The sequence below is a fragment of the Hibiscus syriacus genome, unplaced genomic scaffold (assembly GCF_006381635.1).
Source record: "Hibiscus syriacus cultivar Baekdansim isolate YM2019G1 unplaced genomic scaffold, ASM638163v2 tig00110332_pilon, whole genome shotgun sequence".
NCBI classification, from domain to species: domain Eukaryota; kingdom Viridiplantae; phylum Streptophyta; class Magnoliopsida; order Malvales; family Malvaceae; genus Hibiscus; species Hibiscus syriacus.
This window is the reverse complement of record NW_024062688.1, coordinates 5,407,783-5,666,166: the sequence shown is the minus strand read 5'-3', so window position 1 is coordinate 5,666,166 and position 258,384 is coordinate 5,407,783. Positions and strand designations below refer to the sequence as shown.

At 34.1% G+C, this 258,384-nt stretch overlaps 19 protein-coding genes, 1 long non-coding RNA gene, 1 other non-coding gene and 11 pseudogenes across 32 annotated transcripts; 16 read left to right on the top strand and 16 right to left on the bottom strand.

Annotated features, from left to right (window-relative positions):
• Positions 1-10,273: 10,273 nt before the first annotated feature.
• Positions 10,274-12,969, bottom strand: LOC120120008 (cation/H(+) antiporter 15-like). The gene is made up of 3 exons (XM_039139772.1): positions 12,764-12,969; positions 11,680-12,672; positions 10,274-11,599 (listed from the first exon to the last, which is right to left on the bottom strand). The coding sequence occupies exons 1-3, from the start codon at positions 12,956-12,958 to the stop codon at positions 10,274-10,276; spliced, it is 2,514 nt and encodes an 837-aa protein (XP_038995703.1). The 5' UTR covers positions 12,959-12,969.
• A 25,970-nt stretch (positions 12,970-38,939) lies between these two features.
• Positions 38,940-46,056, top strand: LOC120119544 (probable disease resistance protein At1g15890). Of its 2 annotated transcripts, XM_039139358.1 has the most exons (3): positions 39,712-39,723; positions 44,317-44,318; positions 44,619-46,056. In XM_039139358.1, the coding sequence occupies exon 3, from the start codon at positions 44,646-44,648 to the stop codon at positions 45,252-45,254; it is 609 nt and encodes a 202-aa protein (XP_038995289.1). In that variant the 5' UTR covers positions 39,712-39,723; positions 44,317-44,318; positions 44,619-44,645; the 3' UTR covers positions 45,255-46,056. The 2 variants fall into 2 exon arrangements, with proteins under 2 accessions (XP_038995288.1, XP_038995289.1); XM_039139357.1 differs by lacking the exons at positions 39,712-39,723; positions 44,317-44,318 and adding an exon at positions 38,940-38,950.
• On the bottom strand, positions 45,988-65,474 carry LOC120119546 (signal recognition particle 19 kDa protein-like). Of its 4 annotated transcripts, XM_039139363.1 has the most exons (5): positions 65,354-65,474; positions 64,624-64,810; positions 63,651-63,750; positions 63,213-63,378; positions 45,988-46,002 (listed from the first exon to the last, which is right to left on the bottom strand). In XM_039139363.1, exons 2-4 carry the CDS (start codon positions 64,798-64,800, stop codon positions 63,245-63,247), a joined length of 411 nt encoding a protein of 136 aa, XP_038995294.1. In that variant the 5' UTR covers positions 64,801-64,810; positions 65,354-65,474; the 3' UTR covers positions 45,988-46,002; positions 63,213-63,244. The 4 variants fall into 4 exon arrangements, with proteins under 4 accessions (XP_038995294.1, XP_038995295.1, XP_038995293.1 ...); XM_039139364.1 differs by lacking the exon at positions 45,988-46,002 and having other exon boundaries at positions 63,051-63,378; positions 65,344-65,474; XM_039139362.1 differs by lacking the exon at positions 45,988-46,002 and having other exon boundaries at positions 63,051-63,378.
• LOC120120007 lies at positions 47,319-48,114 on the top strand (annotated as a pseudogene).
• Positions 48,800-51,630, top strand: LOC120119543 (putative hydrolase C777.06c). Its single transcript, XM_039139356.1, has 6 exons — positions 48,800-49,030; positions 49,249-49,361; positions 50,004-50,147; positions 50,228-50,333; positions 50,798-50,856; positions 51,384-51,630. Exons 1-6 carry the CDS (start codon positions 48,853-48,855, stop codon positions 51,456-51,458), a joined length of 675 nt encoding a protein of 224 aa, XP_038995287.1. The 5' UTR covers positions 48,800-48,852; the 3' UTR covers positions 51,459-51,630.
• Positions 51,550-52,492, bottom strand: LOC120120006 (protein PHLOEM PROTEIN 2-LIKE A1-like). Its single transcript, XM_039139771.1, has 3 exons — positions 52,436-52,492; positions 51,897-52,015; positions 51,550-51,727 (listed from the first exon to the last, which is right to left on the bottom strand). The coding sequence occupies exons 1-3, from the start codon at positions 52,490-52,492 to the stop codon at positions 51,550-51,552; spliced, it is 354 nt and encodes a 117-aa protein (XP_038995702.1).
• On the top strand, positions 54,677-56,423 carry LOC120120005 (GDSL esterase/lipase At4g16230-like). The gene is made up of 5 exons (XM_039139770.1): positions 54,677-54,914; positions 55,140-55,269; positions 55,506-55,725; positions 56,033-56,114; positions 56,200-56,423. The coding sequence occupies exons 1-5, from the start codon at positions 54,677-54,679 to the stop codon at positions 56,421-56,423; spliced, it is 894 nt and encodes a 297-aa protein (XP_038995701.1).
• Positions 56,914-70,844, bottom strand: LOC120119545 (ras-related protein RABF2a-like). Of its 3 annotated transcripts, none has more exons than XM_039139359.1 (8): positions 70,824-70,844; positions 59,109-59,209; positions 58,643-58,720; positions 58,384-58,551; positions 58,067-58,115; positions 57,838-57,911; positions 57,308-57,401; positions 56,914-57,208 (listed from the first exon to the last, which is right to left on the bottom strand). In XM_039139359.1, exons 2-8 carry the CDS (start codon positions 59,145-59,147, stop codon positions 57,114-57,116), a joined length of 597 nt encoding a protein of 198 aa, XP_038995290.1. In that variant the 5' UTR covers positions 59,148-59,209; positions 70,824-70,844; the 3' UTR covers positions 56,914-57,113. The 3 variants fall into 3 exon arrangements, with proteins under 3 accessions (XP_038995290.1, XP_038995292.1, XP_038995291.1); XM_039139361.1 differs by lacking the exon at positions 70,824-70,844 and adding an exon at positions 59,242-59,298; XM_039139360.1 differs by lacking the exon at positions 70,824-70,844 and adding an exon at positions 59,246-59,284 and having other exon boundaries at positions 59,109-59,213.
• Positions 70,845-75,657: 4,813 nt separating this feature from the next.
• On the top strand, positions 75,658-78,899 carry LOC120119541 (serine incorporator 3-like). Its single transcript, XM_039139355.1, has 7 exons — positions 75,658-75,757; positions 76,086-76,272; positions 76,870-77,109; positions 77,292-77,403; positions 77,486-77,660; positions 77,922-78,162; positions 78,486-78,899. Exons 2-7 carry the CDS (start codon positions 76,089-76,091, stop codon positions 78,773-78,775), a joined length of 1,242 nt encoding a protein of 413 aa, XP_038995286.1. The 5' UTR covers positions 75,658-75,757; positions 76,086-76,088; the 3' UTR covers positions 78,776-78,899.
• Positions 78,900-81,727: 2,828 nt separating this feature from the next.
• On the top strand, positions 81,728-90,451 carry LOC120119540 (26S proteasome regulatory subunit 7A-like). Its single transcript, XM_039139354.1, has 10 exons — positions 81,728-81,814; positions 82,540-82,621; positions 88,218-88,309; positions 88,394-88,471; positions 88,614-88,675; positions 88,877-89,021; positions 89,164-89,382; positions 89,472-89,653; positions 89,857-90,032; positions 90,117-90,451. Exons 1-10 carry the CDS (start codon positions 81,728-81,730, stop codon positions 90,272-90,274), a joined length of 1,281 nt encoding a protein of 426 aa, XP_038995285.1. The 3' UTR covers positions 90,275-90,451.
• Positions 90,452-97,967: 7,516 nt separating this feature from the next.
• On the bottom strand, positions 97,968-106,404 carry LOC120119539 (polyadenylate-binding protein-interacting protein 3-like). The gene is made up of 15 exons (XM_039139353.1): positions 106,244-106,404; positions 104,830-105,025; positions 104,580-104,735; positions 104,293-104,429; positions 103,879-104,069; positions 103,134-103,311; positions 102,803-103,042; positions 101,626-101,753; positions 101,375-101,444; positions 101,155-101,188; positions 100,733-101,058; positions 100,422-100,565; positions 98,539-98,637; positions 98,399-98,449; positions 97,968-98,088 (listed from the first exon to the last, which is right to left on the bottom strand). Exons 2-15 carry the CDS (start codon positions 104,966-104,968, stop codon positions 98,059-98,061), a joined length of 1,923 nt encoding a protein of 640 aa, XP_038995284.1. The 5' UTR covers positions 104,969-105,025; positions 106,244-106,404; the 3' UTR covers positions 97,968-98,058.
• A 2,469-nt stretch (positions 106,405-108,873) lies between these two features.
• Positions 108,874-115,021, top strand: LOC120119538 (transcription initiation factor TFIID subunit 12b-like). Of its 2 annotated transcripts, XM_039139351.1 has the most exons (9): positions 108,875-109,614; positions 110,666-110,872; positions 111,555-112,109; positions 112,208-112,282; positions 112,908-112,986; positions 113,356-113,417; positions 113,824-113,859; positions 113,943-114,180; positions 114,854-115,021. In XM_039139351.1, the coding sequence occupies exons 1-8, from the start codon at positions 108,928-108,930 to the stop codon at positions 114,123-114,125; spliced, it is 1,884 nt and encodes a 627-aa protein (XP_038995282.1). In that variant the 5' UTR covers positions 108,875-108,927; the 3' UTR covers positions 114,126-114,180; positions 114,854-115,021. The 2 variants fall into 2 exon arrangements, with proteins under 2 accessions (XP_038995283.1, XP_038995282.1); XM_039139352.1 differs by lacking the exon at positions 113,824-113,859 and having other exon boundaries at positions 108,874-109,614.
• Positions 115,022-116,090: 1,069 nt separating this feature from the next.
• On the bottom strand, positions 116,091-118,052 carry LOC120120004 (annotated as a pseudogene).
• A 7,341-nt stretch (positions 118,053-125,393) lies between these two features.
• Positions 125,394-143,078, top strand: LOC120119536 (oligouridylate-binding protein 1B-like). 3 transcript variants are annotated; one of them, XM_039139347.1, is made up of 14 exons: positions 125,394-125,407; positions 137,758-137,943; positions 139,720-139,781; positions 140,113-140,215; positions 140,339-140,415; positions 140,495-140,556; positions 140,662-140,749; positions 140,933-141,008; positions 141,104-141,134; positions 141,469-141,588; positions 141,719-141,819; positions 142,038-142,214; positions 142,545-142,849; positions 142,950-143,078. In XM_039139347.1, the coding sequence occupies exons 2-13, from the start codon at positions 137,836-137,838 to the stop codon at positions 142,827-142,829; spliced, it is 1,290 nt and encodes a 429-aa protein (XP_038995278.1). In that variant the 5' UTR covers positions 125,394-125,407; positions 137,758-137,835; the 3' UTR covers positions 142,830-142,849; positions 142,950-143,078. The 3 variants fall into 3 exon arrangements, with proteins under 3 accessions (XP_038995278.1, XP_038995279.1, XP_038995277.1); XM_039139348.1 differs by lacking the exon at positions 125,394-125,407 and having other exon boundaries at positions 137,703-137,943; positions 141,731-141,819; XM_039139346.1 differs by lacking the exon at positions 125,394-125,407 and having other exon boundaries at positions 137,703-137,943.
• Positions 129,752-131,852, bottom strand: LOC120120002 (pollen receptor-like kinase 3). Its single transcript, XM_039139769.1, has 2 exons — positions 130,523-131,852; positions 129,752-130,437 (listed from the first exon to the last, which is right to left on the bottom strand). The coding sequence occupies exons 1-2, from the start codon at positions 131,850-131,852 to the stop codon at positions 129,752-129,754; spliced, it is 2,016 nt and encodes a 671-aa protein (XP_038995700.1).
• LOC120119537 (50S ribosomal protein L20-like) lies at positions 133,609-139,829 on the bottom strand. Of its 2 annotated transcripts, XM_039139350.1 has the most exons (3): positions 139,815-139,829; positions 135,503-135,688; positions 133,609-133,891 (listed from the first exon to the last, which is right to left on the bottom strand). In XM_039139350.1, exons 2-3 carry the CDS (start codon positions 135,686-135,688, stop codon positions 133,697-133,699), a joined length of 381 nt encoding a protein of 126 aa, XP_038995281.1. In that variant the 5' UTR covers positions 139,815-139,829; the 3' UTR covers positions 133,609-133,696. The 2 variants fall into 2 exon arrangements, with proteins under 2 accessions (XP_038995281.1, XP_038995280.1); XM_039139349.1 differs by lacking the exon at positions 139,815-139,829 and having other exon boundaries at positions 135,503-135,828.
• Positions 143,079-144,246: 1,168 nt separating the features above from the next.
• On the bottom strand, positions 144,247-146,577 carry LOC120119949 (annotated as a pseudogene).
• Positions 146,578-148,972: 2,395 nt separating this feature from the next.
• Positions 148,973-150,934, top strand: LOC120119834 (annotated as a pseudogene).
• A 347-nt stretch (positions 150,935-151,281) lies between these two features.
• On the bottom strand, positions 151,282-152,793 carry LOC120119535 (trihelix transcription factor ASIL2-like). The gene has a single exon (XM_039139345.1). It carries the CDS (start codon positions 152,693-152,695, stop codon positions 151,529-151,531), a length of 1,167 nt encoding a protein of 388 aa, XP_038995276.1. The 5' UTR covers positions 152,696-152,793; the 3' UTR covers positions 151,282-151,528.
• A 12,293-nt stretch (positions 152,794-165,086) lies between these two features.
• Positions 165,087-167,603, bottom strand: LOC120119533 (protein CHUP1, chloroplastic-like). The gene is made up of 5 exons (XM_039139344.1): positions 167,562-167,603; positions 167,261-167,387; positions 167,062-167,147; positions 166,139-166,888; positions 165,087-166,040 (listed from the first exon to the last, which is right to left on the bottom strand). Exons 1-5 carry the CDS (start codon positions 167,586-167,588, stop codon positions 165,192-165,194), a joined length of 1,839 nt encoding a protein of 612 aa, XP_038995275.1. The 5' UTR covers positions 167,589-167,603; the 3' UTR covers positions 165,087-165,191.
• Positions 167,604-168,873: 1,270 nt separating this feature from the next.
• On the bottom strand, positions 168,874-173,673 carry LOC120119532 (annotated as a pseudogene).
• Positions 173,649-180,120, top strand: LOC120120001 (annotated as a pseudogene).
• A 1,032-nt stretch (positions 180,121-181,152) lies between these two features.
• Positions 181,153-181,437, top strand: LOC120119928. Its single transcript, XR_005515869.1, has 2 exons — positions 181,153-181,236; positions 181,336-181,437. It is a non-coding gene; the product is annotated as an uncharacterized LOC120119928 (long non-coding RNA).
• A 2,975-nt stretch (positions 181,438-184,412) lies between these two features.
• Positions 184,413-185,953, top strand: LOC120119853 (annotated as a pseudogene).
• Positions 185,954-188,570: 2,617 nt separating this feature from the next.
• On the bottom strand, positions 188,571-192,929 carry LOC120119926 (annotated as a pseudogene).
• A 1,397-nt stretch (positions 192,930-194,326) lies between these two features.
• Positions 194,327-200,136, top strand: LOC120119700 (regulator of nonsense transcripts UPF3-like). 2 transcript variants are annotated; one of them, XM_039139509.1, is made up of 13 exons: positions 194,327-194,544; positions 195,110-195,216; positions 195,446-195,541; positions 195,669-195,767; positions 195,866-195,945; positions 196,355-196,447; positions 197,050-197,164; positions 198,082-198,182; positions 198,361-198,601; positions 198,709-198,864; positions 199,167-199,288; positions 199,378-199,434; positions 199,554-200,136. In XM_039139509.1, exons 1-12 carry the CDS (start codon positions 194,405-194,407, stop codon positions 199,414-199,416), a joined length of 1,389 nt encoding a protein of 462 aa, XP_038995440.1. In that variant the 5' UTR covers positions 194,327-194,404; the 3' UTR covers positions 199,417-199,434; positions 199,554-200,136. The 2 variants fall into 2 exon arrangements, with proteins under 2 accessions (XP_038995440.1, XP_038995439.1); XM_039139508.1 differs by having other exon boundaries at positions 199,519-200,133.
• A 777-nt stretch (positions 200,137-200,913) lies between these two features.
• Positions 200,914-204,674, top strand: LOC120119531 (annotated as a pseudogene).
• Positions 204,675-206,221: 1,547 nt separating this feature from the next.
• LOC120119530 lies at positions 206,222-207,017 on the top strand (the record flags this gene model as incomplete). Its single annotated transcript, XM_039139343.1, has 2 exons — positions 206,222-206,803; positions 206,908-207,017. Coding segments are annotated over 2 exons (669 nt in total), but the record flags the coding sequence as incomplete, so codon positions are not given.
• Positions 207,018-207,473: 456 nt separating this feature from the next.
• LOC120120163 lies at positions 207,474-207,620 on the top strand. The gene has a single exon (XR_005515883.1). It is a non-coding gene; the product is annotated as a U4 spliceosomal RNA (small nuclear RNA).
• Positions 207,621-208,483: 863 nt separating this feature from the next.
• Positions 208,484-220,183, bottom strand: LOC120119529 (regulator of telomere elongation helicase 1 homolog). Its single transcript, XM_039139342.1, has 24 exons — positions 219,958-220,183; positions 219,362-219,618; positions 218,418-218,566; positions 217,845-217,926; positions 217,540-217,687; positions 217,177-217,333; positions 216,573-216,856; positions 216,404-216,449; positions 215,472-215,613; positions 215,223-215,377; positions 213,763-213,854; positions 213,577-213,675; positions 213,413-213,481; positions 212,581-212,667; positions 212,266-212,325; positions 212,048-212,172; positions 211,601-211,658; positions 211,422-211,533; positions 211,151-211,210; positions 210,502-210,569; positions 209,993-210,412; positions 209,801-209,917; positions 209,165-209,310; positions 208,484-208,978 (listed from the first exon to the last, which is right to left on the bottom strand). The coding sequence occupies exons 1-24, from the start codon at positions 220,057-220,059 to the stop codon at positions 208,891-208,893; spliced, it is 3,123 nt and encodes a 1,040-aa protein (XP_038995273.1). The 5' UTR covers positions 220,060-220,183; the 3' UTR covers positions 208,484-208,890.
• A 15,949-nt stretch (positions 220,184-236,132) lies between these two features.
• Positions 236,133-236,902, bottom strand: LOC120120000 (annotated as a pseudogene).
• A 1,151-nt stretch (positions 236,903-238,053) lies between these two features.
• LOC120119972 lies at positions 238,054-241,405 on the bottom strand (annotated as a pseudogene).
• Positions 241,406-258,384: the final 16,979 nt, after the last annotated feature.

Below are 258,384 nucleotides of genomic sequence, written 5' to 3'. Positions count from 1 at the left end.
CGAGTAAGTGCATACTTGACTCAAGTTGAAGTTATTAAGGATTCGTTTTAATTCCCGAGCTAATCTAGGGCTCTTGTTTTTATGCCTTTTCTTGCAGGTCACGATAACTGCACTTTCCATACCAGTATGTACTTACTACTTATCATTATTATCTGTCCCTTTTACTTATTTAAAAAATTCAATTCGATCAACCTAAAATCAATCTGAGTTGATTATAAAAACTAACCAAATTTATCTTATCTGCCCGATATGAATTGAATTCAAAATGAATTAATCTATGATAGTGTTGGGAATCCTTTTGCAGGTGGAGGTCTTGCAGCGGATGAACCATCGGTAATAATGCAATAAAGTGTCCATTCATTAATTTATTATCTGATTGTTACAATCGATAGATCGATAAAGTATTCTCATTTTTCTCAATTATGTCGTCTTCACAATTCAAAATAATTCTTTTCCAATATCTCTCGGATCATGAATATTCAAACAAAATAATATTGAATTATGTGCACAATCAGGATTCAGGAGCGAGTCTAAGGGTAAAATTTCACTTTTAGCCCTTCAAAGATTTAATAATTTTATTTAAGTCCTTTAGCCCCTTGGTTAGATGGAATATTTTATTTTTGGTCCTCATAAAAATCAATGAGAGTGCCCGGGTTGGTCGATATGTCGCACAAACTTGGGATCTAATGGTAATGAAGGTGGTGCAGGAAACTTGGTGTGTGGCTAAGCCCGGAACAAGCGATGACCTACTGCAGTTGAACATCAACTTTGCCTGCAACCTCGTGGACTGCAGCGCCGCCACTCGTAACGGCGGTGTCTGCTATTATCCGGCAACGCTCATTAACCATGCATCGTTCGCGATGAATCTTTACTACCAGATTACGGGGAGGAAGAAATCGAGCTGCAATTTCAGGGAAACTGGCCTCATCGTCTCAAGTGATCCAAGTAAGTTGATTAAGCCTCTTTTATGTCGCTTTATTTGCACATAAATTAAGTTATTTTTGTAGCTTTGTTTTTTATATTAGATTTTTGGGTTGTTTTCTTGCAGGTTATGGGAACTGTTCTTACACTACTTCCACAGTGCAATGAAATTCCAATGTTCTGTTGACGATAAAATCAAATTTTCGAAGAAAATTTCGGTTTTTTATACAATAATTAGACGACCAACCTTCTTTTCACCTTTAAATTAAAAGATGTCTGATCCTTAAACATGTTTGATTATATATCCTACTATATGTTACACCGACAGCAACATCACTCAAAATTTTCCTTTTAAATAAATCGAGGTTTGTTATATGTATATTTTATTTTGGAGTCAAGAAGAATAAAAGATGGCAACAAACACCATAATCGATAGTGAATGATAAACACCATCAATGTTAACATGAAAAGTAATATAACATTGAAGACACATTAACAACTAACTTTTATTACAACTTAAACATGACCTATTTGGGTGATTACGAGCATCTATTAGTATGAGATATAAAAAAGGTTGGATCAACAAGATAACCAAAATAAACATCAATACAAAATAGAAAAACGTGTTATAAGAGAAGACAAAAAAACATCCGTCATTTTAATAATAAAAAGAGAAGATTTATGAAATCAAATATTACGAACGAAGAAAAAAGAGGTGGAGACAAACAGTAAAACATAAGTGACAACCATTGTCTAATTAAAATTTTCATCGATTATAGGCACGTATATATAATGTATAATATTATTATAAAATATGATATAAAATTAAATGATAAGTTTGAATTATCACAAAAGAGCTACATTGCCAAAGTACTTTACATACAAGGTTTAGGGTTACATATATATAGCTCTTTCGTGATAATTCGAACTTACATATATATCTCTAAAGAGATAAATTTAATATTGTTTAGTGTCTAAAATAAACCTTGAAATTCAATAAATATAAATTATTTTTATATATCAACAATTGAGAATTTAATACGTTTTCGTATCTAATATTTTATTATTTTGATACTAATCACTGTAACATCAAAAAAGAAATCATCTTTTGACAAATCATAATCTTTTAGTCAATTTTTAATAATAAATTTAGTACTCTTTCGTATCTAATATTTCATTTTTATTTTTTGACATGACATAATTAAAGTACGGTTCGATTATATCAATTCTAATTCCCAATTAAAATAGTTGATTTTAATAATTTTAGTTTCACCTTGGCACCGATGGCTAGGGCTTTAAATGGACGAGACATATCGTGAGCTACTTGAGATCGATTTGATCAAGACTCGATAAATACTCGGATCGAATGGACTCGAGCTCGAGCTCGAGCTCGACTCGAGTTCTTAACTAGCTGAAACGAGCTACTCGATATTCAACTCGAAAAACTCGTGAGCAACTCGAAAATGTAATATATTAAGGCTTAGTTTGTTTTCACTGTGCAACCTCTTCAAACTTCTTATGTCTGCGCCGCGTAGACTACGCGCAGACATTAGGCTTCGCAGACCGTTTGTTTTTTAGAAGACAGAAGCTCTTCTAACGTCTGCGCGAGCTCTTCTTGGTGCAGACATGATTTTATGTCTTCAAAGGTCTTCAAACCTCTTCAAGAACAATTATAAAATATGATTATTTATTAAAATAATTTTAAATAATTTAATAAGGTTATTTATTTTAAAATAATTTATTTTAAAATAATTTATTTTAAAATATAGATTGATTTATTTTAAAATAATTTATTTTTAATAATTTATTAGTATGGATTGATTTATTTTAAAATAATTTATTTTAAATAATTTATTAGTATGGATTGATTTATTTTAAAATATGGATTGATTTATTATTGTAGTTGTATGGATTGATTTATTTTAAATAATTTATTAGTATGAATTGATTTATTTTAAATACTTTATTAGTATGTATTGATTTATTTTAAATAATTTATTAGTATGAATTGATTTATTTTAAAATATGAATTGATTTATTATTGTAGTTGTATGAATTGATTTATTTTAAAATATGGATTGATTTATTATTGTAGTTGTATGAATTGATTTATTTTAAAATATTGATTGATTTATTTTAAAATATGGATTGATTTATTTTAAATAATTTATTAGTATGGATTGATTTATTTTAAATAATTTATTAGTATGAATTGATTTATTTTAAAATATGGATTGATTTATTTTAAATAATTTATTAGTATGGATTGAATTATTTTAAAATATGGATTGATTTATTTTAAATAATTTATTAGTAAGGATTGATTTATTTTAAATAATTTATTAGTATGAATTGATTTATTTTAAAATATGGATTGATTTATTATTGCAGTTGTATGTATTGATTTATTTTAAATAATGTATTAGTATGGATTGATTTATTTTATAATATGTATTGATTTATTTTAAATAATTTATTAGTATGGATTGATTTATTTTAAATAATTTATTAGTAAGGATTGATTTATTTTAAATAATTTATTAGTATGAATTGATTATTTTAAAATATGGATTGATTTATATTGTAGTTGTATGGATTGATTTATTTAAAATATAGATTGATTTATTTTAAATAATTTATTAGTAAGGATTGATTTTTTTAAATAATTTATAGTATGAATTGATTTATTTTAAAATATGGATTGATTTATTATTGTAGTTGTATGGATTGATTTATTTTAAATAATTTATTAGTATGGATTGATTTATTTTATAATATGAATTGATTTATTTTAAATAATTTATTAGTATGGATTGATTTATTTTAAATAATTTATTAGTATGAATTGATTTATTTTAAATACTTTATTAGTATGAATTGATTTATTTTAAATAATTTATTAGTATGAATTGATTTATTTTAAAATATGGATTGATTTATTATTGTAGTTGTATGAATTGATTTATTTTAAAATATGGATTGATTTATTATTGTAGTTGTATGGATTGATTTATTTTAAAATATGGATTGATTTATTTTAAAATATGGATTGATTTATTTTAAATAATTTATTAGTGTGGATTGATTTATTTTAAATAATTTATTAGTATGAATTGATTTATTTTAAAATATGGATTGATTTATTTTAAATAATTTATTAGTATGGATTGAATTATTTTAAAATATGGATTGATTTATTTTAAATAATTTATTAGTAAGGATTGATTTATTTTAAATAATTTATTAGTATGAATTGATTTATTTTAAAATATGGATTGATTTATTTTAAATAATTTATTAGTATGAATTGATTTATTTTAAAATATGGATTGATTTATTTTAAAATAATTTATTTTTAATAATTTATTAGTATGGATTGATTTATTTTAAAATAATTTATTTTAAATAATTTATTAGTATGGATTGATTTATTTTAAAATATGGATTGATTTATTATTGTAGTTGTATGGATTGATTTATTTTAAATAATTTATTAGTATGAATTGATTTATTTTAAATACTTTATTAGTATGGATTGATTTATTTTAAATAATTTATTAGTATGAATTGATTTATTTTAAAATATGGATTGATTTATTATTGTAGTTGTATGAATTGATTTATTTTAAAATATGGATTGATTTATTATTGTAGTTGTATGAATTGATTTATTTTAAAATATGGATTGATTTATTTTAAAATATGGATTGATTTATTTTAAATAATTTATTAGTATGGATTGATTTATTTTAAATAATTTATTAGTATGAATTGATTTATTTTAAAATATGGATTGATTTATTTTAAATAATTTATTAGTATGGATTGAATTATTTTGAAATATGGATTGATTTATTTTAAATAATTTATTAGTAAGGATTGATTTATTTTAAATAATTTATTAGTATGAATTGATTTATTTTAAAATATGGATTGATTTATTATTGCAGTTGTATGTATTGATTTATTTTAAATAATGTATTAGTATGGATTGATTTATTTTATAATATGTATTGATTTATTTTAAATAATTTATTAGTATGGATTGATTTATTTTAAATAATTTATTAGTAAGGATTGATTTATTTTAAATAATTTATTAGTATGAATTGATTTATTTTAAAATATGGATTGATTTATTATTGTAGTTGTATGGATTGATTTATTTTAAAATATAGATTGATTTATTTTAAATAATTTATTATTAAGGATTGATTTATTTTAAATAATTTATTAGTATGAATTGATTTATTTTAAAATATGGATTGATTTATTATTGTAGTTGTATGGATTGATTTATTTTAAATAATTTATTAGTATGGATTGATTTATTTTATAATATGAATTGATTTATTTTAAATAATTTATTAGTATGGATTGTTTTATTTTAAATAATTTATTAGTATGAATTGATTTATTTTAAAATATGTTTTGATTTATTTTAAATAATTTATTAGTATGGATTGATTTATTTTAAAATATGGATTGATTTATTTTAAATAATTTAATAGTATGGATTGATTTATTTTAAAATATGGATTGATTTATTTTAAATAATTTATTAGTATGAATTGATTTATTTTAAATAATTTATTAGTATGAATTGATTTATTTTAAAATATGGATTGATTTATTATTGTAGTTGTATGGATTGATTTATTTTAAATAATTTATTAGTATGAATTGATTTATTTTAGAATATGGATTGATTTATTTTAAATAATTTATTAGTATGAATTGATTTATTTTGGAATATGAATTGATTTATTTTAAATAATTTATTAGTATGAATTGATTTATTTTAAAATATGGATTGATTTATTATTGTAGTTGTATGGATTGATTTATTTTAAATAATTTATTAGTATGGATTGATTTATTTTAAATAATTTATTAGTATGGATTGATTTATTTTAAATAATTTATTAGTATGAATTGATTTATTTTAAAATATGGATTGATTTATTATTGTAGTTGTATGGATTGATTTATTTTAAATAATTTATTAGTATGAATTGATTTATTTTAGAATATGGATTGATTTATTTTAAATAATTTATTAGTATGAATTGATTTATTTTGGAATATGAATTGATTTATTTTAAATAATTTATTAGTATGAATTGATTTATTTTAAAATATGGATTGATTTATTATTGTAGTTGTATGGATTGATTTATTTTAAATAATTTATTTGTATGGATTGATTTATTTTAAATAATTTATTAGTATGGATTGATTTATTTTAAATAATTTATTAGTATGGATTGATTTATTATTGTAGTTGTATGGATTGATTTATTTTAAATAATTTATTAGTATGGATTGAATTATTTTAAAATATGGATTGATTTATTTTAAATAATTTATTAGTAAGGATTGATTTATTTTAAATAATTTATTAGTATGAATTGATTTATTTTAAAATATGGATTGATTTATTATTGCAGTTGTATGTATTGATTTATTTTAAATAATTTATTAGTATGGATTGATTTATTTTATAATATGGATTGATTTATTTTAAATAATTTATTAGTATGGATTGATTTATTTTAAATAATTTATTAGTAAGGATTGATTTATTTTAAATAATTTATTAGTATGAATTGATTTATTTTAAAATATGGATTGATTTATTATTGTAGTTGTATGGATTGATTTATTTTAAAATATGGATTGATTTATTTTAAATAATTTATTAGTAAGGATTGATTTATTTTAAATAATTTATTAGTATGAATTGATTTATTTTAAAATATGGATTGATTTATTATTGTAGTTGTATGGATTGATTTATTTTAAATAATTTATTAGTATGGATTGATTTATTTTAAATAATTTATTAGTATGGATTGATTTATTTTAAATAATTTATTAGTATGAATTGATTTATTTTAAAATATGTATTGATTTATTTTAAATAATTTATTAGTATGGATTGATTTATTTTAAAATATAGATTGATTTATTTTAAATAATTTATTAGTATGGATTGATTTATTTTAAAATATGGATTGATTTATTTTAAATAATTTATTAGTATGAATTGATTTATTTTAAATAATTTATTAGTATGAATTGATTTATTTTAAAATATGGATTGATTTATTATTATAGTTGTATGGATTGATTTATTTTAAATAATTTATTAGTATGAATTGATTTATTTTGGAATATGAATTGATTTATTTTAAATAATTTATTAGTATGAATTGATTTATTTTAAAATATGGATTGATTTATTATTGTAGTTGTATTTGATTTATTTTAAATAATTTATTAGTATGGATTGATTTATTTTAAATAATTTATTAGTATGGATTGATTTATTTTAAATAATTTATTAGTATGGATTGATTTATTATTGTAGTTGTATGGATTGATTTATTTTAAATAATTTATTAGTATGGATTGAATTATTTTAAAATATGGATTGATTTATTTTAAATAATTTATTTGTAAGGATTGATTTATTTTAAATAATTTATTAGTATGAATTGATTTATTTTAAAATATGGATTGATTTATTATTGCAGTTGTATGTATTGATTTATTTTAAATAATTTATTAGTAAGGATTGATTTATTTTATAATATGGATTGATTTATTTTAAATAATTTATTAGTATGGATTGATTTATTTTAAATAATTTATTAGTAAGGATTGATTTATTTTAAATAATTTATTAGTATGAATTGATTTATTTTAAAATATGGATTGATTTATTATTGTAGTTGTATGGATTGATTTATTTTAAAATATGGATTGATTTATTTTAAATAATTTATTAGTAAGGATTGATTTATTTTAAATAATTTATTAGTATGAATTGATTTATTTTAAAATATGGATTGATTTATTATTGTAGTTGTATGGATTGATTTATTTTAAATAATTTATTAGTATGGATTGATTTATTTTATAATATGGATTGATTTATTTTAAATAATTTATTAGTATGGATTGATTTATTTTAAATAATTTATTAGTATGAATTGATTTATTTTAAAATATGTATTGATTTATTTTAAATAATTTATTAGTATGGATTGATTTATTTTAAAATATAGATTGATTTATTTTAAATAATTTATTAGTATGGATTGATTTATTTTAAAATATGGATTGATTTATTTTAAATAATTTATTAGTATGAATTGATTTATTTTAAATAATTTATTAGTATGAATTGATTTATTTTAAAATATGGATTGATTTATTATTATAGTTGTATGGATTGATTTATTTTAAATAATTTATTAGTATGAATTGATTTATTTTAGAATATGGATTGATTTATTTTAAATAATTTATTAGTATGAATTGATTTATTTTGGAATATGAATTGATTAATTTTAAATACTTTATTAGTATGAATTGATTTATTTTAATATAATGATTGATTTATTATTGTAGTTGTATGGATTGATTTATTTTAAATAATTTATTAGTATGAATTGATTTATTTTAGAATATGGATTGATTTATTTTAAATAATTTATTAGTATGGATTGATTTATTATTGTAGTTGTATGGATTGATTTATTTTAAATAATTTATTAGTATGGATTGATTTATTTTAAAATATGGATTGATTTATTTTAAATAATTTATTATTGTAGTTGTATGGATTATTTAAATTTCAGTATTGTAAAACTAAAATTATTTAAATCGCAAAACTCTTTTAAGTTTAAAAAATTAGTTTATTTATATTTCAGTTCATTTTAGCAGTCTGTAGACGTTAAAAAACAAACAGTCTTCTTCTTGCAGACTGCAGACTTTTGGTCTACCTCTTCTGCTGCAGATGCCTGCAGATGCCTGCAGATGTGGTTCACAAACTATTGACATTTTACCTCTGTAAAAACAAACACCACCTAAGAGTTTATTTTTTTAAAAATGAATTATTAATAATATTAATATTTATGTATTGATTTTTTTAAAATACAGTAAGATTTCATGTATTTAAGGTTTATGTTTGAGTTTGAGGCTTCAATCGAGTTAAATTTAAGATTTTTTTTTTCATTTCGAGCCTTTTCGAGCTGCTCACGAGCTTCAGTTCAAGATTTCGAGTTCGAGTCGAGTTTAAAAATTTTAAGTTCACGAGTTTTCGAGTCGAGCCATGTTTTCATTCTAATCGGTAGGATTCTTCGGAAGATTTGGGAGCAGGGGGATCACCCAAAAAGGGTAGAATTTTCGTTTAGCCCCTTAACAATTTGTGGAATATTAATTTAATATAATGATAAAATTAAACTTTGACACTGAAAAGTAAGGAATTCAATTTTAGCCCCAGAAATGCAATTTATGGCATGGCTCCTAAGTTTCAGTGTGAAATTTTGTAAAAGGAATGACAAAAGGTGAACTATTGCAAAATATGATCTGATTTTCTTTTACTAGAAGGAGGCCAAAGCTTTATTTAGAAAAATTGAAGAAAAAATTATTTTACTAACTTTATTAAATATAAGAGACTAAAAAGTTATTTTATTTTTTTATAATCCTCAAATTTATATTAGAGTCTCCTGGACTGCGATGTGTCTTTGAGGTGTACTGTAATAATTATCATATTTAAAGAAATAATTCCGAGAGTGTTATATTCGAATAATTTTTTTTCGACTACATTATTGTAAAAAATCAGTCAGATTTAAAGTGTTTGTACTTTTCACTAATACCTCTTTATTTTGGCATTAAACAATTGCATATATTCGAATTCAAATATTATTTATAAATATTAGTTTTTTCATAAGATAATTCTTTATTTTACTACCAATCAAGGGAAGTTAGTGTATTTGTATAGAGATAGCACTTTAGAGAAATTGCAACCGGAAGAAAATACTTAAAAAATAAAGTGTAAACAAAATTATAAGAAAGTTTATTTATATTAAACACGAGACACATTAATCTTAACCTAATTACACATTAGGTGTACGAACTAAATAACCTCAATAGTAAAGAAATTCATTTAAGTCTCGAGTTTAAATGTTAAAAGTGTAAACGTTCAATATCAAATAATTGAAGGTTATCTTTAAACATATACTACCTTATATTTATCTCAAATTTCTAAAAAAAATTACACGTTAAGTGTAAATATTCTATGATATAATATTTCTGAAATATAAAATAAAAAAAGCTCATGTTTATCGGGTGGGTTTATTAATTAAATAATTTTTCTGTATAATCCAAAACAGTATTTATATTCATATATTTTCCCATGTTCTTTCTGAAAGTACATATTTCCCCATGTTTGAACTATACAAAAAGATTACAAATAATTTACAAAATAAAAAAAATGGAAGCAAAAAACTAATGACACAAGCTGTTTAAATGGCTAAAACTGTCCTGATTTTCTAGTATCCTATGGACCATTACCATTAGCAAGGTCATCATCAGCATGATCAACACCATCATCCACCTTTTTCGGATTCTCTTTCACATCGGAGCGCATCCATAATGCATTGCTAGTCGCTGTCACTAACCGCCGACTCCCGAAGTGCATCGCTGTTCGGTCCATCGACGACCCTTGTGTCCCAACCAAATCTTCAATCACTTGGTTATCGACCGCGTCCGCAAATTGTTTCAACACTAGGACGTTGCTTGTGGCGGAATCCGATGTGGCCAACAAGTCGCCGACGATCCCGAGCTCTGGACAGTTGATCCTGTCGAACAGCTCGATCACCATCGGCGTGTCTATACCATCTCGTCTCCCTATAATGAATAACTCGAATTTGTTCTCCATTTCTTTCAATGTGACAACAAGTTCTTCACCATCGTGCAAAGTCTTCTCTTCGTATACAATTAGTTCTTCATTGGCAGTTTGTAATCGGAACTCGTTTATGTAATCGTCGTCGATGTCGTTCGGCTTCTGGGAATCGACGAGATCACTTTCAAATATTCTTATAACAGTTAAGCTAACTCCGGGCTTCCTTGACATCCTCCATGCATAAGCTAATGCTTCGCAATCGTCGGCTCCACCTAGGAATAACATCGCTATATCATGGATTCCATCCTCGATATTGGAGACTTTCGCCTCTTCAAGCTCACGGTCGATGAATATTCCGACCGAACACGGAGCATTGAGAAGCAAATTTTGATTTATGCTACGAAAGGAAGATATAGCATCCTGGACAGACCCTCCTTTAGTGGCTCGTTTATGGAACGGTAAAATTAAGAATGCCACATGCTTGTCTTCGGCCAAACTACAAATATCCCCATGCATGGCCATGAAAGGGGACACCGTGGTAAGCGATTGGATCCGAACGTTGCGAGTCTTGCTCTCGAACTCGGTGAAAGCGGTAACGATTTGATCGGTTTCAGAGCTATCATAGTCATGGTCATCATTGGCAGAGTCTTCGAACCGGGGAGTATGTGAGTCGTGCACGATAAGCATCGTCGCCGGTCGTCCGGGAAGCTCTACTAGGTGGAGGGTGAACACTGACAAATGATTACGTCGGGAATCGTGGGTAGCATCGAGGAGCTTTAGTATTCCGGGCACATTGCAATACGAATGGATGCATACAAGGATTCGCAGCTCCCGTTCACTCTTAGCTTCTTGTATGGTCCTACTATTACTCTTTACGAATATTGTGGTCCGCTTGTAGATGGCAGCAATGGTGGGAGCAACTATGCTATTCATTACTAGAATTGCAATTATGGTCACCGCGTAATCTCCATCACGTAAAACCTAATTACGATCAAATTATAGTATAAGAATGAAATTTTAAATTCGAATATTGGAAAAGTACTGAACCGAAATTCGAGTACCTTGTTGTCCAAGCCAGTGAGAACAATAAGAATGGCCCATATCCCCTTGGTGCTCATAAGTAATCCAAGAGCAAAGCTATCTTTAGTGTTAATGCTGGAGACAGCTGAAATGGGTAGGAAACTGATGACCTTAACGGCGAAAAGTAAGATTACAACAATGAATACGAGGCTCCACTTTGTTATCTTAAAGATGTCGACTCGGAGACCGGCAATGACGAAGAAAACCGGTAGCATAAGGCCGGAAATGAAGTAACTGAACCTGTCCATCAACAAGATGGCTAGATCATCGGGCAAGATGAGGCCGAACATGAAAGCTCCTACGATGGGGTGAGTGCCAGTGATGTCTGTTACGAATGCGCTTAAAACGACGCCGACTAGAGCTAAACACAAGTAACAATCGCTGTAGTTTTTGTTGTCTTCGGCAGTGTAATTAATGACCCATGCGAGGAACGGGCGAAAAGAGTAAAAAGAGGCCAATACGTAGGCTGTTGTGGTAGAGATAACATATGGAGCATGCAGGGGATTGCTACAGAATGGTATCAAAATCACGACGAGAATCCATGAACCCAAGTCGCTGATGAGGGCAATGGGGATGGCCAGTTTTCCGATCTCAGAGTTGAGTAGCTTGAGATCGGACAAAATCCGACTAACTGCCGGGAAACTCGTGACCGCGAGCGAGGCAGCCCATAAAAAACCACATTCTTGATTGTAATATTTGTCCGTCTCACTCTCATGATCTAAAATCCCACGCAATATATAGAAAAAACCAACCCCTGTGACGAAGGGAAGAAAAAGGCCTGTCACAGTTAGGATCACTGCCTTTCTGCTTATCCGAGTGATGGCGGTTAAATCGAGTTCCAAGCCGATTAAGAACATGTGAAGAACAAGTCCCATGTACCCCAATGTTTCGACCGTAACAACACTCCGTGTCGGGAACAAATCGGCAAAGTACATTGTTTTCCCAAGTGCAGATGGACCCAACAATATACCACCCTGCATAAACATCAAACTTTGCTCTCAAAAGTCATTACATACAACATATAGGATACATCGAACATACAAACAGAACAACAACGAAGCTTACGAGGATATCCGACACGATCCTCGGTTGATGTAAAGGCTTGAAAAGGTGGTAAAGAAAGCGAGTGATGATCAATATAACAGCGAGCTGCGTTATGAACAAGGGGAGGGCTTCGGTGAAAGGGTTATCACCTTGCCAGATTCCATTGTAGTTAGTGATGTTGAGAAGGAAACATTGGTTCTCTAAGCCCTCATCCATTATTTTTGGTCGGTCGGTCTTGCGATCATCGATCCTTTCCTGCAGGCGTATGCGTCAACCGGAGGAGTTGTGGTGGCAAATCGAGGGGGGAAGGGGAAGGGGAAGGGGAAGGAGGAGAACAGAGGCAGGAAAAGGGTCAAAGAGAAAGAACCGGAAGACAAGAAGAGTTTCTTATGAAATACCAAGGAGGGAAGTGTAAGAATATAAGGTTATCCGTTCAATTTGGTTCCATTTTTTGTGGTTTTGTATTGTTTTATTTCATTTGTTGGATTTGATTGAATTTGACATTTGAAGCAATTCGCCTAAAATAATTCAATATTTTAAAAATATATAACAATTAAATATAAATATAAATTATTATTATTTTAAATAGAGAAATAAACAATCTAGAACATTTAAACACACAGGCTTCCAAGCAATCACTAATGAGGACAAGTTTGGGGTGCGAGTGCTCAAAGCCAATTATAATTGGCCGGTGCAACTAAGGAAAACTAATTGTTCGTGGCTATGGGAAAACATATAATTCACGTGCTTAGGAACTGCACAAGAACATGGGATCAAATTATCCCACAACAGAGGAGAAATGAGTTCTATAGATGAGAATGAACTTAATGAATCCGAATATGTTTTTCAAACAAGGGGATAGCTGGTCAATTCTTTCCGCTATCATTTGCCGGAACATGTGGAAAAGACGAAACAAGTGACTCTTATGGCAGCGACCTTCACTTGGATGGACCAAAGCTAAAGCGGATGGTGCCATAAAAGTTACAGACGAGGCAGCAGCATGTGGTGGAGTGATTAATTAGAGATGATCAAGGACAATGGATTTATGGCTGAGGTATGGGCGATTTATGATGAACTCAAACATGCATGGAGGTTGGGAATCAACTAGTTAATACTGAAAACGGACTGCTTGGAGATTGATTAACAATAATGTTAGAACACTGCAAGGGAACTCGATAGCAGAAGCTGTTCCAAGACTGCTGCAGCTGGATTGGGAGGTAAAGGTTCAACATGTGGGAAGAAATCAAAATAAAGTAGCTGATGGCTTAACAAGACCCAGCCGTGGTGGGCCGACTGGGGAGCCGGGATTTGAGTCACCTCCGTGTTGAAAAACGGTGCCATGTGCACCGAAAGCATTAAATTGCTTTGTCAAAAGAGCACCGGAAGGTGCAGAAAATATTTTTTTATGGTAAAACTATTTTTTAGTCATTGTAATTTAAGGTATTTACAAATTAGTCCTTAAGCTTCAACTATAAATATTCTAGCTCATTTAACTTTAAAACCATCCCAAATCATTCTAGCTTTCTTCCAATACTAGAGAATTTAGAGAGCTTCTTGAGAGTTGTTTTCTCCTTTTTATCAAGAGAGAATTATTATTGTTTTCTCCTTGATAGATAGAGAGAAGTTGTAATTCCTATTTTCTCATAGTGAAATTCTTCTACCGTTGTCCGTGGTTTTTACCCTATATTATTTAGGGGTTTTCCACGTAAATTTTGTGTCTCTTTTATCTTCATCTTTATTTTCTCAAATTATCAGTTGTAATTTTGCTCTATCCGATAGCCGTCTTCTGCAACAATTGGTATTCGAGCCAGATTTGAGTGTGTAATATCTGCTTATTGTCTTTGTGGTTGCCACCAAAAGGTGGATCATTCAACATAAGAAAGTAAGAAGGTATTACCCATTCTTTGAAGGTTCCAGAGAACTATTCACGATAGTGAAATAGTGGGAGCTACCTGTAATAGAAGTTATGAAAACGAAATTTGATATTGAAAAATTCAATAGGAGAAATTTCTCATTGTGGAAATTGAAGATGAAAGTTATCATGAGGAAAGACGATTGTCTAGCAGCTATCAGTGAAAGGTCGGAAGATTTTATAGATGACAACAAATGAATTGAAATGAACATGAATGTTATGGCAAATTTTCATCTGGCATTAGCAGATGAAGTATTGTCAAGCATCGAGGAGAAGAAGACAGCTAAGGAGATATGAGATCATCTCACCAAACTGTACAATGCCACATTGTTGCACAATAAAATTTTCCTTAAGAGAAAATTGTACACTCTCCGTATGCCAGAATCTACTTCAGTGACGGAGCACTTAAATACACTGAACACTTTATTTTCTCAGCTTACATCCTTAAGCTGTAAAATAGGGGAACAAGAACGTGCTGAACTTCTACTTCAAAGTCTATCTGATTCGTATGATCAACTCATCATCAACTTGACAAACAATAATGTCACCAGTCTAGTCTGCGATGACATTGCATCTGCTGTTTTACAAGAAGAAAATCGGCGCAAGAACAAGGAGGACAGACAAGTAAATCTGCAACAAGCAGAAGCGTTGACAACGATGAGAGGGAGATCAACGAAACGTAGCCAAAGCAACAGTCACAAATATGGTAGATCGAAGTCGAGGAGCAAGAAGAATTTAAAGTACTACAACTGTGAAAAGAATGGTCACTTGAAGAAGGATTGTTGGAGTCTAAATAAAAACTCCAATCCACAAGGCAATACCACAAACACTTCAGATGATGGAGATACTCTATGTTGTGAAGCTTCAACCACCGTGGAAGGTAGAAAGAGATTTGCAGATATATGACTCATTGATTCGGGAGCAACATATCATATGACCTCAAGAAGAGAATGATTCCATAATTATTAACCTGTCTCGGGATGATCTGTGTATAGTTGCAATGATCATGCCTTAGAGATCGTTGGCGTTGGAACCATCAAATTGAAGATATATGATGGAACAATTAAAGTTGTTCGAGATGTGCGGCATGTGAAAGGCCTGAAGAAAAATTTATTATCCTACAAATTGTTGGATAATAATGCAAGCAAGATTGAAACACAGAATGAAATCATGAAGGTGTTCCGTGGAGCGCTTGTGGTGCTGAAAGACGAAAAGATAGCAGCAAACTTGTACATGCTGAAGAGGGAGACTTTGCTAGAAGCAAAAGCCTCTGTTGCCTCATGTAGTTCAGATTCTGCAATGCTATGGCATTAGAAACTTGGACACATGTCAAAACAAGAAATGAAAGTCCTTGTGGAGCAAAAGCTACTTCCAGGCTTAACAAATGTATCACTTCTTTTGTGTGAGCATTGCATAACAAGTAAGCAGCACCAGTTGAAATTCAACACATCAAATTCTAGAGGCAAAGGTGTTCTAGAATTGGTTCACTCTGACGTATGACAAGCACCAGTTACATCCCTAGGCGGAGCAAAATACTTTGTCTCATTTATTGATGACTACTCCAGAAGATGTTGGATATACCCTATTAAGAAGAAGTCAGATGTGTTTTCAACTTTCAAAAACTTCAAGGCGCGGGTGGAACTTGATTCTGGAAATTAGATCAAGTGTTTCAGAACAGATAATGGAGGAGAATACACAAGCGAAGAATTTGATGACTTTTGTAAGAAAAAAGGCATCAAAAGACATTTCACAGTGGCGAACACTCCTAAAAAAATGGAGTGGCAGAGCGGATGAACATAACATTGCTAGAAAAAACAAGAGCAATGTTGAAGGTTGCAGGCCTAGAAAAATCATTCTGGGCAGAAGCAGTCAATACCGCCTGTTATTTGGTGAATCGAGCTCAATCAACTGCAATAGAGCTGAAGACACCAATGGAGTTGTGGACTAGTAAACCAGCTGATTATTCAATCCTCCATGTATTTGGAAGTATTGTGTACGTGATGTACAACTCCCAAGAAATTTCAAAGTTGGATCCAAAATCCAGGAAATACAAATTCTTGGGGTATGTTGATGGTGTAAAGGGGTATCACTTGTGGGATCCCACTGCTCGTAAAGTGATCATCAACAGGGATGTTATCTTTGTAGAAGATAAACTACAAAGAAAAGAAGACGATGATAGCACTAAAAAGTCAGAGACTACACAGATACATGTGAAAAAGGAGGTTGAAGAAGGAGATTCTTCTGAAGGATAACCAGAGAGTTCTGAAGCTCCAACAACTCGTCAATCAGATCATATGAGAAGACGTCCCAATTGGCACTCAGATTATGTTATAGAAGAAAATGTTGTATATTGCCTTTTAACAGAGGACGATGAGCCATCAACATACCAGGAGGCAATAAACAACTCAGATGCTTTACTATGGATGATGGCGATGCAAGAAGAAATTGAAGCCCTTCATAAAAATAATACATGGGACCTTGTGCCACTACCAAAAGTAAGGAAGCCAATTGGTAACAAATGGGTCTTCAAAATCAAGCGAAATGGTGACGATCAAGTTAAGAGGTATCGTGCAAGACTAGTGGTCAAAGGATATGCTAAAAAAGAAGGTATTGATTTCAATGAAATCTTTTCTCCTGTAGTTCGACTAACAACAATTCGAGTAGTTTTGGCAATGTGTGCTACATTGAACTTACATCTAGAGCAGCTAGATGTTAAAACAACTTTTCTTCATGAAAATCTTGAAGAAGAGATTTACATGCTCCAGCCTGAAGGTTTTGAAGAAAAAGAAAAGAAGAACTTGGTTTGCAGGTGTTGAGTTAATCGATTGACGAAATCGGCCAAGAGGGGGGTGAATTGGCAATAAAAATTTTGGTGGAAGCTTTTGCAAAAATGGAAAGAAACTGCACAATGATTTAGAGTGGTTCAAATTTCTCAACCAAAGTCTACGTCCACTACCTTAGCTATCCACACTAAGGATTTTCCACAAATTCACTAATTTGTCTTTCTTTTGAGGACAAAGAGTAACCTTACAAACCCTCAAGAATTATATCCCAAATTCTTGAGAACACTCTCTCCCAAAGAGAACAATACAAATTTACAAACTTACAAGGAAATCCTCACAAGGTAGATTGTTTGCACAATTCTAGAACAAAGAAAATAACACTCAAGAATGAATACAATTGAGCACAATAAGTGTTCTTGAATGAAAAATAGGCTTGAAATGCTCAAACTTGAGGTTTGATGCTTTCTCTTTGATTCTCTCTTGATTCTAGTTGTTTGATGTTTCTTGTTATTGATCAATGGCTTCTAAGCTTGCTTAAATACACCTTGAATCACTTCTGAACGTTGGGGATCATTAATGAAGATAATATAGCCGTTTTAGTGTGAAATCAATTAATAAAATAGTTTAGAGTGTGGGGGGAATCGGTACCCCTTAAGGGGAATCGGTTCCCTAATTGTAAAATTCAAATATTTCGACCGTTACACAGGGGGGAATCGGTACCCCCTGGGGGGGAATCGATTCCCTCCGAGCATACTGGAATTCTCGGAGCCAAACCATTCAGGGGTGAATCGGTTCCCTCTGAGCAATCTGGAATTTTTTGGCTTTGAGATGGTTCGAAATATTTTGTAAAATCGTTTCGAAATTATTTTAAGATTAAAACTTAATTTTACACTTGAGTAAGGATTAAAAATGACATTTGAAAGATTTGGAGTAATATTTTGATATTCGAATATACTTAGAAAATCTTTTTGGAAAATCTTAAAATTCATTTAACTTAATTTGTTATATCGAAATATCAAAATGTTTTCAACAATCTCCCCCTTTTTGATATAACAAAATATTTTAGTAATTCTAAGATTTTGAAATCAAGTTTAGAAATTACTCTCCTTTACTTTAACACTTCTCCCATTTAAAAACACTTAACACTTCTCCTCCTTTTTGTTAAATCAAAAAGACATTATAAAAGAATTTAAACAAGATTTTCAAATCATTTAGCCAATTATATATAGTTTAAGCTGCTAAGATCATAAGCAAGAGAAACGTTAGCCATTAGTTTCATAATCAATATTCATAATTAATGTGACATGGAAAAATTGGTCATATATCTAACATGATGTAAATGATGCAATAATGAATAAATTTAACCACACAATATATAAGTTCAAACATCCAAACAAATCCAAAGTATAACAATCCACAAAATCAAACAATCCAAAATATTCAAAAATGTTGAAACAATAATCTTTTAGTTCAAAGTTCTAAAGCTAAACACAGAATTAAACATCTAGATCGGGAGGAGGAAAACGAGCTCGCATAGCGGCCATCTCATGTGAGAGTGCATCAATACGTTCATGAAGGTCTAAGACACTCGCACTATCCCTTTTTTTATAACGAGATCCTAAAATTTGTTTTTCATTTGAAATACCATCGTTATCTAATCCTAATGCCTTGGCTATATAAGCCGAGTTAATATGTAAGCATTGTCCTAGGAGGTAGGAACGAACTTTTATGGTTTCGGTTTGAGCTCGGTTTTTGACACAAACGGCATTGGAATAAAAGATGCGAACAAGTTGATGATAAACTATAGGTTCAAGGTCAAAAAGTTTATCAAATTTCCACTCTTGTAAAAGAGGAAGATATTTAAAATTAATATCTAACATAGCTTGATGAGAAGGGATACGTTCTTCTCTAATTTTGTAAGAGTCGAAATATTGATAATACCAAAAACGATGATTTCTGGGACCAGGATGATTGAAGCATGAATTTTGGATAGTTAAATTAGGATCAACTGGATTAGGATTAGGAATTGGAATTTCAGGAATAGGAGGAGGATTTGGAGGTGGATTTGGTTGACGGTGTTAGCGACTAGATGATGACATAGCACGTTTAGGATTGGACATGGTTTAGGAAATCGGAATTGAATGGATAACCTGCAATTTAGAAAACACGTGTATGCAATTCAATCAATCCCAAAACTCAATTGAGTCCTCAATATTTCAAGGTTCACTAAATCAATCCTAATGGGCAAAGTTTTTGAAAACTATTGAAAAATAAGATTTTGAAAAACAATATATGTATAGTTTTCATAACAACAACATAATTCAATTAAAACACAATAATTTGAAAAACATTTTTTTATTTCAAAAATTTCTAAATTTTTGGAAAATTCTTGTGTTTTTGATGAAATTAGTTGTAATATCTAGTTTCTAATCACTAAACAATCAATGCCCGATCACTATTTCTATCTAGAACTAATTAAAACTATTTCTATGCTCAAAATCAATGAAATAGAGAGTTTAGAAAAATTTACCTTGAAAGATGAGATTGAGTGGATTTTGATGTTGTTTGCACGATTTTAATGATGCTAGCAGGTTTAGAAGATGATATTTGAAGTGAATTTTGATTAAAATGTTGATTTGAGGCAAAATGGAGATTTGAGATAGTATAGGGGAAGAACGACGGAAGAGAAGAGAGGTTTTGAGCCAAAACCAAGGGTTCTGCCCGATAAAACCAGAACCCCAGGGGGTATCGATTCCCCTGTGGGGGGAATCAGTTCCCTCATGGGGGTATCGATTCCCTCTGCAATAAAATGCTAAAATCCGATTTTAAACACACAAAATGCTAAATTAATTTTCTCTAGTGGTATTGACAACTAATATATTGAAAATTAATCACGTTCAAACAATCAAATTAATCTTTAAATTATATTTGAACATAAAATTAATTTTCATCAAGAATCATAAACTCCCCCTAACTAATAGCAATGAATGCAATTAAAAATTAAGCATTTTTCATTTAGTCTTAAAAGTGCAAAAATTATTTTAAACACTAAGTGAAGATAGGTTGGTCAAACCTAATTCTCTCCTAAGTGTCAAAATCTTTCCTTGTCTAAAGGTTTTGTAAAGATATCCGCTAATTGGTTCAAAGTATCAACAAATTCTAGAACTATGTAACATCACAAACTATGGGTTAGTGACTAAATGGTAAAGTTTCAGAAATTTGGTGATTAAAGTAGAAAAATGGATTAGTTCAATGATTTATCTGGAAATAAATCCTAAAAGTTGTTAGTAATTATCAAAGGAATTAAAGGGCAAAATGGTCTTTTTATCTAAAAGATAATTATCTTATCTCTTTATTAAGAGATAAGCATGTAGGGAGATATTTCTCCAGAACTTCTTCTCCTTCTTCTTCCTCTCCTCCCGTATCTCCAAGCTCAAAGGTGAGTCTTCTACTTAGTTAATTATTTGTTAAGTTTAAGATTGGATTTTGATCATTAGATGATAACTAAGCTTAAGGAAAGCTTAAGTTATCTTAAGATCAAAAGATAAAGGAGATAGAGAAGATTAAAGATTAGAGGTTCTTGAATGAAATATTGGAATAGAGTTCATAACAAGAATTGAAAGTTGGATTTGACTTGTTATCAATCTAAGTAAGAGATATGAAGTAATAGAATTGGATTTGAAACATGTTGCAAAATTGATGTAATTATTGAATTACATATGGAAGATAGGATTTTGAGGTTTAAGATGAAATAAATGAATATAGATTGGTTTAAGTATGTGTACTAGAGTTAAGAATGAAAAAGGGGATGAAACATGAAGGATTTAATCCAAAATGAATGATTTTCGGGTTCAAAAAGAGGATTATGGGTAGAGTGCATCGATGCATATTCATAGTGCAACGATGCATCAATATTAAAACCCAGAAATTGTTTGAAGGTGTATCGATGCATTGGTAGTGCATCGATGCACTCTTTTAAAATAAATACACCGAATGCAATTCGTGCATCGATCCATAAGTAGTGCATCGATACATCCCATTAATAAGGAAACATCGAATGCAATTAGTTCATCGATGCATAAGGCATGCATCGATGCATCCCAGTAATAATACAACATCGAATACATATTATACACCGATGCATCAGTAGTGCATCTATGCATACCTTCATTAAAAAATGAAATTGACTTTTCTCCTGGTCTAAAGAGTGAACCATTAGAGTATATTAGTTATGATACTGATATAGATCTATGTATGATTATGTAGATATAGAACGTGATCCCGTTCCGAATCAACTGAAGGATTAGAATCGAATCAAAGCAAAGCTAAGGTGAGTGCAATTTAATTTGTACTTATATTATTGAATAAACATTTGGCTTGCGATGAGCCAGTGATGGAGTTACTATGGTAAGAAGTAACTCCTCAAATGTTAATTGATTGGTGATCAATGTTATGATTTGTGTGATTATGATATATATAAGTTATATGGAAAGTATATGTGAAATAAGATATGAGCTTATATGAATATGTGATATGAATAAAGCTATAAGAAATGATTTATGTGAATACATGCATTTGTGATGCGTGTTATATGATATTAGATATATGTTTACACATACATATGGTATGTGATCGAAGAGAATGAACATGTGATTATAAGATCAATGATTACACGTACATTTGGTACGTGACTGAAAAGAAAAGATATATGTTCATAAGAGAAAGGATATGAATAAGTAAATTGAACTGTTATGAATATTAATGCCCATGTTATGTGATAAGAGAGCTAGTGGTATAGTTGGCATGCCAAGGGTCGAGGGTTTACCTATGTTCTTCGGGACATATGGACTGTTTACCTATGTTCTTCGGGACATATGGACTGTTTACCTATGTTCTTCGGGACATATGGACTGTTTACCTATGTTCTTCGGGACATATGGACTGTTTACCTATGTTCTTCGGGACATATGGACTGTTTACCTAGGTTCTTCGGGATCTATGGACTAGTCATTCGGGACGAATACTGAACTAAGGTTCGGTGCCCCATGAGGGAATTGATACGAGTTGTGGTGACATCATTAGTGTACAACCTCAATGTACTCACATACCTTAAGTTCTCAAATGTATACATGGGCTAATGCAAGGGCTTTAAAGATAATAAATAACTTGTTATGATACTATATATATATGCTTTGTTGTGAAATGACATGGATACTCGATGGTGAGTATAGAAAGGTTCAATATATGCTTACGTGATAGAAAGAAATTATTAATAATGATATGAGTACTGATAAGTATATTAATGATATACGTATAAGTATGCATTATGTTATATGAATGGTTTGTGGTTTTATTATATGTTTTATATGCCTTACTAAGTCTATGACTTAGCGTGTAAGTGATTTACACGTAGGTATCATGGGCGAATAAAGAGACAATAACAAATACAATATATGTGATGTATATACTTTTGGTGATATGACATGTGCTGCCTGAATTATAATGATGTTGATAAAGATAATAATATACATGGGCAATGCAATTGAAAGACAAATGAAAGTGAAAGTAATACAAGAAGGTATGTTGCATGTGTGTATGACATGATTATATATTGTTATCATGCAATAGATACATGCATATTGAAATGTCATGATTCAATGGTATGAATGCACATTCATGAATTTATTGTTATATGTTTATTTATTGCCTCACTAAGTCAACAACTTAGCGTGTGATTGTTTCATATGTAAGTTTCGAGAAGAGTAAAGAGTAATGCGGAGCAAGACAGGTCAGTTCTCCTTACCAAATGTCAGATCAAAAAATATATGTACTGTATATAGAGTGTAGTTGGCATGTAGTTTAAAGATATAAATTGTATAAACTCTGATATATTTTGTAAACGTTTTGAATAAGTTAAATGTTATAAAAGTTTTTAAATTACTCACTATTTTATACGAATAAATGTTTGAAAAGTCAATGTGACACTTCGGACTCGTATCCGGGTCAGATACGGGTTGGGGGTGTTACATTTAATGGTATCAGAGCTACGATTTAGCCGATTCTAGGCTAAAAACGAAATCAAAAGTGTTTTAAAAAGTGTACATGCAACCATAAAGTGAAAAAAAAATTATGATATGATAGGGTAAGAAGTATGATGTCTTGTTAATAGAGTTAAATTGTTATGTTATATAAGATAAGTGAATACTGAGAATGATTTATGAGATATATATATGTTATATGATATGATAGATGATATGTGAACATATGCAAATGACATGTTATATGATATGAATTGGATGATCATATGCACACGTGATATGTGATAGAAGAAATGATATGAGAGTTTCTAAAGTGAAATACAAGACGATAGACCTGAAGGTAATAGCATTCACCTGCCCTGGCCAGGCAGGGAGAAGAGCGAAAACCTCAGGGAATGTTTGTATAAGATTAGAGAATGATTCATGATGTTGAATGATATTCCGATGTGTTTTCAATTGTATACTTCGTTAACTCATAGAATGAATGTATCGAAATAGTTAAAAGAGTTATGAGCACCCGAGCTCAAGGGTGAATTTGAGGAAGGCTCTGTTGTTACAGACCTTTGGATAAAAGATATGAAGATAATGCTAGAAGATGTTCATTTCTCCATAGTGGAGAAATTAAATTGCGAAGTTTGTTATTATGTGGATGAGATGGAATATGGTGAACGAGTGTCACCATAAGGACGTTAAAAGATTAAATGAATTAGTGAGAATTTGTAAAAGAGTTCAAGGATAAGTGCATCAGTGACAAGTGTATAAGGTATATGAAGCCAGAGCTTATGAGTTTGAAACGAAAGGATAATATTGGGTATAAGCAAGAGTGTGGATATGATTAAGAGAATTGGTGCTTCATAGAGTTTAGTACCATCAAAGAGAGTCAGACAGACTCAATTAGTATGGTCTGGTACTGAAAGATTAAACAATGATTTAATTGATAATAAACCAAGGTTAAAGACAATCTTTGTGAATTAGATTAAAAGTTCTGTTAGAGTTATGAAAATTGAAGCGGGAAAAGTATTATAAAGGAGTGAGATGAGTATTGAGATTTGGTAATTGTTGAAATAATTCCAATTGCAAAGAATGTATATGAATGGTTAGATGAAGGTTTTCGCTTTAGATTAGAAGAATCGATGTTGATTAACATAGTTATAAAGTTGGAGTATATTAAGTTAAAGGATTAGAAGCTGATGAAGGAAAATACAATTATAAGAGATAGTAAAGAATGAGGTTATGTATAAGTGAAGTTGGTTATTAACGTTATAAAGAGGTGATAAAGATATGATTTGTATATAAGAAGATTTTGATAATGAAAGGATAAATGGATAAAGAAATGAAAAGATGGTGTTTAAAGGATTAAATATGATAAAGGATTATAAGGAAGTGCAGATTATAAGTTTGATTAGAAGTAAGAAAAGTATGTAAGGTTATATAAAGAGATTATGTGTATCGTAATACAGACAAGGATGAAAGAATGAGTAAAAGTTTGGATTGTGGTGAATTAATTAGAAAATGAGGAAAGAAATCAATTGATTGATTTTTGATTTTGAGTGATAAGAATTGATGTTACTGTCTACAGGATAAGTAACATTATATGAATTTTAGAAAGGTCAAAGGAAAAATCCATAATCGAATGAGAGAAAAGACAACAATGGATTGATATTACTGGTTATTGTTTATATGATAAGCAACAAAAGATGAATGTATAAACGAAAAAGATAGTTGGAAAACTAAAGGATTGAAAAGTAAGTTTCCAATGATGACAAGAAAGAATAAGTCAGGGAAGCAACATAAGAACATTAGAAGATATGTTCTTATTAAGATGTGCAGTGAAAATTCGAGGACGAATTTTCTTATAAGGAGGGGAGAGTTGTAACATCCCAAACTATGGGTTAGTGACTAAATGATAAAGTTTCAGAAATTTGGTGATTAAAGTAGAAGAATGGATTAGTTTAATGATTTATCTGGAAATAAATCCTAAAAGTTGTTAGTAATTATCAAAGGAATTAAAGGGCAAAATGGTCTTTTTATCTAAAAGATAATTATCTTATCTCTTTATTAAGAGATAAGCATGTAGGGAGATATTTCTCTAGAACTTCTTCTCCTTCTTCTTCCTCTCCTCCCGTATCTCCAAGCTCAAAGGTGAGTCTTCTACTTAGTTAATTATTTGTTAAGTTTAAGATTGGGTTTTGATCATTAGATGATAACTAAGCTTAAGGAAAGCTTAAGTTATCTTAAGATCAAAAGATAAAGGAGATAGAGAAGATTAAAGATTAGAGGTTCTTGAATGAAATATTGGAATATATTTCATAACAAGAATTGAAAGTTGGATTTGACTTGTTATCAATCTAAGTAAGATATATGAAGTAATAGAATTGGATTTGAAACATGTTGCAAAATTGATGTAATTATTGAATTACATATGGAAGATAGGATTTTGAGGTTTAAGATAAAATAAATGAATATAGATTGGTTTAAGTATGTGTATTAGAGTTAAGAATGAAAAAGGGGATGAAACATGAAGGATTTAATCCAAAATGAATGATTTTCGGGTTCAAAAAGAGGATTCTGGGTAGAGTGCATCGATGCATATTCATAGTGCATCGATGCATCAATGTTAAAACCCAGAAATTGTTTGAAGGTGTATCGATGCATTGGTAGTGCATCGATGCACTCTTTTAAAATAAATACATCGAATGCAATTCGTGCATCGATGCATAAGTAGTGCATCGATGCATCCCATTAATAAGGAAACATCGAATGCAATTAGTGCATCGATGCATAAGGCATGCATCGATGCATCCCAGTAATAATACAACATCGAATATATTTTATGCACCGATGCATCAGTAGTGCATCGATGCATACCTTCATTAAAAGATGAAATTGACTTTTCTCTTGGTCTAAAGAGTGAACCATTAGAGTATATTAGTTATGATATTGATATAGATCTATGTATGATTATGTAGATATAGAACGTGATCCCGTTCCAAATCAACTGAAGGATTAGAATCGAATCAAAGCAAAGCTAAGGTGAGTGCAATTTAATTTGTACTTATATTATTGAATAAACATTTGGCTTGCGATGAGCCAGTGATGGAGTTACTATGGTAAGAAGTAACTCCTCAAATGTTAATTGATTGGTGATCAATGTTATGATTTGTGTGATTATGATATATATAAGTTATATGGAAAGTATATGTGAAATAAGATATGAGCTTATATGAATATATGATATGAATAAAGCTATAAGAAATGATTTATGTGAATAAATGCATTTGTGATGCGTGTTATATGATATTAGATATATGTTTTCACATACATATGGTATGTGACCGAAGAGAATGAACATGTGATTATAAGATCAATGATTACACGTACATTTGGTACGTGACTGAAAAGAAAAGATATATGTTCATAAGAGAAAGGATATGAATAAGTAAATTGAACTGTTATGAATGTTAATGCCCATGTTATGTGATAAGAGAGCTAGTGGTATAGTTGGCATGCCAAGGGTCTAGGGTTTACCTATGTTCTTCGGGACATATGGACTGTTTACCTATGTTCTTCGGGACATATGGACTGTTTACCTATGTTCTTCGGGACATATGGACTGTTTACCTAGGTTCTTCGGGATCTATGGACTGGTTCTTCGGGACGAATACTGAACTAAGGTTCGGTGCCCCATGAGGGAATTGATATGTGCTGTAGTGACAGCATTAGTGCACAACCTCAATGTACTCACATACCTTAAGTTCTCAAATGTATACATGGGCTAATGCAAGGGCTTTAAATATAATAAATAACTTGTTATGATACTATATATATATATATGCTTTGTTGTGAAATGACATGGATACTCGATGGTGAGTATAGAAAGGTTCAATATATGCTTACGTGATAGAAAGAAATTAGTAATAATGATATGAGTACTGATAAGTATATTAATGATATGCGTATAAGTATGCATTATGTTATATGAAATGGTTTGTGGTTTTATTATATGTTTTATATGCCTCACTAAGTCTATGACTTAGCGTGTAAGTGATTTACATGTAGGTATCATGGGCGAATAAAGAGACAATAACAAATACAATATATGTGATGTATATACTTTTGGTGATATGACATATGTTGCCTGAATTATAATGATGTTGATAAAGATAATAATATACATGGGCAATGCAATTGAAAGACAAATGAAAGTGAAAGTAATACAAGAAGGTATGTTTCATGTGTGTATGACATGATTATATATTGTTATCATGCAATAGATACATGCATATTGAAATGTCATGATTCAATGGTATGAATGTATATTCATGAATTTATTGTTATATGTTTATTTATTGCCTCACTAAGTCAACGACTTAGCGTGTGATTGTTTCACACGTAGGTTTCTAGAAGAGTAATACGGAGGAAGACAGGTCAGTTCTCCTTACCAAATGTTAGATCAGAAAATATATGTACTGTATATAGAGTGTATTTGGCATGTAGTCTAAAGATATAAATTGTATGAACTCTGATATATTTTGTAAACGTTTTGAATAAGTTAAATGTTATAAAAGTTTTTAAATTACTCACTATTTTATACGAATAAATGTTTGAAAAGTCAATGTGATACTTCGGACTCGTATCCGGGTCGGATACGGGTTGGGGGTGTTACAAACTACATCTTCCTTAGTGACATGGTCTCTAATGAAGTGATGTCTTATTTCGATGTGCTTAGTTCTAGAGTGTTGGATGGGATTTTTAGTGAGACAAATAGCACTAGTATTGTCACACTTGATAGGAATGGTACCTACTTCAATTCCATAATAAAAAAGTTATTGTTTCATCCATAAAACTTGTGCACAACAACTACCAGCTGAAATGTATTCGGCTTCAGTGGTAGATAATGCAATACAATTTTGTTTCTTTGAAAACCAAGAAATTAGCATATTTCCAAGGAATTGGCAATTACCGGAGGTGCTTTTCCTATCTAATTTGCATCCTCCATAATCCGCATCAGAAAAGGCATGCAAGCTAAAGCTAGAGTCTCTAGGATACCAAAGTCCTAAACTAGGAGTGTCCTTAAGGTATCTAAAGATTCTCTTAACAGATAGTAAATGTGATTCCTTAGGACATGATTAAAATCTAGCACATAAGCAAACACTAAACATAATGTCCGGTCTACTTGCAGTTAGATAAAGCAAAGAGCCAATCATTGACCTATATAATTTAACATCTACACATTTACCTCCTTCATCTAAGTCAAGCTTTGTTGAAGAGCTCATTGGAGTGTCGTGAGGTTTGCCATTTTCCAGTCCAAACTTTTTGAGCATATCTTTGACGTACTTAGCTTGATTTATGAAGATGCCATCTTTTCTTTGCTTGATTTGGAGTCCCAAGAAAAATGAGAGCTCCTCCATCATGCTCATTTCGAATTCACTTTACATTAGCTTAGAAAATTCTTGGCAAAGAACATCATTAGTAGAACCAAATATTATATCACCAACATAAATTTGAACTACTAATAAATCTTTACCTTTGTGCTTTAAAAACAATGTAGTGTCAACTTTCCCTTTTGAAAAACCTTTTTCAATTAAAAAATTTGACAATCTTTCATACCAAGCTCTATGAGCTTGTTTTAAACCATAAAGCGCTTTGGTCAATTTAAGAACATGATCCAGAAATTTTGAATCTTCAAAACCTGGAGGTTGTTCCACATACACTTCTTCCTTTATAAAACCATTTAAAAATGCACTTTTAACATCCATTTAATATAATTTAAATTCATGAAAACATGCAAATACTAATAACATTCTAATTGCTTCCATCCTAGCTACGGGAGCGTATGTTTCATCATAGTCTATGCCTTCTTCTTGAGTATACCCTTGCAGTTAGATAAAGCAAAGAGCCAATCATTGACCTATATAATTTAACATCTACACATTTACCTCCTTCATCTAAGTCAAGCTTTGTTGAAGAGCTCATTGGAGTGTCGTGAGGTTTGCCATTTTCCAGTCCAAACTTTTTGAGCATATCTTTGACGTACTTAGCTTGATTTATGAAGATGCCATCTTTTCTTTGCTTGATTTGGAGTCCCAAGAAAAATGAGAGCTCCTCCATCATGCTCATTTCGAATTCACTTTGCATTAGCTTAGAAAATTCTTGGCAAAGAACATCATTAGTAGAACCAAATATTATATCACCAACATAAATTTGAACTACTAATAAATCTTTACCTTTGTGCTTTAAAAACAATGTAGTGTCAACTTTCCCATTTGAAAAACCTTTTTCAATTAAAAAATTTGACAATCTTTCATACCAAGCTCTATGAGCTTGTTTTAAACCATAAAGCGCTTTGGTCAATTTAAGAACATGATCCGAAAATTTTGAATCTTCAAAACCTGGAGGTTGTTCCACATACACTTCTTCCTTTATAAAACCATTTAAAAATGCACTTTTAACATCCATTTGATATAATTTAAATTCATGAAAACATGCAAATGCTAATAACATTCTAATTGCTTCCATCCTAGCTACGGGAGCGTATGTTTCATCATAGTCTATGCCTTCTTCTTGAGTATACCCTTGAGCAACAAGTCTAGCCTTGTTTCTCACTATATTACCACTCTCATCAAGCTTATTCCTAAATACCCATCTAGTACCTACAGTAGATTTATTACAAGGCCTTTCAACTAATGTCCATACTTTACTTCTCTCAAATTGATTTAATTCTTCTTGCATAGCCATAATCCAATGTTCATCTTTTAATGCTTCTTTAATATTCTTAGGCTCTATGCATGAAATAAATTCAACATAATTACAAATATTTCTAAGAGAATATCAAGTTGTTACCCCTTTGGATGGATCACCTATAATCTCATCATCCTTGACGTAGTTGTACTCTCTTGGATAAGATACTTCCCTTTCTTCAATGGTTGGATTCTCAAGAGGATCATGAGTTACCTCATCTTTTGTTTCTTTCTTTGATGATGAATCTTCAACGTCATGTCTAACTTCATTTGTATTTATAATACCTACATCATCATTCACACAAGAATCCTTCCTCGGAAGGAGATTATCATCGAAAACAACATGTATAGACTCTTCTACAACTAAAGTTCTTTTATTAAATACTCGATAAGCTTTAGAATTTAAGGAATAGCCCAGAAAAATTCCTTCATCACTTTTAGCATCAAATTTGCCAAGGTTTTCTTTACCGTTATTTAAAACAAAACATTTACATCCAAAAGGATGAAAATAGCTAATGTTAGGCTTTTTATTTTTGAAAAATTCATATGGAGTTTTCTTTAAAATAGGTTTAATCATTACTCGATTTACAACATAACAAGCGGTATTTGTCGCTTTCGCCCAAAAATATTTTGGCAAATTATTTTCACAAAGCATGCTTCATCTTTAGTACTTAAGAATAGAACCCAAGTATATCTAGAATAGTCATCTACCAAGATAAATGCATATTGTTTTCCATCCAAGCTAGTAGTCCTAGTTGGCCCAAAAAGATCTATATGGATCAATTGTAATACTCTACTAGTTGATACGTCATTAATGGATTTAAAAGAAACTCGCTTTTGTTTTCCTTTAGCACAAGCATCACAGATTTTATCATTATCAAATTTAAGCTTAGGCAACCCTCGAACTAAATCACCTTGAGTTAGCCGTTGCAAAACACTCATACTAGCATGTCTTAGTCTCCTATGCCATAACCAACTATCATGTTCATCCTTAGCAACTAGGCACAAATTAGTCATATCAATAGAATCTAAATGCACCATGTATATGTTTCCTATTCTATGACCAACAAGTATAATTCGATTAGATGCAATGTCAATGACTTTACAACCATTAATATCAAACATGACATTGAATCCCTTATCACAAAATTGACTAATACTCAATAGATTATGCTTTAATCCATTCACATATAAAACATTCTTAATTTGTATGGAAGAGGTATTACCAATAGTACCAATACCTTCAATGTGACCTTTTGAATCATCACCAAAATTCACTTCTCCTCCATGTTTGGCGTTAAGCTCAATGAACCGGTTTTTGTCTCCGGTCATGTGTCTTGAGCATCCACTATCAAGGTACCATGAATTTGGATTTGTTTCTCGTGCCTTGTAGCAATGCTCCTTTTCCTACAAACATAGGTTAATTTCTAATTTTTGGTACCCAAATTCTTTTGGGTCCATATTCATTAGTTTCCAAAATCCTAGTCCCCTTAGGTATCCATTTGTGTAGGATATCCTTATCTTTAGTAGTAATGAGCTCTTTAGAAACCCATATACTTCTAACTATTTTTCCATTAGAGGTTCTTTGGGGACCTCTATGATTGTAGTTTTTAAAACTTTTTCTAACAAAGTTGGATTTTGAATTTTCTCCATTTTCAAAACGTTTTATTCCAACTTTATCAAAAGAAGTTTTAAGATCATCAATTTTCTTTTGATGATCATCATTGACCTTTGAAAGTAAATTTTGCAAATCCAAAATTTTCTTTTCAAACTCTTCTAGTTTGATTTGCAAATCGTTGATTTTACTTTCAAGATCGTTGTTGGTTTTGGATATGAGTTTATTTTCATTTTTCAATTTTGAAACATCATTTTTATATTTTAAAAACAATTTCTCATAATCCGTAGCCAACCCATTATATTCTTCTAATAACTCATCATAGGATAAATCATCAAAATCAGATGAGTTAGAGGTTACCTTAGAATCTTCCCCGAATGCCATCAAGCACAAGTTTGCTACTTCTTGTTCCTCTTCATCAGAACATTCTTCATCACTCCATGTAGCCACATGAGTCTTGTGCTTATTCTTTGATTGACCCTTTCTCTTCAATTATGGGTAATCATATTTGACATGCCTCGGTTTTTTGCATTCATAGCAAATGATCGGGTCCTTCTCTTTTGGTTCATTTTTTAGGCTTTCATTTCGTTTGAATTTTCTTCCTCGGTAAGGTCTCATCATTTTTCTGAACTGTTTGGCAAACAATGCCATTTCATCGTCATCGTCATCTTCATTCGAATCACTCTCATTTTTTGTGGATTTGAGAGCAACTCCAATGTTTTTCTTCTTCTCCTTCTCCTTTGGTGTCTCTTCTATCTTATCAAGGTCCGCCTCATCTTCAATCATCATTTCATGAGTGAGGAGTGAACCGATTAGCTCTTCAAAAGTTAAGGATGTTAGATCCTTAGACTCGATGATTGATGTCTTCTTTGATTGCCACGATTTTGGGAGGGAGTAGACTAAATTCCTCACAAGCTTTTCATTTGAAATGATCTCTCCATATGATTTGAGACCGTTGAGAATCTATACGTCATAGCTTTGATATCTTCATTTGGTTACATCCTGAAATTTTCATAGGTATGCGTTAGAATATTAATTTTAGATTTCTTTACCTCATCGGTACCTTTATGAGTGACTTGAAGTTTGTCCCATATTTCTTTGGCGGTTGTACAAGATGAAACTCTTTCGTATTCATCTAGTCCAAGAGCACAAAATATGATATGGATGGCTTTGGAGTTGAGCTGGAACATTTTTGTCTCTCCTTCACTCCATAATCTTGTACGACATTCCATGCTCCCATGTCACTTGCTTGAATGAAGTACATCATCCTATTTTTCCAATAGGCATAATTAGCCCCATTGAAGAAAGGAGGCTTGTTGACGGGCATCGAATCGAGACCGGAGTCGAAGTTTGAAGTAGAGGCCATTGATGACTTTGATTATCGATATAACTCTTCCCGAATCGACTCAAGAGGCGATTAAACCTTCAAATGAGTTAGGCTCTGATGCCAATTGTTGAGTTAATCGATTGACGGAATCGGCCAAGAGGGGGGTGAATTGGCAATAAAAATTTTGGTGAAAGCTTTTGCAAAAAGTTGAAAGAAATTGCACAGTGATTTAGAGTGGTTCAACTTTCTCAACCAAAGTCTACGTCTACTACCTTAGCTATCCACACTAAAGATTTTCCACAAATTCACTAATTTGTCTTTCTTTTGAGGACAAAGAGTAACCTTACAAACCCTCAAGAATTATACCCCAAATTCTTGAGAACACTCTATCCCAAAGAGAACAATACAAATTTGCAAACTTACAAGGAAATCCTCACAAGGTAGATTGTTTGTACAATTCTAGAACAAAGAAAAGAACACTCAAGAATGAATAAAATTGAACACAATAAGTGTTCTTGAAAGCAAAATGAATATTGAATGAAAAATAGGCTTGAAATGCTCAAACTTGAGGTTTGATGTTTTCTCTTTGATCATCTCTTGATTCTAGTTGCTTGATGTTTCTTGTTATTGATCAATGGCTTCTAAGCTTGCTTAAATACACCTTGAATCAATTCTGAACGTTGGGAATCATTAATGAAGATAATATAGTCGTTTTAGTGTGAAATCAATTAATAAAATAGTTTGGAGCGTGGGGGGAATCGGTACCCCTTAAGGGGAATCGGTTCCATAAGTGTAAAATTCAAATATTTCGACCGTTACACAGGGGGGGAATCGGTTCCCTCCGAGCATATTGGAATTCTCGGAGCCAAACCATTCAGGGGGGAATTGGTACCCCCTTGGGGGGGAATCGGTTCCCTCTTAGCAATCTGGAATTTTTTTGGCTTTGAAATGGTTCGAAATATTTTGTAAAATCGTTTTGAAATTATTTTAAGATTAAAACTTAATTTTACACTTGAGTAAGGATTAAAAATGACATTTGAAAGATTTGGAGTAATATTTTGATATTCGAATAATTATATTGAATATACTTAGAAAATCTTTTTGGAAAATCTTAAAATTCATTTAACTTAATTTGTTATATCGAAATATCAAAATGTTTTCAACAACAGGTTGAACAAATCTATGTACGGTCTAAAGCAGACGCCGAGGTGTTGGTATAAGAGATTTGATTCCTTCATTATGTGCCTTGGATACAACAGACTTAATGCAGACCCTTGTGCATATTTCAAAAGGTCTGGTGATAACGATTTTGTTATATTGTTGTTGTACGTGGATGACATGTTGGTTGCAGGACCCAACAAAGATCAGAATTGAAGGCACAACTGGCTAGGGAATTTGAAATGAAGGACTTGGGATCAGCAAACAAGATTCTAGGGATGCCAATTCACCGAGACAGAAGTAATAGGAAGATTTGGCTTTCACAAAAGAATTACTTAAAGAAGATCTTGTCAAGATTCTACATGCAAGATTGTAAGCCAATTTCTACCCCTCTTCCTATTAACTTCAAATTATCCTCCAGTATTAGTCCTAGCAGTGAAGAAGAGAGGATGGAGATGTCTCGAGTACCGTATGCATCGGCAGTGGGAAGTTTAATGTTTGCTATGATATGCACAAGACCAGACATTGCACAAGCAGTGAGAGTGGTTAGTCGGTACATGGTGAATCCAGGAAAAGAGCATTGGAATACAATAAAGAGAATCCTGAGATACATCAAAGGGACCTCAAATGTTGCATTATGTTACGGAGGATCAAATTTACTAATAAATGGGTATGTAGATTCTGACTATGTAGGGGATTTGGATAAAAGCAAATCTACTACAAGGTATGTGTTCAAAGTTGCTGGTGGAGCTGTAAGCTGGGTTTCAAAATTGCAGTCAGTTGTGGCTACATCCACAACAGAGACAGAATATGTAGCAGCTACACAAGCCAGTAAAGAAACAATTTGGTTGAAGATGCTATTGGAGGAGCTTGGGCACAATCAAGAGTATGTCTCTCTGTTTTGTGACACTCAAAGCGCCTTGCATTTAGCAAGGAATCCAACATTTCATTCAAGGACAAAGCACATACGAGTTCAATATCATTTCATTCGTGAAAAAGTGGAAGAATGGACGGTAGATATGCAGAAGATCCATACCAAAGACAACATAGCAGATTTTATGACGAAGGCGATCAATGCTGATAAATTTACTTGGTGCCGATCCTCTTGTGGTCTGTCAGAGACATAAGCAACATGATGGTACAAGGTAGAAAGAATGGTGTGAAGATATGATTGTTCCAATCATATCTTCAAGTGGGAGATTGTTGAAAAACGGTGCCATGTGCACCGAAAGCATTAAATTGCTTTGTCAAAGGGGGCACCGAAAGGTGCAGAAAATATTTTTTTATGGTAAAATTATTTTTTAGTCATTGTAATTTAGGATATTTACAAATTAGTCCTTAAGCTTCAACTATAAATACCCTAGCTCATTTAGCTTCAAAACCATCCCAAAGCATTCTAGCTTTCTTCCAATACTAGAGAATTTAGAGAGTTTCTTAAGAGTTGTTTTCTCATTTTTATCAAGAGAGAATTATTATTGTTTTCTCCTTGGTAAATAGAGAGAAGTTGTAATTCCTATTTTCTCATAGTGAAATTCTTCTACTGTTGCCCGTGGTTTTTATCCTATATTATTTAGGGGTTTTTCACGTAAATTTTGTGTCTATTTTATCTTCATCTTTATTTTCTCAAATTATCAGTTGCAATTTTACTCTATCCGATAGCCGTCTTCCGCAATACTCCAAACTTTATTCTGGACCAGCTCGAAGAGGACACAACAAGCCATGTTTCGTTGAAACTTTGTTTTGTATTACAAAAGGGAAAAAAATACAGAATTAATAAAGTGATCAATAAATTTGACCAATTGATTTATCATTACTTTTTATAAGATTAATGATCGTCAATCGATTAAAACTATTTCTTTCAAGTCAAATCATATAGAATCAATCGAGTTCTGTGCTAGATGGAAACATTACTGATAACACTATACTAAAGCAGAAAATGATCCGTTCAATGAGGATGAAATTAGGAATGAGCTTTTATTTATTTATGTTGAGTTGCCGAATTGATTTCATCCGTGTCTACTCAAGTTTTATGAATGAAACCATTGTCTTACGAATGTTGATGCAAGATTTTGAAGACAAATAAGGCTCAATCGTACTAGTCTAAGTGTATCTTATTCAACCTTTTACAGATTATCTGATTCTTAGACAGATTGAGGATGATTTTGTTGAGCATGATTGTTGTGCTAAGTTGATTTTACGATGGTCTCCTGATTTAAATATATTTGTTCGAATTTTTGTTCAAATTTAAATGTAATTAATTATAATATTATGATACTGATTGATTTTAATTTGAACAATTCTATTTAAGCATATATGATATTTATATGATATTTATATATATATTTTTATATATTTTTATATTCTTTTTCATATTTGTTAATAAAACTTGTAAAGTTATTTAATAAATCAATTATCATTTAAAATTATATAATATATTTACAATAATTTTTAAAAGAATAAGTTTTGAAGATAAATTTTTTTACAAGAATATAGAAGAGACAATGAAATGATGGGAATAAATACAATCGGGGCCAAATTGAATAAAATATAAAATTGAGAGATTAAATTAAAAATTCAAAAAATTTGTTGTCAAAAAGAGAAATCGATGTTAAACATATATTCTATTGTGTTGAGGAGCAACTGATTCGCACTCATTAAAATAGACTTAAAATTAAAGAGAAATTAAAAAAAATGAGAAAATAATAGATCATATCACAAAACAATTAAATTACTTAACTAAATGTTAAAACAATGTCGTTTTAATTTTAGGTTTCTAAATTATTTAAATTGTATAAATTCAAACTTCAATTAAATTTAAAATTCAAACTAAAAATTTAAATTAATTCGAAAAACCAAAATTTACATTTCTTATATAAAAAAAAAAAGAAATACACTCAATATTTACATTTCTTCTCTCTAATCTACTTGTTCTTTTTTTTTGAAACATCTGTGTCCCTCGCGAACTAAAATACCTGAACTGTTGCACCACCAGGACGGAGCTCGAAGCGGACGCCGGACATGAGTGACCCTTAAATTTGAATGAGCTTGAAGAAGGCAGAGTGCCTCCTCAAGTTGAAAACGAACCACGGAAAGTTCCAGAGTTCGACGTTGAAGCTGCCGGATCAGATTTGCAGCATCACTTTCAATGACAATATGCGTTCCACCTAAATCGAGTCCCAGTTGAAGACCAATAGTTATCGCATACGCTTCAGCAATACATGCCTCGCCCAACACTGCCAAAGAGAGGGCCTTACCAGTGATCATTCCCGTTTCATCTCGAGCAAGAATCCCAACAGCAAGAACCCCCGTGAAAGACACATCACCATCAGCATTTATTTTTATGGTTGAGAGAGGTGGTTTTCGCCATTTAGCTGGTCGTAAATGCGATGCAAACGGATCCGGAGTAGGATGAAACTGAGCATATGCCGCTTGAAGAGACCGAACTTCCGAGATCAAATGCCACCCTGGAGTCATCTTGCCCTCATGAACCAACAAATTACGTCGAGTCCACAACATGTACGCAATTCCCAACATATCAACAAAATGAGACAGAGGAAGAATATGCATCAAATAAATCAACCAATTTTGACATGACGTGTGATCAGTGTGAATATAACCTGCTGTAAATCCTGCATCAGATAAAAGGACAGTCGCATCAACACAATCTCGAACAACATGTAATGTAGTTTCAAGATCAACTCCACAAATAGGACACTTCCCATCACCCAAACCTGCTTGCAACAATCCCGAACCTGTTGGTAGGCTGTCCGTGGCTAATCGCCAACCAAAAACACGCACTTTCGGCAATGTAGGTAATCGGGAAAGAAACAACCATAGAGGGGATGGTGGATTGACTATTTGTTGTGGTCGTTGCAGCCAAGCGTATCCCGATCACACTGAATAATAACCAGAGGAATGATATCCCCAACCAGCATATCTTGATGAATTGGCACAATTGGACACCGAAGTATGGATTCGGTATCCTAAGATGAGAATACTTGTTGCACTAGCTGCTCATTCCATGTTGCTTCACCTGTGTTCATGAATTCGCCACATCGGACAGGTTCCTTAGCATTATCATGATGCACTGTGCCAAACAGAATAGGTTTAGTGGCGCCCCAAAATTCAGAAAACATTCGAATGTTACTATCAATACCTGGTTGCCAGAAATAGCCAGATCGAAAATGTTGAAATTGCAACAATAAGGCCACACCAAGCGTAAGAAGGTCGGTTTCCAAGTGAGGCAGTCTACATATTTCCATTCCGGTAGTATTTACTTGCAAGGACACGACTCATCAGACTCTGATATTGTTGAAATAGATGCCAAACTTGTTTCCCCAGAAGAGCCATGTTAAACGCACGAAGGTCACGAAAACCTAAACCACCCTTTCGTTTCGGTTTACAAATAGACGACCAAGCTAGCAATGGCCATCCATGATCTTCAATTCTTCCTGTCCACCAATAATCCCGAAGCAGTCCATTGAGTTCCGAAATAACACAATTTGGAAGTAGATAACAGCCCATAGCATATGTAGGAAGAGCCTGACCCACTGATGCCGTCATACGAAATCAGATTTTTCGACCAGCCCTGAACCCTCGAATGCAGTTTATCATGGAGGAAGGAGAAAACTTGGCGTTTATTACGACCAATAATTAAAGGAAGACCCAAATATAAGCCTGGATCATTTCGGCTTGAGTGTAACACTCTAGGATCCCACGAATCTGAATCACCTCCTTGATGCCTGAAAAAAGAGAAGACAATCATCTGCAAATAATAAGTGCGTAATAGGAAGTCCATCTCGGCTTAGTTTGACACCCTTAATTTGTCCCGAATTTAATTTTTGCTGCAGCAAAAGAAGATAAACCTTGAGTACATATGACGAACAGAAAAGGAGAGAGCGGATCACCCTATCATAAACCGCGTGATGGTTGAAAAAAAATCAGTTAACAACCCATTGATACGGATGCTATACGAGACAGTTGTAACACAAGACATAACCAGATCAACCCACAATTGATGGAATCCGAGACACTAACATTGCCCGGAGGAAATGCCATTCGATACGGTTATTAGCATTTTCCATATCGACCTTTAACTAATTATCATTCATATAAACGTCATTGTCTCAATATTATAGACCATCACATTAATTATATTAACTACTATGTTAATATCATATCAATCAACATAAATTAAAAATAAAAAGTGATTTAATTAATTAATAAATTCAAAAAGAAAATTAATATGATTAGAAAAAATTGACAAGATTATTGATTTAAATTTATTATATAGGTAAAATATTGGTCTAACCTATTTTGAAACCACTAGAATATAAGATTATGGAAAAATCAAAAGAATGTTTCGTTATTTCTTAAAAAAAAAAAAAAGAAAGAAAGAAACAGTGATGGTCGGGTTTAATTTAGGCCTTTTAACATGAATGTTACGATGAAAATCAAAATTGTAAGATGAAAACGATTTTTGCAGTAAAGATCAACAAAAAATAAATATTGTGGTTTTTTTTTGCAAATTACATCTTTGTGATTAATCTTTTGAAGTATTGATTTTCATCTCTTTTAAGATGCTAGAGTTTGTTGATTTAATCGCTGTTAGTTTTATTATTGATTAAATCTATTATATAATATTATATCCAATGTCAATTTATAAATAGCTCTTAAACTTGCACCATTATTAAAGGATGATACATAAATTGCCCAACAAAATATTCCTTTCGTTTTATAATTTATATTTTATATTTGTTACGTATATAATCTTAATAGATATATTTGATTAAAGAAAATAATAGAACTAAACTAAAAAAATTAAATGATTTAGATTCGGGAAAAAATAGAAGTGACAAATCTTCGCATTTTTTAGAATTCAATTCTTTTCAAGTTTGAATCGAACATTAATTTTTTATTTCAAGTTCACATTTTTTATTCAAGCTCGACGATATTCAGAATCGTCTCACTTGTACACTTAATCGAGAATTTAACGTGGAACAAATACGATTTCAATTTTGAATACATTTTCGAGCACGGGAAAGGTCATTCGAGATCAAACCCAATAACAAATCTAGGACAAAGCTCCCATGATAATAAAATTTTATTTAACTTAGGTTATTATGTTAGTACAATGATATATATATACCCTCGTATAATCTTCTTGTAATTTACTGCCAAATTTAGTAAAATTCTTTTTCTTTGCTTAAGTTGAACAGTTTTTATTATTTTGAACTCATACTCAGAAGTTATTGGATGCTCAATCAAGCACATTGATGGCTAAGAACCGTTATCAGATTAACCATTATACAAACTCTTAACATCATAACTGTGTATCTTAAGATGTCCCTATGTTACATATAGATACAGAACATTGATGGAAATTGGAAATCCTGATCGATCCCTGTTGCTTTCAGCCTCGTTAAGGCATCATGAGAGATGTTTCTTATGCAATCCCAGATTTATCACATCATCTGCAAACAGCCGTATATAAATTTAAATGCTCGTAAATCTATTGACCACTGAAGTACGGGTACTGTAGACCACTCGACACACTCTAAATGTGACAACGTTCACAAGCCTAAAAAAATGACAATGTTAACAGATTTGGGCTCGAATCTTACCATATGGTTAGCGAGACTTCTTTAGCCGTTTTGGTGGCCTCCTTTTCTCTTTCCTTGAATCATCGGGAGTTTTGACATAGATGTATGGCTGCGAATGGAAAGAAAATGATTTTGATAGTTGAAGAAACAGATCAACTGATAACTGATGAAACAATATATTTATGGTAATCTGGAGTTTTGACATTGATATATGCTACTTTGCGCCTAGGAGATCCAAAGACCGAAGAGCAACTAGATCAATTAATCGAAATAAGGTCACAGATACTCGTAATTATTCAGTTTAGAAGTAAGGGTTTAGCTCTATATTTATCAAAAATGATGAGAAGTGTTGAAATCAAAAGGTACATAAATGAAATACCTCGTCCCACTTTTTCTGAAGCTCCATAAGTTCTTGACATTTCGCAAGGCATTTGGTGTGGTATACAGCGGCTAACTCTTTAATTAAGGCCTTCCTCTTGATGATGCCAATAACTGCATAAACACGTATATATTATTCAAGAGATAGTGGAACACGGAGAGCACAAGGTTCTTAAAAAGTGTTCGTGGATGACCACAAACTCTTAAATCCTCCCTAGCCAAATAACTCTATTCACATTAACAAAGCTACAGCTCTGGTTTTACGAAAGGTATCCTTAAATGATAACCCCCAGTCTCATCAAACACCATAACAACTATAATTCGGAACCATTCGATAAAGTAATCAAAACGCTTAAAATCAATCAAACACTGAGTGAACAATGTTCATAACAAGCATTTGAGGATAACACAAAACCCTAAATCCTCCCTAGCCAAATAACTCTATTCACATTAACAAAGCTACAGCTCTGGTTTTACTAAAAGTATCCTTAAAACGTAACCCTCATTCTAAATCAAACACCATAACAACTATAATTTTGAACCATTCGATAAAGTAATCGAAACGCTTAGAATCAATCAAACACGGAGTGCGCGAGGTTCATAAAAAGCATTCGAGGATAATCACGAAACACTAAATCCTCCCTAGCCAAATAACTCTATTCACATTCATAAACAAAGCTACAGCTCTGGTTTTACTAAAGGTATCCTTCAACCATAACCCTGGCTCTCATCAAACACCATAACAACTATAATTCCGAACCATTTGATATAGTAACTGAAACGCTTAGAATATATCAACCACAGAATGTGCAAGGTTCATAAAAAGCATTCAAGGTTAATCATGAAACCCTAAGTCCTCCCTAGACATATAACTCTATTCACATTAACAAAGCTGCAGCTCTGGTTTTATGAAAGGTATCCTTAAATCATGACCCTTGCTCTCATCAAACACCATAACAGCTATAAATCCGAACCATTAGATAATGTGATTGAAGTGTTTAGAATTAATCAAACACAGAGGGTGTGAGGATCGTAAAAAGCATTCAAGGATAACCACAAAACCCTAAATCCTCCCCAGCCAAATAAATCTATTCATATTAACAAAGCTACAGCTCTGGTTTTATGAAAGGTATCCTTAAACCATGACTCTCGCTCTCATCAAACACCATAACACCTATAATTCTGAAATTCGATTAAGTCACTGAAACACTTAGAATTAATTAAACACAGAATGCATGAGGTTCGTAAAAAGCATTCGAGGATAATCATGAAACCCTAAATCCTCCCCAGAAAGGTGTCCTTTAACCATAACCCTTGTTCTCATTCAACACCATAATAGCTACAATTCCAAACCAATCCGAATCATCCAAAGAAGTAATTAAAATGCTTATATTTTGCAAGGATAATTATGAATTCAACCAATAGAATCAACCAATTACTAGTCAAATAGAACCAAGAAAAACAAAGCATAAACAGACTATAGCAATAGAATCAAGTCAACCCAGAGATAGCGCCATCAAACCAACAGATTAATTTCAACAAATTAATACAAACGAACTTCAAATTTGATTATTTAGAAAGCAGATAAAAGAATAACCCAAATTTACGGAAAGAGGGACAATAATCAAAATCACTAAACGGGAAAACGAAGAAAACCCAGAAAACATACTTCGACTAGGATCAAACGGTGGCAGCAGACGAGCTGGCGGAGAAGCCGACGGAGGTTCGTGTTCTTGGCTCATGGAATTAGACTTTGAAGATTGCTTTTTTTTCAACAATACCCAGAACAATAATACTAAAGAACTTTAGAAGTTAATACAATCCAATGATTATAAAGTTATTACTATGAAGAAAACAAAGGCGGTGAACTGGGATTTTGTTTATATATCTCGGTTTCGGCTTTGGCATCTTCTCTTTATCAAAGTCAATAGCTTTTTCCTACCACCAAAGCAAATACGGACTCTGATAACTGTTTATGATGGTTAATCAAAAGAAACGAATGTAAAAATTACACTCTAGGTAACTGAACTATATTAAAAAAAATATCATTTTGATCATTAAATGTTTAAAATATTATAAAATAATCATTAAATTTATCGAACTATATTAATAACAAAAAGCTCGAAGATTTCGTCTTCACGTAACGAGGACAAACTGCAAAAAACACACTATCTCGATAGAATTTTTGGCACTCGGTTTCATCTTTGTTTTGCACTTGTTTATCAACTTCAACGCATATGCTTTCACATTAGGCTGCACACGAGATGAGATTTGCAAAAATTACTCCAACGTAAGGAAAGATTCAGAACACTTTCTTTGAATCCTGTCTCATCCTTAGGGGGGTAAAAAACTGAGTTTAAATAAATAATATTGTGTTTGTGTTCGTTTGTTTATTTTTAAAGATGTTTATATTCGGTTTGTGTTCGTTTAAATTTGACCCAACGTAAGGAAAGATTCAAAATAATCGTTTAACGTTCGCGAACATATTCGTTTATTTATTCATGAACATAACCATTTAGAGTTCACAAACACGTTCGTTTATATATTCAGAAATTAAACAAAACCAACAAAATAAATCTTGCATATCATCCACAGCAACAACAAGATACAATCTTTAAACTCTAATTTTCACATTATGTTCAATTTAGTTCCTATATTCATCATTATTTAAAATGTAAAAAAATAAAATGTAAATGAGCTTCGAAACGAGTCATTAAACAAGTTTGTTCATAAACATAAACGAACAAGTCAATAAAAGAGCTTATAATTGAGCTTGTTCATGAACATAAACAAACCAAACCCGTATGTTCGTGTTCGTTTGATTATTAAATAAACATCAAAATTTTTGCTCATACTGGTTTATTTAACTTAACAAACAAACATAAATGAATGTCATACGGACGATTTATGAACAATTAATTGAACACTATGTTGATTTACACTCCTACTGATCTCGTGTAAATAGATAGTGTTGTGGCACGTAATTATGTACAAGTATACACAGTCAACCATGTAATATAGTAGTGAGTTGTCACTAGGTAAAAATATAAAAGGGTATGCATGGTGAAGAAATTTATGTCGTGGCAAGAAATGATACGAACAAATGAAAAATTATGCAGTGGCAAGAAATTATATGAAGTGAAAAGAAAAATGTGTTGTGGCAAGAAATTCTGTAAACATTGAAGCAAGTAAAGTAAAATTATGCTATGGCAAGAATTTATCTGAGATTTGGAAATAGACTGGTAACCTCACACAAACAAGTTTCTATGGAGTAAATGGCTGGACTTGTTATGGCTAGAAATTTGACCGAAGAAGGAGACAAGGGTAGACGAGCAGCAATCTAGTCGGAAATGCTGAAGAAAATTGGCAAGTATGTTCTAATCCTAGATGATGTATGGGACAAATTCTCTTTAGAGGAAGTTGGGATCCCTGAGTCGAATAGCAGCAGCGGATGCAAGTTGGTGTTGACATCTCGTTCAAAGCAAGTATATAACTGTATGGGTTGTAGGGATATACCAGTGGTACCCCTGTCAGAAGAAGAGGCATTGTTACTATTCTTGAATAAAGTTGGACCAAATATGGTGCAAAATCAAACTTTAATGCCAACGTTGAGGCTTGTTGTCAATGAATGTGATGGTTTGCCTCTTACAATTGTTGTAGTAGCTGGTACGTTGAGAGGAGAAGGTGACCCTCGTGTTTGGAAAACTGCACTCAAGGAATTGAAAGACCGAATAGGGGTGGTGGAAGGAGTAGAAGCTAAAGTGATTAAGCGCTTGAAATTTAGTTTTGATTATTTAAAAGATGAGAAAGTGAAATGTTGCTTCTTGTACTGTGCATTATATCCTGAAGATTTTGAAATTGAAGAAGATAAGCTGATCGAAAGTTGGATTGACGAAGGATTTATAGATGAAATGGATACAAGACAAGGGCCATGCAATTTTGAAAAAGTTGGAAGATAACTGATTGTTGGAAAAAGTTATGTATGAAGACGATCAGCCTTGTGTGAAGATGCATGATGCAGTGAGAGATGGCATTGTACATCACAAGCATGGTTCCTCGATATATGATACAAGCAGGCATGCAACTAAAAAAGTTACCAAAAGAGAAGAATGGAGGACGGATATCGAGAAAGTATCGCTTATGAAAAACTCCATATCAGAGATTCAGGAAGATACGTGGCCTCGAAATTGTCAGCTGCTCACAACCTTGTTACTGCAAAAGAATCCTATAAAGAAGATCCCAAGTGCTTTCTTTGCAAACATGCTTCATCTGAATGTTCTTAATTTGTCATATACGGGTATCGACTCTTTATCCGAATCCATCTAAGAGTTAAAGAATCTCACAACATTGTTGCTTCATGACTGTTACAGATTAAGACATCTGCCTTGTCTTTCAAAGCTTCAAGTATTGAAGAAGTTGGATCGATCTTTATTGCAACAAAATTGAGAAAATTCCGGAAGGCATGGATATGTTGGTAGATCTAAGGTATCTTGATCTTAGAGTGTCCTCTTTGAAAGATATGCCCAGGGGACATTTACCAAAACTCTCTCACCTTCGACGCTTGAGGTTTGATTTGATAATGAAAAAACAAGCTTGAAGGCAGAGGAGGTAGTGTCACTGGAGAAGTTGGAATGCTTTGAAGGATGGTTCCAAGACATCGATGAATTGAATAAGTTTGTCTCTTCCATGCAGCAGTCCAAGAAAAATCTCATCAAGTACATACTGCAAGTGGGCACATCTTATTAGCGATGATTTATTAAAAAGGATAAAAGTGTAATAATCGGTAAATATAAGTTTAGTAAAGCTAAGTTAATGCTCCCATATGATGTTCAACATTTGGAGATTCTAGGGTTTGTAGAATTGCGCGCTGCCAAGAGATAGAGTGTGTTTTTCCTCTTCTTGCACTCAACCATTTCAAAGCCTTGAAAGGTTATCTCTTTCTTATCTGCCAATGTTGAGTGAAGTTATCAAAGTTGAAAGATTTGAATCATCAATATTTACTTCATCTGCCACATTTTCTCATATTGAAGTTATTAATTTACGAAGCTGCTCAAGTATGAAGACAATACTCCCGCATTGGCTACTTCCCAACCTCCAAAACCTGGAAGAAATCAAGGTAAAAGAATGTGATCAACTAATGGAAATATTGGCAGCTCCAACATCGAAAGATGGAGAGAAAGGAAGTGATGCATTAATCAAATACAGTCTTAGAGCATCTGCAATAAAAATGGAGCATTGGTTTGTGATTCTCTCCAGCTAATCCTTGTTGGTGATTGCTCTAAGCTGAAAAGAATTCCACCATTTGTTCCACTTGTTGGCAATGGGCAGCCATATGCATATGTTCCACCTTCTCTGAAGATCAGAACAAGAACAAAATGGTGGGAATCGTTGGAGTGGGATGATCCAAACTTTTAAAATGTTCTTCAACCCCATTTTGTCGATTGGTAATGGCAATGTTCAAGAAAAAGTAAGCTATTTTTCTCTTCTAATTCTCATTTCTCTATTTCAATTCAAATTCAGGCTCAATTGTAGAAAGATATTAAGTGCTTAGTTGAAAAAAAAAACAGAAGATTGATCTATAATTAGAACAAAAGGAACAGATAAGTTATGTTTTGATTTAAGACATTTGAATTCTAAATTTAGGACATCAGGATGTTAGCTTAATAGAGTTCGAATATGAAAATTTTGTTACATCTAACTTTAGTTGAAAAAATCGAATAAACAAATTAGGACATAAACCGCACAAAGATTTTGTTAATTATCTTTTGGTCTAAATTTAGTACTACAGCCAAAAGTTTCCTCAGTTGAAAGCTATTATTGAGCATGTCTTCGTCAACTCTGCCAATATCAATACCGTAAGTTCGAATTTGCAGCCCAATGCTACTTACAATCAAACCGGTGAACAGAATTTGATGTTTCCAAATGTTGTAGCATTGATTTGGAGAATACAGGCACTTGAATACGGTGAATGGGGAAGCACAAGATGTTGAACTAAAGTCAGTAACGGCATATATATTTGTGCAATGCGAAGCATGTTGATGAAAAGACTCGAGAAATGCAGACTTTTTTTTGATAGAGCTCCTAATGCCTTTAAAACTCTTTTCATTAAGGGTCCAAGTGTTGAGTTGCCTCTCCCAACATCAAGCCTAGTTGGTGAGAAAGCGGTGGCAATGTTTGATGCAGAAGGAGGTGAGCATTGTTGGGGTGTGTGGATGGGCGGCGTTGGTAAAACCACCATCATGAAGCATGTTAACAATGACCTTTTGAAAGAAAGTCGATTTGATAAAGTTAATTTGGGTGACTATATCAAAGGAGTTCTATCATATAAAGTTACAAGATGATATTGTAAATGCACTGGGTTCAAAGGAAAACTTGGTCGAAGAAGGAAATATGGATAGACGAGCAGCTATCTTGTCAGAAATGCTAAAGAAAACTGGAAAGTATGTTCTAATCCTAGATGATGTGTGGGACATATTCTGTTTAGAGGAAGTTGGGATCCCAGAGCCAAGTAGTAGCAATGGATGCAAGATGGTATTGACGACCCGTTCGAAGCAAGTCTGTAACCGTAGGAGTTGTAGAGACATACCAGTGGCACCTCTCTAAGAAGAAGAAGCATTGATGCTATTCTTGAATAAAGTTGGAGCTAACATAGGGCAAAGTCAAACTTTAATGCCAACTTTGAGGCTCGTTGTCAATGAATGTGATTGTTTGCCACTTACAATTGTTGTGGTAGTTGGTACGCTCAACGGAGAAGATGACCCTCATATTTGGAAAACTGCACTCAATGAATTGAACAGGCGAACAGGGATGGTGGAATGAGTGGAAGCTGAAGTGATTGGACGTTTGAAACTTAGTTTCGATCCCTTAAAAAGATGAGAAAATGAAATGTTGTTTCCTGTATTATGTATTATATCACGAAGATTATAAAATTAAGAAAGATGAGCTAATCAAATGCTGGATTGACGAGGGATACATGGATGAAATGGATACAAGAAAAGAAATGGTAGACAAGGGCCATGACTTTTTTATTCAATTTTAAAAATAATATTTTGATTGTTTTATTTAATTATATAAAAATTAAAAAATAAATAAATTTAAATTTAGTTAGTGTTTAAGTTAACTCGTGATATACTGATATCAAACTCGATTAAAATTGTAATTAGTAGTATAAATATAATAATATTCATTATAATTTAAAATAAATTTTTAATAATTTTAAATTCTATTAAAATTTGAGTTGATTTATGATACCAAATTCAATTAAGACTTTAGCTATCAATATAATTAATAATAATATAATAATAATTTTATAATCCAAAAACATAACAGTAATAATAATTTAGTATTTTGTTTCTTTAATAAAGATATCCTATCTGTCGTTCGATTTTACATTTACCACGTGGCAATAGTACAAGAACCACAGCATTAACAACAATTCGCGGGCATTAGCATCCCTATAAATGCCCTCTTACCTCTCGTAATATTCCCTCCTCGTCCCCGTTACGCCAAAAATTTCTTCTTTTTTCTTTTCCCTCTCTGAAACTAAAAAAAAATTATATGGAGACTCAAAAACGCCTCCAGAATGGGAACAATGTTGACGGAGATGGATCGGCCTTAATCTTCCTCGGAACCGGCTGCTCCAGCGCCGTCCCCAACGCAATGTGCCTCCTACGGCCATCTGATCCTCCTTGTCATGTTTGCTCTCAATCCCTCCAGATCGCAACCCTAATTTCAGGTTTACTTCCATTCCCCCTTCTTTTTATTAAATTTATGTATGTGTGATTATTATTTGGCATTCCGTGGTGGTGGAATTTGTTAACTTTTCCAATCTTTTTTGTGCCTAAGATATGTTTCTCGGTTTAGTTTCATAAAAGATGTTAGTTTCAACCCCACCCCCCATTTGTTTTGATTTCAACGCCTTTTTCCCCAGGTGTAATACATCTTTTCTTATAGATTTTTGTTCGACCAATGGTATGCATAATTATATTTTAATCGATGTTGGGAAGACATTTAAGGAGCAAGTTCTTCGATGGTTTACGTTCCACAAGATTCCTCGGATCGATTCGGTAAGCTAAATTTCATTTTTCCCCACATTTATTGTTTTTGGTTTATTTTTGTACTAAATTATTTGGAAAATGGTTAGGATTTGAATTTGGTTTTATCTGTTCTGTTGTTTTATATGATATATAGCAAGCTAGTTGTATGTATGTAATTGCTTTATGTTTTTTACCAATATAATATTTTCTGTTTATGAACGGAATTCCAAGCTAGTACTCATTTCTGCATGAATGCAGATTGTTTTGACTCATGAACATGCTGATGCAGTTCTTGGTTTGGATGATGTACGTGTTGTGCAACCTCATAGTCCTACAAACGATATTGATCCCACCGAGATTCACCTAACTCAATAAGCCATGGATAGATAATACTATGCTCTCTTTTTTATTTCACGGGGTCATTGTTTGTAGCCTACAGATTGTTTGTTATGCTTATATAGCATCAAGATATATGTCCTTTGACATGTTTTTTGTAATGTGAGAGGTTAATGCAATAAAATGCTTTAAGTAACTTATTCAAAAGTTTGGTTTTGGATGTTAGAATTGAAGCTTATTTCCCTAGTAAGCTATCAATAGCAGAAAAGGATTTGCTTTGGTTTATGATATCTCTAGCAACCTTGAATAATGTTTACTTTGGTTGTCCCTAAACAGCATTGCCACAAAATTTCCTTGGTTCAGAAGAAACTTAGAGACGGTCAAGAAGTACGGAGGGTGGCACAGCTTGACTGGAAGATAATTGAGGAGAGCTGTGACAAGTCATTTGTTGCTTCAGGACTAGAATTTGTTCCTTTGCCAGTTAGTGTGCTTTCTTAATATAATATACTGTATCTACCTTAAAATTTATGCCCAAGTGCTTAATCAGACTTTTGATCCAGATGATGCATGGAGAAGATTATATCTGTTTGGGTTTTCTTTTTGGTGAAAATTTTAAATTGGCTTATATTTCTGATGTCTCACGTTTTCCTTCAAACACAGAGTATGGCGGGTGTTGCTTTTGCTCCTTTTTTTGTTTGTGCACGTGCATTTACACCTTTATACATATTTCATTCTTCTTGATGTTAAATTTGGGGAGGAGACTTCTATTTTCTACACGCTATCTTTAGTAGCTTGTCAATGTTAGACTTGTAGGAATGTATGCGTTGGATTTTCCTCAATGACTTAACAATTGAATGATCCTTCAAGTATTGTTTTAATATTTTCTGCCCCGAATGGCTCACAAACAGGATACTTCTTTGTGGCTTTACTCAAATTGCAAAATATAAAATGCTTAGGGATCATTGCTTTATGCACTTATTCTGATCCATTGATGCCTAGTGTGCCTTGGTGAAAAGAAAGCACGTGTTTTCTCACTTCTAAGCTTTTGGTGTTCTAAGTATTTTCTATATGCATTTACTCTGATCTGTTCATGTCATGAATTGTGTTTGATTGGAATATTATGTTTACAGTTATTTCCAAAAATGGTGGTGGACAATTGGATTTTTTGATATTGGATTGTTTATACAAGGTACGTTATTGTTGAATATTTCTTCATTGTTGTAGTTAGTGAATCGTCTAGGAACTTAAGGAAATTGAATGACAGAGTTTGATCCATGCTGATTCTTCCATAACATATCTGCTTATATGCTAGTGCTGCTCTACCTTAGTGATTGTTTATATGTCGAATGGTCTAGTTGAGATTTGCTTTTGGGTTACAAATTGTGACATATTGAATTGTAAGACTTGAAAAAGCTTACATGGGGAAAGGTTACTTTAATCTAATATCTATTTCTGTACTCAATTTTCAGCAACTTAAAAACTACTATTATAGAGGTTTAATGAACATTTATGTACCTTAACCTAATCCTTGAAGATAATATGGTTTATGTAGTTTTCTCTTTAATGATGATGGTTAAGATCTTTATTCCAGTTCACTCCAATGCATTTGAGGTGTAAATTTCCGTGCTTTGTCTGTTCATCACTGATTTATGATTGTCGTATTATTTATCGAGTATCTTCTCTGAACTAACATGCCTTATGTTTTCTACATAACAGAAAGGATCCCATAACGTCCACTTATGCTTACCCCAGGTTTATTCTAAATTTTCCAATAATTCATCTTCGAATTAATATTTTAATTGTCACAAACCAATCATATCCCACTCTCGCTTGTTTTATTTTAATGGTCATCAATGTCTCCTTGCGTTCGATTTTTTGCCCATTAGGAAGAGAGAAGCCTGAAATTCACTGGCACTTCCCATCCATATGCTTCGTCTCTCAACATGACAATGAAGACAACTTGGTACATTGTCCCTGGTGAGAGCTTTGATACATGGAATTTTCCGACCAATTCTAGCCAGCAAACTTGTACAAGCTCAGCAACTTCAGTGACAACATCACTGCAATAAATTAACAAAGGTTAATGTTTATTGGGTTCGTGGTTAGTGTTCGGAGTCGGGTATGTTTAGTTATTGGTTTAATTGCACGAGATGTCCCCAAACTACGAATATATCAAGTACGGATAATTCACGAAAAATGAAATTTCGAAATACGAGTGGATCGATCGACCTGGCCGATTCTGTTTGATGCGACCAGTGCCAGAAACGATTGTCTTCAGCCCAAGTGATGGAGAGATCTCTCGCAAACAACATGAGGCAGTTTTTGTTGTTCTTATCAACCCAGTACTTCTGCAACAATAATGGATGCCATCAAAATATCGAACTCAGAAAACGGTTACGAATATCATTAGTTCGCTTGAATGGTTGGTTTAAATTATTAAATTTTATATAAGAAAATATTAGAACCCGTTTTTCCGACATTGATTTTTGTGTGATGGACCACAGGACCAGAATCGTTAACGGTATTAACTATTTCTACGGGCTAACGGCATTATAAAAGTCGAGAAACCTAATGATTTTAATTTAAAATATAGGCTAAATCTTGAATTCGACCATATAAGAGTGACCCAAACCATACTTGTAAAAGTAGAGGCGGGCAGCAAACTTTGCTAATTTAAAGTACAGAGACTAAACCGTAAACTCGATCATTGTTGAGGGACCATACCCATAATTTGACTTAACATCTTTTAACATGAATGAAGTACTTACCTTTCTCTTCTGGTTCAAGAAAACCCCGGAATGAAGCTGAGGGAGCACCTTATCCATGCTGGACATACCGACAGACGAGTCGGCATCTTTCAAGATGGCTTCGTAGTTATACGGAAGTTGTATTTTCTCGGTTTTCTTGGATGTTCGGATCAATAACAAGCTTAGGGTTGGCTGTTTTCTCCGTTAACGGCCGAACTGGGACATTATTTTCCTGATTCTTCGGCTCGACGCTATTGTTTTCGAGTTTCGGTTCCAAGTCTTGTGACTGTGAAGCTCCCATCTTTAATCAGTGTAATGTATTTATAGTATGTGCATTCCTACACAGGATAATTGGAACTCGGGCGTAAGTGTATTAGTGCATATAAAATATATAAAAGTTTAAGTTCAAGTTCAAGTTTTATATGTATTTAAGGGATTTTTATATAACTTATTATATGATTAAATTTTAATTTAATTTATTTTATTTATAATTTCAAGATACGAATGTATAACGCTACGATTAAACAAGTTACGTGAGGAATTGAAAGTAAGAGGGTCTTCTATTCTTTATAAAGGCATCAATGCATTGAAATATATATATATATATATATATTCCTTATGCAACTTTAAAGGAGATTACCAGCATCTTACGGCTGCTTCATGATAACGCAAGAAAAAAAAAGGATCGGATGCTTTTGTCGACGGTTTTGCTTTTTATATTTTTTCGCACGAATTACAATAGAAATAAAAACGAAACTCGAGCTCGAATACCGTTGAGTTTGTTTTGAAAAGTTTAAAATTGATTTCGATTCAATTCATAAATTCGTGAATTCAAATTTGACAAGTTTGACTTGAACTTGTAATAAAAAACTGAAGTTCGACTCAAAATCTCACGAGCTTAAAATTTTCAAGCTCGACTCGAAATCAAAAATTGAAGTTTGACTTGAGCTTCAAAAAATTTGAACTTTTGACGTTCTCAAACTTGGCTCTATTGAAGCTAAAACTCAAACTTCGAGCTGTTTGTGAGCTTTCCGAGTCAGGTATCATGAAACTCTTTTTGACTCGTTAAGAACTCGAGTCGAATCCATTCAATTCAAGTGTCGATTGAACTTTGACCGAGTCAAACTTGAGTAACTCAAATATGTCTCGTCTCATTTTAAACCCTAATTACGGGTGTGACTCATTTATTGATATTAATGATACGAGTAGAAAATATTTTCGTTGAATCAGATAAAATTATAAAGACAATTTTTTCTTGTAAAATATATTTAATTTGTTGCATTAAAAAAATGGAACCCGTTAATTGAGCTCGAATAATCTCATGTCTGTCTGTTAGTCTAAGTACTAAGTGCCTTTAATTATGTATATGCTATGAAATACATGATTTAGTCTTGAATTATATATATGTATTTATTTTTAATATATTAACTTTCATTAACTTATGTTGATATTTAAGTAATCATTTTTGTCGTAAAGAAAAACCAGTCATTAAAAACACAATACATTCTTATTGAATGTTGATAAAATGTTAGGGTAAAACAAGATGCAAACGAACGAAACAATATAAATATAAATATAATTTAAGAATCAAATTATAAATAATTTTTTAAAAATTAGGCTCAATTTGTGAAATGTGGATATAGGTTGGGCTATCGGGACCAACTTTAAATTAAATATAATATAAAAATTAAAGCTTATTAAAATAATATTTTTATTTTAAGGTAACCACTTTATTATTTCAACTACCTTCCGTCGATAATAGTGGAAAAGGCGCCGGTAGAAAGTTTATCGCTGCACTAAAGACTGCTTGGAAAGTTGGGCGCAGATCTAAGAGCCGAAATGCGAAGAAGATAAATTGAATAATCTATAGCTTATATGGACCATTTTCTAACTCATATCTGCAAAATTCAATACCTTATTCGTAGAACGATACTTCATTAATTTGGATGAAATCGAATAATTATCTTTAAAAAAGTAGCATTAATACATCTTGATAAATTTTATCTTCTGATTTCAAAGAAGATTTCAGACTTCGAAATAAATTCAAAATCATCTCTTAAGCATTGTTTATTGTCTCAACTTGCGAAGAAGTACGTGAGGTGTCGTACGTTTGTGAAGTCGAAACGTCTTCGAAAGGCGAACCGGAGGCCATTAAATGGGGGAGATGGGTACAACTTGAGCTTAGCATCACTATTTAAACCATTGAAATAACTTCAATTGATCATTAAAACCAAAACCCACCTCTGGAAACCATCAACCCAAATGGGCACCATTACGAACAAGTTTATCATTATGTGTTCGATACTGTTTCGGATTTCAGCCATCGGTTTTGCCCAAAATACTACTGCCTTTTTCATCTTCGGAGACTCACTGGTCGAAGTCGGAAACAACTATTATATCGACACGTTGGCAAAACCGAGCTTTCCGAATGGCATTGACTTTCCGAGAGGCACTCCATCCGGACGATTCACCAATTCCCGAATAATTACAGACATTATAGGCAAGTTTCTTTGAATTCTTATATAACTATCCAACCGTAATATCGGGATAATGTGTCGTTATGTTATTTTATGACTGATATTTGTTGCACTTGTTATGCAACTCGTTTCTCGGAGATAATATGTTTATCCAGATCGTCTAAATATCAAGTAAACCTTTGAGTTTGGACGGATAACTCGACTCTCGTGCTTCGTTAATTTCGTTGATTTTTAATTTGTTTGAACAGGGGAAGAATTGGGGTTTCAGGATTACACTCCTCCTTTCTTGGCACCTAATACTACCGGAGATACGATTTTGAAGGGAGTTAACTATGCCTCCTCTGGAGCTGGAATTTTACAAGCCCCCGGATCACTCTTCGTACGATTAGTCGGAGTTATTTGTCGATGCTTAATCCGATCAAATCTGATTTGACCATAAAGTTGATAACTTAAAAATCAATCCAACCCGAGTCTAAATTAACTTGAGTTCAAAATGATATGAATTTGAAGTGAAAACTCGAAATGATCTTAAATGTAATGAGTAAGCTTGAAAGCTCGAGACCTGGATCCAAATAACATGAACTCGAAATTGACCCGAATTCGTATATGTTGCGGGGTGAACGAATTTGGATGGATAAACAAGTGGATTACTTTGCCAAGACTAGGCAAGACATCATATCAAGAATTGGTGCATCAGCGGCTCAAGCATTGCTCAGAAATTCACTCTATTTTCTTGCAATTGGGTCCAATGATATCTTATTCGGAGAATATGCAACTCTTGATAAGAACGGTTTTACAGATGAAGTAGTTTCCAGTTTCAAATCCCAAATCACAGTAAAATCTTCTCTCTCAGATAACGATTTTTAATTCCTGTTAAGTTTCACCATACAGGTCAAAATGTTGCCTCGGTTTAACAACAGAGTAAACATCCTGATCTCTTCAAGTGAAAACCTGTGAGGGTTTCTCTTTACAAGCCCTCACTAACTTTCACTCAACAAAAGAAAGAGTAAACATCCTGATCTTTTCAAGTGAAACCAGTGAGGGCCTCTCTTTACAAACCCTCACTAACTTTCACTCAACAAAAGAAAAAGACGTAAACACTATCTGATTTCTAACGATCTTTGATCTATGTAAATTGCAGACTTTACAACATGGATCAGTATTCGTTTATATCGATGGTTATGCAGTAACGGATGATATCATTAACAATTCTAGATCATATGGTGAGACTCATCAATGAGCGTTTGGAAATGTTTAATAAACTTCAAATTTTGATTTTTTTTTTTATGGCTTGGGTTCCTGTTTCAGGATTTGAGAACATAGACTATGCCTGTTGCGAAGTGATAGGGAGACATGGCGGTCTGATTCCATGCACAGAGATGTCTCGAGTTTGTTCTGACCGGAAAAAGTATATTTTTTGGGATCCATTCCATCCAACGGAATCAGCAATTTTAATTGCAGCAAAGTATATGCTGGATGGAGGTCCTGAGTATGTTTCACCCATCAATATCCGTCAACTTGCTAATTCCTGATGGCGTTTTATAGTTTGATCACCATCGGTGTATAAAATAAGCCTATATATTTCATCATTCAAATAAATTTTAAAAAAATGAAAGAAATAATCGAGCATCTTTTAGTGTGCATTCGAACATCTTAGAAATGGCCAGGAAAACAGACCAGGTCGGAATTGCCAGTAAACCGGTGATTGTGGTATTTCTTGTTGGCACCAGTAGAACAGGGACAGAGCGGGGATGAAATTTCAGGAGTGGTAACTAAGAGTACCTAAAAAGCAATGACCCCAAAAAAAATGAAGAACCAAAGCTTAACTTACCTAGTTTCAAAACTAGGTGAACCTAACAAATAACAATAAATTGTACCCAAGTAGCTGAGGAGAGTGGTTAACTAATTCGACCTTCAACTTATGTATAGTATTTAGGTACTATTTTCATATCACCACTTTTCGTGCATCATGCATAATCACACATTGTACCATATTAGTAGTTATTCCTCGTTCAGGCCTGGTTGTCGAAATTCACATTCGGGCACATTATGATAATTATACATCAACATTGACATAAGTCATGACACAAAGAAAACCAATCTCCAGCACAACTAACAGATTGCTGTTATCAAACGAATATCGATCATATATATTAAGGAAAGATACAGCTTTCGGTTGCAGAAAACCTTACATGAGCTACTTCAAAGATACATACCTTTGTCTATGAGCAACACGAAGCTGTCCATTCTGCAGGTCTATCTGTGAGAACCATTCCAGCAGGGTTTTGTGCTGGCTGCACTCGAGGTAATCTTTTAGCTGTTGGGGGAGGGAGGGGGAATTAGTCGACTGCTGACTCATTGAACGGATAATGCTTTTTGAGGGGGAACATAAAACGAAACAACAAATTAAACTTACCTATTTCATAGAAAATGTCGTTGACATTGGATGCAGTCTTTGCAGAAGTTTCCATGAAGAAAAGGCCATTCTCTTGGGCGTAAGTGCTTGCTTCCTGAATCATCGAGGAGAATAAGAAGTGAAATGGACGTTTGCATGTACGTCGATGTTAAATTGAAATCACACCATGAATCTATTCGACCCTTTATCATCTCAAAGAGAAAAAGATAGTTTGAAATGTCAAAAATCCAAAATTACACTAATCATAGCAGTCGTTCTACCTAACAATGCTAGGGATTACTGATTACTAATAATGATATAATGTGTTACATTTAAAAATTAAAGTGGTACTTTAAGGTTTAAGAGTATGATACAGATTACGTATGAGTCCATCATGGTTTATGTTCAGATTTTCTTTCCAAGTTTTCCTAGCAATTTAAGGGTCTTCGTAGAGTTGTACTCCATAACCATAACCATATCAGGATAGGTATCGGAAACAGGTAGTTCAAGAAATATGAAGAGTTAGAGAAATATAGAAAATAATAACTTGCCTCCGATGCCACCTTCCTTTCATCGAGTAAATCAGCTTTGTTCCCAGCAAGAGCTGTTACCATATTAGGATTGCCTTCGAAGGAAAAGGAAAAGGATTTCAACATCAAAATCAGAAATCAATTACTCGGGAACGTAAATAAAAAATTTGTAAGTATAAAATAGGAACGATAAACTTGATACATAATCAAGAAGAATGTCAACCAAGGAGTAGAAAAAGAAAACGGCTACCTTGTGATTGAAGTTCCTGGACCCATTTTTTGGCTCTCTCAAATGACGCCTGCAAAATAAGAGCACTATTACCATTCTTTCAGATACTAAATATCATCGTGTTGATGCATCAACCAGACAAACCCTAGTCGAACATAGTGTTGCAGCCGCATTGTTGAAGTTAGATTCAAAGAAAGCTATTGAAGTTAACCAAGTATGACCTTAAATTACAAGCTATGGAAGTTTTAATTCCTTCATCTCCCAAGAGCAGTAGGCATTTTCGCATTGATATAACCGAATCACAGAGAGAAGACACGGGTTAAATATCATGAACTTACTTGATTCGTTGTATCGTAAACAATGATCGCAGCTGCAGCTCCCCTGTAATACATTGGTGCCAAGCTATGGTACCTCTCTTGGCCGGCGGTATCCCAAATCTCGAACTTTACAGTAGCATCATTCACCGCCACTGTCTGGGAGAAAAAAGCTGCTCCTATGGTCGACTCCTACATATTATAAATCAATATCAAACCATATATTCCCAACTCAAAAATCGAATCAATAATGTTCTAACTCAGAGAATACAACCGCACCAACCTGAAACTCAACGAATTGCCCTTTAACAAAGCGCAAAACAAGACTCGACTTTCCGGCTCCGACATCCCCAAGTAGAACCTGAAGAACAAAACACATATTAACAACTGATACATGCAACAAACACCAGTTCAAAGATCAAACATGGAATTTGATTGGCTCTAAAATCAACCACCAAAATCAAAAGAACATTTTTGCAAAACTAAGCAAAAAACATATAATAATTCGCATAAAAATCAAATATGAAGCACAATCCATCAAGACCCATATCATAATTCAGCATTTAAAGCCGATCCAAAGAACAAAATTCAATATAAACCATAAATAATTCACACAAAAAGCAAACATGAAGCACAATAAATCAAGACCCAGCTCATAATTCAGCATCCAAACCGACACAAAGCGCATAAAAATCAAGTAATTCATAAAAAGCGAGGGTTTAAAAGATCGTGACAGATAGAAAACGAACTAATTTAGCATTGATGTTCTTGTTTCCAGTGGTGGCCATGGGATCTTCTTGTCGATCAGATTTGTGTTTGCCAAATCAAAACAGATCGAAAATAAATAAAAATTATGCAGTCAAGCCAAAATGAAACTGAGAACTGTGGATTGGATTGTTGAAGAAGAAAACAATGAGGGAGATTTATTAAAGAGGAATGTGAAAATGCCAAAGGGTCAAAACAAAAACCAAAGTTTCTTCACGAAAACTTTAAAGCAAAGGACACCAATTTTGATGTTTTATTTTCTTCTATGGAATTCTTTTGCGTTTTCTTCTGGTTTAATAATCAAAATGGTCCCTCAATTAAACTTATTTATTTTCTACTTAAATATCTAAGTTTTAACAATATTTTTAAAACTGGACCGGACATTGAACATGTGAAGGTATTAGTTCACTGGTTCAACCGTGGTTGAACCGGATTTTATATAAAATATTTTTTTTTAATTTTACATAATATTCAAAACAATATTAATATATATGTAACACTTTTTTTTAAGTTTACAATATTAAAAGGTATAAAAATATCATAAGTCATAACATATATAAATTAAAAAATCATAAAATCAAGTGAAACAAAATGATTCAAATTAACTACAACATAATATTTAAGGTAAAATATATTAAATAATAAATATAATTATATAACTATAATCAAAAAATAAAATTAGGGCTTAAAAAATCATAGCAAATGATATCATTTGGTTTAATTTCTTTTTTTAAAAAAAAGCAATCTCACATGGTTAAGAAACATAGAATAGCATCCAAAACTTTAAAGAGTAAAAATATAAGAACAAAACAATCACACATGGCTAAGAAACATAGAAGAGCATCACAATTTACTTCTATAAATAATAGAGGTAATTTGACATTCAAAATCATGGAGTCTTTTGGTGAGCACAGAGCGAACTATTATTTCGCTTCAATTAAGCTAAAATTTTAGGCTTCAATCGAACTTTTAAATTTTTTTTGAGTTCGAGCCTTTTTGAGTTCAAGTTTTAATATTATATTTCGAGTTCAAGTTGAACTTGATAAATTTTAGCTCGTGAGTTTTTGAGTCGAGTTTAGCTCACTTTTAAAGTTTTCGAGTTCGAGTCGAGCTCAACAATACTCGAATTTGACTTGGCTCGTTGAACAAACGACGTCGTTTGGTTTAATTTTTTTTTTAAGAAAAAAAGTGAACCGGCGGTTCAAACCGATTTTGCCAGTTTTTAGTCGATTCACCCCGATTTTACCAGTTTTCAGCTAGTTCATTGCCAGACCAGTTTTGTGAGGTAACCGGACCGGACATGCCACCAATTCACGGTTCAACCGATTGAACCGGCCGATCCAATCCGGTTTTGATAACCATGGTTTTAACTCAATATATAATCTCTAGTCCAACTACGAGAGACACCTATAGATGGGTTGAGAGGTGATGCGATGGCCCTTAAAATTTTTAAATTTTATATAATTTAATAAATTTTAATGTTTTTTAATAATATAATTTCAATGAATATAAGTTCACTTCTAAAAATTTATAATTTATTTTCTGATATAAAATATTACGCCCATCTCTTTAACCCATGGAGAGCTTACGGGCAACCAGTCGGCATTGGATCATCACAATTATCTTTTTTGCATGAAGTTCATTTATTATTAATTAAAAATGATTTATTAAATTTTCACGTGATCTTAATTTTACAAGAGAAAACTATAAGATCTTGACATTCATCAGTTAAGCTGTAGCAAGTAGTAACCAATCTTATTATCAATTTGAACTTGCAAATAATATTTTAAAATAGAGTATCAAATTATGTTAAATTAAAATAAAGAAATTAAATATCAACTTTTACCATAATAAAAGGACTAAAACAATAGTTACACCATATAAGTCCTTTAACTCGTCATCATGCACCTTTTCCCATGTTGGAAAAAGGATACGGTAAACTATACTATAGACCACTTAACTATAAACTCTTTTTATTTTGAGTATTATTTTTACATTTTTACCAATCATGTAACCCAATTATTTAAATGTATTCAATTAAGCCACTTTTCATTAACAATTAACGGAAATGATGACGTGACAGTTAATAAAATTTGTATAACTACACATTTTAGGTAGAGAAGCTAAGCAAGGAATGCCACTGTGCCAAACCTTCAATTGTGACTAGATTTACATAACTTTGTATAAAATCCGTTAATACTGCCAAAAAATTTATTTTTTTTTTATATTTTTAGACGAAATTTAATATTTTTCATGATTTTAATTTTTAATTTTTGTTAAATAAACGTGTATAAAATGTAAAAATTTTCTTTTAAATATTATCATTTAATATAATTTTATGATAAATTGATATGTATTTTATATAAAGAAAAAATATTAAAAGTTAAAATCATGAAAAAATATTAAATTTTGTCTAAAAATATAAAAAAATTAATTTTATTTTATTTTTGTATTAATTTGAGATTAAAGTCCATGAATAAGTCCCTAATCAATAGTTGACTTAGGTTTAAGTACATAAGTAAGTAGTTTTCTTTCTTTATTTTCTTTTAAATATTATCGTTTAAATATTATCATTTAATATAATTTTATGATAAATTGATATGTATTTTATATAAAGAAAAAATATTAAAAGTTAAAATCATTAAATTATAATCATGAAAAAATATTAAATTTTGTCTAAAAATATAAAAAAAATTAATTTTATTTTTTTTGTATTAATTTGAGATTAAAGTCCATGAATAAGTCCCTAATCAAATAGTTTACTTAGGTTTAAGTCCATAAGTAAGTAGTTTTCTTTCTTTCTTTTTTTTTTGGCAGTAGCTAAAATATATTTTATATAAGATTATATAAATCCAATCGCAATTGAAGGCTTGACTCAGTGGCATTGCTTGCTTAGCTTCCCGCCTAGCTAGTTGGACACAAGATTGATTTCCCCTCTCTCATTTCTTAGGAAATTGTTTTTCCTTTAACCAGATAGTGACATGTGTCGTCATATGATTAGATGATTAAATTTATTAAATTAAATTAAATTAGTATTAAATTGATATAATATATAAAAATTGAGGATCAAATATGTAATTATATTAATTTATTAACTGCTAAATCGTCACTTCCTTTAACTGCAAGTGACTTAATTGAATGTATTTAAATAGTGAAGTGACCCGCCTGGAAAAAATTTAAAAATGATCGTTAAAATGAAAAGAGGTCATAGTTAAACAGTCTCCGGTATAGTTTACCCCAAAGGATATTACTTCACCCACCTAATTCGTTCCCTGTTTGCGTTAAAGAATCATTGTTTAGTTAAATTTAAATATTTTTAAAGAAAATCAATAAATAGTATTTCGAAATTATTAGTTGTTTTACCAACTTGACCAATAAACTTGATGTTAAAAAGATTTTTTTTTTCAATACCAAAACTAGCATAAAAAATTTATTCCTATAAATGATAAATTTAATGAAATTTATGACTAGCTTCGTTTTTAAACATGAGTTTGGTTAGTTATAATTAACATATACTCATGTATTCGTTTTTTTTCTTAATTTTTTTTAAAAAAATTAATATTTTTAATTATTTACATAAAGTAAAAAATAATAATTTTATTCCAGTATAAATACACATTAAAAATTAAAGTTTTAGCTAACATTTTCATTAAAAAACAATTTGATTTTTTTTTAAAAAAAGTTGATGGCATTTCAACAACCCATTAAGTTGTGGCATGTGACAATATATCACGTCATTACATGTTAAAATTGTTAAATTCAAATATCAAATTAGACCAAAAAATATCAAACGAAAGACACATTCCGGAACAAATTGTAATTTTTCAAAAAAAAAGAAGCATAGGTACCAATACCATATTAGAAAAAAGTAACAAATTCGGGTACCAAATCATTTAATTAACCCTTAGTTTAACAAGCCTACGCCATGGGAGGTGCATTAGATAAACCAAAACCTGAAGTTCAATAATGTTCAAGCGTTCAATAATTAACCTATCAAGAATCTACGGAATTCGTCTGTAAACATATACTCCGAAGCTCACTTAGATGTTTAGCTCAATGGAAAAACTTAAAATGTTCCACGGGAAAACCATGACCTTCTGTTGTCTCGGGAGTAACAAAGCTATCGCTTTTTTCTTCCACCCTTCCCGGACTTGGAAGATCCGGAAGTACTCGATGTTGATGGAGCTTCCTGCTTCTTAGTCCTCCCCGGATGTTTAGGTACCAACTCCGCAACTTGGAGCATCAGCTGTTTCCCTGCAACCACACAAATTATGGAACTGTAACGCATAATTCACTCCAGCGCTATTCTTGTTTTTCTTCTCATTTAATTAATGAAAAATGAGACACATGCAACACTTCTCCCTTCATAATCTAATTTCGCAAAGTCAAAGATCGAAAGTGTTTTCACACTATCAAATAACTCGCATGTTTCTACAGAAAATATGTCGCTTTTGCATCAAAGAGTTCCATTATTTATTCTCAAGCTCAAAACTGGCAGTCGAAGTATGTTAAAAGACTACACTTACTTGAAGGAATGGATGGAATGCTTAAAGTCCCATCCTCCTTTTTCAATTGAACCCTCACTCTCCCTCTTTGCATGAAATCGCGAGGATATGCCTTGTCAATCTGTACAAATCAACTTTAACTCAGTTGTATAACAAATATAAAGAACTAGTTTGTTCAAACAGCAGGTAGAGTAAAAATTCGACAAATCATTCAACAAGTGTGAGATGAATTGGTTATTCGGCATTTTCGTTCAAAAGCCCCAGGTTACAAGATGTTCGGCAAATGATTTTAGCATCCTTGTCATAGGATGCCAAAATCACTTGGCTAATAAATAGCTCTAAAGGTAGCAAGCTGCTGAGGTTTGAGGAGCAACCTTCTTTTCAGGTAAATCGGTGGCAGGGGAAACAAAGTTTACAAAAGGCACGGACAATAAAAGTGAGTACTAATCATATGACTAAAGATAGGTTTCGGAAACAGTGCACATGCAGGGGGAGAAATCAACAATGGATAAGGTAGAACACTGTATGTGTAGACCCAGCACTCTTGGATAGACCCTTGAATGATGAACGGAGCAGTGCAGGCAAAACCCAAAAACCATACTTGTGGCATTCAGAGACCATAAGAGTTTTACATCCTCAAAGGAGGCAATATACAATGGTGGTGACAACCTCGGTTAATTTTGATTCACCCGAGGAAATAGTAACTGTTAGAACAAATTGATGATAGAAAGTCTTAAATGTCCATTTATGGGTAGATTCACGGGAAGGTACAGAAGGAAGCAATGATAGAAAGCAACAAGAGTAAGACAGATCTTCATTTATTTCTATTGTTACAGAAGGAAAAAATACATATAATTGTTGCTATCCGCAATGGATTTCAACCATTGCTAATGGAATTATTTAGCAAGTTACTTGAAACCTCGGGTTCTAATCAGGAAAAAGTTAATATTAGATTCGGTTCCACAATGGCATCACAAGTCATACAAGAACAAACCTCGATGGCATTTGGTACTTTGAGATGGTTGCAGCAATCAGCAATTTCAACACATGTGGGATTTTCACATGCTTTAGCCAAGCTGATTCTCCGTCCCTCGGCTACCGTTTTCTTCGAATTTATATAAACAGGATAGAAAACCACCCATTTCTTTATGTTGGGGACTTCTCCATTCATCTTCTCTTATCTGAAACCAACAACATATCATAGAATTCAGCAAAAAAAAAATTGCATACAAAATATTTCAGAACCGATATTATTATTCAATGAATCTTAATATACGTGTTAATGCCAGAAAAATGCAAATAAAACATTTATTAAGAAAATGCTCGAAACCATACACAGATGAAAGTAAACAAAGAATTCTAAATCTACACAAGGAAAACAGCAGTGGTAGAGGTAGATAACCCTAAAAATACAATCCCAAAAACCCTATATATATTACGTAAAACCTACACAAACAAGCAATGTTTTAACATTAAAAATAAGATTGCAGTCAAGTAGCTGATCAATTACTAGAAAAATCACACTGAAAACAATCAAAATTTGAAGGAAAAAAGAGGAAATTTGAATAATGGAAAAAACATAACCCAAAATAAAATTCATTTTTAGGGTAAAAATTGTTTTCTTCTCCATTAAATTAATTGATCCAAAATCAAAACTAATAACCCATTTTTCATCGAAATCAGTGACGATGTGACTGAAACTTTTCTTTAAAACCTAGAGTTACCGATTCCGGTGACTGTTGATCGGCTGTATAGTCGGGTCTGGCTTCGAAATCTTGGGTTGCTCAAATCTTTAAGCCTCCAACTAAATGCGCAAGCGTTTTGTAAACGAGAGCGAGCGTTTAGGCTTCGTGATTTCTTTTTCTTTTCTTCTAGTTTGAGAATTAAATACCATTTAATGGGCCTGGGCTGAGCTGTTTTAGTAATTACGGAGAGGCTCATTCGATATGCACTATTTTTTATTTCAGGTTTATCATTATTTGTAAAATATTATTTATCTTATATATACATAAATATAATTTTAATTATGTACATATAAATATATTTATATAAAAATATAAAATTTAAATTATTAATTAATTTTAGTTACTGAATTAAATTTCTATTTTTTATATTTAAATAATTATAATTAAAAATAGTTAAGATAAAATAAAGTAAAATTTTATTTAAAACAATAAAATTTTTATTTAAAAATTGTAATATGAGATGATACACGTAAATCGAAATCGGTGATGATTAAAATAGGCCAGGTAGTAAGGAATCTGATGTCTTTAAAATAAAATTTTTATTTCATGTCTTACTAATGAAATAAATAGACGTGAGAAGAAATTTGTTTCTATTAAGGGTTTGTACTCCGAAAATTTATTACGATACGTTTAATATGTAAATAAAATTGAAAGAAAATAAAAGATATATGATAGATACAAAAACTCTAAAATCCTAGCGCTTGATGCACTCTCACAAATGTAATTTTACTGCCAACTTTATTTAATTCTTCTCTTTTATTCATAATTACTCTTTTAAATTTTCACGTATAATTATATATTTTTATTTACACTCGTATTTGTTTATTTATTTATTTATTATTATTATCTCGGTTAATCTTAATTTTGTAAATAAGTATATATGAAGTTTGATTTTAATTAATTCACGAGTATAGTATCATAATTAATGACATACTATTTATATTTATTCATCCTTTAAACAAATAAATATTTTACTTGAAAAATGCATTTAATAAAAAATAATCAATAAAATAAAAAAAGTTTGTGATATTATTATTTTTAATACATTCGATCTTTACTGGCCCGACTCTCTCCTTTTAATTCATTCGATAAAATAAAAGTCGTAACATCAAATAATGTCATGTCATGTCATCATTTAATTTTAGACAAAGTGAATACTCATAAATGATGAATCTAGTGATGTGTAAGCCAAAAACATAATATTTTCCTTGGATGATTTTCTCTAGTTCAGAGAAAATGTCGGATTACGATTAGGTTTTTGGTCAATCTGATTTGGCCAATATGACTTGAAAATTATACGTACCATTCAATATGAAATCTGATCCAGCTAAAATTTTAGAGTTAAAATATGTATAAATCTGGTATAGAAGATTTAGAGTTCACAATATAACCAACAATCACTTAACACGGTCACATGAACATAATTAATTCGAATTAAAATTCATGTATGATCCGACACAAAGTTCATTATATACCAAAAAATCACTAATCGCAGTCGCAGAAACCATGGATCGAACTTAATGTTCGAATCCTCACAGTCCAGATATAATATGATCAAAATCATGTACAAAACATACCAAATTACGATTTGTTTCTTGTTCACATGAGTGCTTATGCCCTCCCCCTCTCTAAACTAGACTTTCAGCGAGCTTCATATTGAACAACTGTAGTAAACACAATGTTTTCACATTAACTGTTGGAATAATGAAAAATAGCGAATCAATGCTCTATAAAGAGCACACGGAAGGTTTGCGATAAGAGCGTTCATTTTTTATGACAACCAATGCCGATACTTGATATTATCCTGGTAGCTGATAACAGTAGCAGAACACAAAGAATAAAGCAAAGAAGAACGAGAATTTTCTCATTTACAATTCCGGTTGCTTCACCCAATCTCAAAATTCAAAATAAAGCATAGTTGTAAAAGTTTTCATGAACTTGTCAAGGCTGCATATTCGAGATGGAAAAGAAAACCGGCGAACATGAAATGAACCTCTTAAGCTAAAAGCAAAAACCTTTATAACAGCTACAGGTCCAAAATTAGTAGAGTCATACCAAAATTAGAATAAAAACAAGGCACACCTAGGCGCACACCTTGACAAATAAAGATATTTCTCAATTCGTTGGTCGTTGATTTTCATTTGAATGTGATTGTTACATATCCTAAAATAAGTTTCAAATGAGTCTATTCCTTTAAAAAAAAAAGAAGGTAGCATTCAGTTGAACTCTATCTGACACCTTGTTTTTTCTCCAAGTAAATTTTGATACTGCTTATTGGTCTATTATGTTCCTGGTACTGAAAATACTTATAGAACATTTACTAAATGCATTTGATAGTTGTTAGTGATTGGAACTATTGCTGGAATTATTCATCCGTTGCAAATGGCAGAATTTGGGTTATGTGGAGGAAATGATTGAGTTTTTCTGTTGTACAGGTTGATGACCAGTCTGTCACTATTCAGGGTAATTTAGGTGGGAAAAGTTTGTTCATAATTGTTGTGTATGGGAATAATAGTGGAATGATTAGAAGAGGTCTCTAGTAGTAGTTGAAAACTATTGACTCTTTAGTAGGTAATTCTGCTTGGTTGATTGGAGGTGATTTTAACATCACTGCTGATGTTAATGAAAACTCTAATTCTGAGGATATGCATGTTTCTTCTGAAATGGAAGATATAAAAGGGTTGCATGAGAGATCTGGGATTGATGGACCATCCTTTTTTTGGTCCTACTTTCACTTGGTCAAACAAGCAAAAAGTGGGACATTTAGCTAGGAAACTTGACAGGGTGCTTATAAATGACATTTGGTGTGATGTTTTTCCAGTGTCTCATGTAGAATTCTAAGTCCCGAGGGTCTCTGACCATTGTTTGGCTGCATTCTAGCACTCTAGGGAGAGCATTACTTCGAAGTCTAAACCTTTTAAATTTTTTAACTTTAGGTGGAGCACCTTGATTTTAAGGAAATTGTTAGAAGCTCTTGGGTGAAACATGTACAAGGTGATCCCATGTACATCTTGTTCTGCAAGTTAAAGAGGTTGAAACCTTTATTGAGATAATTGAACATGAAGCATTACTATAATATTTCAGGGAAAGTGGCTGATAAAAGAGAGCAGTTAGGAAAGCAGTAGATGGAGAATTTGACTAGCCCTAGTCTGGGGGGTTTGGCTAATGAAAGGAATTTTCAGGTTGAGCTGGCTAAGTTGGAGAAGGCTGAGAGGCTGTTTTATCAATAGAAGGCAAAGGTGGACTGGCTTCTTGATGGTGACTTATGCACTAAGTTCTTTCACTCCTAAGTTACAGTAAAAAGAAAAAGGAATCTTATTAGAGTTCTGATGGATGAGTAGGGTAATAAATTGGAGACTTTTAAGGCCATATCATCTGAAATGGTTGATTTCTTCATTAAGCAAATTGACGTTATTGATATGAATGTGCAAGGGTGTGGAATTAAGGTTATTCGAAGTCTTTTAGGCTATAGTTTGTCTGCTGGTGGTAAAGAGGAATTGGAAAGGAATGTCACTAAGAAAGAAATAAAATATGTTGTTTTTGGCCAAGGGAAGGATAAGGCCCCTAAGCCAGATGACTTTACTGCTAGTTTCTTTTAATCAATTTGGGATATTGTTGGGAGGATCTGTGTAAGGCTGTGGAGTATTTTTTTTTTTGCAACTTCTGAGATGTTTTCTGTTTTCAATGCAACTACTGCTGCTTTAGTCCCTAAATTCCGTAACTTTTGTATGATTAAGGATTACAAACTCGTATCTTGTTGTTATGTGGTTTACAAAGTGATTGCCAAAATTCTGGTAGTTAGATTGGCCAAATATTTTCCTAGTATGATATCCTCAAACCAATATGTTTTTTTGAAGGAAAAGAAAATAGAGGATAACACTCTTCTTTCTCAAGAATTAGTGAAGGGTTATGGTAAAAGTTTTATCTCTCCTAAATGCTTTATTAAATTTGATTTGCAAAAAAACATTTGACTCCTTGAATTGAGAGTTTTTACTTGTTGTTTTGGAAAGGTTGTGGTTGGCTGTTAAGTTCATAAGCTGGATTGAGGCTTGTGTTACTGACTCAAGTTTTTCAATTGCTTTAAATGGTAGTCTAGTAGAATTTTTCAAAGGTAAAAGAGGGGTTAGACAAGGGGATCCTCTGTCCCCTTACCTATTTGTTTTGGCAATGGAAGTTTTGACAAGGCTGCTGGATGCTGCTGTTGAAGGGAGGATTTTTAGGTATCATCATAAATGCAGCATAATAAAGTTAACACATATGTGCTTTGCAGATGATGTGTTGATATTTTGTAAGGGACCTCTTAATTCCATTTTGGGAGTTAGAAGTGTTCTTGAGGAATACTATAAGCTTTCTGGTTTAAAATTAAATGCCTGCAAAATTAAAATTTTTATTGCTGGAATGGTTGATGCTGAAGAGGCTCTGGTGCAGGAGGTCAATGGGTTTAGATTAGGAAAGTTGTATGTTATATACTTTAGGGTTCTTCTAGTAATTAGGAGGTTAACTGAGAGTGTGTGTGTTGGCCTGGTAGATAAAATTAGTGCTAAGTAGGCTCTTGGTCTAGTAAGAATATGAGTTATGCATGAAGACTTCAACAGGTCAAGGTTGTGATGTTCAACATGGCTAACTATTGGTTTATACAATTGTTTCTGCCTACTGCAGTAGTTAAAAGAATTGAGCAATTATGTGCTAGATTTTTTTTGGAAAGGGGAAGATGTGTCTTCTGGAGGGGCTAAAGTAAATTGGGGAAGTATCTGCACTCTTAAGTCTAAAGGAGCTAGGAATAAAGAGGTTAAAGTGCTGGAACAGAGCTTGTCTGCTATTGTTGGAGAAGAATCTTCTTGCTGAGGAGGGTTCACTTTAGGTGACTTGTGTTAGGACTTGTGCCTTCAAAGGTGCTGACTTTTGGCATGTTGAAAGTAAGCCTTGGTTTAGATGATGTTTGAGGAAAATTTTAAGGATGAGGGATGAGATTAATCCCTTGTTTTCTGATGTTGTTGATTGGGCTAAGGTGAATGCCAGATGGATCTGAAATGAAATAAGGGATAAGAGGGTGAAAGAGTGTTGGCATAGGCTTATTTGGTTTCCTATGCATGTCCCTAAGTACTCCCTTGTTGCTTGGATGATGATCCTTAGTAGATTACCTACTGCTGACAGATTGATAAGGATGGGATGGTAGATAACAAATGTAGGAATTATGGAATGAGGACTGAGACTAGGAGCCACATGTTTTTTGAGTTCTCCTTCTCTAAGGTCATTTAGGAAGCTACTTTGTCCTTGTGCAGAGTTAATAGAGTTGTGGGTAGCTGGCTAGAGGAAATAAACTAAGTTATCGCTCAACTTAAGGGTAAGTTCCTTGTGGTTTTCATCCTAAAAATTACTTGGCATGCCTGTTTATACTATATTTGGGAAGAGATGAATTATACACAATTTAAGAAGGTGTATATAAATATTGAGGATATTGTGGATTGTATTAAAGGGAGTGTGAGGGTTAAACTTCTTAGGAAAGCTGTTAAGAGTGATGTAGTAAATAGAGATCTTTGTTTAGCTTGAGAAATTAGTAATGCTTAGGGGAAAGAATGTGGTATAGGTTTGTTTTGTAGTAGTGTTTTACTGCCTGGTATTGTAGCAGTGTGTTTACTGCTTTTTGGATAATAAATTGAGCAACTTATAAAAAAATGCATCTTGGTAGCACCATAAATAAACAATGAAAAACAACACATCAATACAAACATTTATGAAAATAGCAAAAATTAAGTAAAAGGGCAACAATAGTGAGAAAGGAGCATTACTTTTCGGGTTCGTTTTTTTGTAAAGAATACGGTAACCACACTCCCGGCATTGTATCACGTCTCCATGTTTCATCATGTTCTCTTGCCCACAGTCTTTACAAAACCAAAATTTAGTTGCAAAAGTTTAGGGTTTATTTATAGCTCAAAAGGTTACAATACTAACCTCCACATATATAGGTAACAGGTTCAGGCTAAGGATCCATTGATGCTCAGCCAAACAAGGTCTTTTTTTTTCAAGACAACTGCACAAAAGTCGAAGAGATTTTCACATAAATCAAATTAACTAAAAAAAACTATCAAATTGTATAAAAAAATAACCCAAGATTTTTTTTGTTTAAACTATATTCGGGGGAACCTACATTGATATCCATGTCCGAATATACATCAAGTAAAAGATATAATACAATTTTTTTTATCGGATAGCATATTCCCGATTCTGGAAGAGCGATATTCAGTGTAAAGGAAAATTGTTTCCTACAATTTATAGCCTACCTAATAAGTTCCTTAATCTAAAACCCAGATATTACTGTTGGGAAAATAGATCCCTTGTAATCCAACAATCCCTTTAGATCACAACATTAACAAAAATACTTGAAAAATAAAAGAGAGAAAAACACAATAATTTAACGTAGAAAACTCCCAAATAGAGAAAAACCACAGACGTTGTCAAAAGACAACCAAGAGAAAAAATATTTACTATGTGGAAAATTATTACAACCACACTACAAAATATTTAACTGTCACACATGCCCAAAAGCTAAAGTACACCCCAAGAGAATTTCCCTTTAAATTCTCTACTAGTATAGCTAATAGCTTTCTAGTATACCACTTGTATTTTGGTGATTGACATACATTTAACCAAAGGAAAATGTTCTATTTATAGGCTAAGAATTTTTCCATCCTTTGTTAATTTCCAATGTGGGATTTGGCCAATTTTTGCCAAAAACTAACAAATCTCCACCTTGGCAAAAATTCCATACAATTATTCACCATAAAAACAACAGCTACCTCAATAACACCATCAGCTATGATAGTCACAATTCTAAAAACAAGAATTGTCATATTCCACCATAAGAGTATACACACTTGGAATTCACTAACTCCAAGAATTTTTACCTCGACCAGTTCATGTCGAAAAACTGCTAATAAGTTATGGTGCAACTTCCAATGTTGACTTTCTATGAAGTTCATTAGCCATCGACATCAATTCCACCACACACCTTGCATCAACTGTCAACCAATGCCCATGTGTAAATGTGGACATGCTACCTTTTCATACATCCTTTTCCATGGAAACTCAATTGGTAGCTATCATGCCATGAGGATATATATCTTTATTTACAAAGCAAATTCATCGTCTTCATTTTCAAAGACGACTACATTAGTAACATCACTTTTGGAGTCATTAGCCGAATTAGCTCCACCGTTTTTGCAATCATTCTTTAGATGTCCAGGTTGCCCACATCCCCAGCAGATAATTTTCCTTTTGGAGCCTTTATACTTCTTCCTATTTCCACAAACCGACAATGCTCCACTTTCAGAAGATTTGTTTTCTCCATTTTTCAGCCTTCTTTCTTCCGAAATCAGCTTACTTGTAACTTCTGAAAAATTCACATTCTCTTTCTCGTACATTAAAACGGTTTGCATGTGCTCATAGGAAGATGGAAGAGACCAAATAAGTCTCAATGCTTTATCTTCATCATCAATCTTCACTCCAATAGATTCCAGTTCAGAAACAATCCCATTGAGTGCACTAAGGTGGTCAGAAATTTTTGTACCTTCTTCCATTTGCAATTTGTGAAATTTCTCCTTCAAATATAACCTATTTGAAAGACTTTTAGCTTGGTACATTTCCTTAAGCTTTTCCCAAAGTTCCTTTATTGATGATCATCTAGAAACATTAGCAAGAACATTTTTGGCTAGACAGAGACGAATCTGACTTGCTGCTCTCATGTCTAACTCCTCCCATTCTTCTTCACTCATCTTGGATTTTCCCTTGTCTCCACTGCTGTCACTAGGTTTATCTGGTTCCTTTCCTTCGGACAAAGAAGCTGGCTTTCCCTTTAAGGCCTTATACAATCCAGACTGGATTAGTATATCCTTGACTTGTACTTGCCACAACCCAAAATTAATTCTCCCATCAAATTTCTCAATATCAAATCTGAAACTCATTTTTGCTCAACAATGCTACAGTGATCTCATACGTGAATAATGAGTGAACAATTGTGTCTACAAAATGCACTAAGAAAGTTTCCAGGAAAGATTGGGGGGACACAAATGGTACCGCTTAAGTCCCAACCTCTTTAGGCGATTATAGCCTTTGTGACAAAACTTTCTTGGTTGCACTTACTTACACAATACCACACTCAATAAACACAATAACGTATTTAAAGGACCTCCAGTTAGACCACAACAATTTCTAAAAAATCTTTTCTGATGTAGAAGATCGAACAAAGCCGCAACCACAGAGCATACTAAGAATTTTAAAGAAATTCCTACACCGCCTTAAAGTTTATCTTTTACCAAACCATTGGCTCCGATACCAATTGTTGGGAAAATAGACCCCTTGTAATCCAACAATCCCTTTAGATCACAACATTAACAAAAATACTCGAAAAATAAAAGAGAGAAAAACACAATAATTTAACGTGGAAAACTTCCAAATGGAGAAAAACCACAGGCGTTGCCAAAAGACAACCAAGAGAAAAAAATATTTACTATGTAGAAAATTATTACAACCACACTACAAAATATTTAACTCTCACACATGCCCAAAAGCTAAAGTACACCCCAAGAGAATTTCCCTTTAAATTCTCTACTAGTAAAGCTAATAGCTTTCTAGTATACCACTTGTATTTTGGTGATTGACATACATTTAATCAAAGGGAAATATTCTATTTATAGGCTAAGAATTTTTCCATCATTTGTTAATTTCCAATGTGGGATTTGGCCAATTTTTGCCAAAAATAACAAATATGTATGAAATTATACCTGCAGAATAAAAGGGAGAGTTTGGGATGATTTATGATGATTTGGGGCAAGTTCAACATTCGGAAGTATATGTTTATTGCTTGATTGGCAATGTATAATCGATTGCTTACTAAGGTGAATTTTGTTACATTGCAAGTGACACATCGGTGCTTGTTGTGTGATGAGAGGTTGGAGGAGGATCGGGACCCCCTGTTTGTGTTATGTGCTTTTACTCGATAGGTGTGATTTTTTTATTATGAAAGCTTGTGGTTTGAAGGTGCATGTTACTTACCTCTTGGACGTAAATGTTGGAATGGGTCTAAAGGTAAAGTGGTGATAAAGTCTTACCACAAATCATTATTTGTGTTGCATGAAATTCTTCGATTTACTTCGTTTGATATGAAAGAAATAGAAAGAATCATGATAATAAATCTAGACATGCCCAGGTTGTATAATTGTATTCAAGTTAACTAGGGGTGTAATACAAGATAGATTGTTGGGGTGTAAGGGGTGTGCCCCTTCCTCTGTTATTTTGTTGCGGGGGCTGGGGTTTAGCTTATGTCGACTATGTTTGCACTGATTTGTTTTTGGATAAAATGAAAAACTTTATCCAAAAATTACCTTTAAGAAAGTCAAAATATAATTTTAGTATCACATTAACGTATACTTTTATAATGATCAAAGTATAGGTATAGAGAAAGTCTAAAATACAACTTGTAAATATAAAGCTTAAATACGATATAAATAAATAGTAATCAAAAGTCTTTCCAAGAGCGTAACTTTTTATGTTGGACATGTCAATATTTTATGTTAAAAACGAAAATATTATATTTTCATAGTATTTTCCGTTGGAACATGAATTATTGCAAATTGTATAACTATTTCGGTTGTAAACCCTAAACTTATCGCAATAAAACTTTTTCAGTTATAACAAAATATCTTATAAATTTTATAATTTTCTAAATTAAACATGATAATATCTTAAGTTAAAAACTACTTTAGAATAACTAACTTGTCATATTGTAAAATTATCCATATATTTATCACGATACGAACACAATAAAGTAAAAGAAGTACACTACACATATTGTCACAAAATTTTTGTAAGTTATATTTTGATTATTAAATTTATTGATAAATTAATATATTACGAGGATTGATGATGTTGATGATGAATTAGACTAGGAATATATATATACTTTAAATTTTTATTAAAGATCAAATTAACAATTTAGTTATTAGAGATCAATCTGGATATTAGATTTTTCTAATAACGTGTCACATCATCAACATGGAGAGAGTCAATGACTAGTAATAATTACGTGAATTATCGACAATTTTAGTGACCAAAACATAATTTATGAAACAGTAGTGATCGCAATATGAAATAAATGAATATTTAGTGATAATGAGTGTAGTCTATCCATAAAGAAATACAAATTATATATCTACAATTCATTTCAAAGGACGAACGCGGACGAACGCGGACGAACGGCTTCGATCAGTAAATTACAAGAGCTCTAACGTAGGATCAACCGCACAAAATTAAGGCTTTTTGAGTCCTTCCCCCTATATTCCTTCCGATCATCATCTTTGCTTAATTTTATCACTCTCGATTTCTCAGGTAAGAAAAGAATAATTAAATTAAATGCTTTATTTTTCAGAATTCAATTATAATTTATTTAATATTTAGATAAATGGAATCTTTTATTTGTTGTAATTGTCGGTTGGTTGGTTGATTGTTGTCGTGGTTGAAGAGGATGATGGGTGCTTTAAATTTTTGTTCATAGTTCGAAAACGATTTTTGAGGGTTATCCCGTTCGAATCTTCAACAATTTGGGTTTTTTCTTTCCATCGGAATTTATTAATTTGTTTATTGTTCAAGTAAAAGGATTCTTTGATTTGTTGTAATTGCTGGTTGATTGATTGTTGTTTGTTGTTTGTGGTCGAAGAGGATGTGGGCTGCTTCATGCCTTGCTTCGTGTTGTGCTGCGTGCGCCTGCGATGCGTGCCGCACGGTTGTTTCAGGGATTAGCCGGAGATCGGCGAGGATCGCCTATTGTGGACTTTTTGCCCTTTCTCTGATTCTTTCGTGGATCCTTCGTGAGGTTGCTGCGCCGCTGATGGAGAAGCTCCCTTGTAATTTTTTTTAAAACTCTGCCTCTCTCAATTTGGTTATTGCGAGTCACGTAGTTAGTTTTTAGATTTCAATAGAAAAAAAAAATTGTTGATGTTGAATTGAGTAAATGATGATGCTAAATAGTTAATAGTATAATAGCATTAGCATATGCAATGTGCAAGGAAGATGGGTTCTTTAGGATTTGTTTTTGTGGTAATTTGTCTCACAAGCGTCGTTTTACTCTGAGCTAAGTGCCTTATACATGCCGCAATTATGTATTAGGTCTTTTAGGGAATCTAAAGAATGCTAATATTTCGATTTGATTATGGATTTTATCACCATTCACCATTCACCATGTCTTTGGGTATGATTTATTGGATTGAATCTGTGTTCCGGATGAATGATAAGCTTGTTCTTTTACACATTTTCCCTCTACTGATAATTGGTTCTAGTACTGTATTTCGCTTGTACCATGCTGCCCCATTTTTGGTTGTCTTTAATTATTGATATATTCCTCTATATTTCATGTATAGAATGCTTAAAAGCAAGCATGCTGGCTGCATCTTGCATATACTCATTTTGCTGATTTTGTTAATATGCCATTGTTATTTGTGCAGGGATAAATCATTTTCATAAAACACCCGACAGGGAATGGTTTGAAACGGATGCGGTGCTGAGGGTTAGCTTGGGAAATTTTATGTTTTTCACTATCCTATCGGTTTCTATGGTTGGAGTGAAAACTCAGAGGGATCCGCGTGACGCTGTGCACCATGGTGGATGGATGATGAAAATTATTTGTTGGTTCATTTTAGTGATTTTAATGTTTTTTGTTCCAAATGAGATTATCAGCTTCTATGGTAAGCTACTTTCTGGTGGATCATTCTACAAGATTAAGAATATCATCCTTTTCTAAATGTTTTACATGCTATAGGAGATAATTTTCTTAGAGACCATTTGCAAATATGATTGGTGGAGATAATAATTTGGCTAAAATCAATTATAGTCGACTTAAACTGACACTTAAATTTTGCTTTTGCAGAGTCGGTATCAAAGTTTGGTGCAGGACTGTTCCTTTTGGTTCAAGTTGTGCTTTTGCTTGACTTTGTTCATGGATGGAATGACAAATGGGTTGGATACGATGAACAGTTCTGGTTTGTTTTGTTTTCCTGATGTTTTAATGGTTTCACTTCTTTTTATTGTTCAGATCAACTGATATCCTTGCCTTTTCTCTAGGTATGTTGCTCTGTTAGTTGTTTCACTTGTTTGTTATTTGGCAACATTTGGCTTCTCGGGACTACTCTACCACTGGTTCACTCCATCTGGACATGATTGTGGACTCAATACCTTCTTTATCGTAATGACCTTGATTCTTGTTGTTCTGTTTGCCATAGTTGCTCTGCATCCTGCGGTAAGTCTCTACTTTTGGGTCTTCATAATTATTTTATCCCATTATTATCAACTTTATCCTATAGTTATTACCTTGGCTCGAGTCGATGGCGTTGTTAGATCAATTATACTGTTCCATGATTGATAAACTATATACCTTTTCAAACATGCATTTGTAGTGCAACTTTATTACGATACCATATTTCATGCCGTTTATACAAGTATGTCGATGCACATGGTCATTCCTAATGTGTATATCTTGATGAATTCTTATGTTTAACAGGTTGGCGGTAGCATTTTGCCGGCTTCAGTCATATCATTGTACTGCATGTACCTATGCTACAGTGGACTTGCGAGCGAGCCTAGAGATTACGAATGCAATGGTCTTCACAATCACGCTAAAGCAATTTCTACCGGCTCCCTGACCCTTGGTCTAGTTACCACTGTCCTGTCGGTTGTCTACTCAGCTGTTCGTGCTGGGTCTTCCACGACTCTGCTCTCCCCACCAAGTTCACCCCGTGCAGGTACGATGGACAACATTTCTTGATCCTTACACCTTATACCATTAAAATAAGCTTTCACGGTGTTCTTTTCTTAGAACTTAAGCAGCTGTTGTTTACAAACTTCACTTTCTTTTTCTTTTTTTGTATTGAGAATACGGGTAGGTATTTCGAAAGTCCGTCAACCGTTTTTGGTTTTACATATATTTTGAGAATTCGGGGTTCACTTCTCCCTCTTTTCTTCATCTCTCACCGCATTTTAGGATCTTTCTGAGGGGTGGAAAAGATACAAAAAAAATCATATAGTAAGAGAGTACAATTTAACGTTCTGTTTTGAATGGTTGAAGGTTCTGGAAAGCCTTTGCTTCCAATGGACAAAGTAGACGAACACGAAGAACAGGGGAAAAACAAGCCAGTTTCATATTCGTACGCCTTCTTCCACATAATCTTTTCTCTAGCAAGTATGTACTCGGCAATGCTATTAACCGGATGGTCAACCTCGGTTGGAGAAAGCGGCAAGTTAGTCGACGTAGGCTGGCCATCCGTGTGGGTTCGGATTATAACTGGGTGGGCAACCGCAGGTCTCTATATCTGGTCACTCCTTGCTCCTATTCTGTTCCCAGAGAGGGAATTCTAGTTCTTGGCCATTATTATTGCAATAAATTTAGTTATATATGTGTGTTTTTGATTTGACAAATCAGATTAAAAAACATTTATCTGTGTCAAAAGTGGGACTTGCTGCAGTAAATGTACTCTTTGTATGTGTGTTTGATCAGTGATGGGATTGAGTATACCCTCACTGAAATTCTCAGAACCCTTTGGTGATGCTATTATATATCATAATGTAATTATAAGATTGAAGTAAATGTGTTTAATTTTGACCCCTTCAACTTTGATTGTGTCATTTCACACAACTTAGTAGGATTTATTAATTTAAAATATAAATAAATAAATATTTGAGTCATTATAGTATAACAATTACTCGAGTTTTTTTTTTCTTATTGCGACTCTTCTTACTACATTCATGTAATTTTATTAAAAACAAACCATACTATAATTGAGGGAGAAATTGTTGATCATAATTCGGTTGATACGTTTTTACAATGTATTTTTTTGAGACGATTTTAAATTATAATATTCTGTAAGCGTTAAAATGTAATTGGCAGTTGGCACTATGTTTGTGAGATTGTCTTGTAATTTTATAATTTTTAGAGAAATTAAATGATAAACTTTTGGAAGGACCCTTGGCTTGGTGATATTTGCTTGCCTGACTCCTTGCTGTTACAACTTACTACAAGGAGGAGAGGTCAGACCAGGCTAGATATGGGAAAGGAGTAGGCAGTTTTCTATTTCAAGTTCTTACAAATGACTGAAACTGCCGAAAATCAATTCTGGGACGTACTTCGGAAATTCCTGGGGCTCCCAAATGTGCGACTTCTCCTCTGGCTAATTTGTAAGGGTCATCTTATGACTAATGAAGGATGAATAAGACAACATACGATAGATGATACAAGCTGTTCCTGTTGTGGCGAGATGCATGAGTCTTCGTCCCATGTTTTTCTAGAGTGTACAGCGGCTCGGGCTACTTGGAATGAAATCATTAAACCGGGACTGCTTGATGTTTTCCTTAGCATGAATATAGTTGATTGGATTCAGGTAAATCTTCAACGGCCTGATTTTTTCCCTTTAGTTTCGGGCGAATGAGACTTGCTTTTTGGATCCATTCTATGGAGCATTTGGATGTGAAAGAACCAAATGATCTTTGCACCGGAAACCTTGAAGACTGATAGCATCATACAACGTAGTCGCCGGTTACTAATGGAGGCTGGCCAAGCTCGAATTTTAGTACTATCGGCAAGGAGTGGACGAGGTAGGATAAGTCGTGAGATTCGATGGGAACCTCCGCCGCTAGGATGGTGCAAGGTAAATACGGATAGTGCACATAAAACTACTTCATGCCTTACAGTCAGTGGTGAGATTATACATGATGAGACTGGCACGTGGATCGGTGAGTCACGGGGGTGTGCTCGGTGCTTGATGCGGAGCTTTGGGGTGTGCTGGAAGGTTTTTATTTGGCATGGGATTTGGAAATGAGGCTTATCCTTCTCGAGACGGATAGCAAGGATGCATGGACGTTACTTAAACAAGGTACGAAATGGAATTGGCTTCCCTTATTCGACGAGATTAACGGTTGTAGTTTGTGCATGTGGCTCGTAAAGAAAATATGGTCGCAGATAATATGACGAAACTTGCATGTACTTTATTGTTTGAACTTCGAACTTTAGCTCTCCCTCGATGAAAGTTTTGACGTTATTGCACGAAGAAGCTGGAGTGCTAGACTAGTTTTTTTCTGCTATTTTCTGTACCATTCAAAAAAAAAAAAAACTGAACGCAAATATATTTAAACACATAACATTTTTGCTTGTTTAACGGTACAATTGTAGACCTTATGATAGCAATCATACAAATTTAGTTAAAATTCAAGTATATTTTTTAAATTTTATAAACGGTTACTTTTATCATAAAAAGTATAATTCAAAAGGAGCTATTATGTATTTAAACCTTTTAATTACGGCTTGTATATCAAATGAGCCCTCTAATTGTATCAAAAAAATTCAAATGGGCATTTGGTTTGAATCATGGATCAAATAATCTATCATATGAAAATTTATGATAAAATCAACTCTAATTTCTTTAAAAAAGTTGGAATAAATCCTTATTTGAAAATTATGATCGATTTTATGTTAATCTTTTCCGTGTTTTGAATTTATTTAATCTTGATTTTTTAATAATAATTCATTTAATCGCACAAATAGAGTGATCTTAGTGATAAAATGAATTGTTGTTATTCTTTGAGGTTCTGAGTTCAAGCACCATAAATGTCAGGGGTGTAAGCTTTAAGGTTAATTGGTTGAGATTTATATTTGAATAAATATTATCTTATACAATTGTACTTACCTCATATTGATAAAGAGAACTCATTTAATCCATCATCAAATTAGTGGTTCAATTTTTTTTGATTAATCTAGAATAATTACAAGTGATAGTATTTGTTCTAAAAACTTTCAATCATTTGATAATAAACGTATCTAATTTGTGCATCAATCACTCGATTTTAGAATACAATGGGAATGATGTATTTAATATATATGTGTTTAGTTATATGATTATTATGTCGACGTATAATGAATTTAAACATTCATCAATGCATGCTGATAATCCCACTACCTCATAGGTAAATTGGTATTGTACCTAGAGCTCGAATCTTGTCTCCTCCTTAATTATAAAAAAATAAAAAATAAAAAATCATCAAAATTAGCCATACTCTCCCAATTTGTATGTTGTAATTGCTTTTAATGTCCTTATTAGTTTTGAGATTACTAATTTAAGTCTTGGCCTATTTTAACTAAATGGAATAATAACACTTTCGCCCCTCCTAAGTACCCAGCTTCCCCCCCCCCTCCCTCTCTCTCTCTCTCTCTCTCTCTCTCTCTCTCTCTCAAAGAATCATTTTGTTTCAGTATTTCTCAGCTTCACCTTGTCTTCCCTCTCAAGAAAAGTAGAAGAAAGCTAGATATTCACAAATTCAATGGCTCCTGAACCAGAAGATGAGATCAAGGACGAGAAGAACCCTAGACCTCTTGACGAAGATGATATCGCGCTTCTCAAAACCTATGTAAATTTTTGTTCTTTTTCTCTTTCCTTTATTTTATGGATCTTCGGTTTATTGTTTCTTTTCTGATTTCAGATCTGTTTTAGCTATGGAATTTTGTTTTTTTTCTTTTCTTTATTTTTTGTGTATTCTCTGTTCTGATTTGAGATGCTCACTAGACATTAACTACCGATATCTAGCGTTTATGAAGTAAAGTCTATGATTATGTGTTTCAGCTAACGAAATTTTGCTTTCCATTCTGTAATTTTAGTGTGTTATCTGTTGTTTTTTCAGACGTGCTCTCGACATTAACAATGAATTTCTAGGGTTTATGATGTAAAATCTATTACTGAAGATTTTATGATAAAAATTCTGTTTCAGATGTGGAATTGTGCTTTAATTCTTTAATTTTGGTGTATTATATGTTGTTTTTTAGATGTACTCTTGACATTAACCCCCAATTTCTAGGGTTTATGAAGTAAAATCTATTATTGAAGATCTGATGATAAAATTTTATGAGATAAAATATGCTATTATCTGTTTCAGCTATTACAGTTTGCGAGTCATTCTTTAATTTTAGCGAATTATCTGTTGGATCCGGGATGTACTCTTTAACTATTGCCAGTTTCTAGGTTTATGAAGTAAAATCTGTTATTGATGTCTTGATAATTTAACCTTTTGGTTTGTTTTTGTTTAGCTGTATGATTATGTGGAAAAATGCTTGAGGAAATTCCACTGTTGTTTGGCAGGGTTTAGGGCCTTATTCAACGAGCATTAAGAAGGTTGAAAAGGAGATCAAGGAAATGGCAAAGAAAGTAAATGATTTATGCGGTATATGACTTCACCCTTTTCAACTGCTTATGTTTTTATGTAGTATTGAGCTGGATATTTTTGCAAATTTTGTTGTTCTAAGTGGGGTACCAAGTAAAGAGTTAAGAGATAGAATTACTCTTGTTTTCGGTGTTCTTTTTACAACATCTAGGATGCGATATAATAAGCATGTTTTTATTAGCGTATGAAAAATCTGTGCAACTCGTTTTGGTCGATGGACTTAGCTTTTCAGGGGAACAAACCTGCTTGTCTGTAAATTCCATACTTTGCAGTATCTGGCCAATCTTGCTTTGAAAAGCTTTCATTTTGCATACATTTTTAAGCATGAATTCTTTTCCTCAATTGTGACTTCTCTGCCTATTGCTGTGAATTATTTTTTATTGTAGCTACCATCATAGCATCATTTGAATATGTTTCGCAACTGTGGATGTCATACTGAAGCATTGAGTTATGTTAATTATCTTATTTTTCTAGTCACTTATAAAGACGAAAAAACTTGTTCCGAATAAATCGTGTTTATTTCTGCTGAATATGGCTGACTTAAATAGAGTTTACAATGTAACAACTTTACATAAAAAGATGCATAAAATTAGCAACATAATAAAAATGATTCTATCTAATTAAAAATGATCCTATCTAATAACTAATAGAATAAAAAACTGATTCTATCTAATTAAAAATGATCCTATCTAATAACTAATAGAATAAAAATTGATTCTATCTAATTAAAACTGATCCTATCTAATATTTAATTTAGATATTCTCGACACCCTCCCTCAAGCTGGAGAATAGATATCGATCATTCCCAGCTTGGACAGAAATCCTTCGAACATTGTAGTAAACAGTCCCTTGGTGAGAACATCGGCGAGCTGCTCTGATGATGGAACAAACGGTATGCAAATATCGCCATTTTCCAGCCTCTCCTTGATGAAATGTCGATCTATTTCGACATGTTTGGTCCTGTCATGCTGTACAGGATTCTGAGCAATACTGATTGCCGATTTGTTGTCGCAATACAACTTCATCGGTTTATCTCTTTCAACCTTCAGCTCCTCTAAGATCCTCCTAAGCCAACTCACATACTCCTTGCGCCATGGCTCTGAACTCGGCCTCCGCACTGCTTCTAGAGACAACTGGTTGCTTCTTGCTCCTCCAAGTAACTAAGTTGCCCCAGACAAAGGAGCAATAACCGGTAGTAGATCTTCTGTCTGTAGAACTTTCGCCCCAATCAGCATCAGTGAAGATCTCCACCCTTCGACTTCCATTCTTCGAAAACATGATTCCTTTACCAGGACTCCCTTTCAAGTAATGAAGAATCCGGTAAACAGCCTTGGAGTGTTTTTCTGAGGGACAATGGATAAACTGACTAACCAAGCTCACAGCAAATGCAATATCTGGTCTCGTATGAGTCAAATAAATCAGTTTCCCCACCAGCTTCTGATACCGATTCTTGTCCACAGGCTCAGCACTATCTTCTTTTTCGAGTTTTTGATTCGGATCAATAGGAGTCGCCACTGGTTTACATCCGAGTAATCCGGTCTCTTTCAAGATATCGAGGACATATTTCCTTTGCGAGATAATTATACCTTTTGAGGATCTAGCCACCTCCATTCCAAGGAAATATTTGAGTTGTCCTAGATCCTTGACTTCAAACTGGTTGGATAAGTTCTTCAACGACTCCAACTCTATTGTGTCATCTCCTGTCATAACAATGTCATCTACATACACAATTAAAATAACAATTTTACCATTATTGTGTTTGTAGAACATATTATGATCAGACTGGGTCTGAGTGTAACCATGTTGTTTCACAGCTCTCGTGAATCTCTCGAACCAGGCTCTCGGAGATTGTTTCAATCCATAAATGGATTTCTTTAGCTTGCAGACCCTGCCATCCTTCTTCAATTCATCAAAGCCTGGAGGAACTTCCATAAACACCTCTTCCTCTAGCTCACCGTTTAGGAACGCATTCTTCACATCAAACTGTCTGAGAGTCCAATCCAGATTGGCGGCTAGTGAGAGTAGGACACGTACGGTGTTTAGTTTGGCCACAGGTGCGAAGGTCTCCTCGTAGTCAAGGCCGTATGTCTGAGTGAAGCCTCGTGCTACGAGTCTTGCCTTGTATCTCTCGACCGAGCCATCTGCATGGAATTTGATGGTGAACACCCACTTGCTACCTACATATCGTTTCCCCTCAGGTAAAGGAGTTAGATCCCACGTGTCATTCTTCTTCAGGGCCTTTAACTCCTCAAAAACTGCCTCTCTCCATCTCGGAACTTCTAGAGCTTCATGTATCGACTTAGGTAGTGCATCATCCATAATCCTGGTGGAAAAAACTTTGAAATCTGGAGAGAGTTTATTATAAGATAAGAAATTGGATATTGGATGTTTTGTGGTACATGATCTAACACCTTTGCGCAAGGCTATGGGTTCAAAGAATTCTGTAGAAGGCTCTAAATTTGGAGAAGAAATAGGAGAAAGAGAAGTCGTACCTTGGACCATAGTTGAGTCCGATGGTTGGCATACCTTGGGGACCGGTGGAACATTACTTGGTCGAGTCATCCGTCTAGAATAAACACAAAGTTCAGTAGGTGGTTCCAAGTTGGTTTCTACCTGAGTCTCACGAGGTTGTGAATTTTTAGGTTGTGAAATCCTAGGATTAGTTACGGAAATATGATTTGGTTCCACTGAGCTATTTACAACCGATTTTGGCAAGGATGTTTGTTCCCAAAAACTCATTTCAGAGTCATTCTCCCCCGGAAGAGAGTTTTTGTCAAAAAAAGGTTGTTTTTCAAAAAACGTGACATCCATACTCACATAATACTTCCCAGATTTAGGATCAAAGCATTTATACCCTTTTTGTGTTGGTGAAAAACTTAGAAATATGCATTTAAATGCTCGGGGATCGAGTTTTCCTCTATTTTGGCCGTGTATATGAACAAAAACAATGCAACCAAAAATTTTAGGTGTTAAATCAGTGAAAGATCTATTTTCAGGAAACATATTCTTTAGAGCTTGCAAAGGAGTAATATAATTAAGAACTTTTGTTGGCATTCGATTTATCAAATAAGACGCTGTTAAGAGTGCTTCATTCCAAAAACGATTAGGAACATTCATAGCAAACAGTAAAGCCCTAGTCACCTCTAATAAATGCCTATTTTTTCTTTCAGCAACTTCATTTTGTTGGGGAGTATCAACGCAAGAACTGTGATGAATAATTCCTTTTTGTTTCAAAAAATCACCTAAGATTGTATTAAAATATTCTCGACCATTATCGGTTCTAAGAACTTGAATATTTGCTTGAAACTGAGTATTGATCAGTGAGTGAAAATTTTTGAAAACACTTGCTGCCTCGGATTTTTCTTCTAGTAAATAAATCCACGTGACTCTAGTGTGATCATCAATAAATGTGATGAACCATCTAGATCCTGAGGCTATTTTTACTCGTGAAGGGCCCCAAATATCACTATGCACAAGAGAAAAAGGTTTTGATGGCATATACTTTAAAGATGGATAAACAGATCTATGATGTTTTGCCAATTCACAAGCTTCACACTGAAAAGAAAAACCGTTCTTTTTTTTTTGAAAAGATTTGGAAACAAATATTTCAAGTAATTAAAACTAGGATGGCCTAACCTATAATGCCACAACATTATTTCATTCTCACAAGCCGAGGTAGTAAAGCATCTCGGTTTCTGAACTTGTTTATCTGAAGGATTGTCCGTGACCAAGTGATAGAGTCCATCAACCTCCTTAGCATTGCCAATCATCTTCCCCGAACAAGAGTCCTGAAATTCAAATCCAGCAAATGTTATTGTAGCAATGCATTTGCAATCATGAATAATACGATTAACAGAGATGAGATTGCAAGAGAGCTTTGGAACATGTAGGACATTTAGTAATGTGAGAGATGGAGAAATAATGATAGAGCATTTTCCAGCTATAGAGGTTAGGGAGCCATCAGCAATTTTTACCTTCAGATTACCAGATAAAGGAAAATAAGATGAGAATATGGAGGAATTACCGGTCATGTGATCTGTTGCCCCTGAATCTATGATCCAAGGGTTTGATTTAGAACCGACTATGAAAGTTGTAGGATATGTACCTTTCTGGGCTAATGATGAAGAGGCAATATAAGATGATGGGTTAGGAGTGTTGGATATGGAATGATAACTCATTAGTTGATACAATTGCTCTAGTTGTTCTTTGCTGAAGGAAGACAGTTCTGAGGCAGGTTTCGGTTCTTCAGAATCATCTTCAGATGAGGCATGGAATCCCTTTGCATTACGAGAATTTCGATTGGCTGAAAAATTCTCGGCTGGCTTCCCGTGTAGCTTCCAACACTTGGCTTTAGTGTGTCCCAGCTTGTTGCAGTGCTCGCAGATTGGTCGATCTCTGTCGTTCTGACGATCGTTGCGACGTGGTGGCTGACCCGAGAACAAGGCAGAAGACTCGGTGGGATTTGGTGAGTGGCCTCCAAGCATGACTGTCCGCCGGCTCTCCTCTCGTCTGACTTCGGAGAAGACTTCTCTTGTGCTTGGTAGTGGTTCACGACCAAGAATGCGCCCTCTGACTTCATCCAATTCCTTGTTAAGGCCGACAAGGAATTCGAAGACGCATTCTTTTTCCACCATATTCTGGAATAGAGCCCTGTCCTTAGCACAACTCCATTCGTAGTCGCTGTACATGTCAACCTCTTGCCACAAGGTCTTGAGTGTAGTATTGAGTGACAGTTTTTTCTCCTTGTTTTAGCCTCCATAACCGAGTTTTTAGTTCAAACCATTGTCTTGCGTTCCCGAGATCAGAATAGGTCTCGTTCACAGCATTCCAAATGTCATGAGTAGTAGGTAAGAAGAGATAAGTTCTCCCTACACTCGGATCCATGGAATTTATGAGCCAAGACATAATCATCGAGTTTTCTGCCTCCCATCTTTCAGATTCTTCATCTTCTTCGGCAGGTTTCGTAGTGGTACCTGAGAGATAGCCGAATTTTCCACGACCACGAATAAACAGTTTCACAGATTGTGACCACTGTAAGAAATTATTTCCATTCAACTTGTGAGAAGTGATGGATATGTTTTGGAAGGATTCAGTGTTTAGGGTGATTGAAGGTGAGCGAGTAGAACTCATAGAGGCGATACCAGAGGTATCATCGTAGGGTTTGGCCATTTTGGCTCTGATACCATAAAGACGAAAAAACTTGTTCTGAATAAATCGTGTTTATTTCTGCTGAATATGGCTGACTTAAATAGAGTTTACAATGTAACAACTTTACATAAAAAGATGCATAAAATTAGCAACAGAATAAAAATGATTCTATCTAATTAAAAATGATCCTATCTAATAACTAATAGAATAAAAAACTGATTCTATCTAATTAAAAATGATCCTATCTAATAACTAATAGAATAAAAACTGATTCTATCTAATTAAAACTGATCCTATCTAATATTTAATTTAGATATTCTCGACAACTTACATAAATTTCAAGCTTCAAATTACTGGTATTAATTTTTCATGATTCACTATTTTGTTGCATAATAGGTCTATTCTTAATGTAATCTTGTTTTTCTTGCTGGTAAACTTTGCTATATAGGCATTAAGGAATCTGATACTGGGTTAGTTGCGCCTAGCCAATGGGACCTTGTCTCCGATAAGCAAATGATGCAGGAGGAGCAACCGCTCCAGGTATTTACTAAAATGGTTTGAAGAAAAATGTTGATTTGTATTTTGCTTTTGACTTGTTGAGTATTGACTATATTTTTCATACAGGTCGCTAGATGCACGAAAATAATTAATCCGAATACAGAAGATGCCAAATATGTTATCAACGTGAAACAAATCGCTAAGGTATGCATCTTCATTTCTCTGAGTCTAATGTTTGCCCATCTGGATGGTTAAGCACATACTTTTGTAGTTAAAATAGTTTCTTTTCTAAGAAGAATAGATGCTGAAATTTTTTATCTGATATGCATATGGTTTCTATTTGCAGTTTGTTGTTGGGCTGGGTGACAAAGTTTCCCCCACTGACATTGAAGAAGGCATGCGTGTGGGGTGAGTTTTCAATTTCTTGAACACCCACACATACATATATATATCTCATTTACTCTCTTATTGTTTGTCAAGAGTTTTGTATCCTGAATATATTTTATTTCTCCTGTTGCAGTTGAATTGTTTGCTTCATTTGTAACCTTAAAAGTTTTTTTCGATAGATGTATATTTGCAAGACCCTAATATATTTTGCTACCTTTGCAGGGTTGATCGCAACAAATATCAGATACAGATTCCCTTGCCTCCAAAAATTGACCCAAGTGTAACCATGATGACTGTGGAGGAGAAACCAGATGTCACATATAATGATGTTGGTGGATGTAAGGAACAGATTGAAAAGATGCGGGAAGTACGTATGGGACCACATTCTTCTAATATGTTACTGCATACACACAGACAACCTAGAGCTTTTCTCATATTATTTGTGTTTTTCTAGTGAGCTAGTAATAGAGACTTATTGTAACATGAATCAATGAGTTTTCTTCGTTTAGGTTGTTGAGCTACCAATGCTTCATCCCGAGAAATTTGTCAAGCTCGGGATTGATCCTCCTAAGGGTGTTCTTTGCTATGGTCCTCCTGGAACTGGTAAAACACTTCTTGCGAGGGCTGTTGCTAACAGAACTGATGCTTGTTTCATCCGTGTTATTGGAAGTGAGCTTGTTCAAAAATATGTTGGTGAAGGAGCTAGAATGGTTCGAGAACTGTTTCAGGTTATAACCTGCTAATTTTAGCTGTTGAAGTTTCTCTCAGAAGTTATTCTACGGTACTTATTTTATTTGACATTATTGAACAACCACAGATGGCACGTTCGAAGAAAGCATGCATTGTATTCTTTGATGAGGTTGATGCCATTGGGGGTGCTCGTTTTGATGATGGCGTAGGTGGAGATAATGAGGTTCAACGTACTATGCTTGAAATTGTCAACCAGCTTGATGGATTTGATGCTCGTGGAAACATCAAGGTCCTCATGGCAACAAACAGGTCAAAGTTGCTACCTAGAATTTCAACTCTTTATATCTAGTTCTATTCACTGAAGTATTGCATCGTTTTTTGTTCCAAGCCATGCTGACCCGGATTTAGTGTTCATGGAAGTTTTTTCTTTTGATTTAATTCTATAAGAGTACTTGAATGTGCAATGGAGATGCTTACAGCGTTTGTGGTCCTCTACTTTGTGCAATTATCAGGCCAGATACACTAGACCCTGCATTACTACGTCCCGGAAGACTGGATCGTAAAGTTGAGTTTGGTCTTCCCGATTTAGAGAGTCGGACACAGATATTCAAAATTCATACAAGAACAATGAACTGCGAGCGTGATATTAGATTTGAGCTTTTAGCCCGACTTTGTCCCAATTCCACTGGTAGAATCTTCTTCCATAGTTAATCGTGTTAATCTTTTTTTTAACTTATAATGATTTTTGAGAATTTATGTTACCTATCTGCAGGAGCCGATATAAGAAGTGTATGCACTGAGGCCGGAATGTACGCAATCCGAGCTCGAAGAAAAACGGTGACGGAAAAAGATTTCCTCGATGCCGTAAACAAAGTTATCAAGGGATACCAAAAGTTCAGTGCAACACCTAAGTACATGGTTTACAATTAATTAATCTACAATTTGGCGAGACCTTGTCTTTGCAATTCTCAAACTCTAAAGAGACACCTACATTTGATTCTACCATAATGTATTGGAATTATGTATTTTCGGTGCTGGTTTCGAAATCGTTGTTGAATTGTTTTAATGGACATTTCTTATTTACTTATACGTTTTCTTGATTTTTAATGAAGTCACCAGCTTCAAGATTCGAATCTCGGACTTGTTTAAATTATTTTTTCATTTTCTGTTACTTGTTTCGGTATATATACGTGAATCAATTGGTTCAGATTTATTTATCGACTAATTGAATATTACATAAATCCATTATGAGATAACATTTTCAACTTAATCTATTATATTAACAATGTTTGATCTTTTATATTACTTAAAAGATCGAATGCCATATGGTCAATTGCAAAAAATATAAGCCAATTTCACCTTTAATTGAATATTAGGCACTTTGGCAAAAGGAAAATATTCCAAATTGACGGAAGAAACAAGATGTTAATATATCTACACTTTAAACCATCATTCTCATTCAAACTAAACTTGATGCATATATCTGAGATAGCCCTTTCATCAAGACTACCAGCTTCATTATGTCCCCTCCGAACAAGCTCCTCCAATTCCTTTGATGGCTCCAAAACCTATTGAGAAAATTGAAAATCGGAACCTATGTTATCACCGGGATCTGTTTGCTATACTTCACTACAAGATCGACTGAAATGAAAAAGATTTAAGATTCGGATCTTAGGTATGTGAGATATAATTCTGAGGTCTTGCAAATGATGAATGTACCTTCGTCTTTGCATTTCATTGCATTGTTAAAAAATGGTTGAGAAATAAAAAGTCGGAAAAGAAAAACACGAAGAACATAAGAACATGGAGCAGGTTTGGATATATGTTGTTCGTCTTCTTGAAATAATGTTTTTCATCGTTTGGATTTTTGAACAAACATCACAAAACCTTCAAATCTAAGAAAGTTCCCAAACCTTTAAAAATAGTAGTTTTTTGTGTGTGGGGAAAACTACTTCGGATACTACTGAACTTTGCCCGTTGACTCGTTTATACCACTGAACTTTTAGTTTTATATTCAATTATAACAATTTGTCCGTTAAGTCAGTAATAAGATGATGATATGACTAACAGTTATCGATGTGGCCTGTCATACCAAAACGACACCGTTTTTGTGCGATTATTCTAATGCCTCAAACGACGTCGTTTTAGATACTGAACTTGAGGGATAACCTTTTAAAGGTTGTTTTAAACGACGTTATTTTAGACATTGTTCTGATGCCTTTTTCAATATCCACCATCTATTCCTCTTCTTTTGGTAACTTTTGCATGCCTGCTTGTATAGTATATCGAGGACTCATGCTTGTGATGGACAGTGCCATGTCTCCCACTGCATCATGCATCTTCACACAAGGTTGACTGTTTTTACTGATAGCTTTTTCCAGCAATAAAAGGATTAAAGAGTTGGGTTCAACACTTAACCTGATGAAGATTGTGCTACTTATGTGCATTACAAGAGTTTTCAAGGTTACAACATGGTTTATATAAAAAGGATTAAAATAATCTTGGTGTGAAAATATCGAAAATTAAGTGCACATGAAAGCTCGTTTGTTTTGCCTTCTCGCATAACCTTCATATGAAAACCATGAAAGCTCTTATTCAAAATAAAAATAACTAAAACCAACTAAAATGCTATGAATGAAAGCAAATACATCTAAGAAGCAAACTAAAACCAAGTGGAAAGATGTCCAAGATCATGTGAAATTTTATTTATCATTGTGATGTTTTAATTGTTGGTATTTTATATAATGCATGTGACATTATATACTTGCAGCGGAGGCAGCTTTGCCTTTATAGAAATTTGAATTGAAATAGAGAAATGAGAATTGGAAGAAAAAATATAGCTTACTCCTTGTTCAACTCCTCCATTTCAGAGGAAAATGTTGAAGAAGATTTTTAAAGTTTGGATCATCCCACTCCAACTATTCCCACCATTCTGATCTGCTGAAGAGAAGGTGGAGCATATACATATGGCTGCCCGTTGCCAACAAGTGGAACAAATGAGGAATTCTCTTCAGCTTAGAACAACCACCAACATGGATTAGCCGGAAAGAATCACAAACCAATACTCCATTTTTACTGTAGATGCTCTCCAATTCTTCATTTCCTGATGTGGGAGCTCCCAATATTTATCTTAGTTCTTCACCAGATTGCACAGTAATTTCTTCCGGTATTTGAAGTTTGGGAATCAGTCAATGTGGAAGCAACGTCTTCATACTCGAGCAACTCTCTATATTAAGAACTTGAAGGGAAAAGGTGGCAGATAAAGCCAATGTTGATGATCCAAATCTTTCAACTTTGATAACTTCCCTCAACTTTTGGCATATTATAAAGATATAATCTCTGAAGGCTTTGAAATTGCTGAGTGGAAGGAATACCATCATTTAAGCTTCTCAAATAGTGGCACTAAAAAATCTGCAGGATGGGAGCATAATTAACTCACCTTCGCAAGATCCGAATTTAATTATTACATGTTTATATTTTCCAAAATGGGGTCCCAAATAAGTCGAGCCCACGGACGTACTTGATGAGATTTTTCTTGGACTGCTGCATGGAGGATACAAACTTGTTAAATTCATCCATGTCTTCGGAACGTCCTTCAAAGCATTCCAATTCTCCGGTAGCACTACCTCCTCTGCCTTTAACCTTGTTTTTCTACTCCAAAAACCAAACCTCAAGTGCTGAAGGTGAGTTTTTGTAAAAGTCCCATGGACATATCTTTCAAATTGTACACTTCAAGATCAAGATACCTTAGATCTACCAACATACCCATGCCTTCAGGAAGTTTCTCAATTTTGGTCTCTTTGATATCCAACTTCTTCAATCCTTGAAGCTTTGAGGTATAAGGTAGATGTCTTAATCTGTTACAGCCACGAAGTGCCGTGAGATTCTTTAATTCAGAGATAGAATCGAATAAAGACTCGACGTCTGTGTAAGACAAATTAAAAACACCGAACAGGAATGTTTACAAAGAAAGCATTTGGAATCTTTTCTATAGGATTATGTTGCAGTAACAAGGTTGTGAGCAACTGACAATTTGGAGGCGACAACATATCTTCTGGAATCTCTGATAAGCAATACTTTCTCAATATCCATCCTCCATTCCTCCTCTTTTGGTAACTTTTTTAGTTGCATGCCTGCTTGTATCATATATCGAGGATGCATACTAGTGATGGACAATGCCATGTCTCTCCGTGCATCATGCATCTTTACACGTTGAGAGTCAAATTCCAACGAGCAGTTATCTTCCAATTTTTTCAAAATAGCATAGTCCTTGTCTTTCTAATCTTTTCTTGTATCCATTTCATATACGAATCCATCATCAATCCAACATTCAATTAGCTCATCCTTCACAATTTGAAAATCTTCAGGATACAGTGCACAATACAAGAAGCATTGTTTTACTTCATGTCTTTTATGTGATCAAAACTAAATTTCAAGCGCTCAAGAACTTCAGCTTCCACACCTTCCACCATCCCTTTTCTCCTTTTCAATTCATTGAGTGCATTTTTCCAAATACGAGGGCCATCTTCTCCTTTCAATGTACCAGCTACCATAACAATTGTGTAAGAGGTAGACCAGCACATTCATTGACAACAAGCCTCAAAGTTGGCATTACAGTTGTACTTAGTGCTATGTTAGGCCCAACTATTCAAGAATAGTAACAATGCCTCTTCTTCAGAGAGGGTTCTCACTAGTATATCCTTACAACCCATTCGTTTACAGACTTGCACCGAACGGGTTGTCAACACCAACTTGCATTCATTGCTGCTACTCGGTTTAGGGATTCCAACTTCCTCACTGATTCATAGGAAACATATATGCAACTTTCCAACAGTTCATAGGAAATAAAAGAAGGTTGAAATGGTAAGTTATAAGGTAAACTGACTCATTGATTCATATTTCGAATTCAGTTGTTATGAAATCAAGGTTAGAAAGAAGTACATAGTGATAGTCCAAATAAATTAAAAGACAGTTTGAGTGAGCAGAAGTGCAAAATTACCTGCAACCGGGCTGGTTGTTGACAACTTGTGCAAGATCTCAGAAATTGAAAACAGTGAAGAAGAAACAATTATAAAAAAAAGTAAGAATTCGGAGCCAATTTTGATGGTAGGTTCGCCAAGAGCAGAAGTAAAGTAAATTCCATCCTTTCAGCTTTTGCTTTTTAGTGTCGAAAAAGGGCTAGCTCCGGTGGAAGATGTGAAGTACCAACTCAAAAGATGGTGCATTCTGGATCCTAAAGCGACTGATTTGGATGAGCTGCCTGAAAGTGTTAGCTATGCTTGCAGTTTATCGGATTGTACTACTTTGGGTTATGGTTCTTCATGCAACCACTTATCTGCTAAAGGAAATGCTTCTTATGCTTTCAACATGTACTATCAAGTGAATAACCAGCATATTTGGGACTGTGATTTCTCCGGTTTGGCTATTGTCACCGACGATAATCCATCGGAGGCGGGTTGCCAGTTCCCGGGCTTTTGCTCATTCTTCCTTGCTGCTTCACAACTATGACAGTCTTTTGGATGTTTCAGTGAAAATTATTGGAGGATTTGTTGTATTATTTTCACTTCTGATATGAAAGATCTTATGACAATTAGTTTCCATGGTAAAGCACTCATCTAAATGTATCATGTTATACAATGAATATTACTTAAAACTATAATTAAAGGCAGAATACCCCCCATAAAATCTAATCTTAAAAACATTGTGTGATGCACTAGCTATTTTACAGTGATAATTTATAATATTAGATTATTCTCAAGATTTGTCAAACATGAACCTATAGAGCAGTGGATTAGTGCGTCAGGCTTCCAACATCTCTTTTTCCTCAGCTTATTTGTCTCTTTTTTACTAACCTCGAGGGGAAATGAGGGGAAACGACATAGGGAGATGACATGGGATCAGACTGATTAATCATTCTTCTTTTTCTAAGATCTTGCGTCAACTCTTTTTCCTTTCTAGGAGTTTGCGTCAACTACCTTTTCTTTACTCTAGGGTCTTAGCTCAACTTACTTCTTCTAGGATCTTGTGCCTACATCATATGGGATTGATTTTGCGACATCCGTACCACTATGAAGGGTTATGACGCTAATATTCTCTCGTGCGTTTACCTCGGTTTGAGATGGTAGCTTCCCCTACGATTCTAAGTGTCTTATGGTCTGACCCAGTTGGCTCATCTGTTTATCCAACTCTTACAAATGGGCTAGATTCTGAAACTTCTTCTAGGATAGAGACAACCGCTCGAAGATTGATTCCAATGATGGCTTATGTGGTTGATACGGCTGTGGTGGCGGTGGCCTCTGTTGATAACCTTGATTAGGCCTCGAGTTTTGTGCATAATTAAAATTTGGATGATATCTCCATCCCGAGTTGTAAGTATTTACGTGAGAGTTATAAGGCCCCTAGGAGGTCCCAGAAAATTGCCCACTACGTTTACTTGTGCGCCAACCTCTTCCATAAGCATCAGGTAGTAGTCTATTGGATGGTCTAGCATGGTGCATATTCAGCATAGTCTGGTTGTTTCGATTTTTCCTGAAACTATAGAATTTACTACATTAGTTAATTTATCAATGTTATTCTCTAAGAAAATTGTACTAATCTCACCTGTAGGATGAGTTAACTAGAAGAGCCAAACTGTCGAAAGTTGGCGGCCATTATGGAAATCAAGTCTCTAGTTGCATTCAGGGTCATGTTGACAAGAGATCCTCCACTAGCAACATCGACCATCTTCATCTTTAAAGACAACAATCCTTCTAGAAGTATTTAAGAAGTGTTTGCTCGGTTAATACGTGTTGCGGACAACTTGCTCAGAGTTTATTAAAACTTTCCCAATAATCATAGAGTGATTCTCCGTCTTCTTGTCGGATTCCCAATAATCAATGCTCTATGAAAACCTTCATTTCAAAAACACATTAATTTCGAAATAATCCCAAAACTTTGAAAATCTTCATTTCAACCCCTAAACCCACACCGACTGCCGCCTCCACTCGTCCGTTCTTGTCACCGCCCAACCCAATCGAAGCGCATCGCCACCATGATCAAAATCCCCAAAAACGTGGATAGTCGTTGTCTTTCGCCGGAATTGAACCCTTGAAGTTTCGTCGAAAACCCACCCCGACGCCTCGGATTTTGGACGATTTCGACCGCCTAGGACCTCCGTTTGCCTCACCGCCACTATATTTAGCTTCCTCCTCATTGTCCACTCAAAACCCAACCGGTGGGTCACATCGTAGTCGCCGCTGTGGTTAAGCTTCGGTGTTAGGATTTGGACTTTTTTGTAATTTAAAAGAAATAAGGGTTTTTTTATAAATATAATAATATTTTTAATATTTATTTTTAAAAGAAAATTTTAAAATTACAGATTGTGACACGTGTCACTTAACGAAGAAAACTAACAGTCCGCCACAGCGTGACCCATTTTGAGTTACGGAATGAAACGTTAGGCATCAAACTGAAACGAAAAAAACGTTAGACACTAAACTGAAAAAACGGGCATACGTTGGACATCTTTTGTATATTAAAGCCTTTTTTATTTTAATATATATATTTGTTCATTTGTTAGAATTTCGTTTTCTCAAGCTCTTTCGAGATCCGTACTAACCGGAGCTCCGTTGCCGGCGGTGACGACGATGGTCGGCTCTCCCGTAAGCTGAGAACATCTTATGTTCCCAATGATCGAATCGATACTTTTCTGTTTCTTTTGTTAAAGAAATGATAGATCATCCCTTTGTTGTACTAGTGATTCACGTTCGATCCAAATCCTTGTTTCGCACGAGGAAAAAAATCTATTCATCGTTGCTCTTAATCTTGTCATGACCCAGATTTTTCACCTTGAAATGGTGTTGTGCTTTTGTCAATTTGTATAGTTTCAATGCTAAACTGTTGATTTTTTTATATATATAATTTCGATCATATATATATACATATATTGGGAGATTTGGTTGTTGGATTCGATCTCCTGAAACTGGCAAAGATGGATTTAAGCGCGGAAGAGGAAGAATCGGCACAAGAGATACACATACCGCCGGATAAAAATTGGGAAATGCTTGATAAAACCAAGTTTTTCTTCTTAGGTGTGGCATTGTTTTCCGGCGTATCAGCGACTCTTTACCCCGTAGTTTTGGTCAAGACACGGCAACAAGTTGCTCGATACCAAGTTTCCGGCATCAGGACGACGTTTTCAACCGTTAAACACAACCGTTAAACACGACGGTTTCCGAGCTTTATACCACGGTTTCGGAACTTCGTTGATGGGGGCAATCCCGTCCGGTATTTAGCCATGAATGAGACATCCGATCATTTCAGACACACACAGAACCAAGGCTATATAGTGGGTGAAAAAAAAACTAAATAAAAAAAGGGAATATTATAATATAAACACAATACTATCTTTGAAACACAAACTGATCCAAAACTATCAAATTTTAAAACAAACCACCAGAGGGGAGTGCAGGTTAGTTGATAGAAGGTTAGAAGCTAGAAATCCAGACACTCGGATGTGAACGAAAAAGCATATAATGGGTTTATAAAATCATTTCCCATGACGGTACATAACCCTTCAACTTGGAAATATACGAGGGGTGATCACGACAACCTATACGATCTTTCATGGACGGCTTGGGCTTTCTTTCGAGTTTATCCGAGAAGTCTTTTGAAAGTTTATTCTTTTTACTAGCAGAGCACGGCTCTAAAAAATGCTGTCAGCAAACTACAACTGGTTAATAATCCCGTCCTTTGTACTGCATTTCCTGCAAAAACATGGTTTCAGTTCTGTTCGGTACGAGTCAAACACGGATTTGTTACTAATACAGTTGGAGAACCCTACCCTTATATCCATCTTCGATGATGATTGTTTTATAGCTAAAATGAAGAGTCGGAGTAACATACTATTATCACCTCTCAGCAAATCTACAAATGTTCTTACTAGTACAACTATCGGGGAAGCATCATTTGCAAAATGGGAGTGTGTTCCAGGAATACTAACTTAAGGGTGCTGTAATCGTCATACTAAAGATAAACAAATCTACACAAATCCGGAGAATTTTCAGAATCACTGACCGGTTGGTAGTACATCACAGGTCGTTGCCCAAGAAGCATCTGCTGCCCATACTGCAATTTTGAAAAATGTTAAACAATAAATAATAAGAATATTAAGATGGGTCAATAACATAATAGCAGATTAATGTTGAGTTGCCCACCTGAGGCCCAGTTGGATGAAAATATGCTTGCGGTGATTGTATTGGTGCCACCTGAGGGCTGAATACAACAGGCTGGTGACCAGGGAAGGAGGGTCCAATCTACAAAAACCAAGTGATCATCAACAATGATGAACATGTAGAGTAACGAGAATATATTTTGGATTGAAAAGAGAAAATGGATAAATCTACAACAGAAGTGAATCTTAATGTCATATACCAATGCTTATTAAAGTATATGATGTTGAATGATGCATCCTGTTAAAGTTTACAGGATACAAAATTTAGACGAATGTAGGTTGAATCCAGCTACTAGTTTTTCCGTTCCAAGTCAAAACCATAGTCACATGGATCGCGGTACGCTCGGTACGGGAACGTGGAACGGAATCGCAATTCGCTAGGTCCCTAAAATTTGGTACGAGGGGGGTAGACTTATTTCGGATCGCTTCGGTACGATGTACCATATAAATTGGTACGATGTATCAGTTTCTTAGGTTGCTATTTTTCTACATCAAATTTTATAAGTAACTATAAATAGTAGGAATAAAATAAAAGAAATTAAAACTTCCTTAATAACTGAAATAACACATAAAAAACAGGGATTTAAACAGATATTTACCCTTAACCAGAAACAAATATAAAATTGAACAAGTAAAATTAGAAATAAATCAGTGACCTAAGTACAAAATGCGCATAAGTTACAGGGTCCTATATACAATTTATCAAATTCAATTTAATCTAAAATAATATGTAAAATAACATAAATGGTACCTAAGCATTTAAAACAAAATCAGAAAATTGGGACGAATTAGGGACCGTTTTATAAACATTCACTAAATTACGAGGCCTAAACATAATTTACCCTAAGAATACGGTGACTAAATCCTAATTTAACCGAAAACCTAACTAAAGGTATTAAAATACCCAAACTCAGCCGCCTCTCTCCAACTCTCCCTCTTTTTTTTATAGGAACCCGACTCTCCTATCTTCTTCATCCTCCTATCTTCTTCTTCGACAGCATCATCGACAGCCGCCACGCCAAGGTTAGTTTTGCCTTGTTCATTATCTTCTTCAGCCTTAAACCGACCCCTGTCGTTCCCCCATTTCCTCTCCCTCAAGCTCCTCTTTAACACTCGACGAAACCCAAAGCCTTCATGCCATCCGCCATCCTATGCTCCGATGAGGAGCTAGGACTCCATCTAAACCCAAATCTCGTACCGAATCGCGATTTTGAAACGACTGGAACGCATTTGTACCGCGTTTCGGATCGCTTCGTACGGTACGCAGATCGTGGGCTGTTGAGCGATTTATGTGACTATGGTCAAAACCTAAGTTGGTCCCACCTAAACAATTAACCCATGTAAAAGTAATAACAAGTAAAAAATAAATGATATGTCACTATACTGTTTATTGTTTAATCGAATATTAAAATGCTGGAATGGGTGCCATTAAAGAATAAATGCAACATCGAAACTGAAAACTCCCCTAGAGCCCAGAGGTTTCCAGTCATAACCCAGAGTCTGGAATTAATTTATTATGTATCAGTCTCAGCTATCCAGACCCAGGTGTGTGTGTCAGATACACAGGTATTTGTCTTACATAGGCGTGTTCAATTTTTCTAAGTTTTTCCAAGTATTTGAATGTCCCCGGAGGGTCATATAACAGGCATTAACTGAGGAGTCTAAACAACATATGTATCAGTCATTAACTGATACATGATACAAGTAACAAAGGAATACCATTGGAAACAGGATTTAGTAATTTCAATGTGCAGTAACATCGGGAGTTCTTTTGATTCATAAACAGCCCTAGATGATGCAAAAGTTGCCTGTCTTGCTTGCAAAATCAGTGTTCATAACAATTGCAATTACTTTTAAGCATCTTACCCCGAAATTAACAGGCATGTGCATATGTGGTACAGGAGACACTTGTGTTTGATAGTAGAATGAACCATCAGAGACTGGGGATGGAGGCCTAACAGATGTTTGAGATGGTTTGAAACTCTTCGCATTAGGATTCAGTTTAAATTCCTGATGAAACATTAAGATGTGTGAAAAAAAAACAGAAGGCAAACGACAAATAATCATGTCAAAAGGTAAACAATGGAGCAGTTAAGACCCTTCATATTTAAAAAAAAATAAACTACAACTCTTGGAGTTGGCCACACACTGGAAAATAAAAAAGAAAGAAAACGCACCTTAGCATGGGGGTTCAGTGTTGACTTCTCAGAGGTTAATGAGCCCATTGATGAACTTGGTGATAAGCCAGGGCCACTAGATGCTGAGACAGCAGCAACATAATCTGAATTTGATGATATAGAACTACCAGGTTGTCCACGGGAGTTTACCGAATGTGTTTCACCAGTTACTTTGCTAGAAGCTGGACCCTCAGAGAGTTCACCAGAAGAAGCTGTTTTTTCACTAGCCTTTGATATAGAGTTGGATTGAGGATGAGTTGCAGCATTTGCTGATGGTTCAGCTTTATCAGCCCCATCAAACTTGTTATTCGATAATGACTGGGAATCTGCATTACAAATTGCTCTTATAATAAAATAACCAGCTGCAGCAGCAAGATTAAATGCAGATCGATTGTTTATAAAGCATGATTAAGCATACTCACCGATGGAGTTTGACAACTGCCGGTCCTCAGATGGCTGGCATTACAACGAACAGGAATTCAAACAGAAAACAAACATGTTAGAAGCAAATAAACTAGAACTAGGATCACAAGAACAAAGAAACCCAATGGTGATATGGATCAGTTAAGGAAATTAAAACAACAAATTAAGGTGCTACACATTCACCATACAAGATTTGATTATAAGAGATGTTTAACTTACAGGCTGCTTTTGAGCAAACTCTTTGGCATTAAAGCTTCCTCCATGTTCACCAAGCAAATTGTCTTGGATCCTACATTACAAGTTTTCAAATCAAGACAAATAATGAGCCAATGCCAATATAATGTCCTGAGAATTGCTCCTATAGTAACATATCTAATATTTCCTTAAACTTGACAGAAAGGAGGAATCAAAAATATAATCCGCAAAATACACATCACAGGAATGTCGAAAGAAAAAAAACAATTCAATACCTGCTTTCACTGCCAGATACAGAGAAACTTTCAGAAGAAAATTCAGATGCCAACTGTTTAGCATTATCATTAAAGCTAGTATGGTTCAAATCTGCACCAATGGCTTCTTTGGAAGATGGTGTCTCATCCTACCCAAAAAAAAACATAAGTCTGTTATAAAAGGTAAAGGATCACACAAAGGAGTAAACGTATGCAAATACAAACTCATTGGATGATACAATTATCTTCCATAGCACTTTATACCTAAAATGGAACTAACTTTTAACATTACAACAAGTAACAAAAATTATGTTTAGGAAGGGCTATGATGAAATACGAGATGTGAAGAAAAACATCAGAATAATGCATTGTTGAAGCATGTACCCCAAAAGAAACTTCAATTGCAATATATATCAAAATAAAATTAATCAAACTTGCACAAAAAGCATGCAAGAATCAATCGACTAACAAAATATCAGAACCTTCAATAAAATATACAACATGCAGTTTTATCTCAAAATGCACTGCAAAGAGGTGCATGCTCTCCCTAAATGCCCAACACATACTTTTGACTTCCAACAACAAACCTAAAGTCCTTAAACTCGCAACTCAGACAATTAGCAGCTCATTCTACATTGAAATTCCATAAAAATTTACTCAGCTCCCTGCATATTCAATCTACTCATTGTTGTTAACAAGAAAATTAAGATTCAATTGGTCTATCGGTAATAATTGAAGGAATAAAGAATACCAACCAGTAATGCATGCGAACCTTCTCAAGTAATATCACTTAAGATCAACTTCAGTAAGCTACCCAAATTGTAACTGACCCCACCACCCAACTAATCTACCTCTCAAACCAGTTTATCATAAATTGAAAATCCATCTTGATCGATATTAGAGGAAAGAAACATTAAAGGTTTATTACCAGCATAAAGTCCAATACCAAATTTTCTTCATCAAGAAAATAAAAAGTAATTATGGTTCTATCTTGCTATTCTGTTTACCCTCTTCTGGTTTACTGGCAGTGCTTAACCCAACTTAAATTGCTGATTTATTTTATGAAAGAAAAAACATAACCTTAAAATAGTTTAGATGAATACTCACAATATATAAGTGCATGTATATGTGTGTGTGTGCGCGCGCAATCAGAAAAGAAAGAACAAGAATATTTCAAATTCCAGAGGCCAATAACTACCACTAAAGAAGTGCTTGATGACATTCGAACACTGTCACTGCTTTGCAAACTAGTCAAATCTGCCGGCCCTCTACTGAGAGAATCAGAAGAATCTCCAAAGGTCTCAGTGTTGTGGGAATCTAACATAATGTCCTCCTCTTCTTCATAACCACTATCATCAACCCTTCTACCCCGGTAGACTGAAGAATACCTCATCTCTTCATCAATATCAAAAGTATCATGAAGATCTAAGCCTCTCTCCTGTCATAAATTCAATATGCAAAGCATGAGAAATTTTAGAGACAAATTAACAAACTTAAAGAGACAAATAATTCATATAAGGAAAAGATACCTCTGCTAGATGAAGGTCCTGGGTCTCCTCACCCTCAATCTCTCTTGCTATTCCCATTGCTTCCTTCTCCAGCTCTCTCATTTGAGGACCTCTCTCAAGTTTAGTTGTGTAAAGGTCCTCATTGAAAGTACTTTGCACACCAAACAGCTTTTGATTGGTTTCAAACTGATCCCAGTTCCTGATAGTGCAATTACATACGTATATAATAGAATGTTAATATGACAAAGAGGAATGTTTCAGATATTTACTGAAAAAATACAAGAAAAAACAATTACCAAAAAGCAAAGATTTGCTATAAAATATTATTTTAATGCAGATGGTCTCCTCTCTTTTTAGCTCAAACATTCTAGCATTGACAACAAAATCAGGTTCTTCCTGGTTATTGCAAGAAAAGGACAGGGTGTACCCCCCACAAAGAATTTGACATACTAGATTAACATGAAAAAAGAAATCTCAACCAGCATTTCCATATTAAGCCAATCTCACAGAATCAAATATCAATGTAGAAATCATGTTTTTGTTGATATCCTTGATTCTCTCTGCACAAACCCATTAAAGAACATCTCCCAAGTAAAATTACATCTTGAAATTTCTGACATCAATTTTTCAGTTTAATTTGATGGTAAATAACCAGGAAAGAAATAGAAATAAGAAAACAAAACAAATTAGATGCAAGTGGACTAAAGAAATTGGAACAAAAGAGCTATCACAAGAAGTTTTTGAAATGAGAGAACATGATTGCAACCTATTCCATGAGCCAGCAAAAATATTTTCTAGCTCAGGGCATTGTGGGTAATCTTTGTCAGGAACCCAGGGCTCCAATTCTCTCTCCATCCCAACATGACGGGATTGTGATATCACAGAATCTATCAAAAGTTCCTGATGTTTTTCATGCTGGAGCTCACTTGCAAATCCATCACTGGTTACAGCCACGTCCTGAAATCATTTCAAGAACAGACAAACTAATATTGAAGGGGGAAAAAAGATAAAAAAATTAGCAATATTTTGTTTTAACCAAGTTTCAACTATTCATTCAGAATTATCTAACTGAAACAGACTATCAATCTTCAGAAAGCCCCCCATAAACTACTTGACAATTCATCTCTCACTGGCAACTCCACAACAGATGGAACTCTAAAGATAGGAAAATTAGCAAAACCTTTGCTATAACTTGCACAAGTTCTTTGGCAGGTATAATTAAAATCTTTGTGGGTGCCTTGCTAACAAACTCGGTAACAGCCTTTTCTCCTTGCAAAGTACCTGCCTTTATCATGCGAGCCATTTTCAAGATTATACCTGAAGTGGCAACAGAGTGGACGTTAGGAAAATGAATCATTTTTCAGAGTTCAATTTATTTGCATATGAACTCTATGTGAACAAGCACAGTTTGTCAAACTTATTACAAATGCATAATTAGTATTAAATAAATAGATGAAAATACCATACCAAATTCCTTTTCAGCATCAGTTGCATGAAATATTCCAGTGTAAACTGATCCATTTTTCACATGGACTTCCACCATATGCCCAATGAGACAGGTTGTCAAATAAACTAACCGGTCACGGGAAGAACTCTCATTACCTCCACTCTTCCCACCAGCCACTGCTTAGACAAAGAAACTTCTCATTACTTATACCAAGTAAATTAGATAAAGAAAGTATTTAATAATAAGATATTCAGGTAAGAGAATGTTCACCTGTAGTTAGTATTCTCCCCTGATTAGATTTTCCTGACTGCACCTTATTCTCCAACCTGGCCACACCCTCTATATCACCTCTTCGACGGGAAAATCCATTAGTGGAAGATTTGGGCAACAAAGCTTGTGGGATATTCATCTCCCAAGGAAAAAAAGGGCCCCTTTAGAGTATGTTTTTAGTATCAACTCAACACTTCTAAGATCCAATTCGAAAGCATCAGGAAACCATTAAATCTAAAGTTAAGCCAATGAAATAGAAAATTTCTTCTATCTAGTCATTGTTCCATGAAACCCATAAATGTGGTTGAATTAGGAAAATGGAAAAGCAATGTGCTATTCTGGGAAGCCGCGCCAATTTTAAAATTTCAGGATTCTCAATGTTAACCTAAAACTTTCCACATATAAAGTAGCATAAACCCATAAATGTACCCTATCCTCATATTGTTAGTCTAAAACTTTCAACCTATAAATGTAGCATAAGGCTCTAGGATTAACTGCTGTCAATGGTCCAACTTCACCTATTCTGCTAGTTATCTATGCAGAAATCACAATTTATTCAGAACACATAAGAGGCAGATCCTGATCTACTTAAATATGTTACTAGCAAAATATATAGACATGTAGACCCTACAAGTTAACTACAGAGGAAACAAAGCTTCCATCTAAAGAATGGAAACAGTAGCTAAAGCATAAATTCCTTAATTTTTTAGCCTAAAAAGAAATCAAGAGAAATCAAGGTCAAAACAAACTGCATTAAGTAAGATATGGTAAAATACACAAATAGATTAGCTGAGAATAGTCCACAATTGTTGCAAGAAAATTTTCAAATAAACAGCAGTGCCTTTTATCAACTTATCTAAGAACAACCTCAAAATAAAATAAATAAGCCAAAAATACAAACGCCAAAGCCTATAGTATAGGAGATGTTTTATTAGAAACCAAAAGCAAAGCAAATGCAAATAAGCACCACTTACAGAGTTTACAGATTAAAAAGAAAATTTTATAGCAAGATAAAACTTTCATATTCAAGACCCTAAACTAAATTTTATAATAAAGCCAAGTAGCCCTAAAGTAAAATTCCTAAGTGCATCCGCATTCAAAATTATTCAACAAAGAGAGGGAAAGCGATCCTTACCTTAATAAGCTTAATTAATCAATACTTACCTTAATAAGCTTAATTAATCAATACTTTCGGCACAAAATAACGGCAAATATGCACCACTTACAGAGTTAAATAAATAACATATATTTTTACCGGAATCTAAAACTTTTGCACCCAGAACCCTAAATTAGATCTATAATAGAAACCAAGAAGCCCTAAAATACATATTCTAAATGCATTGCCGTTCAGATTTTTCAACACGAAATAATCAAAACTAAATAAATAAAATGGGAGAGGAAAAGCGATCCTTACCTTAAAAAAACTTGATCAATCGATAATAACTTAGGCAGATTAAAGCGGTGGGTAATCCGAGTTGGGAGGGAGGAGGGGATTGGGAATCAGTGAGTTAGGGATAACGAGTTAGGGTTTTAAATAAAGGGGGGAGAGAGAGAGAGAGGGAATTTCAAACAAAAAAAATTGTTTTTCTGGGAAGGGAAAAGGGTAGAAGTGAAGAAGAAAATTATGAAGTAAAAAAGTTTTTTTTTATTTTGGGTAAACTCATGTTTAGTTACTTAACTTTCAGAATAGTTCTTTTTGGTACCCAACTATAAAAATGTTCAATTTGATTATTTAACTTTTGAATTCCGCTTGTTTTGACCCCTCAATTGATAATTTTAACGTTATTTTAAATTTTGGTACATTTTTACAAAAATAAACTGAATTTGTCTTCTCAACTCCAGATTTTTTAACTTCTCTTGATTCAGTGTTCGTCTCAAATCATTTTTATTTAACGTTAAAATGAATGTCAAAATATCAATAATTTACATGTGGCGGCAGTGTAAATACAGATTGCCCTAAAATAATATAAGAGAAAAAAGAGATTAATCTATAGATAAAAAATATATAAATTTTATCTAAAAAGAATAAACGAGTTCGATGTGTATCGAATATACATATTTACATGAGCACAATATAAAACATAAGGTGTATGTGTTTATTATTTTCAAATTTTATCATGTCAAAATCATAACAATAAATATTGATCACGTAAATCAAAATATTGCATTATTTTTTTTCTCATCGCAAAATCATATTGCATGTTTGATATATGTTTTTTAAAATTTATAAGTTACAACAATTCCTGAGCAAAGCTTATCTTTCTTCATCTTTGATTGATAAGCGGTAATATCAGTCTTAGATGTTATTTGTTTATCTCTTAATGGAATCATTTAGCGCTGAATGTTGAACCGTTCAGCATTCAGCGCGTTTGTTTCGTACCTCTAAATAATTCAGTGATGACTGATTCAACAAAACAGTGCTGAATGATTCAACACATAAGTACATTCTGAATGATTCAGAGCAATTATCAAACAACATGTCACATTCAGAGCTAATTCATACAGAGCATCTGAATCATTCATCATTTGAATCATTCAGCGTTTAATCATTATGAAGTAAACAAACATCCCTTAGGGTGCATTTGGTTCACGAAATGTAAGATTACCAATGAGAATAAAAGATTATCATGGAATAGAATTACTGGGAATGTTGTATTTTGTGTTTGGTTGGTTTAGCAGGATGTAAGATTACCGTGTTTGGTTAAAGGAATAAAAGATTATTTGAGTGCATATTTGACCAAATTATCCTTATTATATATTTGTATAATATTATAAATTGTAAAATATTTATATATTTTCTTTAAAAAATTAAATTCATAATATTTATATAATTTTTTTACAAAATTAAAAATATAAAAAAAATGTTTAATGAAGGGGTTTAACCCCTGAACTACATATAAAATTTTAATTATAGATTTTTTTTGTAAATCTAAAATAATTTAAGGATAAAACTATAATTTAACCTTCGTAGAATTTTTATTATTCAATGATAGAAGAATGATATTTTTGAAAAAATAAAAATTTAAGGGTATTTTAGTCAAAAATGCCAGTAATGTTACAATACTTAAGGGAAGGGAAGTAATGACATTCTCGGTAATATACCCCAAAAAATCTACTATTGGTAATAAAATATTACCGGGAATGAGATTCCCGGCCAACCAAACATGGGAATGTATTTTTTTATTTACTTTCTTATATTATTATATTTGTTTTTTTAATTTTTTTTTTAATTTTTTAATTTTATCTTTATGAATTTTTTTATGCTTTTGTTACACAATTTTCTATATTTTTGACATGTTTTCGCTTATATTTTTCTTATAATTAGATTTGACAAACATTATAATTGATTAAGATTGAACTTATTTATTATCATATTGATATTATTTTCTTTAGACTCTTAAATTGAATTTAGATATGCGATTTATGTACATGGATTATTTTCTCACGTTGTCCAACTCTGATTTACGTTTTATTGATAGTCTTTCGATAGCTTCATTTCCTTTTATGATTCATTTGTCGATGCAATCATATTTGTTTGTATTTTTATTTCGTTGGAGTTTGTTTGGTTAACTTTTAAACTTTTTTCTTATATGGTCGTTGTGTGATCTTAAGTGACTAATATTTTGTGGTAATGATTATAAGAAAATGTTAATTATATCTTTAATTTATAATTATGATTGTAAACCTTCATTATAATTTTAGATATTTTTCTTTATAATAAAATTAATGACTTCGGTAGAAAAATCACATTGAATCTAAAATAAATTTAGAACCACACTATTTTTTTTTTACAAAATTATGATACCTCAAGAATCATTACACCTTTTTTTATTGAGTAAGGATTAACAATTAGACCTTTCTTTTTATATACAAATTAAAACAATTCATATATTTTATAATGATAAAACTTTAACTTAAATACTTAAATTAAATTAAAATATTTTAATTAATAAATAAATTAAAATTAATTTAAAATTCGAACCGTAAGTATTAATAACTTTAAAAAACATATATTAAATATTAGATCCCTTCTAATTATCTAATTCCACCATGGATTAACAGATTCAGAGCTCCCCAAAGGGAAACAAACCAAAAGCCATGGCTGAAACTTCTTCAACATCATCTCCAAAACACCTCCAATCGCCAAATCCCATGATGATGGACCCTTCGTCGTCGGTTCCTGCTCCACCGTTGTCAACGGCGACGGCAAACATTAACCCAACACCGCCTCTGACTGCGCCATCTCCGTCAACAACACCGACAGCTACGAATTCCACAATTCTTCCTCAAAACAACAACAGCAACCCTTCTCCTTCAATTGATCCCTCACTGCAAAATTTACAGCAGCAGCAGCAAATCTCGCAAATTTCGTCGCCGCCTCTCCCAAATCTAACCCAACAACAACAACAACAGCATCCTCAGCAACAAATTTTACAGCAACAGACGCAACAAGGCGTTGGGGGTCTATCCAATTTCCAAATGCAGCAAACCCTTCAAAGATCGCCGTCGATTTCGCGCATTAATCAACTCCAACAACAGCAACAAACCCAGCAGCAGCAGTCTCAATATGGAAGCGTTTTAAGACAACAAGCTGGGTTGTACGGGCAAATGAATTTTGGTGGTTCAGCTTCGATTCAAGCAGGTCAACAACAGAATCAGCAGATGGGTAATCCCAATTTATCTAGGTCAGCTTTGATTGGGCAAAGTGGTCATTTGCCTATGCTCAGTGGTGCAGCAGCTGCTGCTGCTGCTCAGTTTAATTTGCAGTCTCAGCTTTTAGCTTCGGTATGAATATTTCTTTACGCCTTTTCTGGGGGAACTTCATTTTTTAAAGCTTTTAGGTTGAGTTTTTGTTTAAAAGTGAGGACGTAGTTTAAGATTATGTAATTGCAACTTTGGGTTGTACTTTTTCCATGAGTTGCATGAATTGTTGATGCTAAATTACTGGTTCATTTGATGATTTGTTTTTATTTTTCTTTTTGGAAATGCTTTTATGTTATGTTTGAAACAAGAATTTGATGAACTGGATTTGGGTATGATTTGCTACATAATTTCTGAGGAAGATATGCATACATTGTACATAATATAGTTGGGATTCAATATATATTTGAAAGGTATGAAAACATGAATGTCAAATTTCCAAATTTCTACAGGAATTTAGATTTCATTACTAAATAGGCACCCGAAAAATTGATGAATTTCAGAAAAAAAAAATCATGAATGTTATATTTAAATGTGTTCTACCACACAACTCCACTATTTTTGAAATCTAAATCCATATTTCAAAATTCAAGTTTCCAAATACTATCTCATGCATTTTGGATTTAAGTCTTTCCTGTGCACATTTTAGTAAGGGATTTAAGCGAGTTACATTTGTCTTCGAGATATTGCTGTTGGCTAAAGTTGGAATTATCGATGACTGCCAATGTTTCTTTTATTTCCACAAGATAACCGTTACATAGTTGATGGTTTTTGTCGGTGAGTACCTCAACGTCATTAGTGCTTTGCATTTCTTGCTTTTTGAAAATGAATATGCGTTGTTTCTACGCCTTAAGCACTTTCGAGTTACTAAATAGTGTATTTTTATGATATCCTTTCTTGCTACAAAGCAATTCAAACCATGCCCTAGTTTTCATCTAAATTTGTAAGATTATAATGATTTCTTGAAACATACCTTGTTTCATTTGAATTCATTGTAATTATTTTCTTGTTGATATTAATAATTATTGCAGAACATATTACTGTCTAGGTTTGATAGATACCACTCCTGTCTAATTTCATATTTTAGAAACAATTTTTCTTTTCTTAAAACATCTGAGGTCTTTTCTTTTTGTAGCCGAGACAGAAAGCTGGTTTGGTGCAAGGATCTCAGTTTCATACGGGAAACCCAACTGGGCAATCTTTGCATGGGATGCAGGCAATGGGGATGATGAATTTGAGCTCACAACTAAGGAATAATGGTGCTCTTTATGCTCAACAGCAGATGAATCAGGGACAGATGAGACAGCAGTTATCGCAACAGACACAACTCACATCACCTCAGGTATTTTTACCTTTTCTTACAGTGATGTATTGACCACTTCCGTATGCTGTGGGTTTTTTACCTTAATTTGTTCTGTTATAATTGTTCAATTTGAGAAATCATTTTTATCGGTACGTGACTAGGTGCGATTCATCCAGTTTATCTATGGGTAGGGAAGTTCAATTTGCACTAATATAAAAGTTACGTTTGAAGCAGTACATACTTTTTACTACATATTGGTCTTTAGTTATTCTTTGACTTTTACCACTCAGACTAGATGGATAAAATTTTAATTTTATTCTTATAACTGGAAATTTGCAGCTTTAGGTTGCACAGATTTTCTGTGATATGTATAGGGTTAATACCCAAGAAGTGAAATCGAAATCATGTATCTCCAATACCACACTGACTATCATTTTGGGGAAAGGTCTAATTTCCTTTTACTATAGTTGGAATAGAAGCCAAGTTTACCCAGCATGTTATTTAGCTCCATAAGTTAACTAAAACCGAATATGTTATGTTATCCCTTTAATTGAATCTTATTTCTTAACCTGCCTTGTTATTCCATTGTCACCTTTGGTGGAAATTTTATGGGGTAGGAAATACTTAAGATATTTTTTCATGTGGTTTTATTACTTGTTTTCGAACTAAATTGTTAACCCTTCAATTGAAGTTTATTTCTCATCCCCACTTTAAACTACAGGTTCAAAGCTTACAAAGAACATCTTCTCAGGCATTTATAAACCCTCAGTTATCAGGGCTAGCTCAGAATGGACAACCGGGTATGATGCAGAACTCTCTCTTGCAGCAACAGTTGTTGAAACAAATGCCGTCAATATCAGGTGCAGGGTCACCTTCCTTCCGCCTTCAGAGGCAGTCACAAATCCTCTTGCAACAGCAACTCGCTTTTTCTTCACCTCAGTTGCAAAATTCAATGGGCTTGAATCCTCAACAATTATCTCAGCTAGTACAACAGCAGTCACAAATGGGGCAATCTCAAATGCAGCAGCCACAGCAGCAGCTACAACAACAGCCTCAACAACCATTACAACCACAACAGTCACCGTTGCATCAGCAACAACAGCAGCAGTCTCCAAGGATGACCAGACCTGCAGGCCTGAAAACTCTCAGTTTGACAGGCTCACAGCCCAATGCAACTGCATCCAGTACAACCACACCTGGGGGAAGTTCAAGCCAAGGAACTGAAGCGACCAATCAACTTCTCGGAAAAAGAAAGATACAGGATCTAGTTTCACAGGTTTTTTCTCCTTTTGACTGTCTTTTTCATTCATTTGTGTTAGATTCTGATCATTTTCTTTCTTCTTTTGTTGTGGCATCATTTTTTGGCTATCTCAGGTTGATTCACAAGGAAAGCTAGAACCTGAAGTTGAAGATCTACTTCTGGAGATTGCTGATGATTTCATAGACTCTGTAAGGCTCTCTAAGATAGAATGCATCTTATTTAAGGCTTTACCGTGTTGATGTTGCCTTTATGCATGTGGGGTTGCGGGTACATGGTTCCGACACTTATAGTTTTAGTTTCTGATGTAATCAACCACGCATCATAATATAGGTAACCTTAAATGCTGAGCTGCTACAAATATCAATATGGTTGCTAGGTTAGCAACTTGAATATAGGTTGCTACAAATATCTCTTTATGTCAAAAATAAATTGAATATTGCAGAATGTTTTTAAAGGACTATATGACATTCTTCCTGCAATATTTTGTGCTTAGACTGAAGAGAGATTATTTTGGACTCAAAGGTATTTGATATTTATAACCATTATTTTGAGAGGAAAAGAGTGTTTTGATTGTTATAACTAATAGAGTGCTATAAATTTAACTTCTCCATCAGTTAGTGTCTAACTAACTAGTTAGTATTTGTAGCCTGTACAATTAAACCATCCCTATCCACAGCTTAATTCTCTTTCTTTCAATCTTCTTATTTTTTACCATTTTCTTTCCTGTCACCTTCTGGATACCTTCGTTGCTAGTTAGGTAATGGACTAATGGTCTTCTTTGTTTAAAGATTGTATCGTTTGACATGTTTTCAGGTGACTACATTTGCATGCAATTTGGCGAAGCATCGCAAATCTTCAACATTAGAGTCCAAGGATATCTTACTGCACTTAGGTTTGTCATTTACTATATTGCATTTGTTTGGAAGATAACATGTTAACATAAGGATACAACAAAACTAAATAAATTCTGTTGCTGGTGTCACTAGCTTAGACCATAGCTCCAAGCTTGTGCGGCTCTTGAATCCTGGAATTGACTCTTCTGAGATTCTAGATCAGCCTTCCATATATATCCTGGCTGTCAGAAAATTTCTAAAACATACCATATTGGGTATCTTATATTAAATTATGATGTATTTTACTGTGTCATTACTGTGGGATTGTAGAAAGTTTTATATGTTGTCTGCATAAGACAACCTTTTAGAGTTTCTTCTTTAATTGTAAGTGAAGCTTTAATGAATTTTGTACGTGGGATCATGTACAGAGAAAAACTGGCGTTTGACTATTCCAGGATTTTCAAGCGAAGAGCGGGACCAAACAAGACCTGTAAGGATTTCTCTTTATCGTTGTTGAGATATCAGCGCACAAAATGTCTTAGAATCCTGACTTTAATGCACGTGAATTCAAATTTTCATTTCAAGGTCATTCATTTCTTTTTTGGAACTCAGTTTGACACATCTGTGGTAGACAATATTTTCTCTCCTTCCGCTAGTCGGTTCTTTCCTTGGGGAATAGGACTACTATGAGGGAGGTTTTTAATGAGGCCTCCTACTTCTATCAAAAAAAAAAAAACTTTGCCTATTCAATCAAACCTTCTTTTGAGCTGTCTTCTCTGGCATTTCTTCTTATGTTATTAGCATAAGCACCTTTTTTTATATGGAAATCTTTGATTGTTTGCAAGATAAGAAAGATTACAACTGACGAATTTGAATCCTGTTTCTAAAACATGCAGTTATCGAGTGACCTCCACAAGAAGCGTCTTGATATGGTGACTGAAATTTTCAGTACTAATAACTTTTGTCTTACTCTCGAGCATTAAAACTTTTATGTTTATGCAAATTTCTTGATTAGATACGAGCACTGATGGAATCGTCACAGCTCGAAACAAATGCAAATAATCCTAAAGAAATGCTGAGACAAGGGGTTGGCAACCCAGCTGGTGCAAACCATTTAATGAGACCTTCACCAAGTTCCGAGCAGTTGGTTTCACAAGCAGCTGGTTCACAAATGCTGCAGCAAATAACTCGATACTGACTAAAAGTTGTCCATAATTTGGATCCAAAATCCTTTGTTTATGGATCCACCGTAGGTGAGCAATGTTATGAACTTTAATTAATTATTTAGTGTCTCATCTTTTGTCACTGCCGGATAGGTATTACTTTATTGCTACGTTACTCAAACTTGAGGGTAGGGTATATAAGCAATACAAGCATGTCTCTGGGGTATGTTCATTTTTTTTAGTCTTTATCCTCCGTGTTTGGAGGGTCACCTCATACCCATGTTCAGAAATATGTCGAACATGGATATTTCATGACAAACAAAGAGTCGAAACAACATAGATTTATTGTCTACTTGTCTATGTTTTATCTTGAGCTTATAGAATCCTTACTGATAGGCATTCTACACATTATAGGGTTATAATCTGAGGGGAAAAAAGGAAATCTGACATGCACTACCCATTTTCAAAGATGAAATATAAATAGTTTCATTGCCAAGCAACCAAGCCAATTTGCATTCAGCAATTATTACATGTCATTCTAATGCCATCCTTTATTCCGATGATCCGGATAGAGATTACATGTCATGTTTGACACTGGCACTCAAGTTTGAGTAACATAGGCTAGACTTGCCCCGTACGTCATTCAACGCTGTCCGGGACTCTGGATCATACTATGTTCGTGTCTGTCATTTATTCGGTATGAACTTCCAGTCCCTATTTCATTCGAATTTAACTGCAATATTTTCGACCGCCTCTTTTGCAGGTTATAGTAACTGAAGCTTGACAAAAGCAAAAGCTGTAATTACTTGGTAAAAGTGTCAAAGACGTTGAACTTTTTAAAATCTATCGCGCTGTTTGACCATCTAGTTTATGTTGTAAGTGAATCTATTAATGGAGTTTATAAAGCGAGTTTATTATCCCGGTTTAAGCTTCTTGGTCACATATAGAGCTTGGCCTTGGCCTGGATCTGTGCCGTGTTCTTTGTTATTTATTTATTTTTAAAAATTTATTGTCATTGATGCTCTTTTTTTCCAACTCCACCCTGAATGGTTTTTTTTTTTTGAAATTTAAATTTGGGCCAGGTATGAGTTTAGAGTGAAAAATCCCTGATCCGGGATAATAATATAATTCTTCTCTATGCATTTAGAGATAATTGTTATAATATCTCTATATTCTTTCAATTAGGTCATATTTTATTGAATAGCAATGAGAATTTTTTATCGGGTACGGTCTTTACCCCAAAATTCAGGTTGAATTTCGGACCGAATAAATCTTTCTTAACTCTGGGTCGAGTCAAATTTAGGTCAGTAAGAAATCAGACCTTGTCGACTCATGATCATCTCTAATTATATATCTCTCCAAATAGGATTATTGAACACGACACTAACGAGATGTGGTCCAAATAAATGAGACTAGCTTTCCAATCGTCATAATAATGACATTTCAAGAATTACTACGAACATGATGATACTAGATAGTGGCAATTCAAATTGGAATGAATGTGTGTGTTGTATCTCAAACAATTATTATCTAAATTTAATTTATTTTTTCTGATAATGAATTTGGGTTCAAATATTCATTATTGAATCTATCACGTGATTTTAGTAATAAAAAAATATTACTTTTCTCAGAGGTCTTGAGTTTAGACAGTTACGTTTGTAAGGTGATCAAGAAAGTTATTTTCTTAGAGGTTGAGTCTAGACAATTATATTTGTAAGGTGATTAAGAAAATTATAAACAAATAATATCTTATAATAATCATTTTTTCAGGTTATTCAAAAGAAATAATGATTCGTTTTATTTTTCCTAATATCATAATTAGATCAAGATAACCAAAATCATTATAGCCTTATTATTATTATTAAATTCAAATACCTAGTGGCTTTGGATGATAATTTTTATTTAATTTAGATTACTCCAACTCGATGTTAAAATAAAAAAGGATAGTCATAAAGCATGCAATAACAAGTACAAGGCTTATTAAAATTGCTAATCATGGTCTAGAAGGGATGATCAACTTGAAACAAAAGATTATTGATCTCATCAGGTGACTCCATGTTTGCAGCATGCCCTGCATTCTTGATTATCTCCAACCTTGAACTTGAAACCAAGTGCCTAAATGATCCCAAATAATTATTCATAATTGGAGATTAGAGTACACTTAAAAATTGTAATTAGTGAAAAGAAAACTTATTAGTTCACCTTTGTAGCTTGAATGCAAGTTCTAATGGAAAGACCTTATCATGCTCCCCCCAAATTATCAGTGTTTCCTACATCCAAAAATGAAAAATCCCAATCCATTAGTTTCAAAAGCATTGTATAAAAATATTTAAATTCAAGGGTAAAGTACATTAGAGGTCTCATTAAAATATGACAAAAATGATATTTTTGGCCAACAAGCTTTCAAACATTTAAAAATGGTTATTAAACTCATCGAACTGTTACAAAATGGTCCCTACATGCTACAAATAGCAACAAATTCCGATATATTTAATAATCATTTTGTAATAATTTGATAAATTTAAATGATTACTTTATAATCGATTGAGAAATTTATGACTATTATATATTATTTGAAAGTTCACTAGTCACAAATATTATTTTGACATAGTTTAGTGACCTCTAGTTTACTGTACCCTCTAGTTTAGTGACGGCAATCGGAAACATGGAGTGGAAGGAGCAAAACCTGAGGAATAGCAGGAAGATTTGTGTCGGCTTTCTTCTCCACCAAGTAATTCGCAAGCTCAACCTTCTCTTTCCGGCAATGGTCATACATCAGCTGCAAACATACTCAAACCTCGAATTCCTCATCCTTCGATAACGCTGGATTATGTTAGGGTTTAATTATGGTTTTAGTCCCCGTGCTATTCAAAAGTTGGCGTTTAATCTTTCATTTTAATTTGTTGAGTTTACGATGATAATTATTGTTAAGTTGATGGTGCAAAATTTTTATTGTTATTCAATCGCTTAGACAAACTTAGGTAAAAATTGTAAATTAATTAAGGTGTTATCAATAAAATTTTAGTTTTAAAATGAGACAAGTATAGAGACTAAATTTTAAAAAAAACCCAAAGAGAACGAGAACTGAGCTCACAATTAAACCATTAAACTTAACATAATAAAGGGACTGAAACAATAAATAGACCTTGGTTTTACCGGAGGAATATGAAGCATCGAGCTTACAGTTATGAACTGTCGAATGAAAAAATCAGGTACCCAATTCAAAGCATTTTCCTTGCACATTGATAGTTTCACCAGCAACCTCAAATCATTGGGTTTCTTCGGCACAAGAATCTCCGTCGGATGCCGTCCGATTTCCTTCAGCTGCGCCGCCCTCTGTTCGTCGGAATACAACAGTCCACTACTCATGATAACCATTCTCTCCACCACGTCGGGGCGCATCTCCGCCATCCGGTACTCCACGAACCCGACGTAACTGCTGGCGTAAAGGGAGAACCGATCGACGCCGAGCTTCCCCAGCCCATTCAACAAGCATTTCGCCTGGAACAAATCGGATCTGAGCGGGGATTTCGAATAGGATCTCCCGGAGAACAACAAATCGGGGATGAACAAATTGAACCTTCGCAACAGAGGACCCACTTGATAAATGAACTGCCAGAGCGGGTTCCCGCCATAGCCATGGACCATGACGAGAGTCGGCTTGTCGAATCGACGGTGTTAGTGACCCAGAAATGGAGGGTGGTTTGATCGTATAAATCAACGGCGAATGGGGAGAGATGACATGAACGGAAATAGAGGGACAAGATTGAATCCATGAATTTGATAATGGACTGGTTAAAGGTGAGGATGTTAAGAACAAGGTGTCGGAGAAGGGCGAGGGTTGTTGAGAGATAGAAGGAGATGAGTTGCCATAGATTTTTGGATTCCATTACTGCAACAACAAAAAATTTGTTATGCTTTTCGGAATTTGAGTTTCAGAAACGGTATTTGAATATGTTTTTTTAAATGTTTTATTGTTGTAATTAAATTTAAAATCTTTAAAAATTAAATAGATTTTAATGATATGTTGATCATTTAAATTAATTTTTTTTTTGAATTAAAAGAAAGCCTAAGACAGTAGTCTAAGCATGTCTAGTGACATCGTTTTGTTGTGCATTGACTGCTTCTAATCTAAGAAGATTAACAAGCTCATCAGGGGGAGAGTCAAAACGAATCAAACTGAAGTGATTTCAGGAGGCAAGCTTTGCCATCTTATATGCAATCTTGTTCTCATTCCTGCTTATCTATTAGACCTTTGTTATCCGACATCCAGATCTTCGTTGCTTCAAGATTGCGCGCACTAGAGGAATATAACTGTCAATGGCAGCACTATCTTCGACCAGCTTGACTGCTCTATTACAGTCTGATACTACATAAAATTTCAATTTTTTTTTATTTTAAATGTTTTTTATTAATATCCAATGAATATTAGTGTAATTTTTTTATTATATTAAGTATATTTTTTAATTAATCTAGAATGATTACAAGAAATTTTCTATCTATAACTCATTTTTTATTATAAGGAAATTCAAGATTTTTAAAAAAGATAATGCATTCATTTGTCACTGATATCGTTGAACAAGTTCAAAGTATTATGTATATAAATAGGTCCGGCCTAATACATATGTCAGATGGACCTTAGTTCAGGACAGCATGTTTGAGGGGACATCATTTTTTTAATGTTTATAGTGTGTATATATATTTAACCTAAAAAAATAATCCAAAACACCTGATCGGTGGCTTAATGTAGTCGACGAAGATCCAAAAAAAAAAAAATGTGCCAATTGAAAGTCCAGGACATCTTAATAAAGTAAATAAACGGCTAACGTGCTAATTCAACGCATGATCATCTTAAAATTAAGGCAAAAACCACGGGATTATTAAATTGACAGCAATAACTACCGCTAAACAAAAGCAGGAAACAATAAAGTAATTTACACGCAAATCAATCAAATTTTAAGTCCAAATTATATGAGTGTTGAGCTGTAAAAAAATGCGAGAATATATATAAATTAAAGGGCAGACCCATGAAAAAAAAGGAAATAAATAAATGTAAATGCATTAGGAAGTTAAATAAATGAAAGAATGGTGACTAAATCGAATAATAAAAGTAAAACAGAGACCAAGATCGAAGTAAAACTAAAGTTTTAGGACTCAGGTAAGAATTTTGTCAAGTGGACACTGAGGACTCTAGAGAACTAAAACGTAATTACCAAAATATGTAAGCCGAAATTAGAAATAAAAATAAATTAAAACGTAAGTTAATTACCAGATGAAGCACACAAAGATGAAAGTCCAAGACATCTATTCAAATAATGGAGTTTGCAAGAAGAATGAATATGTTCTTTAATGTGTTGATAGCATATAAAATTTTGTTGACGATATAGGTTACAGTTGCTTCCTCGGAAAGAAGTTTTTCAAAATTGAAGCTCTTGAAATCTTATCTTCGAGGCACGATGACTCAAGATAGATTAAACGGATTAACAATTCTAAGTATCGAAAGTTAATTTTTACAAAGTCTTGATTATCGTAAAATAATAGAGGTTTTTGCTTCAAAAAATGCACGAATGTATCATTTTAGGTGATATTTGTAGCCTTGTAGGTTTTGGTTTGTATTAGTATTGATATTGTTTGACTATAATTTTTATTACATTTTTGTTTTTAAAAAAATTATTTATGTTTTATCTATTATACGGTACAAGTATATGGACATAAAATTATTATCTCGCCCAGGATATTAAAATTCATTAGACCAACCCTGTATATAAATGTTAGTGAAATAATCATTCTTTTGGTATACCAATAGTAATGAAACTAACTAAACAGTATTGCTGGAGTTGAAGTCCCCCTGAAGCAACGACAATACCATAGCAGGCGGAGTATGAAACTTTCATAATCATCCCTGGAAGCCAAATTCGTCATGCAGACCGCTGTCTTGTTCCCATTCCTGGGAACATGTTAAAATCCATTGCAATCACAACAACTCAGAGACGAGCTCCAGAATATTCATCCGAACTCGTCCCACTCCAGCTGATCGAGTTGCATGAATCGCCTCTAAACTATTGAGCTCTATTATCACTTGGTCACCACCCATCTCATGTGCACACAATAATCCCCATAAACCCCCAGATTTCAGCCTCCATCACTGAACAAATACCAATATACTTGGTGAACCCCAATCTCCAATCTCCAATCTCCATTATAGTTTCGAATGACTTCTCCACACGTAGCATGACTCGAGTTCATATGTCTAGCCCCGTCAGCATTCAACTTCAGCCAACCACCTGGAGGAGGCTACCGTAGAATTTCATTGGCGGCCGACTGCTTTTGTTCTCTGGATTGATCGACCCTTATGGATAAAGCTCGACAAGTAACTTCCATAAAGAGTATTCTCTATTCTAACACCAAACGAGTATCATCCAGAGGCGTGTCGAAAGCAATCGAGTTACTATAGATCCAAAGATTCCAAAGGATGGAACCGAAAAAATATCCCAATTCTCCTTATCATTAGCAAACTCTAGCATTATCCAAATTCATGAAAATCCAATCCTTCAAATCCAGCGTAACAAAGTCTTGTAGACAATCCCGCCTAACCACTGCAACCCAAACAGATAAAGCCGAAGGACAAAGGCGAATAAGGTGATTGGTATCCTCCACCGGAGCAGAGCTCAACGGGCAACTGCTATCGACTATAAAATGATCTCATACGTTCGGCGTTCGTTATTATATGGTCACAACACACTAATCAAATAAATAACTTTACCTTTTGGATTCTCCGTAATTTATATATCTTAGACCAAATCTCCTTCTCAAAATCAAAAGAGTGACTTGCATGAAACTCATATGCAGATTTCACAGTGAAACAACTATCATTCCGCAACTGCCAGCCCATTAAATCAGCTCTAAAAATGAGGCTTAGGTCTCTTTTTAGTAACATTTCTCAAAAGCATATTCAATGGGAGATAACGTTAAAACATGAACTAACATTAATTTCTCTCTTTATCAACCATGTCTGTCACCGTAACCTTCTACATACTGATAGCCCCAGTCGCAGTGACGTGATCGATAAGAGGTCCACACTAGTCAAATCAATCATCAAACCAGAAATCAACCATTTTATCGTTTCCTATGCATCAATTTATGTTATGTTACACATCATTCCAAGCACATGCCAATCTCTTCTAAAGCTTAGAACAATTAGAGCCATGAAGCACCTCCAATATTCCATCCAAGCATCAGTACTTAGCACGAAGAAACCGCACCCAGAGCTGATCCTTTCCAAAATATTGAAAGAAAGTTTCTTTAGAAAACTTCATTTGAGCAATCAGGTGCCTAAGCCCAAGACCACCAGCCTTGATCGGGCGACACACATCTATCCACTTAACTAGATGAACACCTCTTTTGCCTTCGTCAATGCCCCGAATGAATAACTTTATAAAGCTCTTAATCTCTTTACAGACACACTGAAGAATTACCGCCGATAGCATAGTATAAATAAGGAGGGTTGCGAGTATTGATTTCGTGAAAGTAACATGAACCGTAAGAGATAAGGACTGTAACTTTCAATCGCTTAATCTATCCTGGACCTTCTAGACAAGGTAATGATATGAATCTGTTGTAACTCGACTATGCAAGAGGGGGACCCCAGATATTTACCCAGATCTGATACAACTGTATAACCACGTTCTTAGAGAAGAACATTATTGTCTTCGCCATACCAACCTTTTGACTGGAAATCACACAACTTTGAAATAACCATTCGAATGACTTCACCTTGCTCCCGAGAAGCCTCTGTGAAAAGAATCATGTCATCGTCAAATAATAAATGAGAAATCCTCAGACCTGCTCTAAACATACCAAAATTTTGTATAGCTTCTCTCATTAACCTTAACTTGTATAGCCTGAGACAGCCGTTTAAAACAAAGAACTAACAAATAGAGCGAGAATGGATCTTCTTGTCGAATACCCCAAGAAAGTGTAAAAGCATCGCATGATACCCAAATCGAGCAAAGTGTCTTCAATAAATACCCACTCCAACCGATTATAGGATTTTTCCAAGTCTATCTTGATAGCCAATGACATCTTATGTGATAATATTATTGTCTACAGTAGAACGACCTTGAACGAAACTCAATTGGTTTTCTGAAACCCAAGTTGGAAGTAAAGGCTTCAAGTGATTCACAATCACCTTAATAATAGTCTTATAAATCACAATGCACAAATTAATTGGACGAAACTGTGTAATCATCTCATGCAACTCAACCTTAGGTAATAACACAAGCAATGTCTGGTTAAGCTCAGGATACCACTGATCATTTTCAAAAATTCCTTAAATATTCTTACACGCCATGTTTTCAACAACTCCCCAATTCTTTAATAAAAAGTAGCATGTATGTCATTAATCCCAGGTGATTTAAGCGGTGCCATCTCAAAAAACACTGACCGTACCTCTTCATCCGTGAGGGGCATAACCAAATCATCTAATTGTAATCTCGGAATAGAAGGGAATAACCCTCGATAATAATCAGACATAGTCCTTCCCTTTCTTTGGAATAATCGGTGGTAAAAATTAACTGCAAGTGCTTAAAGCTCATCCTCGTCTATGTCCATCTTAAGTCTTAAGAGTCGTGACTTTACTCTATATACGTTTAGACATAACATACGAATAAAATATTTAGTATTTCAATCCCCCTAGAGTGTTGAATTTGAGCATACCTTTTATTTAAAAAACTCTCATCTTGATCCAAAACAACGCCTAACTCGACCCATAGCGAAACCTCAAGGTTGCAAAGGAAATCCAAATGATAGTGCTATAACACATAAATTCCACGTATTAATTCTAGCCAATAACAATCTCTTGTTTTCCCTTATTTGACCGAAAACCTCCTTATTCCAAACTTTAACCCTGGAAGTAAATTCATTCAAGTTAACGCCAAAGACCTTGTAATCATTTCAAACGAACCGTAAAAATCCTAAAATTGAGGGTGTTCATTCCATGTTGCAATGTAACAAAACGGTCTAATGCCTTCAGAACGATCCTCAACTCTATGTCGAAATAAAATAGGTCTATGATTAGATCTCAGTCGATTAAGGGGTACCACATTAGAGTGCGGAAACAAAGTTACCATCTGATTGTTTGCTAAGTACAGATCCAAACACTGATGAAGATTGCCTCGTGACCACGTAAACGGGGGTTCTTGATAACCTAAGTCCATCAAACCAGTTCCAAAAATAAAATCCGCAAACAACTTTCTACCCAAAATTGATCGCCCAAAATCCCATTTTTGTTCTAACAATGAAAGAATAAAATTAAAAGATCTCCCCCTAATAACCAAGCTTCACCACCCTAGGATCTAGTGAAGAAAAATAATGCCATAAATGTCTCCGAAAAGTTTTATTTGAACTAGCATATACAACAGAAAAGTAGATCCGCCCGACTATTTGTGCTCATGAATCATCCGTGAACAAAATGATTAGAAATAGTCAAAAATTTGAGATTCATTGTATCGTCCCATAACACCTACATTCCACCTCTAAAATCGTGCGCCTCCACTCTGAAAGAATGAAAAAACTTTAAATTCTTCACAATCTTGTCCACCCTCTTACCGCTACTACTGTAACGACCCAAATCCTGTGTTAGGAGTTCGAGCTAACCTGATTGGACTTTGAAAATAAACCCTCTAGCTTATAGGAAGTCTAGACCCAAGTTTGATTGGAATTGGGCTTGGTTTAAGCTCAACATGAGCAAAAGGAGGTGTTTTTAATTTGTGACTAAAACTTGGAGGACTAAAGGAGCAATTAGATCAAATTTAAGAAACGGTTGAAAACCCATTAATTTGGGTGTCTGACACCTCTCTCTTTTTTCGCAGCTCTCATTTGTCTTTTTCTTCTCTCAAAGCCTTCATCTTCTTTCTTAGAAAATAAGACAAATGTGGTAACTTGGTGGCCTTGCAATCCTAGTTTGGTATTTTAAGGGTAAGAATCATAACTTCCATATTCAGAGCTTCAATTCAAGCCTTCAATCTCCTTATTTCACCTTGGTAGCTAAATATGGGTGTTGTGGGGGGTTTATGACAACCTTAGCCACCTAGCCCGTTTTTTAAGGATTTTAGTCTTAAGAAGTGTTTTTAATACCTTTCTAAGCTATCAAACACATTAGTAATATATGTGTTTGATTCTTGCACGGTGAGATAAGTAGGAGAAAACTCCAAGACTAAGGGGAAGGAAATGTGATAACTCCATAAAAAGGCTACTTTTAAGGTATTTTTCACTTAAGTTATTGATTTTCTAAAGGGTCATTTTAGGTTCATGTAGTTTCATATAGTTGTATTTTGGTGGTTGTGTTTTGTCAATGCATTTTACTTTGTGAAGGTGCTCTATGATGGAAAAGGTGTGGCAATTTGGTGATGTGCTGGAAAGAATGAACATAAGGCGAGCAGAGAGTAATGTCGCGACATCACAAGTTGCTGAAGCATACTGAAATGTCTTGGTATTTCTGGCGCAAAAAAGGAAAAAAAGATATTTTCACAAATGACAACAGTTATTAGCACGTATTTTGTGCTGATAACCACCTGAATGGGACCCACTGCCACCTATGGAATCAATCTTCATGCATTTGGAGTGTACTTAGGGGTATGATGGAAAATTCCCTAAGAATATTCCTTAGATTTATTGTTAAAAAACACCATTTTGGATGTATCTCATTCATCATATTCTCCAACTCTCTCTTTCTCCATTGACGATCTTAACTTCTTCATTTTTCTTTTTCTATCCGTTTTTAGTGGTGTTCCTCCAATGGTGAAGCTCGAGGGAGTGGGGTTTGCATCCGAGAGGAGCTAGCTGCTATAGTCATTCGTGGTGGTTCGAAGGAAGTGTCGGTCGTACACATCTATATCTTTCTTATCCAACCTTTGCTCTATTTTATGATTGAGCTTTAATTGGGTTGTAAGAAACGAGTGAACAAATTGAGATTTTTCGTAGTTTATTCGAACCTCACCATGAACTAGACTATATTTGGTGGAGTTCCTTGATGGATGCGTTAAAATTTGTCTTGAATGGTTAATTAATGTTTTCTTTTGCTTATTACTTGTTTTGCTTATGAGTTCTTAATCTCTTAAGATTGTAGGAGGCATGAGAGTGTTCATTTCTTAAGTAGAAGGCTAGGTGTTTGAGAGAAACGTAGTCACTACTTCTTTAGCATTCGAGAGAAAGTAAAGTAAGATTAGCATAAGCAATGGGTTGTAGTTAATTACTAGAACCTAATCCCTTAGTATTCGAGAGAAACTAAGCTAGGATTTTAACGACTAAAAGGGGTAAAGTGTAATCAATGGTTTAGTGTGTGTCACTGCTCAAGCCAAGAGGAGATGTCGTGGCATCATATTCTGTTAGGTTCTTAGACTAGAGATAGCATATAACATCTTTAACAAACTCTATCGAACATGTTAGGCACTAGAAGACTAGATCAACTTAAGAGATAAGTTTAAAACTTCCTAAGTGAATCCCCACCATTCATTCACGTAGAAGCTTCTCGTATGAGGATTATCAAGTTATTTCATTTATCATGCATATTTACGATTCTGCATTGCCTTGACATTTTCACCTATTCATACTATAAACATTTTATTTGCCACAATATTTCTATTTGCTACCCATTGTACTACCATTCTGATTCCACTCTTAAACATTTCATTTGATAGGCATAATCATTTGTATATATCGTCATCTTAAATATACTTAGATAAAGTAGTTCTTTGCTTTGACTAAACTTATAAATTTCCATCAATCCTTGTAGATACGATACTCACTCATCACTGTATTACTTGTGTGATTGTGTATACTTGCACATCATTTGCGTTCAATATTAAGCACACACAACACGTAACAAAAATCTCACACTTGGTTGAACTTTGGGTGTTTCCAACAACTCAGGAATCCCATGTAACTCACTTCTAGCTCAATTCTACCACATGAGGTCATTAGATGTGTTTTGGTAGGTTGCATGAGTTATGAAGCACGTTCATGGTAGAATTCAAAAATCAGTGTTTTCCAGCATGTTTATGGACTCTTTATGACCCCTATATTCTTACATAACTCTTTAATAATGTTTGGGGACCTAAGTAGGATTTTTAAGAGTGTTGGGAGGCATTTTCGTGCCCTAAACAAGGTATTTTTGGACATGAGTATCAGTACTAGAATAACAATATCGATATTGTTCTTCAAGTGTTAAAAACAAAAGGGTTTTGGGCTAGAAGTATCGATACCCATTGCATGAGTATCAATAGTGTAGGTGAGGTAACGATACTCGCAGGGTGGTTCACTTAGTAGATTCCAGTAGCCAAATTCATATCGATACTCATAGGATAATCGATACCAAGGGTAGAGTATCAATACTCACAAATAGGGTTATATATACTTAGGTATTTTTTCATACATTGAAGTCAAATTTGGTATTGGTACTCAAGAAAGTATCGACATTCAGGACCAGAAGTATCGATGCTCAAGAATGAGTATCAATACCAACCCTTTGTTACTAGCCTTTAACAAGTCAGTAGTATCAATACCCAAAGGCTAGTATCGATATCCACATGCCAGTATTGATACTGAGGAGATTAGTATCGGTACCTACAAACAATTTTGGGTAAGAAACCCAAGGGTTTTAAGAGTTAGAATTAAGGGACCCAATAACACTAGAATACCATGAAATAAAACTACAAGTATGAACAATAATAAACTCAGAACAGTTAGAAACACTAACAGTTAGGATGACATAAAACTAACATTGTTTGACGCTTGAGACACAGTTAGGACACCCAAGTTACTTTAGTAGATACAATCATATAGTTGGATATCCCAGTCAGTGCCAAGACACTTCAGTCACCAACTGGGCGTAAATGCCCAAAGACTCGACGGAGTAAGTTGGTCGGATGCATGTTTCTGATGCAGCTCCGGATCTCACCCAAATAACCAAAGGTATTTTAGAAAGGCTAAAGGAGTGTGTGAGCTCCGAGATGTAGAACCCTCAACCACACCATGATGCCAACATCAACATGTTAGATCATTAATTCCTTATACATGTGCCACTAGCATGCACATTTAGTGAATGCATATAGTATAGTAGAGTTATTAGTGAGGCACTGAGCCTGTAAGCTCAGCGTTCGCAATGTGTTCCCATGCACAGGTTTTTAGAGATTCAGTCGAGGAGCATTATCGTCGCCAACAGTTCTAGCATAACAGAGACTTCAGAGTACGTCTTGATTTTTATTAGAGGGCATGTACTATTGTAAACCCTTTGAATTCAGTTTAACTCTATTTTGTTTTAAATCAGTGTATTATTTTGAGATGTTTTAGGAGCTCCCCATACTTGTTAAACAAATTTATTATATTTTATTTACATTCTTATGGATGACGTTTTATATAATGATTTACAACGTTTTAAAGAAAATTTTTTGGGTTTGTCACTTCGGTGGTCTCGTGTGACATCACCATCTAGTGATCTTTAGGTCAGACTGGATTAGGGTGTTACAAATACGAGGTTAAAAAAGTATCACTATTTTAGCTTGAATTCTTAACCAAAACTCTGAAAAAATATCTACGAAAAGTTGGATTCGTCGCACTTTGACAATTCTAAAACATACAACTAGTCATTATGAAAGTATAAGAAAAAAAATTGAACATAGCCCAAGCTAGATCTCTACGTCCCGCTCCTTCATCTCATCCGAAGCCTCTATTGAATCATTATCCTTAATAAGATCAACTTCCTGTAATCGAGCATGAATCTGATCATTTATGGTATGCTCATTCTTAGTGTCAATGCCGTCTAAATGTTACAAAAATTCCTACATCCATTTCTGGGCATTTAGAGTAAGAGTATCTTGCCCTCCACTCGATTTATTCCCTCGAAGAAAATTCTCCTTCGAAGACTTATGAGCCACACCATGTGAGTTATTAACCCTAAATCTCATACCACTTTTGGCACCCCTTCCTTTCTCCATTATTGCAACTGGCGTGTGATATCTTGGAACGTGAACCGTGGAATGAACTGCTATTTTTTTTTCTTTGCCCCTCGATCGAAGGAACAACATTCATTCATTCCACATCCATGGACACATTTCTTTTTTTCTCTCCGGATTGAAAGTTGAATAAACAACAGTAAGAGTAAAGGGTCATTGCGGCGTACCTCTTTTAGAATGATCCTTAGCCCCCATCACCTTCGAAGTCTTCCCCTCAGCCATATCATTCTCATTTTTTTATCACTTTTTTTTTTTTACCACTTTTCATGTCATTACATCACCATTATCTTCTGACGAGATTGAAAAATCTAAAAAGCCTAGCCCCTCTAACATGTATTTGGCCTTCGTTTTACCTTCTCCACAACCATTCAAGGTCCATACAAATCTTCACCCCGAGACTCCAAGGGGGGACCCTGTCTAGACTCTTGAACAGGATCATCTGAACATTGATCCCTGACCGTATCACTCGCCACCTTACTACAAGTATCATAGTATGACAAAAATAAAATAAAAATACCTTATATATTTGGGGATAATTGCAACAATACCTCTCTTTATATTATTTTTCTCAATTAAGTCCCTATTTAATAAATAAAATTAATAATTTTATATTATCTTAGGTCGGGTCGTGATTTTATCTCAAAAGTCGGGTCAATTCGGGTTTCAGGTGGATGTATAAATTTTTTTGATCGGGTCGAATTGACCGGAAACCCGACTCATGCTCATTCTTACTTGAGATGGATGTTTCTCCAAAGTCGAGAACGTCCTAATCCAAAGTTGAACTGTCAAATAACTACCATGCATAAATTATCAAGGTCATTCCGTAAGAGCTTCGACGTAATAAGCTCCATCAATAAACTTAACTAGAAAGTGGTTATTCTCCAAATCCACTAATTGGGCCTCACCCATTGGTTTTCAAAGAGCAAGCATCCGAGCCGACGACTTCTTGTATCCTATAGCCCTGTCAAGTAATAGAATAATAAGCACCTGTTTCTTGCACTAGTCTATCCGATCATGCACTTTATTACAAAATCGAATAGTCGTAAAAGGTACAGTATCATCAGCTACACATTTTTCATCCAGAACCTCTACCTCATCAATATAATAATGAATATAATTATTTTTCCTAAAGAAAAAATTATATTGATCGAAAATTAATACTAGTAAGTGAAAATAGCATCACTTATCATAAATAAAAAAACTAATGATAAAAAAATGATTTTAAAAATATTTTTACTCAAATTTGATAGAATATTATAGATAAAAAATAATTATTTTATATTGTAGATATTACTTTGTATCCGCCTCAAATTTATTCACTTAACTAATAATTTACGGTACTCGAATATTAAATCTCAATTATTTGGAAGGTACTCAAACGATGAAATGAATCAGTGATATATGTTTCACAAACATGAACACTAGGCAATTTTCAAACATGTGTTGTTTTGAAATTTCTTTGGTAAGGGCCTACAAGATCATAGTAGAAGCAACTGCAGCTCAATTGACAGTTGAGAGTTATGTACAGACTAATCCTAAGATGAAAAAGATCCCATTATCTTTACATTGTTGTGCCTGTAATTACTTTTCCGCTTGGTCGATGGATCGATCTTGGAAAGCTTTTTTTTTATCCATATCCAATCGTTACATGCTCACACATTTCCTTCTCGGATACTGGATGAATCAACCTGTGATTTTGCATCAGCGTGACCTTCTTGAAGCGACGATGGGGCTTCGATTGTTGTAGCTCGAGGACCGGACTCCGAGGCGGTGTCTACTCGTATTTCTTGCATCATTGTAATAGCTTCTTTCAAGTCTAGTCTTTCGTCTGGGCTCGTTTTCGTACAAAGTGAGCCTATACGAAGGAGTTTCTCCATTTCCCCAAGTGAATTCGAGCCACTGGCGATCTCCGGATCGAACACTTCAGCTTGTTTTCCTTCGGAAAGCGCTGTTGCCGCCAATTCGACGACATCAATCCCACCTTTACCATGTTCAAGATATTGAGATGGGAATTTCCCTGTAAGGATCTCAAGAATGATTATTCCTAGGCAATAAACATCACTTTTATGACATACTTTTCCATGTTGTGTAGCTTCAGGAGTATTGTAAGCCATGAGGGTTCCGGTCCGGTCGGTGCTTACCAACGAACATAACCCGTATTCGGAAACACGCGGACGGTTCTCCGGACCGAGCAGAACATTGCTTGATTTGAGATTGCCATGAGGAACATCAAGATAAGCAAGTTCAGCGTGAATATAATCGAGTCCCTCAATGATTCCTTGCACGATTTTTAGTCTCGCAAGCCAATCGAATGCTGCAACCAATGTGCCTCGATCACCTAGAGAAACCATATGCATTGTTCATCAGAATCGACCGATGATGTTGTAGTATTGCAGACACATAGACATAGAAAAAATTCGTACCGTGCAACCGATAAAGCAAGCTTCCGTTCTCGACGAACTCGTAAACGAAAAGCTTTTCTTCGATCCGGTAATGGTAAGCCAGAGGTGTCAAAACATTAGGATGTTTAAGCTTCCCAAGCCTTTTAACCCCTACATCAAACTCATCTTTCCCTAATGAATTCATCTCCTTGGTCCTCTTCACCACCACGGAGACTCCGTTCGCCATCGTGGCCTTATACGAAGACCCCAATGAGCCGTTCCCGAGCACTATCGCAGCAGCCTTCATTAAACTTGGCAAACCAATCACACCCTTTTCATGATTCACCACGACGAGCTCGGGCACCGCACCACCACGGGACGTTCCAGGGTGACTGATACACCTTCCATGGCGATTTGGGTTCCTTCGAACTACATGGACTTCTCCTACGGTGGCCGGCATTGAAACCTGAGCTTCAATATTCGCAATCGAGTTTCCGTTCTCGGTGGCATTGCCGCGGCCATTCGAGGCTTTCTTCCTCTTCTTTTTCCTCCATGCGAATACGAGGAAGATGATGAGTGCAATAAGCATAACACCTAACGTTACAGTTGCAGCAATGATCTTTCTACGATCATTTTTATCTCCTCCGCCATTAACACTGCTTGGTTTATCAGTTTTGTTACAGCGAACCCTTATTTGAGCTCCACAAAGACCTGGATTCTCAGCAAATATATTTGCTGAGAATCTCCATAGACTCGACGGAATCTCGCCTTCGAGTTTATTGTTTGAGAAATTGACGAATGTCAAGTCTTGTTGATTGAAATCCGGGATTTCTCCGGAAAACTGATTGTTTTCGAGGTGTAGATCGATGAGACGAGAAACATTCGTTAACGAATCAGGGATTTTCCCGGAAAACTCGTTGTCCGATAGCCAAACCCTCTTCAACGATCCCATGCCGGTGAAATAATCCGGTGGTATTTCACCGGAAAATTTGTTCATCGACAAGTACAAAGCTTTCAGAGCACCCAAACGATTGATTTCGGGGATGTTTCCATCGAAAGAATTGTTCAAAACACTGAAATAACGTAAATCCTTCAACAGAATCAAAGCGTCGACGTCGATTTCACCGGATAATCCCATGCCTTCGAGGCGTAAACCCACGAGAATCCCATCTAAACAAAGCAAACCTTCCCACGGACCCTCTTCATTACAAGGGACAGAACCGGGAGTCCAAGAAACAAGAGCGATGGCGTCGTCAAAAGACTCCTTGAGCATCAACAGAGCCTGAGAATCCGACGCGGCGAACGTCGGTTCCGGTGAAAATAATAAGAAAAGCAGGAGAAACGATGTAAGAGAGCAGCATGAAGCAGCCATTAGTACTTCAACAACCAGAAACAGTGAGGCTCTGAGATTTTGGTACTGTAATTGTGGGAAACACTTGTTTTTCGAGCTGGTTTCGGTTGTCGTAGGATGTTCATCACGGTGGTCGGATTTTGTTTTTTGGCAAAGAAAAGCTTAGAAGCGAGATGGCAATGGTGTTTTGGAACAAGTCAAGCTGTGAAACAAAGAAGCCATTATTACCGGTAATGTGTATGGATTGAAATGATCATCGCCGCTCAAAAACTGGGGAATTTTGGCCTTACTTGTCCAGTAAAATAGCGTCCACCTCATTCATACTAGAAAACTTGAATGCAATTTTATCTGATTTGATCTTTTATTTTTGAGTTAATTGTATCCATATCTTCAAAGAATAACCTTTATTTTAAATTGGTCCCTGAATTTTTAGATATTCCAATTTCATCCCTAAACCATAACTATCGTTCTAAACTAGCCTTCAAGCTTTTGAACATTTCAATTTCATCCCTAAACTATGTCTTTCATTCTACTCCAAACTTTTTGAATGTTCCAATTTCATCCCAAACTAAACGTATATACTACTCACATCCCTTGTTGATAAAATCTTTAGGACAAGTTATATTATTATATGTTTGAAAGAAACAAAATTTAGGTTAAACTATGGTTGAAACTAATTACATATTTGGATGAATTTGAGAATGAAATTGAAATATTCAAAAGTTTGGGGTTCAGAAAGAGGGTCATAGTTTAGGGATAAAATTATAATGTTCAAAAGTTGAAGAACAAATTTAGAATAAGATTCATAGTTTGGGATTTTTAAAAGTTTAAGGACTAATTTTAAAATAAGAGTTTTGGGGGCATATGATGCAATTAACTCTTTATTTTACTCTATTATAACATTTATATTTTTAAATCAATAAGATTAATTAATTTATTAATCTAATAAAAAATATAATATAATTATAGTTTTAAAAAGATATAATAATTTAAATAAAGTAATTCATTAATAAGTTATTTTTCTTAAAATCATTAAATAGCATAAACTGATTAATAAATAATGAAAATATAATCATACATATAATTAGTTAAAAAAACTCAAACCTATAAAATAAAAAACAATTACAAATAAATATTACAATCGATGATAGATAATAAACATCGTTACACCAATAACACTAATTTAAAAAGTTAAGCATTAACTTACATTATCTAAAAGAAACCAAATGGTTTAGCATTGTAATTTTAAGGTTTAATCGTAAAGCAAGTGCTCAAACCATATTTATCTTATACTTTATATGTCATTTTTTTTTTAATTTTAGTGTTCAATAGAAAATCGTTAATATGTTATTGATGAGTTTTTCAACCCTACAACTTGATTTTTTTTCTTTTTTAGTGGGGGGATTTTAAGATTTTCAAATTGAAATAAATAAATTCAAATTTGATATTTGGGAGTTTAATCTTACATTCAAATAGTTACAGGATGAAGGTTAGTTTAAAGATCTATCATAAAAGTTAAAATAACTAAAAAAAAAATTATACTTATTTTACTAAACCTGATTTTAATCCATAAATGAAATTAAACTTTTCATATGCCCCGAATATTCTATACGCATAACATGTGTATTTGAGATTTTTGTATTATTATAGTATTGAGAAAACAACCCTTTTTTATGTAGAAATTGTTCTAATGATCTGTTTCCTTTTTATATTGAGCATACCCCAATTGAACAAGTATCCATATCGCACTTCGACAACGTAGATCAAATGCTAGAAATTATGCAAACATAAAATCTCTTATTTGTCAAAAGATTGAGTTTTAAATGTTCTAAAGAGGTTATGACCAAGACACCAAAAACAAGGAATCATACATTGATTGATGAAACATCTACCTTCCTTGTAGGAAGCACAACATTCTTATTTCCGGGGAAGGAAGTGCGGGAAATGTCTACGAGAGCCTTGAAACTATACGGTTCATGCATGGATATTTCGGACAGAACTTTCCTGTTCAGTTGGATGTTCTCTTTGATCAGTCCATGCATGAAGTTACCATAGTTTACCTGTAAACAAAAGGCAAAAGCACAGAAACAGCAAGTCAGCATATGAAAGCAGTGACCAAAGTAAGACAACTACATTTATGTACACATGAGAAGCAACAGACAACATATAGCTGAGCCATGTTTCTTGCATTAACAGATTTTTCTCGAACTTTGATGCAAGTGTCGGATACGAATATGTATCTAACAAGGGTATTTGAAACCGAAATGCTCAATCTCTTATAAGTTTTCTATACCGTATAGTAATGGGCTTATGAATTTGACAAACAAATATGATTGAACTTATCTTACTGCCAAAATCATTCCATTTGCATCCCTATGTTTTAAATGGGACAAGAAAAGAAAAGGGTACACAGCAGCTAGCGTCCACTGTCAAGAACCATGAAAGTGCATGCATAGACATCATGTGAACCACATATCTAGCCAACATGCCCAACAATCCCGTGCAGAGCAGCCAGCTCATGCCCAACGCGAACAAAATTAGAACTTAAGATTCATCAGATAATCAGAAAATAGACCAAAAACAATGACAAATAAGTAAAGGTAGATGGTTTTAGTATTGCACCCGCACTTTATAAGGAGTATTTAGACTCCAAGTGAACTACAGTTCAACATTCAAAGAAATTTTATGAGAGAAAACGGGATGAAATGCTTTCACATCTATATCAACACTAATAGATACTAAATCCACCCACTAGAATTAGTTTTATGATAGCATACAGATTTCTAGTCTAAACTTCTAGAAGGCTGGTCATGTAAAATTTTGAATCTATTTAATCATGTCGTGGTGTTTCTATTGTCAATAAATCATAGGCAAACAAAAAAAAAATATCCACTGAATTTATTCATCCTATTACATTATAAAAATACAATATTGCAAGCTCATTCCATTCATTGTTTTTCCAAGCTGCAAGTAGTTTAAAGTATCATGGACCATGAATCATGATGTTAAAATCAATAAGAAACAAATCACAGATATGCCATGAGCACCAGTGATGAAAAAACCAAACTGGAATGGTCAGTTCAACCGGAACTAGTGGCCTATCCAGTCTGGTACGTCCCCTAGAATTGGGGAACCAATGACGAGATATGAGCATACACTGGACCAGAATTGTGAAGCGTACTACATAGTAATTTCTATGAATTTAAACTCCCACTTAGTATTTTTTTTTTGTCATCCAGAAATCTCTTATCTTTTCTTTCTCATATTAAAATTATTGCAGTAAGTGACGAGATTTGAACTTCTTAACCTCTTAATCATAAATTAAACACTATAATAAGCCAAGTACGCAACTTAATCGAACAATCCGAATCACGGGTTGGAGAAGTGACCCAGACATCATACCAGTTTGAGCTCCAATCTTGTTTTCTGAATTCATTAACAAGCACTAAAGCAAAATAGCAAGCCAATTATAGCCACTTTCTGTACAGAAATGCACATCTACAAAGTCTTATCTGTTCTCTTTCAGTCCAAAGCTAATCAAATCTAAAACCAAACAATACTACAAGATGCGTTGAATCCATAAAACGGAGGAGTTCAAACATCAAGAAATTTTCAATTAGAACACGAAAATTAGTAAAGCAAAACAGAAATGTTAAATTTAGAGAGCTTACGCCATGTTGACGAGTCCCGGCGTTTATGCGTTGAATCCATAAAGAACGCATGTCACGCTTCTTGTTCCTGCGATCTCTGTAGGAATACTGCAAGGCCTTCTCGACCCTCTCTCTTGCGATTCTTATACAGTTCTTTGCCCTTCCCCTGAACCCCTTTGCCAACTTCAATATCTCCTTCTTGTTCATCTCTTTTTCACTCGCACTTTAATCTTCTTCGCTGTATGTGCATAAATTCAGTGGATGAAACCCTAAGGCCTAGAAAATGGGGAAGAACATAACTATGTAGCCTTTAAGGTGGTAAATTGGGTATATTCAATATGATTGGGTACCAATTTGGATATGGCCAATTTAAGTGTTTGGGACGGTTTGTATAATATAAGGGTCTGTTACTGAAAATGTTTTATATTTCAAATGATGAAAATAATTTATAAACCTTATATGAGCGCTATAGATGAGAATTTAATCTGTATCCGATGAATTTCGTTGATTTTTCCAATATTTGTTTAATCTAAAGCTCTGCAACTCTCTGTGTTCCTACTATTATGAATTATCCAAATGAGATAGTCTTTAAATATACATTTCATTGTGTCGCCTCTCACTGTTTAATTATAAAAATCATTTAGAAGAAGTTTTGATCATCAAAAATAAAGACGTAATTTCCCCCCTCGTTTTATTCCTACTTATCTCTTTCAATCATCTTTTTCTATTTTTGCTAATTTTAGGTTTAAGAGTCTTGTCGTTTGTTTTATGCTTTTTATATAGGAATTCGTTAGTTTTGTTAAAAATAAAAATTATATAGAATTACAAAAAGTTTAGGATGATAACCTTAAACTAAAATATAATTTAGATATTTTCCTATAATAATTGACACAAAAACTAGTAACACAATGATCAAAGACGAAAAAGGCTAAAAAGTCTAACGAAAAAGTTCGAACAAAATAAATATACGAATAAATTTAATTGCATCGGTAAACGAATCACGAAAGGAAATGAAGCTACCGAAAGACCCCAAACAAATCACAAATTAGAATCAAATGACATGAGAAAATTATCCAAGAACATTAAATGTGTATCTAAATCAATACGAGGGTCTAAAGCAGGAAATATCAGCATGATAACAAATAAGTGTCATCTTAATCAGTTGTGGCGATGTCAAATTCAACTCTGAGAAAAAAAGATAAACGAAAACAACGTCAAATGATTGAAAACTACCAAAAGACAAAGATAAACGTGACACAAAAGTATAAATAAACGTGTCACGAAGAAATAATTATTTTTATTAAAAACGAAAAAGAACAAAAAATAATAATAGTCGTTTGACAACCAACTCAAATTAGTGTCGTCACTAGTTAAAAGAAACAATAAAAACTAATTTGATTTATCTATAAAAAAATGACATAATAAAATAGGTTTCTTCTTTTTAAGATTCAATGTTATAGTTTTTTTTAATAAAAAAGACTATAATTTGAATTAAAAAATTAAGATTAAGATTAGATGAATTAATAATAATGATTTTAATAGTTAAGGGAATAGGTAAATGTTTAATTTGAAGTGAGATATCAATAATTAGCATATCCAAAATATAAGAATAAGATTATAAAATTTTAATATTTTTTAAGAATAATAGGTATGTAATTTTTTAATATATTACATTAAATTTAATTATTTTTTTAAAATATGAAATACACTCGAAGTTTAGTGCATGTCCAAAAAATATGTTTTTTAATATATTATATTAAATTTAATTATGTAATTTTAATATACTAGAAGTTTAGTGTATCCGTCCGTGTCAATAATAATGATTATAAAAATATATCGAAAGTGATACTATTTTTAAAATTTCAAGAGATTTAATTTGATCGAACTAAAATTTAATTTTGAATTTAGGCTCAAACAAATTAATAATTCAACAAAAGAAATTATATTTAGTTTAATTTATTATACAAATTATCTTTGCAAATTAATCAAAATTTAAAATCACATGAAGTCTTAGTTAAAGTTGTAAAGTCAACTTTTAAATTATCGAATGAGTTATCGGGAAAAAAAACACTGACAACATTGACCATTTTGTAATTTAAATAACAACTATACAAAATAAATGTAATAGTTTATCACTACAAAAAAAATCCCCAAATTAGTAATAAATAACTTTGATTAGATCGCACGTAACAAATGATAGCTCAAGGTCTCTTTATTTATTTATTTTCTCTCGCTTTCTCGAGCTCCCTTTACGATCGAACCCTAGGCGAAGGAAGAAAAGGGGTAATTTTCTCGGAAACCAAACAAACCAATTAATTTTCCCTAGAAAATCTCCTTGAAAAGGAAAAAGAAAAATGCAGTACCAGAGGCTGAAGCAACAGCAACAGCAACAAGCCTTGATGCAACAAGCTCTCCTCCAACAACAGTCTCTCTATCACCCAGGCATCTTAGCTCCTCCACAGGTTTTCTACTCTCTTTTTTTTATCTATTATCTATTTTATTTTTTTATCTTCATCTAGGAGTACTTGATCCGGTTTTTAGGCATGACTTGGTGGATTTTGCGTTTTATTATCTTCTAGCTCGTATTTTTGTTTCTTGTTTGTAATTGACTAGTGTAGGTAGGGTTTGTTGGGGAATTTATGTGGCGATGATTTAACTTTTGAAATACAACTTTTTACCGTGGAGTTTGCATGAATTGAGTGGATTTTGTTTCCGCTTTGTTGTCTTCAGCGCTCTGACATGCTTTATTGATCGGAAGTTTATTCTTTCTTTTTTTCTGCATTTTTTTTGAAATGAAGACGGATTTGTTCTTTGTGAAATGAGACTCATTGTTTCGGGTTTGGAATTGGATGAGAGGTTGTTCTGTTTCTTAATATTTTTCAATTTTCATCATTGCATGAAATTCCAATGTTATTTCTCTTATTTGAAGTTGCAATTGGCTAGCTAATAGGTGTTTTCATTCTCATATACTGGCGTTTTTCACTACAATGGTTTTTTTTATAGGAAGTGGAGGCCTCGTTAAAAAACCCCTTCATGATTAAAGGAACATCGGTCGGTTTTCTTCAATCAGCGGAAGGAGGAAAAGAGTGCCTCAAATTTCATTAATAACTGAAAGATTTCATAACGTTTAAAACAGACAGTCCCCTTACAAAAACAACCCGAAACACACCAAATAACACATCTAACATTCAAGAAAAAAAAAATCAAAACCCAACAAACAAAACAAACACTACCCAATACCAGCCATAGCTAAGGTATCGGCTTCAAAATTAGCAGTTCTGTCCACCCATCTGATAGCACCCTGAAAAACTCTTATTATATCAGCAATTTCTTTGACTAAATCACGAAAAACTGCAGGACAGTTATCAAAGTTCTTAACCCAATCCACTGCAAGTTTGCTGTCAGATTCAACAACCCAGCGAGCCTTAAAACTCTGAAGAATAGAATCAAAGATAATTAGACCCCTTTTGATGGCTATAAGTTCCAGCAAAGTAGGAGGGCATGGACCAGCTGTTTCCTTGAAAGAACCCTTGATATCTCCAAACTCATCTCTTAATAGACCACCTACACCACTCTTTCGCCAATCCTTGCAAACTGCTGCATCCACATTCAATTTTAAATAACCCTTAGGAGGGGGGATCCAGGAGATAGCACTACAATGGTTTTATTTAACTTGTGATCAAAATCTTCTTGCTGTTTTGAAATGTCAAAAAATGATTAGATGCCTTTTAGTTCCCTAACCTATCTTTCTTGGGCAATTCTTCTTCTATTTGTTCATGCTTATACGTGCTATATTTAGCTCGTGTTTGCAAATATTGGGTAAAAATGTGCAATTTATTTATTTATTTATTTATTCCTTTCTTTCCTAATAATAGTGTTAAGACTTAAAACATGGTTTGCTTCCTGAATTTCATTTTGGGACTTTTTAGACACTACAATTCTGCTAAATTATGTTTTTCTAGACGAGGCGGAATATTTTGGTCTAGTGTCCACTGAAATGCCAAAGGGTTTAAAAGGGATCACAGTGAAAGCAAACAGATATAATAGTACTTGGCTTTAAGTTGAAAGTGCATCTTGTTTACTTTTTATAGGTTGAGTGTTGGATACCTTAAAAAAATCATCTTCTTTCTTTGATATGAAAGCTTTAGAATTGGGTTGAGTGGGAAGGGGCATTTTGTACATCATTTCTTTGTTTCCCCTTCTCTATTTCCCTTCTTTTTCACATATTTATTTTGCAGATAGAGCCAATCCCAAGTGGAAATCTGCCTCCTGGTTTTGATCCAAGTACTTGCCGCAGTGTGTGAGTTTTTGCCTAGATTTTGTTTTCTTCCTATTTCCTTCTTGTTCTTCTTCATTTTGTGTGTTTGTTACCCCTTCATAATTGAGCACTTTTATGCTTTATATCCATACATTTGGTATACACTTTCTTTTGTGAATATGGTGGTTGAAAATGTTGTTGCTGCCCTTAATGCTAAATTCTGAGCTGTTATCTCTTTTACTTAATGATTGAATAGTGTTCCAAATGTAATAGCTTTTATATTCTTTCCTCTTTCTCACAACTCAGGAAGTTACTTATAGCTTTTTTTTTCTTTTCTTTTTAAACTTCTAGTTTTTATTTTGAGAAAATGCAGGTATGTGGGAAACATCCATACTCAAGTGACTGAACCACTACTCCAAGAAGTTTTTGCAAGTACTGGTCCGGTTGAAGGTTGCAAGCTTATTAGAAAGGAAAAGGTATTGTTTATCAGAAAGGAAAATGTTGGTAAAGTTTCTTTACTAGGCTTTCACCCTTTTCCTTTAGCCTATTGGTTACCAAGTGGTTGACATGCCTTTTGTTTTCTCTCTCTAATTAAGCAGTCATCATATGGATTTATCCACTACTTCGATCGTAGATCAGCTGCTCTTGCTATTTTATCTCTAAATGGAAGGCATTTGCAAGTGTTAATTTCTAATTCCTTTTCCCCTCTTACTTTATTTTGAGCGTGCTTTTACCTCGTATCATGTAATCTGCAGATTTGGACAGCCTATCAAGGTCAATTGGGCATATGCTAGTGGTCAGAGAGAGGATACGTCGGGTTTGTGATTGTTTTTGTTTGCAAAATTTCCTCTCAAACATGTATGATGAGTTGGAAATTATTATTTTTTAATCTACTTTTTTGATACTATCATAATTGGTACAGGTCACTTTAACATTTTTGTTGGGGATCTCAGTCCTGAGGTTACTGATGCAATGCTGTTTGCGTGCTTTTCTGTTTATCCCGGTTGTTCGTAAGCACCACATCCTTTGATCTTGATACCAGTAAATGCATGTGCTGTAACTTATTCATAGTAAATGCTAAACTATCTGGAAAGTGCAAATTTATTTGTCACTAAACCTCGATTAATGTTTTCCACATTGCTATTAGAGTGATCATCTATGAATAACAAAACTGATGCTTTTACTGATTTCAGGGATGCGCGGGTTATGTGGGATCAGAAAACTGGACGTTCAAGAGGATTTGGGTTTGTTTCATTTCGTAACCAGCAGGTACTGTTTCTTGGTTAATCTTCTGGTGGCTCTGTTTTTCTCTTCCATTATAATGTTGCTACGTCTATTGATATCAACTTCTTTTATCTGTTCAGGATGCACAAAGTGCAATTAATGATTTAAGTGGTAAGATAAAGGCTTTCTACTCTATATATGTTTTATCTTCATTGTCTTCAGCTTTAGTTCATCAATAAAGCTGTGAATTTCCGTATCAAAATCTGATTACATTTCTTTCATGCTTGGAAGTTATTCTTTATAGGTTGCTGAAATAGTTATCTGAAATAAGTTTTCCTTTCTTTTGTCATAAATTGCACCTTGTTTATAGTATCGATTCATTAAATTATAGCAGCCGAGCTGGAAGAATTGCAGTTAGCACTAATTTCTAAACAAACTACCACTTGCATAGATTTCTTTTAGTTGATATTGCACTAAAATTCATATGCTTGATTTATTTTTGTAGGAAAGTGGCTTGGTAGTCGACAGATTCGTTGTAACTGGGCAACGAAGGGTGTTGGTACCAGTGATGACAAGCAGAGCTCTGATGCTAGAAGTGTGGTAGAGCTAACCAATGGCTCATCAGGTAATTCACATTATTACTGTTTCGTTCAATGCAAACCCCAAAACTGTTACCAGTATTTTATTACTTCTATTCAATCTTTTTATGGGTCTTTAAGTTTGTGCCGGATGTGAAATAAACTTACATTTTTTAGCATTGGATGCAGAGGATGGTAAAGAGACAACAACCAACAACGAGGCTCCTGAGAATAATCCTCAATATACTACTGTTTACGTCGGCAATCTTGCTCCCGAGGCAAGTAACTTATATGGACCTTGAGAACTCCCATCCTTCTAATAAACTTTTCAACCAATGATGGTTTGAGCTTGAAATGGCTCTGTATTTGGACCCCAAGAAATCCCATCTTCTAATGCAGTTTTGAGTGCTTGCAAGAGTTGGCCTTGTGTTTACTTTGTATTGTAAAGGAACATGTTAAGTTCTCGAATAAAACTGATTATCTTTTATTCCGGCAGGTCACCCAACATGAACTCCACTTTCACTTTCATGCTCTTGGTGCTGGGGTGATTGATGAGGTTCGAGTCCAGCGTGATAAAGACTTTGGCTTTGTGAGATACAGTACTCATGCTGAGGCAGCTTTGGCTATTCAACTGGGGAATGCCCATTCGTTTTTATGTGGCAAGCAAATTAAGGTTTATTCTCTTCTTTTCCTCGAAATTTGGCTTCTCTACTGAAGTGTTTGGAGGAGGATGTTTTAGGAATTCTTTGCGTAACTTCTACTCAAAATGAGCAATGGATGGTTGTTTTTCATTAGATTCGTTTTTGCTGATCTATATCTGACATTCGGGTTCGACACATTATGTGGATATGACTTTCAATGATCCTCCAAATACATGAAAAAAACTTCATAGTTGTTTGCTTTGGATACATACCTGAATCTGGCACACCTGAGTCCAACTAACGTAAGTTGTGCTTCCAACTTCTTTCAAATTTCAATCACTTCGTTAATTTGTTTTATGCAGTGCTCATGGGGCAGCAAACCTACACCACCCGGGACAGCTTCAAATCCACTTCCTCCTCCTGCTGCCACACTGTTAGCCGGGCTTTCAGCCACCGACCTTTTAGCCTACGAGCAGCAACTTGGCATGAACAAAATGAGTGGTGTGCACGCCCTAATGCACCCCCAGGGGCAGCACCCTCTGAAGCAAGCAACGATGGCACTAGGTGCCGCTGGAGCAAGCCAGGCCATATATGATGGCGGGTTCCAGAACGTTGTGGCTGCCCAGCAGCTAATGTACTATCAGTAAATCGAAAATCAGAGTGTGTGGTAATATATTATATCCTTAATTCCCTCTCATTTGCAGGTTTTATCTAAAGAAAACATTTAGGAGGCTTTTTAATGTGTCCCCCCCCCCTTTTCACAGAAGCGAGATTGCATTGTGCCATGCATTTTCTTATCTCTATATAGCATTACATATATGTTTGCCTGGTTGTGTCAATCTTATGTATTCCCTGATATTATTTTGACTTCTTAATGGTTATGAATCCTTCTTATTGTATTTTCATATATTCCGTACGGTTGCTGTCCCAACACAGAAAAAACATAGAACATATTTAAACTTTTAATGTTTATTCTATTGTCTACTTTCATATTTTTAGAGTTAATTGCTCATGAAGTACCCAAACTATGACCTCGTTCTAAATTGATCCTTCGATTTCAAAACATTCTATGTAAGTCCCCAACCTACGTACTATATTAGTCTTTTTGTCAACGTGCCGTTAACTTGTGTTGACGGTCTAGGGAATTGAACACACAACTTAAGATAAATTAACATGTTTTTGAAGAGTTGAACACAACTTAAAAGTAGATTAATTTATAACTAGACATATCAACAAAAAGATCAAAATAAAAAATGATATTGGTTATTTAAATATTGATAATAAGATATTTTACGTTTTAGGGATCATCTTAGAATATGGTCACTTTAAGGACTTAGATAAAAATTCTAGAATTTTTATTCAGAATAAGAACTAATTTGTTGACATCGTTTACGATTATCGCATTCTTGTTCTTCTAACAGTTGTATATGAAATGGTGAATAGTAATTTCATATATAACAGGTAGGGCCGAAAACCTTTTTCCTAAGCCTGGGCCCAAGTCTTCATAAGTTACTCGTTTCACTTTTAAAAAAAAATATTTAAGAGTATTGTTTTATATTAATATTTATATATTTTATATAATTAAATTTTAAATCAAATAAACATTATTTAGGACGGGCTGCCTTGCGTGTTGAAAATCCCAAATAATCATTACATCAATTTCACAGCTTCAGTTTCTGCAACAAACAATGGATACTGAAGAAGGGTCTAAAAGATTCTGTATTTTGAGCATGACTTAAACGTCCCCTGGTTCAACTAACCCCCGTTCCCGAACCGACTTTCTACGAAAACAACGTGAAAGACGTTTTCCGATCGCAAAACTATGGTCGAAGTCCACTCAACGGAATAAGAGGGTACTTACAACAAAACGGGACGAACTGGTATTTTACAATAATGTGATGGATAGAAATGATTAATCGATTACTTCAGAACAATAAAAACGAAGCAATGAAGCACATGATCCAACAAAAACTAGTGTTAAAGTTCACAATTTCTGTATCTGCAAAGGCTGCAACAAAACAACAGCCATTTAGAAGCTCTAAAACTATTCAGAATTACATTAGGCAGAGCTATTGGATATGCAGCAGCTCTCATCAGTCTGTTTCCAACCTAGCAATATATTTGTCATAGAATTTACCTGCTTTCTCCAGGTCACCAAGCTCGGTGTAACAATCGGCGATCGCTCCATATGCTTCTGTGCTTCCCGAGTCCTCTCCTTCTCGTTCCGAGATTGCTAAAACCATTGAATGATACTTTATGGCTTCTCGATATTTGCCTTGCCTTTGCAATGAAGCACCTGAGTAAACCAAACTAACGTTTAGACTCCAATGGATATTACATAACATACATTTAAAGGCTTTACAATTTATTCCCATCGCGTATCTTCGCTGCTATGGTATTCATAAACAAATTGGGATTTTTTTCATTATCAGATATATGGTTCCCATATAACCAAATACTACAAAATTCGAGATGGGGATGATGGGTAAACAGAGTGGTATATACCTAAACCCCGGGCAGCCTTCTTCTCTTCGATAGGATCTTTTAGACTCCGAGCAAGCTCCAAGGCCGTCTGAAACTCTAGAAAAGCCTTCTCAGGTTCTTGATTCCTTAAATGGTTCTTCCCACTCTTCAATCGAGAAATTAACTCTTCCTTTCTCGGATCAACAATAATGTCCTCTTCTGATATTCTACCGACAACAGGAGCATAACTTACTTAGGGTGGGAGCATATGACTCTATCTTCGCCTGCCTTCTAAGAGCAGTATTGATCCGGTGCAGCTGCTCATTCACTCACTGCAGTTCGCCTCTCCTCTGCCGTGCAAGCAAGCCTGAGGTACAAGTTACGGATTGTCAGGGAAATAATAATTCCGGGTTTAGAAGGAGAAACCCATCAGCTTTTATGACCCGAGACATATCTCGGACCGAGCAAGTTAGTCATTTAGAATATCTTCTATGTGTACTTCAGGTTTAACAATTTCTTCAAGAAACACAAAGATGGTTTGAACAATAAAATACCAATTGTAGGATCGTGTTCATGTCATTTGCAATTTGCAAGGCACTCAAAGTTGTATTATTGAGAAGAAGTAAAGACGATAAAAGAATTACAAAGATACCTCCCACCGTGGCACCAACAAGGGCTACTAGTAGCAATAAAGGCATGTTGAAAAAGGAGTTATCAGCTTCACATGTTTCCGCTAGGGCTTTGAAAGGAGCGGAAAATATCAAGACATTGGTAGCAAGAAATGCTGTCACCGGAACTCTTAACTGTAAATCTCCCTGCCTCCAGCATCAATTGATTAGAAAAGTTCGATAAAAGTAGAAGAAAATACATTAATACTCGAGAAGTGACTTCATATACTATAACATGGCAAAGTTCAGATAAAATTCAAGATTTTGAATCATATATCTTAAGCTTTATATACACATACATATATTTATATAACACACATTTACTTACAAAAACTAGCTTGATCTTTGATACTATAAGCAGAAATAAATAACAAGAGTAAAAGAAGCTGCTCATGAGACTCACCGTCATACCTCAAGAGCGGTTAAATGTTGTAAAAACTCATCATAATGTGATGAAATACAACCAAAGACCCGCTTTCCATCCGACTTTTGACAAGGGAGTAAGGACCATTTACTTAATTCTCGTGATAGATGACGAATCTCAACCGACCCGTTCACATCTTTAAAGGATGGTCGGAAATTTTCTACTTTACGTATGAAAGATGCCGCCTTCCCTGTTTTCAGTCATCAAATTGAACCTCCCAAAAATTAGCATTCATGATAGTTTACTCCGCCATCAGTTCAGTTCTAGTAGTTTTAAATTTAATTCCAAATTTAGCATAAAAATCATTTTTTCAGGATAAAGCATATGAAACATTACATGAAGCTAAGGTCGGTGGTTAGAATCTAGCGATGTGAATGCAAAAAACTGGGTTCGACCATAATTAGACTCTACAATACTCGATCTGAATTAGTTAAGGTAAAAAAATTTACTTCCAATTTTGCATAAAAAAAATTAAACATGAGATGTAGATGAACTAAAGAACCCCAAAAGCTTACATTGCAGCATTGTATTATTTCCAAACCACTCTCCAAAAACCCATTTCAATACGCCAAAATTTATTCCCAATTTCGCATAAAAAATTTCATTTTTTTCCCCGGGAAAAAACACATGAAACACAAGATATAGCTTAACCAATAGAACCCCAAAGCTCACATTACAGAAAAAAGAAAAAAAACAGATGAACAATAAACTAATCAAAGAATGTTCAAATCTAGAGAAAGGTGGAGCACTAACTAACCTGGAAATTGGGGTTTAGAGAAAGACGGGCGAGTGAGGAAGCAAGAGCAATGGATTATCGACGACATTGCTTTGGATAAAAGACCTTTGGATTCGCGAAAGAATTTAGTCTACTTCTTTTGCTATAAGGTTTTCAAAACATATATGGCCTTGGGATTTTACAAACATCACGTCTATACCCTGAATTATTTTTTATCATACAATTTTAGTTTAAAAATAATTTTTTTAATATTATTATGTGATTATAAGGTAATATCGTTATCTGATTAATGTATTTTATTTTCGTATTTTTTATAATATCACTGAAAAAAATATCTAAATTAATAATTGTCTTTATAAAAATGAGACGACGACACCATGTCTTTTACTTTTGGTTGGAATACCATGACTGATCTTTTTCTCCGCTATAATTATATTTAATTGAAACATTTGATCTTTCTCATTTCTATGTAAGTTACTGTCATGCCTGACCAGAACACTAGTCGCTGGAGATAAAGAATTTGAAGACACTAAAATTTTAGGCAAACTTTTTAAAGACGTATAGCGCTTTCAATGTCGGATTCAGAAATAATTTTTAGAGTGGATGTACATAAATTAATAACACAACATTTTTGAATTGATGGCACAAATAAAATTTTAAAGTAACACAATCAATAAAATAAGAAATTAATAAAAAAAATTCAAATTTTAAGATGGTTACGTACCCACCTGAAGTTTATGTGCCTCCGCCATTGGGTGCTTTGATCGACTTTCTCCCTTTACTATTCATTTCACCTTATTTAAAAAATTAATTTTTTTATTAACTCATATTGATAATTTATTTTTAAAACTTCATCTCAATATTTTTATCAAGTAATATCCGTTTAAAATTATTCTTAATCATTGATGCCTACATATCTATTAATGTAATTTTTTGAATCAAGATATTTAAAAAAAAATATTATTTTTTGTTAATGAAGTCTCTTAATAAGTTTTGTATGTAACTCTTCGTTTTCATTTAAAATCTTGTTTTAAAAATGAGTTAAGACACAGTAGCTTTTCAGATTCCTGCCCAATATATTTCCCCGTCAATATTCAACTCTCCTTCCCCTTCGATTCGCCGGCGAATATGTACCGCGGCCACGAGCGAACACCTCGCGGTGATTATTCCAATCACAGTCACAGCCCTGTAAGTTCTTCGCTAACTTTACTAATTACTCATTTTTTACGCTTTTTTAAAGAAAATTTAAATAAATTTCTTGAAGGATTTAGTTCTTAGTAAAATTGAAGGCGCATAGTTTGCAAAATTTGAAGAAATTTTATTTGCCGATATTCGATGTCGTTTATATATTTACCATTAATTATAAAATGTAGATAGGCCGAACCAAACGAATATAAATGGGGTATGCTCCTGTTCGTTCTTTTAATTTTAACCGAATAAATAAACGAATACAAACATAAACGAATGGAAAATTTCTTATTAAGGAGTAGAACTTGTTCGTGTACGTTCATGTTCGTTTATTTAAATGATAAATGAACATAAACGAACGGCATAAACGAACACAATAAATGAACATAAATGAACTTAAACGAACATAAATGAAAATAATTTTTTTTCTTTACTAACAATTTTAGTATTATATTTTATTTAATTGTTTTGAGTTTTTTATTTACATTTAATTTAATTGAATTTTAAAATATTTATGGGTATCAGATTAAATATTGAACTTTAATATTTTAATTAGGTCTAGAGAGATTGAGCTAAATATAAATGAACGCATATAAACGAACATAGACGAACGAACATAAACGAACATATTATCGAACGTTCACGAGCGTAAATGAACGAACGAGCACTCTGCTCATGTTCGTTCATTTAATTAAACGAACATAAACGAATTTCTTGCCGAACGATTCACTAACGGTTCGCTAAACGTTCGGTTCGATTACAGGCCAAAATGTAGACTTAATTTTGGTCTATTATGAGGTTTGCCGATGGGGGAACCGTTTTTTATTCATTTTGAAATCCTGAATTTTGATTTATATGGATTGTCAAAATTTCTTAGCAGATTCTCTGCTGCTAATGTTTGGATATTAGGTCACGAGTAATTAGAAAGTTTTTTCTTGTTCTTTTCCCGTGGTTTAAATAATTTTGATCACCATCTCCGGGCTGGGGATTCTGGCAGAAAGTCTAATTATACTCAGGATGATGGAATGTTGGAAAGCCGAGGGAGACGATTTCATAACATGTCTCGAAGTTGTTCGAGTTACTCTAAGCATGGGCATGCTGCTGTTTATGAATATAGGCCGAAAACACCATTGGCTGTTGGTACTGGATTTCAAAGTCAAAATGATACTCCTAAAACCCGGGGCACTCCAAATGAGTCCCTTAAGGATGATTTTCAGTCATTGTCTTGTCACTCGGGTTCTATTGGCTCAATCCCCATTGTAGATAGAGGCCAGATTGAACTCTCATGATCAGTTGAGGAGATTGAGAGCTTTGCATCTATACTGCATCATGATCTCTCCAACAAGGTTAACATCTCCGATTCAGTAGACAAGTCCGAGAAATCCAAACCATTGCAAGAAAAGAGTCCCCAAAATCGTTCAGCTATCAATGATTCGAGTCAGGCTAAGTGCCAAGCTGTGGTTGAGCCTTTTGACATTTGCGTGCCCAAAATCGGAACTCCAGTCATGCTCAAACCATCTTTGCTTGTAAATAATAGAGAAAAGCGGGATGAAATGAAAAGATCGACTGAAGGCCAAATAGGAATCGTATTGAGACCTGGAATGGTGCTTCTAAAGAAATATCGTTCTATAACTGATCAGGTGAGGCTTGCTAATCGTTGTATCTCAATCTTCTAGCTATATGTGCTTCTAAAGAATTCACCTGATAATTGCTATATCTCCAGTTTACCCATGAGCTACTTGTGTTCCCTTTTGGTTGATATGTCTATGCAACTTGAATTTGTGTGTCTTATTTGTCTGTTACTTGGACTCGGGTCCAAGTTTCTGCAATGAGTATGTGTGTCAAAATTTTCCAAATTTTCTATGTATTTGGAGGTTTCATATCCCTATATTCATGTGCCAGACACAGATACTTCAAGAAAAATGAAGAGTTGAAACGATAATCTTATTCTAGTGGTGTTTGTGGTTATAATAACCATGGTGGAACTTGCAGCAACCTTGAGTGTTCAATGGCTCAACATCCATTGGTTTGAGGTGTTTCGACCTATACACTCTTCATTATTCTTGAAATACCAGTACTTAGCATTGGTGCCCAATACGTGTATGGTTGTGAGAATATGACCATTGAAGGAACCTCCGTTACATGGAAAATATTCCTTTTTCAAACAAATACCTGTATTAATATAGGCTTTGACCATGTTATTGGTGTTTTTAGATGTTTTAAAATGAATTCTTACAATGCTAGAAAAGGGTGAATGCCATTGGGACTCTGATCTGTGTTAATTTACTTTGCATCCTCGTATGTTTCTAGAAATTGTAAGAACTTGTCGAGCTCTTGGTTTAGGTTCTGGAGGTTTCTATCAACCAGGCTACCGTGATGGTGCAAAGTTGCATTTGAGAATGATGTGCCTTGGTAAAAACTGGGATCCAGAGACAGGTAACTTTGGAGATCTTTGCCAATTGACAGTTCTGTTCCCCCTGCTATTCCTCGCGAATTCTATCAGTTGGTTGAGAAGGCAATAAAAGATTCGCATTCCCTTATTCAACAAAAGACTAAGGCTAGCCATGCAGAAGACAGTCTCCCATGGATGTCACCAAATATCTGCATTGTTAACTTCTACTCGGCAAGTGGTCGATTGGGGCTTCATCAGGTCTGAACTTTTAACTCCTTTTTTCATCCTTGATTTCTTCGAAAGTCCTTATCAGTACCCAACTCTTTCCGCTTTAATTGAAATAATCCTTTCATCCTCCCCTATCTCTAGGATGTCATAAATTTGTTTCAACTGAAAGAAATAATCCTTTCTTCCTCCCCTTTCTCTAGGATGTCATAAATTTGTTTCAATTGAAAGATTCGGCTCGTGTTGTTCCAAGGATAAGGATGAAAGTCCGGGAAGTCTACGTAAAGGATTACCCGTGGTTTCCTTTTCCATTGGAGATGCAGCAGAATTTTTATATGGTGACGAAAGGGAAGTCTAAAAAGCAGACAATGTTGAACTTGCAATGTGCTTGTGTTTGGTGGGAAATCTAGACACATATTTCATGGCGTGACTGCAATTAAGCAAAACACTGCACCTGGAAGTCTTTTGGAGGAAACAAATCTCCCTCCAGGTCGTCTAAATCTGACTTTTAGAGAGTACTAAAATCCTAGATGCAAGCTTTTGTTTGACTGACTTCTAATCTATATAGAAGATACGCTTTAAGGTTAACTTATTGTATGAATTTGTGCTTAACAGCAAAAGGAACATGCTTGCCGAATAGCATTTCATGCTTCGAATATGTCAGAGTCGACCGTTTACCGAATTCCGTACCCTTCTTGATAGTTAGCTCTAGAAGTTGAGTTCTTTCTAATCTCCTAATCATATACTGTTGATTTGCCGAGTCTTGCCACAGTATGTTTACTCTCATACTCATTGCCTCTACCAATACCCAATGTTTCTGGGGAGTGAGGATATATAGACCTGCAATTATTGCTCACCACACGCAAGCAACGTAGTTGTGTTTAAATCTGACTGGACAGGGACTAGTCACAAGTCTAACTTTTCTGACCAGAAAGGGATTAGTCACAAGCCTAACGTTTTCGATCAACAGATTTGATTCGACAATATCCAACAACATCCACAATGAATTCAAGAGAAATTTCTTTGGATACAATCTAATAGAGCATCTAGTCACTAACACATAGTACACGTTATCTTAACTTTTCTTCCAGTTCAATTGTGATAAATCAAGTACAACAAAGAAAAGCATGATAACTACACTTGAAAAAACAAACCCTACAAATTCGAATACAAATCTAGTGTCTTTACTCGTTACAAACAAATAAACACAAAATCTAACCCACTAATCAAATTCCAATCCTCTACTGAGCTCAAATACTAAAATCACTATTGTTATTGTTGTTACTATTATCGTTGTTATTACTATTATTAACTTTGCTATGATGATTACCGGAGTTGCTGATTCCGGCGCCCTTTTTCCCTTGCTTCAACTTCGAAATCTCCAGCTGAGTCTTCATGAAAAACTGCATCCTCTGCAATTCCATCTCCTTGGCGAATTTCATCCTCTGCTTCTCCATTTCCACCACTTGTTGAAGCTTTGCGGTCTCCGCTTGCTCGTACGTTTCGCCAAACCGTAATATCGCCTGAGTCAGTTCCCTAACCGAGTTCCCCCATTTTCTTATTTTTTCACCTGAATTGGCGTCCTTATGGACCACTCTCCTTGCCTTCTTTCCTGTCGGATGCGGTGGTAAACTATCGAAAGAATCCACATCATCATCATCCCCGTCGTCCTCGGAGTCCATATCCACTGGACCCTGTTTCTTCTGATTCTTCAATACAACCATTCTCGGTTGCTTTTGTCGTTGGTGTAGTTGTTGTTGTTGTCGTCTTCTTTCTTGAACTTGAGAAATTCGATATGGATTCAAACTGGATCGGATCCCGACCGGAATCCCCATCGGTACTTTAGACAAAAAGTCAGCACTTCCACTGCAACCACCGGCAGAGGCCGGGGAAGCTGTATTAGAAGGAATCTTCGCCGATGGTCCTATAAGTTGATCTAATTTCTCATAAAACACCCACTTACTCGGCCCATTTCCGGCGGCAACCTTAGCTTTCTCCAATTTATACTTCTTCTTCACCGTATCGATTCGATTCTTACACTGAATATCCTTCTTCGGAGTTTTCGCATAACCCTCTCTGCTGCTCACAATATCCGCCACTTCTTTCCAATGCTTCTGCTTCAAGTTCCCACGGCTCAGCTCCAAATACCTCTCTCCCCACGCATCAATTAAAACCCCCGTGGCGCTCTCGCTCCAGCAGTCTTCCCTTCCACCGCCGTTGCTCTTCGGCTTCTGCGGCGGCGGAAGCGCCAGCACTATCGCCTTTTCGTGCAGACCCTGCTCATCTGGAGGTGGCGAATTTGGATGAGGCGAGGCGGCTACCGCCATGGTTACACGACTATTAGACGGCGGTGACGGCGATGCAGATCCGGTAATGGCAACCTCTGGGTACGATTGGATCTCTTCGTCTTCTTCCATCGGAGATCCAAAATATTTGATAATTTCAAAAAATGGTGGAAATTTAGGGTTTCGGCGAAACGGAGAATGGGATTTATTTTGGTTTTTATTTTCGGTTTATTTTGTTTTTTATTATTATCGGTGGATGGAACGGAAAGTTAAAAGTGGGGCGGGAAGCAAAGTGACGGCGTCGGTGAAGGAGGCATTGATTGGGGGACACGTGGAGAAGGAGGATTACGTGTAAGGATTTGATTGGCGGGAACGTGAAGATTCCGTCACGGACGTTAATATGGCAATATCGGTTCTATTTTGAGTGTTCATTTTCCGGTGGTGTACCGAAATTACCCTTCCTTTGCCAAAACTATAAAGCTTTTGTGGGTCAACTTCGACACTCTAAATCTAAAGGTATCCCCTTTGTTTTTTATGTAGAAAAAACGAAATTGACAATCGAGTGAATCCTCCGAGGGGCTTTTTACCCGAATAACATTTTAATTTATGAATTAACACTTAGATTCAAATGTCAAAAATTATCGTATTAACATGAATTTGATCAATTTTTTAATGTCTTCAATAACTCAAAATCAATATGTTTGACCATCAATTTCATTTAAAATTTTGTTTGTATATGAAAATTTTAAAATACTTAAACATAATCTTTTAAACTGCACTAATTGAACGATTGAAAATAATACAATTAAAAAAATGATTCAATAAAACTTTCTTTACAAGCATGGAGAATAATTTAGGCAACCGGATAATGAATGAATGCATTGGATAGAGTTTCTTCACCCTAGAGGCTAAAACTCATTCAAAACTCAAATCTAATGTTAAATGTCAGATAGTAAAGATCAGAAGGAAGAGGACAATGAAACGATACAAGGACAGTGGATAAAACTAGATTTTTTTATTAAGTTAAGGTGATTATAAAATAATATATGTTTTAAATAATTTTAATGATTTCACAATGAAAACTTAATTACCTTTCCAATTGTTAATGTTTGAATCCATGACATTTAAAAAAAAATAACGATTGCTTTAACCATTGAAATATAACTTTTATCTATAATATCACGTCACACTAGAGAGAATAAGGGATGAGTCGGCCATAAAATTCTTTAATGGGATAATGACCTTCTAGACCCCTCTACATTTGCTTACATATAAAAGACCCCTCTACATTTGCTTACATATAAAATACCCCTTTTCTAGACTCAAATATCTCCCATTAAGATTCAACTCGTCTCAAAGAGTTCAATTGTATACCAAAAGCAGAGCGATATTCATTCCGGGTCAACTTTAATATGTTTCCTAAAAATATTTTACTATTATAAAAAATATTAAAATGATATTAGTTTATATATATATATATATATATATGTGTGAGATTACATTCAATGGTCTAGAATTTATTTATGCATTTATTATGATAACATTTAAAAAAAATAAAATTTTCCCCAATAAACAAACATGTGAACGAGTTAGATAAATTTCAGTTTTCTTTTTCTTTTAAAATTTGGATACATTAGTAGTATTGTAATTTAATCATAGAGATACATAGATACTAATGTTAATATAAAATTAATTTTTTGATATTTTAATAAATTTGAAAATAATAAAAGGATGTTTAAGTAAACATACTTGAATGGTTAGATTAAAACTTTAATTGTTGACCGGTGACATCATATTCATTGAACTTTCTGCATTATTTATTAAAACCAATGCAGGGACCCTTAAATTCGGCAACAAATAGAAGTTTAGCTGTTTATTCTAAACCTATTGCATTAAATTCAGTCAAGTGACCCAAAATCCATCCCCAGTGATAGGATGATTTCTAGTTCACAGGTTTAAAAATTTTAGATATTCCTATTGAACTTAATCTTTTATTTAATTTATAATATATTACTCTATATTTTAAAAATAGTGAAATAACTTAAAAAATATTATATATGAATTATCTTTTATTTTCTTGAAAAAATATTTATGAAAAATACTTTAGAATTTATCAAATAATGTTTAAAAGTCATAAAATGAAGTTATTTTTTCAAGATAAAATAAAAAAACAAAGTTGATAAGATAAAAATAAATGTAGATTAACTGAACTTAAAATCAATAAAATATTTAAAAACTAAAATTATAATCTAACCGAACCATATGCACCCCTGATTAAATCAAAACCATGTTTTTAATATTAACCATGCTTATGGTTATTTGATTTTAAGATATTTAATACAACCTATAATCTTTTAAACACTTTAAATGGAAGGTATTTAAAGGTATACGAATTCATAATTAATTCAATCAAAGTGAGTTGAAATTGGATCGTTTACTTGATACTAAACCTGTTTTTGAACAATTATTTGATATTAAACTTAATAGTTAAACCTGGTGTAAATTACTTATATGTGGTACAAGGATTGCCCGTTTAAGATCAACAAATGTACCATAGACTCTTAGCAAAAACCTAGAATATATAGCACACACAAACACATAAGTTAATGTAATAGCGGCCCAATGTTGTTTACATTGAAAACAAACTTATTGGGAAATATTGTAGGACAATTCGAGTATTTTTAAATGAATGGTCGTCAAAGATGTACAACCAAGACAATAACTTAATCTCAAAATTATGGACAAATTATCCCACTAATTCACAAACAAATTACTCTAAATTAATGGGCTTTTCGGTTTATTTCATTTGACTAGGTTGTAATTAACTTTTCGTTCAAAACATCTAGTTTCATAGTTACATTGGTCCCGATTATATTTAGGGATGGTTATGAGTCGAATCAGATATTTAATCTACTCGAACTTGACTCGAGTATAATACTCTTTCATTTGTCATCCGATTCGACTTGTTTAGGAAAGTCATTCCAATCCAACTCGACACAAATATATATAAGAGATATTTGATTGAAAATATATATAAAGAGAAGTATTACAACAATTATCTCTAAATATATAAAAGTTCATTATACTATTATTCTCGAGGTAGATGAGGTCAAATATTTTCACACTCAATCCAAACCCGACTCAATCTAAACTTGGATTAAAAAAATTGATCTTATTAGATACAGTCGAAACTCATTAAATTCGGACTAAATGTCAATCTTTATATTTGAAATCAAATCGAGTAAAACTTTTAAACAAGGGACAAAGTTCTCGCGAGCTTTTTTCCTTCCGCAAACTTGGAATCCAAAACCTTATTTAAATTTGTTGGGGGAAAATCTTATTTAAAAGAAATCAAACTTTTAACCCGGCCCAAATAGATATTAGTGGTAATAATCGACTTTGTTGTCACGGTACGTTGCCTTTCACCTAACACAATTTATTCATTAAAACTTGAGAAAATCGCTTTCATTATGACGTGAACTAAAAATATCTTGATTTAACCTCTAATGGCGGACGGAAAAGGATTAAGATGACAAAGAATGCACGGCATCGTCACAATATATATATATATATATTTTTGAAATAAGCTCTTCTCTCATTAGGGTTTTTATAATGGGAGCACGAGCAAGTAGGTTGACTAAGTTGGTCGGAGACAGAAGGTTTAAGCAAGTCGGATTTACTCCATTGACGCCGAAAGGTTACGTGCCGGTATGCGTAGGGGTCAATGGTGATACGAGACGGTTCATCGTACATAGGAAGATTTTATGTGACAAAGATTTCTCGGAGGTTCTATGTAAATCTGCCGAAGAATACGGTTTTTGCAATGGAGTTCTAAGGATTCGTTACAAAGCGAAGGATTTCGAGGAGTGGATCATCAGAAGGACGAAACTAAAGATTGTTCGTGTTACTTGAGAATTTATCGGTATTGATCGATCATCTTTGGATCGATCAATACCGATATATTCACTAAATATTTGGTTTAATAATATGAGATGATTATGAGATAATATCTATTTAGAATTTTTTTTAATTTAATCATAACACACACATTACAAAATCAGTTGTTTAAACCCAATCTTTTATGGAAAATATAATTACTTTTTACAATTAAAGCCACTCTATTTATTTAAATTTGCTCACAATTTGATTCATTTGTCTGGCATATGATTATGAAATCCTTTATATGTAATATTCAAGTGTATGTGATGGGAGTTGTTTTGCACGTCAAAATAAATTCTTTATTCTCGAATAAATAAATATGGAAATTATCATAGTAAAGGAGAAGTAAGGGTCAATCCCACAAAGACTAAGGAAACCGATGAAATTCTTGGCTTTTGATTATGACCTTTGACGTGAATTTAAGTAAAATAAATAAAATGGGATGGGGGGTTTTGGTTGAAGAGAAATAATAAAATAGAAGTAAAAAGGATTTTAAAGAAGATTAAAGAAAATAAAACCTAAAAAATCGATTGATTAAATTAGCCTCGGGTAATAGCTCTAACTTAAATTATTCAGATCATCAAAATAGATTTACCCTTCGGGATTAACGTCGGCTACGTTGTCTACGATGGCAATCCATGCGACTGAAATTGTATACCGAATACCCAAGATTATCTTTGATTTCAATTTTGGAAATTAATCTAATCTACATCAATTTGTTGAAGATCAAGATCCGTTTAAGCGCATTGAAAACCAACTCGAATTAGTTATTTCAATAAAAAACCATCTCCGATCTCAATTCCCTCTTTAGCAATCAATTTGCTAGTTGTGTTCCCAGGAAGTCAAATGTGCTTTCAATAAGTCGATCATTCATTCCACATATATATAATCACGACAATAATCCGAGACCAATGTCTATCTTTGGTTTTGAAAAATTGTTTTGATTTTATAAAAATAGGTGCAGAGAATAAGAGAAAAACTCTGAAGTTACTGAAGTGCTATTCAATTCTCTCGTTAAAATTGAGTCATTGCTTTTACCTGTGACTTATAAGAGAATAAGTCAATCATGACAAAAGTCATACTTAGCATTTTAAAAGCAAAAGCTTGAAAGTAAAAATAACAAAGAAAGTAAAAGAAAGAAATTTTATAAAACTAAAAACAAAGAAAGAACAAGAAAGAATTGTTTATGAATTCTAGATATGAAAAATGACTTACTCGAGGTGGGTATTTATAGCCTTCTAAAACCCTAGAAATACTAAAGATAATCCTAAGAAAATACAAAAGATAATTATTTAAATTTAAATCCTAAAAATAAAAAGATAAATATTAAATCTTGAATTTGATGTGCTCAGTCGTCCATCCATCTTCTAGAATCTGTCAAATGGACGTTGCTGACTGGACCTTTTAGAAACTGCTGATTCACTGCCACATCAACATTTCATACCCAAATTCATGTCAACTGTTCTAACATTGATTCCACAACAAAAAGTGTAGTTTTCAGACATTTTAAGCACATTTTCCAGAAATCATTGTCCTGCATAGAAATCACATAAAGACACCCAATTTAGCAATAAAGATGAATATACATTGAGTATTTAATCATAAAATATAGCACAAAATAAACACTAGTAAAATTCCCCCTCACTTATCTAATGCTTGTCCTCAAACATTTCTCAATCAACATACTAAATCCATAGGCCATTCCTTGATCCACATCATAATCCAATTGTCCCAATAAACCACGATTAAGCAAAGAATTGAAACTAGAAGACACTTCAAGCAAGACTAAGCTATAGAATAATCGAAACAAGTCATTCCAATAGTCACTAATCTCATGATGAACAACTTGATAACCTTACAAAGGATTCACTCATCCCGCTCAAAGTGTTTAAAGACAAGAAACGCTCAAGACAAAGCAAGTCAATGCATATCCATAAGCTTGTAATGTGATCTAATCTTCACTACTTTAAAACAAATTCAATGCAAAAGTCAAGAGGTATGTATTCAGGTTGTAACTTTGCTAAGGTATGGGTAGGGAAATAGGCCGAAAAGAGAGGGTTAAATTGCCGAGACCAATAACATAAAAATTGAATTAAGCCACAAATTAAAATGAAGCACAAAGAAGAAAAGCAATATAAAACAACCAAGGGATATATCATTTGAATCAAGGGCTATATATATATATATATTCTTCTTTTCTCTTTCATTTTTATGTTGTTCAAACAAAAGGGATACTATTTTTTTCTTTTTTTAGCTGCTACTGTTCGAACAGTAAACAACATATTTTTTGGGTCGAACAAAATTTTTTCCACTATTTCGGCTGCTATTTTTTCTAGCAAAGTGTGCAATTTTTTTCGAATAGAAACTTGTTGTGGTGAAGGTGAATGATCAAAGTCTCAGCAAGGGTAAACAAAGAGATGTAAAAATGAAGAAAAGACCGAGGGTTGATTTTAAATGGGTGAAAATCAAAGAAAAAGGGAAAGTGAGCTCAAACTTGGTTCACTAAGGGATAAATAAAAAGGTAGGCTTTTTGATTGGGGTAGAGAAAAATGGTTAATCCTAATGCCTCTATCATTCAAGAGCATCAATTCATCATGTATGTAGCCTCAAAAAAAATCAAACCACAAGTTTTGGAATGCAAAAACAATGCTCGACACACACAAAGAAACAAAGAACAAGAATGAAAGAAACGATTCATGCTCATTAGGCTCAAGTCTCACCAAAATAGGTTCAATGTGCCAAGTAAATGAATCAATTTTCATGCAATTTACTAGCTAAATCAACAAACCATCATGCATTCAATGTCAATTAAAAGCAAAATTAAAGTTCATCGGAAAACAATCAAATTAATTATCAAATCAAGAGAATGGGCAACCAATTGATCAAGCACATCGAAATCAAAATACTCAATTCCAAGTATGCAACAAGCCAGAGAAAATCTAACATACTATCATTCTCCCTCGCTTAAATTGTTTTGTCTCAAAACGCATTTCAAAATAAAAATGCAAAGGAGAGGGAAAATGAATACTCCCCGATTTAATGATGGCTGCAACAGTGCTGAAAACTGAGAGAGAGATGGGGAATAACGGAGCAACGGTGGTGTGGGGTGCTCGGCAAGGGAGAACCGATCGGCGTAGTGCAGCGGCGAGATGGACACGGGGTGCAAAGGGTTGCGTGAGTGATGAATGGAGAGATGCTATTGTGCACCATTAATAAAACGGTGCGTTTGGGTAAAGGAAATAAAATCCCAAAATTTACCTGATGGTTCCCTGCTCATGAGCTCATATCACTACTCGAAAACTCAACAATTTCAAGTGTTGCTCGATCGGTTTCCAATTTCCAAGCAAATCCAAATTTAATTAGAAATGACGGGTACCTATAAAAATAAAGATCTAAATTAAAAATGCCGAAAATAATGAGACAAAATTGAAAAACAAATTAAACTAGAAATGATTAAATTAAAAATATGGGTTGCCTCCCATAAGCACTTCTTTAATGTCGTTAGCTCAAAGAACTGCTTCGTTAAATCTCAAGTTCCTCCAATTCGAAATCTTCAATCAATTCAACCAGAGCGTTTTCATAATATGACTTCAATCTCTGGCCATTTACTTTAAATCGATGGCTCGTTTTGTCTTCAATTTACACTCGCCATGTGGAAAAATTTCAGTCACTTTATAAGGTCCGAGCCATTTTGATTTCGGCTTACCTGCAAAAACTTTAAACTTGGAATTAAACAAGAGAAATGTTTGCCCAACAACAAATGATTTAAAAGAAATCTTCCTGTCGTGATATTCTTTTAATTTTTCTTTAAATATTCTAGTGTTGTCATAAGCATTCCTTCGGATTTCTTCCAACTCCTGAATGTCTAATTTCCATGCTTCCACGCTTGTTTCCAAATCCATGTTGCACTGCTTAATCACCCAATAGGCTCGATGTTCCAACTCAACTGGCACATGGCACAACTTACCAAAAATGAGTCGATATGACGATATCTCAATGGGACCTTTATACGCAGTTCTGTAAACCCATAATGCGTCGGAAAGCTTCAGGCTCCAATCCTTCTGATTTGGCTTCACAAATTTTTCAAGAATCATTTTAATCTCGTGATTCGACACTTCGGCTTGCCCGTTCTTCTACGGATGGTAAGCAGTGGCAATCCGCTGAGTTATCCCAATTTTTTTCATGAGGGAGTCAATCACTTTATTGATGAAGTGGGTTTCTCGATTGCATATTATTGCTCGTGGTGTCTCAAACCTGAAAAAATAGAATTTTTCAAAAAAATTAGTAATAGTTTGGGCATCATTATTTTGGGTAGCCTTAGTTTCTACCCACCTAGAAATGTAATCAACATCCAATATGATATAAACATTTCCAAATGAAGAAGTAAAAGGGCACATGTAATCGAGTCCCCACACAAAAAAATTTGACAAACATGAATTGGGTTTTGAGGTAATTCATTCCTCCAGCTTAAATTCCATGCACGTTGACATTTCTCACAAGATTTACAAAATAGCATAGGCCAAAAGAAACTATATTCTAAAATCTTACGAGCAATACGCTTTGGTCCAAAGTGACCACCACATGAATAAGAGTGATAGAAAAGTATAGAATTTACCTCTTCCTTAGCAACGCAGCATCTAATAACTTGATTTGAGCATTGTTTCCACAAATAGGGATCATCCTAAATGTAATATCGGGATTCCCGCTTTAACCAATTAATTTTAGACTTAGGTAAATCTAAGGGTAATTTACCTGTGGCTAGATAATTTAGTATGTCCGCATACCAAGGGACTGATTTTTGCACCAACAACATAAGATGCTCCTCTGGGAATTCTTCTCGAAGCGTGGATCGATTAAGGAAAGCAAAATATGACTCAAATGATCTGCAACAAGATTCGTGTATCCCTTCTTGTCCTTTATCTCCAAATTGAACTCTCGTAAGAGTAGGATCCATCGAATAAGCCTTGGTTTCGCATATGCACAAGCCGAGTGATGTTCATGGGAGAGATGTAAAACGCATCCTTCGTTATTTGAGTGGCACTCTAACTCAAGGCCTGGTGTTTAAGAAAGTACATTTATTCAATCTGGTCTACTATGATGATGTCGATTGGGCATCTTCTGTTGAGGATAGAAGTTCCACAACAGGATATTGTATCTTTCTGGGATCCAAGCTATTTACTTGGTGCTCGAAAAAGCAAGCAGTTGTTTTCAGGTCTACCTCAGAGGCAGAGTATCGCAGCATTGCAAACGCTATGTCTGAACTTGTCTGGGTAGAGCAAATGCTGAAAGAAATTGGTGTGCAGCTGTCTGGTATTTATGTTGTATGGTGTGACAACACATCTACTGTTTCTATGTCAACAAATCCAACTCATCATGCTAAAGTGAAGCATGTGGAAATTGATTATCACCATGTAAGGGAGAAGGTTCTTCTCAACAACTCATGGTATACTATGTTCCTTCCTCCGAACAAGTTGTAGATGTTCTTACAAAGCCAATTCCCCCATCTCAGTTTGAGAATATGCGAAATAGACTTGGAGTTTTGTCTATCGAAGAAGTTCAGAGGAAAAGTAAACCAGGAGAATGATAGGAGTATGATAAAGTAGTTATATCTGTCAAGTTGTTATAATTTTGTGGGTCCGGTTGTTAGATGGTTAAGTGGGCTTCTCTATATACGAGTAAATGTTTTGTATTGTATTGGGCATGTGGCTTTTGTATTAGATCACGTTTTATGATAATTACTTGGCCTTTCTTCTTCATCTTTTGCTTACTATGTTGTGTTTCATTCTTCTCTTAGTTAGTTTACTTTCTTCATATCAGAGAAAATCTAGGTTTTTTACAGTTTGAGTATTCATTGTCAAATGATTGAAAATATTTCAATCAATATTATGTACATATATTTGTTCAATTCAGTTATAACGTTCCAGGCATCATCGTAAAATATTATGTTAAAGTGTCATTCGTCAGACTTCACTCTTAAATGGCATGGTACCACTCGCGACCAATTGTCTAAATTTTATTTTTCTCTAAAAAATTAATTATAATATTTTTAAATTCAGTTTAATATTTTTTTACGGTTAAAAAATATTTTTGATATTTATTTTGAATATAAATTTAGTAAATGAAAATGAGTTTTAATTCGAATGAGTTGAAGTTGAAGGGAATCGATCCTAATTGGATTAGAGGATCAAATTGTGAAGTTATGAGAAATTAAAGTTGTGGACTAAATTACAAAGGTGTTAAATTTGTAATGTTGCATGGTAATTAGACCATTAAATAGGATATGACTAGTTATCCATATTAAGTGTCATTTGAACACAATTTTGTTTATTTTCTTAATTAAGGAAAAGACTAAAGTAATGAGCTTAGGGTAAACTTGATAATTAGAGGAAAGAGAAAGGATTAGCAAGTCTTTTTCTTCATTTGGAGTCCTCCATTGCTAGTTTGCTACCAATCTCTACAAGGTTATGGCCATTTCGGATGAATTTTTAGCTTTTTTTCCAAGCTTGTAATTAAATGTGCTCACTCAAAGACTCATTTCTAGGTGACTAATCATAATTCAAATTAATGCAATTTGATTTCAAAACCCTAAATTTAAGAGTTCAAGATAGGCTTTCCAAATCCCAAATTCAAATTCATATATGAAGTCTTTAGGCTAATACCTGTTAGTGTTTCATGGGTATATCTATCTATCTATCTATCTATATATATATATAGAGAGAGAGAGAGAGATCCATGAAGGTTTGGTCTTGATTGACTAAACCAGCAACCTCCTTTGGAGGCACATGATAGAGCACCACTCCTATCAAACGTCCCTTGGCCAAGCTAGCAAGTTTATCGGTCACCTTATTGATCTCCCGATAAATATGATTGATTGTCGTTTCCCAGTTCTTATTCAATATCTCAAGAATCATCTCGACAATCGTACTTCCACTCCTGGTGCTTGACAAACAAGTGATTGCCTCCACTGACATGAAACAATCTGTTTCAACCTCATCTTTCCTGAAACCAAGATTCCAAGCATAAGAGAGTATATCGTATATCGCCCAAAGTCCAACATTTTCCAAGGCGTCAATTGAAACCAAAAATCCAATTACCACTAGCATCCCGCAAGACACCCCCAGCTGCAGCCATGTTCCCAGCTCCTCTTATTGCTCCATCAGCATTAGCTTTCACCCAATTCGGATTTGGCCTATTCCATCTCACCAATGTCCGATACATTGGTCTGCCACCAGGTGTATTAACCACACTAGCAACTCTTTCATTTCTCAGGCGAAGACAGTGAGCCATGATGTCTCCGCGCTCCTTATAATTGTTTTGAAAAACTAAACTGCATCGCCTCTTCCAAATCTTCCAACATATAACTGCAAAAAGAACTGCCCCATCCCTTCCATTAATTGGGAGTCGCCCGTTACCTTTGAGGTTCATCATCAACCATTCATCATGTTGCATAGTGATAAAATCTGAAAACTCACCATTGTGTACAACTCTTCTCCATAAATCAAATGCAAATGGGAATTGACGAAGAGCGTGGGTAATGTCCTCGTCCTCGGTAAGGCATAAAGGACAGCGAGCTGAAACAGTAATATGGTGACGCTGACTTGTTGTGCTTACGTCATAAGTGAATTAGATGATGATATATCATCGAAAATAAATTTAAAATTTCACGATAACAAAATATCTTCTAATTTATTGATGGTGTATAGAGCAATGCATGAAATACTAATCCAAACTTTTTTGTCTTTCTCATCCATAATACTAAAACTTGAAACTTTATTTAAAAGGACATCAAATTCGTTATTTCTCAATTTTTTTAAATGATTGTAATATACAAGTTGTTTAGAACTTTTTTAAATATTGTTTTACACATCTTATAAATACATCTATTCGAACTAAATCTTCTAAAATTAACAATATTTCATTTCATCATGCAATGGCATGTCTGCGGATTATTCCAATATGATACTCATTAAAATCCACAGTAATTTGATTAATAGATTTAGTAACTATCTTTTGAATTAGGATTGAAATTGACCTAAAAAATAATTAAATCATAAAATAATAAACAAATTCCCTATCCGAACCCTATTTTATAAGGTCAAATAGTCCTATTTGTGAAAATTAAGGATGGGTATGGATCAAATTCAGATCGGATTTTGGTTAATCCTATCACACCCGAAAATATATGTCCTCTATTCGAAACTCGATCCGACCCGAGTTTAAGAGTGACTTCACCCGACCTAACTTTTTGATATAAAACCCGAACTTGACCCGAATTTAGAGGTGACTTCACCCGACCCGACTTTTTGATATAAAACCCAAACCCGACCCAAAATAAATATAAAAACATTATCTTTATTAATAAAAATAATGATCTAATTAAAAATAATAATATATAAAGGATTATTATTACAATTATCCCTAAAAATATAAGGTAAATTTAAATTATTTTCGGGTCAAGTACTTTTCCCCTTAAACCACATATCCTCTAAAAATTCTCTATAATACCCGACTCAATCCAAACCCCTAATTTTTTTTTTAAAGAATATGATCCGATTGGGTCGGATCGGGTCCTGTCCCTAGAATGAAAACCACATATTTTGATATTTTCCGAGAAAAGAAAATATGTTTCTATTTCGATCTGTGGACGTGAGATGATACGTTACATTAGGACTATGTTTGAACTAATCTTTCATATGATGCTTGCTGATTTCTTGTGAATCTTTACCGTCCGTATTCCTTCGAAAACTTCTGCAAGCTTCACCGACTCCGATTTCCACTGGGAGTTAGAGTTGTTCCCGTGTTTGGTTTCGAGAGGAAAGCTCGAACCGTCGTCGTCGTCCTTGCCCGATATGAATCTTTGATATCCGTAAGAACTCAACTCGCTGCAAATTTTCTCTACATCTTTGGCAGGTTCATCATCCAGGCTTCTCCATCTCGGTACATCCAAAGAGGTTCCAGATGAACTCTGAGACAGAGTTGCAACCCTCTCACTCCGGCTTCGGAGCATCATACTCGAACTCCAAGCTGAAGGACCATCAACATATGGATCGTCGGTTTTGATTATTGATGAAGCCTGGGTCAAAGGATGACTGCCTTTGCGCCGTATTAGTCTCTGAAGATTCTTGAAGAACTTCTTTTTACCCGAATTGGTTGATTTCGTAGTTGACGACTTCTCAATCGAAGAATCGTCGAGTTCTCGAGTTCCGGAAGCTTGGGAAGAAGACCATCTATCAAAATCGAAATCCATGCTATCCATCCCACTATGTCCCATTCCTTCTGTATGTGCATATTCATGTATTAGCCTTTTGGCTTTCGCCTCTGATTTCGGACTTAGGCTTTGACTTAGATCTCTAGCAACTGGTTCACCAGTAGGGGGTTGATAATTCCTCAGCTCGTATCGCAAACAAGAATTGATCCATCGGAGATACACCAATTCTTCGACATCATCGCATCTATTCGATTTCATCTGTTCGATTTGCTTTGTCAAGTCTTCATTTTCTTGCCTCAAACGGTTGGTCGTTTCATTGATGGCTTTTCTCTGCAACCAAATGCACCCGGAAAAACAAATCCGAAATCAATAATAATATTAGTAACAATGTAAAGGAACAGGATTCACAAGAAATTAATTTAAACTACCTCAGCATCCTCCAAAACAGAATTTGCAAGGATTTGAGTCGATTCCAACTTCCGAGCCAGTTCGGAATTTTCTATCTGCAATCTCGTATTCAATTCCCTCAACTCTTCTACCTCACATTCCAAAACCTTTAGCCTCTGTAACTTCAATTCTATATCCGGATTATTTGTTGGGGCCTCGAGTTCTTGTTCTTGCAATCTAGAAACCCTCTTTTGAAGGTTTATGATATGCTCTTTATTCATCTTAGCCTCATGCTTAAGTTTCTCCTCAAGCACCTTGATTTTAGATCTCGCACTTTCAAGCTCGGCGACGGCTTTTGCATGATCTGCGACTTGGCCCTCTAATAGTTGTTTCTCCGACCGTGAGGACTCGATCTTGAGGCGGAAATGTTTAGCCTCCGTATTGTTTATCTTCAGTCTGTTTCGGAGCTCCGAAACAGCTGTTTCTTGTTCTTTAAGACCATAATATTCGAGCAGCTGGAACTCGAGATTCTGCACCTTTTCCCTAAGCATTCTTACCGTATTTCGTAACTGCTCAATCTTTTGCTCATAACCATCCTTTTCGACGGTTCTAAACGCTCTCAAAGTGTCAAGCTCTGACCTTGGTGTTCCGACTTCCTGCTTCGGAGAAGATCCAACGACGTCGGAAAAGTCGAATTCCTCAACGAGATCATCAAATTGTGTCAAGAAAAACACATCTCCGTCTTGTCTAACGCTCTGGGAATCTATCATTTGTTGCTTCAACACCTCTTCCTGCCGGAGAGAAATCGAAAGATCAAATTCATGAAATCGAATTGATGCAAGCATATAATCAAATTTCGAAAACAAGCAGCATCAGCTCATATTCAATGCCCTAACCACTTGGACACTAAGTTCACAAATGCTATGAAATCAAAATGTTTTAGCACTAATCTTTAACAGCTTACATGGTCTGAAGTTGGTGACGTCTTTAAGGCACGGATACCGCCTCTACTTCGATCGTTCTCACCGGAATCAACCTCTCCGTGACCATCTGCATAATCAAAACAATACCAAAGTTCAACATTCGCAATGTCACAATCGATGATCCATAGTATCAGTCATATATAATCTGATATATCGAAATAGCATCCATTAAGTCAGCACCTGAAACACGATTTAGGGTTTTAAATCGAGAACAAAGAAACCCAGCAAAAGAAAGAGCAACAGCAGCAAATCCAAACTTCACCAAAAGAGGCTTCGAATCTCTCTGTTCTTCATCGTCATCTTCCATCTACATAGTCAAAAACTCAAAATTTATATAGCTAATAATTAATTCTATATGAACAGAGATAAAATTAGCTCGAATTCAAACCCAGAAACTAAAAAAGAAATTAAAATGAAAAATGAAGTAAGGATCGAGAAAAATAATAGAAACTCATTTTTGTAAGAGAAACAGAGAACTTACTATTAAAGGAAGAATCCTCAAGAACATCGAAAGAAAAAAAAAAGCAAGACTTGTTTTGACTTGTCTTAAAGCTTTTCTGCTATGATTTTTTTTTTGGGATTGCTGTCTATAGATCAACACATAGTTCATAAAATAGTTGTTTGTAAATGAAAATATGATGATACTGTATTGCATAAATTACTGTCTGGGGGTTCGAACAAAAAGAAATAAGTGTAAACCATCTTAAACTATCTTAATGGTCACTTTCATTTCACTTTTGTTCAGTTTTGGAAATTGAATTTAAAAAAATAATATTTTGATCGCTTATGCTATGTACATATAAAAGATTTAAAATTCCAAAAGCACCGGTGATCAAAATGATGATTGATATTTTAAAATATCTTAGATTTGAGCACCAAACGTTTATTGTCAAATAATTAAGAGTCTTCAGAACTTATACTACCACATGTAATCATCCTATATTAATAAAAGAAAATTTCCGAAAAAAACATAAGGTAATATATATGACAACGTATTTTTTAATCATTCTGTGATTCAAGTTATAGATTTTTTTATAATATACATTTAGATGTTGTGTATCTATTTTTTAAAAGAATGTTAATCATAAATTTATTATTATTATAATTTAATTTTTAAAGGGAGTTAAAAGGTTCTAAATTAGATTTGTGAAATTTAAGATATTTTTTGTTGAAACATTTATCAGATTTACGTTTAAGAAATTAAAAAAAATTATAAATTTGGAATCTATCCGTCATCAATAACTAGGACGATGATAACCAACAATGACCAACAACATATGACAACATGAGACGCTGATTGAATTTAAAGATTAAATTAATATTATATTTTAATTTTAATTTTAATGATCAAATTAATATTTTATTTAAAATTTAGTAATTAAATTAATATTTCATCAAAATAAAAGTTCAATTTTTTTCAGCGTGTCACGTCACCTGGCATTTAACTTTCAATTATCAAAACGTTATAAAAAGATAATATAAATGATTAAAATGTCATTTTTTAAATCCAGTGACTAAAATGAAACACTTATAAAACTAAAGTCATCATTTCAATAGTTTACCCAATAAACAATGATGGTTGGGTGATTTCTTCTCCCGTCTTTATTACAAGTTTGAAAATTAGGTTGCCAATGATAAAAGACAGAGAGAGAGTCTTGGTCGGTTGGTCGTCATGCGGTGCTTGGTCTATTGAAATAGATCTGAAGTTAAAGTCAAAAAATAAAAAAATAAAACTTGAGAGCTAATGTTTACATGATAATTGAAGCAAGAACCCCAAGTTTTTGCACCTAAAAGCAGTAACTCAACAAAGCTGGGTTTCAAATTTCAGACTAATCCCCATGCTGAATAGCTCCTGGCACAATAGCTTAGCACCATATGGAACATTAACCACGACGATGTCGTCTCCGGACTGGTAAACCCGGCAGTAGGGCCCCCTGATTTTTCAGCCGCCAGCTACTGCCCGTTCGATATCGTTCGCGGTGTTTTTGCAATTCTGGCATACATGCATCTGGGATGAATCGCTGAGCGTGAAGAAGCGCTCACGCAAGTTGGCTGAGGCGCCATGAGCAATCAGGCAGTCACGTTCCATCTCACCAAATTTGATCCCGCCATAACGTTTCCGGTCAGCAACTGGCTGCCATGTAAGTGGGTGCACTGGTCCGGTGTTGCGAAATTTTACTTTGTCTTCCGACATGTGGACGAGGCGCTGGTAGAATGTTGGACCCATGAATATGAGTGAATGAACCATCTCGCCTGTACGACCATTGTAAACTCTCTCATTTCCCCATCTTGAAAATCCAGCCCTGTGACAGATATTCACCAAAGAAGACACAGCCATCATTGCAAGTAACACTAATTATAAGAACAAAGAATCCAATAATAATAACCGACAACAGAAAAGCACAACTTAGATATAACTGGTAAAAACAGCAAACCGAGCTCCAACAATATATCGGCTATAGCATATGTATAAACAAAGTGTGAAAAACATCATCCAATGCTCAGTGGGAAAAAGGGTCCACCTAAACAATTCTGGAACGGCTCATCTAAGATTTCAATAGTGAAACATGATCAATGCACAGTGAACATGCGGGTCAACTTGTTCAGGATTATCCATTACCTGTGAAGCTGTTCTGTGATGGCATCCATGGAGAGAGTGAGTGGAGAAAGGGGTTGCATATTTCATTGACCCACCGCAGGCAATCCCCTTTCCCAAAGCAGTCTCCAAGAGTTGACCCGGAGTTTGTCTTGTAGGAAATGCATGTGGGTTAATTACTATATCGGGAACTATTCCTTGAGTCGTGAACGGAAAGTTCTCGTGAGACTCCAGAAAACCAAGGACACCCTTTTTCCCATGCATGCTTGAGAACTTGTCTCCCAGACAGGGATAACGAACCTGAAAAATATATCAGAAAGGCAACCGATGAACGTCTAAAAGACTCGAATGCAGCAGATGCTATCTTGTGGAAAAAAATATGCTTAACACATCTCTTCCATTCACACACACACGAGTCAGTAATATTACCTGTCTCAGAGATACTACAGCAAAATTTTTACCATCATCATTTGAAGATAGAACAACTTTCTGAACCATACCTCTTTCGGTGTGCTTCAGTTTTACACCATGATCAGCTCCAGATTCGGCAAACCTCCCGATGACAATTCCACCAGACTGCAAGCTGTCACCAATATAAAGAAAACCGTCATCATCAAGGCTGTCCACACGTCCAATCTTACTTTCTATTTTTCCAAATTTTACAATATCTTCTGGTTTCTGCCTCCTCTCCTGAATTTCCGTGTTCTCTACTTCTGCTTTGTAACTTCTTACATGTTCGGTACGGAACATTCCACGCTCTATAGAAGCTCGGTTTATTACCATGGAATCCTCTTGATTGTATCCAAGACGAACATTGACTGCCACAATGGCATTCTGGCCGTTGTACAATTCTGGCTTTGGTTGCATTCTATTCTGACCTAGGGGATATCCTGATTTCCGAGACAATCAGCTGTCATTGTCTGAAAGAGTGGTCTTTGGGGATAATACATTCGGTGAGACAAAGTGTCAACCCTGATGTTTGGGTTTGTTGTAGAAAACCCAATGGCTTGTTGAGAATGTTTTGTGCCTGGTACAGAACTCTCCTCGAATGATCATGATTTGCGAATGGAATGGTCCCACAGCTTAAACTCAAAAGAAACGACATGTCAAGCTCGCAGTGCGTATACTTAACAGGTTGCGCCACCTCAACATCTGCAAAGAGGTACTTGATATCCCATGCTGTATGACAGTCCTCTTCTTCTTCGGCTGCAATTAGCTCAACTATCCCCTGGTCTAATAGGGACTGGAAGGTGTAATTATCTTTCCCCTTAAATGATTTTAGTTTGAAGAGATTCTCGACAACTAAAAGAGGCCGCATAATCCTCCCAGCATCTGAAAAGATGCGCACCTCTCCTTTATGCTCATCTCTTTTAACTTCCACCTACAAGTTAAAAATCATTACAAGAAAAGATGAGACCACTAATAAACCATAGGTGGTTAAAATTCTCCGAAACTCACCCAAGACGTACAACCTTAATAAAAACAAATTTTAGTTTAATAGTTCAAGTGGTTATCCTAGAAGCACACAACAAGAGAGGCATATAGAATTTAAAAAACTGAACAAGTTCAAAATCTAAGCATTCTATGTAATAAGATGGGGACCACCTGAAAAGGCAATTCTTTCCTACGTCGGTTTCTTCGAAGCTCAGCGGCAAAGGAAAGGGAATCTTCACAAACACCAACCCATTCCCCATTCAGAAAAACCTTATATTTCCCATCAACTGAGCTCGATGTATCGTTAACCACTTTCTCCATTCCAGAATCAAACAACTTATCAACTATGGGTTCCATTAAGTTCGTACTCACGAGTGCTGTGGAAGCCAGGTTTTTCACAAGCCCGCAATTTTCACCATCTGTAGTCGAGAGGAAGCAAACCTTTCCCCAATGAGATGGATGTCTGCATTAGAAAATTATATCGGAACCAAACAAACATTATAGCTGACAAACAACTCAACAAAACCAAATGTTCAAAAGATGAATCATTAATTTCATATTTCAAACCCTAATATATATATATATAAACAAGCTGATGTGGATGCCTTTATTGGAAAGCAATATCGGAGAAGGAAGGCAATAAATATATAGAGGGCAGAAATTAGAGTTTTATTTGTTTCCTCTATTACATTACGTTTTTACTTCCTTTATAACTTTAGTCTTGCCAGTCAAGATAGAAAACTACAGTGTTTTTATGTGGTATAATGACATCGAGATCAAATATAAGAAGTGATATACAGTGCGCAGCGATTCATTACCACACAATTGAACAAATCAAAAGCTACTAAACTCATTTTATCGGTATCACAAAGATATGAATATAGAAAAACTTTCATTGATTCAAGATAGATCCCCATAAGGCACAACAAATATTGAATATTTGAAGCAACAGATTACTAGAAATGATAGTCTTGATCAAACTTACGGGTATCTTGCATCTCCAACCTTTCCAGTGTATGAGACCTGCTGACGTGTTTTCCTCAAATCAATCATCGTCTGCAATGGATTTGCTCGTCCCAGATTCGCCACTACACCTGAAACTCTTTCCATCCTTTTAAGGATGAGACCATGCTCCAGTAGAGAATGCTCTAGAGAGCCCATTTGTAACTATGGAAGCATCCAGATAATGCTCAATTGGACAAACAGTACGGTCTGCATAAAGATCTCTCTGAAGTGATTTTGACATTCGCCTTCTTGCATGTGCAATGTGAACTTTCAGTTCACGCTGAAGCAACTCATCAGCCATCTCTAACCTCTTGTTCCGGAGATCATCTCTGTTGTCACTTTCTAAGACCATTGTGAGCTTGCAAAAGACACTTAACCATGTAGCCCAAGAAGCGAGCCTTTTGCTTGAAATCCTGCAGAGAGGGAAACATATACCTTCTAAGGCACTCTTCCGCACCTTCTTCAGCAGGAAATCTGGTTTCCTTGCGTAATTTGTCCAAATGTTTCAGAGCATTTTTTCCTTCACGAAAATTACGACGTTTCCAATCAGCATCTTGAATTGAGACAAACAATATGTTTGATATACCGGAGTCATAACTTCCATAACCAATCAGATCTACAACTTCTTTGTCTGATACTACACCGAGGGCAAAAAACAAAATCCACACAGGAATCTCAATCGACAAGAAATAAATGGTCAGGATTTTCTCTCCCTCCTGGATATGTTCAATTTTAGAATTCTCCACTAGTCTAATAATCAACCTATTTCTCTTCACCTCTGACCTGTAAGCAACTGTCCAACCCTGTACGTTCGAAATCCATAGTCTCTTCAAAGAAATTGCTCTTGTGCGATGAATATCTATAATTAAACATTGGAAAAACATCATATACATCATAAAGACAATACCTAAAATGCATTCAGCTCTATAAATGAAACGCTTAAGCACATTCAAGTCCTGTCCAGCTACCATGGAGTATGGACAACAAATAACAGGTCAAGCGAAATGACAGACATACCTTCTCTGAACCCTTTATCAGAAAATAGCCTCCATAGTCAAAATCGCAATTGGCCTTTTCAACCTCATTCAACCAACACAGGTTAGATCTTACCATCACAGGGATCCTCCCAATTAGAATCTCCCTGTTATCTCGATAGGCAACCTCCTCCTCAACCATTTCTTCTTGTCCGGTTTTAAATTTGTCACTCTTCACACTTTTTGCTGTGTATACCTAATACATTACCAGGATACAAACATATGACATTTCAACTTAGGTCGATGAAAACTATCATTTAAGAAATGAAGATAACAATAACAGCTATTATGATCCATGTCAACAATTATCACATCAAACATTGATAAGATCATAAGAAAGCTATTCACCCACCTCAAGATCAACATGAACCTTCACCCTCGAAGAATATGTCATATTTTGAAGGCGTGCATGCCTAGGGAGCATGTTGAGCTCCTTGCCGCCGGAGACAGTCCAAAACGTCGGCCTATCGACGGTTACTTTCCCGAACCGGACTCTAGCATGGCGCCAGTCACCTTCTCCCTTCTTGGAGTCATACCCGGAATGAATAACGAATTCTTTGAAGGAGCCCAAAACGTTTTGTACTCTTTGATTGTTTCGAAGTGAAAAAATGTAGTGCTTTTTATAGGGATAAATAGTAGGGTAAATTACATGATGATCACTTAACTAATTATGTTGAATTTTTTTCGCATAATAACAAAATCAACCCCCAATATTTGTACAAACTATTATTTTGACATTTATTTTTCCCCCAACATTTCAATTTTGAGTTAAAATATCCCTTCTTAAAAAAAATTGTTAATTGACTAATGATTAATTTATATTTCTGCCGTTAAATCTTTACCTGTATTTAATCATCGAGTGACATATACATACTTATTAGCTCTCAAATATTCAACACATTTCGAAGATGACATCTAATGAGAGAAAATCTCCTTTAGATGTAGTAAGTGAATCAGGGTTCACATATTAGAAATTTCATCTTCTCGAATATAACTTTAATTATTATAAAATATATGTTTTTAAAATTGAAATATATATATATGAGTCAATAATAAATTTAAACTAAACCTTGAAGTTATTCGATTCAAAGATACATCTAAACAGAATCATTTTAAATAATCGAAATTTTAATATATTCTTTAGAATAGCTATATATATCCTCTAAGTTTATCTATAGTATTTTTAGTTCTATTAACTCCGTGGATCAATTCCTAGTCCAATTAGTAGAGTCGTCTCGAACATTTTAGCGAAAATTAAAAAATAGATCATTATAAAACGAAAGTATATTTTATTAATTTGACCAATGAATTTAATATTATATTTAATCAATCATATAAAATTGATTAAATTTTGACGAACATTATTTTTATTATTTTGTTAAGAAAACATCTTAAATACAATTAAGAATATAAAAAATCGAATGTGTATGAATTATGATATGGAACTTTAATTTTGAATACTAACTTAAAAATAAAGAATAGCCTATTAATTTACTATTAAAATGATATTAAGGAAGACTAAGAGTTAAAGAATATTTGGTAAATTAGATAATGAGATTTGTAAGAAAAAAAGACAAATATGATTGGATTTAATTCAAAATTAAGCGAATTACCGAGAGATGGAGAAATGTATAAGAAATTTTATGAAATTAAAAAAATTAGAGACCTCAATTATAAAGGTAGAAAGTGATATTGAGAAAATTTAAGTGCCTCAATTATAAAAGTAAAAAATGAGATTCGAAAAATTAGAGGCTTCAGTTGTCAAGATAAAGAGTGACATTGAAAAATAAGAACCCTGAGTAATCGCTCAAGGCGTTCTCCTAAAAGCGAGCCCTGCCGATTAGAATATTAAATTGTTATTCAAGTCACTCGATTATGTATTTGTTAATATATATGCTACTTTTCTAAAATTAAAATTTTAATACTCAAATTAACTATTACTTCAAATATGTTATCGGTCATTAAAAATAAAACGCATGTCTAATTGGTTTGGACATAATAATTTTAGTTATAAAAATTTATAAAATCTATCACTTTTGTCCTAATTTAAATTAATTTAATAAATTTAATCTTTTATATTTAAAAATTTTATTAGTTTAATCTTTTTTTGATATTGTAAGTCAAATGAATTTGTGAGATCAAAGCAATTGTTGGATTAATGTCATTGATTGACGCGTGATTTTATGTAGAGGTGAATTTCTAAAATCTTAAGGGGGTAAACTTATAAAATTTTAAGGAAGACGGAAACATTTTATCGATAGGAAATATAAAAAAATATCTAAAATATATGATAATTTAAAATTTTTAGTACTCAATCCCTCATTATGTCCCTGAGTCCATTATTTCATAAAATAAAGATAAATTATTTCAAAACTGTTGTTATGCTAAGAATGTAACAGGAAAAGTGGTATAATATTTTTGGGGGAAAGTAAGTAATTTAGAAGAATACATACAAAACTAATAAAATTCTTAAATATAAAATGTTACATTTATTAAGTTATTTTGAATTAAAACTAAATTATTAGAATGCATGAGTTTTTAGGACTAAGATTATAGTATACCAAACCACACCATTATTAATCTATCTAATATTTAATGGTAAGTGACATATTTACAATATATTTTAATTAAATGATTAAATTATACATTTTTTAAAATAATTAATTTATTACCAAATATATAATATTTAGGGTAAAGTATACGAATAGTCTCTTAATTATATGATATTGTTTTGTTAAGTCTCTCGAATATTAAAAGCTACAAAATGATTATCTAACTATAAGAATTATTTTATTGAAGCATTCTACCATTAAAAGTTATAAAATGATTATTCGACTATTTATACCCTAATGTTTATTACTAAATATATATTTTTATAAATATAGAGTAAATACAATATAATATATATTTAAATACTCTAAATCATTTGATAATAAACGTTCATATCTCACATGTTCGAACCTAAATTTGTAAATAAGAACAACAAATTTCTTAACCACTTGAAAATATCTTACACGTTAAAAAATTATTAAAATGTTCTTAATTTAATTGCTGAGGTGGCAAAGATAGTGACTAAAACTAGAGGTGAGCCTTCGATTGAGTCAGAGTCCAAAAATTTTGATTTATTCGAGTTGACGAGTCCTATTTCACAACTCGGAGTTGACTTGATTTTTTTAAGTCGAGTCAAATCGAATCAAATTTTCGAGTTTATGTTTAAATTTAATTATATATATTTATAATATTATGATATTATTTGATTTCAATTTAAATAGTTTTTTATGATCATATACAATATGTGTATATATATATATATATAACAATCCATTCCTCAGTGATTTTTGATAAAAGAAATACAATATAATATACAAAAGATGAAATCAATTAGAATATGTACTGTTAAGAGGCTTTGATTTATGATGTTTGGTTCTCTGTCTTGTGTTCTCCAGACAAAAGGCGAAGATGTGAAAATTAAAAGGGATGATCTTGCAAGAGCATTGATGGTATGCAATTCTTCTGTTGAAAATTCTCTCTTTAAAGGTTATGCATTTAGTTTCTTGTCCAAAATAGGGTTATCCATTGTTAAGAATGTTGTTTTGCACTTTTGACTTGCAGTAGAAAATAAAACACTACCAAAATTCTGAAGTTGTCTTGCAGTTATTGATACTAGTTGATTTCCGGACATGGACCTATGATTATGAGGAAAGATGCATTGCTATATTCACTTTGCTTTACCTTATATGCATTGTATACCACTGTACTTTATCTTTGCCTTTTCTGCTTCTGTTCACTTTTGCTGATTCCAAAATGTCAGCAAAGGTCAGTGCAGATGAATTATTTTTCTGTTTGAAAATTTTTCGCTGATCATAATCTTTCGTTTCTGGCTATAGGAGTGTCTCTTAAAATGTCTAATCTGTTGAACTTTAAGTATGCTTGTTTGCAGCTTGATTCTTTGAGGTATCTCAGTGATTGCACGGTGAAGTATGAAGTAGACAGAATGGCAAAACATGTTAAAGCTATTTGGTCTTCATTAAAAGAAGTAATATTTACTACACTTGAGAGTGATTTATCTTTTACTCCAGAATCTCTTGAAGGTCTAGATCTTCCTGAAAATGAAATTGCCGCAGAGGCTCCAAGTCTTTTACAGAAGCTTATTGTGCAAAATACCAAATTGTCTTTGGATTTAATTGTTGGTGATGAAGACATAAACATGATTTTCAATATGGTATCTAGTTATAAGAATTACTACGAAATTCCTTCAGAAATCAAGCGGGAGACTACATGCAGTAGGTCGTATCCTCTCTACTACTGCCAAGGCTTTACAAGTGTCATGCAATAGAGTTTTTGAATGTTTCTTCAGCCGATTGATGGATATTCTGGGACTTTCTGCTAGAATCTCATCTGGACAATCAGATTCAGATGAAAGTACTTTGGTTTCCAAAAGATGTAATCATGGAGCTCTCTATCTTAGCATTGAGCACCTTTCTGCATGCAGAGATTTGATTGGTAGTTCTGAAACAATCCTAGCTGCTTCTCATACAGAAGAAATAAAGAAGCATTTGCTTCAATGCTTTTCTCCACCACTTTCTATGACCTTCTGTTCTGCCTTCCTTTCCAGTGGCAAATATACTCATGATGCTGATATGTACTTTGGAGGTGAATTCTTTTGTCTTACAATGATGTAGATATGGTATCTGTGCTTATCTTCAGTCTTCACGACAGGCTTGCATACCTATTTTATAGGTGCCTCTGTTGTAATTGTTCATATTGCATTTTCTTGATCCCGTCAATATTTTTGCCCATGGTTTTAGTAAAAGCCACTGACTATGGTATTGTGATAGAAGTATAAATGAATAATCATGTATCTAAAGCTTGATTTTACTGAACTTGGTTCTGTCCACTTCAGTTACTCTGACTCTTTCTCACACATGTATTTAGAGACTAGAAGAATTTTATGTTTTTTATCGTATGATTTAATTTGTACTATCTATAATGTTTTGCAATGCCTGGTTGAAATTTTCTGGTTCAAGTCCACCTTTCAGCTCCCTTTCCATTTTGTTTTGTTTTGCAACGGTTGTCTGTGTAAAACCAATATCAAAACCATTGATTTGTTTTGTCTTGTTTTTGTTTCGGTTTACACGCAGTAAAGGGATTGCTAGTTTTGGCAACCTTCCCTGGAGGCTATTTGCTGATATCAAAAACTGTGTTTGAGAAGATTTTAGTGACATTTGTATCACTTGTCAATGTGGATCATGGCAAGATATTATTGTGTAGATTGGTACCGAAAGCCCTAATGCAGATTGGCTCATTTATTGGAAGATACCATGACTCATAAAAGGAACCAAGCTATTGGGCATAGTTGTTGAAAAAATTGTTTCCTTGGCTTCTGCGGGTGATATTAGTATTCCATTTCACTGGAAGCACTCTCAGACATTGGCACAAGTGAACGGTGTTATATGCTGAAAGTTGTTCAAGGGTTGGAAAAAGCTATATATGCCAATCTAAATGAGGTTACGTATGTATGAGAATTTTTTTATAGATGGTTTTCTGGTAATAGTTAAATAGTTCACGACTTTTCAGTGTGCTTAACATGACTCAACTCTACTGAAACATATTAATAAGACTTCCCTGATTGTTTTTCAATGGGAATTTTTTCCCTTCTATAATTTAGTGTTGCCTTCTGTTTGCTTAGGTCCAACGAATTCAGCAGAAATTGTAACTCACCTTTTGAGATGCTATTCTGATAAGGTGATTCCATGGTATATAACTCTACCTTAATTTCTTGCTCTTACTTATTTATTTATTTATTTTTGGGTTGGAGGTTGGAAAATGGTTCCTTGTTCCTCATCCCTCCCTCCCTTCTTTTGGGTACAAAATAATTATTGGCATGGATGCAGGATACGATGTGCAAAGGGTTTTGAAGAAGCTCTATTGCAATTTGCTATTAACATTTGGAACCAAATTGGGAGTAGTATGGTCTTCAATGTTAATCAAACCAACGAAAGAGTAAGCTTTTTCAAGTGTGTATGAACTTTGCATCAGTCCTTGGGGATTATTATGAGGCGCTAATATTTTATTTTTAACTTTTTATTTAAGGGAGTTCTTGAAGCAATGAAACTTGCTGTTGCAAGTTATTCAGAGGAAAAGCAAAACATAATTGTTGAAAAGAGCTACAATATACTTTTATCAACCATTTCTTCTCCATCGAGGAGCTGTTCCAGCAAGAAAGGTTTCAAATTACTGAAGGACATAATAGTTCCGGTAGAGATGAATGGGTTCTTTCACTTTTTGCTGCAGTGATTATAGCAGTGTATCCTCAAACCTGCATTCCAAATGCGAGAGTGGTAGTTTCTTTGTTCATGACAACCCTTCTCAACGGTAATGTTGTAGCAGCCCAAGTGTTGGGCACTATGGTTAACAAATTGGATCTAAAGTCCACTGGAGGACAAACTTCAAGCGATTGTACCTTGGAGGAAGCAATATATATAATTCTTAAGTCAAGTTTATGGATTTTCCAAAAGAATAGCTCCTCTAATATTCAAGCCAAAATCATCGATGTCCATGAAACAGGTTTAAATAATTTATGTAACGGTGTTGGAAGTTGTACCTCCCTTCAAATCCATGCTATTGTGGGACTTGCATGGATTGGAAAAGGTTTACTTATGCGGGGCCATGAAAAAGTTAAGTACATGGCTATGATCTTTTTACGGTGCTTACAGTCAAGTGGAAGAGCTGATATCTCTAATCAAGAAAAGGATGTCTCAGAAAACAATTATGAGCTTGATTTGCATTATTCTGTGATGAATAGTGCAGCAGATGCATTTCAGATCCTTATGGGTGAATCTGAACAGTGTCTGAGTAGGGAATTCTATGCAGTAATACGTCCTCTCTATAAGCAACGATTTTTCTCAACAATAATGCCCCTTTTGCAATCACTAGTTATGAAATTGGAACCACTCTCAAGGGAAAGATGATCTTTCTTCATTAATGTTTTTGTATGTTTTGTCTGTGTATATATATGGTATCCATTTTCAATTTGCCCAGGTTAGTACATGCTTGAATGATTTATGCCTACTAAATTATAAATTATGAAGTTGAATCCGATTGTAATTGCCTATCATTCTTTCTCAACATTTTTACGACAGATCCAGTCTGTGATACAGCTTAAATTTCATTACTTAGCTGCTTTGTCACATCATAACCACATCTGCATCCATTTCAATCTTCTTTAAATATTTAAATATTTCGATTGATTTCTCAACCTGCAATGTGATTTCTATATATTACTTTTCCGTGTCCTGTCAAAAACCCGATGCGGCAACATATATAATCTATACTGTTACTTCCCTAGATGTATTTTGGAGAACGTTTGAAATGCTTGAAAGAAATATATCTTCTGTTCTTAGGTGTTTCACAAAGGCTTGGTAGCCTATAACTGCAAACCCATCAAAACTATTAGATTACGATTTTACATTTAAAGCAAGTATCTACTCGAGTTTCGTAGTAATGTTTTACAAATATTGTGTATGCATGCAGACCAAGAAGCTGCTTCAGATAGTGGACATACGATCGTCAATTGCCTCATCGATCTTATTCAATACCCTCATAAGATGGTAATAAAAGATCTTTTCAAAGAAAACAGATATATGTTTATCTATCTTGTGCTCCTTAGTACGCATTGTATTCTATGGAATGATATTCAGAATGAGAAGAAATAGGTGGACTATCGATATTTGCAATGCCATTGTATATAATTTTCTTTCATCTACCTTGAAATTTTCTTTTCCAATTCTATTTCCATTTAATGCATATAATACGATGTATACTGTTGGTTTTGAAAATTTTTTTTCTTCTCAGCGTCTTAAGCTTGTTCTTGAGACAGATCTGCAGTGTCTTATTGCTGTTTCTAGACTATCCCATTCAAGGATTTATTCGATGAGAACACAGACAAGAATCAGACCATTCATCCTTTGTATTTGCATTTAAATTCGTAACTTTGTTGTTTATCAGGTACTAAGAGCTGTAATAAAGGCTCTCGATGATCCCAAGAGAGCCGTTCGTCGAGAAGCCGTCCGATGCAGGCAAGCATGGTCAGTGTGCTAGGGTTGTATTTTCTTTCACTCTGCTCAACTTTTCACTTTTACTATTTGAAGTTCATCACTATTGTTTTCTTATTTATGAAAAAACAGGGCATCAATTGCATAAAGTAGGCTACATTTCTAATTTCTTCCATGGCTAGCGAAGTACAGTAAATGTTGCTATATATTATTTGTGATGATTAGGCATAGTTTTAAAGAACTTTTAACATTACTGTTCAGTGGTAATTATTTTGAAAGTGTAGAGCTGTAAGTGAATCAAGCTTAACCAAATAGACTTTTGTTCATGTTTGTTTATTTTCAAGCATGTTTGTTTTTTTAATATTCTGGTTGATTATAAAGTAGTACCTCTACAAAATCTTTCTTAATCATAACTCACACAACCTACAGACACATTTGTTCAAACTCAACCCATGACGGTACTTTTATAGCTTGAAAGACACATGCCTATGGTGAAAATCATGTAGCTCCCACTAATTTGAAATTTAATTTTAAAAAAATATATGAATTTACCGGCCGTAACACTTAAATGTTAGAAAAAACATATGAAATTGTCAAGTTTTAAAACGTATATATGTAAATTTACTTGTAATCGATTTTTTTTAATTAATATAAGGGTGAGTATAAAGTAATATTTATTCGAGTATCTTTATCAATAAAGATCAGACCTTTTGTTGATGATTAGGGGTTTTGAAATAACATAAATGTCTACAAGTGCTTTAATTATATCAAAGTATTGGATTTAATATTTTCAAAAACAAAGGGACGTCTCTAGAAATATTAATGGTAAAACACATGAAGTCATTATGTTAAAATATTTTTTTGGTCATCGAATTTTTAAATATTATAAAATAATTATTAAACTTATTGAATTGTTATATAATGTTCCCTACAATCTTATAAATCATAATAAATTTGATAAATTTAATAATTATTTTATAATAATTTGATGAATTTAATAATTATTTTATAATATTTTATTGATAATTTTATAATATTTCAAAGTTATTAATAAAAAATATTTTTACATAGCTCATTGTAATTTATCCAAAATTTAAAGGTAGAGAATCCATTGAGTGACGTAAGAAATAAAATGAAATGTTATTCTTCTTAAAGATTTTAAATTTTAGCAGTTACCCTCACGTTTATTTAAACTTTAGAAAAAGAAAGTCACATGATGACAGCTCCAACTCCTTGACACATGCTAAGTGGGTCCCACTCACCCTTTTAAAAGATATTAATTATATTAATCAAAAGATATTTCTTTTTGAACGTTAAAAGAAAATAACAAAATCAGATTTTTTATTCGATCTTTTACCCAAATATTATTCATCTAAATGATTGGATAAATAGTAATCAAATTTAAATAATATAATTGAAGGATTACATTTATAATTATATTAAACTAAATTAAATTAAAAATATAAATAATAAAATCGATTGTGTAATCATACTAATTTCATTAATTATCCTATTAATTTATCAATAAAATATTAGCAAAAGATGAATTGATTAATATTATTTAAGTAATTAAATAATTGATTTGATTTGAATAAAAAATCTCATCTAATTGTACTTTGGATAGATCTAATGCTTATTTTCTTAAATAACTTAAATTTGAAAAAATTGATAAATTTAAATGGAAAATATTGCAATAATTAGGATAAAATTTATAAGTTTCATCCATAGGACCATAAGCTCAATAACTAAAATTAAAAGGGTGGGTTTTAAGTAAGGGCAATTAAAGGCTCCATGGAGGCAATTGATGTGTTGGCCGACATAACTGTTACCCTTTTACGTGACAGCTGCCTCCATTATGGTTAGCTACACCTTAACCTTGTTGCTTTGTCTCACGTTCATTTTCGATATTATAGATCTAATTTTAAATATATTATTAAATTAAATTATTAGTAAAAATAATATTATTTTTTAGATTTAAATTCAAATAATTATGTTATAAAATATTATTAATTACGTTTATAAAATACGTATATATTGTTAATAATTAAAAAAATTCAAAATATTATCTTGCATCACCTCAAACAACTAAAAATATATATTAATAGAATTTTTAATATTGTTTTTTATATTTACTAGATGTGAAATATTTGTTGACTTACAATTTTATTAAATAGTTACGTTATATGTAATATTTATACGTTGAAAATGGATCATTTAATGTAAATAAATTTGTAATTTAATTGATATCAAAATACATATTTTTTATAATATTGTAAAACTAACTAGAACATTACTTAAGTCTCCATGTTGCAATTTTTTTAGAAAAATAATTTAATTTTTGAATCATTAAAATTTCCCAATATGCATTCCGGTTATAGTGAATGAATGTGTGGGTACATTATATTAAATGAACAACTTAAAATTGAAAACCTTGAAAAAATATAAATATCTTCACCTATCCTATTAAAAATGATAATAAATATCATAATTATTATATTAATATGGTATTATTAATCTCTCCATTATATATATATATATATATAAATAATATTTTAATAAATAATATATTAACTAAATTAATTAATTTTAGAACACTTGATTAACAAAATCTTGTTTCAGTATATGTGTCTAACTTTAATTAATTTACATATAAAATTATTCGAATTTAAAGTATTTGGAAAGGACAAAGTAATAGAAGTATATACTGTTCATTGGATAAAATTCTATAATTTTTTAGAATTACTTGGAGATTAAATATTTTAAATAAGTGCAATCAAAGTTGATAGAAATTACAATATAAATCGATTATTATGATGATAATCGAAAAATTACTCAAATCAATTTAGACAAAGATGAGGCTTAAATTATAATAAATTTAGAAGAAGAAACACACATAACAAAAAATTAAACGACTCCCAACCATATCATCAATAAAAAATATTATAAAACCCCAAAATAATTGATATATAGTTATACAATCCAAAATTGAAAGACAATATATGCAACAAATGAACGCATATATTTTGGTATATATATATATATATATATATATGGTGCTCCTCTTATATTATTAAATTGGTGTAATACAATATGTTTTGCATGTAAGAAAGATGCTCCAATTTCCACATATTACATTTATGCCATTCACCTTCACTCCTCAAAACCCCAGCCTTCTCCCTTCACTCTTCAGTGTCTCTCTCAGACTCTCAAAGTTTTCTCTCTCTAAAATACCATTACCAATTTAATTTATATATATTTATATATATTGTGATTAGGAAGTGGAACATTGTAAAGGCTCAGATGGAGGCAGGGGACTTCTTCGTCGGAGGTTATTACGGCGGTTCATCAACCGGAGATTTCTCACCGGAAAATAGGATCACGGTGGAGCAAAGCTGGGGGAGAATTCACCGTCGAAGATCTCCTCGACTTTCTAAAGAAGAAGCCGTTACCGCGACGGTTTCTTCAACAATGTCGCCGGTAATTCCACTGATTCCTCCACCGTATTCGGCGGCGAAAACCACTTCTCTGAAGCTAATTTCACTCGCTCCTCTCATTTCTCCAGCGAACTCTGCGTCCCGGTAATAATGTAATTTATTTCTCTAATTTTACATGGTAAGCTAAAACTATAAATTTACCATTTACGTGAAGTTAACGTTATTTTAATCTAAATAATTTCCGTAAAATTGGAAAAAATTTGATGTCAATCCCTATAGTTTTGTAATATTTAAGATTTAGTCTCTATTACTTAAAATGTGAAAATTAAATCCTTTTACCTTTTAAAATTTAAATTTAGTCCAATATTGATTCCATTAATCCTCAAAGGCTACCATCAACGTATTCATACAATCTTACTAGTATAAAGATCAATATAAGCTCAGTAAATAACTTAATAATAAGTAAATTTTGGAGTCTGATATTAAAGGTTGGAATGGTTTTCATTTAATAATAAATTGTTTATTTCGTTAAATTATAAGTAAAATAGCTATCTACATTTTTCTTATAATTAGATTCATATGTATATGATTTAATTGTGCAAAAGATTAATAAATTTGTTTTTATACAGTATGATGATTTGGCTGAACATGAATGGCTCTCAAAGTTCGTTGATGATTCGTTCTCGACGGACCCATTCTCGCAAAATTACCCACACCTGAATCCTGCTCTTCTTCAACCCGATCCGATTCCTTATCTCGAAGCTCCATTGATCCGGTTTCCGACATGGGGCTCCGCTTCCAGGGAAGGCCCGGTCGAAACGTCCGCAGGTCGCACCGTGCGATTGGTCCACTCGAGTCCTTCAACTCAAGCCAAAAACCACGGGTCAAAGAAAAGAGAGAGTGCAAAAACCAAGTTCGGAGTCATTATGGGGTCGGAAATGTTCACATTGTGCTTCGGATAAGACCCCGCAATGGAGGACCGGCCCGATGGGTCCAAAAACGCTATGTAACGCGTGTGGGGTGAGGTACAAATCGGGTCGGTTGGTACCCGAATACCGGCCCGCTGCGAGTCCGACGTTCGTGTCGACGAAGCATTCGAATTCACATAGGAAAGTTTTGGAGATTAGGAGGCAAAAGGAAATGCAAAGAGCACAACATCAACACTTTGTCGGTCAAACTTCGGTGTTTGACATATCCAACGGTGGTGATGGTGTTGATGATTTTTTTATCCATCATCATGGAGGGCCACGATTTAGTTAGAATTTCAAATAAAATAGAGATTAAACTAAGTCTTTAAAAAAAGAAATGTATTTTTATTTGAGCAGATATAATATTTAATATAAGCGATTTAGACACTATTTAAATACACATTTGTGTTAAACTGTTTGTTATTAATAAAGCTAATATTAGTATTTATATTTTAATCATTGTTATTACTTTTTGTGTCAAAAAATATAATCATAAAAAATACATTTTCATAATTTTCAAGCCCAGTTGATAGGTTTTAGAATTGATTTTTAATTTCTATGAATAGGCACTATATGTATTATATTTGAAATGTTAATTAATGTTTATAGATAATCAATGAATTTTCTATTTTATTTGAAGTTAAAAAATCATCAAGTCGTTTAAATAATATTTTATAATTAATATACTTTTTAATCATTCTCGTAAATAAATCTATTCATAAATATCTTAATCTAGATTTGATATAAGATAATCTACTTCTAGACCAATGGGCACTAAATAGTAAAAATTACTAAATGCAATCAATGTTTTTATTATTATTCTTATGTTGAAGCAAGAGATGCGATGCAATTTGTTGTTTTACTTTCCTATTTTAATATCATATCAAAATTTTTAAAAAGTTTAAAGTTTAAACTAATACGTAGGGTTAACTGATATTTTAACGATAAAATCAAATTATATACGTAATATTTAGTGTTATTAAGATTTTAATAGATCAATATCATATTAATAATCTTAAAATACTAAATCAATCTATTATTTTTATTTAAAAACCAAGTTGAGAAATATTATCCTTATAAATTAACCTAAAAGTATGTAATAAATATAGCAAATGGGTGCAATCACAATTTGATGGAACCAATGGGTTCATTAAGAAAGGATGTTTTGTCCATACCTAAATGCATATTTGCACATGATAGGGGAAATGGATGCTTAATATTCAAGAAAGAGATATAAGGAAAGAGAAACACAAATCAATTGCGATAAACGCAACAACATAAATTCCTTTTTATTAAAAAATAGTCAAATAGATTTTTATTATATTCATGATTTTTTATTTATTTAATTTTCATAAATAATTAAAATTATTATGAACGTAGCATCATATTTAACTAATATAGAAATAGATATATAATTTATCACGAAATATTTGAAATCTTAAACTAGTTAAGTATATTATAGTACACAAAAGAGTACACCGTGTGTAATGTATATTTAATTTGAAGATAGTCATGTATATTGGTATGTAGGCTAATAATTTATTATTTGTATCAAAGTTTACGGTAAAATGTTGAGATAATGATTTGAAATTCTTTTTTTATCAGATAGTGCAATTGTATAATGTCACCTTAAGACGCGGGAAACACATTACATGTTTGAGAAGACAACGATCACAAATCACAATGTATCTTTTCCAAACTGCATGCAGTTGGAACGTTAAGTTTAGTAAAATAACAAAGTAGAACGTCTTCTCTTCTCCGAACACTATAACAATCATTCTATCTCAAAAAATAATTCTCCCTATTCGAGTCAATTTTTTTTCAACACCCCATTTGATCGATTTTACTCAAAATTTTCTGTTAGGTTTTGATTACGCTTATACTATATTTAATATTATCATATTAAAAGAAAGAAAACAATGAAAGTAAAGATTTAAATTTTAAAATAAACATGCATGTGATTATAAAGAATTAGATCAGCACATGCAGCAGTACGTGACGTGCATGACTACTTGCTTCTATTTATGTATGTATGTATATATATATTCGGAATGGCTTTGCAGTCCTTTGTCTAGGGATCTAATTATAGATGTATCATGAAAAGATTTTTCTTTCACCAAATACAAATATAATTATCAGGGGTAATAAAATTTATATTATTAAAAACGATGACACATATTGGAATGGAGTTCTCAATTAAGGAGATTCTACCCATCCCTGTTGGTTACTCATATACAGATTGATCATGTACAAGTTTAACCTTTTAAAATATTTAAATAAAAGTTTAACCTACGTTTTTTATTTGCGCGCCAATGGCATGCACTTAGAAAAAAAATACTTATATGTGATTAAAATTGACGTGTGAGTTAAACTTAGCTCTGAAAAATATTTCAACATCAAAGCTACAATCAAAGAACAAAGAAAAATTCTTTCACAAAAATCAAAGCTGGGTGTTGTTTAATTAAGTGATAAAAGAACCGTGTTTAATACAAATAATTTATGTTTTTTATATTCGGATAAAACTCTAACACATATTCGGATAAAGATTTGAAATACACATATAACATATGAGGAATTGGATTGAGGAAAACAAAACTTGTTAATCACTATCCAGTAAGGAAAATAAGCTAGTGCAAGAAATAGTGATAGAACAGAAGCGTAAAATCATAATTTCATTGATGTACCAAGCAAGCCTCCCGAACTCATGGATTTTGAAACAGTGTTTTTGATCTACCAAAGAGCGTAGATGTTCACCCAAATATCCTAGATTATTTACTATATTTTTACTCAATAAATGATTATTTTAATCTAAAAATATATATTTCGATCATCTTTTGTCTCAACATAAAACTCTTTTGAAACAAAATTTTACACTCAAAATATCAAGAGAAAAAGGAGAGAAGTAAAATATTCCAAAATTAAGAACTAAAAACTAACAAATGTGATTATGAATAATTTTAATTAGATAAATAAATAATTACTTTACCTCGTCTTGGTTGGTTCATGTAACCACAATGAACAAACGGGATTCAGCAAATCCGGGATTCGAATTCCAGCATTTGCCATCCCTTACCCTATCCCTGAAGCCTCCTCCTCTATACAACATTTTCTCTTTTCCAAACAAAACAAAACAAAACATTAAAGAGTCGAGGTGTGCCGATGGTCAAAACTAATACAGTTAACTGCACAAGATTTTCCCAACTTTCTTTCATGCAAGACAAACAAAGCCTATATGAGATTTATAGCCTAATTTTTCAATTCAGGATATCCCCCTTCACTATATATGCAAACAACGGTACCGTTATTTAAGCGTCAGAATATTTTATAAGGCATACGTAGGGTGCAGGCACTATACCTTAAACCGTCCTTCTCGGATCACGAGCAGCTGCAAGATGGTCCTGTGAAACCGAAACCAGATTCAAGATCAACTGATCGAGGTGTCATCAAACATAAAATGACAGTACCGTGAATCACGACAAACAAAACATAGGATTAACAGGAAGCTAAAGGCTCAAACATTTGATTCTCCCTCATTCTAGCGTAGGATCTCATAAATTTTTGACACATCATGGAACAACTGACTTCAAGAGTATAAACTTATCACTGTGATGTGGAAATTCATGTAAAGACTAAATTAAATAGCATATGATAGAACTTAAACTCACCGAAATAAAATCAAATGCTCTGGTGTCCTCTTTCATTGAGTCGTGTATCATTGAACTAGGCATTTGAGTTGTAAAATTTGGCTGGAATATATCGGGCAGAGGTGATCCTCTATTAGATCCATTGGAAACATTATTGATGCCATCGTTTTTTGCATTATAATTACCCAAAGTGTTGTAAGTTAGACATTGTTGCAAGTAATTTCTGCTGCGCAAGAAACTCCCCATAGCACCGTAATTCATAGGTTGAGAAGAAAAGGCAGGATTCACCATTATTCCGGAGGAACGGTACAAGGCACAGTCCCTAAAGGAAACATCCTATTTGCATTCATCCCAGAGGCTTGAGAACCATGGATACCACTCAAAGCATCATTAGAAGCTTGATTGCTAGAATGATTGTTGATATTGGAAAATAGATTCTCAGGGTGGCTTCAGAAGATTTCTTCTTGCTTCAAATTAGATGAATTCTCATTCACCGACAAGTCAGCCATTACACCAACATCATTACTTTGATTCTCTGGCGGAGCTTCGGAAGTAGTTCCAAAGATCAATTACTTCAGAATTTTTATTTGCAGCCATATTATTATCTTCGACAACTGATTTGTCATTTATAGTTATCCCAGAGAAGAGATCATCCGCATTTTCTCTACCCTCATCAGTGTGAAAAGATACATCTGCAAAAGGATCATCATTTTCCCGTTCCCTGGTGCTGAGACCAGCATCCAGGCTATCTCCAAATAAGTCATCAAAAAGTGGCTTTGCTGTTGGATTAGCAGTTTTTTGACCGAGTTGGTTTTTTGTAGAGTTATATAGTCCATTATAATCATCCTGATCACAGTGTCTATCAGGTCAGGCATTTGAACTGGTGTCATCTCTGCCTTCAAAGACTTTTCTGAATGACTTGCCAAACCACCGCTCTGTTTCCCATTCAAAAGGTTCAACACCTGTTTACCAAGACCATATATACATTAACCATTCATGATTCAACTGTAGTATGTACTTAATTAACTCGAAAAAAGCATCCCTACCGTCTCTCTAAATCAGCATCTAGTGTACATAAAAATACTCAGTCATCATATAATATTAAGGACCATAACATCAAAGAAATAAAGATAAAACACAATTATCATACAAGATCGCAAAATATAGTAGTTGATGCAGAAGAAGAACCGAAACATAATGTGACAGCTGTCAAGAACCAACCGCTAGTATGTCTGAATTTATAAATTTGAACAAAAAGTAAAGAGAAAGTTGTCCACATATAATAAAATCTAAAGGGCATATTTCCGTTTCTTGAAAGACGTTTAAAGGAAAAAATGAGGTAGCATCCAAAACTTAATGTAGTAAGACAGCAAATGTTTCCTGCAGAATATTATTTTAGAAGGAATTAGTACCCTACATCAACTTAGGCATGGATTAATATGCCATCGGTTAAATGCAAGACCTTAATGAAGTCAAAAAAAGAGGGAAAATAAAATTATTTTTCTAACACGTTATCATGAAACCAAAATACAAATTTTAAAAGAAAATTTCCTTTATCAGGGAACCTCATTGCAAGACATTAATGAACTCGAGCATGAGTTAAATGAACTTTCCTTTATTCCAATGACATCAATTTACTGAATTAAAGCTTAATATAGATGCCTTGGAAAACAACAGGGGGGGAAAAGCATGCACCAAAAACAGTGTTCCATATCAGATCTTACAATGAAACAAAGACGTATATTATCTTGCTGTTTAAATGTAAAGGAAAGGGTTGGACATTTACCTTGTTAGCCTTTTCTCTTAGAGAAGTCTGGGGAGACTCGGAACATCTTGAAACAACATCCATGTTCTCGGTAAAATAACAAGCCACAACTAGAAAATGCTCATCTTCCTTTTTCCTCAAAATGGACTCAAGCACGCACATAGCTTTCAAGCGAACCTGATCATCAGTAATTCTGATTAAGGTTAAAAGATAACCAAAAAAACAAATACTCCACTATACTTTTGTTCTTTTTGGAAAAAATCAATATAAAAATATCAGCAATATGCAACATGATCATGTAATCAGAAGAGTGTGTTGTGCGCTAGACGTGTGGGTAGATAGCCTAGGTTTGAGCCTTTCATTCTCAGTGGGCTTGTCATCTCATGATCAATACATAGGAGAAAAGAGTTACCTGCCATATTGGTGATAGAAGCTTAGATTCAAGCGCATGACTTAAAGCTGATTCGTCAAGATTTGCAGCCTCCACAAGGAAAGCCTGAATGGCATCTCGAGTAGGCTGTAGACGAACACCACCAGATGTCACTATGGTTTCCAACAATCTCTCTTCACGAGTTTTAGTCTCTGAATGATTTGAGCTAGATTCCCCATTTTTTGTTTCTGCCTTGAATTCACTTACGTCCTGCCCCCTAGGCCCACTAGCAGTATTCTTGGAAACCCCTTGATTATCATTGGGCAATACAACTGGTTCATACCTATCAGAATTGTCAATTTCTATAGTCAAGGATCTTCGAAGCGGAGGACCCTTGTAATTTTCGTTATCATTCTTTCTAAACGAACGACTCTGAGTTAAATTACTAATTCCCTGCTTGATAGTTGCATATCCAATACCAACAACCTCACCGAGAAATGATTTCTTATCATCTGATGGCATTTCGAAGTTTGTGTTCCCAAATCCTTGAATTCGTTTGTTAAGGTCATCTGCAGGCGAAGGCTTACTGGTATTATTTTCCTCGGCAAATACAGCAGAAATAGCCTCATGTGCTGTGACCCGTACAGCCTTATTGAGTGCATCCCCCTTCAAAGGATCCGGCTCCCCTTTGTAATGAAATAACTGGCGTATGGCCACCGAGTTCCTCTGCATCTCTCTCCTAAACTCCGCACCACACTTTCCCACGACATATTTTATCAGCCTCAAAGTCTGCTTATCAACATTTTCTATAATTTACCATCTAATGATACAACTCACCCGCACGTAAACATGCGGTAACTCAGAACATTAACATAGCAGTATATATATATATGTTGATACTGGTACTTAACTACTAGACGAAATTGAGCTAGTTTGTTCACTTTTTACTTATTTTTCCAGCATCAGCCAAAACAATTATACACACACACACACACACAAATTATGAATTACTAGATTTAAGCAAAACAAAACAAATTACGAAGCGAATTGAATGGCATTACCTTTTGTTTGACGATGGGGCTTTTATGATCGAGTCGTTTCAAGACAAACTCGGAGACCTCTTTCACGATACTAACGTGCGAAGATCTCAAGAGCTCGCTGATCTCATCTAACTTATAAACGGGCGTCACTTTGTCTTCATCCGAGGTTGCCGCTTCAATCATCTGTGATCTCCTGTACGATTCCACCGCTCGCTTGCTGGAATCCATTTCTAACAATTGATATGAAGAAAAAAAGTTAAATTTAATCCGACTGAATTTGAAGAGTTCAAGATTGATCTGTTTGGTTTGCTTGAAAACAAATGACAATTCACAATTGTTGATGAACCTCGATTGATTTTGGGATTTTAAGGGCGGAATTTCGAGTGCGATCCAATTACGGTTTCGTCGTTTTTCTTAATTTGATTTCTTAGCTTTTAAGAAATAAACAAAAGAGGTGAAATTCATAATCTGAAAACTTGGAAACGTAAACAGAGAAACAGAGATAGCAAAGAACAAACAGACATTTTCTTAACCGACTCGAAATTGTTTTCTTAACGATTAAAAAACTCTTTTCTGTTAGTTTAATTTCAGAAAAATTCTCTAAACTTTGAAAATATTCTATATTGGTTCTTTAATTTCAAAACTTTCTGATTAAGTTTTTTTTTATCAATATGAGATAAGTACAAGTCAAATATGTGTTTAAATATAACTCTCAACTATTTGATATTGACCGTTTATGCCCATAATATTCATGATGCTTGAATCTAAGATTTCAAGAAATAACAATAATTCTTTTATAATTGAAATCTCTTAATTCGTGTTTTGATTAAGTTTCTAAATAAAATAATTTCATCAATTTTTGTTACTAGAGAGTTAAAGTATGTTAAAAATTATTAAATTATATAAAATTATTAAAGTTAATTTAATTTTTTGTATTAGAATCTTAAAATTAAACAATATAACTCACACTAAAAATGAAAATTCATTTTTCTAATTACTGTCTCCTTTTTTTTTATTGGTCATGGCCCATTTAAGAAAAAAAAATTATTGTATCACGACATATTAATCTTAATGTTAGTTTTCGGTTGTTAGTATTTTTTAATTTTTATATGACATTTTATTTTATTTTTTTTTAATTTTTAATAATTTTATCTTTATGACATATTTTTATTTATTTTGATGACATTTTTTTGTCTTTTAATATTTTTTAGTCATTTGACCTTTATTCTCATTTGTTTTTTTCTTCTTATGATTAGATTTGACATCATTGTAATTGATTAAAATGATTTTTTTATTATCATATTGATCTTCGTTGCTTTGGACTCTCGCGATTTACGTTCGTAGATAATTTTATCACGTTATTAGACTCTTATTTGTGGTTTGTCAATGATTTTTTAATAGTTTGATTCTCTTTTGTGTTTCGTTTGCTGATGCGATCATATTTGTTCGTATATATCTTTTGTTAAGTTTTTTGGTTAAATTTTTAAAAAATTTCCTAATATGATGTTATGTGATTTTAAATGATTAATTTATTGTGTAAATAAATATAATAAAACAACCTAATTATATATTTTATTTACAATTATAATTATAAACTTTCATCGTAATTCTAGATATTTTTTACATGTAATAAATTTAATAATTTCTATAAAATTCACAATGAAAGTATAATTTACATGAAAATTAAATACAGTTTTAATTTTAAAAGATATATAATTTGTTTAAAACACTATTTTATTAAATAGATAAAATTGTTATAGGTTAAGTGCATGAAATAAACATAATTAGTAATTAAAGTTAATTACTTTTATTAGTAGAGATTATTATCCATAAATCACTGATAAATTTGAAGTATTTTCATAATAAAATACAATTAAATTAAAGAATATTAAATACTCTTCAGGGAAACAAGTAACTCTTTACGAAACTGGCAAAATTGAATCCCCAAACGAAGAATTTGAGGGAAAAGAGAAAATCGAGATGAAGGAGCCGCTGCGTAAAACGAAAGTGGTGATAAGGCATCTGCCGCCGTCAGTTACCCAATCGTTTTTCTTTTCTAAAATCGGCGAACGTTTCTCTGATCGCTACAATTGGTTCTTCTTCCGTCTCGGCAAGTCCAGGTTAGCGTTTCTAACATTTAGTTCCCCCAATATGTAGTACCCCTTTACTTTGTTTTATTTTGTTTGTTTTCGGATTTTTTTGCATTATGTTTTTGTAATTTAGTTCGTAGGGCATCAAATGGAGCAGAGTTTGTGATTGCACTGTTGGATATCTTATTTATGACGTTGAACGGGGTTTAAAAATTCGCGTTCTTTAGCACCTGGGGTAAAAGGTTAGGTTGGAATAATTGTAAGTGAAATTTGAAACTAATTTGAGAGCCAAGTTTTTTTAATGTATTTGTTTTGCTTAGGAGTATGGCTCTCTTAATGGTGATTTACTTCTTTGCTTCATGGAGACCTGCATAAAATTAACAAGAGATTATCATAATTTGCAAACTGTAAATGCTAGTCCTTTTAGAAGGCTTGGGGAAGAACATGAGATTTAACTAAGATATGATAGAAAGATATAGAAAATGAAGACAGTTTCAAAAGTTTGATTGATAGCTTCTTTTGAACATGATTTTTTTTTCCCTTATACTCCATTTTTTATCCTCGTGGATCTTTTTCTTTTGTTCTCACTTTGCAGCCATAAACAACAGACTTACTCTCGAGCCTACATAAACTTCAAGAGACCTGAAGATGTCTTTGAGTTTGCTGAATTCTTTGATGGACATGTATTTGTTAATGAGAAGGGTACGTTATGCTTAAATGTGTTATTCTTTATGACGCTTATAAACTACTGAGTACTGACACATTTTTCTTGTTTTAGGGGACAGTTTATATGATTCTTTCTAAATATATGAAATGCAATTGTTGTTTGCATTTGTTCAATTTGATTGCAATATGTTAATTTAATTGTCTGAGTTTAATTTACCTGTGGGTCCTTCTATTCTAATTTATCATTTTGATTCCTTTATTTCAGGTACTCAATTTAAGGCCATTGTTGAATATGCGCCTTCTCAGCGTGTACCAAATCCTAGCAATAAAAAGGATGGTCGTGAAGGGACCATTTTCAAAGGTGTATTTTTTTAAGTAGGAGTTTATTGTTCGTCATATTATTTAATGGAAGCTTTTTGAACTAACATCAAAGTGTCAGTTATAACTTGTTATCTTGCACTGAATCTTCTTTTTCTTTAATTAACTAGATCCCGATTATCTGGAATTTCTCAAATTGATTTCAAAACCTGTTGAGAATCTTCCTAGTGCTGAGATTCAGTTGGAGAGAAAAGAAGCTGAACTATCTGGTCAGTTATGATAGAAAGAATGCAAAATTGTGAACTCTATTTATGAGTTTTTGCCACTCTAATATGAATGTGATTGATCCCACTTTATTCTTTTTCAGGTGCTCCAAAGGAAACTCCTGTTGTTACACCACTAATGGAATTTGTGCGTCAGAAGCGTGCTGCCAAAAGTGGAACTCAGGTACTTTACCAGTTACCTTGGAAAAGATCACGTTTATATCTTGTTCTTTCCCCTGTTTATATGACATTAAGTCATTGTGCTTTCAATTTTTCATATGCTTATTTTTTTAACTCATGGAGCTTTCACCTATGTGATGCAACTTTATTAAAATATGATGAGCATATTGTTGGCAGTATTTGCATGGTTTCCTCTTAAATTTCCACTTGAATTATTATAATCCACTTTGACCAGTATTGTCCATGAGATATCTGTCACACATGCTGCAGTCAAATATGTTAAGTAATACTTACACGGGTCACTATTGCCTTGGGATCCTTATGTTAAAAATTGTGGCCCGGAAAAGGAGAAAGAAATGAAAATCAATTAATAAGCAGTCCTGTGATCACATTATAGTTTGTTTTGATGACAGGGGTCAATAACTATAAGAAAGGTTGGCAGAAAAATTGCTGCTGCATCTGCAGGCAAGTCTGGATCCAGTAGCAAGAGTTTTGACAAAAAAAAGGTATCTAAGTCAATATCTTTCTCATGTAGTTTATTGCTGGATATTTGAGCATATATTACTTTGCATGTGGATGTAAACCTTTCAGTACTTCCGAAAAATAGGATCTTTACATTGTGAACTTCTCTTATAAAGTTGCCCTACCAGTGAATCAGAGGCCTTTTATTTGTACAAGAGCATAGCTTCTACATATCTTGATCGTCTGCTTTATAACTGTGACTCTGTCCTTAGTTGATATTGGTTCTTGCTTTCTTTTTGCATTCAAAGATTGCAAGCACTCGCCTTATTGGGACACTTGTGGTCTAATAAGATGTCAAAGTAGACTGGCTTCTGAAATTTGAAGCACCTTGAAATTTCTTTGGAAATACCTGTAGTGTGCTATCTTTAGGTGAATGCCTGTAGGATGCTTTTAATATTTTACAAATCATTGGATCAAATTTGCATGAATTTTTTTGTTCTTAAATATTACATTAATTGCCTCTTTCATATGAAGCAATTCTCAATGATCCTTCCCAATAATCTTGTCTTACTTTGTGTGCATGTCCGATCTTTGAAGATGTATAGTTTGTTATTTTATCATTTGATGAAACTTGTTTGATTGGCAGTATATTCTAAAAGACATTGCAAAAGGTGCGAAAATGTCCAATTTTTTTGTAGCATCCAAGCAAGAGGATCAATCAATGACTTCTGTCGCAAAAGAAATAAGAGAGAATGGAACTGGTGAGGGTTTGAACAGTCTTAGCAGAGGTTATGATCCACATAGAGCTGTGTCAGCATTTATACCAACTTGTTAGTATTATCTTTGTGAATATTTGTAAGACACAGTTCTAATGAAAAAGCCAAGTTATTTATTGTTTTTCACACAGAGAAATGACACATGCTGTTCTAGCGTGTGTTACTGGATTAAATTAATATCAATCTCTTGAGTGTTGAAAGTCGTCTGCAAACATGCATCTCTTGTTTTGTCAATAGTCATCTCATTGAATGCTTAACCCGAAAGTTTAGCATGTCCTCATGAATGTGTTTTATTGTGAAGCTATTTGAATATGTTTCTGAAAAAGATTTTTTGTATTCTTTATCTATCATGCCAATGCCACCTGCTATTCTGCATTTAATTTAGCTGTGATGACCTTCTGTTATTACTTGGAGATCAGAGACATTATATACCATTTTATAGATGTAGCTGACTCATGTAATACTGATATGCTGCTGCTTCAAGTTTCTTATAGTGCCATAAAAAAGGAATACATTGAAACTTTGTTTAATGGTGCCCCCATGATGAAGAGCTTTAGGTCTACCTGAGTTCATACTTTGGAATACAACTCATCTCTATATTTGATACTTGACTTCTGGGAGAAGGTGTGCATAATGCTGACCTTTTGTTTTCTTATAATTATATTGCATAAGTGCAAGAGCTCCTTGTCATTCTATTTGCACTCAGTTTTTGATGTGCATAGATATGTTTAAATTGATGGTTTATTCTCTCTGGACTTGGGCTTGAATTATATTCATTTATTTGACTAGAATTTGGTGATAGATTAAGTACCTTAGAATGCAGGTTGTTTTGATTCTTGGTTTTTCTTTTATCATTGTGTTTCCTTTCCCATGCTTTTGCTTAATGATAAGTTGTGTTGCAGTCTGCAGCATTGATGGGCCTGTAAGTGGAATTACTTTTTCTGCCGACTCTGGCAAGAAAAAGATCCTTCTCGTGAAACCAAAAGACCGAGAGGCTCCTAATGTAAGATATTTGCCTTTAGTTTGTCTTGTTTCCACTCACTCATGGTGTCCATTGTTATATATTTAAGTTTTATATATATTGGGATGGGTATCGTTTTATGTTTGCTTATGGAGTTGAATTTTTAATTGGTTCTTTCAATTTTTCGTATCCAAATTATGTTCCATTTTTAAATTCTCAGGTGCCAGAGGGTGTATCTGAACAACAAGGTGCATCGTCTCCTGCAGGAAATACAAGCGGTCCAACTGCTTCAAGACAGGGTCAAAGACGCAAGGCTGGTGGAAAGTTAATAAGGAGCATACTTTTGAGAAACGAAGCAGGCCAAAATCAATCTTCAGAAGCAGTTCAGCCTCAGCAGAAAATTCAAGCTATGAGTCCAGACACAGCTAAAAAACTTTCCCAGCCAACTAATACACGAATGGGTATGAATGGTCATGTTCCTAATCAAATACCTGCATTGAAATCTGATGGTGAGACAAAAAGAGTTTCAGATGATAAGTACATAAAAAAAAGTGACTTCATGATTCAGGTTCTGGAAGTGAGAAGCATGAAAAACGTACAAGAAATAGAGATAGACCGGATCGTGGTGTATGGGCCCCTCGTGCTGATTTTTCACAATCTAATGAGGAGCGTCTGACACCGTTTGTGTTACAATCAGCACAGTCTTCTCACAGTTCCATGGAAGGTATTAATGCTTCTTAACATGTATATCCTGGTGTCTGCAAGTGTGGATGGATTTGGGATACAGTTCTTATATCAAGTTGTTCTATTTGAATTTGCAAGAAGTGGGGCAAGCTAATTTACCTCATTTTCTGCCCCTATAATCTTCCTGATACCTAAGGGGAAATGAAATGTGACAGCTAATGGAAGAAATAGATGTAATATTCCGTTGGAAAATGTTTTTAGTTTATCCATAATTGATTGGTTCAGTACCGTTGTCACACACAGAGGTACTAGAATATCATATTGACGATCTCATTCACGCAGGTTCCAATCGGCAATTTGGTCGGGGCCCAGCAGCTCATACAATTAAAGATGATGGATCTGTCATATCAAATGAGGTCAAGCCTTCCAAAAGAGGAGGTCCTACAAGCTCTGGAGCCCATGAGGTGAATGAATTCTATGATGCACCAGCTGCAAAATCTGTCATCTTTTTCTTCACCTTTGGTTTCATGTTCTTTTCTCTATCGACTTGCAGAAACAAGTTTGGGTTCAGAAATCATCCTCGGGTTATTAGAGAATCTAACTTAAACCGGTAAGCCTGTTCGGTATCAATTCCATTTAGATTCTGTAACTCTGCCCTTTTCTGGTTCGGGAAACTAAGTCACACTATTTACAGGGTTTTGAATCACAACCCTTTTGACCCAATTTCAGGGTTCTCAACTTCCTCCACGTTGCAATGACTTGCATGTGACACATCCATTTGCCTTGTGTTTGCAATAATTGTATTCTCAAGAATATGTTATTGAGTACTCCTTTACCTGGTACTATATCTTATTGGACGACTGTCAAGAGCAAGCATTGGTGAGCAACGGAATGGTTGCTTGCCTGCTCCGAAATCCGATGTGGTCTACATTGGGAAAAGTGGCGTGACTGGATCAAGCGTATTGCTGATAATCGGTGTTGCTGGAAGGGGAGACTCAACCAGATGATCGTGTGGGTTTTTCTCTTTACTTTTTTTTGTGTTTTATTGAATCGTGCCGTGCAAAATGTTTTGAAGTTTGCTTGGTTATATCGGTCTTCTTTATATATACGTAATACCTTATTGAAAAAAGGTCGTAGTATTGAAGAAAAAAAGTTGTAGATGTTGAAATTTGAAATCCGAACTTATTGGATGATGCGGTGTGAAGTGGTCATAAGTTCACTCGAATCTCTTTTTTTTTAATAACAAAATGGTTGTACTTCGGAAATTAGAAAAGGGTTGTATGGATTCAATATACTAGGGCTTGCCTTTTCACAGGAAGTGGGTTAGGTTGGAAATCAAATACTTGGATTTGAATGTTATTGTCGGATGCAAGTATGTTTAAATTTTATAAAGTTCTATATATTTGAAGGCTTCTCCAAGCACCGTATTTTTGTACTTGGGTATGGGTACGGGTACATGTAACATATTGGATATAGTGTATGGACGCTTTTAAGGAAAGGACCTTGAGGTGAAGAGTTGTACTGCTTTACAAGTCAATGGCAATAGATCTAGTAATATGAGATATATAGTTATTCAAAGAGTATGTTTTTATTTGAAAAAAATAGAGAGATGTATTTGGAAAAAAAACATATGAAGAGGAATATTATAGCAATTATTCCTAAATGTATAGAGGGAGATTATATTTTTATTTTTAAAGAAAATCTAATTTTATAAACTTGAAACTGATTTTTTTTAAAAGAAAATCTATATCTAATTTTATAAAATCAATTCTGATTAAAATCTACCGTTTTCGAATAATTTAACAATCCCTAATTATGTGTTGACCTATACATATCATGGATGCCATTAAAGTTGTCGAGTTTACTTTAACAACATTAACCTTTTGGTGTCATTTGTAAAAATAATTGCTTAATAGCTTATATTATTTCTGACAAAATAATAGTTTAAGGACCAATCTAGAAGTTTAGGTATATTTTGGTACCAATCTACTAATTAAACCTCTATGCAATCAATGAGCTGCAAATTGCAAGTGATGTCCACCTCTCGAAGCTGTTAGCATCAATTGCTGAAACAGAGCAGAGACCAGGAGAAAAAAGAAAGAGGCAAACCCCATCTTCTAGACTTCGACAACAAACAAATCTCAATCAACTATTTTTTCTAAAAAAAAGGGAAGAAAAATTGTACTTTAATCTCATCAAATGATTAGTTTTGGAAGCAATCCATCACCAGCAGCACCACCACCACCACGAGAAGATGCATGGATTAATTCTTACCAAAAGCTACTTCCTCACTGGCACTCCGTTTCTCTTTCTCATCAGGTTCAGCTCTTTTAATCTTATTTTTCATAAATTGTTTGTGAAATTTTAGTTGAAAACTTGAAGATGAGCAATAAAGGAAATTACCCTTTGTTCATTTTCCTTTTAACTGTTCAATTAATGATACTTTTGGAAAAATTTCACGGGAACTTGTTTGTTTAACTGAAATCGATCTGGGAAAATTCTGGGCGGTTTTTAATTTGATTTTGTATGAGAGTTTTGAATTTTGGGTATCAAGGTATAGTTCTGCTAATGTTGAATGCAATTGCATTATGATATTGGGAAAAAGAAACTGGAAATTTCTGGGTAGCACTCTGTTACTGTACTGTTGTGTGAGAATTACATTATGGGAATTCTTTTTGTGTGTGAAAATTTTGATCAAGTCGAGCAATTAAAGAGATTACCCTTTGTTAATTTTCCTTTTACTTGTTCAGTTAACATTATTGGCCTAAGAATCCATGGAATTTTTTTTTTTAACTTAAATCTAGCTGAGTCTCATTAGTGTTGTAGGTAAGATCTTTGTAGAGAAAGTTTTGGTCTTTCACCGTATAGGTTACGATTATATTAATTTCAAGGATTGAATTCTTCCTGCTTTGTTCCACTAGCTGTTCTTAGACTTTTGTAGACTCTTTTATGAACTGTTCTTAATCAATTTTTGCAGCATTCAACGATACCGATATCGATATCTAGAGTTAATCAGTTTGATGCCGCTAGATTGGATGTTGAGATGTCAGCTATGTTGAAAGAACAGCTGGTTAAAGTTTTCTCCTTGATGAAGGTATCTTTTTGTTATTGAATCCGTCCGTGGTCTAAAAAAAATGATGTTCTATGCAATTGTCTGAATTTGTTTCTTTCTTTTGTTGGGGTTAGCCAGGAATGTTATTTCAGTATGAACCTGAACTCGATGCTTTCCTTGAGTTTCTCATTTGGAGGTTCTCAATTTGGGTAGATAAACCTACTCCAGGAATTGCTCTTATGAATCTGAGATACCGAGATGAACGTGTCATGGAAATAAGAGGAAAAGGTAAGAAGTCTGGACTTATCTTTATTGTGCTGCGAATACCATGTTTCTTCGACTCATCATTTTTTTGTGAAAGTCTGTCTGACACATTATCGAACATTAATATGGGATCTGACTCTCCAAGAAGGCAAGAACCCTCCAAATTAGGGGAGAGCGTTCGATCGAATCAGTAAAAAAGTTTGAGTTATATTTTCGAGTCAAGTTGACTTGTTTGAGTTTCTATTTAAATTTAATTGTAAATATTTATAATATTATGGTACTATTTGATTCCAATTTAAATGACTTTCTAAAACCATATACAATACATATATATTTCTTCATATTTTTTTTGATATATGATCTACTTATACATATGAGTCGAGAGACTCGACTCAAACTTGGAAACCAATCCACTAATTACTAAAAATTTTGAGTTATATTTTGTAACTCAACTTGAACTTGAATTTTTTTTTAGTCGAGTCAAGTTTATGAAATTATGACTCGAAGTCAATTCGAGTCGAGTCGAAAAGATCAGTTTTTCGAGTTGTCAAGTTTTTCTCACCCCTACTCCAAATACATAACAAAACCTAGAAAAAAAACTAAGCATATCATGTACCCGTATCCGACACTCACACGAGTCTGAGTAACATTACATGTTAGTTTGCCAACCAAATCTGGTACTATTTTGTTGCCATTTATAACTAGTTGCGTTGTTGATTGTAGTTATTTTACTGCAAATTATCAGTGTTATTAATCAAAACTAAGTTGTCTTTTCTTTGCTCGTCTGTTGTTTTATTCTCGTGCAGCCTTATCAATGGCCTTACTTTGTGCTTCTCTTATATTTCTGCAGTAAGAACTAGTTTGGAAGGCCGGGGCTAACTGTTGCTCAGAAAATGTGGTATTGCATTGCCGCGGTTGGTGGTCAGTATATTTGGGCTCGTTTACAGTCATTCTCTGCTTTTCGCCGATGGGGTGATTCTGAGCAGGTGCAGATTCTATATCCTTGGTCCAGTTTTGTTTTCTTCTTCTTCTTCTTCATGTATTCCCCTGGGAAGAGTTTGGACACCATTTGAAGTGGATTCTGATTTTCCTTGTCTAGAGGCCATTGCACGGCGAGTTTGGGGTTTAATGCAACGTATCGAAGGGATTTATAAGGCGGCATCATTTGGCAACCTACTCATATTTCTTTACACAGGACGGTAGGTTTTAACTTTTAAGTATTGAATACCATGTTTATCTGAGTCTCACTAGTGTTACAGGAAAATATAAAAACATACAAAAGGAAAGAAGCACAAATAACAGGCATAGTGATTTAACTTACAATGTTTCGTATCAAGTTTGCGCTTATCATCTTTACGGTATGAAATTGATTGATTTGTCTGGTTTTGGGTTGATATATATTACTGTATTCTATCGAACATGCATGCTTGGTGATTAGGGAACTTTTATCTGGTTTGGGAAACCTGTTTTTCTTAGATCGCCTTCAGGCATTCACATCGACCTTTTTTCATCTCTTCATCTAATGCAGGTATAGAAACCTAATCGAAAGAGCTTTAAGAGCAAGACTTGTCTATGAAAGCCCTAATATGAACCGAGCGGTTAGCTTTGAGTACATGAATCGCCAGTTGGTGTGGAATGAGTTTTCGGTAATATTTCCTTTTTAAGCCAGCATCTAAATGTTTGGCTCGAAAACATTTACATGTCCTATTACTTTTTGAAATGTACATTGGTAGTTGTTTGTAGGATAGGCGCCACTAGAATAAAAGACTGTAGCTGAGGTGCATATTATGCAGAATTTACGGAAAACCTATTCATCAGCTGTATTGTTAAAATGGCCTTTTATCTCTTATGTTTCGACATGGCTTGGCATAGTAGTATTATTAAAAGGGCACTGATAGTTTTTCCCGGATTTTCACCTGTGATGAATGTGTTTTCATAGTTGCGTTTGCTATCATGCAGGAAATGCTTCTGCTGCTTCTCCCTCTTCTTAATTCGTTGACGGTTAAAAGTTTTCTTCAGCCGTTCTCGAAGAACAATTCTTCAGGTTCTGCAGAGGATGATTCTACTTGTCCCATTTGCCGGACAAGTCCGACACTTCCGTATCTCGCCCTCCCTTGTCAGCACAGGTAGGTTAAGTGAACTCTGTCCTATTCTCCCGACACCCTTCTAGTTTTTGTTGCCGTACTTTCTGTACTCGATGAACGATTAGCTCAAAATATGTACGAATTTGAGCCGACCAAAAAAGAAAAAGGAAGATTGAAATATATGCATTTTCATGGTGTTGGATAATTTTCAATTGTTGCTTCATTATAGGTTATAATTGATTACAATTTCATATCACAGGTATTGCTACTACTGCCTACGAACACGATGTGTGGCAGCTCCATCGTTCCGGTGTTCCCGATGCAATGAGCCTGTTGAGGCAATGCAACGGCACGGCAGCATCGTTGGGCATAAAACTAATACTCAGTAATTTAGTTGGATAAGAGCTTTGTATACTAAGGTGGTGTTTGTTTTCAGTGTGCAAGTTCTTCAAACTACTTATGTATGCGTCGCGCAGACCATGCGCAGACATTAGACTTCGCAGACTGTTTGTTTTTTAGAAGACAGAAGCTCTTCAAATCTGCGCTAGCTCTTCTTGGTGCATACTTGGTTTACCTCTTCAAACAATTATAAAATATAGTTATTTATTAAAATAATTTTAAATAATTTAAAAGGTTATTTATTTTAAATAATTTTTTTAAATAATTTATTATATATTATTATATTTAATAAAATAAATTATAAAATAAAATAATTTATTTTAAAATAATTTATTAAAATAATTTATTAAAATAATTATTTTAAATAATTATTATAAATTTATTTTAAATAAATATTATAAAATAGATTGATTTATTTTAATAATTTATTTTAAATAATTTATTAGTATGAATTGATTTATTTTAAAATATGGATTGATTTATTTTAAATAATTTATTAGTATGATTGATTTATTTTAAAATATGGATTGATTTATTTTAAATAATTTATTAGTATATTGATTTATTTTAAAATATGGATTGATTTATTTTAAATAATTTATTAGTATGAATTAATTTATTTTAAATAATTTATTTGTATGGATTGATTTATTTTAAATAATTTATTAGTATCGATTGATTTATTTTAAATAATTTATTAGTATATATTGGTTTATTTTAAATAATTTATTTGTATGGATTGATTTATTTTAAAATATGGATTGATTTATTATTGTAGTTGTATAGATTGATTTATTTTAAATAACTTATTAGTATGAATTGATTTATTTTAAAATATGGATTGATTTATTTTAAATAATTTATTATTGTAGTTGTATGGATTATTTAAATTTCAGTATTGTAAAACTAAAATTATTTAAATCTCAGTATTGCAAAACTCTTTTAAGTTTAAAAAATCAGTTTATTTATATTTCAGTTCATTTTAGAGTCTGCAAACGTTAAAAAAACAAATAGTCTTCTTCTTGCAGACTGCAGACTTTTGGTCCACCTCTTCTGCTGCAGATGTGGTCCGCAGACTGCAGACCTTTTACCTCTGCAAAAACAAATACAACCTAAGAAATCAACAGGAACGCCCGTTGTGGGATACACTATAGTTTTAGAAAATAAAAGTCCTTTGTTCTAAAGAAGTAATTCTTTTGGTATGGGTATCTTTATTTTTTATTTTATCATATAATTATATTATACGAAGACATATGAAATAGGACACTTTGGAACACATTATCCCTTTAATTAAAATGTATTAAAATTAAGTACAATGTGAAACTAAAAAAAGTTAGGTATTTAATTGTACCATTAAAAAAATTAGATACCTAATTGCAAGAAAAAGGGTACCACATTACACAAAAATGTGAGAGAGGTACTAAAAGTGATTTACCCTATTATATATTTACACTAAAATCATATATTATATACGCTTTACATATGCTTGAAGCAGACAAGGAACCCACCTTCCTCTTAACATTGCACTATCTTGCTCTACGTTTACACACTTATCCTGAGTAACATTTTCTCATTCACACATCAATGGGTCTCTTTGAATTCGAACCATCGTCGGCTCAAAAAGAATTGTTGCACCGTGCTTCTACCATGCCCCTTTGCCAACCGAATCGTCTCCCGATCAAAACTACGTTGTTTTCCCCTACTACCACCACTTGAAGGGAATCCAATGGTGCGATCGACGATGGGTACTATACGCGGTCGCCTTTGTGTTGTTAGCCGCCTTGGCGTTCATATTCTGGCCATCGGATCCCGAAATTAAGATCGCACGGGTGCACGTAAACCATATGCAAGTTCACACTAAGCCCATCGTAACATTAGATATATCTTTGGTGTTGACATTGAAAGTGAGGAATTGGGATGTGTATACCATGGACTTTACCACCTTGGATGTTGCGGTAGGGTACCGAGGGAAGACGCTGGGGCACGTGAAGTCGGAGCACAGTCATGTGAGGGCGATGGGGTCGTCGTACGTCAAGGCGGTGCTTGAACTTAACGGGGTCGAGGTGTTTTCCGATGTCGTATACATGCTTGAAGACTTTGCCAGAGGAACTATCCCCTTTGATACTGTCACGGAATTCGTAGGCTGGCTTGGTTTTTCCTTCTTTAGGTTCCCTTTGAAGGTAAATGAAACATAAATCTCTTCCTTTTTAAATCCCAGGGACTAAAACCATAATTAGACCCTGCAGATGTGACCCGAATCATGTCTAATTTAATCCATGAACAGGCAAAAATATCATGTGAAATTATGATAAATCGAGCAAGTCAGAATATCATCCGTCAAAATTGTTACCCCTCAGGTAAGGCAGTTTAACAATTCTCGATACGAATATGTTTAATATTTTTAATTTTTTTTTGAAATATTTATATCCGACACTCATCTAGACCATGAACCCAAGTGTATGTTTTCAAGGGACTTTCTAAGTGAAATATATTCGAAATTCATAACCGATTCAGAAATGAACTGAAAGATGAGGTACAGTAGAGTGCGGTGCAAGCTGAAGGATGCCGCCAATGTTGCAGAGCTGTAAATACGTATACATTACGTATTTTTATGTTGGTTTATGCTGTCGTTAATCTGTGTAAAATTGATTTTTCATATGATTTTATGAAAATTATTTAATGGAGTAGTAAAATAAAATCTTACTTATACCAGAAGTTACGTTACTTTAATCAAAGGAGAAACCCAATAATTATGTTAAAACCCGAATCCCACATCGGTTGGTGAATGAATGGAGGATGGTTGCGTTTATATAAAAGAGGAGGGAATGGTGATGGAGAGGGCTTCTTCGCTTCTTTGCGCTTGGGGCAATAGCTCAGCTCATGAGTTACTAACCGAGGCGCGTCCACTGCCCGGTTGAAAACTATTACCAAACCCCCTCTTAGGCCTGGGTAATGCCCCTGGCCTTCGGGAATTCCTGGAAGGTCTCCCTTCGAGGTAAAGCCGTATATTCTCTAGTTCATAATTGTTAATATTTTATTCTCGTAGGCCATTTAAAGAATGGTAGAGATGAGGCATTTTCAATATTGAAAAGGAAGATGAGATTAAGATAATGTGGACTTAATGGTAACATGATGAAGAATAGGCCTGAAACGAATATGTATATAATTTGTGTAACGTAGTTTGTCCTTTTATTCGTGTTTATTAAAATAATAAATGAATATAAATTTAAATAATTTAAGTTTATTAGTAGTTTGTTCATTATTAAAATAATAAACAAATACAAATGAATATAAATTTAAAAAAATTTAACTTCAAAAATAATCTTTGAACAAACGAATTTAACTTTTTTTTCAATCTAATGATAATGAATTTAAATGATTTAGCTTTTTATCAATTTAGTGATGTGAAAGGGATAATGAGCTATTGGATAGAAGATATATGTGAACAAATTTAATTGAGCATAAATAGACGGATTATTAAATGGTTAATAAATATAAATTAATGAACAAGTCATGTATTCATATATGTTTATTTAATTGAACGGATAAAATTATGTTTATTTAATAAATAAAAATAAATAAACTTTCTCTGAATAGTTTACAAACGATTTGCTTAACGTTGAGTTTATTATCATCCTAACAAAGAAAGATGCCAATGATGACAAAGAAAATGAAAGTCAAGGGAAGAACGAAATTCAAAGGAAAGTGATATAGAAATATAATTTTAAGAAATTTTAAAATTTGAGAAATAAAACTTCACATCAACTCCGAAAAAAGCTCGAGTGATAAAAAATAGAGCAATTTAAAACTTTGATGAAAAGCATAATTTACCCTTCAGTTATTTGAAAGTTGATCAATATTTTATAGCTCGTTTGTATTTGGAGCATACTCGTTTCTATACGGAAACATATTTGAACAAAAGTCAGTTGGCTTGTTTTCGATTTACACAAAAATGGCTGTGGTCGCCATGTCCCATCCTTCATAATCTCATTAGCACCAACAAATTTTAGTTAGGGGAAGATTGCCTGAAAGTTTCCGAAAGTTTCTTTCCTCTATACGGGAATGTTCAACTTAGCTACGCATCCAAAAGTTACCGATGGTTGGCATGACATTTGCGGTTATATGATTCTTCTCCTTTCTGATACTACTCCAAGATCATTGATCTAGGAAATATAATCCCGAAAGTCTCAAGCTTTCACTACGACCCCTAACCGAGCATCAAATTGGCGAATGGCTTCCCTTGTGTAACTGTTCCGACAAGATAAGTTTAGTTCCTCTGATTGCCAGTCATTTCTTTTGTTTTGAGGTACTGCTCATACAAAGAACGATATCTCGCAGGCACGTAATCCTTGAATCTGTTACAGATGACAACAGAGAGCAAGATCCAGTAAAAAGTAACACCCGTAATAGTTACAATTTAACAAGGGGAATATCAATATCGATAGTCTAGGTATGATTAAGCAATGCCCAACTGACGACGTAATTAATTGCTCGGCTAATGGAAGAACCGTTGTGACAGCCATTTTAGAGTAGATGCATACCTTTCAAGAAGAGGAAGCCTCTCAGGTCCTGAAAATAATCCCACAATACGTTGTAAAAGATTATCAATCTTTATCACTGTGGACTTCATTTCCTTCATGTAACCCACAAACTGTATGTATTCTGCTGGACTAAGTTTCTCTTTCACCTGAAGACCAGAAAAAAAATCCCCTAACCCAAATCAGCCACACAACACCATCAAGAAAGTGAAAATCAACTTGTACTGTGAATTTGAAGAGGAAAGCAGCAAAAGAAACATTAACAGAAATCACTACAGGGAAGATAGTTCGACAAATAAACAACGAATGAAAGCATGTCTTTTCAATTTGATTTCTATAGAGGCTACAAAGATAGGTTTCTGAACTCCTAAAGTCATTCCAGAACTTTATAGACTTTTCTGTTTTTGTAACGTTACAGTCCAGAATTTTCCCCATTGGTTTCACATTACACCTTCCCATTTCCATAAATCAATATGTTCTGGAGTTAGCATGTTGGCTTGTGTCGGTACTAAAAAGGGTCTGGAACTTCTCTTTACATGGTTGATGGATAGAATCAAAACAAATATCAATACAACTAAATATTTCGACTGCTGAATACATATGTAAGAAATTTTGGAAGAAAAAGATGATACATTTTACCTGAATCAGAAAAGCGGAACCTTTTGATTCCTTGGCACCACATTGTTCAGCACTTACGTGAAGATCATTGTTTTTATGCTTGAGAAACTTAGCATCCACAGCAGCAGCTCTAGCATCCTTATGTTGTAAATGATCATTAGCATTCAAAATTTATGTAGCACCAGAATAATTGTTGTGTTTCATTGCACTTACTGTAGGAGGAAGATCTCTCGGCACTGATCTTTGGGCATCTGATGCATTAACAGTGGAACTTTTATCATGCTGCAATTCATTATGCTCTATAAGTAGAGCCTTGCGTTTCTTCATAGAACATGGCACTAGTTGTTTCTGTTTACTTTCTTGTTTCTCCAAAGAAAGATCACCAGTCAAACCAATAATATCATGATTCGGATATTGCATTTTCCCCTTCCCGTTAATTAGCAACCTTTTCTCTTTGGTCATTGGATCACTTGATCGCTTCAACCTTTTCAAATCCATACAAGGAGTGAAACATGAAAGATTCGCAGGAAGAATATCTCTGAGGTGGTTTGAGCTGTTGCTGCTTTTAACTACTAAAAGAGAAGATAGTTTGTCTTTGAAGTGAGGTAGATCCATTGATGTAGACTGCAAAAACTTGTTATTAAGTTGCAACCCATATGAAGGAAAAAGATGAACATAAGTTATTCAAAAGGATGAGTTTAGGCATGAAAAACAATAGATACCGAAGCAGGGAGTTTTCCTGGGTAAGATTTTTCCAGAGGCCGATCTGCTTTTATATCCGCACTTTTTCCTATACAAAGAAATACAACGTAAACAAGTAGCGTTTCTCATCTACCATGCCAAATAGTTGATTAATGATGGATATATAGAGCTCATTTTTCATAATTTAGTACTGGAATGTAAAGTGACTAGAGAAGTCACCAGATTAAATTAATTGAACTGTTGTGAACCGAGCCTGTTAGGAAAGGCCACTAGTTTTGATTCTTTAATTAAGGCTTAGGTTGCTTTTTTTTTCTTTCCTTAGATCTCTTAATTGTGCTTTTGTTTCAATTGATTTATTTCCTCTCTAAAATAGATTTCCTATTTATGTAATAAGATTGGTCCATATTTAAAGGAAAGTATAGAACAATAAAGCCTAACTATCAGAACCCCTAAAGAGATATGAGCCTCTCTAAAGAAGTCCTACGGTTTCAGTCTCTTTCTGATGTGCTGCACTATCAATCAGAGCCCGTGAAACAATCCTGTTTGCCTATTCTTAATATGAATTTATCATTACTTTGTCAGGTCAAAATGAGGGAAAGAAAATCAAAAAGAAAGGGCTAGAGAAAACCGTGTGTTAATATTAAAACATCAAATAGAAGGGTATGCTACCTGATGAAGATTCCTTAATCCCCTCATCAGGAGCTGATGCTGTAGAAGATGGACTTAAATCTGCATGAAAATACGAAACATAGGTGATTTAATGAAGGCAATGTTGGTGACAGCATGATTAAAATGCTAATATAAAACTACAGACTTCATATCTTTATAAGTAAAAGAAAGCTTGGCTTAAAAGCAGCTACATCAATAATTTTGGACATTATAAATGTAGACATAAATCAAATAAACGGGACAACAGTAACATTATTAAAGGACACTTAACCAATGCTTTTGTGGTCTGCTAGTGCTTGTTCTGGCATTGCAGGAACATGGGTTCCTCCATCTCGAAAGAAACGAGTCAGCGTAAAAACAGCATCACCAAATTTGGTGTAACACTGCAAAAGCGAAGAGGAATAAGCAGAATCCTTCAAATAAATGGTCGTTTCATTTCTAGAAGTATACCTTAATATGAGGTTGTATCCAAACTGATATTTGAGATTGACGACTTGATTGAGCAAACCTGTAAAGATCTCAGAAGATAAAGTTGTGGAAAGCTTTCGTATTTAAAACCTATTAGAAAAGGTGCTCCTGTTTTCTAATTCTAATTGCATTTTACTTGTATCTGAACTTTAACTTCTGTAATTCTCAGCCTACAAAAGCAGGCTGTTTTCCTTTCTTTAAAAAAAAAAAAACAATTCGAAGAACTTTGAAGTAAAATGTGAAATCAATGTAGAAATAAGAACATGAATAACAGTTTTAAACCCTCACTAGAGGAGAAAGAAAAACAATACTAGAAATAACAGTTTTAAGTAAAATTGTTCATATGACATTTTCAACTTTAAAGTATTTACTACACATGGAAAATACTTGCACGAAAAATTACAATAAAGGATAACAGAAAACAAATACCTTTCATCACAAAAGATAATCGCTCCATAATCGTGGCGGTGACGGATGACTCGTCCGACTGACTGATTTACAGCTCTTGACGCTTGTTGGTTGTACCACTCGTCTCCAGTTAACAACTTAAGCATCTGATGAAATCAGCCATAACTTGTTTACTTTAACAACTAAAAACATTTATGTTAAGATTAAAAAACATCTAGCAATGTCTCATCAGTCATCACCTTACATCCTTCCCTGGGTGATTGTGCCTGTAGGTCCAAGTACTCACGTTTGAGACGAACCTGTCATATTTTCAGATTTGAAAAGGAACATATATATATACACACACACATGAAGCAATGAAAAGGTCATGGTATGTGTTTGTTGATACATGCATCGGATATAAACGCTCATTTGCAATAGCCAAATTAGTTATATGATGGTCATTCCACGGTAATAGATTTAGAGAAAATTAAAAGAAAAGAAAAGTTCATAACGAGTGAAGAGTGAAACTGCCAATGAAGAAACTGAGTAATAGGATAAGAATATGACCAAACCTTGGGGTCTGTCCTAGTGGCAAATGGCATCCCAGTGATGACCACTGCCCTTCCAGCATGGTCAGCAAAATCTAATCCTTCACTGACCTGAACAAATAGAAAAAAGAAAGACATGGTAGAGTGAACCTGAAAAAATAGAAAAAAGAAAGACATAGTAGACAAGGCTGAACTTCAGAAAGATAATTAGGAACTATTTAGAAACAAAATGACTAGTTCAAATGAGAAGTGTTTGAGAAGCAAAAACACCAAACAAGAGCACACTAATGTAAACTTGCAAGCCATGTGGAGCATCACTTATTATCAAGAAATGTGGCCTAAGTCATTCCTTTCTTTATATTATTACTAACATTGTTCATACAGATCTAGAGAAACTAAATCAGACATTCGTATAAATAAGAAGTTCAGGATCGCAAAGAAAATTACTCCATAGTTTAATCCAAGATTTAGTAACATGTACAAGATGCAAAACTCACATCTTCTAAATATATAGAAAGAATGATCTATTAAGGAATCATAAACCAGGCAGTGCATTATCCAAAAATCAGAGTGCTAGAAACATATTATGGAACTTTTAGAACACATCTTTTTCCATCTTGGGGGTAGCATGTATTTTCCATTGATAAGATTAAAACACTACTACACATGTACTATGTCGGAGAAGTTTGTGATGCTGTATCTCTAAAGCCCTCAAGCAACCTTCCACAATCACAATTTATGATCCAAAAGTCCGAAGGAGATCTCTACTTTTTTGTCACCATATGACAGGATGCATGTATGTCTGGCACAGTGCAAAAACAAAGTTTTGTTTTAAGTTTGGATGAGAGCAACTTACCTTGCCACGACAAACAGCAAAAAATACTGCACCTGAATTGGAGGTGTCCTTTAGTTTAGTCATGTAGTCCTGCCAAGAAAAGAAACTATTTATCCGTGCTACAAAGTCTTTGATTACCACAGAATACTGTAAAAGAAAAATTAAAGTTTTCATTCATCTACTACCTCAATTGCCTGAGGAAAAAGGGATGATTGTCTGGGTTCAATAACGGGTTTCTTAAATTTGCATATTCTTTCCCATATTGTACTTGAATTTGTGTTACCCTGCAAGGAGAAAGAACATAGTGTTTATGAAGCTAAAATTAATGGAGTCACTTCCCCTTCTTCATTAATCTTGTTCAAAGATCTTACAGTGTTCTTCCAACAGCTAATGCACTGGTCCAAAAGGTAGTAAGAAGGGAAGAATACAAGCAGTCCATCAGGTACAATTCGAGAAAAATTGACTGGAAAAAAAGAACTGTTACTATGGCATTATGGCTACTGAGTCAAATATGGAAACTTTTATGCTGTCAATTATCACCATAAACTAATGCATAGGTCAGACCGCTCAATTTTAGCACAATGCCTCAAGTCCATGATGGTTTACTTGAGGGCTTCTTTTTTTCATTTTTTTATAAGAAAGAGATGTCTCATTAAAACCCCCTTCATATCCATCGAAATACAAAGAAAGTATCTCAATGAACATTGGAAGGAGGAAAAGAGTACCTCATATAATTTATTATTAGAGCCAACATACACCAGAAAGTAAAAAGAAGAGCCCAGCTAGGAGCAACACCTAATCTAAACAATACCCCCTAGAAACAAACCAACCTATCCAGCCAGACAAGAGACAAGCCAAATTAGCCAACGCCTGATTTTGCTAACTTATCCGCCTCCCAATTAACACTTCTCTGAATGTGCCTAATAATTACATTACGATCCAACACACAATGGACAATTTCCTTTACCAACCGATCAAACGAAGCGGGGCAAGAGCCAGGATTCTTAATCCAATTCAGAGCATTAACACAGTCACTTTCCAAAATCAACTGTCCCTTTGTACCCCACTCTGACTCCACAAACAGAGACAAACCAGCCTGAAGGCCTTCAGTTCTGCCAGGACAGGAGGGCTGGGACCTACATGTGAGGAAAGGAACCCAGCAGCTTGCTCTCCGCATCTCTAAGAATACCACCAATGCCACTATTTTTCCAATCCCTATTGACAGCACCATCCACATTAACTTTTTTAAAAAAACAGGGGGGGGGGCGGTGGACTCCAGGAGACCGAGGCAGGGACGGATTGCTTAAGACATTTGCAGGAATCAGCCAAAGCAGGGTCCCCAATAAGGCAGTTGAAATGAATAGGGAAATTGGGGAACTTTTCCTTTCTTTAAAAGTTATTGTTTCTATGAATAAGCTTAGAAATCCCTCTTAGATCAGAGCATTAACCGTTGACATTGCCTCATGTAAACAATGTGCTCTTTCTTTTACAAAATCTGAATCTTTTGAACATATATACTCAGCCACCAGGGTAGAGTCATAGCACATTTTTATCTGTAGTCGAATGATCTCCCACTGAAAGTTGCTATGGACCTATTGGCGATTAACATGACTTTCTCACATCTGTTATTCAAAACAATTATACTTCCAATGAATTATCTAGTGCAATAACATGAAGTTGAGAAGAGAATCAACGGCCTTTCTACCATCAATAAGTGATTATATTTCTTATTGGATTGAAAAGCTGAGAAGAGAATCTAGAGATCATTGACCAACACTATTTGTTCTACCATTGGCACACCAGACTATTACCAATGAAAAGGTTCACATACCAATAGCATTCCCGAGTTCTTGTTTGTATTCTGGAGAATCACGATTCCTGAAAGATGAATTGAAGGGACGACCTGAAGGACCAAGTGAGACAACTCCAGCCCATATCTGATTTGAGGATATTACATGAGGATTTTCCAGCTGAACAGGAAAATCTCTGAGATAGCGTGCAGAAGGTTTCTCTTTAGTAACTAATATTCAAGAAAGCCAAAGCATAATAGATGTAGAAATAATGAATTTGGGAAGCTTACAATTTCAATTCTTGTGCAAATGAATCCAAGGGAGATAATGTACCCGATGTCACTAAAATAGATCCAACGCCCATTTCGGTGAATGTTTGCATGGCAATGCCTGGATTGAAGCACCACCAGCCGAGTGTCCGTGATGACTTACCTGCCAAAATTCAAAAAGATGAAAATATAATTCACTTTTATGACAAAGCATATCGAAAGAACACGACAGAATGCTGGTTTCCAGCACCAGAACCTTACAGCTCCTTAATCTGTTATTATTAACTAATGAAGCTATATGAAAAGCATAAATTATTTTCGAAAGGTATAATAAATTCAGAGGAAAAAAATATAGACATAAAACTTTACCATCAAGAGAGCATGTGCACCTATAGCGCACCTTGGAATACACAAAAATCTTGCTATATTTGTCTGCCATCTTCGTATACAGGAGGTTGGAAGATTCAAATTTTGTAACTAAATGCTTTCACTATTCTACATGAGTACAAGCAAGGTTTTGGTTTTGAACAAGATGCAAGGAAATACTAACAACCTTGTTACTTTAAAAAATGACTCCAAAACACTGGTAACTCCGACAATTTCCAACTAACTTTACATGAATACACCAAGAAAAACTAGTTCCTTTTCAATACTTCTCATTGTTCATTTTTTGCTGAATCCATAGTGTGTCCCAGACTCCCGGCTAAAGCTTCATTTAGAATAGAGAAAAAAAAAAGAATAACTTATGAATCTTCTTCGAGAACCAGGAGATTCCTAGAAAAGATGGTGTTCATATGCCCATTTTAATTATTAAATCTGACAACCAGAAGAATCATGATCGCTTAACAGTGTAAACCTGATTTAAATAAAGTAACTTGAATCAAGCATGGCAAACACACATGAAGAAATTAAAGAACAAATAAAAAAATCTAACCATTTGGTCTCTTAGTTACCTTTGAAGATATCTGAAGCATTCACCTCAGCCTCTTGAACATGAACCTGAAATAACATATTAAAGTTAAAATATGAGATGCTAGCTTAGGGAAGAATAATACCGATATATTCCCCTGTTAAAAAAGGTAACGAGAACAACATCCTCAAAGCTCTGAGTTCCCAGCTTACACGATAACTATCAGCATGACTATTGCCCTTGTCTCTGAATATACTTTTAAGAATGTTGCCAATGCTTTCCAGCCTACTTCCAGTTCCCTTTGCATCATGCTTTTTATTTTCCTCAAGCAGCAGAATAGCATCATCAATAATATCAATAAGCGTAGAAGCAGTTTCATGCGTGATATTGAGATCAGCAAGTAGTTCATAAATGTAATGCCCATTCTTAGTAAATCCAAGTTCCTTGGATTCGATGGGGATTTCAGCAATTCGCTTCTGAAGTTTCAAAAGAAGAGCTGAAAATATGCAGAGTATAATAAATATATTGGTAAGGATATGATACACACACATATATAGAGAGAGAGATGCATGCATATATATACAACAGAATTAAAAACAAAATTAAGCTGAAGCTGCCAGCAAAGTGACTGAAAGATTTTCTAGAAGTACAATATCCTCAGCTTAAAGAACCAAAGCTAATTTAATGCAGAACAAATACAAACTCATAAGAACAAATGTTCCATTTGAAAATGGTTAAATGTTATATATAGTTGCATGCAAAAGCATTTCTAAGAACAGCAACATAGATGCACTATCAATGTACCAATTGACTTGCCTCTAAGGATTGCAAAGTTATCAGGATTCCTTGATTTATCATTTGATTCTTCTTGCCTCCCGACAGCCAGATCAGCACAATTTTTCGCTTCAGAAATACATGCCGTCAAAAGCCCAGAAGACAAGTCAAAAGAGGCTGCATCAGCACAGATGCTCTCCTGCATTATATTCCCATAAATCAATAGCTAAGCTCAATCTAACAGAAGGCAGAAAGTTAACCATTGGATCAGTTGGCCTATGTCATTCTTAGAATGACTAAATTCCAATGGTTAAGTGACCAAAAAATACGGATTAACAGCAGCAAATATGTTCTATCTAAAATTTACACAGAAGTTCCAGTTACAAATTTCAATTTTCCCCTTACAAGGTTGTGAGCTTCATCAAAAATCAGTATGCTGTTGTGCCACTCGAGGCTAAGAGATTTTCTATAATCATGATCTATAAGATAGTTGTAAGGTGCAAATAAAATATCAACAGCCTTGTGGAGTTCTCGTGATACATAATAAGGGCACCTACAAGAAGAAAAATATTGTATAAATTAGCAAGAAAACATGATCAGGAATATTAAAGTTAGTAGCGAGGGCTTTAGTAAGAGACATGAAATAAATAAAACAACCACCACCGCCACCATATAAAGTATTGAAAGGGAATACTACTACAGAAACCTACGGCCCATATTTTCTTCCAATATTCACCAAATCCTCTATATCAATAGGTTCATCTCCAATATGAGAGTTGTTCTTCATATAATCTACAGTAAACAAGCAACATTAGTGAACAGCAGATGCACCCCAACCATTTCAAAATAGAACTTTCAAAAAATAAATTAGAGAGATGGTTGGTCAATTCACTGGAAACAAGTGAATAGTATAGTCCAGAAGAAAATAGAACAGAACTCAACTCCTCCCTACTGATCATATTAGGCAAGTATCACCATCATCAAGTAATACTTCAAAGAAGGAAATCAAGCAAACTGTTTCTGCATTACCATGATGAATATAGGAATGTCTTATTTTCTTCTTATGGATTGGATAACAAACCAATGTGATAAAAAAACTTTAATACTAATTCCTAATAATCATCACACAATCTAAAGCCAGCATCAAAGTTTACCTCACCCCCTTTTACAGTCAGTTTATATAAGATAAAAGTTTAAATTAAATGAACTATTGAATAAATGCTGTATTCAAGGCATTGACAGTGCATGCCAAATGAAATCTATGCAGAAAAGTGAATAAGTACCAGCAACACGTGGAAAATGAGTGCAACGGCGCTTCCGGTCCTTTCTGCAAAGGGAACGACAGGCATTTGTCTGAGCTTTTCCTCTAAGTAAACTTACTTCTTCATGTATGCACAACTGCTCCCGAGATCCCAAAACTACCATCTTGGGCCTGTATATCCTCCAACATTCAAAAAGTCAAAACCCAAAGCGAAAATATTGAGCTTCTGAAAGTATCAACAAAAAAAAGTCCACTGGCACCTTGAAGGTGCTTAAGAACGTATTGTAACAACAATGATTAACATCAAGAGAAGTTCCCTTAGATATGATATATGACAATAAAAGGTTGGAAATCTGCAGTATCTTCACCTTTCTCTTTCCTTTGATAAAAGGCAAACGAATTTAACACCATAATCAAAGAAACGGAAATTCATGTGTTGTTATACCCTCAATTTTTTTCTTTTTAAAGACTCTAGCATGCAATATTTTGTATAAATACTGATCAGAAAAAACAACCAGCTAGGCAAGGAGTAAAATGCAGATAAATCCAATAATAATTCAAGTTGAAACCTAGAGTGAAAAGTGTGAAAGAAGTAGTTATCAACTCAAAAATATTCTCCTCTGCTCTGGATTGAATAAGACAAAATCAGACATATTTGATAAGCCAGCCAACATACGTTGGTCTACCACCAAATATGGGTAATGGCAAGACTGGGCTAGATTAGCTTAGGTGCAGATGTGAGACATAAGCATGAGCCAACAGATGCACTTTTAGTTTTTCCTTAAATTTGGAGGTAGTCATTTCAACTTTGAGGTATCAGATGTGAAACCAACTCCAACATTAGTAATGAAAAAGACATATTAGCATATTAATAATCTCCACTACAGCACGACCTGAATAACTCAACCACAATAATAAGCTAGTGGTGGAAACCTAAATAATATGTCATGAAAAATCAACTATGACCTGTAGTTGCTTCTTCTCAACTCTTGAACAACTTGCCGAAGTTGGCTATGAGTTCGCGAGGTATAAACAATGGTTGGAAGGTTACTGGCCTCAGATTGTGAAAATCCTACACCAGATTGGCTCCCGAAGAAATCACTCTTTATTTTAGTACTACCAGTTGAAAAACTACCCAAACTTTTCCTCCAAGCCAATGTGGCACATAGAAGACATAGTGTTTTCCCAGTTCCAGTTGGACTCTCCAAAAGTGCATTACATTTCTGGGACATAAAACAACAAGTAGAATACATCACTTGAATTAACAAAATTCGTACTATTACTATCCATCACTTAGTAATTTGGAAAATTTAACTCAGAACAATAACCAATTATTTAAAAAAGAATCAAAATTTCATTACTATATTTTAACAGATATATTTAAAAAATTAATTTCAATAAACTAAAACAGTGGTTTTTATACATTTTTTTAGAAAAAGTGTTGAAGAACATCATACAAGTGATCACTGTTCCTTAAATTCAATTCACTAGTGAGAGTAACAAATAAAATTCTTTGCCACTAAACAGAAAAAGGAAATAAAAAATATAAGTGAAAGAGATACCCTTTGGAGAGCTTCAATAACTTTCTCCATGTAAACAAGTTGGCAATCGTACGCCTCGAACGGAAAATCAACATCGATTCCACGTAATCTGTATGTAGGCATTTTCCTTTTCTTTTTCTGTTTGGATTACGAGAAAGTTGATAAAAGATGCCTTTGTTATATAGTTTGAATTGAGTCACAGAAACGTTGTATATAAACCCTAGCGGGCGAACGAATGTGAGTTAGATTTTCCCGCCATTACGCTTTCGATTAGTACAGAACTACAGGGGTAATTTCCAAAGAAGCTGCCGTATAGGTCAAATTCTCTACTAGGTCCCCAAACTATTTTTTTTTGGATAAATGCATTCCTTTATTTATTCAGAGAAAGCCGCCACTGAAATATTTGGCATTCCTCTCATCGTATAAACCACCGAATTCCAAGTAAGCTTCAGCACACCGTGAGAAGAGACCTTCCCTTAAGCCTACTTGCAGCCTAATTCAACTTCGAATTCCAACTCGCAATTCCCCGATGCAAATTACAGGCCCTCAACACCTTCGACCAAACATTCTTCAAGGACATCTTAAGAATACATGGTCTCAGGCCTCTTCAAAAGATGTACAGGACATGTATCACTGAAACAATATCGGACATACGGGTGATTCGATCCGAAATGTCACATTAGGACCACCGGAATGATCCACAATAAAAATATATGAAAATAAAATTTTACCAAACACAATTTAAAATGAGAAACAATTTATAAAAAAAATATAAGTTCATAAAATCATACATATATTAGAAATAGAATTCAATCATACATAGTATCAAATAAGTTTCAGACTCGGTATAAAAAAAATATGACCCCATGCTCCCTAACTATACTAGTATAATACTCTGCAAACAATGTCGAAGGAACTTCCACGCTGATGTCAATAATGCACATGATCAATTCCTTTAACCTAAAATGATGAGTAACAGAGTGAGTTTTGGGAAGCTCAGTAATATAATATTATTAAAAAGTGCTAAAGGCCAAGCAGATATATGATACAACATGAAAAATTCCATAGTTATTTAGGCATATACAAGTCCTTGTGATGAGTTAATATTCCACTAATTAAATCTTCAAGTAATAGTTAGGAAGCTTACGTAACATCCTCCATGCCGGTTAGTGATTAAATTGTGAGATTTAAAAATTCAGTGACCAAATTGGATAAATTGAAAAGTTCAAAGAATTAATTGAAATGTTTTGTGTATGATCAATTAACAAATAAGAAGGAACTAAAAGGGTAAATGAGTCTTTTATAAGGGGAAATAATTAAATATTAGTTGAGGATATTTTATACCCACGTGGAAGCTATTGGAGAGAACCAAAGTTTCCAGATTTCTCTTCTTCTTCATTCTTCTTCTCTATTGTGAAGCTAAGCTAAAGGTGAGTTTTCTTGTTGATCAAATTTGTGATGAATTTAAGGTTTCTTATTGATCATTAGATGATATCTAAGCTTAAGGAAAGCTTAGATTATCTTAAAACCATAAGATGAGGAGTACATGAAGAATTAAAGAAAGGAAGTAGAAAAGTGAAATCTTGAATTAGAGTTCATAATAAGAATTAGAAGTGGGATTTGATTTGTCATCAAGCTAATTAACGAATAGGAAGTGTTATAATTAAAATTTGAACATGTTGGAATTTGGGTTAGATCCTTAAATTCTATATGGAGGATTGAGTTTTTAAGTTTTAGAGGTGTTGAATGGATAATAATTAGTTTAAAAAAGTGTATGCAAGTTAGGGATATAAAAGGAGGTGAATTATGCAGTGTTGTGAGGATTATAAAGAGATTTTCGTGCTCAAAATGGCAATTCTAAGTAGAGTGCATCGATGCATCCTCAATTAATTGAACATCGAATGTCGTTAGTGCATCGATGCATAAGGAGTGCATCGATGCATTTTCAATTAAATGAACATCGAATGCCCTCAGTGCATCGATGCATAAGGAGTGCATCGGTGTACCTCCTTAAGAAGAAAACATCGAATGTAATTTGTGTACCGATGCACAGTTAGTGCATCGATGCACACACTGTAGAGTGCATCGATATACTGTAGAGTGCATCGATGCATACCTTTATTTAGAGATGAAAATGGCTTTTATTTTAGCCTAAGAAATGATAGTTTAGAATATACTAATTAGCATACTGATAAGTATCAATGAATTACTATGTAGATATCGAGCTTAAACGAGTTCTGGAACAATCGACAAGTAGGATCGATCAAGGGAAAGACAAAGAGATCTAGGTGAGTGCATATGCATAGCATGAATATAGTATTATAATCAGTTCTAGACTTGTGATAAGTCTAGATTTAATATTTTGATACACGATTACATTCCATATTATGAAACATGATATGAGTTTATACCATATGCATTATGTGACATGAACATGCAGGAAAAGTTATATGAGTTATGTGATAAAGGTATGGAAATGATATGTCTATGTGATAAAGGTATGAAAATAATATGTCTACGTGATACAAATTATGTGAACTGTAAAGCCCATGTTATGTAGATGAGAACTATAGGTATAGTTGGCATGCCAAAGGTAGAGGGTCTACGCGATCCTTCGGGATATATATATATTCTTTGGAACATGTGTGAAGTCTTGTGAGACACATACTTGATCCTAGTATATGTATATGATTCTTAAGGAATTCTATGTGGTCATTATGGACATTATTATATGGCACTACGGTGCAATTCTACGCGGCACTCCGGTGCAATTTTACATGGCACTTCGGTGCAATTATACGAGCTGTGGTGACAGCATAGTGCACAACCTCACAATACTCACATACCTTAGGTTCTCAGTATGATATCATGGGCTAGTGAACTTAATAATGTGAACTTATGAATGTGAATTTGATAAATCTATGTGTAAGAAACATGGTTATGGTTATTGCATCGTTTACATACATATTATCATTGCAATCCATCTCATTTTGGCATTTTCGTTATATTTTATTGTTATTATTATATGGCCTCACTAAGTCGATGACTTAGCGTGTGAGTGTTTCACACATAGGATCCGATAAAGTAGACGATCGAGGTTAAGCAGCTGGACAACATTACTCCTACAACTATCATATCAGAAGCAACTTAATAGTATGTCATTTTGTTATGTAAATCAATGTTGACATGTAATAGAATGTTAAGTTGTGTATGCTTGAGTATTTTGTAAACCTTGTATAAACCTATATATATATTATCGTATTTTCTTAATATAAGTTCAAATGTTTGTTATTTTGTAAGAAATGTGTTTTAAAAAGGTAATGTGACACCTCAGACTCGTATCCGGGTCAGGTACGGGTTGGGGGCATTACATTTAATGGTATCAGAGCTATGGTTTAGCCGATTCTAGGCATAAACCAGAGTTTTTAGAGTCTTTAAATGGAATACATGCCAACAAATAGTGAGAACTTCTGATCTGGTATAGTATGAGTATGTTGTTTTACTAATAGAACAATGTGTTTATTCTTATTAGATGTCCGGACATAATAGCTCCCGAAGTGAAGTGGGAGAAGATAGGCTTACTGAAAGTAGTAATTCACCTGCCCTGGCCAGGCAAGGTAAAGAACATGCATCTCAAGGAGTGCCTGTGAAAGATCAGGATACGTTCTTCAGAACGTTAGACTCTATTCTGACGCGTCTTCAACCTCCTGCTCCACCAACTCAAAGAATGAATGTAGCAAAAGAGTTGAGAGGTTTAGGAGCTCCCGAATTTAAGGGAGAAGCCGAGGAAGGTTCAGTTGCGGCAGATCTTTGGTTAAATGATTTTAAAATCATGTTGGATGGTCTCCACTGCTCTGAAGTGGAGAGTTAGATGGGGTTGTCTCATTACTGAGGGGTCAGGTGAGGATATAGTGGACGACCGACACCATGAGGATGTCCAGTGACCAGTGGACTTGGACTTTGTTCTTAGATGAATTTAAAAACAAGTACATCAGAGATCAATTTATTCGGCAGATGAAACGGAGTTTATGAACTTGAAACAGATAAACCGCTCTGTATATGAGTATGAATGCGAGTTCAACAAGCTGAGTCGGTTTGCATCTGAGTTTGTGCCTACTGAAAAAAGAAGCGTGTGAATGGTTTGTGGAGGGCTTACATCCTAGATTGAAAAAGATGCTGATAGTATTGAATTTGTCCTCGTTCCAAGAGGTGATCAATCGTGCAAAGGCTCTTAAAGGGCTCAGAATGAAAGATTTGGGGACTCAAGAGTTCATACATCAAAGAGGACAGGTGCTTCTTCTAGCTCAGCACCACCAAAAAGAGGAAGAGACTCAGGATTTCGATCACAAGTTCATAATCAGTTGCATCATCTGCTACGGGAGCAACTCAGGCAAGGCCTAGATAGACATAGTCAGTTGGATATGGTGCTGGGAGATCCAACCAAGGTCAAGCAAGACAATTTCAACATTGTGGAAAGAACCATTTTGGGTCATGTCAGATGCTTTTGGAACTTGTTTTCGATGCGGAGATACCAGACATTTTATCCGAGATTGTCCGTTAATGATGAGAGAGTCTGCACCATCTGAGAAAGCTGGCTCTGCCTCACAGAGAGGTCGGGGAAGAGGTAGATGAAGGAACCAGTCTAAATCCTCTGCTCAACATGAAGTTCAGTCAACCGCACGGGTGTACAATTTAAAGACAAGTGAAGATCGTGATGACCCTGATATTATAGCAGATACTTTTCAGCTGTATGATAAATTGGTATTGGTACTGATTGATCCAGGTTCTAATTATTCTTACAATACAAGTAAGTTAATAAAGGAATTGAGGATTCCTTTAAAGCTACGAGTAATGAGATTATAGTAACTAATCCTTTAGGCCATAGTGCTCGGGTGAACAAAGTCTGTAAGGGGTGTCCCATAAAGATTCAGGGAATTAAATTCCCTGCTAATCTGATGGAATTACCCTTTGACGAGTTTGAAGTGATTCTGGGAATGGATTGGTTGTTTCGTTACTATGAGGATATTAATTGAAGATTGAAAAATGTAACCCTGAAGAGTCCAGGAGGAACAAAAATAAGTGTGATCAGTGAAAGGTTTAATCATTTAGCAAATGTAATATCATTAATCTCTTCTAAGAAGCTACTGCTACAAGGATGTCAAGGTTTTCTTTCAAATGTGATAGATACAAGAACTAAAGAGAAATGATTAGATGAGATTTCCATAGTTCGGGAATTCCCTGATGTTTTCCCTGTTGAGTTGCCAGGATTACCTCCAGATAGAGAGGTAGAATTTCAAATTGAAGTAATGTCGGGAACCGCTCCAATTGTAATGACACATTATCATGCTATGAAAGAATTGTAAGAGTTAAAGAATCAATTGCAGGAGTTGTTAGAGAAGAGATTTATCCGACCAAGTGTATCGCCTTGGGGAGCTCCGGTGTTATTTGTTAAGAAGAAAGATGGGTCAATGCGTCTCTACATTGATTATCAACAGCTTAATAAGGTGACCATCAAGAATAAGTATCCCCTCCCGCGCATTGATGACTTGTTTGATCAGTTAAAAGGAGCTTCGGTATTTTTGAAGATCGATCTACGTTCGGGTTATCACCAATTAAAGATTCAGGAGAAGGACATTCCAAAGACTACTTTTAGAACGAGATATGGCCATTATGAATTCATTGTAATGCCATTCGAAGTAACGAATGCACCTGATACTTTCATGGATCTCATGAATAGGATTTTTCAGCCCTATTTGGACCAGTTTGTTGTTGTCTTTATTGATGACATATTGGTTTACTCGAAGTCCATGGAAGAGCATAGCGCATATTTACAATCAGTTTTACAAATTCTTAGAGATAAGAAGCTTTATGCCAAACTGTCCAAATGTGAATTCTGGCTAAATGAAGTGATTTTTCTTGGGCATATGATCTCTTCAGAAGGAATTAGGGTGGACCCTCAAAAGATAAAAGCTATTCTGGAATGGGAGATTCTAAAGAATGTATCAGAAGTCCGGAGTTTTCTTGGAGATAGTGTTGCCTTTAACAAAGCTAATGAGAAAGAACGTACCGTTTGTTTGGACTCCTGAATGTCAAGAAAGTTTTGAAGCTTTAAAGGAAATTCTAAAAAAAGCTCCCATGTTGATTCAACCTGAAACTAGCAAGAATTTCGTAGTGTTCAGTGACGCATCTCATAATGGATTGGGGTGTGTGTTAATGCAAGAAGGAAAAGTGGTAGCGTATGCATCGAGATAGTTGAAATCACATGAAAAGACTTACCCCACCCATGATTTAGAAATGGCTGTTGTAGTATTCGCTCTCAAGATTTGGCGTCATTATCTTTATGGAGAGCGTTGTTACTTATATACGGATCATAAGAGTTTGAAATATCTGATGACTCAAAAAGAGGTTAATTTGAGGCAACGGAGATGGGTAGAGTTCTTAAAATATTATGATGTGATAATTGAGTATCATCCCGGAAAGGCTAACGTGGTAGCAGATGCCTTGAACAGGAAAACGTTTGCAGCCTTACGAGCTATAAATGCAAGATTATCTTTAACTGGAGATGGTGGTCTATGTGCAGAGTTAAAACTTAAACCATCATGGTTGGACATAATAAGAGAATTGCAAAGCAAAGATGATATATGTTTGAAAAGAATAGAGCAAGTAAAGAGTAAGGAAAGTAAGGCTTTTGAGGTGAAGTCTAATGGGAAATTGTATTATAAAGAAAGAATTGTGATACCAAATGATGAAGAGTTGAAGAAAGATTTATTGAAAGAGGCTCATTGCAGTCCATTGATGATGCACCCTGGTGTAACCAATATATATATGGATTTAAAAGATCAGTATTGGTGGCCAGGAATGAAACGAAGCATTACTGAATTTGTGTCCAAGTGCTTAACATGTCAGCAAGTCAAAGCCGAACATCAAGTTCCGTCTGGATTATTGCAAACACTTCCCATTCCACAATGGAATTGGGAAAATATAATGATGAATTTTGTTTCGGGGTTACCCTGACTCCAAACAAAAGAGATTTAATCTGGGTAATTGTGGATCGATTGACCAAGTCAGCACATTTTCTTCCTATTAGAACATATTTCTCTATGGAAAAGTATTCGGAACTATATATTAGAGAAATTATTAGATTGCATGGAGTGCCTGTTTCTATAGTTTCTGATCGAGACCCTCGATTTACCTCGAGATTCTGGAAATCCTTGCATGGAGCATTGGGGACTCGCTTAAACTTTAGTACCGCCTTTCACCCTCAGAGAGACGGACAATCAGAAAGAACAATTCAAATATTGGAAGATATGTTACGAGCATATGTTATTGAGTTTAAAGGGACGTTGGAGAAATACTTACCACTGGCGGAGTTCGGTTACAACAATAATTATCAATCCAGTATTAAAATGGCACCCTATAAGGCGTTATATGGGAGGAAATATCGTACGCCATTAAACTGATATGAGCTTAAAGATCGAAATGTACTCGGTCCATATTTAATTCAAGATATGGAAGAGAAAGTTGAGAAATTCAGCATAACCTCAAAGTGGCCTCTGATCGGAAAAAATCCTACTCTGACCTTAAAAGAAAAGAGATTGAATTTGAAGTTGGAGATAAAGTGTTTCTGAAGGTATCTCCATGAAAGAAAGTATTACAATTTGGTCGGAAAGAAAAATTAAGTCCTAGATTTATCGGGCCATATGAAGTTGTTAAAAGAATAGAACCAGTGGCATATCAATTATCTTTGCCACCAGAAATGGAGAAGATCCATAACGTTTTCCATGTGTCCATGTTACGAAGATATAGGTCGATCCCTCTCACATCGTTGCAGCAGAACAAGTAGAAGTCCAATCGGATCTGACATATGAAGAAGAACCAGTGAGAATATTGGCTTATGAAGTCAAATAGTTAAGGAATAAGACGGTTCCATTGGTCAAGGTTCTTTAGAGAAATCACAAGGTAGAAGAAGCCACGTGGGAACGTGAAGAAGATATGCGACTTCAATATCCTCATCTGTTCGTACAATGAAAATTCGAGGACGAATTTTTCTTAAGGGAGGGGAATTGTAACATCTCCATACCGGGTTAGTGATTAAATTGTGAGATTTAAAAATTTAGTGACCAAATTGGATAAACTGAAAAGTTCAAAGAATTAATTGAAATGTTTTGTGTAGGATCAATTAACAAATATGGAGGAACTAAAGGGGTAAATGAGTCTTTTAATAAGGGAAATAATTAAATATTAGTTGAGGATATTTTATACCCACGTGGAAGCTATTAGAGAGAATCAAAGTTTCCAGATTTTCTTTTTCTTCATTCTTCTTCTCTACCGTGAAGCCAAGCTAAAGGTGAGTTTTCTTGTTGATCAAATTTGTGATGAATTTAAGGTTTCTTATTGATCATTAGATGATAACTAAGCTTAAGGAAAACTTATATTATCTTAAAACCATAAGATGAGGAGTACATGAAGAATTAAAGAAAGGAAGTAGAAAAGTGAAATCTTGGATTAGAGTTCATAATAAGAATTAAAAGTGGGATTTGACTTGTCATCAAGCTAATTAAGGAATAGGAAGTGTTAGAATTAAAATTTGAACATGTTGGAATTTGGGTTAGATCTTAAATTCTATATGGAGGATTGGGTTTTTAAGTTTTAGAGGTGTTGAATGGATAATAATTAGTTTAAATAAGTGTATGCAAGTTAGGGATATAAAAGGAGGTGAATTATGAAGTGTTGTGAGGATTATAAAGAGATTGTCGTGCTCAAAATGACAATTCTAGGTAGAGTGCATCGATCCACATTCAATGTGCATCGATGCATCCTCAATTAATTGAACATCGAATGTCGTCAGTGCATCGATGCATAAGGAGTGCATCGATGCATTTTCAATTAAATGAACATCGAATGCCCTCAGTGCATCGATACATCTCCTTAAGAAGAAAACATTAAATGTAATTTGTGTACCGATGCACAGGTAGTGTATTGATGCACACACTAGGAGTGTATCGATACACTGTAGAGTGCATTGATGCATACCTTTATTTAGAGATGAAAATGGCTTTTCTTTTAGCCTAAGAAATGATAGTTTAGAATATACTAATTAGTATACTGATAAGTATCAATGAATTATTATATAGATATCGAGCCTAAATGAGTTCTGGAACAATCGACAAGTAGGATCGATCGATGGAAAGACAAAGAGATCTAGGTGAGTGCATATTCATAGCATGAATAGTATTATAATCAGTTCTAGACTTGTGATAAGTCTAGATTTAATATTTTGATACATGATTACATTCCATATTATGAAACATGATATGAGTTTATACCATATGCATTATGTGACATGAACATGCAGGGAAAGTTATATGAGTTATGTGATAAAGGTATGTAAATGATATGTCTATGTGATAAAGGTATGAAAATAATATGTCTACATGATACAAACTATGTGAACTGTAAAGCCCATGTTATGTAGATGAGAACTATAAGTATAGTTGGCATGCCAAGGGCAGAGGGTTCACGCGGTCTTTTGGGATATATATATATTCTTTGGAACATGTGTGAAGTCTTGTGAGACACATACTTGATCCCTAGTATATGTATATGATTCTTAAGGAATTCTATGTGGTCCTTATGGATATTATTATATGGCACTACGGTGCAATTCTACGCGGCACTCCGGTGTAATTCTACGTGGCACTTCGGTGCAATTATACGAGTTGTGGTGACAACATAGTGCAGAACCTCACAGAACTCACATACCTTAGGTTCTCAGTATGGTATCATGGGCTAGTGAACTTAATAATGTGAACTTATGAATGTGAATTTGATAAGTCTATGTGTAAGAAACATGGTTATGGTTATTGCATCGTTTACATACATATTATCATTGCAATCCATCTCATTTTGGCATTTTCGTTATATTTTATTGTTATTATTATATGGCCTCACTAAGTCGATGACTTAGCATGTGAGTGTTTCACACGTAGGATCCGATAAAGTAGGCGATCAAGGTTAAGCAGCTGGACAACATTACTCCTGCAACTATCATATCAGAAGCAACTTAATAGTATGTCATTTTGTTATGTAAATCAATGTTGGCATGTAATAGAATGTTAAGTTGTGTATGCTCTGAGTATTTTGTAAACCTTGTATAAACCTATATATTATCGTATTTTCTTAATATAAGTTAAAATGTTTGTTATTTTGTAAGAAAGGTGCTTTAAAAAGGTAATGTGACACCTTGGACTCGTATCTGGGTCAGGTACGGATTGGGGGCATTACACTTATGGTTCAAATGAAATGTTCAGAGAGACATATTCAGAAGATGAAGTTGAAGAGTCTAACGTATTCCAACAAAACTAGAAATAGTAGTTTATTTCAATAAAATAGACTTTTAAAAACATAGTAGTACCCTTCACCCGAATTCTTCATATGCAGTTCACCGTAACTGCATCCATAAAGACTTACCCTAGGTCCATTGAGCATAGGAGCCAATCTAAGGGAGTACCTTGGGGCCTTAGAGCCTATCCAAGAGAGTACCTTGAACCTAAAAGCCTACTCAAAGAAGTACCTTGGGGCCTAAGAGTATACCCAGGGTCACCTTAGGTCCGTAAAGAATTACCAGCTTGATTAGAGCTGAACCTCATAACTCCTGAACAAATCCCAGATAGTATCCTAATATAAAACAAGTTAAACAATAATATCAAAATCAAGAGCTAGATGTATCTAGTATTGAAACTAGAGATCAAAAAACAGATATAAAAAATCATGTTTTTATTTCAGATATCATACTTTTAAAATCAGATAAAATATTTATAAGCATAAGGAATACACTAGAGGATTTATATATGCTTCTAGAAGCATGAAGTGGTTATCAGGAAGGAAAACACAAACTTCTACAAGTTGAATAGATTTTTGAAACGAGGTTCATTGCTAACAGATCTAATCAGACATTCACAAATTTATGATTCAGGAACATTTAGGATTTCGAGTGCATCAGGTGGTATTCATTAAACTTACATCAGAATTATTTAAGATTCAGATGTAACAAGAGCGATTTATTATTTAGGCTTTCAGGGACATTTAGATTCCTGAAGAATTTCTAGTAATTTAATCCAATAAAGGTAAAATGATGATTTACGTTATTTAGGATTTATATCAAAATATCAGGATTCTGGGTTAAAACAATTTAAATAGATCCATTCACTGCGGTACTCATTAATCATTCAGACTGATACATTCAAAATATTCAGTTCTTAATACTTATTGCATTAGTTGAACTGATCACCATCTAATCACCATTGAAACAGATCTTGAGGGAACAAATAAGTATTCTGATGATGTTATTTATTTCCGTATAACAACCATATCCATAATGACCAACGTGCTTGGGTTGTACTCTAGAACCTTTAGAGATAGTACAACACTTAGGTTTACAGGTGTTTTTAGAGTTTATCCAATTACATCACTTATTTTTAGGTTATGAGGGTATTTAGGTTATTTTAGTACTCGAGGTATTTTAATCATTTCGAAGCTCCAAAGTATTTTGGTCGATTCAAACAATTCATATACATACAATACTTCTAATAAACTGGTCATCAAATATTTACTCTAAAATCAGAATATCCAAGTATGTATTGATCTCGAAGGCTAGGAATCGATTATCAAAATTTTCTAATTAGATCATGAATTTAATCTACGAATCCATAGTTCTATCGAGTCAAGAATAAATTCTTAGGTCATTTTCAGTATAAGGGGATATCCAAGTCTCTTTTTCATCTCAAGGGTATTTTAGTCATTTCTTCCAATTCTGTCACATGTATTACTTTCGGTAAATTAATCCTCAAATGTTTATTCAAGAATCTGAATTCCAAGTCTTTTCTATTTCAAAGGTCAAATTTGATTATCAATATTTTTATAAACAAAACAAATATTTAACAATGAAATCAGTGATTTTATGAGATCAAGTATGGTTTTCAGGGTTATTTCCACTTTAAGAGAAAATTATTGTCTTTTTGCATCATAGGGATATTTTCATCATTTTTCATCCAAACATTTCAGACATTAGAACCATTAACGAGAAGTATCATAATTTAAGAATTTCGGGGTTAATTGTTATATAGATTAATCACTGAACAAAAAAATTATTTCTTAATTGTCTTCTAATCTCTTATACGAGTCATCCGAGTCTTACTCAGTTTATTAACTTTGTACTGTATTAAGTTCAAGTTCGACAATAATTAACTATACAAAATTGACCAATAATATTCATCCAAGCAATGACCATTATCAACTTATTTCGTAAAGCATACAAAAAGTAGTAATGATTACCTTTATTGTTGAGTCATATCATTTGATCATTTAAATTCCATTTGATTGCCCTTTAACTTGTTTTCAAGATCCCATAATATCTCAGATACATGTCAAAGGAAGTTACGTCTGAAACGGAACTTAAACGAGAAAAGCGGATCAAATCCAAATATAAAACGCTAAAAAATAACATATCGGGTATGAATGTGGTAAAACAGACTTCGAATTTAGACTTAAGATGTCAAAAAATATAAAATATGACTTTTCGAAAAAGTTAACTTTTGGTAAAAGTTAATGTTGGTCAAAGTCAACTCTGATCAAAGTTAACGATCTGGGTCAAAGTCAATAATTCAAACAAGGTTAATGGGTCAGACCGGTTGGAGTTGACTCAGGGCGGTTCGGTTTGACTCAGTCCAAGTTGACTTGGTTGACTCTATGGATTCGGTCTGGCTTTACTTGGTGTGTTGTTGTTTATTTTTTTGTTTGGTTATGTAGTGGTTCTGAAGTGTTGGCCACTCGTTCGGGATGTGGCCGATCCTCCCATGTCAGATTGGCTAAAGTTTAGTTAACGTCTTTAGTGGAAGATTGGAGTCTGGTGGTTGGTCGTGGTTCGAATTTGTTGGTTCGTGCTTTGCAGCATCTCTTAGGCTTTGCAGTTTGAGGCGCTATGGCACTAATAGTTTTTGTTTCCGGGTTTTGCTGTCGCGGTGTTGCTCCACTTGATGTATCATTGGGGTGTTTTAGTAGTCATTCGTTTGACGAACAATGCTCTTGAATATTTTCGCAGAAGTATTTATGTAGTTTGTGTTTCATAGATTTTCTCAGGGTGCTCTTCTTTCTGTTGCTGCTAGCTAGTTTTTTGTGTGGCCATGGTGGATCTTTCCTTGGTATTGGTTTGTAAACGAGCGGTATATTGTTGTCTGCATTGGCTTGAATTGTGGCCGAGTATCGATCATTGGCGCTGCAGTGGCTTCGATTGCTTTGCGCAGTAGATTGTGTTGTTTGGTGCTTTGGTATTGATCGATGCCTCTGCTGTCTCTGTCTCGTTCATTTATTGCATGTTAAATAGTTCAGAGTAGTGGTGGCTCTTCATTGTGTTTGGTGGCTTTGGTATAGCTGGTGATCTTAGTTGTGATGGTGGTGCCATTGGTTTCTGTGTGATTGACTTTGGTCTTGGTTTATTATTGTCGAATGTTGCTGGTTATTTCTTGGCATTGGTTTGGGGCACTTTTTCCTTCACACAAGATTAGGGAGGTTTTTTTAATGGCGTCCGATAATTGTTGTTGTTTTTGTATGTTTTGTGACAATATTAACATAAAAGACACCATTTTCAAAAAAAAAAAGAGTTGATGTTTATGGTGTTGTGAAATTGATTTTAGTATTGAGAATGCACAGTTCTCACAAATTCAAACCACTCGTAATGATCGAAATGTAATTGAATTTTTTTCAAGATTTGATTCTCGAAAATGGATATCTAATTCTTGATAATCAGATTAGTTTGTCAACTGTGCCAATAGATGCCCTCACAATTCAACATCATATTTTGTTGTTGAGTTTTGATGATTAAATCAAGTAAGATAGAATTCAACTTAATTGGATCTAATTTTCGCGTTGTTAAAATTAATAGGTTTAACTTCAAAGGATTTTTTTCTCATCAAAAAAGATTTTATTCAATAATCATAACACACTTAACCTAATTCGTGGCCTCATTAAAAGCCTCCCTACTCCTATTTTGAGGAAAAGAGTGCACCACAAATCAGGACAGAAAAAACATTCAAAGCTGCAACCAAACAAAGTTAACACCAAACTAACTTGCAAGACCACAACGGATTTCCACACCAGTAAACAAAAGCAATAAAAACGTCAAGTATCGCACTCCACCGAGGAATCCATGGAACAATGGAAATTCATACCTTTTTACGCCTACCTTCACAAAATAAACCGTCATAGATTTCAATTCATTAAGCATACACGAACTGCACCTTCTTGAGTGTTAATGTCTCTTATCTATTTCATCTACAAAGCTGGCCACCTCAATGTTCTCGCTATTACACAGGTACATAGCACCCCAGTCCAAAACTTGTTATCTCCCTTGGATATAACACCCTTGAACACTTAAGCAAGCAAGGAAACGCATATTACATCGACCCTTCTTCAAAAGAGAGAACACTTTCGACTTCCCTTTCAACTGGTTTTTATACCAAACTACAACTCAAATGCTCGACCACTTGTAATACCTTCCACCAATCTTTCACAAGGAATTGCTGCCGAATACCTTCCTTTGCAAAATAAGCGAATTTAATTTCCACCATATTCAGATCAGTAAAGGATTACTCTCAAAGAAATTATTAAAAACAATTGCCCATCAACTGGCTTACACATAAAGCTGCGCCTAGCACTGCTTTCTAAAATCCACAAAGTTACTTGATTCACAATGGCGTAGGGGGTTAACACGTTTATGAGAGTATTGACCATGACATTTTGTACCCATTTTCCCCTCAACAAGAAGAAGCTAGGATCTACGATAGTCTTGACCTCTTAAAATCTATTCAAAACCTACACTGACTCAAGCCCACCAGATTTTTCATCTACCTCCTCTAGAATCGAACTCTTCATCGACCAAAAAATTACAAAATTCTTTACCTGACAATGAGGATATCTTGGTTCATGAAAGAAAATCATCTCAACCCTCTGAATTCCCGTTAATCTTCTAAACGCTGAAACTTACACCTCTGCACCCAACCTTCTTCCATAACATGCAAGTACACTTATCTCCGCTGTGCTCACTATCTATTTTTAAGGTTTGCTATCGTCCTCCAAAAGGATAATATCTTTCGTTGCCTATAATTTCGACTCCAAGGCTCTTCTTTAATTCTAGGACTTTCCTAGCTTTTTAATTCTAAGACTTTCCTAGCCTCTTTAATTTGTTTTTCCCATCGAGCTGGCATATCTGAAACAGATAGAAATTTATCTGATAATTTTGGAGATATATTTTGTTTTGATTTCTTCCTCTCCTATCTAGTTGCCCGATCTCTCTTTTTTCCTTTTCGGATCTGACAATACTCTATCTTGTAGTACCCTCAACAATCCATATCTCTTCCTGGATTTTTTCTTGCTACCATTTCTGGGAGAAAAACTTCAGACTCCATTGTTTTCCATTGTCCTTGGATTTTCACTTATTATGTTCTACAAATCCACGCAAACCTCCAAGAGGATTTCTGTAAATCTTCTTTTTCCATTGGCCTTGGGACATCATTTATCTCACCTCTTAACCCATTCTTTTTAGAAATTGTTCCCCAGATGGCCATCCTTTTGGACAATACAATAAAAATGTCAACATCAAAATTTGTTTAGATTGACCCAAATTTATCTAGTTCGAATTGTTGAGTATTGCAGAAAACAAAGCTTGAATCAAACAGAATATCAGAAGTATTTTCATTAAGCTTACATTATACATCACCTAAGCTAATTACTTATAGTATATTCGTAACAAACTTTAACAAACTAACAACTTCTAGAATAGTTTCCTAACAGACTTGATAGGTATGCAAGCTATATCCATCAGCTACAATCCTGCTCCCATGTATGACATTACACAAGCACTCTTCATTCACGTGAGCTTACATCATTCACTCAATATTCTCCCTACTTTCTCAACCTTCTTGATAAAAAGATGAACACTCGAATCGAAAGTGCGATACATCCTTCCGTTCAACTTGAATCGGAAGTGCTGATGCTTCATTCCGTTCGACTTGAATCGAAAGTGCCGATGCTTCCCTCGTTCGACTTGAATCGGGAGTGCCGACGCTTTCCTCCGTTCGACTTGAATCGGAAGTGTCGATGCTTCCTTCCGTTCGACTTGAATCGGAAGTGCGATGCATTCTTTCGTTCTTCTTATTCACCTTCTTTTATCTATTCTAAACTTATCTACTGCATGATTAGCTAATGGATTAGTCTCATCCATCCATTTCATCTTCAATCTTAGGTGCCAAGTAAAACCTGATATAACCCATCTCAGCAATCTTGTACTCAACCACAACAGGCAGTTCTGAAGACAGGCTGATTGACATTGTATTCGACAACAGGGTAGCCTTTGTAAATGAATTCATGTACATCAATGCAAACGTCAACAATACCAGATTGTTTATCTCTATGATTGTCGCTTCTTCTGGTTTATCTACACTGGGTTTTGCCTGAGAACAATATTTGCAGTCCCAATATCATCAGCTGTGGAAAACTTAACACCTTCTTTGGTTACAGAGATAACAACAGTATCACCAAGGCTAGCAAGATCTTTACAAACCCTTGCAAACTTAGATGAAGGCATCCTAACAATAGCTTGGTATTCAGCATATGGAATTCCAAGGTGCTCGCCATCAATATCAATTAGCTTCAACTCAAAAACCGCTATCTTATCTTGTTTTGGGTTCTCGAACATGAAAGTAACAGTCCCCATTGAGAGGTTCCTATCGCAGCGATAGTGCTCGAACCCTTCCGATCTGAGCAACAGAGCCACCAGCGCCACTTGGCTCGAACCCATCGCCTGTAACGAGAATCCAGTCGCCGAACAGTCGAAGTTCACATCCCCACTCTGCACTTTCTCTTTCCCTAATGCCTCGATCATCTTCGCCCCCAAATCATAAACAATATCCATATCCGTCTTTTTAAGAGTCAATTTCCCAGTTTTGAAGCCGCCCCAGAAACTGCCGGACCGTCTATTTGGATTTCAAAATCTTCGCCTTCGATCACTTCGATTTCTTCCTTGACTCTTACGTCGATGGACTTTCGAAGCGCTTGCATTAGAGCTTCTGTTTTCGACATTTCCAGAGAGAAAATTCACTGCCATAGAGCACAGAGAAAGGGGTTTCAAGGCCAAGGAACTTTGTGATGCCCATGGCGATGGCAGTTTTTTCAGTTCCAGGTTGGCAGTTTAGAAGTGTGAAACCAAAATTCCCAGGACTTTGGCGAAAGATACCATGTTGAGTATTGCAGAAAACAAAGCTTGAATCAAACAGAATATCAGAAGTATTTTCATTAAGCTTACATTATACATCACCTAAGCTAATTACTTATAGTATATTCGTAACAAACTTTAACAAACTAACAACTTCTAGAATAGTTTCCTAACAGACTTGATAGGTATGCAAGCTATATCCATCAGCTACAATCCTGCTCCCATGTATGACATTACACAAGCACTCTTCATTCACGTGAGCTTACATCATCACTCAATAGAATTAATCTAAACTCGGATTAGTTTGAGGCCGAAACCTACGAAAATCCTAAACCCAAGAAACCATAACAACCTTTCTCCTTCCAATCATCTTCAATAACTTCTGTTTTCCGGCGAAATGGTTGCGATGGTGGTGGTGCTTTTGTTTTCCGGCGGACCGGCAAGTGCAGAGCTGGACCGACGGTGCTTCGATAACTGCGTGTCCGGTTGCGATGTGCCGCCGCAGTTGATGCAACAATGCATCAAGCAATGCTATAACCAATGCATTCATAACGCTGTTGCGACGGATAGTCAGAGTGGGAAGGTGCACGGACCCTGACCGGTCGAACATTGATTTTGATCGGAGAATAAAATTTGATCGGAGAATAAAATGAAGGGTGATGATAATAAACGACATTCTCTGCTTTATTTTTCATTATGATATTCTCTGTTTATTTTTCAATATGATGAACTGAGAAGATCAACGGCTTTGGTATCAAAACATTACGTTTGATTTTTTTCTTGTTTTAACTTCAACAATTGATGAAGAACGGGCATAAGGTTGAAGAAACAATCTCTTAATAGTGCAGCATTCCAATTGTGTTTAATGATACACAACTCTATATCTGTATCTAGTGTACGAGAGACTCGATACGAGACAGGTTCGACTCAAACTTAAATGCAAATAACCAGTAGAACGTATTAAAAGCTCTTCAAGGGGGTCACAAAGTTTGCAACACCAACGTTTTAAGACATTATCGTCTGTCGACTGGTTCTTTGTTCGTTACCCGTCGTCTTCTCGGTGCTGTTAATGTGGGTCTCTAGCTAATGGTGAACCAGTGCTGCTCTCACCGACATCGGTTTTACAGGGGACACGATGCATTGATTTCAACCATTTGTCTACGCAATCAACGTGGAAGACATGGGTGCACAGCAGCTCCCTCAGCTCGTCGTTGTGCGCAAACTTCGTCAAGCAAACACAACAAACCTGCAACATAACAAAGTAAGCTGTATCGTTATTAACACAGTTAAGCAGATCTCTCACAATGTCATACATCAATCTTTTCAGGTCGAGTTTAAGCTGAAATAGCTCGAATTACAACTGAGCTAAATTCGAGTATCTAATACCTAAATCGAATCGGCCACAAGTATCTTGAGCTGGACTTAGCTTTGATCCAAGTAGCAAGTAAAATGGTTGCCGTTAACATGCAAAGATATCAATAAACTCAGTAAATTGCAAGTATCAAACTTACAGCATCTTCATCGGATATCACACGTTCTTTGGCCGTCCCCACACCAATTACTCCACCTTCACCATCGGGATTTTCCTGATCGTTGTTTACATTTTCAGTTTTCTTGGCTTTAAACTTAATGTCGGCAGTGCGTTATAGTTTCCCTGGTGGCTCCTCTCGTTGGTGAAAAATCCTCTCGGTAACCAAGGACAGAAATTATGCAAGGCAAACAGCAACAAATCGTTGCACATAGTATGAACGGCATGGCATATCCGATACAGCAAAAGTAAGGAACACTATACATAATCTGCAATGAAACAGATCGTATTGAAATTGCAAGTCTCGAGGTGATCAATAGATATGTTAGTCCGAATTGTACCTGTACAATTTAGGAGCATCAGATGGATGAGTGACCTCCAAATATCCACACATTGCCAACACAAACCACACCGCGAAAAAACAATCTAGGGCCATTTTGAAATGGTCTGCCAATCCATTCAGCCTGCATATAGATGCCAATTCTTCACTCGATGACAACATTATATGATAATATACAGAACATATAAAAACTTTGTAATTCGATAATAACCGCTTATATCATATTATATGCTATGTTACTCAAACTCGTGTGTTTTGGATTTATGGACATAACTAAAATGGCGACTATTTCCAACTTAAAAATGTTATATGAATACTCTATTGATCATTGATGATAAGTTCAAGGAAGTTTACGAGGCAATGTATTTGCCGATCCACTATTTGCAACTTTATGATGTTAAAAGTAAGAGCATTATGCTGTCTCGTTAACCCGAAAGTAGACATAAAGTGGCCACCGATAACAAATGCAGCACGCACCTTGTACTTAAGGTTCCTGTAACTGGAGTGTTGGTTGTTGTGGAGTCCATGATATGATTATTCTCCTCATCAGAAGCTTGAACAACTGAGATAGCGGTATAGGGTGTAGTCTCACTGGGATTGCCACGAGAAGAACTTTGATGTGAGTGTGTCGAATCATGCTCAATGCCCAAGTTGCGGTTAAGAAAACGCCCAATAAAGAATAGGAAGTGTTGCAACACAACCAGATGCGTAACCGACGACCCATGCGAACAATGGAGCTGAGGCTTTTCATTTCTAGACAATAATAGTACTACGATAGATGCTATAATCTGACACACAGTGAAAACAAACTCCACAGAAATCCATAATTCGGAATTCAAAGGGCTCCTACGTTGTCGACCATACCCATCACTCCTCCTCGTGAATGACGAACTCCCAAAGTGCAATCTGTTTGAGAAAGAAGTGGCATTGCTAGGAGCCTGTGAGCTGCTTGAAGGTCTATCTTCACTCGGTGTTAAGTTCACTCCAGAATATTGCTCATCCTGGGACGAGCTTGACAAAGCATCATCATCATGCCTTGACATCGATAATCTGGTCTCGATCGCTATGACTTTCAAATCGTTCCATTAACAAAGGGTGATGCTCAATTTGCTGATTGTTTCCTTCGAGGGTGGAACTGTCCATCTAAGTCCGTTGACCAATTAAAAGGTACGAGAGCGTAAGTCACTTATAAACTTTCTAGATACATACCGCTTCCCTTCCCCCAAACTTATAAACCCGTCCAGGTAACCTAAAACACTTGGAACTGCAATATCTACAAATCAATCAACTTTATTCCCTCTTTATGGAAAAGCTGCCACGAAATCCAGCATACAATAAATCATTACACTAATCGTATGAATTAAACCAATGCCTTCAAATTCAAGAGCCAATATGTGTATGCATGCATATAGCTATATAACATGGTTAGAGACATCAAATAACTGGTAACCAAAATGGAGCAACATCAGATCACCCAAAGATGCACCAACAATAAAGCAGCAACAGCATAAACAGAGTAGCATTTACCCCATCCCCCCCGTCTCAACTCCGAAAATTAGTAGAGACCAAGTGTGCTACTTGTGGTCTTAGACCAAGAAACAAATACTTTTTTATTAGTCTGGTGAATACAATGGTAGTGTCTGTTGAAGATTCTCAACCATTTAAGAATGAACTCATACAGCTCTATAGATGTCATGCCTTAACCACTTGATTCGTGCAAGAAAACAAATAATACTAATGCATTAACCAGACACTTTATGCGGTCACCCCTCTATATAAACTAGATCTTTAAACAGTAAAATACAAAGTCTGAAGAAAAGATCTGATATTTCCAAACCAAAAACTTTTTCAAAAGATCTTATTGAAGCGATCTAAACACCGCATTTCCATACACAAATTTCATAACCCAAGCATAATATATTCGCAACAACTTGACTTCAACTGAAAAACAAATAAAAGTTCAATCTTTTACGTAGTTAAGCTATTTTTAATAAATTCAAATCAACCCATTAATTAACTAGAAGAAAACTGAAAACCCAGTAACAATTTAGCAGAATAAAGATCAATTGATAGAAATTCAAGACCCCAATTGAATATTACCTAAGAATTTGAATAATCTGATTGTATATGAGTGCAAATCATAAAGAGAAGTGACAATAAACAAACTGATAAAGCTTTTCAAAAACCCACTTTTGTTTCCTCATATTCTTCCATTTTCTCGAGAAAATTATAGCGTCAGCTGTTCTGCACCATTGTTTACGCCAAAACAGAGAGAGCAAAGCCTTCTTTTTTAGTGGAAATTAAATTATTTTCTCTCTCTTTTTAGTTGGTAAGGACTACGAACAGAGACAAATACAAAAATTTAGAAAATTCGAGGACGGTTCGACTGAGAGGGTTCACATCATAGATCTAACGGTGTATAATTAACCGCATATTTACTTTGTACATATATGTAAGGTGAAATGTTTAATTAATCCTATAGTTATCCACCTACACTGCTTAAAAATAGTGGGTATAATGATAAGTTTAATCCTCAATGTTTATATTTTTTATTAATTTGAATCTGAATTATTCTTTAATTAAAATTTTCTTTTAATTTTTAAAAAAATAACCAAAATTGACTCTCAACCTTTTTAAAAGATTTTTTGATTAATCTAGGGTTTAAGGTTACTCTCAATCATTTGGCAATGAATACTTAAATATCCTTCAATTGTTGGTGCTCGAACCTAAAAACCTCCAAGAAACAACAATCATTTATTTAATCATTGAAATAATTTGATTCGTGCATCTTTTTAAAAGATTTAATATGTTTTACAAAAATAATATTTTTTAACGAACTGACACAATCAGTCACATGTAATTCATGCTTCTATACATATATAGATTAGGATTTACTTATATTAGTGTAAAACTTTTAGTTAGTTTTACACCTTTAAGATCATTTGATAAGAAAATAAACGACGGAGATTATCTCATTTCTTATAGTTAATCTCAATTTTCTATTTTCACTCATCTAATGATTCTAAAAAATAATTTTTTCTCTTGAGATCTTGGGTTCGAGCAACTGCGTTTGCATGATGTGTGCGTTGTCAATGACTAAGAAATAATAAACATATATCTTGTAATCAACCATATTATTCAAAAAATACACAATATTAACATATTTTCCCTGTGTATATTTTAAATTTTAAATTATTTGTTAGTGTATCATAAAATAAAATAATGTGAATTTAGTCTTATTTAATGTGAATTATCATTTAAATTATTGCATTGACATTGTTAAGATTAATGTTTTTATCATTTTTTTATTAAACATAATAATTAAACTCGTTTTAAAAGATTAATATTGAATTTTAATTCAAAAAGATATTAAATTAATAAAATCTATAAATATTAGAACTAGATTTATCATTACCTCTTTAAGTGATATAAATATATAGTTATGGGGTTGAATCATTAACCTATATAGATGACACTTTCATTATGCTTATTACATAAAGTATTTGATTTATAAAATGATGTAACTTAATCATATATAACAACTGTATTTAATTTTATGTTTATTTATTTAATTAAGTAAATTATTTATGTAACTCATTACCATTAAGATGATAAACTAATCAAAAGAAAAATCAAATCTCATCCAACCATTATATTGAAGCAACGTGCATTGATGTGTGAGCCAATAATCCCAAGATAAAGATTTATATGGCAAGCCCAATTATATATTCATCCATTAAAATATTATTTATTATTTATTTTCTAATACAATGTTGGACCTTAGCTTTATTATTATTATTATTAAATGTTGGACCTTAGCTTTTTAATGTCCCCCGTAGAAGATAATGGGCATGATAAAAAGGGTTAGTACTCTAGATATTTCAAATTATTATATAATTTAAAAAATTTCATTGAGATTTTAAATTATTATATATATTAAAAAAATTAAATGTAGATTTAAATTATTATATAATTTTAAAAAACTTAAATGATATTTTAAATTATTATAATTATATTAATTACAAGTTAATTTTCTTATTTATGTAATATCAGATTATTCAAACTCATTTCTATCTTTAAATATAAAAAAATATTAACATTTAAATTTATTTAATTTTACGTTTTTTATATTACACCGATAATATTATTAATTAAAATAAATTCATTCTTATTTTCAATTTTATGTTAATTTAACATAAAACATATATAATACGCAGACCAAATTAAAACATAAATGTAATTATTTATTACCAATTTAAATATGAATGTCAAAAATAGTTAATATTAAGAAAATTTAATATAGTTGTTTCTTTGGTCTACGTATTTTCATACGCTACACGTTAAATCTAAATTATTATTTTTTTTGAAAATCGTTAAATCTAAATTAACATATAATATCTTAGTGACATTTAAATTGACGAAAAGATAGCTAATGCAATGTTAATATTTTTAAAATTCAACTAAAATATTTTGAAAAAGGTTATTATAGAAGACACCTTATACAATTAACCAATTAATCTAGAAAAATGCAATGAAAATATAAAAGATGGACGTTTTATTCGATCCTGTAGACACCCATTTTCGCCCGAATTTGTTTGCTTTATATATATATATATATATATATATATATATATATATATATATATATATATATATATATATATATATATTTGAAAATGTTTTAGAAAAATATAGTATATAATTTCCATAAATCAGTTTTCGAAAATAAGTATATTATATGATTTTTGAAATCATTTTAAATATATATATAATATATAGTTTTAAAAAATGTTTGAAAATATTTATATATTATATAATTTTTAAACATTTTGAAAATAAATATAACATATAGTTTTTAAAACATTTTTAAAAATATATTATATAATTTTAAAATATTTTGGAAATATATAATACATATTTTTTCAAGTTTTTTTGAAAGTATATATTATATAGTTTGAAAAAGGTTTCTGAAAATTTGAAAACATTTTTATATATATATTATATTGTGTTTATTATTTGTTCTATTTTTATTTTATTTGTTTTATTAATTTTGTGTATTTTGTTTTTTCAGATCCAAGAACGTTCGGGTCCAACATAGGCTAATGGGCCTGAACCAGCCCGGTAAAGGATTAGGTTTCCCAGTCTCAGTCAGCGCCGCATGGAAAGAACGAAGCCAACAGCCAGGCGAATCAAAACGTTAAACAGTCTCTGGCCGAGATCCCCGGGACTGCACCATCCCGGATCCTCAGCCAACAACAACCGGCCATCCCGATTTAGTCGGGAAACAGGGGTGAACGGCCCCCGAAATAAACGGAGAACAGCCCCGACTAGGGGGCTATAAATACCAAGGGGACCATCATCGAGAAGGAGGGAAGAAGGTAAACCGAAGAACCATCAACAGTACCCAAAACCTATAGAGACCACCACGGTCAAACAAATCGAAAGCCAAACCACAAAGACCACAACACAGCATGACCATCTTCGAACCACAATACAACAAAAAAACCAAACAGGAACCCAAAAGCCAAAGCCTCACAGTAAGAAATCGAAAACAAACAAACAAAAATAAAGCATCTCCGGTCGCGAGAAGAACCAAGCACGACAAAAAAAACTGAAGAGTTATCGTCGGAAAGGTAAAAGTCGAAGCCTTTCGGCTTAGATCTACTCTAGGTCAGAACGATTTAAGGTAAACGGGCTTCGAATCCGGGGTGGGGTTAAGGAGAGCATTTTTGGGCGTTTAGATTTTTCGACCACCGCGAGCGACGGCCGAGACGGTGGTCGACACGACGGAAGGGTCATCAGGCAGGGGCCGGACACCCCCAGGCGAGAGAGCTTCAGAGAGATTTTCTCTCTCTCAAATTCAGAGATGAGTGAAATGAGAGAATGAGGGAAAATTAGGGGTTTTAGGCCTTTTATATATGGGGGATTAAGTTGCAATTACAGGAAAGTTAATTCCTTTTCGTGATCCCTGTAAGTTTGAGTCGCAATTCGTTTTAGTCACCACATGCAATTTGGCCGCTGGATTTCAATTGTTTCAATTTGGTCCTCATTTTATTTTACATATTTTGCAATTTGACCCCTAAATTCTTATTTTATTTTATTTATTATTATTATCATGTTTTTAATTATTATTAGTATTTTATTACCTCATATGGTTTTCATTTTTACTTTTAAACCAATTTTTTATCCATTTAATACTTCTTTATTTTTTTTATTTAATTTTAATTTTTGTATTTTATTTATTTGGTATACATATTTTCATTATTATTTTTCCTTCAGTCTATTTTTTTAGTACCATTATTTATATATTGTTTTTCTCTGCCTAACATTTTTTTCCTTTTTCAGTAATAATCTCAATTAATCAAAGGTAAGTAATGCGGTTCGAACCGAATTTTTAAATTTTAATTTTAAATTTTAATTTTCGCAACTAACAACCGACAAATTAATTGGTACCGAAAGGACGGTTCAAGGGTGCTAATCATTCCTTGACCGTAATCGACTCCCGAACCCGACACGTTTCTGGTACAACGCAGATCAGGTAAGATGGTGTTCGACCCACCTAAATTCGTTTTAAAGTGGTCGGTGGCGACTCCAACCCAATTATTTCAAGTCAAAGCCCAATTCCGAGGCCCAACCGAAAGACGGTTACGACAGCTTGGCGACTCCACTGGGGACAAGTAAGTGAGTCAGGCCAGAATTAATTTCCGGTTGTCTTTTTATGCGAAAATTGTAAGTTTAAATTTTAATTTATTTATTCGGTTCCAATTATTTACCTTTGATTATTTTCCAAATAAATAGTTGTACTAACATTTTTTCAATAATTTCAGATTTTTGAAAAGTTTCTATCTCAGGCTCTGTACCCGAGCTCTGAACCCTTTAAGTGGGGGCGAAAGCGATGCCTTCGTGTGAATTTATTCACCGTATGGGCCTAGCAAGTAACCTTCGGGATTCATATACCTTATGCCTTCGTGTGAATTTATTCTCCGTATGGGCATAAGGGAATGTTTCCTCTCGAGTTTAACTTAGTCTACATAAGCTTGTAATGGGCTTAGGACTAAGGGTCTGGCAAGCCCAAGGTGGCACCAGCAAGGAGAACTCGAGTACCTTTTTAGAACCTAAACCGGGAGACTACAAGGAGTTAGAGCCCACCCCAAAACCTCATTCCAAACCCTAGGATGCCGGAATTATTTCCTACTTTACTTTCTGTTCAAAGCACGTGAACTAGAAATTTATGCGGTTAGGACTTGTTCAAAATCAACTTGTGGGATAGAGATCATGTTCGGGTAGGAATAATAAGCATGAGGTAGATATCATGTGGGGTAGGACTTTCATTTTTATGATCATTTTTTATTGTTTTCACATCACTAACTCTTTTCATCTTTCTTCTATTTTATTTATTTTCATCACTTGCATTATTCAAAAGAGGTGTTGATCCACCAAAAACGTGTTTGTTAAACATGAATAATATGTATTAATGGACAAAGGGGTTGTAATACAAGAGATGAAAATACATAGGACAATCTACAAGGCGACTATGTGTCCCCACAAGTAAAGAGTAGATCACTCTGGTGCATTATAAAAGACTCAGGATGACCGGGTATACACCAAGTAATGAAAGTCTATCTTTGAAGAATTGACTGCCAAAGGTTGCAGAGCAAAACGAGGAACAGGTTACAGACCCAGACGCTCTTTTCAAAAACTACGAGAACAAACGACGAAACCCTAGCTGAGCTGAATGTCAATGCTGACGAATTCAAGAAGAAAACTTCGATAGAGGGATCCAATGGTGTTGCTGCTAGAGAACAGACTCGGCAGAGAGTGGAAGCCAGAGGTGCAGTCCTTTGAGACTCTTTTTGGGGCAAACAACTTATCATCTGCATAAGTCGAAGCAGTTCGACAGATTATCCAACCGGTGACAGACGAACGCAGAAGACTAGTCAACATGTCAGAAGTTGTCAGAATATTCTTGTCTCTTAAAAGATAAAACACTTTTGTCCCCAATAAGGATTATTTTTAATAACATATACATTTTTGGATTAATGCCTCGATCATTTCATGCATCATATATTTAGACATTTAGACATTTTGCATTTGTCTCTTAAAAGATAAAACACTTTTGTCCCCAATAAGGATTATTTTTAATAACAGATACATTTTTGGATTAATGCCTCGATCATTTCATGCATCATATATTTAGACATTTAGACATTTGCATTTTTATTTTCTTTGCATTTTGTTATTTCTTTGCATTCACATTAACTAACATAAACATGTCTCATCAAAAGGAGCAAATACTGGATACACCGCCTCAAGCATTGGACACACCCCATCCGCATAACACTCGTTTGAAGAAGAAGATGATGGAAGCCAGAATTACACAAATCGAGGAAAATATGTTGAAACTACAGAAAGAGCTAGAAGATAAGATAAACCAAAATAGTCGAAATACTCTAGAAACAATCACAAAGAACCAAGAGTCCTTGGTTGATCAGATCGTTGCCAAGTTAGTTGGCCTACAACAGACCAGTGTGCCTGGGGCAGGTTCATCGGAAGGAGTAACTACAACCTACCCCACAAGTGGTTATCTCACCTGAAATCTTACCAGAACTTCGAGGGGACTCATCTGCGGCAAAAGCAAAGCCCTCGTCCTCTGTATTTAACCCTAAGAACAATCCGGGTTATTATCATGTACCGGATTTGGACGAAGAGGACAAAGCGAAGAAGATGGAGGAAAAATCAAACAATTGGAGGACCATGAAGGTAGTCAAAGAAGACCATGATTACCATGAAATCGATGTCGCGGAACTCAGTCTAGTCCCAGACTTGGTTCTCCCTCCGAAATTTAAGTCCCCGGAATTCGAGAAGTTTGACGGGAACAGTTGTCCATCCGCTCACATCACCATGTTCTGCAGAAAGATGACAGGATATGGAGGAAATGACCAGCTCCTGATTCACTGCTTCCAGGAGAGTCTGTCGGGCTCAGCCATTCGGTGGTACAACCAGCTAAGCCGATCAAATATCAAGACCTGGAAAGACTTGGCTAAGTCATTTTTAGAACAATACAAGTGTCAATGACATAAGGCCAGATCGAGTTACGCTACAAAGCATGGAAAAGAAGCATAACGAGAGTTTCAGGCAATACGCACAAAAGTGGAGGGACTTGGCTGTGCAAGTTCATCCACCGTTGGATGAAATAGAAAACCCGAAAACTTTTCGTACAGACCCTGAAGACCCCATACTTTGGACACCTGGTTGAGATCACGTCAGGGAGCTTTTCAGACTTGGTTATGACTGGAGAAATGGTCGAGTCGGCCATAAAGCAAGGCAAAATTAAGGATGGGGAGGCCAGTAGGAAACCTCCTATGCGAGAGCGGGAGGGAGAGATTAACAACATCAAACACTTCAGTAAAGGTGTTGCAATCTCCAGCCCAAAATCAACTGCAGCTGTACCGTCAGGTACTTCTAAACAAGATTCCAGGAGGGAAGGGAACATTTCGACCCTATTCCCATGACCTACAAAGAGCTTTACCAGCAACTTCTTGACACCCATGTGGTGTCACCATATCCAGTAGAACCCATGAAGCCCCCATACCCCAAGTGGTATGACGAGAATGCGTATTGTGAATATCACGACGGAGTCCCAGGGCACACAATTGAGAACTGTTACGCATTCAAGAGGGTCGTACAAAAGATGCGTAACCAGAACTGGATCGACTTCAACAACTTGGGGGTATCCAAGTGAGGAATATCATTTCATCATTTGAGGCATTCTGTTGACTTTGTTTTTCTTCCATTTTTTCTCAAGTTTTTGTAAGAACATTTTAATCAAATTTATGTTACTTTAAAATGTTAAGCAATGGATCATATTTGCAAATTTGCAATTCTTTGAATATCATCTGAATTAAGAAACTCTGTAAATGGTTCAAAGTTACAGATCTTTGACGAAGTAACATGATTTAAAACAAGGACTTTGACCTTACCCAGAATATACTCTCAAACACCATACCCTACTCTTGCAATTAACCAATATAACCTTTTCCTTTCATAAGGTGCGGACAACATGGGGCATCGTTTGCATATGACGATTACTATACTTTTTATTTAAGACGTTCAGTGATGATAATGATCTTCACAAGTGGAATAATCGAGTGGGCAAATCTAGTTAGGTCAGTTGCTTGGAAATTGAACTAAAGATGAGATTCCTTGACTTTCAAAAACACTTAGACTATAACAAGTTCTTCTTAACAATCTTAAGAAATTAAATCCGTAAAAACTGAGTTATTCCGCTAAGGCAATTGGTTATAGAGGAAACTTGAAAGCCCTGGCCTTATGAGTAGATTACGTTCAAACCATGACATTGCTCGGACACTTGGCAATTCGGTGTTTGCTCCACTGTTCTTGTCAGGCTGAAGACTCTGTGATGAGATGAACCCTTCAGTTAACTTGATAAGAGTGATTATAATATTAAGCTGTCCCTCTAAAGCAATTGGTCAAACGCCCCGACTTTATGGATTCAGCTAGCCAGATAATGACAAGTTAAATCAAATTTGTCTGAGCAAGAAATTTTCGGGAAAATGGACTAAGGGAGTTAAGGAACACCTGTTATAGTCAACTACACGAGCACTCAAGGATTTTATTTTTAGACCGATATTTCTGCACTACCTTTATTAGAAGAGCCTACAAAACTTGAACAAATGGAAGATTTCGGAGAACCGAAATAGAAGGTCTAGTAATTGATAATGCTAGTTGCGTCATTTTGTCTGCATCCAATTAAAAAGCCAAGCCAAGGAAAGAGTCTGTTACAATGACAAAAAAATGACATTTTTTTCTTTTTGCCAGAACCTTAGAAAATAGGAGGCCAACCTAAAGCCGACTCATCCCTTTGAACATTTGTCAAAGAGCTGTAACTCTAAAATCATAAAAAGAGCTATTGCTTCCTTTGATATACTTTGAACTCATGTTTACAATTTGATTCAATTACGAACAATATTTTACAGAATTTTCATCCTTTTCCCTCCTAAAACAAGAAAAATGAGAAAAACATTTTCAAACAGGACAGTCTCAGATATGAAAGGTCTGTAAAGCCAAAGCCCGGAAAAGAGAATGGGGCACGATCGATTCCAAGGACCAGATTGGCAGACAAAGCACGAGACTCCATCCAAGAAATAACACATAATTTATTCATTGCATGCATCTTAGACATACTTAGGTGCATCACATTCATCATTTTAGCATACATAATTTTGTAGCTTTCAGAGTCAAGCTTCGACTTCAGGATAAAGGCTACTCGACTTGCAAGCACCTTTAAAGAACGATGGTGTAACTCAGCAGCAAGAAGTTACACCTCAACCGACTTTACATATCTACAGATCTCAGAACCAATTTCAGATGGGTTCGAGAACCAATTCAGATCAAATTCAGTTCAGCTCAACTCAACAATGAGCAACATGTTTCCAGTTTATGTCTTCAAGCCAGATTTCAATTCCACAACGGAAGATATTTGGGCTGTCAGAATTCATCAACGGGCTTTCCCATAAAATGGGAGTCATCCAAAGATTGTTTTACTTGGTTCTCGCTCAGAGGAACCACCTGAAGAATCATGACCGTTTCGACCCGTAAAGGGAAGCCATTTTTAAACAAACTATTTGCAGCTTAGCTCAAGGTGAGAAGGGCTATCTGCCAAAGACCCTTAAGTTCGATTACACTCAGCTTCAAGGGCACATCATTTACAGCATAACCCAAGGCTAGAAGAGTTATATGTCACCAAAAGACCTTCGAGTTCGATTACACTCAGCTCAAAGGCACATCATTTACAGCATAGCTTAAGTCGAGAAGGGCTATCTGCAAAGACCCCCGAGTTCGATTACACTCAGCTTCGAGGGCACATCATTTACAGCATAACTCAAGGCTAGGAGGGTTATCTGTGACCAAAAGACCTTTGAGTTCGACTACGCTCAGCTCCAAGGCACATCATTTGCAGCATAGCTTAAGTCGAGAAGGGCTATCTGCCAAAGACCCCGAGTTCGATTACACTCAGCTTCGAGGGCACATCATTTGCAGCATAACTTAAGTCGAGAAGGGTTATCTGCCAACCAAAGACCTTCGAGTTCGACTACGCTCAGCTCCAAGGCATATCATTTGCAACACAACTTAAGTCTAGAAGGGTTATCTGCCAACAAAAGACCTTTGAGTTCGACTACGCTCAGCTCAACGGCACATCATTCGCAGCATAGCTTAACTCGAGAAGGGCTATCTGCCAAAGACCCCCGAGTTTGATTACACTCAGCTTCGAGGGCACATCATTTACAGCATAACTCAAGGCTAGAAGGGTTATCTGTGACCAAAAGACCTTTGAGTTCGATTACGCTCAGCATAAAAGGCACATCATTTGCAGCATAGCTTAAGTCGATAAGGGCTATCTGCCAAAGACCCCCGAGTTCGATTACACTCAGCTTCGAGGGCATATCATTTGCAGCATAACTTAAGTCGAAAAGGGTTATCTGCCAACAAAAGACCTTTGAGTTCGACTGCGCTCAGCTCCAAGGCACATCATTTGCAGCATAGTTTAAGTCGAGAAGGGCTATCTGCCAAAGACCCCCGAGTTCGATTACACTCAGCTTCAAGGGCACATCATTTACAGCATAACTCAAGGCTAGGAGGGTTATGTGACCAAAAGACCTTTGAGTTCGACTACGCTCAGCTCCAAGGCACATCATTTGCAGCATAGCTTAAGTCGAGAAGGGCTATCTGCCAAAGACCCCCGAGTTCGATTACACTCAGCTTTGAGGGCACATCATTTGCAGCATAACTTAAGTCGAGAAGGGTTATCTGCCAACCAAAGACCTTCGAGTTCGACTACGCTCAGCTCCAAGGCATATCATTTGCAACACAACTTAAGTCGAGAAGGGTTATCTGCCAACCAAAGACCTTCGAGTTCGACTACGCTCAGCTCCAAGGCATATCATTTGCAACACAACTTAAGTCTAGAAGGGTTGTCTGCTAACAAAAGACCTTTGAGTTCGACTACACTCAGCTCAACGACACATCATTTACAGTATAACTCAAGGCGAGAAGGGTTATCTGTTACAAAGACATTCGAGTTCGACTACGATCAGCTCCATGACACATCATTCACTACTGTTCGGTTGCAATCGAGGTTTTCAAGACGAGAAGAAGACCCAAGTTAACTGTGCCTCAGTAACAAAAAACGTTTCCCGACAGCATAGCTTAAGTCGAGAAAAGCTATCTGTCAACGAAGACCTTTCGAGTTCGATTTCATTCAGCTCAAGGGCCTGTCAACCATAGCTTGGAGTTAAAGAATTACTTTCAAGTCGAATTTTTGGAACAAAGATCTTTAAACCGAGAAGAAGACTGAAGCGGGCTACAACGAGGAGCCATATTTCGATTCAAATTCCGAACTAACGGTCTCAAGATGGACTCGACTTCGCGACGGAGGGGCCATCTGCAATACAAATTCGACAGGGAGTTATTCCTAATTCAAATCAATTTTTAGCTCCATCGAGCGAAAATTCGTGTCCTTTTATCTTTGTCCTATTTTCGTTCCACGAAAAAGGACAAAGAGGGGCAACTGTAGACACCCATTTCGCCCGAATTTGTTTGCTTTATATATATATATATATATATATATATACATATATGTATATACGTATATAATATAATCTTTGAAAATGTTTTAGAAAAATATAGTATATAATTTCCAGAAATCAGTTTTCGAAAATAAGTATTATATGATTTTTGAAACCATTTTTAAATATATATATAATATATAGTTTTGAAAACATGTTTGAAAATATTTATATATTATATAATTTTTAAAACATTTTGAAAATAAATATAACATATAGTTTTTAAAACATTTTTAAAAAATATATTATATAATTTTTAAAATATTTTGGAACATATAATACATATTTTTCAAAGTTTTTTTGAAAGTATATTATATAGTTTGAAAAAGGTTTCTGAAAATTTGAAAACATTTTAATATATATATTATATTTTTTTATTATTTGTTCTATTTTTATTTTTATTTGTTTTATTAATTTTGTGTATTTTGTTTTTTCAGATCCAAGAACGTTCGGGTCCAGCATAGGCTAATGGGCCTGAACCAGCCCGGTAAAGGATTAGGGTTTCCCAGTCTCAGTCAGCGCCGCATGGAAAGAATGAAGCCAACAGCCAGGCGAATCAAAACGTTAAACAGTCTCCGGCCGAGATCCCCGGGACTGCACCATCCCGGATCCTCAGCCAACAACAACCGGCCATCCCGATTTAGTCGGGAAACAGGGGTGAACGGCCCCCGAAATAAACGGAGAACATCCCGACTAGGGGGCTATAAATACCAAGGGGACCATCATCGAGAAGGAGGGAAGACGGTAAACCGAAGAACCATCAACAGTACCCAAAACCTATAGAGACCACCACAGTCAAACAAATCGAAAGCCAAACCACAAAGACCACAACAAACAACAATGACCATCTTCGAACCACAATACAACAAAAAAACCAAACAGGAACCCAAAAGCCAAAGCCTCACAGTAAGAAATCGAAAACAAACAAACAAAAATAAAGCATCTCCGGTCGCGAGAAGAACCAAGCACGACAAAAAAAAAACTGAAGAGTTATCGTCGGAAAGGTAAAAGTCGAAGCCTTTCGGCTTAGATCTACTCTAGGTCAGAACGATTTAAGGTAAACGGGCTTCGAATCCGGGGTTACGGGGTTAAGGAGAGCATTTTTTGGGCGTTTAGATTTTCGGCCACCGCGAGCGACGACCGAGACGGTGGTCGACACGACGGAAGGGTTATCGGGCAGGGGCCGGACACCCCAGGCGAGAGAGCTTCAGAGAGATTTTTTTTCTCTCTCTCAAATTCAGAGAAATGAGTGAAATGAGAGAATGAGGGAAAATTAGGGGTTTTAGGCCTTTTATATACGGGGACTAAGTTGCAATTACAGGAAAGTTAATTCCTTTTCGTGATCTCTGTAAGTTTGAGTCGCAATTCGTTTTAGTCACCACATGCAATTTGGCCGCTGGATTTTCAATTGTTTCAATTTGGTCCTCATTTATATTTTACATATTTTGCAATTTGACCCCTAAATTCTTATTTTATTTTATTTATTTATTATTATCATGTTTTTTAATTATTAGTATTTTTTTACCTCATATGGTTTTCATTTTTACTTTTAAACCAATTTTTTATCCATTTAATACTTCTTTATTTTTTTTATTTAATTTTAATTTTATTGTATTTTATTTCTTTGGTATACATATTTTCATTATTATTTTTCCTTCAGTTTATTTTTTAGTACCATTTTTTATATTGTTTTTCTCTGCCTAACATTTTTTTCCTTTTTCAGTAATAATCTCAATTAATCAAAGGTAAGTAATGCGGTTCGAACCGAATTTTTAAATTTCAATTTTAAATTTTAATTTTCGCAACTAAGACAACCGACAAATTAATTGGTACCGAAAGGACGGTTCAAGGGTGCTAATCCTTCCTTGACCGTAATCGACTCCCGAACCCGACACGTTTCTGGTACAACGCAGATCAGGTAAGATGGTGTCCGACCCACCTAAATTCGTTTTAAAGTGGTCGGTGGCGACTCCAACCCAATTATTTCAAGTCAAAGCCCAATTCCGGGACCCAACCGAAAGACGGTTACGACAGCTCCGATGAGTTTGGGTATGATTTAACCATATGTAATCACAATTTTTTTAAAAATTTAAATCTAGGTCAAGTTTAGGGTACAAACGTTATTCAATTCATCTCAACCCGAGAATAATAGTATAATTAACTTTTATACCTTTAGAGATTTTTTATAATACTTTTTTCTCTATTTTTCAATTAGCTTTATATTTACCTAATAAAATAAGCATTATATTTATATCTGATCGAGTGGGGATGCATGATTTTAATTTAAAACATATCAAATTTAAAGATATAAATTAAAAATGTAAAAATCCAACTATATCGAGCTAATCTAATCCCTAAATAGCTGTCCACTTCCAAGCCTTCGTTTGAAACTGTTGCTCAGCTCAAGTATCTAACCAAGAATCAGGCCTAACCCAGTGTATAAAATGTATCAAATATATAAATCCACATATTATTTTGTATCAAATCATATATATTTTATCAACATAGTAAAATTAAATATAAATTTTAATTTAATATACAATATAATATCTATATTGCATCATATAAATTTTAATTAAATATATATATTGCACCATACAACTTAAATTTCATTATATATAAATCATATCAATTATTATAGTTTAGATTATAATATATTCTGATTTCTATCTTTGTTCGTACATTGTATGAATAATTGTAATGGTAATTATGTAGATTAATAATTGTGATTTTAGTTCTATTAATACATTGTATAGACTATTTTTGAAGTTTTGATAGTAATTATTGAAATGTATTACTCATTAATTTCACCAAATTGTCATTTATTGTTTTTAGATATAACATCGATTTGGATGGAATCTTCAAACAAAGAAGTGAAATGTAAACATTTTGATGATGATAATATCACGAGGGACGATCAATAATGCACGACAATTCACAACAAAAGAGACTAGAAAAATGTAATACCTAAAAGCGGATAGTTTAAAAATTTAATAGTAACTCATACAATCTTAAAATTTAGTAGAACATCATTTTGGATATCAATAGTCACACTAAAATGATATCATTCTGTCTAAGTTATCACGTCGTTAAATTTTAACGGTATAATGATATAATTAAGGGAAAACCAGAGTTTAACATTGTAAATAAATTAAATATTCAATAATATAAACATAAATCTAAAATTTAATAATATTTAATAAAATTTATACTTTAATAAATCAACAGAATTAATTAAAATTGACAATATCGAATGTATCCAGTTTGAAGTAACATCAAATTTAATGTTTCGTTCAATTATTGCTTTACTTTTTAATCATTTTCTTTTATTTATAAGAAAGTAGATAGGTTAGCATTTAAGGAGTCTCCCGAATAGCTTAAGCTTATATCTGCAGACTCACGATCTGGATTGGGCTAAAATGGCTCAGAAAATCAACCAATATACTTCAATAATTGATTTCACTCTCTATTTTTAGTATGAAACGTTTAATTTAACATTCGATCTTAATTTATGGCAAAATTGTATTTTACTCCTCTTAATTATGATTTACCTTTTTAGAACTTATGATGTTATAAAGGGTAAACTACCAGAATAGTCACTTACCTTTCATATTTGTATACTTTTACTCACCAAATATATATAAAAAAAGGTTAAGTTTTGATCATTTATGTTATCATTTTATTAAGTCTTGATCACTGAGACGTTAAATATAATTAGTTTAATGATGTGATTATTAATAAAGGGTTTAATTTTTATTTAAACTCTGAATCTAGATAAAAATGTTAATTATGAATCTTTTTATAAACTCAAAGTAATTTAGAGACAAATTTATCAATTTACTCTTTTTTTTAATATGTTTTTCTTCAATAGCTTTGTCGAAAACCTACATTTCCCTCACTTGCACCGTACACCGTTCAATGGGTTTTCGTATATATAACCTATAACATATGTAACATAATTGACTACTTAATTTTATATCATCTTTTAAATAATTATAGATTCAATTTTTATGAGAGTAAATTACATAATATATATTAATATATTATAATATTTAAAAACAAATCAAGCCGGGTTAGATTTGACTCATTTTTCAAAATCATTTTTTCGGGTCTAAACCCTCAAAATTTTGTTATGGGAGTTTGAACTTGAAAATAGCGAATAACTCAAAAATAGCAAAGGTAAAGTGAAGGATAGTGGGAAAAAGCCAAAATCAATGGTTTTGTTTGCTATTGGTCTGCCAACATGCATTTGATATACCACTAGACAAAGTGCATGGGGCCAAGAAATATTACTATTCATTTGAGGCTACATTTTATTTTGACTGGTCTTCTTCTTTATTTATTTATTTATGTATATTTTTATTTTATATTATTTTTGTGTTTAGTGCAAATCATTTTCCTTTACGCTATGAAATCTTAGTGCATTTGCAAGAAGATAAATTGTAACAACCCGATTTTCGGGTTAGTAGTTCGGGTAAACTCAGGTGGGTTATAATTTAAGTTAAGAGACTATTAGAAGTGTTGGGTTTGAAATTGGTTCATTATAGTTGGGCTTGAGCCCATTAAGGCCTAAAAAGGTGTGTTTTAATTGTGCAAGAATTAGGGAGGACCAAAGGAGCAATTAAACCTTAAACTCTTTTAAATGCTGATTTCATCTTTATGAAGCTTGTGCCACCGTGGGAATCATCCCATTTCTTCTTATCTTCTTCCTTCATTCAAAAGCTCTTATTCTCCACTCTTTTCCAAAGGTGATAGCTTTGTGAATTATTCATTTTCTTTCTAAAAATCTAAGATAAGATTAGTATTCTTGTAAGACCCCATATTGATACAGGTAGTCCGATCTGATCTGGGATGTCACACTAGGGTCACCGGAGTAACCAACAGTAAAAATACCAAAAAAATAATTTTTTACAAACTGGTTAAAACCATAAAACATTATAAATAAATTATACGAATTCATAAATAATTTAGAAACTCAAAATAGAATTCAACTATATACAATATCAAACAAGTTTCATACAGTGATATAAAAACAAGAGTGACCTACATGCCCCCTAATTATATATCTACCTTACTCAGCCAGTAAATCCAAAGGAACTCCCACTGATGTCGATAATGCACAAGGTCAATTCCTTTAACCTGAAATGATGAATAACAGTGAGCTTTGGGAAAGCTCAGTAATACAGAACTACCAAATGATGCTAAAAGACAAGTAGATATAGGGTGCAACATGAAAATTTCCTTAGTTATCCAGGCATATTCAGATCCTAGTGATGAATTGAGGTTTTATAATTATTTCTTCATGCAGCATTCAGGAAACATACAATTTAGAAGAAACATTCAGAGAGACAGATTCAAGAAATGAAATTGTGGAGTCTAATGTGTTCCAATAAAAACTAGAAACAATAGTTTATTTAGTAAAACGAATTTTTAAAAACACAATTGTATCCTCCACCCAAACACTTCATGTATAGTTCCTCAGAACTGCAAGCCTACCTACGGGATACCTTGGGGGACTATAGGCTCACCCAAGGGACACCTTAGGTCTATAAGAAATTACCAACTTGATTAGAGCTAAATCTCAAAACTTCAGAATCCTACCCAGATAGTACCCCAATAAAACAGGTCATATAGCATACAATAACCAATAATATCATAAATTAGGAGC

What these genes read in the sequence shown, in the direction of transcription:
- LOC120120005 (XM_039139770.1), top strand. Translation starts at nt 54,677, where the DNA reads ATGGGCACCATTACGAACAAGTTTATCATTATGTGTTCGATACTGTTT. An exon ending in CAAGCCCCCGGATCACTCTT is followed by an intron (nt 55,270 to 55,505) that starts CGTACGATTAGT and finishes GTATATGTTGCG; the next exon opens with GGGTGAACGAATTTGGATGG. An exon ending in GTTTCAAATCCCAAATCACA is followed by an intron (nt 55,726 to 56,032) that starts GTAAAATCTTCT and finishes TGTAAATTGCAG; the next exon opens with ACTTTACAACATGGATCAGT.
- LOC120119541 (XM_039139355.1), top strand. Translation starts at nt 76,089, where the DNA reads ATGTGGGCTGCTTCATGCCTTGCTTCGTGTTGTGCTGCGTGCGCCTGC. An exon ending in TGAGATTATCAGCTTCTATG is followed by an intron (nt 77,110 to 77,291) that starts GTAAGCTACTTT and finishes TTGCTTTTGCAG; the next exon opens with AGTCGGTATCAAAGTTTGGT. An exon ending in ACCAAGTTCACCCCGTGCAG is followed by an intron (nt 78,163 to 78,485) that starts GTACGATGGACA and finishes GAATGGTTGAAG; the next exon opens with GTTCTGGAAAGCCTTTGCTT.
- LOC120119537 (XM_039139350.1), bottom strand. Translation starts at nt 135,688, where the DNA reads ATGAACAAGAAGGAGATATTGAAGTTGGCAAAGGGGTTCAGGGGAAGG. An exon ending in CCGGGACTCGTCAACATGGC is followed by an intron (nt 133,892 to 135,502) that starts GTAAGCTCTCTA and finishes TTTTGTTTACAG; the next exon opens with GTAAACTATGGTAACTTCAT.
- LOC120119535 (XM_039139345.1), bottom strand. Translation starts at nt 152,695, where the DNA reads ATGGAAGAAGACGAAGAGATCCAATCGTACCCAGAGGTTGCCATTACC.
- LOC120119540 (XM_039139354.1), top strand. Translation starts at nt 81,728, where the DNA reads ATGGCTCCTGAACCAGAAGATGAGATCAAGGACGAGAAGAACCCTAGA. An exon ending in ACGTGAAACAAATCGCTAAG is followed by an intron (nt 88,472 to 88,613) that starts GTATGCATCTTC and finishes TTCTATTTGCAG; the next exon opens with TTTGTTGTTGGGCTGGGTGA. An exon ending in AGATTGAAAAGATGCGGGAA is followed by an intron (nt 89,022 to 89,163) that starts GTACGTATGGGA and finishes TTCTTCGTTTAG; the next exon opens with GTTGTTGAGCTACCAATGCT.
- LOC120119545 (XM_039139359.1), bottom strand. Translation starts at nt 59,147, where the DNA reads ATGGCCACCACTGGAAACAAGAACATCAATGCTAAATTA. An exon ending in GGCAATTCGTTGAGTTTCAG is followed by an intron (nt 58,552 to 58,642) that starts GTTGGTGCGGTT and finishes TATAATATGTAG; the next exon opens with GAGTCGACCATAGGAGCAGC. An exon ending in CCAGGAACTTCAATCACAAG is followed by an intron (nt 57,912 to 58,066) that starts GTAGCCGTTTTC and finishes TTTCCTTCGAAG; the next exon opens with GCAATCCTAATATGGTAACA.
- LOC120119700 (XM_039139509.1), top strand. Translation starts at nt 194,405, where the DNA reads ATGAAGGAGCCGCTGCGTAAAACGAAAGTGGTGATAAGGCATCTGCCG. An exon ending in TTCCGTCTCGGCAAGTCCAG is followed by an intron (nt 194,545 to 195,109) that starts GTTAGCGTTTCT and finishes CTCACTTTGCAG; the next exon opens with CCATAAACAACAGACTTACT. An exon ending in GCCAACTAATACACGAATGG is followed by an intron (nt 198,602 to 198,708) that starts GTATGAATGGTC and finishes TTCATGATTCAG; the next exon opens with GTTCTGGAAGTGAGAAGCAT.
- LOC120119544 (XM_039139357.1), top strand. Translation starts at nt 44,646, where the DNA reads ATGCTGAAGAAAATTGGCAAGTATGTTCTAATCCTAGATGATGTATGG.
- LOC120119538 (XM_039139351.1), top strand. Translation starts at nt 108,928, where the DNA reads ATGGCTGAAACTTCTTCAACATCATCTCCAAAACACCTCCAATCGCCA. An exon ending in CTGATGATTTCATAGACTCT is followed by an intron (nt 112,283 to 112,907) that starts GTAAGGCTCTCT and finishes ACATGTTTTCAG; the next exon opens with GTGACTACATTTGCATGCAA. An exon ending in GGATATCTTACTGCACTTAG is followed by an intron (nt 112,987 to 113,355) that starts GTTTGTCATTTA and finishes GATCATGTACAG; the next exon opens with AGAAAAACTGGCGTTTGACT.
- LOC120119546 (XM_039139363.1), bottom strand. Translation starts at nt 64,800, where the DNA reads ATGAATGGAGAAGTCCCCAACATAAAGAAATGGGTGGTTTTCTATCCT. An exon ending in AAGTACCAAATGCCATCGAG is followed by an intron (nt 63,751 to 64,623) that starts GTTTGTTCTTGT and finishes TGATTTGTACAG; the next exon opens with ATTGACAAGGCATATCCTCG. An exon ending in CATTCCATCCATTCCTTCAA is followed by an intron (nt 63,379 to 63,650) that starts GTAAGTGTAGTC and finishes GTGTGGTTGCAG; the next exon opens with GGAAACAGCTGATGCTCCAA.
- LOC120119539 (XM_039139353.1), bottom strand. Translation starts at nt 104,968, where the DNA reads ATGAATATCCCACAAGCTTTGTTGCCCAAATCTTCCACTAATGGATTT. An exon ending in TGATGCTGAAAAGGAATTTG is followed by an intron (nt 104,430 to 104,579) that starts GTATGGTATTTT and finishes TTGCCACTTCAG; the next exon opens with GTATAATCTTGAAAATGGCT. An exon ending in TTGTGCAAGTTATAGCAAAG is followed by an intron (nt 104,070 to 104,292) that starts GTTTTGCTAATT and finishes AAATGATTTCAG; the next exon opens with GACGTGGCTGTAACCAGTGA.
- LOC120120002 (XM_039139769.1), bottom strand. Translation starts at nt 131,852, where the DNA reads ATGGCTGCTTCATGCTGCTCTCTTACATCGTTTCTCCTGCTTTTCTTA. An exon ending in CTTGCTTTATCGGTTGCACG is followed by an intron (nt 130,438 to 130,522) that starts GTACGAATTTTT and finishes TGGTTTCTCTAG; the next exon opens with GTGATCGAGGCACATTGGTT.
- LOC120120006 (XM_039139771.1), bottom strand. Translation starts at nt 52,492, where the DNA reads ATGGATAAGGTGCTCCCTCAGCTTCATTCCGGGGTTTTCTTGAACCAG. An exon ending in TCTTGAACCAGAAGAGAAAG is followed by an intron (nt 52,016 to 52,435) that starts GTAAGTACTTCA and finishes TTATTGTTGCAG; the next exon opens with AAGTACTGGGTTGATAAGAA. An exon ending in CATCAAACAGAATCGGCCAG is followed by an intron (nt 51,728 to 51,896) that starts GTCGATCGATCC and finishes AATTTATTGCAG; the next exon opens with TGATGTTGTCACTGAAGTTG.
- LOC120119533 (XM_039139344.1), bottom strand. Translation starts at nt 167,588, where the DNA reads ATGTTCTTGAGGATTCTTCCTTTAATA. An exon ending in TGAGGATTCTTCCTTTAATA is followed by an intron (nt 167,388 to 167,561) that starts GTAAGTTCTCTG and finishes TTGACTATGTAG; the next exon opens with ATGGAAGATGACGATGAAGA. An exon ending in AACCCTAAATCGTGTTTCAG is followed by an intron (nt 167,148 to 167,260) that starts GTGCTGACTTAA and finishes TTGATTATGCAG; the next exon opens with ATGGTCACGGAGAGGTTGAT.
- LOC120120008 (XM_039139772.1), bottom strand. Translation starts at nt 12,958, where the DNA reads ATGGATGAGGGCTTAGAGAACCAATGTTTCCTTCTCAACATCACTAAC. An exon ending in GGATCGTGTCGGATATCCTC is followed by an intron (nt 12,673 to 12,763) that starts GTAAGCTTCGTT and finishes ATGTTTATGCAG; the next exon opens with GGTGGTATATTGTTGGGTCC. An exon ending in TCACTGGCTTGGACAACAAG is followed by an intron (nt 11,600 to 11,679) that starts GTACTCGAATTT and finishes GATCGTAATTAG; the next exon opens with GTTTTACGTGATGGAGATTA.
- LOC120119543 (XM_039139356.1), top strand. Translation starts at nt 48,853, where the DNA reads ATGGAGACTCAAAAACGCCTCCAGAATGGGAACAATGTTGACGGAGAT. An exon ending in GATCGCAACCCTAATTTCAG is followed by an intron (nt 49,031 to 49,248) that starts GTTTACTTCCAT and finishes CTTTTCTTATAG; the next exon opens with ATTTTTGTTCGACCAATGGT. An exon ending in TATTGGATTGTTTATACAAG is followed by an intron (nt 50,857 to 51,383) that starts GTACGTTATTGT and finishes TCTACATAACAG; the next exon opens with AAAGGATCCCATAACGTCCA.
- LOC120119536 (XM_039139347.1), top strand. Translation starts at nt 137,836, where the DNA reads ATGCAGTACCAGAGGCTGAAGCAACAGCAACAGCAACAAGCCTTGATG. An exon ending in GCTAACCAATGGCTCATCAG is followed by an intron (nt 141,589 to 141,718) that starts GTAATTCACATT and finishes TACATTTTTTAG; the next exon opens with CATTGGATGCAGAGGATGGT. An exon ending in TCGGCAATCTTGCTCCCGAG is followed by an intron (nt 141,820 to 142,037) that starts GCAAGTAACTTA and finishes TTATTCCGGCAG; the next exon opens with GTCACCCAACATGAACTCCA.
- LOC120119529 (XM_039139342.1), bottom strand. Translation starts at nt 220,059, where the DNA reads ATGCCTACATACAGATTACGTGGAATCGATGTTGATTTTCCGTTCGAG. An exon ending in TTGATGAAGCTCACAACCTT is followed by an intron (nt 217,334 to 217,539) that starts GTAAGGGGAAAA and finishes AATATAATGCAG; the next exon opens with GAGAGCATCTGTGCTGATGC. An exon ending in CAGGAAAACTCCCTGCTTCG is followed by an intron (nt 210,413 to 210,501) that starts GTATCTATTGTT and finishes CTTAATAACAAG; the next exon opens with TTTTTGCAGTCTACATCAAT.